This window comes from Lampetra planeri, chromosome 3 (assembly GCF_965212315.1).
Source record: "Lampetra planeri chromosome 3, kcLamPlan1.2.h2, whole genome shotgun sequence".
Lineage (NCBI taxonomy): Eukaryota > Metazoa > Chordata > Hyperoartia > Petromyzontiformes > Petromyzontidae > Lampetra > Lampetra planeri.
This window is the reverse complement of record NC_136109.1, coordinates 17,540,265-17,825,473: the sequence shown is the minus strand read 5'-3', so window position 1 is coordinate 17,825,473 and position 285,209 is coordinate 17,540,265. Positions and strand designations below refer to the sequence as shown.

The 285,209-nt window shown below is 43.8% G+C and overlaps 4 protein-coding genes across 5 annotated transcripts; 3 read left to right on the top strand and 1 right to left on the bottom strand.

Moving 5' to 3' along the window:
- The first annotated feature begins 253 nt into the window (after positions 1–253).
- LOC144739330 (unconventional myosin-Ie-like) lies at positions 254–109,640 on the top strand. Its single transcript, XM_078622295.1, has 28 exons — positions 254–896; positions 42,496–42,633; positions 48,991–49,080; positions 49,392–49,486; positions 61,500–61,587; positions 64,764–64,853; positions 66,025–66,156; positions 70,206–70,340; positions 70,745–70,877; positions 71,363–71,559; positions 72,326–72,406; positions 72,542–72,628; positions 73,608–73,694; positions 74,166–74,333; positions 75,144–75,229; positions 75,516–75,597; positions 76,722–76,828; positions 77,261–77,359; positions 84,675–84,819; positions 85,501–85,615; positions 87,810–87,979; positions 90,830–90,975; positions 93,456–93,602; positions 94,502–94,662; positions 95,831–95,950; positions 97,126–97,351; positions 99,696–99,871; positions 106,226–109,640. Exons 1-28 carry the CDS (start codon positions 894–896, stop codon positions 106,300–106,302), a joined length of 3,381 nt encoding a protein of 1,126 aa, XP_078478421.1. The 5' UTR covers positions 254–893; the 3' UTR covers positions 106,303–109,640.
- Positions 109,641–123,095: 13,455 nt separating this feature from the next.
- On the top strand, positions 123,096–128,638 carry CCNB2 (cyclin B2). Its single transcript, XM_078622284.1, has 9 exons — positions 123,096–123,331; positions 124,389–124,526; positions 124,820–124,996; positions 125,441–125,608; positions 125,717–125,875; positions 126,308–126,544; positions 126,633–126,773; positions 126,856–126,966; positions 127,356–128,638. The coding sequence occupies exons 1-9, from the start codon at positions 123,311–123,313 to the stop codon at positions 127,464–127,466; spliced, it is 1,263 nt and encodes a 420-aa protein (XP_078478410.1). The 5' UTR covers positions 123,096–123,310; the 3' UTR covers positions 127,467–128,638.
- A 3,011-nt stretch (positions 128,639–131,649) lies between these two features.
- RNF111 (ring finger protein 111) lies at positions 131,650–168,352 on the top strand. Of its 2 annotated transcripts, none has more exons than XM_078622277.1 (16): positions 131,650–132,168; positions 133,198–133,294; positions 143,849–144,848; positions 145,090–145,147; positions 145,276–145,386; positions 146,190–146,311; positions 148,418–148,615; positions 150,149–150,459; positions 154,588–155,353; positions 158,964–159,438; positions 162,820–162,945; positions 163,662–163,797; positions 164,160–164,240; positions 164,953–165,048; positions 165,575–165,681; positions 166,669–168,352. In XM_078622277.1, the coding sequence occupies exons 2-16, from the start codon at positions 133,208–133,210 to the stop codon at positions 166,784–166,786; spliced, it is 3,792 nt and encodes a 1,263-aa protein (XP_078478403.1). In that variant the 5' UTR covers positions 131,650–132,168; positions 133,198–133,207; the 3' UTR covers positions 166,787–168,352. The 2 variants fall into 2 exon arrangements, with proteins under 2 accessions (XP_078478403.1, XP_078478395.1); XM_078622269.1 differs by having other exon boundaries at positions 145,030–145,147.
- Positions 168,353–168,436: 84 nt separating this feature from the next.
- On the bottom strand, positions 168,437–282,429 carry LOXHD1 (lipoxygenase homology PLAT domains 1). Its single transcript, XM_078616987.1, has 42 exons — positions 282,405–282,429; positions 281,817–281,982; positions 278,347–278,427; positions 274,625–274,809; positions 273,823–273,921; positions 271,002–271,150; positions 268,945–269,068; positions 266,819–267,069; positions 262,776–262,911; positions 261,174–261,334; positions 259,542–259,628; positions 254,158–254,293; positions 251,405–251,559; positions 247,292–247,452; positions 243,449–243,525; positions 241,819–242,015; positions 237,812–238,004; positions 236,731–236,891; positions 233,996–234,299; positions 227,445–227,599; positions 226,670–226,803; positions 225,578–225,744; positions 223,977–224,081; positions 216,752–216,880; positions 215,896–216,060; positions 213,733–213,914; positions 213,301–213,417; positions 212,050–212,212; positions 211,154–211,308; positions 209,258–209,473; positions 206,516–206,660; positions 205,417–205,625; positions 198,806–198,991; positions 193,964–194,091; positions 189,835–189,952; positions 188,819–188,993; positions 186,383–186,568; positions 185,727–185,906; positions 184,079–184,217; positions 175,501–175,656; positions 174,277–174,592; positions 168,437–169,622 (listed from the first exon to the last, which is right to left on the bottom strand). Exons 1-42 carry the CDS (start codon positions 282,427–282,429, stop codon positions 169,455–169,457), a joined length of 6,642 nt encoding a protein of 2,213 aa, XP_078473113.1. The 3' UTR covers positions 168,437–169,454.
- Positions 282,430–285,209: the final 2,780 nt, after the last annotated feature.

Below are 285,209 nucleotides of genomic sequence, written 5' to 3'. Positions count from 1 at the left end.
TCATCACCACCACCCTCCCCTCCTCCTACACCACGATCATCACCACCACCCTCCCCTCCTCCACCAACACCACGATCATCACCATCACCCCCCTACTCCAACACCACGATCATCACCCTCCTCCTACACCACGATCATCACCATCACCACCACCCCCTCCTCCTACACCACGCTCATCACCCCCCCTCCTACACTACGATCATCACCACCACCCTCCCCTCCTCCACCAACACCACGATCATCACCATCACCCCCCCCCCTCCTACACCACGATCATCACCCTCCTCCTACACCACGATCATCACCACCACCACCACCCCCTCCTCCTACACCACGCTCATCACCCCCCCTCCTACACTACGATCATCACCACCACCACCACCACCCCCTCCTCCTACACCACGATCATCACCCTCCTCCTACACTACGATCATCACCACCACCACCACCCCCTCCTCCTACACCACGATCATCACCCCCCCCTCCTACACCACGATCGTCACCCCCCTCCAACACCACGATCATCACCACTCCCCTCCTCCTCCTACACCACGATCATCACCCTCCTCCTCCACCACGATCATCACCATCACCCCTCCTCCTCCTCCTACACCACGATCATCACCACCCCCCTCCTCACCTCGTCCCCGCCCTCCACTCCTCTCCATCACTACACGGGCCGGCTGGCTGTTCTCACGGCGGCCGTGCCGGCTCCACTTCTCGTTGTGTTCACCTCCATCCACACATCTCTCTCTTTCTTTCTCTACTCATCCCTTGCCGTGTCACCCACCACCTTCCACCTCCTCGTCGCCTCCCTCTCCCACTCGGAGAAGGAGCGCGAGTTCGCTGGAACTGTTCAGTGAAGAGGAGTTGACGCGAGGAGGAGCGCAATCATGGTAAGTGTCTTCAACTCCCCCTCTTCATCATCATCATCACCAGCTGGATCACCACTCATCATTAACATCATCTTCACCTATATCATCATCTTTACCTACATCATCATCATCACCACCAGCTGCATCACCACTCATCATTAACATCATCTTCACCTACATCATCATCACCACCAGCTGCATCACCACTCATCATTAACATCATCTTCACCTACATCATCATCACCACCAGCTGCATCACCACTCATCATTAATATCATCATTAACATCATCATCTTCACCTACATCATCATCATCACCTACATCATCATCATCACCAGCTGGATCACCACTCATCATTAACATCATCATCTTCACCTACATCATCATCTTCACCTACATCATCATCACCACCAGCTGCATCACCACTCATCAATAAGATCATCACTCACTCACATCATCATCTTCACCTACATCATCATCTTCACCTACATCATCATCTTCACCTACATCTTCATCATCACCACTAACTCACCATGTATATCCATGCGCAGCAAAGTCGTAGTACTGTTTCTATACTGTCGTGCAAAACTGCGCTTTGTGTTGTTGGTCTGATGCTGTGTTACTTGCGGTGTGCGTATGTAGTCTGTGCTGTGTGTAATAGTGTAACTCCGCTGGTGTCTATGGTATGTATCTGTAGATCATGTGCTGTGTGTATGGTGTGTGTGTGTCGAGGGTAGTGCAATCATTATTGTGTGTGTAGTATAGAGTGCGTGCTGTGTGGTATGTGTCTGTAGACATGACATTGTGTATTATATAGAGAGTTCGCGTGTTAAGGGTGCTGTGTAGCACGGAGAGCGTTGTACAATGTGGATGATGATGTTGATGATGATGTGTATGATTATGATGATGATGTGTGTTGTACAATGTGGATGATGATGATGATGTGAGCGTTGTACACACAGACAGAGTGCGCAGCGAGTGCCTGGTGTGTTGAGTGTTTCGTGTGTCGCAGTGGGAGGTTGTGTGTGTCTGTGTGTGTGTGCCTGTGTGTGTGCCTGTGTGTGTCTGTGTGAGTGTGTGCCTGTGTGTGTCTGTCTGTGTGTGCCTGTGTGTGTCTGTCTGTGTGTGCCTGTGTGTGTCTGTCTGTGTGTGCGAGTGTGTGCATGTGTGTGTGTGTCTGTGTGAGTGTGTGTGTCTGTGTGTCTGTGTGAGTGTGTGTGTCTGTGTGTCTGTGTGTGTGCCTGTGTGTGTGTGCCTGTGTATGTGTGCCTGTGTGTGCCTGTGTGTGTGTGCCTGTGTGTGTCTGTGTGAGTGTGTGCCTGTGTGTGTGTCTGTGTGTGTCTGTGTGAGTGTGTGTGCCTGTGTGTGTGTGTCTGTGTGTGTGTGTGTCTGTGTGTCTGTGTGCGTGTGTGTTTGTGTGTCTGTGGGTGTGTGTCTGTGTATCTGTGTGTGTGCGCCTGTGTGTGTGTCTGTCTGTGTGTGTGTCTCTGTCTGTGTGTCTGTGTGTGTGTGTCTGTATGTCTGTCTGTGTGTGTCTGTCTGTCTGTGGGTGTGTCTGTGTGTGTCTGTATGTGTCTGTGTGTGTCTGTATGTGTCTGTGTGTGTCTGTATGTGTCTGTGTGGGGGGGGGGGTTGCGCCTTTAAACCCAGCGGCAGTAGGCAACGTCGTAGGTGGATCGGCAGTGTGTCCGGGCTTCAATGAAGACAACAACAATAAAACATCTTCTTGGTTCTTTCGGTAAAGTCACGTGACTTTACCGAAAGAACCAAGAAGATGAATCCCTGCAGTCACGAAAGCTTTAAATCGAAACAATAAAACATCCACGACAAGTTGGAAGGGCAGCAGGCAGTGGTCCGCACGCCTTGCAGTGCTGCTGCTGCTGTAGTGCGGCGTGTCCCCCCCCCCCCCAGTGATTCTTGTTTTATTATTTGTTATACAAGGTTCGGGGGGGGGGGATTTAAATGAGTGGTGTTCTTCTTCATACGGTGGTCACCGACACACTCCCTTAGTGGCTGTTGAACGTGCCAGGGGGGTCGGGTGGTGGTTCGGCAGTGGTTAGTCGATGACCACCTATGAATACCAGATGTAACTTAAGTACTGACATCTATTTGTGTGTCCCCCCCCCACCCATTTTGTAAATCAGAGGTGTGGACTCGAGTCATGTGACTTGGACTCGAGTCAGACTCGAGTCATGAATTTGATGACTTGCGACTCGACTTGGACTTGCATAACAATGACTTTGTCCCACCTATGAGATGTGGACTCGAGTCATGTGACTTGGACTCGAGTCAGACTCGAGTCATGAATTTGATGACTTGCTACTCGACTTGGACTTGCATAACAATGACTTTGTCCCACCTCTGTTGTAAATTAAACAAAGCCCCAGCTGACTTGTGTGCATTGTATAGTACACTTACAAACTACTGTGCACGTGATCGCGTGGACAAAATAACACTGGGCACATTCTCCTTTGCATAAAAGATGCTGTAAAACAACACGCGTGTTATTATTTTTATTATATAAACCTCATATCGCAACAACACGAGTTGCCTAAATCAGTATCACATTTTCTCTCATAAAAACAGGGCTGTTGCCTTAAACGTCAGGTTAAATTAAAAGCTAAAACCCACACGGATAGAGTGGTAGTGTTACATCATTCACTCGACAACAATTATGAACGCCGCTTGCATTCGGAGTTAAATTGTTCCTATTTGAGTGAGGTTACAAAGAGAAAGTAAATGATGTTACAAGTAAAACAACATGCAAGTTGTTAGCCCTCATGACAAACAAGCCACTATTGTTTGTAAAGTATTGTTTTAGCTGTTACGCAAAAAGAAAATGTGCATTTTACCTGCTGTAATTGTAAACCTCGTAAGCGTCACCGAGTCTCGGGAAACCCTTTTCTGGAGGTTCCTGCATTGAGATGTTTGTCTAATATCAAATCATTAGAGGAGTTTTTACTTCGTGTTGGAGGAAACTGTGGGCAGATGGGTGCTGGCTAGCCTAGCCGACTTTTATAACTATCAATGAGAGTTGTGTGTTTTAAGTCACAGACGTAGAATTATACAGCTATTGTGGCTACAGGTAATCCAGGATTTTAAATCACTTTGCTAATGTCATAGTTCTGAACTGCTCTGTGCAGTATGTGTGTGTTTGTTCTGTACACTGTCATGGTTTAGCACTGACGTGTGTGTCACGTGTATTCTGTAATACAAGAATACTGTCACTGTGTTTGTAATAGACCCAGGTTGATACCCGACTGGGATTTGACCTTGAAAGTTTCAGATTGAGGGCCACGCAGCCAGATAAGTTCATGATTTCATTGACTAAATGATCTGTTAGGGTAATAAAGTAATAACCATGAAAACTCAATAAAAATCGCTGACAATTGACTTTTGACGTATAAATGAGAAGAAACGGATTTGTCAATTAAAATGGAATCTGACAGTACATGCACAGGATTGTCTGTGTAAGAGCTCATTATTTACCGTGAATGCAAATTTTCTGCAGATTCTATGCAAATGTTAGATTTAGGGTAGATGAGAAACCAAGACGTGCAAACGAGACCCAAAAAAACGTGAAGCAGTGCAACTGTGATGGTAAAACCCAGACCATATAATATGACTAGTCCTTGAATACAATTACGACCTCCGGCCACCTTCCGAATCGTCACAATTCAGTAAATTGCTAGAGGGGTTACGTTCCATTATTGGTCATAACCAAATGTATGTATCGTGCAGTGCATGCAGTTCTTTAGCCGCACATACAAAACTAAAATCGTTCAACAAAACCACTGGATGAAGTAGCCCAAAATCTTGTGACACCGTTGGTGTCAATGCCAAACCCTGTGACATAGCAGAAATTAATACGTAACTCAGCCCTGAACATTGCTGCAGCTGTGCCACCGCCTGTAATCTGCGTGTTCAGTCAGAAACTTTTTTTTCTTAGGACAGTGCAGAGACTGCCGGAAGCAGGAAGTTTTATTTTAGTTCAGTTTATTTTTGAACGTTTCATACGTAAACACATGTCACATTTTCGAGTAAAAGTGCACCAAGTGACCGTTGAACGCAGGCCCAATGATTTACTTCGGCGTTGTGAAAGTAAAAAAAAAGGACCAGCCATGCCATTCGTATGATTATTATTTTATCGTGAACAAAAAAAATTACATGACAGTGTTGGAAACGGAGACTAGGTGTCAATCCGCACTGTGGTGAAATATGCTCAAGCAACGCACATGACCAACACACAGTGGGAGAGGGCCTTCATTCATTGATGAACTGGAGAAGCCCACTACAACTGTGCACTTTTAAATCTCCGATTAGCGCGGGTGGCCGACCCACGTTACAATAAACTACTTTTAAAAAGTTATTTTTTAAAACAACGGTTTTATTAACAACTTCGTTAAACTCACGGACGAGAAGTACGTCAATGGTGCCTGAGACACGTGGCGCCTGCGGTTTGTGCGAGCCGATTTCACAGTTTAGGGACCACAGCGTTGTTGACCTCCACACAAAATATATAAATAATAAGGCGCCCATACAAAAATTGTAATTGCTTGAAAATAGGCAATTAATTGATGAATTGATGCCGATTTTCATACAGGCGTGCACTGTCACCGGATCTGAGTGCACGTGCTAAATTTGGAATTGATTGGACAACAGGAAGTCGACTAACTTTTGATTACAAGATTTGACCACGACAAACACAAGCGAAGTTCAATAAAACCGTTGAAAATAAAGAATCTTCACGCGAACATCGAAGTTGTCACGCAAACATGGGAGGCGGTAGGAGATTTTGTGATTAGGGGCCGTCCATAAATGACGTCACGCACCGGCACCTGGGGGGGGGGGGTCAGACATGACGATGTGTGACGATGGGGGGGGGGGGGGTGAGAAATGTGAAGTCACATCAAAATGCGCAACTTTAAATAAATATAGACAACACGTTCTACTTAATTAAATAGGCTTTTTAAAAAATGTTTTCTCCTACAACATCAGGTGCAGCGCCGCATTAAATACGCACTACAATGACAATAGTTTAATGCGATTTGAAGCATGTTTTTTTGGGGGGGAGGGGCAAAGCTTTGTGACGTCATATTTGAGGGGGGGGGTTCTGACTTTTTGTGACGAAGGGGGGAGGGGGTCAAAAATCGTCCAAAATCGCGTGACGTCATTTATGGACGGCCCCTTAGGGTTGGTTGGACGTGGGGGGGGGGCAGGCAAGGACCGTGTGGTGTGATGGGAACACACACACAGAGTGGGGGGCTCGCTCTTTATCAGCCTGGGGTGGAACAGAAGTGAGGGCAGCCACACTTTGTGCAAGGCAGAGAGAGAGGAGAGGGCTTCTTGGCAGAACCGGCCCTAGACCTTTGGGGGCTCTAAGCAAAATTTGATTGGAGGCCCCTTTGATGTATTATTTTTTTCACCCACTAGCTCGCAGTGACTCTAGGGGGGCCCTCTGCTGGCCACGGGGCCCTTTGCAATTGCAAGGGTCGCTTAGTGGCTGGGCCGGCTCTGCTTCTTGGCAACGTTTCGTTTGGGCTCGCTCTTGCCGGGCAGCAGAGTTGTGCACCGATTGGCAAGGCATTCGGATTGCGTGGCCGGTCGGGTCTCGGGAGATGCTATCGTGAGAAATTTCAGCTCGTGTGTTGGCGGCCACAAAAAATCCTGCTGCTGCCACCCTCCAAACACCCACCCCCACACCCCCCACTAAAAGACAAAAAAAATAATAACCACATGTGCCTGTTTGAGCGCCACACTGAGGAATGTGAAGCCGAACGATAACGTGTTTCCCTTGAATGAAAACTTTGGTGGGGAAAAACACGAGTTGCTTGCAGCCTCGTTTGAAGATTTTGTTTGTTTGTTTGTTCACCTACCGGCGGATTACATTTACATCTGTTCAATTAAACGATTATTATTATGCTGCCTTCAAATGCATTGCAGGCTGTCGGCAAGCGGCGACGCTCTACGATTGCACAGTGAGACGTCTGCGAACGTAATCGAGTGGCTTGCACTTTGCTGTGCCTCAAGCCCCAGAGAGGCAGAGGCAACGGGGCCTGAATTCGGCATCGGAGCCCGCAACGGTCTGTGAAGAGAGGAGACCGCGCGAGTCGCCGCCCTTGGGTGTTGCCTTTCAGCCAGGTCCAGTGACGTGCAAAGGTGATGGAAGTGGCATGGTGTGAGGCAGGGTGTGGCGCTGCTTGTACCCAAGGGGACTGCGTTGTCCCCTTCTGCCCATCCAATCTGAACAAGCAGTGCTGAAAAGAGCCGTAGTGTTCTTTGTTGTTGTTGTGGTGAGGCTATTCACAAGGCATGTAATGACTCTTTCCCCTCCACCTGCGATGCCATGAATTGTCAGAATTTATTATTTTAATAATCAAAAAATGTGTTTAATGTTACACTCTTTTCATAATTTATCAGAGTTCAGAATCAGAATAGTTAGACTGAAGGAATCCGATGAGCTATGAAGCTCTTTTATATTTACAGATGTCCAGTATGGACGGTCAGCATCACGAGCATAAAAAGTAACGTTTCCATATAATTTACGTATAAATTGTAAGAAAAAAAACTTTTAAATACATTTCATCGCGTGTAATTTCAGTGTAAGAATTAGAGTTTAATTGATGAAGAAACAACACATTGCTACAAGTCATTATTTCAGTGCCCTACCAGTGTATGCAATTTTTAAAACACAAGATACTGCTGGTTTCTGCTGGAGCCTTGGGTAACTAACCTTGCCTGTACAGTATTACAAACATGCGAGTCTCCATTGATAGTGTTATTTGTTGGCAGGCAAGAACATAATGGAGGTGGGAGGGATGGCATACCGGTTAGCGCGTTGCACTATGAACTCGACCCATAAGTTCGATTCCCACCCATGGCTGCTATCTAAGACGAGTGATATTGGAACCAGTCTTAGTTCCTTCACTTCACCATGTGGGGAGACCTTCATCCAGCAGTGAAAACAAAAACTATTTTATTTTTAGATGATTAACAATTTTAGTTGAGTAACAACGGGGCTTTACAGTATTCAAATAATAACATTGATCTAGAATATGCCCAATGCAAGTGCGAAAATATCTCTCTTGCTTGTGAACTAGTTTCTTCTAATTTGGTTGCCAATTCGTCTACATTTATATTTTAATAAGACATCTGGAGGCACATGTGCAATGCAGACGTCTACACCAAAGGTTCTCCGGAGACTCGTATTTTCATTTGACACTGCACGCTTGTAACTCTCAGTGTCATCACCGGTGACCGTGGGATGAATTGAGACCTCGTGTGCCCATGACCTCTGCAGGTTTCCAGAATTCCACCCGTGCCATCAAAGGTGAATACTTAATGATCCTGTTAGCTCTCTACTGCACGGGGCATAGCACATGGTCACACGTTTGCCTATTCTCAAGCACATGTAATGTGGACTAAGTCATTCAAGGCTGGCTAAGCCAATCTCAGTGTCTGGCGGAGGAGGGCTATTTGCATAGTGCTCAATCCACAGTGTTGATGTTTCCACAACAGTCATGTATTTGAGGCTTAGTCAACCTTGAGAGAGGCTTGGGACTAGTTTGTGATATCACACCACTGATGTTAGCTGTGGCTGGGAATCACTCATGTCGCCAGGTGTGGAGGCAGACATGGGACCATGGTACACTACAACTATGGGGTTTGCTCCCCACAACATAGCCCACCAGGAGCACATATCACACGTTGTTAACGCATGGTAATTGCCCATCCAAGCACTATGCAGGATCAACTCTGCTCAACTTCTGAGATCTGACGAGATCAGGTGCATGCCTCGTGATTTGTCCATAGGTGTGTGGATACGGGGAATAAGTGACATGCGTAAGTGCAGATAATAGGATACTGTTGTTAAAAGGATATTCACCCTTGCAGAGAACCATGAGCAAACTCCGTAATAATGGATTGAAGTTGAACTTGGAGCACACACAACTCCACACCAGAGACGACGACGCTGCCAGTCTGCCAACTCGGTAGCACCGTCCTTGCGATGCCAGCGGTGCTCGTGAAGGAAGCATGCGGTGCACTGTACAGTGCATCATATCGGATTAATTAAATAGGAAGCCAATGCAGGAAGTGCTACAGGCACTCTGACCGTCAGGGCAGGATGTGGGCCGAGTTTCGATGGAGTGGGGCCAGCCGCAGTGGACGGCAAGACACCACACGCGCATTCATTGCCGACCGCCACCAGGGTTTGTTGTCCCAGAACAAAACAAAGTGAGAGCGCGCCACGGGATGCCTCTTGCTGGTGACAGGATTTTTTGTTTTTTAAACGTCTCTTGAAACGCAGGTCATGGCAGGCGGTGGTGAGGGCACCGGGGCCGCTAAGCGTGAACCTGGAAGAGGTCAACACACTCGTCAACCAACACTCCCTTAAAAGAAAAATAATAAAACTAATAAATGTAATCGGCGACGTTTCGGGCAGTGGCCCTTCTTCATGGCCCTTCTTAGTGGCCCTTAAACAGGTGGCGTTGTTGACAAGTGCGAGTTTTATTTTTTATTAAGTGTGCTGGTGCACCACTGCCAACGCAGCAGGCATTACCAAATAAATATAATTTGTTTCATTTGGTAGAGGTCAACGGACGAGTCACTTCAGGGGCAGCAGTGTTTGCGTAGCTATAAATCTGTCATTCGAAAGGTATCGTCGTGGTGGCATGGCGTAATTGCTGGACATTTTATGCCATCTCTCCCACTATGGATTGTATACTCTGTATGTGCAGAGTGATGAGTCGTGTGTGAGTTTAATGGAATTGACGACATCCCAATTTAGGACCCTCCTGAAAAACTAGTCTTGAGACTCGGTGAGGCTTTTCTGGATATACAAATGACTTTATTAGTATTTTAGAGTGGGAATTAATGGCAGTGATTTTTCAAGAAAGCATACCCCGAGCCATGGTGTGTGTGTGTGTGTTTTGATTTAAACATATCTGTGCTTACACAATAGGCATTAAGAATTAATGTAGCTCATGGGAAGCTATAATTAAACAAGGCAGATGGTCCGTTTAATATAAACAGCCGGCATGTTCCTCCAGGTATGTTTGTAAGTTATATACAGTAAGTTGGTTTACATATTGGTGGGTGGAGTGATAGCGCAATGATTCACACGCTGTGGTAAGAACCCAACCACAAGGGGTTAATTCCAGGCTATGGCGTAAATATAATTGACGAGTGATATCTGAACCGCTCTTCCTTTGTCCTTTCACTGACCTGCACTGACCAGCATGGCGAGGTATTGCCAACCAAACTCCCGTCACTTACACAACAAGATGAATCCTTCATCCAGCAGTGAAGCAATGAGGACAAAAAATATAATTCAGGCGGTAGATTATAAAAATGCTATTCGTGAGATTGTGCTCACATTACAGCTAGAGTTGACAACCTATCACAATCCCCACGGTCAATAAAATGAGTACCACTTGGTGAGCCACACTGTGGGAAGTCGCATGGATAGGCTTGTCAAAACCATGGGAAAGTGTATTTTCCACCACTGGCTCAGGGCAGGAAATGAATATGAATGCTGTGTAAGTAATGGGGCCACTTAGATTTGAATTTTACATTCTCAACCGTTTGGCTGTATCTCATTAATTGTAGCATACAGTGTATTTGTAATATAAATTTGTCTTGGCCTTGCTTGTCAGTAGTCATTGGCATCTGGTAAGAGTATCATTAAGTACTCTGTTCAAATAAAAGATAGCGGTTTCCCACTTAATGGGGATGGTTGCTAGTCTTTATATTGGTTTTAGACACATAGAACATTTCATTGTGACTGACTGCCCCACTCAAGATTCTATTACCGTACCTGAAATTACAGTTGAACGTTGATAACATTTTTTTGTTTTTTGCTGAAAAGTGTAAAAAAGTATGGAGAGGTGCGTGTTTGGAATTACAGCGATGCAGAATGATAAATACTCTACATGGATCAGACAACATAAGCCAGTCGGAGACGTAAATGTAACTGGAAATAAAAGTACGGGGGCTTGGGCAAGACATGTTGCTGAAAGGTATGATGGCAGGTGGTTGAGATTAAATATGGAGTGGCAGGCAAAGGAGAGAACACACCAAAGTTATCCAACTGTGGGGATGCAGCAATGACATCGGCTCGTGTGCAATAGCTCGGAAGGATTGTTGCATCGTCAGACCATGAGATGATGACGGCCTGGGAAGGCCTGCCTGTATGCAGCAGCAGTGATAGTTACCCTGAAGTGAAAGAGAGTTGCTTTCAGCAGGTATTTCCCATGCCCGGTGTGTATGTCTGCATTTGCACAAAAACCACCGTGGCATTGATCAGACAGTCTTGGACTGGAACGAGCTACCGATCCTGGCAAGCCTCGTGTACGGTTCTCAACAGGAATGAATGTCGAAGCATACGGTGGCCTATGATGGGGGGAGGGAATTTTACTGGTGTATGTCCTGGGACACTCAAGGTTTTCTTTGGGCCATGGTGGATGTCTTGGCAGCCAACGTCCGTACATTCGTGGAAAGACAGTAAAGAAGAATGATGGTTTTGACTACTGGTTTAACGATTCTCACCCACACGCCTCCACCGTCCGCCCCACCGGCAAGTCAGTGGATTGTTACAATTTATGGAAGCGATTCAATTCTAGAATCAATATATTTTTTTACATTGTGGTGAATGTAGTGGCTTCTAGTGGAAACAAGTGTCAATTTAACCCATGTAATTAAACATATAGGTCTTATTAGTTCTTACACGTGCAAATTTATACACGTTTCGTAAGCTTGAGAATATTCTTTGATGCATTTAAACACCCATAATTTTTTACTTGTCCGAAAATATGTGAATTACAAAAGAAACAGTGGTGATGATCGCTAACAGAAATCATGCTTAAAATTGTATTCGTTTTTTATGTCCCTGAATGAGAGGTATTCACATTAACAGTCAAAGTGGAATTTCCTGTTTTCTTTCATCTCCAACCTAAAATAAGTAGAGGATTGCATCGCTGATTATATCGTTGCGTAACGACGCGCACTGATTGCAGCACGACGATGACGTTGTATTTTAAACAGTGCTTTCATATGGGGGGAAAAAATCAATCAATGCATAGCCTCTCGTTTCAATATACAGTACCGCAACTGGAAACACGCAAACGATGATGCTGTGCTGCACCACGTGTTGGTGTGAAAGAATCAATTGTCCAGTAAAGTTGAGTCGTTGGGTACTTAAAATTAGGCCAGGTAAGCGCCCATATATTGTTGGTAGAACTGCATGGCATTGTTGTCGTGTGCTGCAAGTCAAATGCCAAAGTTACTTTTAGTTTTTTGGCCCCACAACTGTGGCAGCTTAGAACACGTGTTCCTGGGAATTAGGAGCAAATTCAAGTGGTGGAATCAACGCACTTAACAATTTCACTAAAAATATACTCGATCTACAATGTGTGTGCGTGTGCTAATTAGGCAAGTAACAATCAAACTGAAACCTTTTACAAGGAATCATGTCCGCATTAACCACAATACTTGTGGTCAGAATGCAAACAAAAAACATATTCTGATAATATATGCATTGTCTTTGGGAACTTATTGGTCCACACCAGAGACAGTTTTCTTTTGAGCCTAGTCTCAAAACGGTGTTAGACCAGAGGACGCCCAAAGGCGTACAGTTCAAAGACAAAGCCACTGTCAGAGTAATGAGAGCTCGGGGCGAGCAGCTACATCATGGGACCTCCTTTGCCAGTACCAAAATATGAGAATAAGTTTTCCCCTTTTTTCTGGCAACAAAACAGGTGTTAAGATGCATTCTAACCACAAGTGTTGTGGTTAATGCAGACATGATTCCTTGTAAAAGGTTTCAATTTGGTGTTTTAACATCTTAACACCTGTTTTGTTGCCAGAAAAAAGGGGAAACCCTATTCTCATATTTTGGTACTGGCAAAGGAGGTCCCATGATGTAGTCACGTTTCATTTATGTGAGTTACAGCAAATGCTCAGGTTTATTTTTAGGCTAATTGGGCAAAACTGTACAAACACGACAGAGGAAATGAGAAACAACGAGACAACGTAATTGCTTCACGAATCGTAAAGTGACCTCCGGTGTGATAACGCAATCAGAGTGGTGTGCTGTACTGTACATCTATGTTTCCGTGTACTTGCTCACCACCTTCACCAACCCACACTGTGACGTAGGGTCAAAGAATCCTCATGACCCATGCAGGAATGGGCACGCCCTCATCCAGCAGTGGATTAACAAGGGTCGTACGTGTGAGGAGAGTTAGCTGGTAGTGGTCCAATGGCGTTCATGTTAACTGGGTAACTACCCAATACACCCTTAAAACAAAAAAACCCTCCGATTCTCAGAGTGAATAAATTCTCACTTTTCCCTAATTACTGTAAACATTGCCTCCATGTGGTAGAAGACAGCCACATTTTTCAAACTATGGAGTACTCCCATTTTCTTCTCACCCCATTGATGCCAATCTGTATCTCTTCATGTTCGAGGCTGTGCACTGTATGTTCTTTAGTCCTCTACTAAATGACAGGACTTCGGCTCAAAATGTTCGTCCATTCTATCTGATCTTCCTCATTTCACAACTATGGCTGTCTTTGTTCAAATCTCAATGGACATTCTCTTTTTTCTGCCCCATGGCCTCTTTCCCGGCATCCTTCCCTCTAGAACTTCCTCCTTCAAGCTTTCACCTCTGAGAATGTGCCCAATCGATACATCTTTAATTTTCTCTGAATTGTTCTCATCGACCTGCTCTTGAACTTCTCCATCCAACTGATTTTCTCCATTCAACGCCATTCACGGCTGAATACAATTACGACGATGGCGGCGATGATGATGATGTTTGTCAGAACCATGGACTGAGTGGATCGTACAGTTGTGGCCTGTTCCTTGCTATGTCCACAGGCGATGGGGGTCGGTGCTGTTGTACCGGGCAGACTGCCCCTCCCGTGAGTCTTCCCATCAGGCAGGGGCCACCTGAGGCCGCCAATTTTCGTGTCTTTGAAAACAAACTACGAACCCGCTGCGAAACAGAGCGGCCTTTCACGGGTGTCATGTGAAATTGCTCCACTCTAATTGCCCAGTCAATGTACACTGGGGCCCTGTTTTTTTATGATGATGATGATAATTCCACACGCGTCTTAACTTATGTACAAGCACAGCACTTTTTGTTAATCCAGTTGAGTCACCTCCCCCATGACGTGCAGATCATGGGGGTAATTTGACCATACTTCACGACGTTGGTCAGTACTGGTTGGCGAAGGTAGGGAGCATAGACGTTGGAGCACAGTACAGTAAGACCATGGATTTGCTCCATCGCCATCTGCTCAAAATGTAGCTCGACAGCAGCCTACAACACATGTTTAAGAGATAGTGGTCACCCATCCAAGTACTATCCCAGCTCAGCTCTATTTAGCTCTGAAATATGATAAAATCAGACGCATTCCAGATGATTATCACAGACGACTTTTGACGGGGTACATTATTTTATATATATATATTTTTATCCACATGACAGATATTTCCTTGTGGCAGTTTGGCCAAAGGGGACTGTTTGGCCAGAAAACAAGTGACTTTTGCTCCTCATATATGGTACCTTATTTTATTTATTGAGTTTAATGTATGTTTACGTCCAAATTAGGCATTAGTACACCATAATGCATCTTATCGGAGGTACCTCCTGAAAAATAATGTTGACAACTGTGAAGCTTTGTTATTAAAACTCATCTTTATTATTATTATTACTATATTTATATTTTTACTTAAACCTGCAGTACACGGTGGCATACTTCAGCACTTTTATAAAGTGGCAGGATTGATATTATATAATATTTAAATCAAGGGCCTTCTTGTGACGTGTGACCATGTTACTAATAAACTCTGCCACTCTTGCTCTCCGGTCAACACGACACAAGTTTCCCCTGAGACTTATCGTTTTGCATACTTTTATTTCTTCCAATGAGAATTTTTTTTTCAGCTTTTTATTTGTGTTGAGCTTTGTGGTGCACTAGACTTGTGATCTCGATGTCGCTGGTTTGTTTTCCCTGCGCCGCAGTTAATACAACGAGCAAGTTTTCTTAATACCCCCCTCACCTCTATCTACCCAGCAGAATAAATGGATACACCACATTGCCAGTCTGTGTGTGGTGATAAAGGATGGGAACTCCCACATGTTCCAACATGTCCGCTCAGCATGCAAGAGTCGACCAAAATACCATCTAGGGGCAATCTCGAGGGCTCCCACGAGTGGGGTCCCTTCTGCCAACAGGACATAAGCAAGATATTGCATGGCTGCCCCTTTACCTTGATGGTGCACGTCTATAATCTAGCCCTTTAGAGGCAAGGTTGGTGGATTACGTGGATGTAGATTCGTGCAATAATCTCCCGAACGTCTGTGCTGTGAGGTGGCCAATAGAGGTACAGTGTGGAGGTTCTTGACCTATCTGTGTTTAGTTGAGGGTTTCCTCTGGTGTGTGGTTTTGTCTACCAAACACGTTCCAGTGCAAGAAAACTCTTTCAAATGACCCTTGGGACTCGGAAAAGGTATTGGCTAAATTAATAAAAAGGACAGATTTGAAGTTTTTGTGACTGCAAGGATTCATATTCTTTGGTTTTTTCGGTAAAGTCACTCAGGTAAAAAATTAAATAAATTAAATCACGACGTTTCGGAGGCAACACAAGCCTCCATCTTCAGGTGGAACCGTCACAGCACCGTCACCTGAAGACAGAAGCTTGTGTTGCCTCCGAAACGTCGTGATTTATTTTATTTCGATTTTTTACCTACGTGACTTTACCGAAAAAACCAAAGAGTATAATTAAAGGACATGATACTGCACTTCATTTTATTTTGGGTGGGGAATGCCGTAGAATTGGGGTGTTTAACTTGAACGTCGCTGTTTATTGCCCCTCACCGTGACCTGGGTGTGTTAAATTAACGGTGAATTATTTTTATAGAGGAAAAAAAAAATCACCGCGATGAAAACGAACAAAGAAACTGTTCACGTAAACTAGCGTTACTCTTTAAAGGCCAAATCTGAATGTGGACATTGTGAGAGAAAAAAAGTACAGCATGGGCATTCACGCCCCGCTACGATTCCACAATAGAAGTCCCTGTGGCGTGCGCTGTGGTTACAGGTTTGCATGTCACAGCCACCTTATCAATTTTTCCCGCATGGAGAAGTGTAATGGGGGCCACACTTATGGAAGCAATGATGGCCTTGTAGGCATTCAGAACAAGTAAAATGTGATGGCACAGAAATGTTACGTTGGATTGAGCAAATTCCTGTAAGTATATTTTTTTGGTTTCCTTTGCACACCTGGGCCCTTTCATATATAATAAGGGACGGTTAAATTTCGATTTAAAGCTTTCGTGACTGCAGGGATTCATCTTCTTGGTTCTTTCGGTAAAGTCACATAGAAGGGAAATAATAAAGTAATAAAAATAAAACATAATAAAATAATTCTCACGACGTTTCGGCCACAACGCGAATGACGCTGTCTTTCTGACAGACCTGTTCTTCACCTGAGGACGGCTGCTTGCGTTGTGGCCGAAACGTCGTGAGAATTATTTTATAATGTTTTATTTTTATTATTTTATTATTTCCCTTCTTCTACGTGACTTTACCGAAAGAACCAAGAAGAAGGGACGGTTACACAAGAGTAAATAGAAATACCAGGTATTGCAGTGGTTCAAGCGCTTGACTCACAATCGGCAGGTCCAGTGAAACAGACGCCTCTTAGCAACTCGAATATTATCTGCACCGTGGAGTCAATCCAACAAATGTACCTTCTCATGCCACGCATAGATTCCTCCCATTGTCAGTGACTGAACGTGGAAATAATGGAGTTACACCCAATTGGCAGCAAATGTATTCGATTACCCGCATTCGTCTGCACGGATAAGAGGACTAGAAATGCACGGATGCTGGTCGCCCTCCCCTCTATCACCATGGCTGTAAATTACAACAAAGCAAGGAGCGGAGGTGAATTATAGGGGCGTGAGTAGTCTACATCGCTTTTGGTGAGGATTGCATTGGGTCAGTGTTTACAAAAAGATTGCCATGATGGGGCAAGACGGTATGACGATACATTCTACAATATCATATCCTCGATAATGGTATCATTTGTTTTACTCAATATATTTTTTAATGTCTTATTTCCTCACACAATATTTGCGAATAAACAAATGAAAGCTCTAAATACTGTAAATAGCTATGCCATGTGTGGACCCATTGAGGATACTTTTTTTTCCATTATCAAAACTTAAGGACTGATACATTTCCAGACATTCACTTAATATATATTTTGACGTGTAACTGTGCGCATGTTGTGTCATGAGCATCATACATTGCAAAATGACACAATCACGGGAAACTGATCTCGACAAAAGTGATCGTGAACATTGCCACCGTATCGTGACAAATTTAAAACTGCGGAAAGCAGCCTACTTCGTACAAGTGACTGATGTCCAATGATTCATCTGCTGCTTGTTGCGCCGTCTGATAGGCCCATGGTGGATGTGGGTAATGTGACTCAGAAGAGGGCAGCTGAACTTTTGTAATCGTCGCCTGGCAATTGGGGGAGGGGGGGGTCCCACAGCGTTGGAGTTCGTGCATCGGAAAACTCACAAGCACTCCCCCCCCCCCTCCTTTCTCTTCCCCCTCTGCATGTCTGAGATTGCATTGCATTATGTATGTCCTTTCCGTCCACCCTTCAAGGTTGGCATCGCTGATCTTGAGTTGTTCAACGTACGAGGCTTTGCGTTACCACGTTATGAATAATTAACGAGCATTATCCTGTTAACCCCATTTAACTGCTTCCACCAACACGAAACCATGTTACTCATTGGTTTTTCAAAACTGGATGCAGTCTAGACTGTTAGACGCCACAATGTGGATATTATCTATTTTTTAGAGAGATGGTACTTTATTTTTTTACAATTTTAGTAAAGAATATTTTTGCTTGTCAGTTTCAATTGGAAGCGTGTAAATACTTCCTCCTCCAGCAATTTAGTGAACTGTCAAAATTCAGGCTCACAACTCAATACCATACATAAATCAGTTATTTTTTCTGTCTTGCTTGTATAGATTAGTTTATTCGATTAGCATAAATATGGCATCGCATATGCTTTACGTGCATTGTAAATACTCACATGCACTTATTTCTGATCCAAAAAATCTATGTTTTTAAAGCGATTAATCTATGCACCCTTACATGCCTAGCTGTGAGAGCACTGGGCAAGCAAGCGGAAAGTTACGAGTTCACATCCTGGTTGGGGGTCGACAACCACTCGGTGGGAAAGCAATCGTGGTTGTTCTTTGGCGCACTGGCCCCCATCAGGGGAATGTGGAATTTCCTTCACTGGCCTCGGCTTGCAAACAGCGATGAATCCTGGCCAATGCTGCTTCTGGCAGAGAGCACTTTCACTGCCGACTTCCCACAAATGGTTACTCGTTTTAGTGACCCATGATGTGCTGATTTGACAACCAGAGGAGAATTTGAACTCGATGTGTGCCGGTTGTGAGTCGAGCTCGTTGACACAGTGTCACCTGCATGGATAACGAAGACATGCCCATAATAGGTACACGTTAAGGTTAGCTGCTCACAAATTGTCAAGATGTCACAGGTGACATTACCAGAGGCGATCGTGACTCCCACCCAGCCATGAGCCCCATGACCCAAGGAACATATTTTCTGTGGGGAAAAAACACGCATTGTCCCCTAGTGTCAGGTCACACCGGCTTTTTCAAAGTGCTCAAATGTTGACTATAACTTATCGGGCGCTTACTGTACCTCGTATTTAAATAGAGTCTGTTCTCACCTGCTTTGGTTGCCCTGAGCCAGTGGTGAACGTCCCACGTTCATTTGGAAGTAAAACTTGTGTTTAAGTATGAAGAAATTACAAATAAAAATAGTCATGGAAATGAAGTGCATATTGGATATGTTCGAGCATGGAGATTGCTGACCTAAGAGGATGGCTGAGGGTCGAGACTAACGAAGGAACATTTAAAACTATTTTTTATTTTACAAAGTAAGGCCCACTGAGCTATAGAGCTGTTTTTTAGAAGCGACCTGGCCACAAATGATAGCTCAAGGAAGTGGCTTATCATGTGGAAATTTATAGCAGCCAAATACTCTAAACACATGTTTCTAAATGTGGAGGGTGAAACCAGAGGACCCGGACATAAAGACACGCGACCACAGAGAACATGCAAACCCCAAATATACAGCAGGCATCACAGTCAGGTTCGAACCCACGACCTCCTGTATACCAGGTGAGGAAGTTAACATCTAGCCACCACACAGATGGAGCAATACTAATTTAACAATGTATTTTTATTTGGTGCCTTTCATCGAAGGTTCACAAAAGCACTGATCACAAAGCCATGAGATCACCTCGTGTGCATGGAAGGGCATTGATTGTTGCATTGGGAGACCGTGAGATGGCAGACAGTTTGGGGAGGCCTTCCTCCAGCAGTGGATAGATCATGGCTGATGTGAAAAAATACTCAAAAACACATCCCAAGCAAAACCTTGCCTGATCAAGCCTCATTGGGATTTTGCGCGTTTGTTTTTTGTATTCTAACCCCTCGTCGTAGTCAAGTTGACGGTCTCCACTTGTCGGAGGAAGAAACTTAATTCTTTACCTTATGTCAACGTAACTTTTTTTCACGTGGCAGTTGACACCATAACTCGCGTCGAAAAAACTTGAGTCAACAAATCCTATTGTATGAAAATACATCCATGGGTGTATATATACACGTACATTATCAACTCATTGTTACAATGTACTGTATACATAATAATGTACAGTTTTTTTGTCAATACACTGCTGTATGAAGGCCTTCCCGTGCCGTATTTAGTTATGAGGATATTTGAGCACGTGCTTCCCCACGCTGTTCAGTGTCGATTGGTAAAGGGTGGAGTCCGGGACTGGTTTAGATATCACTCGCCAATGATGTTTGCTGTGGCCAAGAATCGAACTCAGGTCCCTGGGTTCACTGCACGGTGAGCTTATGCGCCGTGGCTGAATCAAAAGGCATAAGTGTTTTAATTAAGTAATGTATGACCCTTTGCCAATCTACTGCTGAGTAGTGAAGACATAGAGCCTGAGTGAGTACTGTAATGGGAAACACTCGATATTGGCTGAAGGTCAGATCTCTGTCACCACCGATCTAGGCGAGCGGCAGGGAATTGAACTCGGCTCTGTCATGTCCACAGCACTGCGCCCTGCACCACAGCTGCACCCATTGTTTTTGTTACAGAATTTACGAAAGACAAAAAGGTAAACAGAATACGAGAGAGTCGGGCTCGATGTGAAGCATCATATAGAGCTGCCACATCAGTACGCCGCTCGTATTTGCATTGAACTGTTTCCTTGTCTCGGCGTGCTATTTAAAAGCAAAGCCTGCAGCAGTAGCAGCAGCAGCCCCTTTGTGCGACGATGATTTTGGGGGCGCTGCCTGGTTGGGGCTTCTGAAACCCACCCCGGGGTCCTCTTACCGGGCACATCCAGTTGAGCGGCACCGAGGCGGGCCGAACCCCGCGGTATAATCACGTGCATGCTCCGTGAGTGAGCACATAGATTTTACTGGCAGCTGGAGGCACAATATGGACGGCTGCCCTTGCTCTTTTGAAATTCTATACTGGGTATAGCAATCGGTTGTAAGCGTGATTCGTCTCAGTGACAGACCTTTGATAGCAACAAATGTCAGACGGACTACGGTACAGACTACGTATACATCCTTTTTGTCAATCCACTGCTGGATGAGGGCCTCCCCACGCCGCATACTCGACTGTTTCTGTACTGCTAGTTATTATTTGCCTTATCTGGCTGGGTAGCATTGCAGTTCACAGTCATATAAGCACTCAAGTTCAATCTTGATTGGGGGGTCCATTCAGTAAATCAGCCGTCCGGAGTCAATTAAACGACTACCAGTTTGTAAAACACAACTCAAATTTGGAAATACTGTGGAAAGACTGGGCTTTGTAATGGGAATGTGGAATTTCCACTGTTGGCTCAAGGTGGCCAAGGGAGATGATTTGCCAGCCCAATGCCGATTCCAGCAGGGTTCTACTTGAATTTTGAACGTAATAATAGTTGGACATGGCTGCAGAAATTTGGTCACGAGCAAAACATTTTTTTACATATATTCCTAAAAAGTTTTACAATGGAGAGATGCATTCTTGGAATTAATTTGAGAGACAAAAAAGGAACACATGGGATTAGAGAACGTACACAAGTTATAGAGACATTGTTGACTGTTAGGAGAAGTGGGCTTGTGCAGGACCCGTCACTAGAAGTGATGAGGATGGCCCGATGGTCAGGAATAATTACAGAGCAACAGCTGAGGAACAGAATGTGTCCAACAGAACGCCCACTGAGAGGAGACGGAGTGATGAAATTAGCTTTTGCGCACTCGCTGTACTTTTATTCACCGATTGTAGCTCACTACTCTACGGGACGTTTGGCAAAAAAGCCCATTACCAAGCTGCAGCGTGTACAAAACTCTTTGGCACGTATCGTGACGGGTACTGCAAGATCCGATCATGTCTGTCCAGTGCATTAGCTTCTGGTTGCCGAACGAATACATTATAAGGTCGCACTCATTATATACAAATTGCTTGCCACAAATGAACCATAATACCTTGTGATCTCGTCAAGAAGCATAAACCATCACGCAAACTCTGGTGATCTTCGCAGCGGCTTTTGGCTAGCTATTGAACAAAGGCAGTCGCTGCATCTCATGCTTTCAGATGCGCTTCTACGGCAGTCTGGAACGCTCTTCCTCCTTCTGATATAAGGAAGCCACAGGAGCCATGCACTTTTGAATCTAGATTGAAAACGAATTTCTTTAGAACTGCATTTTGCGTTTAGTTTATTGTCCTTCCCCTGCACTCCGATCAGCACGGTTGGTTACTTACAGTGGGAAACTTTTATATATATACAAACATTGATTGAGTGTACAGCTTAAAGCCAAACCGACATATACTTTAACGTGCATAGACTTGCCAATGACAGCATTTCTCATTCATTTATTTTAGATGACACAGAACAGTAAGAGTGATTTTACGCACAGTATGTGGAATAAACAACACTTGAACAAAGTTAAGATGGTTAATAAGTGTGGTTTGATGTTTAATGGCCCTGTATTTTTTTTTATTAAAGAGCCAATTTTCTCTATTGAGTTACAGATGTGGATTGCTCAATTATATTTGCAGACGACAGCTTTTGCCATGTCAAACCATCCGATATTGAGAAATGATTTCCACAGTCAGATGCAATCAAATACCCTACTACAATCCACATTGGATAAAAAAGCATATACTGTCCTGTAATCTATCAGGGATGTAACAATGCATTTCCCCCCTTCCCCTTTTCATGATTCAATGTATCTTTGTGACCAGGGTCTCAGTTGGAATCTAGAATTGATTGTTTTTAACATTGTGGTGAATGTAGTGGTCTCTTGTGTTTGCAGGGAGAAGTCATATGAACCCATTATGTGCAACACACATGGATAAAAAACAACCCCTTCAATTGTGACATGGTTAATTCCGTGAGCTTTTAGATACTATATGAATCGATATGTCGTCACATCCCCGTAGGTTGGAAACGTTTTTCATTGGTTAGAAAAATAAAACTCTGAAACCATATGGCCATTTGCTTCTTGCCAAGGGCACGTGATTGAATGTTTGAGGGTAACTGCAGTGTGCACGAGTTCCTTTGGTGCTGTTTAAATTAAGAGTGGGAGAGTTGGTGGTGGCGGAGGAGAGAAATGTAGGAGTTTTCGTTTCAATATTTAATAGGCAACTATGAAAAAAATGCGACATAATTAATGGTTAAACCCACGTGAACTGCAACAGCAGCTGTGTTAGCGTGCAGATTTAGTTACGAAACGTGTGTGTTTTTTATGAAGTTATTGTGTAACGGTATAAATAACTCTAGATTTGAAGCTTTCGAGACTGCAAGGATTCATACTCTTAGGTTTTTTTCGGTAAAGTCACGTAGGTAAGAATAAAATAACTACAGTTATTTTGCTATGCCTTTTTTACACCCGATGAAGGAAGCTTGTGTTGCCTCTGAAACGTCGTGATTTATTAATTTATTTCTATTATTATTTATTTTTATTTTTACCTACATGACTTTACCGAAAAAAATCCAAGGGTATAAATAACCCCACAATGCCCACCGCATTAACTTTCATACCGAAAAACATTTGGCCTGCCATTGCCTTTGCCTTAACCGACTCCCAAGCGCAAGAATATGAAGGAGAAAATCTACATGTTGGCGGATAGATTTGGCCGTTAATAGTAGTTTAGGGCTTTTGTGAGTTTGCATGTGTGTGTTTAAACATATTGAGAACTAGCGCTGCCACATGCATTTGCCCAGGATGTTACTTCACCGCGCCCTTGCCCTCTTGAACTTACGGCGTTGACTGTGCGATGACATCATAAAGTAATTCAGCCCTGTATGGGTGACGTCACCACGTGGAAGCCAAAGGGCATTGCTTAAGGGACCATGCAGAATGGATTTCAATATAAACTGTGAAACCGAACCTCCGCATGATGCTACCAATACAACGCGTGTCGCTCATCTGGATGATGTTGGCGTCTGTTGGTTTGCGTTGTACATTATATTTCGTAATTTGGGGGGTGGGTAAAGGCGACATTTATGGGTATGTCCTCGCCAAGAGAGACATTTTTACCTATTTTTCCGTACGACGTACCATTTGGGAGATACATAGTGAGACGACACACATACATGCACACTATATCCATATATACAGGTACGGTTTTGGGTACCAGTGTAACAACAATGGCCCTTTGTTTTGTTCAGCGGCAAGGACTGTGTTTACCGTGCATTTGGCAACACCAATGAGGCAGCCCGTGGTGCCAGAGCGGGCCCACCTTAGGCGTGGTCGATACCACTTACGCTGCAAATTCAATGGAAGCTGTGAATGATTACGGTGAACGCATTTTGGCGTGCCTTTTCTGTACCAGGGTTCTCCAATTTGAATACGTTCTTGCTTATACAGGGGGTGCGATCCATTTGCAGATATGCTGCTAAAATAATAGGGAGAAGTTGTAGAGAAAAGTGACGTTGTTTCAAAGGCGAGACACGTGTTTCTTCCCAATCTCGGTACACGTATTAGAGCACTGGATGCCTGTGGAAAAAGGCTTCGTAGTTCACCGGGTGCTGACAGCTTAAATCCACAATATCTATGTCTACCTTTAAACATTGATATATGGCTCAAGAGGATCAGAATGCAACTTTTTCAAGCAAGAGGCCAATGGTTTCTTTTGCATAGACGACACAATAGTCATGTGATTTTTTTGACGCGTATTTTGGGTCTAATTTAAGTGTACGATACAGAGTCATCGCTTTAACAACGTTCACTCACTTTTTGAAAAGAACGTGAGCGGGTCATTATAATTCAGTGGGATTTCTGTGAATGATTGCCCTGTATCGGTTCAGTACTATATTTTCGACGAGTCTGCAGAATTTCACGATTTAGTACTAGCCATTGCAATGACTTATTAATATGAATTCTATTCCATAGGGGCACCACAGATGATATGCCAGGTGTGGGCTGCGGTGTAGTTGTCAGAACTACAGAGTCTTGTTCCATTAGATATACATTACAGAGTTGGCAGAAAAAAACTATTGCATTGAATATACATTACAGGACATTTGTTGTGTGCAGTATTCTAGTGGTAAAAGATGCCCATTGTTTATTTATTTAGGTACAATACAACACCGATAGTTTTATGAGGATATTTTAACTACTCGGCAAAGAAAGAGATGATGCTCGCATTGTGGTATTCATAATAATTTACAGCCCTTTGTCAGTTCACTCATGGAGGAAAGCCTCTGCACACTGGGTGAGTCATGAGAGTTATTTTGACCATATTTAACGCTGGTCAGTACGGGTTGGTTAATGTAGGAGAGGTGGGGGCCCTTGCCTCTGATTCAGCCTTGGCCAGTGATAGAAGTGGGGTCGTATTGGGTCAAAGCAAAGACCTCTTTAAACTAAAAAAACATTACATTATTTTTGATCTTGCCAGGTAAGTGCCAATGAGCTATACCATATAGATCTTTTTCAGAAGTGACCTGGCCAAAAACGATAGCCCAACGAAGTGGCTTGTCACGTGGAAATATATCGCGGCCAAATACTATAAACGCATGTTTCTAAATGTGGAGGGGGAAAACCCGGAGGAATCCATGCGACCACGGGGAGAACATGCATACTTAACTCACAAACTTTTGTATACCAGGCGAAGTAGTTAACATCTTGTCACTGCAGCGCCCCATTTAGATTAACACTGTACGACAACTCTCCCCCATATTCTGTCCTGTAATTTGCAATTTGTGGAGGCTTTATTAAATTTGTGACACTATCTGCTGCTGCTGCTTTAATACATTTAATTGATCGGTTTCATTTCACTAATTAACCCACTTTGCATGGCCGTATCTGTCTGGAATGTTAATACCGTTAAGTTATTTTTGTACAAAATTGACATCAAGACATATTTGTGACATTACGTACCACAAATTACAATTTGTATGCGTCCATGTTGAACTTCTTTCGCGCCGTACGTGGCGAACCGCGCTAATCTTAGGTACGGGGGGGGGGAAGGACAAAAAAGTAGGTTTTGAAGAAGAAATGTAGGTTCTCTGTACGGTAATTTAAAGTCGAAGCAATGATGAGTGAATTCCCTGCTCAAGCAAACGTTGGCGTGGCGCTTGTGAACCATTGGCAGAAAAAAATAAACATTCCCTATTCCTATGGCGGGGCCCAGCGGATCCTTAGGATGACCACTGTTGACTTTGATCATACCTGATGGAAAGCCAGTTTGAAAGCCCTGGGTTGTGTGTACATGTGTAGTGACTAACTCAGAGACACTAAGAGTAGGAGGCACTCTGTTTATTAACAGCCTTAACAGTTCACACTTTAGTAACTACGGTTCCCAGTCAGGGCAGCTGGCAGATTGCCTGACTGACGACGCCGAGATGACGGAGACGCCTACGAAGACTCCAGCAGCACGACGGGGATTCCACTCCAAACGACAGCCTCGAGGTCCCCTCCCCGGGGCCCCTCTTCTACTGTCAGCGTGGCCTGGCTCCGCCCTGGCCACGCCCCCCTTCTGGAACCTACTAGCAGGTTCTCGATGTGCCCCTTCCGTAACCCTTCCCCTAGATCCCTCTCTCTGGTCTATCACGTGACCTGATGTCAGTCGGGGCTGCTGTGAGCTGCAGATCCCCTTTACTACCATCAACCAGAGCTATGCTGCTAAGTGACCGATTCTATGTCACTACACATGTGCCGTGCAGTGCACCTGTACAGACACGTCCAGTATTACGACACTGTGTTTGCGGAAGATTTCACTGTACTTTAATCTCTAGGCTGTTTTATTCAATGTCGTATCCAGTAACTGTTGTTTTTGTAGTTTACATTTACATGAATATCTGCTATATTGGCTCACATCGCTGCATGCAAACACAAAACGTATGTGCACACATTTTGATACCGTGCAGCAAATATCACAGAGTTTTACAGTGTTAAGAATCGTGTCGGCTTTAGTTTACTGGTGAATGCTTGTAATTCAAGGACTAACACTGAAACAAAATGACAGTTATAGGTTATTGTGTATCCATTGACATCAGGCCATGGTCCGTTCACTGCTGGATGAATCTCTGCCCACGTCGCTGTCATCTCTCACGATCCTGCGGTGCAGCTATCCACCGAGCACCTGCACACGAGCTGATTTCATTGCTCCATCTTCTTCAGGATACAACAATCTCAGATGCTTTCCATTGCTTGGCTGTCACTCCGTCGCCATTCTTGACCACCGGCCATCATCCCTTTGACCCGACATCCCCTGCCGCCAAGCCCATTTACTCTTCTTAACAGTTTGACATGTTTGCCAATGAACCTGTTCCTCATTCTGTCTCTCAGTGTAATTCCAAGCGTGCACTTCTGCATTGTCCGTGTGGGTACTTTTTCGTTTTTGTCCCACGGAACCATGTTTCTGAACCCAATATTCATCGTAGGGTGTATGCATTTTTTTCTTTTCTGATTTTGTATGGCTGATGTAGTAGATGCAGAGCAACAACGACAATTCCACATGTAGGTGGTGAAGCCAGATGTGCAATGATTGTATTATTTTACAATGATATACAATGATTGCTTGTTGTTGTAACTTTTTGACCCGTTCCTACTGGACATCTGTGAAAAAGAGCTTCATGGATCATTGGATTTCTCCAGGATAATTAAAGATTTTGATTCTGTCTCTTAAGAATTATGAAAAATATCTCAGGTTATGCAAATCAAACTGCTTTCCTATGTTTCCCAACCGAAAAGCTTCTCTTCACAGTCACTACTGGTGTTGGGTTGTGATTTTTCGAGTTATTTACTGTAGCTTTCTTGACTTGATCTGCAATTGGTGTTTTCAGTTCCCGGTTGGATGAAGGCCCACTCCATGCCATGTCCGTCATGGGGGTTGTTTGACCATACTTCACCCCGCTGGTCAGCACGGTTTTGGTTAAGGTGGCGGGGGGCGGTGTGCCCTGGACCGGTTCAGATATCTCTTGCCACTGATGTTCGCTGTGGCTGGGAAATGAACGCTGGTCGCCCAGTTTATCATGCTGAAAGAGTAGCAAAGTTCCTTAACCCCCCCCATAACCATCTTTGTACACATGGGGACGACACGAATGAATGGCATTAAGTGTGGGTACTTCTTCCAAGATGTCTGGCCACCATGGAAGAGGAGGCCAAATACCCCCGCGAGGGGCTTTCTACAGCTCCCTTCTCGTGGAGGCACTTCCGCCAGCAGTCATGCGCGAAAGTAATTCGAGGGGGCCCCTTGCACCTTACAGTGATGCAGAGTCGAGCAGGTTTGGAACGCTGCTGGTAAAACCCCACGGTGTGTACAGTCCGTCAAACGGAGCTGCTGAGCTATCGCGAGGTGTTAAGGAAGCTCTGGGCGAGTGGCTCAACTGGCTCCGCAGCATATCCTGGGCATTCCGGTGTGAGGTGGAGCAGCAGCGTCTCAGCCCACAATCCACCACCCGCCTGCCCGCCCGCCACCGATGTGATGTTGCGACCTGCACTGGCACGCTCAGAAAAAAATCACACGCACGCACGCACAAGCGCCAGCGTCGTCGTGTGGTTGAATCCGAATGCTAAGCGCCTGTGTCTCGTCGCCAGTGAGCTACCGTCAATGTGACGGTCTATGACCCTTTTGGTTTGTAAATGAAAAATGTTTTAGCCTTGGTCACAAAAAAAAGTACGACCCTAACCCCGGTGAATCACTGGTAGATCATTAACGAGAAGAACACCGCATTGTGGCATGTGTTTTGGGCAAATTCACTTTGTAGTTTCTGTGCTATTGAAATGGAGTGGTGGGTCATGTACTACGTTATGAACCCGGTGACCTCAGCTCGATTCCCGTCAACAGCTAACATCAGCGGCAAGTGAAGCGACCCTGGGCTGCCCCCTTCATCCACCTGCACCACCAGGCGTGCATTGCGGTCAAACAATCGCACAAATGACACGGGTGTGGGGAGGCCTTCATCGAGCAATAGATTGCCAAAGGACTGTCTCAATTAAAAATAGATCCAGCTATGTTATCTGCCTATCGATCTCTCCATTACTTTCTGTTGTTGCTTTCCTTTGCCTCTCAATCTACTGGTATATATTCGGGCAGTGCTCGTAGTGAGTCTCTTTGTGTTGTTTTAACCCTGCAGTGTAATCCGCATCTCTTTCACCTCGCCAAGCGAATTGTGGTTCATTGCCAACCTTCCGCACAAAGCATGTTGCTGCAGCCGCCTCTATAACCCATCTGACCCGAAAGCCGACAATACAGTTGAGGTCTGCCACCAGTCTGGTGTAAACACATCACACTCACCCCCCGAGGGCCTTGTCATCAAACCTGATCGTATACAAACCGGATCGCTTACTGATAACATACTACAGTAAGGGATTCGTACAACTCAATGGTCAAACTTTCATCATGACCTGCATGGCTTGTGGAGGAGTCCTTACCAAAGCAGTTCATTGACAAAGGGGTGTATATTTTTAATCATCAGTTATTATTCATAAAATGTATTCTTTTCCTGCATGGTCGGATGAGTAATGTGGCTCGAGGACTTGTTGACATGCAGGTGAATGTACAGTTGATGGCTTTAGACCTTTAATACCACACATCACATCGTCGTTCATTCTAGTGGCTCGAAAGCATTACACAACTTTAGTCTGAACACATGTCATTATTGTAATTTGTTGTTGAAGACACTGAGACGTTTCTTCACCAGATTCAGGTGTGTGCAATAATTCCACCCGTTAAAGAAATGTTTTGCAAAGCACTGTACCCAGAACACATTGTTAACGGGGGTTATCTTCTCTGGATTATCTGAATTCCTTATCTCACCTAGTAACAGGTAACTTGGCATGAGCCAGCATGTAAGGATACACATAATAATTATTCACAGCACTTTGTCCATCCACTGCTGTTTGAAGGTCCTGCCCACATGCCATTCATGGGAATTGTTTGACCATACTTCACCACATTGGTCATTGTGGGTTAGTGTGGGGGGGGGGGGCGGTGCCACCCAGGACCGGTTCAGTCATCACTCACCATTGATGTTAGCCATGGCTGAGAATCGAGCTCAGGTGGCCGGGATCATAGCACGGTGCCCTAGCCACCGTGCTGCCATGGGTCATTATCGTTACTGATCTAAAATAGTGTATTTATTTTAACCATTATTGAGAATCAATCATTAACACATGGTAGCACAGTCAAGCCAGCACAGGAGGGGGGGGATATGTTGTTTGAAAGGTGGATGCAAGAGAATACTTATTTTTGGGAATGTGTAAAATTCTTATTGTTAAATGCCCTTTATTTATCCAGACAAACCTCACTGAATCTCAAGACTGTTTCAAGAACATTCTGCGTTTTTAGTGTGTTTGACCAGGTCGACCGATGAGCATTAATAATAATAATGATGGTGGAAAAGATTTGTTTTTGAAATAGTGCCCTGTACACCGAGGTGTCTCCGAGTGCTTTACATGACATCTCAAGTACTGTTTTTGAAAGGGCACCTCCAGTGGCAGCTGCCCCTGTGGGCATAAGCTGACTCAGCACCTGGCCTGAAAACGGGCATTAGTCTGCGGCTACAAGGCAATGATAGCACGATTGGCTACATATGGTGGGGAAAAAGTTCTACATCCATACATTTGGCAGATTTGAGACCGATGCAAATACTGCACCAGATTGGACCCCACAAGCAATATAGATAACACGTGGCCACCATGTTGATGGCTGCACTTGTGCACCCGTTCACCTGGCTGCATTTCTCACAGGAGGTGCTTCCCTGTCAGGGGGTTGATGTGCAACGGTGTACACTTGCGATGCACCTTTGGTTTGGGTTGGAATTTGATAGCCCGAGTTTTGTAGCAAATTAGACAATGCTTTGTGAATGGTACCTACCGATAAGTTGACGTCCTCATTAGACGCTCTGATTATTTTTTCTTCGATCTTGAATAATGGATATGACTTCAGCAGTCAGGATTCAATAATACACCAATCAATTCCTTTTTCTCATATTTTGCAATGGGTGTGATATAGCTAAAAGATTCACAATATGATTTGTGAATTGATCATTGTTTCTGTTATTTAATGAATATACTATGTTCACTAACGCTTCTGTTATTTATTCTATTTATATCTCAAAGTATTGTGCGATTACCATGCAAAAATATACTATGTTCACTAACGCTTCTGTTATTTATTCTATTTATATCTCAAAGTATTGTGCGATTACCATGCAAAAATATAAATACAAATTCGTATTGTATTTGTATTGTACAATAATTAATGTTTAATCTGGACAAAAGGACTGATCACAATTGTAGCTGTATACATTTGGATCGGATCTATTCTGGATTGGTTCATTGATCTGTTCCGAGGCACGTGATCGAGTCCAATTAGAGCTGACCCGTGCATCCCAGCCACAGAAATTTACAAGTGACCGTCGCCATGGCTGGGAATTTCGTTGGTCGGACTCTGGCTTGGTCACTGGTTGCATATATGCCACTCCTGTCATTGGGTGGCCGATGTCTTTAGCCGAGGCCACAGGTTGAGGGATCGCTGGGTTCTGGTGAGTAAGTGGTGAACTGGGGAGTTGTCTTGAGACTCGCCCTTCTCTGCACTTGTCAAGCCAGGGTCACGAGGCACTGACATCACAGCAGCTGGATAAGTCCGGGCTAAAACACGTCTGGGCATCTGTGAGTGTGCACACACCCGCATCCAAGTGTGTGTGTGTACACAGAGAGAGAAAGATGAACACAGTGCAGAATGAGAGACGAGACCTTAAGAAATGTTGAGATAAGAGGTGGTGAGAGGCAGACAAGGAGATTGGAGAATGTGGGCTCAATAGATAACTCAACATGTCCACACACAATTTGTCTTGGGTTGCAGCTGTTAATGATATATTACTTATTTTAATGCAGAGAGCACACTTTCCCTCTAGCAGTATGCAACACACTGTACAATTAAGCTCCTGTTTTCTTTTACCCACACATCTAAAAGTGTACTGGTTCTATGAAGCTGCATGTTCCTTGTTTATAAAGGCTCCTTTTTTGTTGTGGGGAATTTTACTTGTATACTGGCGTTGGTTAATTTACTCATAAAACAGCACACAATGACCCACTCTTCTTGCAGAGAGCCCTGTGGGAGCTGTACCGCGCCAAAGGAAGCCGACTGTGTGCTTATTGATACACACAGCCACGTGTAACCGGCCACAGTGTAGACCGAAGGCATTTTTTTGGACGCTGAGGTGAAGGAACACATCCTCTTGGACAAGTGACCTCCCCAGAGAAAATTCACTCAAGTGCATTTTTAATTCACACGTTTCAGGAGAAGACACCTCGATAACTGGCACACTGTTGAACGCCGCTCTTTTTGAGTGCAGGTGGGACAGATCGTCTACTGTGGTCGGACTGAATTAGGTCTTTGCAGAAACACACGAGGTTGTTGTGTCTTTGTGAAGAGTGATGTCCTGAAAGCGGTCGGGAACTTTCCAGCTGTCCATTACCTCTGAAATCTTGTTATCAATTAGAGATTAACAAACACCTTTTATAATAAACCAGGCAAAAGCACGTCATGATCGAGTCTCATTTTGAAGGGAGGTCTGGGTCATAAGAACTTTACAGCATGCAAACCTACATAACCGTTATTGACTACAGAAACCCATTGACACCAATTGGTGATGTTAACTGAATGATTTTAGTTTGCCATGACCCGTTGAGACGTCGAACCTCTTTTGCAAGAGGGACCTTGGGTCAAAAAGTGACAGTGTTTGGATGTTGAACTTCTTGTGCACTGTGCATAACCAATTGTGCTCATTGGAGATGCGGGGGGAGGACAACAAAAAAACACTAAAAGCAGTTTTAAAGAAATTAGTTTTCAATCTACATTTAAAGAAAGCAGTGTGGTATGCAGTTTAGGCCTGAGCTTACAGAGCTGAGATGTACAAAAGTTCAGCTGCAAATCAGCAGTGGCTTGAGATTGTAAGAAAAATCCGATGGTACCTGATTTTCTCTGTACATTTTCCCCAATATATTACACCACGTGGTGTATTTGGCTGTGAGTAACAGAATCTGCTAATCTCATTTCACTGCCCATCTGATCACACAATTCAGTACGTTATACAGTTCAGGGCTCACGAACTAGCACTTTTACCTTACCTGCTTGGATAATAGTCTGCACATTCCAATGTCTGATCCTCATGACGACATCACTGTTGTTAGTTTTTGAAGCCCTTTCTCAATTCACTGCTGGATGAAGGCCCTCTCCATGCTTTGTCGGGGGTTGCTTGAACATGCTTCACGATGGTCAGTGCGGGTTTAACAAAGGGTTACCCGGGATTGTTTTTAGATCTCTCTCACCACTGATGTTTGCTGTGGCCAGGAATGAAACTCAGGTTGTTGGGTATGTAACAGCGTGGGAACTACTGCACCACTACTCTACCCCTATTATCATATTATTATTATGGGAAATTCTTGTTAATCTCTCTTCTTCGTAGTCCTACCTTTTGAGTTTGTACTTTTATGCACATTGCCCTCTGTGTTGTTGCACCTACGGATCTCCGTGCATCGCTCATAAAAAAAAACGTTATAGATTTAAGGTCCCTGCCAACTGCGCATTTGCTGTTGATGTTACAAGCGTGTGTGCCCTGCCGGATGGCCTTTATTGAAGAAAAACAAGAGCAATTAAAAATGTTCCTTCCTCTCATTCTTAGCCGAGTGGTACAATGTTGTGAAGAAAATGTTAAAATAATTGTCATACCTGCATTGGCCCTAGGTGTACAAGTACTAATAACAAAAGCTGAATGCACATTCGTCAGTGACGCTTCGCTAAAGAGGAAAGAAACGTATAACAGGCCAGGTATTTGGCAATAGACCTTCTTCACAGCAGAGAGATGAATGTGAGTTTGTGAAGAAGGATTCCTGCCCATGACCTTGCCTATTGATTTCTTCAGGGCAGTGTTGCTGTTGAAGAACGTGTTGAGTTTGTGTCAAAAAAAAAAAGTGTTCTCTGTTCGTATAAAATATTTGTCTTGTGACATAAATGCAACCGGTGAAGGTGAAAGGTCAGGCCAGTTAACAGTTCATCGATAGTCACAATGGACCTTGTACCTCAGTCAGTAAATAAACAGGAGGCCTTCCCATGCCTCTTTAAATAAAGCAATAGATGATATACAGCGCAGAGTGGCGAGTAACAGAGAGAGAGAGAGAGGGGGGTGGGGAAATTCAATATTGTGGGAGTCCGTAATAACACTTAGTAATGCATTACTTGGGCACGTCAATGCAAAAGCATCTTTTTCATGGGATAGTTTTTTTGCCAGCCAAACTCTATCGACAGTCAGCCTTCCCTTATATGGAGAAGGAATGCGAGATTTTTTTTTTGCTGTTCGGCTCCTGCTTGCCTCAGGCCACCCCCATCTGCAGGAGGCTGTGAGGAATGGCAACGTCTGCTCCGCTGTGGTGGCTTGCAGTCGGTCTCGTATTCAAGACTTTTCTGCTTGACTCTTATAAAAAAAATGTGCATTACACTGGTCAACACACTTTTTCTGGCATAAGGTATTCCAAAGGTTTGAAGGTAATTTTGGGGCGCTGATTCCAAATCTGGCATCAGTTTTTGTCTATCACATCAGGTTTTTTAGATATCAAATATTGCGTTTTCAATAAAAACTGCAGAAGAAAAATATTAAATAAATGTGGATATCTACATAAAATGATATTATAAACACACTATCCTAAATATACAGCTACCATATTTTAACACTAAAGCAGTCATTGACTCGCAACAATTTGCAATCATAAGTGACAGAGTTAATTTCGGGTAAAATCAATGAAAATGGGGTATGCCGATAGCATAAACATGAATGAGATGTGATAGAGCAAATCTGAGATCAGATTTGGAATCAGCACCCTGAAATTAGTCTAAAACAGCTGCAAAAGTCCAGGCCAGAAAAAAAAAGGTTTTTTTCTTGACCAGTGTTATCAAAGCTGGTGGGGGATAGGGGGTGCAATTGTCAAACCGAGTATGGGGGAGTGCACAGGTGGCCTTCTAAAGGTGTGTACCTTTGATCGCATCAATGTGCAAATACAATTGTCTATGGGACCTTTTTTACAGTATCATAATGATAAGAAAGAAGAGACTTTACTCTTTATGGCAATAACATAGAAAGGGTAAAAAAAGCCTATTATTCTTTTTGCAAATGAAATTGTTTGAGACCAAAGCCCCAATTCAAGTGTTGGTAGAGGCATTTTTCCAAATAAAATGAATTGTCACTATTTTAGATCATGATCGGGTCAAGATTCGAGTTGAGATTCGATTCGAATTTGTCTTCTCTTTTCACCGTCTCTGTGTAGTTTCTTCTGTATTTGGTCTTCTTCATGTACTGCATTGTTTACTCTGTTAGCATAAATGTATCAACTTGCATAATCCGTAAGTAATTGATCTCACGCGCATGATTCAATGCATGTATTGTGAGAGTAAGCACTTCTTCGAACACAAATTATTTCCACTGCCCTTAAGATGCAATATTTCATGTTTATGATTGCTTATTCTTGGACTCCATAATGCTCTATTTGAGTAGGCATTTGTGTCATTGTAATGGTTAATTGGGTATGGAAGCATGTGAATTGCGAATCAGATGGTTGCAAGTTAAAATCCCTGATAGGTACCAACTGAGCCTATCATCCCTGCAGGATCGACAAAATGAGTACCACTTGATAAGAACGCAACATTGCTTATCCTGCCAAAAGGTTGGCCCAGGCCATGGTAATATCTCTTTTCTTTTACGACCGACTCGGGGCCTTTAATGGAGGAGAGTGCGCTCTGCGCTTTTGGTCAGGGAGACACTTTGACTTGCTTTGATTAGCTACAGCATTTGAGATTAATGGGGGTAATCATCTCTAAAATGTGCTCATGATATTGGCTTTTTGACAAACAAATCTGTTTCAGAACAGTGCTGATTGAGGAGGCTGGCTTTCTTTAGCCAAAGGGAACGGAGAATGGGGTGGTGCTGGTGGCACATTGTTATGAACCCAGTCACCGAGTTCCATTCTAAGTCGTCGGCTGCCCCTCTTCACCAACCTATGCTGACGAGGTGTGGGGAGGGTGTTCCTTCATCTAGTCGTGGATTGATAAAGGGGTGGTAAATTATTACATATTTAGAATTAAAGGAGTAGAGTATCTTTATAAATTATGTCCACTCTCGGAGAATTGTGTCCTTCCGTTGCTGAGACGTGCACCCATTACCATCAGTACGCACAGATCCGCATTTTAACCCGAGCCTCAATTAACCTGAGCTCGTGATGTTAATGTCCCATCGCATTTTACAATCGCTCGTTTTAGGGAAAGCCCACTTAAATTGTCCACGTGCAATTTGCCGCATGATTTACCTCCAGAGCAAATACCGTTGTGTATGCGGGTAGTGGGAAATTCCAAGCAAAGCTGCAATCTTAAAATCGGCGAGTCCATTTTTTTGGTCGCGACAGTGGTTTGGCTTAATGCATAAAAAAAACCCAAATTAAAATCTAGTACTGTACAGCCTCCTCCTTATTCTGCCTGCGAGCTATTTCAGTTGATTGAATCACCGTTTACGCCCTCCCATACCTACAGTTATGGGGGTCCGCTTAAATGATCCACATTCCATAAATCACTGTATTGTGTCTATACAGTACTGTAATAGTTGCATTATAGCATTTTGAAACGCTTTCAAACTACGGTTGAAAGCATTTTCAGTGTGTAATAGCTCTGTGCAGCTATCTCCTGTCTGGCTATCTGTCCATCTCTGTGGCTTGGGTGGGGGGGGGATCATAATAATTTTAGTAAAGATGATCAAACTTTCCTACAGAGTTGTGTTGATTTTCGGGGCATACCCTGTTGCCTTGGAGTTTGTGTGACACCAGCCAAGGCACCCACGGTACCTCCCCTCCTCCCCCTCTCCTTGCCATGATGTCTGGACGTGTGTCATCATCTTGCCACAGGCTGTGATAATGTTATCAGCGCTAATTAAATATTCCTGGGGACGATTGCACGTCAGAAACATTTCAGAATCCACGCGTGTTTGCATGTTTTTCCCCATCTTATACATTTGTTGGCGATCAACATCCAATGACATTTCAAATACCGTTTTGTAGCAGCATCTACCTGCAGGAAATATTTCCAAGGAAAATGTCATAGAAAAATTACATTTTGTAAATAAACATTCTCTCATTACGTCTCGCCTTGACAACTGTAACGCCACTCTTCTACAGTGTCCCATACTCCCTTATTTTAAGGTCACAGATGATTCAGAATGCCGCTGCCTGGCTCCTCACGTGTACGTGAAGTCGTGATCATATCACTCGAGTATTGCTGCAGTATCTCCGCTGGCTTCCTGTCAAGTATCGGATTCACTAAAGGAGTGTAGTAATTGTGTCTAAAATTATTTATGGTCTTTGCCCAGTCTACTCATCTCACTTTACTCTCTGGCACGTTTTTTCCACTACACCAATAAAGTCACCCTTCATTGCATGGGGGGGTCACCCTTTCTCGGCTTATGCTCCTGATGTCCTGGAATTCACTCCCTCTTGAACTCTGTGCGGTTGAGACTGTTGCCCTTGTTCAAGTCAAGAGCTAAGAATCATTAGTGCTCGTCTGCATACAGATAAAAAGTAATGTATCCTGTGAAGCGTCTGGAGATACGGCTGCATTTTGAAGATATACTAATGTCAATGCAGTTATATTCTGCAAAGATCAGTATTTTCGACCAATAATAGAAACTAGGTTTAATTAGGCATTTGTTAATACAGTATCACACTGTACAACACATGACCATAATTTATGGTATAGTTTTCTTTGATTCAGTTGAAACAAAAGGTGTTTGTTTTATCGTATATTGCTGTGGGCTGTCACACCATAGCTCATTTGAAAATGTACCGGCTCTAGTTAACAATGAAATACTTGTTATTTTCTTTGAATCGGAACATGATCCCATAAGTAAATCTGCACACATGCGCACGACGAGCACAGCCTTACATATGAGACAAGAAAATATCCAGACACAAAAAGGAAAAGTGTTTTTGTGCACTGCTTTCTCTAGATGGGTACTGAAATAAACACTTTACCGGTTCTTACACTTAACAGAAGTCCCACTGATTTCCAATGTCCCTCTTAGCTTCTTCTCAACAGGTGAGTGAATATTGTACAAGCGATGACCCCATGTTCTTGCAGAGGAGAGCATCAAAAGGTTTAGTAAGCATATTGAGATTGGTGGTGCAAGATGTGCAGTCTCAGAAATAAAAAAATGTTGTTTTCTTTATAATTTCCTGCTATTATTTTAGTGGGGGGGGGGGGGTGGCGGCAGGCGGTATCTATAAATGAATTTGTATATTTAGCAGTGCAAGTCGTTAGTTGTCCATGACAGACCTCAGGAGTCTGGGAACCCAGCGGCTGAGCCGTAGTCTCCGTTGCTTCACGTGCGTGGTCACGCAATTTTATTCCCACTTTCTGGGGTTCGCGCTGGCGCCAAACCTTTTGTCCCGAGATGTACCTCGGCACAGTTGCTCCATGCTAGCGCTCACCATGCAACGTCTCCATCCTGCAGGCGGAGCGTACGCCGGGGTGCGCGGTTCCATAAGGCCCCTTGCTTGTCATCGGTAAACTCTGGGAAATGCAGCGGTGTGAAATTGTCCCAATAATTGCCGAGACTTTTGGGACTCTTGGCTGCCCCACCACGCCTTTGTGCCGCATCTTGGTTTGGACTGAATGTGCTCGAGTCAAGTGTGGGGAGGCTGAGCACTTGAAACATTGGCCTCATTCTCAGGAGCGCCACTCATGGGTTCTGTGATGTGTAGTACACTTTCCCGACTGCGGTGGGACACGTTATGTGTACACGTGTTTAGAGCTGTAACTGTTGACTATTGAAATAATGTATTCATCTGTTGGTTGTTGATTCGATTAAGCATTGAATAGAATAACACATTTCCATGTGATCGACATCTCTGTCCATTTGCTTGCGGCATCTATCCGTCACTTTCTTGGTCTTCCTCGGGTTCTCTGACCAGGTGTACATCTTTGTACACAATCCTTAAACCACACATGAGACTCATAATATTCTTTATATTAAGCATTTCACCACTGGTCATATACCTTGTTGGATTTTTTTCTTCTTCGTTGGAGAAACAGTTCTTTGGAAATCCATTCAGTTTGTCAGAATTCCAATTAAATGTTTCCTGTGCTGTATTTGTTTTGCTCCATAAAATAGCAAAGATTTTCTCCAATGAAAAAAACATTTCATTGGAAGTGTCTGACTAACTGTATAGATTTTCCAAGAATTGTTATTCCAAAAAAATATACAGGAGGCCATGGGTTTGATCCCGACCCTGATGCCTGTATATTTCGAGTTTGTATGTTATCCTCCTGGTAGCATGGATTTTTCTCCGGTTCCCTGGGTTTTCCCTCCACATTTAGAAGCAACATGCATTTTCAGTATTTGGCTGCTGTAAACATTTCCACATGATAACCCACTTCGTTCGTTGAGCCACCATTTGTGACCAGGTCGCTTCTAAAAAAGAGCTATATTGCTCAGTGGGCCTTACCTGGTAAAATTAAATAGTTTAGAAAAAATTTGGTTTAGTTTACAATACACTACGCCTCCTTGTGTTCACGCAAACGACACCCTGCAGCGTATGCGATGATGGCACAATCCTCGTGCCCAACTGGCGTGGTGCAACTTGGAAAGCAGTGTGAGAGCCACTGCTCGGCATGCCCAGCATTACGCAAGGCAGTTCAAGTTCAAGTTCATTTATTAGGTATAGCCCTGTGAGCCATTCAGCTCTTGAATCGGGTGCAACCGCAACAAACAAAAACATGAACAAAAAACATCTTAAAGTGAATATGTGACTAAGTGCAAACAGAAAATCCAAGAAAAGACAGCAAAATATTGCAGAAAAAACACCGTACACCAACGCTGTGTGCAAAAATCCCAGTGGGATGCAAGTCAAACAACAACAACAACAACCACAAGACAGCTTAGATTAAGGCCATCAGTCTAACTCTGTACTACAACAAACAAACATGGCTAAACCAATACACTTTTCGAAATCACCAAAATAAAGCCATGAAAGCAATGAAAAAGCAATCATAGGAACTGTGACAGAATTTTCACAGTGGCGTAGCCGTGCCCCCTGGGTTCTGTAAGTACAGTGTTCACATATAGCCTCTAGGTGTTCCAATGTACGTAACAGGTTTTTTTTCTCTTCTAATGATTGAAATGAAAATGTGACACTGTTGGGTGGAGCTTGCGGGTACAGTGATGAGCAAGCTGTGCTGTGAATCGGCTGACCTGAGTTCTATTCCATAACCATGGCTAACATATGCGAAGATTCTAGATTTGAAGCTTTCGTGACTGCAAGGAGTCATACTCTTAGGTTCTTTCGGTAAAGTCACGTAGGTAAAAAATAAAATAAAAAGTTAATAAAAGTAATAATGGAAATAAATTTTAGCTGTGACGGTCCCACCTGATGACGGAGACTTGTGTTGCCTCCGAAACGTCGTGATTTATTATTTTAATTTATTTCCATTATTACTTTTTTATTAACTTTTAATTTTATTTTTTACCTACGTGACTTTACCGAACGAACCTAAGAGTATATATGCGAAGATTGATGTGCACGTATGGAGTATGTATGTTGAACCTCTTTCGCACCGTACGTAGCCAACCGTGCTAATCGGAGGTGCGATATCTGAACCGGTCTTCGGTGTCCCTCTCCACTTAATAATAACAACGCATCACCCAAGCACCATCCACCATCATCAGGCAGCAAGCTCAAGGCTCGCTTGTTCAGGCGAGCATACGAGGGACGGTGAGCTCCGGCTTCAAACCTCCCGAGTTCTCGATGGAACAACACGTCTGATTCGTGAAGTGTTCCGTGCGTTTAGAAATTTTATTTTGTATTATTATTATAAACCCACACTAACCAAACGTGGTCAGTGTGAGAGCACAGTTATTAGAGAGCGCAAGAGCATTACCTAAAACGTCACTAGGAATGGATACAAATTAACTGCACCAAGCACAAAAACCCAACAATTAGCAAACAAACCAAGGTCCAAATGACAGCCATTTGTTCCAAACGACAGAAAGGAGAAGTTGTTGTGGTTAAAAGCAATAACGAATCTTCAAGTAGTCCCTCGTTTTGTAAAGTGGCTAAAGTGCAAGTGTCTTCAGTAGAGGCTTTCCCTGAACGTTACATTCGATGTAAAAATGTAGCATTGCAATCATATACGGAAAGTCTTTTTAATCTGGAAACACAGATGGAGTGAACCACGTGGAAGGTGTTAGGGCTTTGATTAACTCTCATGTAACAGTGGTTTTTCTACATGCACACTCACAATAACTTACAATCATTTTGGAAAGGGAAAATTCGGACACATTACTCTTGGCCTAAAATATACACAGAGGGTATTCATTAAAACACGTCTAGCACATAATGAATGGTTTCATGTCTTAACATATTCATAGGTGTGGACAATTCGGTGTTTAAATATTAATGATAACGTTTTATGAAGCTGTACACTTATCCGCAAGCCTACGTCTGGTTTGTTAGACCAGGTGTGACAAAGCCCTGTTTTCATTCCAATGTAGTGCAATGAAAACAATTCCATTTACGATATTTCTCATGAACGGCATGAATACTAAAAATATCTATATCTTCACAGCCAGGGTACACACAGACACATTCTAAAAACCCCAACATGGACATACTGTATTCTCCAGATTATGACCCACTTTTCCCCCTCTGTATTTTTAAGCAAACATATGTATGTTGAACTTCTTTCGTGCCATACATACCCAACCGTGCTAATCGGCGGGGCGGGGGAAGGACAACAAACTAAGCAGTAAAAGCAGTTCTAAATAAGTGAGTTTTCAATCTCGATTTGAATCTGCATAGTGGCTTCCTAATTTTGGAAGGAAGAGCGTTCCAGACGGCCACAGAAAAGCATCGGAAAGCGTGCGATGCAGTGACCGTCTTTGTTCGATGCCCGTCCAAAAGCCTCTGCAAGGGTGACCGGAGCTCGCGTGACGGTTTATGCTCCTTGACGAAATCAGCAAGGTACTGTGGCTCATTTGTGGCTCGCACTTTGTGTGCAATGGATGCGACTTTGTAATGTATTCATTCGGCAACTGGAAGACAATGCAGCTCAGCGAGCACTGGACGGACATGGTCGGATCTGAAATGTTGGCAAGTGCGTCTCATCAATCCTGTAGGTGTTCTCACGTGACCAGTTTGGCATAACTTTATTAGCAAGGGGCACAAGTTCGTGGACATCTCATTTTCCAAAGAATGTTGCAATCCAGAGAGTACAGTGCGTACAAAGCCACTGGCAAGATTGAATTGTGGGGGATTGTTTCTATATTTTTTTTAAAAATCTGCAATACTCGATTATCGATTGTAAACTACTATTTTATTCCATGAGAATGAAACATTTTGTGGCTTTCTATTGTCAAGGCTTGTGATCCGTCACTTCTTCACGACAGTGTGGTATACAGTTGACTTTGGACTGAGTGGATATGACCGGAAAAAAGATACGCTGAGCTGTAGATGATGATGAGGGTTGTATCGACGTGTGACGATGTGACATGTGACGCTTGTGCAATTTCTCATGACGTCCTTTCATTTTAGTGTGCTCCGAGGTGTCGTGTAACATCTGCAACCAGAGAAAATAAGGGCGTTGGAGAAAATTGTGTACCGCTTGTGTATTACAGGTGGGCGTGGTGACAGAGCACATGAGTAGGCCATGAATTAAAATGCCGGTCGGGCGTAGACCCCCAGCCCATCATCTCTTGGAGGTCAGGCAATTAAGTACTACCTTGTAGGAGGTCAACAGTGGTTGTCCTGGACGAAAACTGGCCTCCCTACATAGGAATGCAGATTTTCTGCTGCTGCTGCCTAATAGTCATCGCCCGATACACGACTGAATTGAGGATGGATTAAAATCCTGTAAGTGGATGGCAGGTTGAATGGCTCCCTAATGGTGTGTATATATGTTCGTGCGTGTGTGTGTATTTGTTTGCATTGCTATTCTCAGGGCAGCAAAGAGCGCTACCACTGGCAGAGCCACAATGTCAAGCACAGCGGCGTGGACGACATGGTCCTGCTGCCCAAGATCAGCGAGGACGCCATCGTGGACAACCTCAAGAAGAGATACATGGATGACTTCATCTTCGTATCCTTCAACGCGACGAGCTGGCGATGGCCAGTCAATGCTCATGCCACGTGCATGCCATCACACGGCATCTGCTCGATTTATATGAAATCTTGTTCAAACACTACGGGACAATTGATACGGATGGATCCAGCTGACTGGTGTTTAGAAACACACTTCATTACTTCAATTTAGTAATTGTTTTGATGGCGCTAACAGCATTCGTTTTCAAAAGCCCTGCTTTTGATGCCAACAGTTCTGTGTATGCACAATACCTAAAATATATTATGTATTAAGCAGAATCAAACTGCGGCCATCCATTGTTATTATGCTGATGTATGGACTGGAAACCAATGGTCTCGTTCTGTCTATGAGATAAAGCCCTTGGTGTTGATAAGCGTTTGGTTTTAAATCATTCTGCATTATGTTTATATATATTGGCAGTTTGCCTATGGTGTGTTCAGGCTACTTATTTATGGCTTCTAAGAGTCGTTTAATAGTTAAACATTGGCACTCTAATTGTATTGACAGGCAGTGCATTACGGCAATATAGAGTGCTTGATCAGGCTTTTAGTGTGAACGTGCATGTGAAAAGATAGTGGATTAATGGCTTTTAGGTTTGTATTTGTTCTCGCTGCACATGTTGTGGTTGCGCTTGAGCCGGCATCAGAGCAGCTTGCGCTCTGTGTGCCGCCCGACTTGTTTCTCACAAGCTGAGCACAAGCCACACTGCTTCATACACACAGCATGGCTGTTCGAACACACAGAGCTTCTAATTTTGAAAACAATAATATTTCACGCATAAAAAATAACTGGCCTGGTCACTTGGGTTAGGGCGGTCGGCTCGTAAGCTGTGAAGGGTCGACGCCGTCTGTCAGCGCTGCGGAGTTCATTAATTATCTGCTGCTTTGTGTGAAGTCAATACACCAGTCGACAAATTTCTCCTCCACCATGAAAATGTGGAATTTCCACCACTGACTCAGGGTCACTATTGGAGATGAGCACTACTCCATTGCTGATGTGAGTAGGGAAAGACTCTTTGAATTCACCTTGACCTAACCCAGTTACGCCTCAGCTGAATCTTTTAGCAGAGCTCTGCTCAGGTTGTTTGTCCAAAAACTATTTTGTAGTATTTTTGTATTGTTAAAGGACACGCACACATCCGAGAGGATAATGGTAAAAAACCAACAACGCTACAGCCTACTTGTTATACCTCCTCCTACAGACACTTTGCTGGCCCTGCAAGTGGGTGTCATGCAGTGGTCCACCAACCCAACCTTTACATCCCTGGAATTCAGGAACGCAGAGCAATTTCTTGCACCTTTTCATAGAAATGTTTTCCTTCAAGCTCGTGCCTTGTGCTTAGACAAAAATATACATAAAAACGATTTAAATATTTGCTTAACTTTCTCTCTGAAGGCATTTATTGTGGATTTTTTAACATTCACAAATCAGCTAACCCTGAGGTAGCAGCTAAAATTTTACGTTGCCATGGCAGCAGTCAATTTATCCACAGCACACCCGCATTTGACATCTTAAAAAGGAAGGTACCCATTTTAAATACCCTCGGAGGACGAATGACCAGCATTGAACTCCCAAACTTTCAATTGTGAGTCGCGGACTCTAACCACGGTGCCGCCTGGCCAGACCCCACGCGCATGCAACTACACCATTCCTGCCCTTGGCGTTGTTCGGCTCCGACTGCCGGCCGAGGTGCCGTGGGACTGCTGTGCGCTCGGCTGATCGTCACGTTGCCTGCACGGGTCCCTGCGGTGTTGTAGTAGCACGTGGTCGTGAGCTGGGCTCTACCGATCCCTCAGGGGCCCTGTCAGCACCCGCCTGCTGCTCCACTTGCCCAGTAGTGCAGTGAGCGCCAAGGCCAGTGGAGTCTCAAGGCAGGCGCCGGCTGATGTTTATTACAAGTTCCTAGTTCTTTGTTTTGCACCGTGCCAATGAAACGAATGGCAAAGTTAAGAAAGTCTCCTGATCTTTTCTATGTTTGAAGCTTTCGTGACTGCAAGGATTCATATTCTAAGGTTTTCGGTGAAGTCACGTAGGTAAAAAATTACCTGTTAATCCAGAATCAAAACGCTGCAAGGCAGTTTTTCTTTGGGATGGGTGTCCTAAAGAAGAGCATACTTGTGCCTGAGATTGTGTTTCTCTTGACGCCACTTACCCTCACCCCATCCCTCCAACATCTGTGTCAGAGTGGCTTGCTGTGTGGGTTTTTTATTTATTTCCTAAGAAGGGAAGATCAACTACTTTTGAATTCACTGGCCCTTATTGGAATGACAAAACCTTTGTCAAACTATCTGCAACAAAAACATACCCTGACTGTGCATATTGGGCAGACATTTATGAAATGTGATATGGTACCAAATGTTGCCTCTGGCTTTCCATGCTGCGTGCTGAGTCATGCTTCCATCTGGTGGTGTGCCCCCCTTCCTCAGAAACGGTGATTCAGCAGAAGGGAATGCTGCTTCAAACCCACAGACTCTCCCTAACGGCTGCGCAGATTTCATTAGAGCTTGTTTAGAAGAGGCTTTTTCATCGCTATTTTTTGTTTTTTGCATATTTCCATGCCTGCAGTAATATAAATGAACGTATGCAAACATCATGGAATAATGCCCTTCGGGACAAATTAAAATGGTGTATCATATACAAAAAGTCACGTGGTACCAGAAGTTACCATATTCTCCATATTATAAGGTACACCCAAAACATGTGCTTCAAAATACAGGAAATAACAAGTGAGTCTTATAATCCTGAGAATAAAAATGTTGTTGTTCAGTGCCCCCAAGACAAAAATGTGCCCCTTCTATCAAACCACATGAGTCCTCATAGTCACCCAGTGCCTAACAACTGCTCTTCAATTTCCCCCCATCTCAATAACCCACTGGCTTTAGTAACACAAATAATGGCATAGATTTAATTGTCATTCATGCTGTATATATTTACATTTTTAAATAACATAAAATGCCAAATGGTGCCATGGATTCTACCAGCTGTGTTTCCAGTGCGTGGGCACTTGTTGACGATTGTTGTGAAACCCACGTAACCTCATCTCAGCCAATCACAGCAGCAAGGATTGGATGACAGGACAGAGGGATGAATACACACCTCGGGATTTCCTGAGTAAAAACTCTTATCCCTGACTCATGTGGCTGGTGGATAAAATCATATTTGTTTCCCATGATGTGAAACCCAGTGACGGATTGTTAGCACGAACAACAGTTCTGCAACAATGTTTTTTGTTGTTATTTGCACCTAGCCTGAGTGATATGAGCATTAATGGGAGACACTGATGATAGTTTTGAGTCCATCCTCTGCAGTCCAGAATGTGTTGTATTTAGGTTATTAATTAAAATAATAACACGGAGCCTTTTGTTAACTCACTGGTGGATGACGGCCTCCACATGCTATAAATGCAGGTGATAGATGCTTATTGACCATACTTCACCAAGCTGGTCAGTGCGGGCTAATGAAGGAAGGGGCCAAGGACTGATTCAGATATCACTTGTCGAATATTATCCGCGGCTGTAAATCATACTCGGGTCGCCGGTTTGGTAACTTAATGCGCAAATCACTTGGCCATCACTCCTCCCACGTTATGATGGGCTTCACGTAGCGAAAACTACACGAGCATTTAGCACTGCAGCTGTGACAGATTCAAAAGAGAGAGAGAAAAAAGGGAATGAGAAAAGAAACTGTAGCGCCGGCTCACGTGAGCAATCCAGACTTTGTATGCGAATCCACATGGTAAGTTTGTCAGAGAGCCTTTCCTGTTTTCGTCTGATTTCGCCAGCGGCCTGGCAGCATCCAGAGTGTGGATCCAATGTCAGTCGGCGAGAATCCCACCGCAGCAGCTGTGTGTGGCTGCGGTCTCTCAGACACCACGGCCCAAGGACATTGTTTTTCAAACTAGAAAAAATAATAATGAACACAAGCTGAACTATGCACCATATATATCAATTGATGGAGGCCCAAACACCACCGGGCCAAATGGCACAGTTGGCTGAGCGATCAACGCGTATTGGGAAAGGTATGCTTTTCAAATGCGGATCAGGCTTTGACTCGGACACTCGGCCTTCCAGGTTCGATAAAATGGAGAACTACAACTTTGGGCGGAAGATATCAGTGGGGTTGTCCTATGGAAAAAAGTTGTCTGTTCCATAACAAATTACAATTTCCATCAGCATATAGAATGTATAGCTTTCCAAGACTTCCAGTGGAGATGAACACTGCACAATGCATGTGTGAGCATGGGAACACTGCCTTTTTTTCCAGAGAACAATAAATGGTAGTAATTTTAAAAATCTATTATTTTAAACTATGCCTCTTCAAAGTCTCCACCAAAGCTAATTTTATTTTTCTACCAAACTGAAGTCTGTCATATAAATTGTATATCTACTACCCTTTCTCAATCCACTGCTGGATGAAGGCCTCACCATGCTGTGTTGGTCTTGTGGTTTATTTTACCCACAATTCACCTCGCTGGTCAGTGCGGGTTCATGAAGGGGGTGCATGCTTTGGACTAGTGTTGGAAATAACTTGCCAATTTTCGTGAACCGTAGCCACGAACCAAATTCAGGTCACCAGGCTTCGAGTGCAGCCTGCAAATCTTCTGCCCCATAAAGAGTTTATTTCCGATTATTTGAAAACATTTCTAGTCAAACGCTGCCTGCTTTAAAAAATGGGCCTTCGTATATCGAAGAGGGATCTCTGTCTGCCTCCCTAATGTGCAGTAAACTCAGGAAGGCAACTTTAATGCAGTATTTCCTTTAAAAAAAAAACTCATTCTGAGGAGTATTTTTAGAAGCAGTCCTTTAGAGAACATGCCTGTGAAAAAAAAAACGTTTAAATTGTTTGCAATTTAGCATTCAGATTCATTTCCTTCCTGAGAGTTGATCCAAAAGGGTTAATTGCACATGGTTTGACAAAATCCTAAAGCCAGTGATGTTTTAACAGTAGTTCTGCTCTTCCGTATATGTTGTTTGATGTACAATAGTGGACTGCAGTGAAAGATACAATGATGCATCGACTCGTTAATTAATATTGATTCATCTAGCTTACAATACACGCGATCAAGCATGCATGCGTAATCATGTTTTTTCTATATTCGTCTGTTACATATAATGGGTTCACGTGACCCCTCCACCCACCAGAGGTCACTGAATTCGTCGCAATTTGAAAATAATAATTGATCCTATGTATTGAATCACAATTCTAAATTGTGGCAATTCAATTAATTGTTACTTTCCTAACTTACAAAATTATTCTCATCTTCATTTTAAAGTTGTGATGCTCACAGAGGTTTTAAAAAAAATGTGTTTCGAATTATTGATGCGGAGATTTATCCTACTTTTTCGATAGTTTGAAAACATGGACGGCTGTTTTACCCACCACGTGAGATCCTCCGACTGACTGCGGTGTGCAATGAATGCTGCTGGCTGCATAATAAGTAACACTGCGAAAGGAGTTACAATCCAGCCATGTGCTGGTGTTGTCAGAAGGATGTGTTGAATTTCATTCAGGGTCTAATCAGCTCATCTTCCCTCTTGGCTCAATTGCAGCACATCACTGGATCCCAACATTTAAATGCGGAATTTAAAACACAGGCTCAGGGCTGCCACTCAAGGCCCATTTGCACACACATACTTTTAACTATTTAGTAAGAGTATAGTGTTCCTTATGGAAGGTAGAACGGTGGCAGAATGTTTAGCACAATGCACTAGGAACCCAGCGACCTGTATTTAAATCCTTTCGGTGTCAACTAAAAACTAAATGATACAATTTTGTTTTACCAGGTAAGGCCGACTGAGCTATATTATAGCTCTTTTTCAGAAACGACCTAGCCACAAATGATAGCTCAAAGAAGTGGCTTATCACGTGGACATTTATAGCAGCCAAATTATATACACGCATGTTCTAAATGTGGAGGGAAAAACCGGAGGACCCGGAGAAAAAGAACATGTGACCGTGGGGATAACATGCAAACTACAAACACACAGGCATCAGGGTCCGATCGAACCCATTTCCTCCTGTATACCAGGCGAGGGAGTTAACATCTCGCCACCGTGGTGCCCCTAAATGGACATCTGAACTGATTATGGCCTTCACAAACCTGTACTGTGGACCAGCGTGGTGAAATATGCTCAAACTACCGCCATGACCAACATAGTGGAGATGCCTGCATTCATTGATTTACTTTCATTTATTTAAGACTACTTTTTGTGTACAGTCATTGTCCCTCCCATACACTGTTGATTAGCGCGGTTGGCTACTTACGGTGCAAAAGAAGTTCAACATGCAAAAACTTATTGCATAGTTTTGAAAATCAATGCTGATGCTGAACAAGCCTTGACTGCCCTCAACCAGACGTACATCGGCCCTGTGCTCATCTCCGTCAACCCCTTCAAGCAGATGCCGTACTTCACCGACAAGGAGATCGAGCTGTACCAGGGCGCGGTAAGGCCACTGGCGCTGCGCCGAACGTGGAGCCGCGAGTCCATTTTTCAGAATCAGAATCGTTATTTCTACCGGAGGAATCCGACAAGCTTTTAAGCTCTTTTTCACAGATGTCCAGTAGGAGCGGGTCAGAAACTTACCGCAGAAGCGTCTTGCTGGCAATACTACTTTTGTCATGTTTTCTCCGCCGCGTCTTTAAGCCCGCGGCTCGCCGGGTATATAAATGCACGTTCCTTCGTGTCGCGCGACTCTCACCCCACCATCCGTTGTCCCGTCTTCTTCTCCTCCTGCCCGGCCTGGCCCCGTATTAGGCTCAGTACGAGAACCCCCCGCACATCTACGCCCTGGCAGACAACATGTACCGCAACATGCTCATCGACCAAGAGAACCAGTGCGTCATCATCAGGTACTTACAGCCTTCGTGGAAATGTTTTCTTTACGCGGCATTTACCTCGTTATCACGAACCGTGCTTGTAACGGTACCCCGGTTTATAACGAATGTACCTGCAGGAACGCATTGTCCTGTGTTGATTTATACGATCGTACGTACTGCCACACTTCCACTGTATTATACACTCTCCTGTCCAGTGAATTCAGCACACATGTTGTACCTGCGTGTAATGTTTTAATTTTGCATCTGACCGTGAATGCAAATTTACATATAGGTGGCAACAGGTTAATGTTCTCGTGTGTCTTTTCAAAGAGTCCGTACAAATCGTCATGAAACCTGTTTCAGTAAGCACCCAGATAAAGTCGTGAACCCTCTTCTGGGTCTCCAAGTTGTTCATTTTAGGCATGTGCCTATACATGGTTTCGTGGACTAAGGGCGATTCTTAATGCCCACGATGCATGCAATGAAATCGTGCAGGTGAGAGTCGACGATTTGAGGATCGTATGTTTTGTGAATGATGGGATTGTGCGATCCCTGCAGCCACGAAAGCGGCGGTCAGCAACCTGCGGCTCCGTAGCCGCATGGCGGCTCCGTAGCCGCATGGCGGCTCCGTAGCCGCATGGCGGCTCCGTAGCCGCATGGCGGCTCCGTAGCCGCATGGCGGCTCCGTAGCCGCATGGCGGCTCCGTAGCCGCATGGCGGCTCCGTAGCCGCATGGCGGCTCTTTCAGGACTGCTTCGTGATGCTAGTTATTAAGGACCACCGTTTGGTATTCACATGCATTGCGGTTCTTGAAATAGAGCAGTTGTTTTGACCGAATTCGATAAAAAAATTACTCTTCTTGTTATTTTGTTTGCAGACCCCTGCAGCCACTAGAGGCACTATATTTCCCGCAATCATAAAAACGAATTCTGACATTTCGTAAAATCGCAAAAGGAATAATATAGTTACATGACTAATAAATACAAACCAGACATGCACCCGACAACTGATTCATCCAATCCTCTTCATTATTACGGAGAAGATACATTAAACGTGAGGGCTTATTGTTTACATTGCAATTCATGTGGAAATGGTCTCGTCAGTAGAACGAACCCTGCTTAGTTGGCAAATGTTAGAGGTAAAATTGCTCACTATAAACGAGGGGGCCCTGTTCAGCCGAAAGAGGAATCTTGTCTGAGGAGCATGAAGTGATAGTGTCGGTTTTTATGGATGACAACATAAATATAGCCTCGTTTGTCTCTTCAGTTATAAAATACGTATTTTTTTATTTGCCCATCGGCCAATCGGCCGACAGGACTTACGCTTTCCAGCAGAATTTGTACAAACACTGTCTTTCAGATTCTGGGTCTCTTGCTCAGTTATTGAGACAGGATTAGTCGTGAAGGGCAGGATTAGTTGCGATGGACAGAATTAGTTATGAGACAGTGATGCTGTGATTCTGGCGGGCAAATGAAGAAAAACACAATTTACAAACACGTATATGTGCACGCTCACAGACATTCCCTCTCTCACGGAGACATACACAGCGGCTCACTGAGCTACAGAGCTCTGTTTCAGAAGAGACGTGGCTGTCACAAGTGATAGCTCAACGAAGTGGCTGATCATCATGTGGAAATGTATAGCAGCCAAACACTCTGATCGCGTGATGTTGATTCTAAATGTGTAGGGTAAATCGGAGGACCCAGAGAAAAATTAACGTGGCCACCAGGACATACAAACTCCAAATATATAAGCGCCAGGGTCGGGAACGAACCCACGACCTCCTGTATACCAGGCGAGGTAGTTAACATGTTGCCGCCATGGTGATGATGAGAGAGAGACACGCAAACTCCAAATATACAGCAGGTGTCAGGGTCGGGATTGAATCCACGACCTCCTGCATACCAGGCGAGGTAGTTCACATCTCCTAGCCACCATGATGATGATGAGAGAGAGAGACACGCAAACTTCAAATATACAGCAGGCGTCAGGGTCGGGATGGAATCCACGACCTCCTGTATACCAGGCGAAGTAGTTAACATCTCCTAGCCACCATGATAATGATGAGAGAGAGACACGCAAACTCCAAATATACAGCAGGCGTCAGGGTCGGGATGGAACCCACGACCTCCTGTATACCAGGCGAAGTAGTTAACATGTAGCCGCCGTGGCGGTCCAACATTACAGCGGCTCACAGACACTCGCACACTCCCTTCCAGTTTCACAGACACACGCACAGCGTGCGCGTGTGCAAACATTTAAAAAGTCGCCACATGGTGGGAAATGTGGCTCATTTCAGCATCGTGCCTGTGGCTTGACTGTGTCGGGTCATGGGTTCAACCACAGTGAGGCTTTCTTTATAAATTCCCAGGCGGGGATGCATGGCACAAGTGTGTGTGTGTGTGTTTTTCCAACCAATGTTTTCTAATGCTGCATACTGAAATAAAGGAGTGGGGGAGTGTGTGAGTGAAACAAAGACGACACCAATTAGAGGATAATGAGCAGCTACGTTTTCCCAGACGTTAGTTATAAGCACATACATTTTATAAGTAAACTTTACCCATGTAATTCACGCACAATTCGAAGTTGTTACATCGTGATCAATGCAGCAGAGCTCATCTGCAAAGGCCGTCCTAAGCCAGTGGTAGAAATTCCATGTTCACGTGGAAGGGGCCAGCCACTATAATTCATGTGCCCAGCCAGAATAAACAAAGATTGTTTCAACATTGTTTTGCTCTAGCATATAGTATACAGTTTTGACCGGTCACTTCAATTGCGAAAACTTGTTTTCTAACATTTTTGTCTTTTGCACCGAATTTATCCCAATTGTGCGGTCGACATCGACAGCACAAACATTGCTTTCGAAGCTCTACATTCTTCCTATTTCCTGAGCCCATACGCATATCGGAAGAGTAACCCAGATACAGTAGAAGATTCATCCTTTTATCTGTTGCCTTTCACAGATCAGAAGAAATTGCCCAGAAATGGCAGATGTAGTCATTGATGGAGAATAGGCTCGGTTTTTAACACCCCAGACATCAAGGAGGTGAAGAGTATTTTGTCCATAGCTCTTCTCTTATTACTGTGTATGATGATGGCTTAGCATTATGGTATGCGCAGAGACACTGCAGAACTTGCCACAGAGTGATAATTTAACGTCAAAAGATATAAAATAAGGCGATAACAATTAGCGCAGCTGATGTTGGCATGGGCTTCATGGCGTGTAAGCAGTGTGTGACATTCACGCTTTTGAGGGCATCTACCCTCCCCTCACTTGTTCATTTTCCCGTCTGATTTCTCAGCCAGAGGAGACGCCACAATGCCTCCGACAGAACAAAATGAAGCCCTTCCCTGGTGCATGGTAAATGGCTAAATCCCAGTGGTGCATACGTAGGTAGATATTTTGTGCAGATGGGCTAAGGAAATAGGAGACCCTGGGATATGGATTTTAACAAGGCAGCTTAGACAAGCAGAACAAAACTGATCAAACGCCTTGGCTGACACTTTTTTTACTCTTCTTCCTAAAGGAAAGGGATATTTAGCGTTTCCTCAACGTGCCATCGCTGAATGCGATGTATTTTTCCCAGTGTTCGTTTTTGAAGTCCCCTCGTTTCCCCTCTTCCTGTCTGCGGAAAGAGTTTTCCAAAATTAGTCATGGCCTCAGCGCTCGTGTGTGAGTGTCTACCTATGACTCAGATCATTTGCAGTGGGTGCAATCTTGTCAGATCTCATAAACGAAGTGGGTTTGAAACCTGGATTTCACGCTCGGATGGGCAACCACCACGCACGGCCAGCTTGTTATAGGCAGCTGGCTGCCAGGACCACTAAGTCTTGGGCAGCAGAGGGAAATGCAACAACATCGATTGTTGTACTGTGCTTCTGTGCTCCAGTGCTTCCTTGCCTTCACCAACCCGCACTGAGCTTCATAGAAGGATGATCAAACAACCTCCACGACTGTGCATTGTTTCAAATTTCTTCTGTCTCGTGGGTACAGTTTTTTTTCTCCATTCTATTAACTATAAATATGAAATTTGCATGAATTATAAATAGGCGATTCTCTCATGCATGTGTATCGTTAAGTGTAAGAATCAATATTGTCGAATCGATGCATCGGAACATTCCTAATGACCAATGTTGACTTGTAATAAAGTGATGCTTATTTTATTTACCCCAGACGGATGATGCACCAAGTTGATCCTCCCAACCGCGATATTAAGTAGCACCCTCTCCACTGCGAGTCTGACCACAGCTTGGCCCACGTGGACATGGTTTGATAGCGATCAAACCCAACCTCGTTAAATAATGTGCAGACAAAACAAGCGGAATGACTGGCAGTTCTTTAATCTGACCACATAACGCTGAATGTGCCCGATCTTGCCAGTTCTCGGAAGGTGATCAAACCTTAGCCTGTTTACTACTTGGATGAGAGAAAAAAAAGTTCTTTAATTTATTTCTGCATAGCTTTGAGTGTTATCTTCTGCAATGTTTTTTTTCCTCTGGGTACTCTGGTTTATTCCCACTTGATGTCAAACGGTTATTAAAGGAATTGGCCAAACTAAATCTCGGCAGATTCCACTGGAAACATTTATTGAGACTAAGCGTGGCGTTTCGAGGTAAAAAGCATCATCATCATTATTATTTTATTGTTTTTTTTCCTCTTGTGGTCTTGGGTATGGCTATGGTACTGTGTGCACTGTATGCCCACCCCATTAACGCAAAAGGTCGGTCAGGCGTGCAATGTTTTCTTTTGTGCCATTAACTGTGTCAATGGTGCCGGCCTAATCCGCACGCATGCGCGTGTCTGTAAGCTTGCGATACGAACCTGGCAAGCCGAGGTTCGATTCCTGGTCACGGAGAACACCAGTGACGATTATCTGAACCCCAAGGTCGACTCAAATAGGGACCTGGTGAGGTGTGTAAACATCGCCATTGGGGACACAAAGACGGTCGGGCGTGTTGCTGAGACCACATCGCGTGCCATGCCAGCCTTCATAGTTACTCGCACTAACAGCATTTCCCCCAACAGCCTGTTAAGGCTATACAGGGGGGTCTTTGTAAGCTTGAATATCTCTGCACTTGTATGCAAAGTGCTTGTGGACCTTGTCATGCACGTTTTATCGGCAGCGTTTGCAGTGTGTGATAACCAGCTTGTCTGTGCATGCAGTGGTTGGAGCCGAAAGAGAAACCCTTTTTAATACAACAGAATAGCAGCATTGTGTCAACAGCTAATATATATTTGTCTTTGACCAACAATTCCTTAAATGTACACGATTTTGTTGGAACTCGGAAGTGAGCAGGATTTGAGCCTGGTTATTAGATGGGGTGGTTGACCAATCAGGGCTTGCCCAGGTGTTGCTGGCTCAGGGTGGCAAGGTGACCAGGGAATGGTAGAGCTGAGTTGTCCTTTGTCTTTGTGATGACTTTTCTCTCGGTTCTCTGGTTTCCTTCCACATGCATGCATGCTTGCATTCACTACCATTCGTGAATGGAATTGACCAAATATCCCGTTGCAGGATCCTCCTGAAAGAGCCTTGAGACCCAGTGTGGCTTTCCTGGATAAATAATTGTTTCGATGATGGTTTATTATTATTATTATATTTCTCTAGTTCATCATTGCAGAACCACATCTCCACAAAGGCAGACTTTTTTTTAGTGTACAATACAACGTTGCATATCTGGACGTTGCCATGTACGGTGATGTAATGGGTGAGTGGTACAGGTCATGCAACGACACGTCAGCCAGTGCCGCAAAATAAACAGACACAAATTAAAAGTGTTTAGTCATGTCTTACCGACTCCTTTAATTGCAGGAGTTGTTCAATCATTCGTCATGCTCAGTGGTCAGTGTGATGGCCATTACGAGGAATTATGATTTGGACTATTTTGCAACACACTGCTATCTAAAGCATTACCTATTTCACACAAAAAATACCGTTTCCTATTCCGCCTTGTAGACCGTATGGACACGTGCTCTGAGCAAGCACCTATTAAGGGCAAAGTGGCTCGCGAGGGATCAGTATGGCTATCAGCATGCCCAGCCACATTTGTCTCCCCAATGCCGATGTTCACACAAAACTGGGCTGATGTTAGGCTGAGTAGACCTAGAGAAGGCCCCAGACAGGTTAAGATATCAATTGTCATCACTGTTGATGTTTGTGACCAGGAATTCAACCTAGGTTGCTAGCTTTAAAGTTGAGTGTGTGAATTCATCCACCACTGCTTCTCACTATTACACATGGAGGTCCAACAAAACCAGAGCAACGACACGGGCAGACAAATCCATGCGGGTGGCATGACAAGCGTCTCAGATGGCTATGAGTTTAAATTCTTGTCGACGGTTGATGAATACATCTCTGTGGGAATGCGACGGAGGTCATCCAACGGATAGCCTCAGTCCCACCATGGGAATGTGGAATTTCCAAGGCTTGTTTAGGGTCACCTACATAGACAATTGCAGCTCAATCAATTGTTCGTTACAACGCTTTTGAGACGCTTTGACTTTTACCAGTGACCTACAGACACAATGTTTCGTAGTTTGCACACGCAAGCATGAACGCGTGCATTACAATACCTGCTCTGTCGTGATTGTGCTGCTGTTTGATGCTGAAATTAGAAACACCACACGGACCGTAGTGTGTCGACATTGCCGTGGAATTTATCGACGCTCCTGCGGGATACATTCCCCCCCACCCCCCCGTTCCTGCTTCCCATTCCAAAACTTTGCAACAACAAAAATAAGTAATATTTAAAATACTTTTTTTTTAAACACGCTTTCATGAAATGTACCGTACGAGTAATGGCAGAACTCCACGACTCCAGGAAGTGGCCCCGAAGCTTGCCATAACGTAAGGGAACCATGGTGATTTACAGGCAACGTCAGTTGAGCGTGGACAATTAAACCCAAGCCGAAACATAACATATACAAAATATTGTTTAAAAATATTTTTTTATTTTTTTTAGGATAGAATATGGTATTGCCATCAGTATGATATAAGTATACCAAGTTTGCAGTCGATACGACATTGGGAAGTGGGTAAAAATTGAGTTAGAAGATTTGAGGATACAACAACAACAAGACAGAGTGAGTTCATAGAAAGCGTGTAAAAATATTTAAAAATATATATTTTATTTTTTATGATAGAATATATCATTTTCATCAGTATGACATAAGTATACCAAGTTTGCAGTCGATACGACATTGGGAAGTGGGTAAAATTGAGTTACAATATTTGAGGATACAACAACAACAAGACAGTGAGTTCATAGAAAGCGTGTAAAAATAATATTTAAAAATATATATTTTATTCTTAATGATAGAATATGGTATTGCCATCAGTATGACATAAGTATACCAAGTTTGCAGTCGATACGACATTGGGAAGTTGGTAAAAATTGAGTTACAAGATTTGAGGATACAACAACAACGACAACAACAATAACAGACAGAGTGAGTTCATAGAAAGCGTGTAGTAGTAGTAGTAAACAAGCGAGGGGCACGCGTGTGGCCAGGTCGGTGGGAATTGCCGAGTCCGAGGGACTCTGGGTGGGTGCCACCGCCCACGTCCCTTGACCCTCGATTGGTTCCTGCCAGCTTCTTGCCCACACCTGCTCGTGCCGGCTGGGTGTGGTCCTGGCCACCCACCTCATCGTGTGCCGTGCCAGCCTTGACAGGTGCTCTCAAACAGTACTTGCCCCAAACGTTTGTTTAGGCTATTTCGGGGGGTCTTTGTATGCCACGTTATATAGCTAAATATTGCGATGGAGCGGTAGCCCAGTGTTCTAATCACTGCGTTATGAACCCATCAGCAGTGGGAATGATATCATCACTGATCTTGCTACACCACTCTGCACCTCCCTCGCACCCCTCTTAAATAACCCACACTGCTCTGCGCGGCGAAGTATGGTCCAATAACCCCTATGATCGACAGCCTGAGCAGACATTCATCAAGTAGTGTATTGACAAAAGGCTGCAAAATTACCATTTAATGAATATATCCCAAGAGGAAGAGATAACAAGAGATAGATGCAGAAGCACATCGTAGAGCACAGTTGGAGGGACAGTGAACATATGTTGGGAACGTGATACTGGAATGTAAAGAGGCACACTGGGCTAATGCTGGGCTTGATTTAAGAGTTTACATGCTAATTATTAGGGATGTATCGTTTTCAAATGATCAGCCACAACAGCAGATCATTTTCTCACCTGATGACGGACGCTTGTGTTGTGACCGAAACGCCGTGTTTCTTTTATTATTTTTTCTTCTTTGTACTTAACTTTACCAAAAGAACCAGATCGTATGGATTCCTGCAGTCACGAAAGCTTCAAATCAAGAATGTATCGTTTTGTCCACCCCAGGAATCAATCAATGTTCATGCGATTTGATTCAATAATCCATTGGACATCTGTGCAAAAGAGTTTATAGCTCATCGAATTCCTCCAGTATAAGAAAATCGGATTGTTTTTTTATTGTGCTGAATGGAGTGGCCGCTAGTGGCTCGAGGGGGTTCACTTGAACCCGTTACCAACTTTGAACGTTGCCATCTGCCCGCGTACTTTTAAACTTCTGCAGATTTCTGCCAGCCTACGACGACTTCTGCATGCAATCACATGGGTTGCAGTGAGTCAGCCCCGCTGGCTGGACGAGGAGACTTGGGGTCTCGCGTGGTTTGCACCTTGACCGGTGGTTTGCATGTTTGACCGTAACACTCACTGTGTTAAGAACCCGAGACATCCTGGCTGCTTCAGTGAGAATGACCCCCCCAAATTGCTTGCAACGTGAACAGTTGTTCCCACACTGTTGGGGAGAAATTCTCCAAAAAGCTCTTAAGAGTGAAACGTAACAGCATTCCTTCTTCGGCTAAATCAAGAGACGTGTGTGACACAGCATCTTTTTTAAAGTTGACTCTCCATCATTGTTTTGAACGTTTAGAATCAACGGCGCCATTTGTCACATATTCCAGGCGGAAGTGAGGAAGCTTAAGGGGGGCTTGGAGACATTTGCATAACCGTTGACATATTTAAATAGCATATTTTGAAAGCATTTTGCTTCAGCGATTCTGCATGTCGTTATGATATCTGCATTTCATTTTTAATACACGTTTGAATTGGTAAATAAAATGCTATACGGAATAGAACCGAACATTTTATTTTTGGTAGCCCAAATATGGTTATAAATGTTTTTTCTCCTTTAGATTTGCAGTTGCCAGAAGCCCAACGGCAATTGAATTAGGGCATTCTTCAGAGAGTTGCGAATTTCAGGTCAGGGGGTAAATTCACCCCCAATCATCCCTCTAGAGCTGGTAAAATGAGTACCACTTTGTTGGAAGGGAACAATGTTCATTTTGAAGAATTATCCCTACCATGGACTCACGTAATTTCTACTTCTGGCCATCAACAAGAGATGAGTGATGTACAATTTCTTATTTGAGATTGGAGATGTTTTTGTTACTTGGAACTGACAAAAAGCATAATCTAGAATAAGAGTTACTCTATCTGGTGCTTAATATGCATTAAATTTTACCTCATGTATCAGAATGTAACCTAAACCATGGCCTGGAGCAGTGCCAACGATATATATATATTTTTGTGTAGATTCCGAAAGTGTTAATTTAATCGAGGCGACTTAAATTATTTAAATGTCGTTACATAATACAGGAGCCACCATAACAAGCTCCACTCTTTCTGTTTGTCAAGATGTTTTAGGTCCTGGTAACAAAAGTCATATTGGAGACGATGTATGCAATATGATTTTCTTCAATGAAAGCGGTTTGTTAAAAATGAGACAACTTCAGAATGTGAGCGAGTGATCTTCTCACCATAGTCTTTGTTGTGAAGGAACATAAAAAAATATTGTCATTTTGTCTAATTTTGGATGGATATGTATGGAATCACCAGTGGTAGCTACAGAGATACCTGCTATATTTAATTTAGCCCATCATGTGTGTGAATATGTGTGCGCATACGTGATGTGGCTATGTGATATTCGCGTAGTGGTGGTACAGTAGTGCGCACACTGTTGTGAACGCAGTAACCCGAGTCATTTCCCAGCACATCAGTGGCGAGTGACAGCTAAATCAGTTCTGGGTCTCCCTTAGCTCAACACCTGAGCCTTTAATAAGTACCTGCTGCAGTGTGTAAACATCGGCACTGGGAAGACAAAGGTGGCCGGGTGCAGTGCTGGCCACATCACACCCCACCCACCCTTCTGTGGCAAGCAGCATTAATCAGCCGCTTACTAACAGCACATGCCCCAACAGTCTATAAGGCTATACAGCGTTCCTTGAGTCTGTCTTTTATGGTGCACCAGTATATAATGTCCTTTCAACTTAAACCTGTTTGCTATCAGGTATTGAATCGAGGGCACAGCTGGTTTCTGTTTAGGAAAGTCTCTTCAACCTGGTATGCTTCCAGTTAGAGAGCCTGCTCTCTGTGGGCTGTTGAGAGCCGCCTGTTTTTCACAAAACCCGTGTCCCTGGTCCGTCACGTGCGCTCACGTGGTTCGTTTATTGAGGTTTTCGCATGTGCAGCTAATTTGACCTATCCAAGAATTCTGCACACTTCATTTCAACGAACACTGCAGTCAAGTCTGGGTGGAGTGATTTTTTTTTCTTTGTCTGATGGATGTATTTTTAAGAATTCATGGTAGTCACACCCCTTAAACTATATAATTCACGGTAGTCACACCTCTTCAACAAATATTCCTGGTAGATTTGCGGCCTTTTTTTGCGGTCACAAACGCCACGCGTTTGTATGTTAATAAATCAGAAAACCGCGTGTTTATAGATAGTTCCTGCTTGGTAAACATTTTCTCCATACTCTTTTTGGATCACTCGCTTAAAAAATACTTGCACATGTTTGAGTTTTTTTCTGCTGGTTTTTTCGCAACCACTCTGAGAGTGCACCCGATGTTGTCTTGTTATCAAGGTGCTTGTCAATTCCACGGTGATGGTATTACACACACCACAAAGTAGGTCCTGAGCCAGTGGTGCAATATACTTCTTTAAATGTGGCAGGGGCCAAACTACACATTGGTTAACCATTGTTGATTTCCCACAATGCGGTTCCTTTATTATCTACCCGAGAAGGATTTGATTGGGCACGCATTTTGTCACACAACCACCACAACTACGGGATATATAAGCACTTTTCAACTTTATTATATCAACTGCAAATTATGCTGAAGTTTAGCATGCATTCATCACGTTTCAAGACTGTATATTTGGAGTTTGCATGTTCTCCTTGTGGTCTCGTGGATTTTTTCTCTGGGTTCTCTGGTTTTTCCCTCTACATTTAGAAACATGCATTGAGCTTATTTTGCTGCTATAAATGTACAAATGATAAGCCACTTGGTTGAGCTATGATTTGTGGCCAGGTCGTTTCTGAAAAAATAAGCTAATACCTCGGTGGGCTTTTCCTGGTAGGATGGAGATGGTTAAGTTTTATTTGTATGTGTTTGGGTAATTTGTTTGCCTTGTACTTTGCACTGCTATAATGTTTTAGTATTGTTTGTTGTAACGTTCTTACCCACCCCAACTGGACATCTGTGAAAAAGAGCTTTATAGCTCATCAGATTCCTCCAGTATAAAGAAATATTCTGATTCTATCCCTTTCTATGTTACTGGACTGGGCTGCAAATGCACTTGTGCTCCTGGCAAATGATGCTGCTAATGATGATATAAACATTAGCTATATAACCTTTAACCCCGCTTCAAGCAAGCTGTGGAATTGTTGCATTTTTATATTATAATTCAGTTATATTCTGTATCGTTTTTACCATCTAATTTGTCTCATTTGTAGCTTATAGTTTTGCTTGCTATTACTCATCCTAAAATCATTGGAATATAATGGTAGCTAATTTGCTTAAGTAATGAATAATCGATTCTCATGATTCCATGCATGTATCATGGACGTTAGGAATCGACATGAGTCGATGAACCTATTCATCATTCGTGCTGAATGAGGATGGACTTGCATTGCTCCGTGTATTGACCTCCCGCCCCTGTGTGCGTGCACTGCATGACCACCACCTTGCTCTGTGTTTTCCAGCGGAGAGAGCGGTGCTGGCAAGACCGTGGCGGCCAAGTACATTATGAGCTATGTCTCCAAAGTGTCCGGAGGAGGCTCAAAAGTGCAGGTGGGAGCAGACTGGGTCACTCTAATCTCATCGCTCTTCATCACCATCAATTAGAACGGAGGATGACGCCCCTCAACCCCCCTCCCCGTCAGCCCAAGCGAGTGCGTCCCGTCAACATTTAGAGTGCTGCTCAATGCGCCACTGGTGAAGTGCTTTTTTATTCTAACTTTAATACAGTGACCTTTACTAATGATAGTCACTCGGCACACTTGCGCCATTATTTTATTTTTAGTCGCATTATTTTTAGTTGATAAAATGAGTGTTGGGTGGTGAGCATCTTCCTTAGTGTCTGAGTCAGCAGTGGAAATTTCACATTTCTAGAGTAAGGGCCAGTCCATCCGTAGAACCTATCCTATGTTGCCATCTCACAGAGCGGTACCTATTTTAGCAACCATGGGGGAAAGCCGAGGCTGATTCAACCCGCAGTCAGCAATTGAACCTGCATCCATCCAATTGCAAGTTCAGCACGCTTGTAATATAACATAACACTTGGAAATTGTTACTGATACAACTGTTTACAATACGAATATCCGCTGAATTCCTTTACGAAGTGAATAAAAAAAGGTTATGTTTACAAGAGCGGATTATTTAATCTCTCTATGCAGAGCTTTGAAGTGGGCTGTATCCTCTCGTATATGTGGGTCATCTGCAGGCACTCTGGTTTCCTCCCCCATTCCAAACACTCATTTATGGAATTGGCCAAATGTCCCAATGCAAGACTCTTCCGAAAAAGAGAGTTATTATGATACTAAAATCAACAGGAACACCGACTTACATTGTGACCCAATTGTAATGTCAAATTAAAGCATGTAGTGTACAAAGGCATCTTTAAACAACACGCGCGTATAAACTGATTACTGGTTACTCTTTCTACCCACTATTCAAGCTGAGGCCTAGGCCTGAATGGTCACTGCTCATTCAAAGACAAACCTCACTGAATGGTAATGACCTATCAACATTCGGCCATATTGGAGAAAATGGCTTTATGGACATCCTTTTTCTAATTTAAACAATCCGTATTCCAATTATGCTCTTGTTTTATTTGACAAAAGATGAAGAACATTTCCATTGAGAACTCTCACAGTGAGCAGTGCATCACACTGTCAAGAGTTATTGTAAGATGATATCACAGAATAACTTCAGAAGCCACTGCAATGGGCTCTTTTATCCACACAAGGTGCCTCTGTATATGCCCTGCTAAAAGTGTCTGTGGCATGGCAATGAGTCTGGAATTTGCTATTTTCAGAGCTGCAATATGTTCACGTAATTAACCAATCAATTTTTAAGTGAATGTTTATTTAACACTTAGGCTTTCGCGACCAATATCATCCATAATATAGGTTTTTTGGGTGAGATCGCGTAAATATAAATGTGTCGTTAAACCCGAAACGTCGTACTCAGATTGTAAATGTTGTGGATTTGCTCTCAAACACACCGGTGTGCTGTACTAGTAACGAATTGGCATGTTCTGTGTTGGGTGGTGGCGGTTTTAACGACACGGTTATATTTACGCGATCTAACCCAAAAAAAATTATTATGGGTGAATGTTTACGTGTGCAGTCATTGCTGGCCTAGCTGAGACTATCAACTCATTAAATTTGACAACCGGGCATGAACATGGGGGGTTGCCAGCATTCAAACCCATGTGCTCATCGGTCTGTGCCGAGTGCCCGGACATGGAAAATGATTTCCCTGAGATCCGCGGCTCTCCCCTGGTTTGGAGTGTTCCTAAATCGAGGTCGACTCAAGATGACTCCATTGAGGGAAGGAGTTGTCATAGTTGATTGGCATTGGCGATGGGCATAATGGAGGGACGGCACTGTAAACACGCCACCAGCAGCTCCATTGGAGTGAGAAAAAAGGTCGGAGAATGTTGCCCTCTAGGATAGCATCCATCTCTTCAAGTTTCCTTTATATTATTGTTGTTATGGTTATGCTTGTTTACCCAGAAAAGCCTCACAGAGTCTCTTGACTCTTTTCCAGGAGGGTCCTGCCAAGGTTTTGCAGGAGGCCACTGATTGCTATGTACATTCCAACTGAGTAACTTGCGTCCCATGGTGTTATCTGCACACGTTTCTCAAAAAAAACTTTCATTGAGTGCGTCATACTCGTCTTAGGAATATAGAATTTACACCAGTGACTCTGGGCAGCCAGAGGAAATGAGTACCACCCTACACTCGGTTGAGCCTGGAGCCACTCTGTCTTGAACCTGTTCAAAGTGTTTGAGTTCCAATGTGATCCGTGACGTCACTCCGACAAAGTTCTGCTGTTATTAATCAATTACCACAGTTAAGTAGCATCGGCAGATGCTGCTGTGGTGATAGACTCCTACAAGGACAATACCAGTCAATGAATTGACGTAATTAAGGGTCATGATTCAAGCCAAGAATCAAGTTTTTTAAGTGCTCTAATGGCTGTGGGGAGGGGTCACATGAATCAATTACATGCAATATACACAAACAATTACAACTTATATTCTTGCACATGTAATTTGATACGTATGTCCGTAGCATAGGAATCAACATCAGTCTGCATCGTTACACCCTTGATTGGTTGACTTCAAAATAATACACCTGGGTGGTGCATTTGTAGAATGCCTAACCCGTTACTGTAAGATTGTATATTAGTTACCCGGGTGGGGTGTTGATTGAGATTATTATCTTTTATAGGGTCTGTAAAATGGATACCATTTTGTAGAAAGTCAACACGTGTTCCCTTTAAAGCAGATGGCCCCAAACACAAATGTCTGCCACTGACTCATGTAGGACAAAGGCGATGAGCACCTCCTAGAGTTTCCACCTGTTCTGCTTTCCACAGGATCATCATCCTCTTTTTGGGAATTCTATGTTTTCTCAGCACGCTAAAAGTCCTGGTTTTTGTCACTCATCCAATAATACACCCCTCGAAACAATGCATTTCCATGTCATTCTCCCCTCTTATGATAGTGTGAGATGTTATTTCCAAATTTTTTTCTTCATTTTGTAATTCAAAGGGGCAAAAACCCAAATCCGTACACTCTTTTGAACATGGAGAAGCTTTTGGTTATGAAACGACAACGCTGCTTCCATTGCCAGAGAAAGCGAGGCTCCTGACGTATCAACTTGCCCATATTTCCACGCGCTCTGCTTGCAATACTCTTTCGAAATGTCCCTCCGCCGGTCCCTCCTGCGTTGCAGCATGTCAAGGACATCATCCTGCTATCCAACCCCCTGCTGGAGGCCTTCGGTAACGCCAAGACCGTCCGCAACAACAACTCCAGCCGCTTCGTGAGTATCTCGGCAACCGTCGTTGCTATGGCGACGGCAGCGTGCAGCTGGGGTTTACCTTGCACAGGTGGGCCGCCGGGGGAGGTGGGGGTGATGGGGGGGGGTTTGGTTTAACACGTAGGCTTTCGCGACCAATATTATTCATAATCAACGTTTTTGGGTTTAGATCGCATTATTTATAAATGTGTCGTAACCCTCCACCACCCGACACGGGCCAATCAGTAAAAAAGTGTCACGTTGACAAAAGACAAATAGTTTACTACTTTAGCCCACCGGTGTGTTGAAGCGTGAAACCACAACATTTACAATTTTTGAGTACGACGTTTCGCTGGTAATTACATCCAGCATCATCGGAGGGTTACGACACATTTATAAATAACGCGATCTAAACCCAAAAACGTTGATTATGAATGGGGGGGGGATTGTTAGGCGACGGTGAGATGACAGCAGGGAACATTGAAAGGAGCTTGGATGTCAATGAATGGATGTTCGTGATGGTCATTTATAGAAGCATGTTTTGCTGTTTCATTGATACTCAACGGGTCAGTTAAGGGACATGGCCGGGTGGCATTGGGATTACAGAATTGAACTTGCATCTTTAAAAAAAAAAATTTGTAACTAAAATTGCAATAGCTATCATGAGAATAAGCATGTGTCTCTCCGGGAACCCTTTCAGAGCAGTGCATTACCCTATGTCATCGCATGTTGATCACATGGCAGCTACGATTTCAAATTCCTATGTGGGGGCAATTAAATGAGCACCAATCTGTAGGAAATCAAGAGTGCCTCATCCTTTCCAGTCTGGATTCTGCCCTGGTAATGTGCATATACTCGATATACATACAGTAATAAAATGAGTGTGCTAGGGGTAACATTTCACAGGCCAACAGCCCCCAATTACGCAAACACGTCATTACCATAACATTGTCGTTTTCAATCCATTTACTGTCCTTAAAATACTAGATTGTGAGAAGTGAACTGCCATTTTGCCCTGTACAATAACAAAGGTGTGATTGTTACATTGAAAAGACATCGCGAGCAGCCTTTAACATTCAACCCAGAGATCTCATCTGTTTGCAAATTCACCTCAACCCGAGTTCATTTTTTCCAAACTATTTTTTTTCCAACAATGTTTGTTGTTATTGTTGTTGTTGTCATGTGTGTCCTGCAGGGAAAGTATTTTGAGATCCAATTCAGCCGGGGTGGAGAGCCAGATGGAGGGAAGATCTCAAACTTCCTATTGGAGAAGTCTCGGGTCGTGAGCCAGAACCCCCAGGAGAGGAACTTCCACATCTACTACCAGGCATGACCGCTCTGTTCCCCCCGAACCTTGACCCATGACCCTCGCACACCAACTCTTCTTCGCACAGATTGGGGGTTATCTCTTTGTGGTGCTGCGGTTACAGCATCTGACTCACAACTGGAAGGTTCTGAGATGAGATATTTCTAACTCAGCCCATCAATATCATGTCAGTTATTTGCCTCTTAAATGCTTCCCTGAGTCTCAGGACTCTGTTTTAGGAAGGTCTTGCATTGAGATGGTTGGACCAATACCTACGTGTTAAATTGGACCAATACCATTGAGTGTTTGTAACATGGGAGGAGGAAACAGGACTACCTAGAAAAACACTCATGCAATATAAAGGGTTTACACTCAAAGCTCTGCACAGATAGATTCCAGTTGGACTACCCATCCCTTGGCCAACTCAGTGTTCCTTCCTCTTTGTGGGGGTCAACAGTGGTTGTCCTATGCAGAGACTACCCCAGCCCCCGCCATGATAATGTGGTATGTTTTCCCGCATGTATTTTGAGCAATCAAGTATTTTTTTACTTGTGAATTATAAAGGACTGTTAACCATGGTGGGGATTTGAACTCAGAATGTTATTTACTAGGAGCCTGCTGTTTTCACAACTCAGTCACGCTTGTAATAAACAAGCAAAATATCAGATTTTTATTGCTGTGTTCCAAAGGTTAGAATGTGAGGTGTTTTTTTTTTCGTGATAACTAAACAGGTTTGTCACATGGTTGTGCGAAATAAATGATAAGCAAAGTGAACTCTAGTTTTCACTGCTTTATGAACCCGACGACCAGAGGTTTGATTCTTGGCCAAGGCTGACTTCAGTAGCGCATTCAATCTGAACCAGTCCAGGGCTCCCCTCTTCACCAACTCCCGATTGACGAACTTGGTGACATGTGAACAAATAACCCCTGCGACTTGGCTCGGGGAGGAGACCTTCATTTAGTAGTTGATAGGTCAAGGGCCTTCAAACATAATTTTATTCGGAGTAACTCGGGCTTTTGGAAATCAGTCGTCAGTGAGCACATTGGTGTTTCTTAGTTCAAATGCTGACAGTGGTTGTTGTATATTAAGACTGTCTTCCTCCAGATGAATTTGTAATTTTCACTTTTGGATGTCAGGCCACCAATGGGAATAGGTGCAAGCAGATTATTGTTTTGGGGATGAAGACGCTTTGAGTTTTTTTTGTATGTTTTAATGGTAGCAAAAACTTCGACATTTTTGCATCTTCAACTAGTTCCCTATTCTTGAAGCACGTACCGATACTCGTTTAACGACAGATTTATATTTTACGCGATCTAACCCACAAAAAACCCGTATATGTTGAATGATATTGGTCGCGAAAGCCTACGTGTTAAACTGACCGATATTCGTTGTTTGTAACGCGACCGATGTAACCATGTTCATAACTAAGATCTGTACCGCTTAACGCCTGCGCCGTTGCAGGATGCCCAGGAAATAAAGCCTAATAGCTCGTTGGGCCCTTTCTGCCGAAAAAAAAATCTGTCTATACACAAATTTAAATAACACAATTAATAAAGTACCACATCATGGAAAATTCGCTTTTATGTAGGCTCGTGAAGAGCACTGAATAAACACCCTTGTAGAATCTAATAACGTGGATAATTTTTTAATAATGTATTTTTAATTCTAATTTATATGCACATTGACCCAATTTACATAATCATGTTTTAATTGCCGTTTTCAGGGGGAGGAGAGGGAGGGTTGTAAGCAAGCAATATGTCCACGTTTTCAGTACTTAATTATACATTTCATAATTAAAATTAAGCAAATAAAACCCCAAAAATGTGTTATGCAGCTTTTCTCCTGGACAACATAGCAGTCATAATTAAAAAGAGACCCACTACTCCACTGCTTTCAACGAAGCTCATTAAAGCCCATGTCTTTGCCTTACTGATTAGTATTTTTTTTACAAACATGATCTCAGAAGAAATATGTTTGCATTATAGTAACATTATCACGACTGCATTGACAATGCTATTGTAGTACACGGGCAATGCTATAGAAGTCAACCACGGATAAGCTGCAATTAGAGCGGTAGTAGACAGTTTTAAAGTGAATGAAACTTGCCATAATTATAAAGGTATTCCCCTGCTATGTATACACATTCATCCTATCACCGTTGTCAAGCCTTAATTCCCGAAACAAAAATTCCTGCGAATATGTAGACAGCCATTTCAGGATATCTGCTTTCACATCCTTTCATCGACAGATGCCCTTTTTAAAATTACTTTCTACCCACTCACACACATCTGCATGCGAGCGAAGTATCTGCTAATTTACTGACATTTTCATCTCGCTGGACATTTTCTTTCATTAGTAACTTAATACAACACTGTCCGACAAACATGATAGATTGTTCACCTACATCTTAGCATTGCCCATCCTGCACTGCTATGATGTTACCACTTCCATTCTGCAAACTCTCAGTGATCTGTCTTTTATGTTTACCCAGAGTAAAAAGTGCATGGTAACCGTAAATGGCACTTGTGTTTGGTTAAAATACTTAATTACCATCCTCATTAACAAACAGACCCTTACGAGTGAAAAATAGTGTTAAGTTAATTTTATTGGCACTGATCCGTCTATTCTGAGCAGGGAGTACAGTACGGCAAAAGGTTGTGGCTTATAATGGAAGTAAACAAATGCGTCACAGTGCCATGCCTTGACAAGACTGAAATGTCACCATTCATAAACGTCTGTTTGATGCCAAACATCTTCGAATGGAAAACTGTGTCTGTATCAACTCAGACCACACGTGCCTCATCAGTTCCCTTCCTGGCACTGCCTCATAACAAACACATAGTGGGGCAACATTTTTGAGAAATGGCCTTTTTGCATTGATTTCAGAAAAGTGTTTAGTGCCCACCCGAATGTTAGTCTGCTGTATATTTTTCTGTAGTAAGACAGAGTTAATGACAGGGTTGATGAGGCTATTATAGGCTCATGCTTCCACTCTGCAACCATTGCAGTTTCTACGATTTACTTGCATTTTTTTAACCAATTGCTGTTTTTTTCAAATTGGCACAATTATAAGTGGCGAGTGGTTCTATCCACCCAACCACCCACCTCACCATCGAGCACTGACCAGCATGGTGACGTTTGGTCAAACAACCTCCCATGCACGAGATATAATGGTAAGGCCTTGATCCACAAATGGATTGAAATTGAGATGTAAATGATCATTTAAACATTCAACAAGGCATGTCCCCTGAAAAAAACGTTCTATAGAGATTTCACTGTATTTTCCTGGCACCTCTTTTTTTGTAAAACGTTTTGTTGAACTATAAGGCACAGTCGTCTGCCGCCGCATTAATTGGTAGCTTATTACTGTGCTTGTTTCACTAATAGGGCCGTGCTTGTAATCATGACAGTGAAGGACAACTTTGTGGCATGCTCAAGTGAGCCTAGGGATGGTGTTTATCACTGTTGATTTCTCTGACCCAGCAGTGAAAATTCCCCATTCTTACGGCTGGGTCCTGTTTCTGCACAGACCAACCACTGTTGACTTGCCACAAACTGCTACTTATTTTAATTATTCCAGAGAGATAATAGGTTGAACTGAGCTTACGGTTGCTTTTGGCCATATAACTTGCATTCCCACCTCCTGAGGTATAACAAAACACTGGGACATATCATGGGAAGAAGAATGTTTCACGAGGGAACAATTACATATAAAAGCATGTTTTTGAGTGGTGTATTTTCACTTCAATAGCAAAAACAGGGACTTTCAGTGTATGTAAAGACTTGCAGCTTTTCCAGAACCACTACCTCTCCAAGGACAATCTCAGGAAATTGAGGATAGGTGGCAACCTTGCCTCTAACCACAGTTCCACCTGATCATATTATGACAAATGTGGTAAAAAATGTAAACATTTTACATTGCTTGTGTTGCAATCGAAAGGTCGTGATAATTTTATTGTTTTATTTTCATTATTTTATTATTTTCCCTTCTACGTGACTTTACCGAAAGAACCAAGAATATGTTTTACACTGTCTTCAAGTATCTGCTTGCTTCCCGTATTTCCTGCAGCTCACAGAAGCAGCAGTGGGTGACCAGAAAGAGTCACTGGGCATCACGACACCGGACTACTATTACTACCTCAACCAGTCTGGGGCCTACAAGGTCGATGACATTGATGACCGCAAGGACTTCCAGGAAACCATGGTAACCATCGCTTAGCAACCAGGCTGCAGAGGTACTGGCCTCTTTCTACCAGTGGATCAATTTTGCTCCCATCAAACAAACAAATAAGTACATAAACACATAGGAAAGGCATAATATAATTGCCGCAGTTAAATTGGATTTACGTCCATCTACCAATTGTTCTTCCTGATCATTCTTTTCCAGAAGCAATCTTGGTTAAACACCATTGGGTACGTTCATGGTGATTTGGTCATTACCATGTATTTATTTGATTCAAAACCAGGTCTTAATTGACCCCTCTGGTTTATGTCCATATCCACCTTCTCTTCCATTATTATTCCTCCTCTCCACCAAACGCACGCCTCTTCATCGTTCCTTCACCGTGTCCCCACTCTCCTACCGCCCCCCCCCCCTCCTCACTTCAGAAAGCGATGCGAGTGATCGGCATCCCTGCCGAGCATCAGCAGATGGTGCTGCAGATCGTGGCGGGGATCCTGCACCTGGGAAACCTGTCGTTCCGCGAAGCCGGCAACTACGCGGCCGTCGAAAACGACGACTGTGAGCTGCGCGACCTCCGCGGGTCAAACACAAACACAAGCGCCGCCGTCGAGCTCCTGCACTGGCGATTTACAATTAAATGGAATGCAACGTGGATTTTTACACGGCTCGTAGATACGGTCGCATCTGAAGACGCTCTAAGTAAAACAAGTGGGCGTATTTATTTTGTAAATTCAGTCAGGCGCAGGCAGAAAGGGAAAGACGAGATTAAAAAAAGCAAGGTCTTGATCCTGAAGGGGGGACGGGGAGCCGACAACATGGACGGACGGCTGGGGGAGTTCTAGACAAAGGGGGGCGTGGAGCAGAGGAGAATGAGCAACTTTCCACTCACCATAGATTTTGGAGCATAGTCCAGGACAACAATGCATTTTGCTGAACTGCCCTCTGCGGCTCCTAAATTATCCCTCTGCCACACTGTAAAGTTTAACATGAACGTCCCCCCCCACCCCCCTTTTTGTTTTGTTTCCCCCACCGTGCTCCGACAGTCCTGGCGTTCCCGGCGTTCCTGCTGGGGATTGAGCAGGCGCGGCTCAAGGAGAAGCTGACGAGCCGGCAGATGGACAGCAAGTGGGGCGGCAAGTCGGAGACCATCGAGGTGACGCTCAACGTGGAGCAGGCCAACTACACGCGCGACGCGCTCGCCAAGGCGCTGTACGCGCGCGTCTTCGACTACCTGGTCGAGGTGAGGTCCGGTCGCAGCAGAGGCCGAGCCGGCTGCCTTGTGTGTATGATATGTTAAACTTCTTTCTCACCGTACGTAGCCGACCGTGCTCATCGGAGGTGCGGGTGGAGGACAACAGTGCTTGCCACAAATGAACCACAATATCTTGCTGATCTCATCAAGGAGCATTAACCATCATGCCAACTCAAGTCATTCTCACAGGGGCTTTTGGCTAGCCATAAAACAAAGACGGTTACCGCATCGTGTGCTTTCAGATGTTCTCAAATGTTATTTAGGTTTTTATAAAATAAAAGGATTAAATAGTCTTATTTATCTAGGAAAGTCTCAAATGGGTCTTTAGAACCTTTTTACAGGAAGGTTCTGCTTGGGATGTATGGCCATTTCTTCACCAAAGTCAAATGTATAGGTCAGTGTAAGTCACTGCATTGTGTGCGTGTCTACACGTGTGTGTGGGGGGAGCGGTGGCTGAGTGGTTAGCACTCTTCGAGGTGAACCCGACTTAGCCTCAAATAAGTACCTGGTGCGGTGTGTAAATATCGCCGCTTGGGAGACAAAGGGGGTCGGGCGTGGTAATGGCCACCCCCACCTCCTTTTGTGTAGTGTCGGCCTTAATTGGTGCTCGCGAATGGCGCTTACTCCCTACAGTCTAGTAAGGTAATAGGACGGGATCTTTGTCTTGTCGCTGTTCTCTATGTGGTGTATTAAGTGCTGTGTGTGCTTTGAGACCTTTATCAAGGGGGGGTGTGGGTGTTGTGTTTGATCACAGGCCATCAACAGAGCCATACAGAAGGACCACGAAGAGTACAATGTTGGTGTCCTTGACATTTACGGGTTTGAAATCTTTCAGGTGCGTTGTGCGTTTCGTGTGTTCTTGCCATTTTCACAAACGCGACTTGGCATTTTGTGTTATACCGTTTTTTTTATTGTGTCATTCGGGACTTTAATTCTGAACTCTTTGTCGTTGCTTCACTTTGCGTTACAGAAAAACGGATTTGAGCAGTTTTGCATCAACTTCGTCAACGAGAAACTGCAACAAATTTTCATCGAACTGACGCTAAAGGCAGAGCAGGTAAAACATACCCCGAGGGTTTATGTTTCATGACTAACATTCAGGAAGCAAAATAAATGTGTTTTATAGCAAAATGGGATAATATGTTCAAAGATCAGGATGTCATGGTGGCCAAAGTCGTTGATGCCACCACACCACGCGACTAACGCCCTCTCTACCCTGGCACTGAGGATCCCACTACCACCTGGAACCACGTTCCCCCACCCGCCAATGCCCAAATATCTGTGGATCGAGACTCGGACTCCTCAGCCACCACCAAACCTGATTGACGTCATCCTCGAACCCCGAGGGACTGCCAACGACCCTCCGCCATATCCCGCAGCAGCAACTGCTGCTGCACAGTAGTTCGTTTATTATTGAGCCAACTGGCCAGGATTGGGCAAAACCTGGCCCAATTTTTTACACAGGAAGCCAGAGAGCACAGATTTAAGTGTTTCTTACCTAACATTAAAACGAACAGCATATTTAAGAGTGACAGTTAAGAGACGAGCAACAATATACTATTGAAAAGAAGAATTTAAATAACAGTAAACACGCAAATTACAAGAGCCGCCCAAACGGTATCTCACCATCTGGTCTTCTTAGGCCTTCCCCGTGATCATTGGATAATGTTTTATAATATATTATTAACCACGTACGATAAACTAAAAGGTTGTCTTCATCTCGGCGGAACTCGGGTATTATTAACGCAGAAAAACAGGGAATCCTGAAAGTGCCTTCTACGGGTCTCTAAAAGTGATCGTAAATTTTGCAGCAGCTCCATTCCTGCAAGTTCCCTAAGTCGCGTGCTATCGTCCCTGCATCAAGGCTCCATTCCTAAGTAACGTGACACCGTTGCATCGGTTGGTGCGGTAGTGTTGTTGTTATTGTCGTTATTGTTGCGTGGACACGGCTGCTGACCGGAGAAAGCGTGACCTCATGTCGAGTCTTCCCTAGTAGTAGGTCTTGGTCGTAGCTAAAGCGCGTGTGATCTCTGCAGGAGGAATACGTGCAGGAAGGCATCAAGTGGACGCCCATTGACTACTTCAACAACAAGATCGTGTGCGACCTCATTGAAAACAAAGTGGTAGGAATCGTCTTGCCTTGCTCGTCATCAAGAGGGGCCTCGGGCTAGGCCAGTAGGTGCAACTGAACGTCGTGATACGCAATCCGTCGTAGTCTCTCCATTGGCCTTACCCACTGTAAAGCGAGGCGAAAGCCTAGTCTTGGTCATCTAATGCTCACTTGTAAGAGAGTGATTGGTAATATATTTAAACGGATTGTAATGTTGTTAAAGTGCTGGACTGGTCTGGTGTCAATTCGGGCTATTGTGCTTTAATTGGTCAAGGGAAGCCAACAGTCGTCGTTCTATTTCAGGCACCCCTGCTATAGGAATGTGGTATTTCTACTGCTCGAGTGCTCGAGGGCTACGATATGGGACGACGGTATAAGAAGGATGCTGTGATAAGAGTAGTAGGACACGAACGAATGTTGTAAGAGGACGAACAACGCGACGGGAGCCGTGTGTGTGGTCTGTGCGCCGGCTCATGATGGGTAGAACCCGCCGGGCATCATGAGCGTGCTGGACGACGTTTGCGCCACGATGCACGCCAAGGGCGAGGGCGCCGACGCCACGCTGCTGCAGAAGCTGCGCGCGCAGATCGGCAGTCACGAGCACTTCAACAGCTGGAACCAGGGCTTCATCGTTCACCACTACGCGGGCAAGGTGCGGCTCCGCCAGCCAGACACGCGCACACGAAGAGCACCTTTCCCTTTTATGTATGTATGTATGTTGAACTTCTTTCGCACAGTACGTGGCCAATCATGCTTAATCAGAGGTGCCGACTCTTACCACGTTCAGCGCTAGCGCACGATCATGCTTATAACTTGAGTACCTTCATGAGTACAAGGGTGACGAGTACACCAACTCGAATGCAAACAGTCACTTTCCAAAATATAGGTTTTTGGAGAGGGCATGACCCCTGACCTGGAGAGCATGAAAATTTTTACTGGATAGAACGGCTCGGCAACCACCGTCTTACCGCCATCTGCAATCGCAAAGCAAGAGACATTTAGCAAATGCCATACAGTGTGCAACAGTGCGTGTTTGGACAGGGTAACGATGGATAAAGAGAGAGTGGAAATTGCACACCATTTATCATGCCTCATTGCGTCGAATGAATGGCAGCTACAGACAGTGGCGGTAGTGTGTTAGGTTTCACGAAAGCTTGTTTTTTTTTATTCAATTAATTATGTTCCTTTATTTATCTAGGTCACAACAACAAAAACTACAACGTTTTTTTAAATTTTGATTTAAAACTTTCGTGACTGCAGGAATTCATATTTTTTGGTTCTTTCGGTAAAGTCACGTAGATAGTAATGATATGATATTGCATCTAGCCTGGCGCTTACTGTAGGAATCAGTGCGAGTCGATCACGACTTTGTGGGTAGCCAAATATCGTTGTCCTGTGAAGAGACTGCCCCTTGTCATAGGAATGTGGAATTCATGCCTGTTTATTTGTTTTCCTCTGCCAGGTGTCATACGATGTGGAGGGATTTTGCGAGCGGAATCGCGACGTCCTTTTCACGGACCTGATCGAACTGATGCAGAGCAGCGAGCAGTATGTTGGTCAAAAAACTCAAAGTACAAAAAAACTTCCCGCTTGACTAACAGGCGTGACGTCGTGTAAAGGCAAAATGCTTACGAGTTTCACAAATCATGTGACTCAATTGTCATGCGTAAAATCACATTACAGTTTATCACATTACAGTTTATATATGTACCTAATTTTTTTTTATTATGCAAGTGTTTTTTTGTCCTTTGCATACAATGTTAAAGTTGAGTGATTTTGTTCACGTTTATAAACACGTGGGGGGAACTTTTGTCGTCTTCTTTTTGTGCCATAGTTCCTTCATCCAGGCGCTGTTCCCAGAAAACATTCAGAGTGAGAAGAAAGGGCGACCAACAACTGTAGCCAGCAAAATAAAGGTGCCTCATGGCCCGTACCCACGAATATCTCACAATTCTAGAAGAGTGGAGCACTATACTTGAATGCATCGTCCTGAGTGGTGTATTATTACGCAACTGATGAACAAAAAACCGGGACTTTCAGTGTCCTGGAAGGCTCACAGATTTCCCAGGATGGCTGTCTCAAAAAGAGAACATCCTAGGAAAGTGGCAATCCTAGATGGCAACTCGTTGCCTGACCACCAACCCAGGAGCCTCTCTCGTGTGACACTGCTGGGCTGGGTAGTGGAGGCCAACTCCGGACACCATCATGACATCATGGGTCACCATGGTGCTGAGTACTTGGGCCGTGATACCACATTCGTGCCCTTATCACAAAAGCTAATTTGTATAAAAGTCAAAGAGTCTCCCTGGATTAGCAGGTGGTGAGATGTTAACTACCTTGCCTGGTATACAGAAGGTTGTGGGTTTGCTCCCGACCCTGATGCCTATCTATTTGGAGTTTGCGTGTTCTACCCATGGTCATGTGGATTTTTGTCCTGGTCCTCCGGTTTTTCCCTACACATTAAGAAAACAAGCGTTTATAGTACTTGGATGCGATACCTTTCCACATGATAAGCCACTTTGTTGAGCTATCGTTCTGAAAAGGAGCTGTATAGCTCAGTGGGCCTTACTTGGGAAATAAAAATAGTTGGTTAATAATTGTTTTCCTTCCATCGGCATTTGTATTTTACCATTTGTTGCATGAGAGTCAAACCAATGTTTTCAATCCTGAAAGGTGGAATTTGTCCAAATTATATGCAGAACCAAGTTTAATGTAGATTGTTGTGTGCACTCATTGGTAACCGGACTGAGACCAGCAACTGCATCCTGCAAGGTGGTCAACGGATAGCATTGTTGAGCATTGCCTCCATGTGCGTGGACTTTCTCTGGGTAATCCACTTTTTTCCCACATTACAATCAGTCATTATTTATATTGGACAAACATCCCGAATGCAGGACCCTCCTGAAATGTTTTTGTTGAGGCTCATTGTGTGCTTTCCGGATAAATAATTAACATTGTAATTTACACTGTGTGCATGCCGTGCCAATTTGTCAATGCATGAGGGAGCTCATTGCGTGACGTCCGGCCATGTGGTTCCCAGAAACAAGCCAACGACCTGGTGAACACGCTCATGAAGTGCACGCCGCACTACATCCGCTGCATCAAGCCCAACGAGACCAAGCGTCCACGCGACTGGGAGGAGAGCAGGTGCGGGCCCGGCCACGCCAAACCAACGCCTCCTTTTTCCACCGTACAGCTGAGCCATGCCGGGTCTGTGCCGAGCCAACCGTGCGCGGGCTCAGGAGAGGGCGCTTGGTTGTTTTGTCACCGCAGAAGCTGAGCTGTGCTGCTGATGCCGTTCCCAAAGAACGCGTCGTCAGCCCTGACTATGGCTGGCGCTTGGCCTCGGGCCACATTCAACGTGTCGTAGTTTGATTCCAGCTCGGCGCAGCAATTGGCCGTTGGAAAAGTAGTCGTAGCTTGAAGGTGCCGCGCTGGCTCGGCTCGACTCGGCTCGGATGTGCCAGTGGAAAATGGGGTACAAGAGCTGTTATCTCTCGGGGATTTGTCTTTGTAATCTCGTGGTTTTCTTGGGAGGTGCTGTACAATGCGGTCTATGACGTGCACGTGCGTGCGTAGGGTGAAGCACCAGGCGGAGTACCTGGGCCTGCGCGAGAACATCCGCGTGCGCCGCGCGGGCTACGCGTACCGTCGCATCTTCAAAAAGTTCCTGCAGCGGTGAGTACTGGGGGGGGGGACACAGGCATTGTCAGTGTCACCAAGTGGCAGTTGCCTGTGTCTGATCGTAAAAAAGTTTTAAAGTGTCTCTGCATCCTTGCGCAAATAAGCAAAGTAGCAGCACTCGTATACTCTGATCCAGTGGTGGAAAATCCAAATTCCCCCGTGGTTTTCTCCAAGCACAATCACTGGTGGCTTCCAACAAAGTTTAACGGTGCTCTCATTTTTTTTTTGGCTCGTTGGAATGTGGGCTGAATTGTCCCACGACTGGATTTTGTACCCCGCGACCTTTAGATTGTGAGACGCACGCTCTAACCGCGGTGCCACCCGGCCGGATGAATTGATGTCCGGGTAAATCCCCAAAAAATACCTCCGGAATCGCAGTGGCATGTTACGTTTAATGGTGATCAGCCCCAAACACTTTGTGAGAAACCCCTCATTGTTGCGTGCCTCACGCTGGAAGTATTCGGACAAGAGTGTGAAATTGAGACACAGTTTGCACCGCTTTAAGGCGCTTAACCCCGCTGGCATTCGGCGGTTAGTCACGACCTCCCCCTACCAACGCTGGCCCGCCCGCGGGCCTAAACAAAGCAGCTCGGTGTGCATCACATTCATGGGCGTCTTGCATAATGGCACACGGCAAACTTATGCCGCGGTTCTCAGCAGCTGGAGGAAAAAGGGCCCGTGTGAACAGGGCGTGAGCATTTGGTTACCTGCTGATTTTGGCTGCCCCCTGACAGGAGGGCAGAGGGTGGAACCTGCCTTTCGTGGAGCGTGGAGTTGGGAGGGAGATGTCTCTGGGGTGGGTGGTGGTGGTGGTGGTGGCAGTCGCGGTGCTGTGAGATGGAGAGAGTATGAGGGAGGAAGGTTGGGGAATGTGTGGGAGCTTGGATAGTAGTTGATGGTAATTTATATGATTGAGTTGGTGGTCCACGTTTGCAAAATTGTCAGAGTAAGTGGTGTCTTGAGTTAAATTGGGTAGAACTATGCTGCTCATATTTGGCTGATATAAATTTCCACGTGATAAGTCCCTTCATTGAGCTATCATTTGTGGCCAGGTTGTTTCTAAAAAGTATCTATATAGCACAGTGGGCTTTACCTGGTAATATAAAAATCGTATATAGTAAAAAATAGAAATCAACCAAACATGTAACATTTTTTCGCACGTAAAATAATCATACAAAGTAAACTTCATATCTTAAATGACCGATACAAAAATCACACTTTGTTTGCTGCACCTGCAATCTAGCTTCTGAACATGTCCATACATATCCAAACAGAAGCAATAATGGAGTCTGACATCAGTCATGCATGATAGCAGTTGTGGATTGCAGTGCTATTAGAAGCCACTGAAATGCCAGGAGATGTTACATAATTGTGCAGGGTGGGGGTGGTACAAATGGGAATTTGTGGTAGGTTAAGGGTTCATAGAATTTTACAGGAAAGTGAAAATCATGTCTAAGTGTCTCTTCACTCATCTACAGTGGCTGTTCCTGGACCAGTGGTGACAATTCCACATTCCCATGACAGAGGCCAATTTCTCAATGGAATAACCACTTTTTGGCTTCCCGCAAAGTTATACTTCTATCATTAACCTGGGCTGAGTTGACTCTCAACTGGGATTTGAACTCACAATTGTCTAATTGTGAGCCATGCTAAGGATAGGAAACTGTAACAAACACCACCCACTATTTAAACTTGAGCCCAACATTCGATGTTTGGCTCCGGATAGGAATCAACTTTGTGCTAATGCGAGGAGCTGTTGTGAAACTGTGACGCACACACATTGAAGCTGAAGTGACGTCAGCTATGCCCCGTGATGTGATAGCCGTCTTCAGCCTGTGAGAGAGATGGTCAGTGCTGATTTTTGGAAAGTGCTGTCACTCCATTGACATTTAAAAAATAATAATGCTCTGTACTTACCAAGCAGAGCAAGACTATTTTTTCAGGAGGCTTAGTCACATTTACTGTTTAGTGAGTTCCATTAAATGCATGTGCGATGAAACTGGAGTACCTAGAGAAAACGAACACATTCAAGGGGATATCACTCATAGTTCCACACGGATTACCTCAGTCCATTGTTGTACTTCCATTTCGTGGCCTAAACAAGGAAAAATATTTTTAAACAGGCGTTTATAAATTATTAAAGGAATAGTTTGCCGATATTTAAACATTGGGAATGGAGTGATGACACAGTGGTGTGTGCACTACTCTGTGAGCCCAAAACAACCTCCGTTTGGCTCCTAATTGTGGCTGACATGAGAAGCCAACCGACAACTTGAGTTTGATTCCCAGCTGTGGCTGGTGTTACAAGCAAATGATACCTGAACAAATCCCATCATCAACCTGAACTGACCAGCATGTTGAAGCATAGTCAAACAAGCTTCATAGCCGGCGTGGAATATGGTAGTCTTCATCTAACAGTCGATTGACAAAGGGCTCAATGGTTTAAAGCAGAAATCCACAGGTGTAACATTTCTGTCAGCAGCAGGTTCGGTGCCATGTGTCCTTTACCATGACCTCAAATGTGTAGCTTTAAAATAAATAAATCAACACATTGAAAGTACGCCATCCAGTAACAGAGCTTGTATGAGAGAATAGTCGTTCATGTGAAACGTTGATTTTTTTTGTGGGTTTTATTTATTTGATCAAACATTTACAAGGACACACAGCTGAGGTGTACAATGTCGGATACAGTGCGATCCTTTCTAACCGGCAGAGGCCTCGTTCCATAACTGGCACGATGGAGAATGCCATAAAAAGAGGCATAACATAAACACAGCAGAGTGAAAACCATGTGCTTGGATCATTGACATTTCACATGTGCATTTCAGTGCCACAGAGAGAGTCACGTATGTGGGCCATTCAAGGTTAACATTCATCCTTAGTTTCGAAAATGTAAAGAAAAGTAAATGAAACTTTACTTATTTTTCAATGATCCTCCAGCTACATGTATACGTTTTTTTCCGATTGGTGTTGTAACACCTAAATTAGAGACATTGCATTCTTTAGGACATGTATCTAACCAAATGAGGGCATCCACTACCACATTCTCCTTTTCATTCAATGATCACCTCATCTCCTCATCAGGTACGATCGAATGATGGCATCTACACTTCCAACACTGCTAGTTTTGCGGCAGTCTCATACACATTCATGTTGCAATTACTCCGAATCAACTGCTCAACACGCAGTCTCTGCGAGTCACAACGCTGCATCATGCACAAACACGTTCGTCATCCATTGCCCACTCGCATCCATTTTGCAACAATTTGTACCACTTCATAATCCTTCTATGTTCTTGACAAAACATCAATAATTCTCTTCAGCAAACCTGCAATATATTTCAGCCGGTTTGGCATTTTACCTTTACCAGAATCTTAATTGCGCAACATTGCTCCGCAGTCCACGATACAGAGTTGACCACACCTTCAACATACGCAGACTACTTTGGGCATCTGTTGCTACGAGCACTCCCACAAACTTTTGGTCTCGTGTAATTTTTTGTGATTATCCAGAATGAAAAAGTCCAGATTGATCTCGAATGGTCCTTGTAGAATAACATTTACTATACTGTCATGGGGTTACGTTTAAGCCTTGTATTGTGTAATTTCTTAAATTAGTAGTGCTTGAATGGATTTTGTAGAAGTAATGATGGCACAAGATGTTTGAGCGAATATCCACGTGGTTAAAGTTTTCCACAGACAGCTGGCAGATTGGATGTCTCATTTCCTCTCCTGGCTGGTATAAGTGGGCTCCAGTCTGATCTTAAAAAATAAAAGTGTCCTGATGCTCAAATGCACACAGGCCTCTTCAGTGCTTGCCAGAGTTGGTGGTTAAAATCCAGTCCATTCCCTCAATAGGTTAACCACTCTTAACTCAACGTACTAAATGGTACTCCTGACATCAATCACGGAGGGATTGAAGGATTGAGTTGACCCCACAACCAGGATTTGCATTTTCTCCCCCACAAATATTGTTACAATTGTGCTTTTGGCATCATGTCATGAGGCACAGCATCAGTTCTGAACTATCACTGAGCAGTTTTTATACAAGGCCTATTACACAGATAAACTTTTGCTGGCAACAAACTACTATTATAAATTTTCAGCTCTGGAATTCAAATATTTTTTTTTAAATATAATTTAATTATGCAGAAGGGTCTCCACGAGAGGGAGCTCTAGAGAGTTCCTCAAGAGGGAATTATGACCGACTATTCCAGTGCTGGCCAGATATCTTGGAAGAGATGCGAGTACGCACACCATGCGCGACCTACTCATCGACTTTGTTGGCCTCATATACTGCTGGACGGACAGGCGGTGGGGGAGCCTGTCCCGTTGTTTCAACTGTGGCGCTGATAGATCAAGCCGGCGACCTCTAGGTCGCAAGTCCAGTACGCTAACCTTTACACCAAGGCAGCATCTCTAGTCAAGAGCAGCACAAAAAAACGTATCTCAGTGGCTCTTAAATCAACGTTTAGCATCTCGGTGCCACGGCAAAGCCGGCCGAATGCATTGTTTTTGAGTTTCTCTTGGAACGTGTACAGCTGGCAGGGATTTGACGAGCAGAGGTGACCCGCGTTACGTAGTCGGAAGGCTGGAGCTGCTGAATTGCTGTCTGTTTCCTGCTCCCGTGTGGTGGTGAAGCGTGCAATGTCAAAAAGGCCTTGTATGGTCTTCCTCCCCCCCCCCACCATTTGCCCTTGATACGATTGTGCGCGACTGACTGAGTTGTCGTATTTGGGGAGGCAGAGATTTATAGACGGTCACGTGCGCTATGTAAACAATGCACTTGCATGTGGCGGATGAGGCAACAAAATATTGCGAAACAGATTTTTTTTTCGCATTTCAGAACCGGTAAATGTACAATAATTATAGTCACATTGTTTTGACTTTTTTTTTCACAATTGCAATTGGTTGTAAAATGCTTGTGGAGGCATGAAGTGGGGCCCTTCAATAACGAGGTAAAACTTCATTTTGGGAATAGATCTGAAATTTTATCCTAATCCTTGACATCCATTTAAGAGTTAATTTGGCCACAATCTCTAGACTAAGCTCCTTATTTGTGCCGTTGATAGTAAGGTTCACTCAATTTATGTCTGCTTAATAAGTTGTCAGAGAAATATAAACGCTAGCAAATATATACACAGTGCCGTGTTTGGTAAGACCGTCGGAGACCAATCTGCGTGATTGGCTGTCTACGCCAATGCTGGACAACACGTGGATTGCGATCCACAGGTGGATGGGAAAAGATTGTTTTCGCGGATCTCGGAACAAACCAGAACACTAAAATAAGCGTACAACATAATGGTAGGTTTTTACCCTTTTAACTGGTACAAAACTGACACCTTTATTCAAGGCATCATGCTTGCAATGACCACAACACAAGTAGTCAATAAAGCAAACAAAAAGAAGCAACTCTGATAAGGATAATAATATGCACTGTCCTTGAAGTTGATTGGTCCACACCCGAGACGGCTTTCTTTAGAGCCTAGTCCCCATTGGTGTAGGGCCAGATGACACACTACGCCTTCTGGTGTCATCTGGCCCTACACCAATGGGGACTAGGCTCTAAAGAAAGCCGTCTCGGGTGTGGACCAATCAACTTCAAGGACAGTGCATATTATTATCCTTATCAGAGTTGCTTCTTTTTGTTTGCTTTATTGACTACTTGTGTTGTGGTCATTGCAAGCATGATGCCTTGAATAAAGGTGTCAGTTTTGTACCAGTTAAAAGGGTAAAAACCTACCATTATATTTTGCCACTGGTAAAAGAGATCTCATAGTGTAAGCGTACAACAGTTTTTGTTACGGCCGACGGCAAATAAAAAAACCAGGATTGAGAATTCGGGCATTAAATAAATATAACGTCTACCAATAGATGGTGCTAGGACTTTGGCTTTAGTATATTTCACAGGGTAAACTCTGGGTAATTGTTGGTCGTACATCATAGCTTTGTGATGGATCGCGGAGTCTGTTCGAGATCCACTAAAATGAATCGCAGTGATTGGTGTATTGGTTACCGTTGCTCTACACTTGGGCCTTTTATTTAACAAACAATACAACCCAATTGTGCTACATAAGTGAAGATGTAAGGAGGCGAAATCTCCTTATTTAACACCTGCAGACTGAAGTGAGCTGTCAGGGTAGGCACCATGATCCCGTAAATCGAATATCACTGTTAACAAACCAGGGTTTGCTCGCACTATCAGTTTAACAAAATGACGACCGAGTTCAGAAATGTCAGCCATGTTTCTCCTCTGGAAAGAATGGCCTCCACCATGGGAATGTGGAGTGTCCACGAGTGGCTCCTGGCCACAGATAGAGGTGTAAGTATGTCTCAATGTTCACTACAGCAAGAGGTGGGGAGACACTCTGACTGATCAAACCACTACAACTACTACACTCCACAATACTGTTTAATCTTGGGCATCTGCCTGGGATTAGAATGCAGAAATCCATTGGTGTTGGCTGTGTATATTAACATGGGTATTCCAGCTCCCAGAAACACCAAGCCACAACCTAAATAAACAAATTGTGTAGCTATACTAATCCCCATACAGTAGTTCTCTATTTAATAGGAAAGCCTAACTGACTTTTAGGACTCTTGTTTTACTTACAAGGTTCCTGCTTGGGATATTTGACCAATTTCTCTGCGCGTTTATTTACACGTGGGAGAAAATCCCAGGGCGCAGAGAAAACTCACACTTACCAAGACTTACATAGGGATAATAAATGGAATACATGCAAAGCAACAACGCTCAATCTTAGTACAAATGGGTAACGATCGGTATGTGCTGTACCGCCCCCTATCGACTACCTCCCTCTTGCTCCCTAGGTGGGTGGGTGTCTGATGTACTTTTGTACTTGAACAGCCCATGTTTTATTCATCCACTGTTGGGTGAGTGCCTCCCCACACCATTTAGGTCATGGACGGTGTATTTGACCATATTTTACTCTGCTGATCAATGTTAGTTGGGGAAGGTGGGGGGAGCATAGATGTGGGAGCAAATGCATACAGTACAACAATGCATCTTGCTGCATTGCCCTATGTAGGTCACAACAACGTTGCCCTCTGCAGCCTACAACACCTGTTATGCTTGGTGGCCAACCACCCAAGCAAAATCCAGGCTCGACCCCGCTCACAGGTGCTGGATTCCGTGAATCTTGTTTTAATGAAGTAAAAATCTGTCCGTGAGCCACCAGCCCCACTTGCAAGCAGCGCGGTCTGTCGACAAAACTCGCCGGCTTGTGACTTCGAGCGTGACGAATCGTTGGATGCTCGACATAGTTGACGCCTCGTTGCGGGGTGGGCAGGTACGCGATTCTGACGCGCGAGACGTGGCCGGAGTGGCACGGCGAGGAGCGGAAAGGGGTTGAGTTCCTCCTGCGCACCGTCAACATGGACCCCGACCAGTACCAGATGGGGCGCTCCAAGGTGTTCGTCAAGGCACCCGAGTCGGTGAGGTGGACCCCCTCCATCCGATGTCGCCCATTTCCTCTGCTGCCACTTGATTCCTCTCCTACCTCCGATTCCTTCGATGTTTCTTCACGCTCTGATTTCTCTGCATCTTTCCAATGCCTCCCAATTCCTCCACTCCCTCTGCTATTCCTGCTTGCTCGGCTCCCTCTCGCCACTGTGCTTCTGAACCTCGCACCTTGACAGCACATAGTAATCGTATAATGTTTATAGGCATGCCTTTCATTTGACCAACTTCATTGAATCTCAAGACTTATTTCCGTGAGGGTCCTGCATTGGGATGTTTGGCTGTGCGTATGTGCAGGTGTTTAGGTGGGTGGAGTGTTGCGGGGAGTGGTAGCAGAGCAGTTAGCTACACTTCGATACCTGCCATGGCTAACATTCGTGGCAGCTGACATCTGAATTGACATCAGTGACGAATTTCTGAACTGGTTTTGGGCCTGTCCTAGGTTGGCTTAGACTTGAATGAGTTACTGGTGCGATGCTTAAACATCAGAATTTGGGGGGTGGGGACAAAGTCGGAGAGACGTGGCGCTGGTCATACCATCCTCATTTGTCCTTGCTAACAGCACTTGTCACAACAGAAACTAGAGGGGGTATCTTTATCTTTGTTTTATGTTTTTTTTATTTGCTTGGTGGGGATTGGATAATTGCTCCCCTTAGCTCTTCCTGCTCGAGGAGATGCGGGAGCGGAAATACGACGGCTACGCACGTGCCATCCAGAAGGCGTGGAGGAAACACGTGGCACACAAGCGGTACATGAAGATGAGGGAGGAAGGTGAGTTGCAGCGCTGCTCGGAACGCAAAAAAAAGCATCGGCATTCCCGTGAGGGCAGAGCTAACGTGTGGCAGCTCCACAGCACTGCAACCTGAAGCTTGGTCTTGCATTTGCAGTTATTCATTGTCAGCAGGAGCGTGGGATAAGCGGTGGACATAGCGCTTAGCACACAGCACTGTGATGCCGGAAACATGAGTTCATTTCCTAGCCTTGGCTAACATCGATGGTGCACGTGCATCCACTTGACATCACGTCACTATTAAATACCATGTGGGGCTGTGTTCGTCACCTACGGTGGCACTGAATCATTGGTGGAAATTGCATATTGCTATGGCGGGAGCCAGGATATCCATAGGACTACCTAGCTAAGGTGCTCAAATGAAACCCTGGCTGATGCATTTAAAAAAACTATGCACTGCCATTTTGAGTAAATAGATTATCCAAGACGGCATTGTTCCTTCTATACAGCCACACAAGGGTATGTTATATTTATATGACGAATGCCTACATTAGCAATACGGCTTTACTATTTTTCGTACCTACATGTTAGATTTACAAGACTGCTTACAATGTTACTATTGATGACCACACAAACATGCATGATTAAGAAATAAAAATACATGATGGATCGTGCCACCTGGTCTAATGGTGTTAAGAAAAGAGCTCTGATGGCGATAATATGTTTACATTTATTGCGTAGCATTTGCGGTGTGAAATACATCACGACTTTTGAGAATTGAGCAAAATCATTTTTATGAATGTATGTATGCATTTTGAACTTCATTCAAACCGTACGTAGCCAACCGTGTTAATTCGAGGTGCGCGGGAAGGACAACATACTAAACACAAAAAGTAGTTCGAAAGATATGCGTTTTCAATCTATATTTAATAGTGCATAGCTCCAGTGGATTCCTAACATCAGAAGGAAGAGCGTTCCAGACGGCTGCAGAAGCACATCTGAAAGCCCGCAATGCAGTGGCCGTTTTTGTTCGATGGTTATCCAAAAGCCACTGTGACGATGACCGGAGGTTGCGTGATGGTTTATGCTCTTTGACGAGGTAAATTCGCAGCTCCCTCCGTGCCCGCCCACCCCACCCTGTGGTTCCCGTGCACTCGCAGGCAATGTGCATTCATTGTAATTTGCTCATTACAGCCGAATTGTTTTTGAAACAATACAAGCAAAGTATGAAATTACCATCGCTAAATCATGGAGTGGTAAGTCACTATCCTCGCAGCAGGCGTCTACTTAATATGCGAGTGTGAGGGGATCATTATGAAGCATATTGTTTGTTATTAATTCGTGATGTGCTTGTGTGTGTGTGTAAAAGATGAGATGCCGTATAAAAAGAGTTAGGTACGGAGTAATGAAGAAGCAAATGAGATAGTGTTGAAAAGAGATTCTGTCAATATGCAATTAGGAAGCAGAATTCTTTACATGGCTGTGTGGCTCAGAGGGCTTATAATGTCCCGTGTCAGACTGTGGGTTTTCCATCAGCGAAGAGACCTGATTCTTAAGTCTAGAGAGAGAGTTGCTCATCTCAGCCCAGCCATCGATCACTGCACGGGAAAAGCCATCCGTTATGTTTGAGTTTTCTGGCAGCTGGACCTAGCTTAAGGACCTGGTAAATTTAGTTTTACTTTGGCTCTTGGGGCTAACATATATATACTATATTGTTTGATTGACATATGGACAACGGCTCCTTAAAGAGCATGAGTGAGTGGTCTGGGCCCATTGAAGTCACTGTAAAAGTAGCTACATGCCATCATGTCACAGGAATATTAGCTGACGTGGTGATGACGATGCTCGGCCGAGTGAGGAAGTTCCAGAAGGACGTTTCTTAGCTTCGGGACATGATGCCGATGGCATAAACAAGTCCTTAAATGGGCATTGAGGTTGTTGCTCATCTCTGTCGGTGACCTCGAGCCAGTGGTGTAAATTCGACTCTTGACCTTCCGCAAAGTGGAAGCCATTTGATAGAGTATGGATTATGGTGGTTTGAGTCGACCTCTATTTGAGATTTGGCATGGCAACATTGCAGTTGTGAGTTATACACCCTCTAACCATGTAATTGGTGTTATTGGTCCAATTTTTTTTTAAACTAAATTCTGCACCTTTATATTTTTTGTACCCTGTCCCTCTCTGCCATTGTATGTCATATCCCCCTACCCCCTCTCCCCATTTAACCCCACGCAGCGTCAGACATCCTGCTGAACAAGAAGGAGCGACGGAGGAACAGTCTGAATCGCAACTTTGTGGGCGACTACCTGGGGCTGGACGACAGGCCCGAGCTGCGGCAGTTCCTGGGCAAACGCGACCGCGTGGACTTTGCCGACAGCGTAAATAAGTACGACCGCCGCTTCAAGGTACGGGCCTCATGCTACCCTCTCGCCGCACTAACACCAGCTGCGGGGGTGGGCCCTTCTCTCCTCGACCATCGCCCATTCCGAATCCACTGCTGGATGATGTGACCGGCCTCGTCAAGACAGTGGTCTCCTTGTTCGAACGAGCAGTCACGAGCGTCCCCCGAAGCGGTGGTGGAAATTCCTGATTCACGTGATGGGGGACGGTGTGTCTGCGGGATGGCTGCCATTTGCTATCTACAAATTAGTACATATTGTATTAACCCCCGAAGGATGATGGGCTGAGTTGACTTAAGACCGGGATTTGTGCTCGCAGACTCCTGACTGCGAGTCTCGCTATTACATTCTGTAAGAACTTACCAAAGTGTCCATTTGTGGTCAAATGAATGTTAAAGACCCGTAATAAAAATGCAATTCTAATACATGCTTTTATTAAAAAAAGCCTCAACTGCTATAATGATTTTTGAAGGGGTTTCTGGCTTACAGTTTTAGAAAGTGTGTCTCAAATAATTTGTTGAATATTTATTTTGCATTGAGGTGTAACCGAAATCCCTTAAAAACTCACGAATGTGAGAGGATCACTCCAGCTTATCAACCTACTTGCTGCACTGGTCCGTGGTCAGGTGGTTATGGACCTGCGGGTTGGTCGTCTCACACGTGGTGATGTTTCCGTGATCCACCAACCTCGCTTCGAAGGTGGTGAATCACAGACGGGCGGTCCCCTCCACCGTGCCAGCAACAGCAGCAGGGGATGGCTGTCCAGTCTCGTAGCGTGATTTATGGTCGCTCATAACCCAAACTTAGACACCACCTACAAATAATTTCAGAAGAAAAAATATGTAATTGTCCTCCTTTAACTACGTTAATCAAGATAGACTGATACAGCTCAATCGGGCCACTGGATTAAATATAGGACATTGTCCTGAATTTTATGCCACGTGACATTTTACGTGCTTAACATTTATTCCTTCCACACTTGGCCCTGATTTATTCATCTCATCTCCCTTTTATCAGGCCATCTCTCGATTACCATTCCTTCTGCCGGTCTTGAACACTGCAGTAAAACGGAATGTAATTCCTGCATTGCATTATGTTGTGCAAGTATATTATTCAAGCACTGAAAAGAAGAGTCACTGGGAGGAATAATCGACATGAATTTAACAGTACACAAGTTTGACGCAAGTGAATTAAACAAGATTTCAGTGAACTGAAAATGGTAGCATCATGTCAAGCAGATGGTAATAAGCCTTTTGGAGAAGCAGCAAGCTTTTGTGTTTATCTTTTGACCTGGTGGAATGTCACTGTTAAAATATTATAAAAGAGTGTAGAAAGTTTTCTGTTGTAAGGGTACTAAAACAACTTGAAAAAACGCTCGGGTTTGGTCGTACAGTCAGAAGATGGGTCATCTCACTCTGCCTTGTTACTGAACAATATTTAAAGTTGTTATAAAACGTAATATGACTTGTTGTGGATCAATGTGGGTAATGAAAAAAAAAATAGACCTCTATCCCTTCATAATAAAAGTTAATATTTCTGAAGTCCATCTGGCAAACCAGTGGTGTTTGTTTAACACGACTGACTGCTGACAGGACCCTGAAAGTCAAAACAGGTTTGGAGTTTGCTTGTTTAAACACATCCCGCAGGATAATATTGATCTGAAAAGACTAAATGCTCATGGACAAAAAACAGCTTTATTTTTATGTGGAGAGATGAACATGAGTTCTAATTGTTTATTTATTTATCAAATATCTTGTTGCCTCAAATTTTGCCCCATAAATTTTGTTAAGAACAGACAGACGTATCAGAATGTGCCTCAATGTTGTAAAAAACATGGAAATTGGTGATAGAAAGATATTTAAGTCTGCTTTTATGCGTGTTAAGCGCTTGGCCCAGAATTAAAGTAGAAGTTGTGAGTTAAAATTGTGGTTGGGGTCTACTCATCCCATCATTCCTCTGGAGTCAATAATAACGAGGACGAGGCGTGTATACTAATAATAAGAATAACATTGATAATGCACACGATATTTCACGGACGTGAATGACCGTGACTCTAAAGTGCGGTGCCAAGCCCGGTGTCTGTTCGAAAGCCGGGCGAGGGAGCTGGGGCCTTTAAATTTCCATTAAAAGTCGGTGTAGATTGAATGCTGTCAATGTGCGGCGAGATGGTGTTCCAGATGGCAGGGGGCTGGCATGGAGAAACGACGCCTGGCAGTGATGGTCTTAGTCCTTGATGTAGAGAGGAGGAGGTTGTAAGTCGTGCTGCTGCGGAGAGTTCCACCGTGAGCTGTCATGCAGGGCGACAGGAGTGAATAAAGATACGGTCGATGACCGAGAGTAAAGATGCAGAGGCACGCGATCTTGTAGCTGACCCCGCTGACGATTCATCGATTAAAATTGATTCTTATGCTCTGAAAAATGCATTGAATTGTACATTTGAGAATCTATTAACAATGGATGCAAATGATATGCTCATGCTACGTTTACATATCGGCTGATTGAGTGAACAAAACAGGACTCGACGTGTGGGACATGATATAAGCGAGTTGGTAGAAATGAGACAAAAATATCGATTCTTGAATCCAATCATGATTCTGAATCGAGCTGAATTGTTACGTGCCTCGTGAATACCACTTTGAAGGAAGGCAACCATCTTATGGATTTACTGGTCCCTGTCATAGGAATGTGGAATTCCCAAATTCCTATCACTAGCTTAGTACCACTCGTGGGAAAACGTACTGTACCATTGATTTGACTTGTACACTTTCTGTGAACGCCTTCCTTGAAATGTCGTTTTTTTCCCATCGTGTTTTATTGTTAATTAATGTAAGGACTCTCGCCCGTCTTTCTCCGCAGAGCGTGAAGCGAGACCTCATTCTGACGCCCAAGGGCCTCTATATGATTGGCCGTGAGAAGGTGACGAAAGGCCCTGACAAAGGCCAGGTGCGCGAAGTCCTCAAGCGCCACATTGAGCTCAACAAGATTGAAGGTGTCTCGCTCAGGTGAGCTGTGGGCACACACATTACAAAGATCTCACGTATGGCCAACATAGTCCGTTGGTACAAGTGCTGTTCGCGAGCACCTATGAAGTCCAGCTCAGTGCACAATAGAGTGGTCTGGACAGCACCATACCTGGTCTCCCCAATGCTGATGTTTATATAGCACATCAAGTACTCATTTATGAGTGAGCCGATCAATGGAAGGCCCCGGACTGGTCCTCATATCACTTGCCACTGATGTTATCTCTGGCGGGAACTCATACTCGCCAGGTTCATAGCACAGTGTGCTAATCACTGCACCACCATGCACGTGCATGGGCCTATGCGTGTGAACGTAAAGACACACACAGATGCGTGCACATGAACGCATGCACGTGCACATGTACATGCATGGACACATACACATTGACACAATCACACACATACACAGAAAGACAAAGAACCCCAATATTATAGCCTAAATAGACTTTTGGGGCAAATGCTGTTAGCGAGCAGCTATGAAGGTCAGCATGGGAAAAGAGGTGGTGGGTGGCCTGTGCCATGCCCAGCCACCTTTGTCTCCCAAGTGCTAATGTTTACACACCGCACCAGGTGCTCAATTGGGGCGACACATGCACACACACACACACACGTACACATGTATGGGCCTGTGCATGTGGACATATATACGATTAGCACAGTTGGCTATGTACGTTGCGCTGGAAGTTCAACATACATGGTTGCCAATGCGCACAAGCATGCACACATATCTGCATATACGTGTGCAGATGAACGCACGTGTGCAAGCACAAACTTACAAGCAAACTTCAACAGCACACGGTGACGCACTCGTGTTCCTGCATCGACATTTGAACACTGCCAACGTACTTTTAGTTACAGGCTCGAGATTCTCATTATTCTCCCAATGCGTGGGTGCAACCCGCCAGCCATGCTTGCGTTTATTGGTGATATAAAGTTCACGGCATTGGACCAAAGGTGTTGTTCCTCAGGTGTTCAAAGGTCCTCCGTTAAAACAGTCACCGGTCATTTTACGTGACCATAAATTTTCAGCATGTGTGAGATTGTACATGGACAGCCCTTTTGTTAGTCCACTGCTAGTCATGGGTGCTGTCTGACCGTACTTCACAACACTGGTGAATGCGGGAAGTACAGTACAACATTGGATTTTTCCACACTGAACTCTGCTGCCAAGCAGGTCGCACTCATCACACACAAAGTGCTCGCCACAAATTAACCACAATGCCTTGCTGATGATCCCATCAAGCAGCATAAACCCATCACGCGAACTCCGGTCATTCTCGAAGCGGTTTTTGGCTAGCCATCGAACAAAGACGGTCACCGCATCACGCGCTTTCAGATGCACTTCTGCGGCTGTCTGGAACGCTCTTCCGATATTAGGAAGCCACTTGAGCTATGCACTTTTAGATCTAGATTGAAAACTAATTTCTTTAGAACTGCTTTTTATGTTTAGTTTGTTGTCCTTCCCCCACATCTCCGATTAGCACGGTTGGCTACGTACGGTGCGAAAGAAGTTCAACATACATACATTTCCACAGTCCTATGACAACTTGTTTGTGCACTGTGGTCACCCACCTAAGCACTATTCAGGCTCAAACCTGCTTGGCATCTGAGGTCTGATGAGATCGGGTGTATATGCTGGGTGATTTAGTCATAGGAATGTAGGAGATTGTGACAACCAAAATTCATGGTGCTTTTTACTTGCAACATCCAATTAGGTGGCAGAGTGCTTGACTCAGAATTGGAAGGTTGCAAACTGAAATCCAAGTTGGGTGTCAACGCACAGAGACAATCGTCAAAATGATGTTGAGTTAAATGCGAAGTCATACTTGGTGCCAAGTCAGCAGTGGTTGTCCTTGGGGTCAGCTGCCTCTACCATATGAAACGTGGAATTTCCCCCACTGGATCAGGGCCATCGGGAGAGATGGGCGCTGCACCACACGCATTGGAGCGGGAGAACATTGAAACATACAACAGTGGTCACCTTTGCCGCTTCAAAATCTATTCCTGTTGCCATTCGCCACAATAATTGGGCCCCATTTGGAAAAACAGTTCTCTATGTGCCGTGTTACGTTTCACTAGTACTGGGTATTGTCGTGTTCACAATTAGCCTGAGTGCTTACTGTAAACACCATAACAGTTCCCAAAGCACATGGTATCAGGAAATGAACAACTCTATTGCTAAAGCGGTAAATGGCTGTGCATTTATTTGTTAATGATTTGGTTTCCCCCGCTGCTCTGTAGCTTATTGCTCCCCATCTCGGTTGGCTTTTGTGCCAGGTTCCATTCACCTCCCTAAATAATTTAGATCCCCGACCCGGGGGACCCCCTATGGACAGAAGAATCCTAAAGAGCCATCCCTGGCATCAAAGGGGGCTCGCGGAAAGCAAAGAATTCTATGTAGGAGGCATTATGAGGTCCAAATTACTCTTGCGTGCACGTCACTCCGCTGTTCTGTAACGCAGCACCCTACAAGACGACTTCTTCATCGTCCACGAGGCGGAGTACGACAGCCTGCTGGAGTCCATGTTCAAGACCGAGTTCCTGAGCCTGCTCGTCAAGCGGTACGAGGAGCGGACTCAGCGCAAGCTGCACATGAAGTTCGCAAACAGGCAAGTGCATTTTCAGCTTTCACGTGCATTACCGATTAACCCCACCACACACAAACGCACTGCATCTCAAGAACGGTAGCTTCCTTTCCTCCCACTCCTTTTCCCACTTGGTCGAGCAATGACCAGGTGCACTTCGAGACTCTTGTGGGGTGGTGAATGTTTACCTTCAGGAGGTCACGACCAAGTTGGGTGTCATGGGTCACTAGACTCTGGTGAATGGCAAATGCAACACTGCTCAAACGTTTTTCTACCTGCCGAAGACTATGCAAGTTGTTGTGAACATTGCTCCTCCACATTCCTTCATTCGTGGACAGATCATATTGCCAACTTTCCAGTATCCTTATTCACTGACTGATCTGGACACCACTGGTACCAGCTCATGGCAAGTCTGCTTTGCTCCAATTCCTGAGCCCATCTCATTTCTATGCCATGCGGACAACACAACCCATTCACCTTGACCTCGCTTGCTAATGGACCCCACGGATGACACTTTGTCAGGATGATTTTAGTATATGTGAGCTCATCACAACCTGACCTGGAGAAAGCCTTGATGGATCATAGGCAGGTCTTTCTGAATATTTCAAGTCGGCACGGGTATTCATGCAAGGGGTCCATATGTCACTCCACACCTGCACACGCACCTACCACCGTTGATCTTTAGTTAAAATTAACATTTTTCAGGAGTGAAAAGTTTCACTACCATCCCCCCCACCCCCTAGTGATTTAATGAATTGTTGCAATTCAGGGTCATGATCAGGTTCAAGTCAAAGGCACCCTCTCTCTCTAGTGGCTGCAAACACATACACACATGACGAAAAACACATCATTTACACGTGATTCGATGCATCGTCGCACCTGTTAAAGTTTTTACCTTGCGGCATATTTTGTGTTTGCCGCAGCCTGGAGTTCAAGGTGAAGAAGGAGGGCTGGGGGGGGTGGCCAGGTGGTGGGGGCCCCCGTCAGGTCTCCTTCGTTCAGGGCCAGGGCGACGTGGCCGTGCTCAAGCCGAGCGGAAAGCAGTTCACCATCGCCATCGGACAGGGCCTGCCCAGCAACTCCCGTGAGTTCCCACAAAATTTGGGAGCAGTTTTCTTGGTTCTTTCGGTAAAGTGACGTAGAATGGAAATAATAAAATAATAAAAATAAACATAATAAAACAATTCTCACGACGTTTCGGCCACAACGCAAGCAGCCGTCCTCAGGTGAAGAACAGGTCTGTCCAGAAGACACAGTTTGAATGACAACCCCAGGCTTGGAGCGTCTTTTTAAATCCTTTATATTAAGTTCACTTGCTTGCTTGCTTGCGCGCTTACGACCGTGCAAATCTTTCGGTCGTTTTTTAACCCACTTCCCGTGATCCAATCGAGCTGACATTTTGCACACAGACTCGTTGTGCGTGACAATTTATTTTCGTGAAAATTTTTTTCCATAACTTTACACTTTTTAGGAAAAAAATATTATATTTAATTACCAATTGCTTAATGGTGGCAGGCAATCATCTGACCCATAGGTGGCAGCCATCTCAAGCCAGAGGACGAGAGGACTCTAGCCGCCACGCATATAAAGGATTTATAGTGAAAAACTTTGTTTTTACGGGGTAATTTTTTTAAGCTGGGTTGGAGGGGGGAAGAGAGCGCCTTGACAAAATAATTTGCATATCAAGAGGAATTTTGCATATTTATGGGAAATGCAGATATGCGATTGGTACTACTTACGAAACGTCGTGAGAATTATTTGATTATGTTTTATTTTTATTATTTTATTATTTCGATTCTACGTGACTTTACCGAAAGAACCAAGAAGATGAATCCCTGCAGTAACGAAAGCTTTACATCGAAATTTAGGAGCAGTTATTTGGGTTTTAGACTGAATAAGCCAATCAATGCAGTGTGTACTCCTTTTATTGAGTTGTCTGTCATTGATGGTTAACTTCATCCACATGAGTAGCACTGTAGCAGTGCAATGCTTTCATACTTGGAAGGTCATGAGGTCAAATTCCTGTTGGGGGCTCATTCGGCTTTTCATCTATACCACCCTTGACAGCTAGAGGAATATGGTATTTCCATCACTGGCTAAGAAATTAGCTGCCCAACACTTATTTGGGCGTGGAGCCGATGTACGTTAACGTGAATTAAACAAAAGTGCAATGGAGCGATGTGCAGCTACATCACGCGTGGGCCTGTATTTTCCTGCTTGTGTTGACCATCGCACTTGTCGGGTCTCTGCAGGACCCACCAGACGCGACGCACCATCCGGGAGGTCGCGACCCCAAAACAGGGCAACGGCCAGTCACGGAGGTGGTGCAGGCAGGGGGCGTGGCCAGGGCACCTCAAGAGGGCCCAATTCTGGTGAGTTCCTCCTTCACGATATGGAGCAAAGGAAGCTCCAGCATAAAAAACGGGTTTTGTTTGGGTTAGATTACGTAAATATAAATGTCGTCAAACCCGTTACCACCCGACACAGCCAATTGGTAAGGTTTGTCACGTAAACAAAAGGCGCCAATTAGTTACTACTTCAGCACACTGGTGTGTTGGAGAGTAAACCCGCAACATTTAGATTCGAGTACCATTTTTTATATTTATATTCAAGCGATATAAACCAAAAATACTTTATTATGGATATTGGTAGTGAAAGCCTACGTGTTCAACTGACTCGGCTCCAACAGTCGTCTATGACATTTGACCATTAAGTAAGTATAAGTGTGTAAATACCCCACTCGATTTTTAATGACCTACGTTCTTTTCAACAGGTGATTCAATATTGTGAAAGCGATGGATCTGTGTCATACAGAGCAGAGTGTTTAAATAGTTAATTCGTGTATTGAGATGTGTAGGAGATATCTTTATTGAAATTGAGATAATGTTATCTCAAAATTGTACATAATTCCAGTAAGGTATCTCAATTCATATTAAGGCTGCACAGCATTTCTTTCAGCTGGGAGACGCTTTTTTATATCACATCTCCAATATTCTGCATCGTAGCAAAGTGGTACCTTTACTGTTGGTCTGGATGTCCCACAGCATATTCGGTTGATAAGCTACCCACCCACTTGTGAATATGTACTCTATGCAACAGGGGAAAATGCCACAGTTAGAGAACGCACTGTGTTCGGAAATTAGAACATCTTTTTTTTTCAGTACATTCACAAAACAGATAAAGTTTTGCTTCTAAAATATGATACACTTTAATTACATCTGACTTTATGTCAGTTCATAACATAACTTTAGCGTTGCTAGACTTAGATTACCAACTTCAGCTGACATCCACGGTGAGTGACATATAAACCAGTTCTCACCAACCTGCAGTAAGGTATTGTCAACAAACCCCCATGACCCACAGAATTTGGGTATGCCTTCATTTAGTAGAGGCTTGACAAATGCCTGTAAAATTATGATTGTTCTTATGTTCTTATGTGAATAATCACAATCCTTTGAATACTCATTGCCGCAATGGAGATGATTATAATGACTTCACATTAACCCACGAATCACGCACCAACCTCTTTTCCGTCATGCACCCACAGGACCACAATTCCGTCCTCCACAGCATCAGCATCAGCAGCAAGCGCCCATGACTCAGCAGAGGCAGAGCGTGGGGCCCCAGCGTGGAAACCCCAACCACCGGCAGTCCAGTGGCGACGCGCCATCCCTGCCCCGCCAGGGCGCCAGCACGCGCGCCCGTGTCGAGCCCTCGCGACAGGAACCCCAGGACCTGCCCTTCATGCGTGTCCCAGACAAAGGGGCTGCCGGGTGAGTCCATTCGGGACGATTTTTTTTCGTTTTTTCCTGAGTACCTTTGGTATTTGTGCCATTATTGTAGCGCAGTATTACGACAAAGGCGCTGTGTTTCACACATACGGGTTTTGTCTTGCAGGAGGTGCCAATGTGCATCGTGCCCTTTTATAAAAAAATTTATGCAGCAGATTAATTCCAAAAAAAGTGCACACAAAGCGAAACCGCTCGAGATAACCGTCTGCCGAGTAGCGCATACAGTACACACAGCAATGTTGTCCCACGTCCAACGGCATAGCCGCATGGAGTGAATTCAAATCGCATATAGCAGGTTTTGTGTAGAAATAGATTAGCCTATATACGTAAAATCACATAAACCGAACCCAGATAAAGCGAGGGGAACATGGAATGACACGATATCTTTAACGTCCACTGTGAAGCAGACAGCATTTAGTATTGGTAAGTCAGTAGCTTACTGAAAAAATAGTGTGGCAATCTTAATTTTGGAGCTTTCGTGACTGCAGGAATTATTCTTTGGTTCTTTCGGTTAAGTCACGTCTAAAGATAAAAGAATAAATTAAATAATAGCATATTACGACGTTTCGATTGCCTGATGATGATTGCTTGTGTTGCAATCGAAACGTCGTAATATGCTATTAGTTAATTTATTATTTTATCTTTAGACGTGACTTAACCGAAAGAACCAAATAATAGTGTGGCACCTGTGTTTTTTTATTCACGGCAGCTGAATGTATGCCCAACATGCCAAGTTTCCAGCAACAAACAGCAATATTTAACATTTAATAGTTAAGAGTTAATACGTTTCTTGAATTGAGCAAGGCTATAAGAACTTGGCAAAAGAAACAATGGAAGGGCATTCCAAAGTCGAGCAATGCCAGGAAATAAGCAGAAAGGAAAGTGTTTTGACCATCTTGAACCCTTGGTGGAAATTCCACATTAACATGGCATGGTCAGGTTTTTCCACAAAAAAGTACTTGTTTTATCCACCACAGTGTGACGATGAGTTCAGTCGATCACCGACTGGGATTCAAAATTACGACCTGTTTATAAGTGAAGCGGTCTTCATAGTTAGTAACAACACAATGGTAAATGTAAACGCACACAATTGCCTGCAATTGAAGAGACCCATAAATAATGCCGGACATAATGGTTCATCTACAGGGCATAGCAATCATGCCTAGCTCACAGCATCTGTACGACGTAAAAAAAAGTGTTTTCCTTAACTAATGAATGTGTGCTTTCACTCGAAGAATAATCCATTGTATTATGTTATCTTAGGCATGGTGGTTGGTGTGGGATAGAGGTTAATTTAGCCATGGATAATATCCCACAGGAATCAGCACTGATAATGGAACACATCCTCGGTTTTTAAATGTTTTAAGCGTTCGTGTGTTTCAATAAAATCCAATTAAATTGCCATTTTTTTTTACATGCAATTGTTTTTTCCCGAAAAGTTTGGCAAAAAAGCAATTTACAGGTATGGGCCACAGTTGCCATTGTATTGGAAATCTATACACCTTAAATTGAGCAGATGTTACAAGTACAGTCTGTGAGTTTTGGCTTTCAGTGAATACAGATGTTGTAATTACTGGACAAGTTACGGCTCTGAAATCAGGATATGAACCAATCTTCCCTCTTGGGCTGCCTTAGCTTCATGTAAAACATCATTCTGCAGCACATTTATACAGTTGCGGTCTAAACTTGTAACCGGCCGTAATTTGCCTCTAAATAGCTCCACTATTATAGTGTGGCTTGCCAGTACCTGCCTTTTATTAATATGGTAATGCATGCATGCAACACATAATTTCACAACTGTACCATCTTCATCATCACCATCTTTATATACATTTACGTACACTTCCTCTGAGGCTTCCGCACTATTATAGAGTCATTTCATCATGGAAGTGCCGGTAAAATATTCTTACGTTGGTCCATATTTATTTATTTATTTCTCTTCCATTATCCCTAAGTAACGAGTCTCAATGAATGGAGTGGATTTCCCAAGTCAGATGAGAGTAAAATTAGCATTGGGGTGATGCTCATCTCCATTAACGGTAGTGTGCCAGTCGAGGAAATTCCTTGTTCTTATGGCTATGGATAATATTTTCATATTACAATGACTTATTGGCTTCCCACACAGTGGTGCTCATTTTTATCAACAAAAGACTCATGATGGGTGCAATACATTTATCTGGTATTTTAACTCACGTGCTGTCCTAATTGTCATTGTCAACTAGCCAGAGGTGAACACCTGCCCTGACTCTACACAACATTGCATTAATGAGATCACGTCCCTTGATATGGCTGAAAATTGAGTGCTGCCCTCCCTCATGCACGGCAGACTGCAGAGACGGCTGTCTCAGGAGCGCAAGCCACCCCCGGGCGCCGGCCGCCCCAAGCCTGCGCCCAAGCCCAAGCCGCGAGTGCCCCAATGCCGTGCCCTCTACCCTTATGATGCACAAGACACGGACGAGCTGAGCTTCAATGCCAATGAGGTCATCGACGTCCTGCGGGAGGGTAGGTGACACATGCACCGCCGAGACAGAGTGACTATCGTGCCGTTCTTCCATCAGCCCAGGTGTCTGAGCAGTGCCGATGCATGCCGTACTTGCCTTCGGTTCCCTAACTTGTGCTGTAATGCTCTCCTACTTTTACATTAGCGTTCCTTGCAAGCTGGTGGTGATGTGGATCGTCGGTTGACATGCAGTTATTTTTGTGTGTTTAGATTGTTTTCCTTCCTCCGCTCCTTTGATTAGCACGGTTGGCTACGTACGGTGCGAAAGAAGCTCAACATACATACATTTGTACCCTCTCTACCTGCTAGTCTCGTACGCTGGCTGACGATGTGTTTTTTTCTCTCTCTCTCTGCCTTGCCAAAATCTGTGGTGCTGATTCAGTAGTTGAGAGGCCTGATTAATATTTTTGGGCCTTTTGGAAGCAGGCCTAGTCTATTCAGTGGGACCTACATTGGCTATTGTAGACTAAAGGAATGTAGCACTCAATGTAATCTCCATGATCAGTTGTACTTACCAGAGCCTTGAAAAAGAACTGAATTCCATAGTCTGCAGTGACAGCTTGGCCTCGATTTGTAAACAGAGGCTTCTCCCCATGGTTTTGTATTAATCATGTGATGGTTACCAACGTGTGCCTGGTCCTCACATTGCACTATATCCCTTCAGTTAGAGCCAGTGAAGGTGTTAGAGTGCGTAAGTGGTGTTGCTGTCTCTTACTGGCATTTATGCCATGTTCATTTCCTACTAGTCCAGAATGCCAACTATGTATTACGAGTAATTAAAAAATGGCATTTGGGATCATTAAACAAAATTCAGTTGACAGTTTGAGAAATTGCAAAAACAACGCAACAATTTCTTTAAATACTTTCCGAAACATAAACTGCTGCTTCTACATTTATATCCACAATGAAGTGCCATCTCACCGAGATTCATAACAGGCCTCGGTGGGTAAGGAAATGCAGGGGTGTGTCTAGAGACATCACACACAGGTCTTAGCCCAAGCAGGCCCAACAGTGCACATGCTTTTCTTTCCAAGGTGACTTGAAACATGCTACCATGGGGAGCTTTTTCACTCCACGCCATTACGGGAAGCATAAACGCTGCCTGGCGTGGACAAGGCATGAGTGATGTATGACAATAGCGGATATGTTTCCCGCCTGACATGTTTGCTTCGTCATAGGGAAAAGGGCAGGAGTGCAAAAGGGCCCTGTTAAGTTTGCACCGTGCACATTTAGGCCCACTACATTCTGGTACCATTCAAAAAGCTGTAGCAGGGGAAACACCTATTGATAAATGTCTGAATAGTGGCCATGGTCTGGAGTATTTTAGAATGTTGTTCACATGTAGTGATGCCCACTCTCCTATTTGAGCTGGCATTGTGAAATTTTGGCGGTGAAAATGTCTCGTGGGTAATTATAACAACTGTCTGCACAATGTCACTAAAATAAAATAATAATTCTCAATGCTAATTGGTAAATTACGCAAAAGTCATTATCAATGAAGTTCCCGGGAGGATTTCGATTCTACTTTCCACCATGAAACTACATTTTCCAAAAGAAGCATGGCTCATGCCCGCTGTGCTGCAATGCTTTAATGCCGCTGTGTATAATTAAACTACAGTGACAAAAAAATTAAGATGAGTTTTCTTTTTATAGGTAAATATGTTCACGTGATGGCGAAGAAGGGCAATTGATTCAAACATGTCACTGTGTTGAATATATCTACTGTAGTCGGCAAGTAATGATTATTGACCCCCAGTGATTCGATGAATTGTCACGATTAAGGGAATCAATGTTTGTTGTCTCGATTGCTCTGTGCCTCGTTTTGTTTTCTAATTGTATGCATGGATGCATGCATGCATCATGATTGGATTTCATGTATCATGAGGCTTAGAATAGATTATAATCAATACATTGATGCATTGTCACATGCCCATTATAGTATACGTCTGTGTCTACACTAATGAAGACACCGTACTTGATAATTTATGGACAATATTATTTATGAGAATAGGTTTTCCCCTTTTTGTCTAGCAACAAAACAGGTGTTAAGATGTTAAAACCCCAAATTGAAACTTTTACAAGGAATCATGTCTGCATTAATCACAATACTTGTGGTCAGAATGCAAACAAAAAACATACTCTGATAATATATGAATTGTCTTTGAAACTGATTGGTTCACACCAGAGACAGCTTTCTTTTGAGCCTCGTTTCAAAGCGGTGTTAGACCAGAGGACACCAAAAGGCGTGTTATTATATATGTATTATTCGTAATTGTACGTGAAAGTTATATGATATTAATTGCAGTGTATTCTTAGAACTTGCGAGATTGTTATCAGTATTGGTCAGCGTTATAACCTAAACGTATTGAATCCTAGGCAAACAAGGGTTCTCTACTTGATGGATTACTGTGCAAGCAAAGTGGATGGTAGTGTACAGACGCCATTTTAAACTGCATTTTAAGTACAGACATTTGAGTTTATATTTTCAGTCAAGTACATCAAATTGACATTGTTAAAGCTTAAATGTACGTTCAGTGTGTTTACACAAAGGTATGTACACTACACTCACAACCTGCCCTGTAGTAGAACTCCTCTTATCCGTGAAAATATGGGTGGGGTGAACATTTGTGAATCCTGTTATCTGCTGTGTTATCCGAACATTTACTCCACTTATCTGTAAAAAAAACTGCAGATAATCTGTGAATTTGCTTAGCAACGTCACTTTTTTGAGAAAATAAGACGGCGTTCTGCAATTGGAGAAAACATCGATAATAAAAAGAATAGGGCATGGATAATAATACATTTTTAGACCCTATAGCTCCCATGGCTAATAGGATTCGCAGGTAAATAGGGTTGCTGATACGATTTCTGTTACCATTACATTTGTACAATTCTATAATTGTTACTGCCGTTAACATCTACAGATGTTTCTGTAAATCTGTACTTACTCTTGCATTAATTCCTCCGTGTGATCATCAGACACAATACCGGCTTATGAAAAAGTGATGGAAATTAACTGAATGATGGTCAATAATTATTTATCACACAAGAAAGGAAGTGTGACCTATGGACCATCAAAACATGGGTTGAATTTTTTAGTGTGGCTACCTGATTAAATGATAAAAAAAAAATTACTTATTAACGTTCTATAAGAATAGTACAGTACATTGTCTCCTTAATCCTGTTACTTGAAATAGCATCAGTATTCAGGCTGCATTGTAGGATAGAGGGTATAGAGGAGAACCCCGTTGTGAGATCACTCTCATTATAGACTTGCTCGTTTCAGTATAATCTCTCTGCATCTGACTTATGTGCGAATCCCTTTAAATCAACTCTTCTTTTGATTTGTAGATTGCTGAAGGATAGGGTACTCTTTCAATCGAATCCATCTACCGTTCAATTCGCAACTTTAATCTATTGTTCCATAATTGAAGATGCGGAATTGAAACTGAATAAGCAAGACTGTCAACTGTGACTGGAAGGTCTACAGGCATAGCTGTGGCAGGAAACATGTCCTGCCAAGTGTTAATGCAACAAAAATGATCACTTGTGTGTGGATTGGGATACGTTTCCAGTTTTTTGGTTAATCCCCACAAAAAAATGATGAATGGAGCTCGCTATGAAATTTCGCACGAGCCAAAAAAAAACTTTCGGATTGATACGAAAATTACATCGTAGATAGTGACATCACTTCCACAGTGTCACCTCCATGCTTATGCCACCGAAAGTACTGCCAATTGATGATATGTAAAGTCACTTTAGCTTAAATTATTGAAATATGTATTTACATCTAATTATTGTTTTACTGGTGGAACTTACAAATTTAAATCACATTTTTTAAAAATAAATTTTAAATGATTAAATTAGTGCATGAACAAAGATGATTCAAATGTAAGTAATAATAACAAAACTGGAATTGGGCTTAAATATACATAAATCTGATATCAGACAAACTTAGTCCACAACAGTTGGCCGACAATTTTTGGGTTTCCAGCTAACTTGATTTTCAAGAAGTGTACTTTCTTCGATGGAAAATTGGTTATGAAAAAAAATGTATCCTGCTCATGAACAGGATACAATATATACCTCATATTTTGTTGAATACATTTATTTAGGATGGCAGTGAATCATTTTCAAAGCCTTATAAGCTACACGTGACAGATTACATCCAATTCCAGAGGGTTGTAATCAGAACACGACAGTACTGTAAAAACAATGTGCTGTGCTAATCACAGCAGTGACTATTTGACAAACAATTCAAAAATTTTAAATGGATACTTACTCAACCTATTCAAATACATACAATGTGCTCATCACAGCAGTGGCTATTTGACAAACAATTCAAATTTAGAAAATGGTAATTTACTCAACATATTCAAATACATTTTATATCGAATATAAGCCCAGTTATTTATCTTATTTCTTAATGGAAACCAGTGTGTCAGCTAGTGCTGGATGATACATAGAATCCTATTAATGGATTAAGAAGCAAATAACTTAGAAATGTGATACCTATCAGTGTCCTTGGTATTGTACTGATAATGGCATTGCTTAAGAAGCAATGGCATTGCTTAAGCAGCAACACCTTGGTAATGCCAAATTCCAAATTATCCAATCTCTGGCTATGGACAATGATTTAGTATTGGGCAATGCCTTGCCATATGGCAATACCTTTGTAATAAGCAGGACCTTAGTTTTAGACATCATTTGGCATGAGAAAAAACCTTGGAACAAGGACTGGGCAATAGATAGATGACCATTCTAACCAAGTGCTCACTGAGACGAGAAGCCTCGCTTAAGTGAGTCCTCGGTTTAAAGTCCAGCAAAACAGTAAACAATGTCCTATACAGTACTGTTTTGAGGTACAGTATTGTGTAATACCTTAAAATTCCCTATACGGTATGGCATAGTATATTGTCATGTAGGCGTTAGTAAAGTATTGTGATCCTGGTCTAGTCAAGCTAATGGACCGGCAATTTTATATACACCGTGGAGTATCATTTCCAATATAGTGATGCAGGCTTCACACAGTGCCTGCACGTGTCACAACGTCTGCTTTAGTAATACCGGATGAAATATGATCACCTTAATGTCTCAGACTGTGTGAAACATGACATTTAAACTAGTGTCAATGTGGTGTGTGTGTGTGTAAGAGAAAATTTCAACATTACAGTGCAAATGATCGACATGTTTTAAATATTGTAGTCAAATCCAAACAGAATGTGAAGAAATAATAAACTTCGCAGGGATTCAATTAATGCTAGCAGTTTTGGCATTCATCTGTTCTTCCTCTGGTTAAAAAAAAAGTTCCTTTAATAATTAATTCTCTGTTTTTAATCATTGATATATAAATAATTGTATGTATATTATTTATAGTTGGTTTCATTTACACATTGATTCCCGAAAAACATATGCAGGCCTGAAGCCGCCATCAAATGGCACAGCAGAATAAAGATGTGAAAAAATAATATGCGTTGGACATGCTCCTTATTAAAATAAATTAGACACTCCATACACCCTGGTCCAATATCTTGACGTGCACACAATATTACAAAAAAAGGGTGCAACACATCTGCAAAATAACATTTGTTTACTATGAATTAGCATTTATATTAAAATACTTATGCTAGAAGCCATGTTACTGATTGTCGTGACCTTGATATCTTTTTTTTCCAGCTGATAGATCAGCACTAATTGGCTGAGATGTCACTGGCTTTTAAGTGTAACCGTATTGTGCTTCTACATTTGTTCAGTCCCTCCCTTGTGGGAGAGAGAGAAGACTTCTTACTTCATCTGTAAAAGCTGGCATTCTATTAATAACTGTGAGCAGAAACATGTACGCTTGTGGTCTCGAACATTAATTGAATCATGAGTGTCCTGATTTGTTTTTTGTATTTTAGGCCTGGTCCAGAAAGACAATGTATGCAGATCTTTGGCAACGTAAAAAAAAGCGGCAAAATCTCAACTAAAGCAATTAGTTTTCTTCTTGGTTCTTTCGGTAAAGTCACGTAGAAGGGAAATAATAAAATAATAAAAATAAAACATAATAAAATTATTCTCACGACGTTTCGGCCACAACGCAAGCAGCCGTCCTCAGGTGAAGAACAGGTCTGTCGGAAAGACAGCGTCTGAAAGAACCAAGAAGATGAATCCCTGCAGTCACGAAAGCTTTCAATCGAAATTTAAAGCAATTAGATTTGTTTTTCTACCAAACTGCCTTTCTGCCAACTTATACATCTGATGCTTTGCATCGGACTACAGTATATTGCATATGGATTTGCAGTACTTCATCACTGTATATAGGACACTTCATCACTGTATATAGGACATTTGTTTTCTGTTTCCTCTGGTCACAGATCCTTCCGGCTGGTGGACTGGCCGATTACGAAACAAGCAAGGCCTCTTCCCTGGAAACTACGTCGAGAAACTCTGAGCTTTCTCATGGCTCGCATGTGCTCTCATGCTAGTTTGTGTGTGTACGTGCGTATGAATGTATGCACCGTTGTGTGTGTGTGTGTGAACGTTAAGCCCTTTTTGCATTTGGAAACATGTTTTTCTGCTGCACATCACTGTTCCTACTTTTTTACATTGGATTGTCAATCTATAATTTTTTATACTCATGTGGTTGGGATTTTAGAATCATTGGCAGCCGACTCCAAATTGGCTGTTTGCGTTCACGTGATCATATTCTTCTCTGCCAGTTTTGTCGAGTGGCATAAGTGGAATACAGTTTTCTTGCTTGGTTTAAGTTGGATACTATCGACTGGTATCCTGCATCTAATGACTTATGCATTGCAGCTGTGCATTATGAAAACACGCTTCCATATGCAAATGCAACCTAATGTTCTGAAACCTTTGCATCGCAGCAAAAATCTACGACCAATGGTGACCTCGCTGGCTGTGTGGGATTCCGGACTGATTAAACTATTTAGGCAATTTTTGCCTGTATAGTACAAGTAAGCAGCACAAGCATTTTCAATGTGGTTTGTAACCAAATGTGCCTGCATGCTTTTGCATGGATGGTCTGCTGCCATCCTGCCTAGGATTTGTTATCAATTCTACCGGTACATTCCTTCTTAGCTAAAAATCACCTCTGCTCTGAAGGTTTTGTAGTGATTGTCCAGCGAATAGCCCACAATTGGACATTGACAGGCTACACTTTTCAAAGCCCCTTTGTTACAGAAACATAATAATTGCATGAAATTACTATGTATAAACTCCAATGGTTTTGTTTTACTAATCACATTACCTTACGCATAAGAAATGCCTTTTTATAATACAGTACTGTATATTGGTCTTTTACAGAAACAAAAATGGAAATACCATATTAAATATACACACACAACAATCTTTTGTGGGCTATTAACCAGTTATGTTGTTGCAACGGAGCAAAACATTTCTCCAAAATATATTGTCCTCATTTTACACCTAATTATTAGCAATTTAGTTGTAAAAGCAATACACCCACACGCCTCAATGTGGTACTAATTAAAACCAGAATTATTTAAGTGACTCATTTTACGTTTAATTATTCTCATGTAAAGTATCTTCTGAAAGTGGAATTCATAACCAAAGTTGGATGGCTGTAATACAAAACGTAATATTACCATCCAGTTGACTAACATTTCCACTATCAGCAACTGGAAAAAAAGGTCATCAGGGTCAGAATTGAACCAGGTGCACACGTTTACTTGCACTGAGAGCACATGTGTGAATGCTGGAGCCCTATTTAAAAGCGCAGGATAATTAGATTGGAGGTGTCAGACAATACAACGTTACCATCAGATCCCAGGCCCTTTGGGTGAATCCAAGAGCAGATCTCACAAAATCACACGTCTCCATTACTGCTGCTGCTTGACCGAGGCGTGAAGTCTGTTTCTCGCACAGTACTGTAAATGCATACGAGTGATATTGTTGGATGTTAGGTCTAATGCTGAAAGTTGTCTCTTTGCGTAGCACAATCATACCTTAACGGTTGCCTGATGGACTTGCTTATTGGTTGCAGGGATCATTTGAACGAGTGGTAATTTTTAAGCGATACGTACGTTTTTTTATATTGAAAATGTCATGGAAGCTGGAGCACGACTGTGTTTAATGAATCGGCATGATCATTAAGAGAGAAACGCCAGTGAGATAGATGCAAAGGGGGAGCAGTCGTTAGTTCATGTAAATGTAATGAGAACTGTAAAATTGCATTACAAAAAAATGATGCATGAAATCTGCATGCAAAACATTGCTGTGTATGTCCAGAGGACAAATCAAAATTTAAAACGCTTAAATTGTGAAGCATTAGCCTTTTTATGGAAGCTGGAGTACGTGGTGTAAATTGATTGCACGTTTGCTTTCCTGCAAACACAGAACACATCGTGGAGTGCCTTTTTACTTCGTTTCACAGCGTGAAATTATGGACCTTGTAAATTACTCACACAGGGAATGGGTTGACTGTAGATTGAGCTTAACATTCATACTTTACTACAGTGAGTGAGGAGTGACAGGGATTAGCTCACAATGCTGCTATATCATTGATCAGAGTTTGATTCCATGCCTGGGCAAGGGCCTTATTTCGTGCAACTTCAATTGGTTTCTGTAGCCCTTGAGACTTGTTCTCAGGTCAGCTTGACCTGAAAAGAATGACTAGGAAAGGAAATGAGCAATCAATGTGCATCTGGCCACACATTCTATGCAACTGAGTATCTACTTGCAACATGTCAACACATTTTTCCTTATTGCTTGTCATTTTGGAATATGCATTTTGTGTGTAACAACAATATGCGCTACACGTATTGTATAATTATTGTAGACTAATAAATACATTTTCAAAAGATGTGCCTTAAGGAAAACAAAAATCTCAAATCAATTCCAGTATCTCCTTGCACAAACAAAGAATGAGGGCTGCTGCTCACCTCCATAAGTGGCTTAGGCCACTGGTGGAAATCCCATATTCTCCATGCATAGATAGGCTAATTTCTATAGGACAGCTGTTGACTTCCCACAAGTACTTCCTGGTTTAGCCACCCTGGTGGGATGATAGGCTGTGTCGGCCCCATAGCCATGATTTTAACGAGCTACGTTCTGCTCGTGAGACAAACACTCCAATGACTGTGCCACCCACTCTGGATTCCAAGATGAGATCATTGGCTCCTGAACAGCACTTGGAGGTTCGCGAGTCCGTGACTATAGGAGCAATCTCTGTGCATCGAAGCAAATGCCTTTTTCGTGTACCCTATAGAAACGACAATTATATTGCTGCACCCACACAGGGCCTGACTTGAGTAGGTTTGCGATTGAATTAGTTGTTGCGGTCGTTCGAACGCGGTACTGTACCTGCACACTGTACAGAATGTATGTGTGTGCTACTGAAGTGCTTTACGTTGATACATTTTCTTTGGATAGGTTGGTCCATTGTGCGTGCCTTAGAAACGCTGTGGTCCGAATGCACAGTTTAAATTATATGTACGAAACGGTAAATGGAATCACTGGCGGTAAGCATTAATTTAAACATGGGGAGTGTCCTTTTTTTTTAAACTAGCTTGAACGTTTTACCAAAAGTGCTCATTTAGGTATGTTATGCCTCGCGTTATCTTTTTACGAAATTTTTTAAATTGGTACGGTTTCCATATATTTTATGCTGTTTTGATGGTCGCTTTAACATATACTGTAACTTTGCAAATCAACCCGTTGTATTAATACTGTAGTACAAAGCAAACATTGAATTGTTTGATCCTCAAATGGGCAGGTTTGGGTTTCTATAATAAAAGGAATGTGACTTTACTGTATTTGCGTTATTTGTCATGTGCTTTTCATTGCATAACATTTTTGAGAGCACACCACAGTCAACACACTATAATGCAATTCATGTGTGAAATATCAATCATGGAATATCTCTTAATTGTTCTATTCCAAACTATACACACCAACGTGCTGTGATAATTATGGGTAAAAGCAGGGGCGGTTTCTTCATTAGGGCGATTGGGCGACGCACCACCAATGTCATTCAACCACAGAGTCACGCTAGCCGTCACTGTGCCTCTGGATATAGTCCAATCAGCGTCATGCTACGTTCTGTGGAGTACCGCCTCTTTTTGGGCGATTTCCCTCCAGCTGAGAATCGCCCCGAGTGGTCCCATAGACTTACATTCAAAGATGTTTTTTTTCGAACGGGGGCGCTGCAATGCATTCTTTATGGCTTCTGGGAGGTCTCGCCCTAACGTGCTTACGTCATCATACGTGCTTACGTCATCATACGTAAGCACGTTTCATCCAACAATATAATTTGTCGCCAACTAGTGGAATCTTTAATAAAAGACACTTGAGTGGTTTGTTTTAATAGTGAGTATAGAAAACAAACAAGATGTATTGTAAGAGTCACTTTATTTTTCATTAATATTAAAGAAGTGAAGTTGCCTTTACATGCTTAAGCTGTTAATTTATCCATTGCATGGGTGGACCTTATCCTTATCAATCATCCAGACATTTGCCCCCCCTGAGAGATTTTGCAGGAGCCGCCACTGGGTAAAAGCATATACAAGCAGAAGGTCCATTCAGTCACATCTGGCACCAAAGCAGCGTTTGTTTAACAATCCTCAATGCCGGGTCTCCTGTCCAGAGTATGCTTGCTTAAAGTAATGCTGCTGGATAATATTGGTTTGGAAAGCCAATAGGCCAATGGACAAAGACATTTTATATGTATAGAAGAGAGTTCTGCTCATATTTGCTTACCTTCAAAAGTGAGACAACCGATTTGAAGAATTATAGATCATTAGATTCTTATCACATTGTTCACGGAGGTTATAGGGAACTACAGATAACATTTTGGAGGCCAACTAGCCACATGCGCAAGTAAGATTGAGAAAATGTATTTCTAACATTTACCAAATGCATACTATTCATAAAATCCTGGAATAGGCAAGTACATATAAAATAACATTACGGCTGGCATTTACGGACGGAAAAAGACATTGATGCAGTAGAAACTGAAGCCGGTATCCAAGCTGTTACAAAACAAGGTCCTAATAAAAATATTATAATTTGTCAATGATCATTTATAACGATGGAGATGAGCTCTTACCAAGGCGATTCAAATGATCATTAGAGATTAATTGTTGAATATTGGATTGGATAAATAGTCATGAACATAAATGGAGATAATATTAATCTGGTAATAGCTATTATGAAAACCAATTAAAATGAGTGACAGGAAATTATTGCAAAGTTGAACTTGAGATCAATATGAGCAAAACCAAAGTGACGTCCACGATTTTTTTTTCTAAACTAAAGAAAATGTTTGGAGGTGACAACTGTAAGACATGTTAGGATGTGTATGTCTAGGACAATTATAATTAATTTTCAGTTTAATTTATTAGGTACTAGCTTTACTACCCAGGACTTGGATTCACCACGCCTGGCCGCCTTTGTCTCCCCAGTGGCGATGTTCACACACACCACACCAATTACTCGTTTGAGGCTGAGTCGACCTAGGGGAGGCCTAGGATTGGTTCGAATTGTCACCGGTGGTGGCCGTGAGCAGGAATTGAACTCGGGTCGCCAGGTTAAAAGCACAGCGCGCTAACCACTACACTATCGCTCCCCCCACACACACGTGCGCGCGTCCATAGGTACACATACACGCGCTTGCTGCAGACACACGCAACTTTCAGGGTGCGTACGGCAGTAAACGACTCAAAGAATAAAGCAATGCTTCGCGAAGAACACCTTAGACCTGCAACACATTTGCGGAGAGTTGGGGGGGATGCGTGACATGAGCAGGCACACTGCGTGACGCTTCCGCACACGGGTTACATGACAGATGTGACGTCACAGCTCACTTGCCGTGCAAAATATATGCATTATTGCGCCCCCCCCCCCCCCCAAAAAGTGTCTTTTTATAATTTTTGCAAGGTGTACATTCTGGAAAGTACCCACATGGCAAATTTCAAGTTTGTTGCATGTCGGGAAGTACGCTAAACATTATGAACAGACACACATAATCACAACTTTGCCTTTTATATATACTGTATGGAGATAGCTCTGCGAGCCATGCGGCTCTTGACTCGGGTGCAAGCGCAACAAACAGAAACATGAACAAAGAACATCTTAAAGTGACGACACGCAACAGAAACATCCAGGAAAAACCAGCAAAAATCTTCTGAAAAAAGCACCGTATATAAAGGTTCAAAATTTTTTAATTAAAGGCTTGAACAACAGAATCTAAAACTTTCCTTTATAACTGCTATTGTATATGGATAATAAACAGAAAATGTATTAGAACCTTGAAGTGCACTAAGGAGCATGGCATGATGCATGATTGGAATTACATTGAGAGACCACTTGCAACAGGGAATTTAAATTAGAGGTATTACATTGACTTATAAGAATAAGCAAGCTTGGGCAGGACACATTGCAAAAAAGGGATGGTGGCTGATGGACAAGATCAGACAAAATTTCAATCAAAGGAGAAAATACGCCTGAAAGGATGACCACCGTGGAGACGGAGAGGTGCCATCATTCCCATATTAGGAAGTCACCGGAGCTATGCACCTTGAAATCTAGATTGAAAACTAATTTCTTTAGAACTGCTTTTTGTGTCGAGTTTGTTGTCCCCCCCCCGCACCTCCGATTAGCAGTTGACTACGTAAGTTCAACATCTACCTTAGAGGGATGGTGACGTTAGTAGATAGAAATAAGTCAATGATGATGCTGATGTCAAATACTGTAATTTTCATGTAATGTTCCCTCTTCCCCCCTTATGAAGACTTCGATGTCCCTCACGTGGAATTCACACAACGGCTGCAAAGCTGCTTCGATATGCATCTGGTGTTGGTCACCGAATATAATGCGTCACCTGTGGGTAGGCCGCAAAATTTAACTTGACAGTGATGCAAAGCAGATGCCACAAGGCACTTCAAAACAAACTGTAAATACCAAATGGGTATATTTGGAATGTTAAATTTTACTTATAAGACAATAAAACACATTTTGTAAAACAATATGACATCTCATACGTAGGTGAGGACCAATAGCATTGCAAGGCCAAAATGGGGAAATAGCATTACATATGATTTGACAAGTAAGGTATGTTATTATAAGATGGGAGTAGGCAAACGTGAAATGGCGAAACAGCCTGAAAAAACGTATTTGATTCACCCAATATTAACTTGATGCACCTGGCCATTAAACTGTGCCTTGGACAGACAGGTGGGATGCATTTACGATGGGTGAGTCCAAAAGGCCAGGGGGGTGTTTTGACATCTGCCAAAAAATGCAGTTGCAGTATTTAACCCTTGGCTGCACACGTCATGGCTGATGTACAGAGACGTGTTTGAATTCAACTAGATTTTTCCTTGAATTGTAAGGCGCTACAGAAATGAATATGCACTCCCGCTAACTTGTGCCTGGTGTCAACGTAGTCTTACAATTCTGGTCATACACGACTTGTGTTATGATCTGTCGAATTTGGTAATAACCCCATGCTAAATGGTTACTTTGCTGTGCAAAAAGACGGTTGTTCGGGATTTTATGGCAGGATAAGGTAAGCGGCGTTGGAAGTTAATTTCTGGAATATGGCATTAAAGGGGCAGTAGATGTAATCAGGAAAAGTATGTTATGATGAGTGAGGCACAAAGTGGAAGGCAAGGTTATTTAATACAGAAGTATAAGTGGTTATGCAGAGGTCGGTAACCTAAGAAATCTAAGGATTGTGGAATACAGTAAGAGCAGACATTGGGGGTCGGATGGCGACTTTGCAACCGCAGTGGAATCTAGCAGAAGGAAGAAGGAAATTTCGAGGTGTGGTAACATCAATAACCGTGGACATGACCTCTAGATTCCACGTTATATACCTGACTAACTATTGCACGATTGAAGACGTTCAAATACCTAGTAAAGAGCATTACATTATCGTTTGTAGACTATCATTTTTTAAAAACATTGTGCCTGAATGAGAATGTCTTACAAATGGTGATGACAACAGTGATTTCCCCTATCAAGAGGCAAACTCTCACAACATACCAGTGGCATTGCAGGCGTTACAGTCACACTCCATTTATCCGGGGTAAATGGAGGGGTGGGTACCTCGGTTCCTGATATCTGGGGTCCAAAACGGGGATTCACTCGTTTATCCGTGGGGGAATGACCACGAATAACCCCAGATAATTATAGTTTGTCGGACTCTTCAGCGACTGAAATGTTCCTCCAAAACAGGTGACATCAGCTGTTAGAGTATTTGTCTAAGTTCTCGAGGTTTGGGCCTTATGCAGCAAGGTGGGCTACGTCATCTGCATATATTAACTTACAAGATGATGTACATGGCAAGTCACTTATATACGTGTTTTAAATAGTGAAGGTGCTTGCACGGAGCCTTGGAAGGAGGCCATTGCTCATAATGATCTCGTGGCTGTGTCTGCTGTCGAATAGGTCTATCGCAAAGAACAGCATCTGATGATGTTGGCCAAGGGGCCGTCCATAAATGATGTCACGCGATTTTGGACGATTTTTGACCCCCCCCTCGTCACACGGCGTCACAAACAGTCAGACCCCCCCCTCAAATATGACGTCACAAAGCTCTGCCCCCCCCCCTCCAAAACCATATTTCCATTTTGAAAATAAAACATGCTTCAAATCGCTTTATACTATTGTCATTGTAGCGCTGCACTCTGATGTTATAGGAGTGTTTTTATAACAATTAGTGTTGTTATAACAATTCTATATTTATTTAAAGTTGCGCATTTTGATGTGACGTCACACTTCTCAAACCCCCTCGTCACACATTGTCACAAATGTCTGACCCCCCCCCACCCCCAGGTTCGTGAATTCATTTATGGACGGCCCCATGATGCCGCACAGTGTCGTGGGCATCAGAGAGGTGTAAACACATGCCCACCGTGTCTCGCTTTTGGGGCTGTGATCCTCGCCACAGAACAACACAGGGGTGGTTATCATTCAATCAAATTGTCAAAGTTGGGCATTGCGCATGCGTTGTCTTCTCACTCCTGTCACTGGAGGGCCTCAGGACACCCCAGGTTTTACTCAGCGCGCCCCACTATCTCTCGCTCGTCACGTCAACTGCACACAATATTCCATAAGCCCTCTCCCTCCCCTGCATGGGGGGAGGGGTGGGGATTCGACTTATAGAAATCATCCAGCGGCATTGCAGAGTAAGTCAACTCTGCAATGCTGCTCCAAAAGATGTCCGAAATGAATGTTGTGTTTCCCGTTGGTCAGACTGAGCGAGGGATTGGCACTACGTTTGACCTTCACAGTGTCCCTAGCCGTGTCCACGAGTCTCGACTGGAATCTCCTTGGACTGCGGATCTGCATACCTGTCAACCCATGCTGTTTACCCCGTATTCTTGTAAAGGGAAATTTAGTTTTCAGGTCCACACGGCGTACAGCCGTTTCAATACGGGCAAAATGTGTTTTGTCTGTTTCTTTGTGTTTCTCCCTTGTGATGGGACGTTTTAGGATGAACGTTGATAATTATAAGGGAACGGGGTGATCAATAAGGTCTGAATTGGTCTGCAATAAGGTAGGGCACTGATTAGGGGTTGACAGGTATGCATCTGGTGGTCGTCCCCCACTTTCTAAGGAATGTCTCCATCAACTCCCACTCAGACATGGCCGTCGGTCATCGACGCAAACCGCAAAAAAAAAACCCCGACGAATGCAGACTGCGCGACGACTGAAAAACAACAACAAAAAAGGTTGAATAGATAGAGGAGGAAAAAAGAAAGAAAGAAAATCCTTTAAATCGGAAAGGGAATACATCAAGTGAGGGATCAGTAGGGGAAACATGGCCGTGCTTGTGTGTCTTGGTTCTAAGAGCAGGGTGGAATCAAATTCTGGCAAGCAAAAGCTACCTTTCACGATCCGTCCATCAGGTACTTGTATTCAAGCAATGTGCAAAACACTCCGGCGACACAGCAGCATGCAGGACTGGTGCCTGGGAGTGAATGCAGCACTGTGTGCAATGCGATGCGAGTGCTGCTGAAATTGGGCAATTGCTTCCGAGGGTTGGGTATGTGAAGGGAGCTTGCTCGCCATCATCACGTTAGGAGAGCCCCCGACGGGCGAACACCTTCAATAATGAAGTGCAAAAAACGCCACATTGGCATTTGCGCCCATACTTTATTTGGCGGCAGGGGGCGATCCACGGGTCTTTTCACTCACTTTACCGTTGACAACCCCGGATACTTGAAATTATTTGCCGAATAATTACATTTATCCGTGGTCCTGATCCCGGATAATTAGAAATATTTGCCGAATAACTCCGTTTAACTGTGGTCTTGGCCCCCGGATATATGGATGGCCATGCACCCCCCCCCACCCGGATATTTGGAAGAGAATTCCGGATTTTGCCAACCCCGGAAAAAACGAATTCACGAATAATCTGGTCACTGAATAACGGAGTGTGGCTGTCTAGAAAGGTGTCTGTCAACTAGAGTGTAAACGTTGATGTTTAAAGCATCGGAAAATGTCCACCCTTCGAACAGAATGGCCTCTTGGTAGTTTAAACATTAGCTCCAAGTGGTGTCAGGTATTGAGTAATAATAATATAGTCTTGCAATGCGTATAGTATTTGCTCGCTCTCGAAGACAGAGAACGACTCAATGGCACGAGTGGGAAAGGGCAGCCAGGTAGTGAGGCAGGGCCAAACTACCCCTCAAGTGTTTGGTCCACGATATATTAAGGTGTAATTCAATTAATACGTGCTTACATGTGGGAAGAAAGCAGAGCCCTGGGAGAAGCCATACATGTGAAGTATTGGAAAATGACGGCAGGAAACTCCTTGACGGGAACACACTTCTTTTATTAAATCTTGACTTGTAACGATACAACGCGTGGCCTCTCTTCTTCACAATGCGGTCACCATACAACGGTACAACTCGTGACCTCTTCTCTCCGCCCTACGCTTCTCTTGACTCTCTTAGATTCTGTGCTGCTGGCTCTCTGTGCCTCGTGTAGACTCCGCGCCTCGGCTACACTCTTCTCTCGTCTCGTGTAGACTCTGCGCCTCTGCTACACTCTCCACTCGCCTCGTGTAGACTTTGCATCTCTCTCTGGCTACACCGTATGCATACTCGGCTCGTGTAGACCTTTCTCTCTCTCTGGCTACACCGTATGCATACTCGCCTCGTGTAGACCTTTCTCTCTCTCTGGCTACACACTATACATTACTCAGCTCGTGTAGACCGTTCTCTCTCTCTGGCTACACACTATACATTACTCAGCTCGTGTAGACCGTTCTCTCTCTCTGGCTACACACTATACATTACTCAGCTCGTGTAGACCGTTCTCTCTCTCTGGCTACACACTTATACCTTACTCTCCTCTACTCTCCATTACTCTCCTCTCCTCTCCATTACTCTCCTCTCCATTACTCTCCTCTCCGGGCTCTATCTCTGCACCTTCGTCTTCATTCTTAGATGGTTCCACTTCTGCCCCCCTACTCCTCTGTGCATCACCTTATATATCTCTTCTTCCCGGGAGACGGAGCGGATGCGGACCTCAACGTCGGCACCGCTCCTCAGTTACCCAATCACCACGCGCTATCTCTACGATCCGTTTCCGCCCCAGCGCGTGTTTCCACTCCCCGACCAATCACACCGCGCTGCCACCCGATCACTCCCTCTCAGCGCGTCACCGGCACACAGCCCATCAGCAGCACTACCCCCACCCGCGCACTGACGCCTGCTCCTCCCCGTCAGCGCGCGTCACCACACACACACCCGTACATACGCGCTGGCACACGACGTATACACCCAGCGCGTATCACCACTACACATGCAAGGGGAAAACACTCTTCTTCCATACGGATGGAACAGGTGAAGTCCGCCTTTGCTGTCCCTCCTTCTCCTGGCAAGCCAGGGTATGGCACTTTAATGCCAACATTTGTTTCATAACAATTGTGTGAGCCATCTACCCTCGTCTCCACAGTGCTGGATTACAGACGTGCACCACCACCTGCAAAAATGTTACCTTTTATGGATGGGAAGTGTAATCCTGAAAGGAATGTAATTATTCCTGTAAAGATTGTACTTGTCTGCGGCAGTACAAGCCATTTACCAGTGTTTAATGTGACTTTATATTTCAAATATAATTCCATGCATATACAAGGTGATACAATAAATATACAAACATTTACAGACTGCTTTGCCAGAAGGGCCATAACCTGAAAAGTTTTCTTATAACAGTATTGTCTTGTAGTATCCTGTCATAAGACAGCAGTCAATTTGTGGGACGATGCTTCGATTGAAATCTAGTTCACAAATGCCTTCGCAAGGCATATTTAAGTATACAAGTTTATACATTTGTGTATTGTTTGTAACAGTTTAACGTTACTTCAACAGCCAACAGAGGTACCACCATTTCCCGCAATGAAAAACAAATATTTAATCTTGCATTGAATCATAAATCTGAACGATAATTCATTAATGATTTTTTTCCCAATTCTCGTGTTATCGATGAAGGTGGTGGATTTAGAATTGTCATTCCACATTTACATTTTTCTAATTTGCATGTGTTACGTTGCCAAGCAAAAGCCTCGCAAAAATAACGACCTTTGTTAAAGCATTTAGAAAATAAAAAAAGTGGCACAAGAAGCAGACAAATTGGATGCTGCGGGAGACAACTGTGAATCAATAGGTGCAGACAAGAGATGATGGAACACGCTTGAGGGGACGACCAAAGGGATGAGATGGAACGATGAAATCAGTGAACAGGTCCTGGCAAAAATGCACATTACAAGCTGCAGAGACCCCAGGGGCAATTTCAGCGACGTCGGAACACCTCGGCCACCAGTGGAAGGCGGCTAGTGGTGACACGCATTGTGCATATTGCAGCCACTGCAGTGCATATGAAAAGCAGGTGGGGGAAATGGGATTTCCTGAAGGTCAATGAGCGTGATGATGTAGAGATGAAATTAGGATGTGTGTGGGCGTCAAGGGCAGTGGAGGTACAAAGGTGATGCATGGCATTAATGTGGTAAAAGCTTTCATCCCAGTAGTGCATCGAGCACAGACAGCAAGAATGCCCATCTGTTCCACTCGCTTTTAATATGTTTTAAACTCCTTCTTCGTGTAATCTCAATGTGGCTGTTCTGAGTTTGTACATAATTTTGTATTAATTCTAAATGTGTTCTATTTCGGTCGCAGTTTGTGAGAGCTTGGATGACTGCGTCAACTTTTGCTGAAAACATTAAATTTTTCACAGTCTACAAAGACTTGACACTGTTAATTGGAATTTGTCTCTTATTAAAGCCCTGCACGTTTGCTGCCGCGGTCACTTGGCCTGTTTTCGTCATTTGTTCACAATAATCACTGGAACCATACATGCATATGTAACATATTGTCAAGTGCAATAGCATGATGAGTATAATATTTCAGTCTATGGGCTGCCTAAACATTAAACGAGTAACCCCAAAAAACAAATACTTATAAGAGACATTTAATGTCAAACAGGAGCTTGAAGCTTTGCTCATGAAAAAAGTAAACACTTTAAACTAACCGTCTCGTGCGTCCTGATTGCTACCAGTGACATCGTGAATGTTCAATGTGGCGACGTCACTCAGAGAGCTATGATGGAACGTCTTGGGATACATTTAAAAGCTTCCAACTATGTTTTGTTCTAAAACGCATGTCAAGTTACAACCCCAATGTTATCCCGATTGCACGATGGGCATCATGTCATTAGACAAAGAATCTATCCGGTAATCGCACGCAGAGCAGTGACACCCCAACCCTTTGTGTTACAGAACAGCCCGCGGAAGAAGATATCACAGAGGCCTTCAAGTGCCACGTGGTTCACACACAGTAGGGGGCAGTACCTTGATCTTGCATACCGAGAGTGATTTTAGTCACATGACAGTGAAATGGATATCTTAATTCTCAGACCTGGAATGTTTGTGCAATTAAGTGCAGCAACAAATATTCTGATATTGCGACCGTTTATTTTTTTTATTTACCAGTAAAATATCTTAATCGGAATGTGTTTATACTGGAGGAATCCGATGAGCTATAAAGCTCTGTTTCCCAGATGTCCAGTAGGGGCGGGTCAGAACGTTACAACAACAAATACAAAAACACGATGGGAGTACAAAGTATAGGAAATGTAAACAAATCACTTCCAACATTTTTACAAGTAAAACTAAGCTATGTTTATCTTTTGATTTAAAGCTTTCGTGACTGCAGGGATTCATATTCTTGGTTCTTTCGGTAAACAAATTCTTGCTGTGGGTTTCACACCCGATGATGATTGCTTGTGTTGCAATCGAAACGTGAGAATTGTATTGTATAGATATTTCATTATTTTATTGTTTCTCTTCTACGTGACTTTACCGAAAGAACCAAGAATATGTTTATCTTACCAGGTAAAGCACGCTGAGCTATTAACTTATTTTTCAGAAGCGACCTGGCCACAAATGATAGCTCAACAAAGTGGCTTATCACGTGGACATTTATAGCAGCAAAACTATCTAAATGCATATGCCAACGTTGGCATGTGGTTGGATCAACGTCGGCACAACGTTCCAGGTTCACCGGTGACCAGCTGAAGCTTCTCACTCTTGGCAGTCAGGGGTCACCGCATTGCAGCTGGCGCGTGGGTTTGCTCTCCAACACACCGGTGTGCTGAACTAGTAACAAATTTAAGTTTTCATGACCGCAAGGATCCATACTCTTTGGTTCTTTCGGTAAAGTCACGTAGGTATAAAATAAAATAAACATTTTAAATAAAATTAATTACATTTTTTTACCTACGTGACTTTACCGAAAGAACCAAAGATTATAGTAACTAATTGGCACGTTTTGCTCACGTGACAAACGTTACAGATTGGCTGTGTCGGGTGGTGGTGGTGGGTTGACGACACATTTATATTTACGCGATCTAACTCACACACACACACTGAGCTATTAACTCATTTTTCAGAAGCGACCTGGCCACAAATGACAGCTCAGGAGAAGGGGCACAAAAGTCCTGCCTGGGTGTCAACAAGTAAAAGTGCATGACGTCATCAAGCATGCTTGACATCCACACGAACATGACGCCATCGCCACGATACTTGTTGCGTGACGCAATCGTGAAGGAGCGCGTGACGTCATTGTCGCTGGTGACGAACGGGGGGGGGCGTAGCCGTGCGATGACGTCACACTTTAAATGGCAAAATTTTCCTTTGGAAAAAAAACCCCAACGCAACTTTTTATGGGTGGGGGATTTAAAAAGAAATTACTCACAACTATATTTTGTTATTATGTTCGTTGATGTCACTAATTGCCCTTGTGAGTTGTGTTTTACAACTTGCACATTTCCCACGTTTTCAAACCTTTAAACTGTTAAGGGGTGGGCGGGCAGGCTTTGTTACTGTTTTATCGATCAATAAGTAGCGATAAAAGCGGGTGTAGGGACATCCCAACCCACCCATATTTACACAGTAAAACACTGCTAATTAAACTTGTCTCGCTAAGCTCTTACACCATTCGAGCAGTGCGTGGTGTAAGACGGGCGGCACGTGGAGCACTTTAAATGCGTGAACGCACTTTGTCACACTTTGTATCCTCTTAGAAGTGTCTCGCTATAGCACGTAGGGTATATGTTTTATGTAGGGTCCTGCTTTGGGAAGTTGGCCCAATTCATTGGGCTCTTTGGGATAGGAAACCGGAATTACCGAAAATAACCAACTTCTCGCAGGGCTTATAATGCATAACACATACTTCCTGTACTCACCACGTACTTACAGCATTCAAATCAACAAGTACTGTACACAGGACACGTGTTGGTGGTGCCAACGCGTGTAGTAAGATACATACTCTTAGGTTATTTTTTCTGTAGGTAAATAATAAAAATAGGAAAAAGTAAGATTTCTATTATTGTATTATTATTAACATAATATAAAAAAATGTATGATTTGTTATTATTAAAATAAGAGAAATAATACTAATTCTTATTTCTTAGGTTTTTTCGGTAAAGTCACGTAGGTAAAAATAAATAATAAAAATAATAGAAATAATAATAAATCATGTATTATTTAATTTCTATTATTATTCAACATAAAAATAAAACATCATTTATTATTTTGTTTCTATTATTATTTCTATTAATAATATATTTATATTAATAATAAAAGCATTTATTATTTTATTATTATTATTATTTGTATTACTTATTTTTACCTACGTAACTTTACCGAAAAAACCTAAGAGTATGAATCCTTGCAGTCACGAAAGCTTCAAATCTAGTAGTAAGATAAATGTTTGGTGAGACTGTCACGAAATGAATGGGTTCAGAGTCGAGAGGCGTTTGCTTGACACACGGTATAATTTACCATTGGCAAGTTAAACCATTGTGCTAGTGTGTACTAGATCCACAGCGTTTGACGAATTCGTCTTAATACATAAGTACAACCATGTTTCATGTTGTAATATACCGTCCTGTACGATACTAAATTAGAACGTGATACAACTTAATTCCTCCCACGTGCTGATTCGGTTTCAACGTTCTCGGTTTAGGTTCAATCAACCACCACTCCCCTCCCCTTGAAACATTGCGAAAACTATCTTATATTCTAGATTTGAACTATCTTATATTCTAGATTTGAACTATCTTAAACACAGCCGCACGTGTAGAACCACGACACGTGAAGTGAGAGTAACGAGCTTGGTGGCGTTGTGCGGCCACATCGCCACGTGTTGCACGCTTCACTGAAGTGGCAGCCGGTCGATTAAAAGAATTAAAGGCAACCGAACAAGTTGCCTTGCATCGGACAAATTGCGACATTAACCATTAAAGGAGCGCAGCGTGCGTTATTTGAAACGGGGTGCACGTTTACACAATCAACTGTTAATTTACAATCGGCACAATTATATTCTTGGTTCTTTCGGTAAAGTCACGTAGAAGGGAAATAATAAAATAATATCAATATTAAACAATAAAAAATATAAATAAATGAGAATTTGTATTGTTTTATCGAAAGAACCAAGAACATGCATCCCTGCAGTCACGAAAGCTTTAAATCAAAATTTAATCGTCACAATTGTTTATTTTATTTAAAAACGCGATTTTAAATTAGCTCCGAACCCCTCCCCCCCCAATTTTTTTGTATCGTCCACCCTCGAGCCGCCGTAACGAGCGGAAATTGGCGTCGCCATGGAAACGTATCCGACCGTTGACTCGCCAGCCAATCGAAATCAAACCTGGCCGGCCACGGCGACCAATCAGGGCGCGGCGTCGCATATTTGAATCTGAGCCCGAGCGGCAACGAGGAACGAGGAGATCAGTCGCGGCTTGTCCTTGCTTGATGGTGGTGGCAGTAGCAACACGTCCTCGGCTTCTGTTTCGTTGACAAAGTAGACTGTTTGAAAGATCATATTAGTACTCTATTCGTTTTTTTACACCACAGCAGCAGTAGCAGCTTCGTTATATTTCTTTTGAGGGACACAAGCGAGCCTCCAAACATGGCTCTTCGTCGTGCTGCCGTGAGTACTTTGGTTCGATTGTGGTGGTGGGGTAATAGCGACGATGTTTAATAATGCTAGTACAGTACTTGGTGGTGTGGGCATTAGTTGTGCTCTGAAAAGGGCCCATTTAACGACGCCACCAATGTATTGTCTAAGATTAACGGATGAGGTTTTTGTTCTACTGTTCTGTTAGTGGCTTTACTGTGTTGATGGTAGTGGAGCGATGCGTGGTCCTGGACTGCTTTTATAAGTGACCTGATATGGGTTTTTATTTTATTGGCTCCGTCGATTTTTTTTTTTTTATAAAAGCGTTGTCTTCGTGTCTGCCCTTTATGTAATGGGATTGCTTATGTAGGGTGGGATATGGAACCTTTAAATTGTCCACATTTAACCCATCGACACGGCGAATTTAACCTAGCTTAAGTCCTATGGTGTTTGGAACTAGTTGAAATGTGGTTTTTAAATGTATAATAATATAATGTCTCGGACGTTGCTTTTCAGAACTGGCGAAAGCATGGCGTGTTCATAAAGCTTGCGTTTGTCTTTAGTTTCTACATGAAAATAGGTTTCCTATTGGACGTGCAGCCTTAATGATGGCTTTAAAATTCAAATGATGCCACTTGGGTTTTAAACAATAGGTCCGCGAGGCCCTCTCACTGGGGTGTGGCGGTGTACTCTGCACGAGGTCGCGCTGCTTGCTGTACCTAAAGTTCTAGATAGTTGCGGACTTTTATGATGCTAAACCTGGAGGTGCATATTTCACGTCTTTTATTGGTTTTGTAGTATACTGGTAGCGATGTGCACGTGAACAGAAGCGTTTGTGCGATGTCGTTCTAATGAACGCACGTATCCCGGTAGCCGAGCTGATGTGCGCTTTATGCGTAACAATCGTTTTAGTCTGCGGTACTACGTTGTGGCTAGTGCCGCAATATCTAAACCATTTAACATTCATTGGCGACCCCGAATCGACAATAGAGCTCACACATTCCCGCAAACGCATGCAGTGTAGTCCAGTGTTTTCAGTTTCTATGGGTTTGTATTGAAAGCCGCGTCCCCCTTTTCTCCTAAATTGCAGGCTGTTGAAACCTCTGAGAATGCGTTGGCCGGCAGGCTGACGAGGAAGGGCAGCCTACAGCTGAAGCCGACCGCGCGGGCGACACTCGGTGATATCAGCAGCAATACCAACAAGGCGATCGACAAAAAGACGATGCAGGTCTACAACGCCCACATCCGCACGTGCACACTCACCCTTCAGCCCATCCATGTGTTCGCGTGGGTGAAATTGAACTGACATTAAAAGTAAGAGTGGTGTATGAAATGCTATTGGCGTGTTCTTAAAAACAGACTGGTGTAATTTGGCTTATTTGAAGCATCTGCATCTTTTAAAGAACGCTTTTATGAACACCCCCTCGGTGGATATTCGATTTAGATGTATTTGAATGCAGTCGTATACACGTACAAGTTATTTGAAACATTTCGGGTGCTTATTGTATTCATTTTGCACAGATTAAGGAGCCAGTAGCCAAGCGGGTGCCAAGAGTGGTCCGATCAAAGTCGACCGTGGTGAGGGTGCCGCTCGTTCCTGCTGCTGCTGCGCCTATCGTGCCTGCTGCTCCTGTTGTGCCCGTGGTTACACTTGCCCCTGTGGCAGCTTGCAAGCCTGCAAGAATCCTGCTCGAAAAGGTAGGGTGTCCACTTGATAAGGCACAAGTGTAATGATGCTCTGTTTTTTAAACAAATTTACCGAAATGATCTTTGGGCTGTTTTGGTATCCTTAATGTTTACCATGTTTGCTTAGTACTGGTGTGGGATGACCAAATCATTTGGCCTATTTCAATAGCACCGACTCACACTTTGAAATGGGAATAATGTGTGTGCAAGTGGCAATGTAATGACGATGAGCAGTTGCTTTTTCTAATTAAAACGTTAATTTGCACCGTTTGTCCATATTTACGCTTTTGTTGAGACGCACGATGCATTTTATGCCTGACATTGCATGTTGCCAAATAGTTCAACCCATAGGAAGTGTAATAGTCTACACCAAGTTTACTTTAACTGCTCTACTGCTATTTTTTATTTATCCTTAACTTTGGCCATCCTTTGAAATGAAATCCCTTTTATTTGCAGATGCCCTCGCCCGTTGCTATGGACATCTCTCAGAAGGAGGAAGACCTCTGCCAAGCCTTCTCTGATGCACTGATAAATATCCAGGACATTGATGCGGAAGATGCGACGAACCCCCAGCTGTGCAGTGAATATGTGAAGGACATCTATGTTTACATGAAGACCCTGGAGGTGATGATTTGAGCTGAAGCAATATATTACAAACAAATTTAAAAAATGACTTTCAGGACAAGCAGGTGTAATTTTATACTAATGCATCACATTTGTTTCCTTTTTTAGAAAGAACAATTTGTTCAAGCCAACTACCTGGAGGGAAAGAAGATAAATGGCCGCATGCGTTCCATCCTCGTTGACTGGCTTGTACAGGTCCAAATGAAGTTTCGGCTGCTGCAGGAGACTCTGTACCTCACCGTTTCCATCATTGACCGCTACCTGCAGGTTGTGCCTGTTTTTTCAGCCTTGTAAAGTACCGTAATTGCAAACTGCACATTATATTGTTTTGTGTCTACATCCTGAAGTTGACTTTTGTGTACAGCATGGGCTTCAAATGTGGTTATTAAATTAGTGTACGTTGTTCTTTTTAATGCTGGAAGGTGGTATGCATACTGAAACGTTAGTACAGTACATATCTGATATTGGAGTGGTGCAGTTGTTTCTAATTTTAATGCTACAAGAAGTTGACACACACATGGTGAGATTCTTAATCGTCCCAAGTCTCTTAAATTGCAACTTGTAGGTAGTTCAAGTGAATACCATAATGCTAGATTTTCATCCCTAGTCATCAGATGAAGTTTACAACTGGCCCATGACTTAACTTTTGAATTGCAGAGTTCCTTGGTCTAATTTGGCTGTTAAATCCATGTCTTGCAGAACCACGAGGTGCTGAGTGGAAGCCTGCAGCTGGTGGGTGTGACTGCAATGTTCATTGCAGCCAAGTACGAGGAGATGTACTCCCCAGAGGTGGAGGACTTTGTTTACATCACGGACCATGCATACACAAAGGCTCAAATCCGTGCCATGGAGCAGGCTATACTTTTGGGGCTGAAGTTCAACCTTGGACGCCCCCTCCCACTACACTTCCTTCGTCGGGCATCCAAGGCTGGCAGCGTGAGTTTTTGCACTTTACCCCTTTTTTCATATCCTTTTAACAGGCTGTAATATTTTGCATAATGTTTGGAATTCCTTTTGCCTTTAGGTTGATGCAGATAAACACACCTTGGCCAAGTACTTGATGGAGCTCAGCCTGGTTGACTACCACATGGTGCACTTCCATCCATCTCAGATTGCTGCTGCTGCCCTCTACCTCTCCCAGAAGCTCATGGACGATTCCAAATGGGTATGACTGTGACGTTGTCAATGCAAAATGTTACGACCCTTGTTCAACAATGATTGACTATTTTGTACTTGTGCCTTTTCAGAATCTGGATTTGCAATACTACACGACCTACACTGAAGAAGACCTAATGCCTATTATCCAGCATCTTGCTAAGAATGTAGTGAAGGTCAATGAGGGAGTGACGAAGCAAATGGTACGTGATTGTTAATTGGCACAGCGTGTGCTTGTGTTAATTAAACCTGTTACTTGGCAATGGGTTTATTCATAGTTGCAGCTTTTTGAGAAAAATTGGATGGGTAATTTAATAAACCCCAATTACAGCAGGGGGGGGGGGGGTCCTTACTGACTGACGCAAATTCTAAATTGTCTTAATGAAAAATGGACAACCCTTTCCCAAATGTAGCTGCGCAAGTGTTTTGGCATTATTAATTTCAATTCTAGCAGTAGAAGGTCCATTGCATAACTAATGCCTTACCAGCAGCCAATCCTAATGTTTGGGTTGAGCAATGGTACCTTAACAGATTAACGGTAAAGTGTTTTTAATGCCTTTGTCTCTTGGTAAAACCCTGACATTTTTACCAGGCCACGAGAAACAAGTACGCCAGCACCAAGATGATGAGCATCAGCAAAATTTCTCAACTCAAGTGCCAGCTGGTGAAGGACCTGGCAAAGCCACATCTTGAGAAGAAGTAAAACAGCTTTATTCCAACGCCAATGTGCAGCAAAGACTTGGAGTGGCTGCAAGGTTTCCGCCATTGTGCTGGAAGTTAATAAGCCAGTTGACTTGATGCCCTTGATTAATGTTGAAAAGTTTTTGTAATGAGACTTCGCAGGATGGCTGCCGAGCCACTAGGTGTACTGTTGAGCACCATGTGCTGGTGTGTGTATATAGCCTGCCATCTTTAGAATGCATTTTTATTTCCACTTTTATTTCATCTATTTTACATTCTGTACTTTTACTGATTTTTATTGATTTCGCTTTAATAAAATGACGTTTCTTTGCGCAATTCTCCTGCATTTCAGAAACTGACTTTTAATGGTCAAGCGTATTCTTAATAGCTTGACTGGCCACGTCAGGCGTTTGGTTCGACTAATTCGTGCCAAGTTGCAGTTGAATGAGCACATTTGACCTTGGAGCCTAATGGGCAGCCTGACACTTCAACCTTGGAAACTTTTGCCCAACACAGTAGCTTCAATGCTTTGACCGTTCAGTATTGAACTTTTAATATAAGTCTGGTGCCAGTAACGTTAGCCTGGTCCTAGAAAATGTGATAATGGTGTGAAAATGTTTAGGATTTGTAAGGGTATGTATGCAAACTGGTTTTAATGCTCGATTACTGCTTGGTTAGCATGCGATTTGCGACATCTTTTATTCTTTTTGGTGATGTGTACATTAAGATAATTTAAAATTGACTCGCCTTCTTAATAAACTTACGACATGCTGTAAACCGAATTCCCACATTTGTTTCTGATGAGCCATCTTTGCCAACACCTTTGCTGTACATTTGCTATTGGTGGTTAATGATGTCTACAGGCATGCAGGAAAATGGAATTTTTAGCTAACTGAATTGATGCCTTAACCCACGTTAGCTTGCAGCATTAAGTCGTGAGGGCATGCAAGTGATGGCTTGACGTTGTTTTATTTGACAGCAGATAACGCGGTTTGTCCAAAGGACCTTTTCATTTTAACTTGAACTGAAAATACTTTCATAAAAAAAATAGCACAGATGTATCCTGAATTCATGCCTAATTTAGGTGTATTGGATTTCTCTCCAGTTTCAAGATGGTGCAGGTTTTCTATTAACGTCGCCCTAACCTTGTTCTTAATGGTTCCAATTTACAATAAAACTATTTAAATTGGCTAACTTCGACTCGCTTGAATGAGAACCATGGTGCCTTAATTCTGTCTGAACTTTTTTGACTCTTGCCGTTTAACTTTAACCAAATACTTGCACCATTTTTAGGCTACCGGTTGGCTGACCTTTAGAATTAATCTAATGGCGGTATATACCTACATTAATTTAATACGGAAACGTTTTACTATTAACTGGGCTGTTCCACATCAAATTAGTACAGGTAAGTTTAACGTTGCAAATATTTGCCTCTATTTGAAAGACCGTTGGCCCAGCTATCAATTGAGGTGGATAACATTCTGTACCTCTTAAACAATTTTGGAACACCATGTCACTTGCTGACATGAACGTTAAGATAATGCAATGCCATATTTTCGGTGCTATTCCTGTGACCACTAACAGGAAAAATGTACAGAATTGACAGACTATTCAAAACCGGCGTCTGGTATGGTGATGTCATAGACTCGCTTAACCAAATTTGGTGTGGCAGTGTTGTCGATTTAAAATTGTTCATGAATGCACGATGGGCAAGTCATTGCATTGTGTACACGGACATGCTTCGACGGCATCAAACGAAATGCAATTTTTAGGTTTTTCCTACATGGCACTGTTAATATTAACCGTGAGGTTTAGTTCCCCCAAATGTCCACAGAACATTTTTACGTAAGCGTACGTAAATGACAATTATACGTAAAAATTACAACTGCTGTATTCTGAGCATGGTTTATTGCAAATATATGCAACAGGTTATTGGATTTAATTTCGGTTCCCTTCAAATTAAGTGAGTTCGTTGAAATAGGTGGTACAGTGTGTGCATGCAACATTCGCATGAGAATACTATGCATGGACACGACTATGGGCACAAATGAGCAAGAACTGATACCAAAAAAGTACACTTTTACCAGGTAAAGCCCACTGAGCTATATAGCTTTTTTAGAAGCGACCTGGCCACAAATTATCAATCTAAGTGGCTTGTGGACATAGCAGCCCAAATAGTCTTAAACGCATGTTGATTCTAAATGTGAAAGGAAAAACCGGAGGGACCCAGAGAAAATCAAAGCCATCACGGGGAGAGGGAAACTCAAACACATGCCATGCTACCAGGCGAGGCATTTAACGGCTTTTCAGTGATGCCCCAAACATGGATTAAAAAAATATATATAATCTTAAACTACATGTTAAAGATATTACACCTATAGTAAAGTACAATTGGCATAAAATGTAATCCAAAAGTGAATATTAAGTTTATTTGTAAACCTATGGGAAATTGCTTCACTCGCAAATGTGTTTGCGGGTTCTGTATGTTCCCCATCATGTTCGACGTTTCACTCCACGTGTTGGGAGCAACATTTGTTTACTTTCAAAAATTCCCAACCAACGCTTCACTTGGCATACTGATTAACACAAAATAAAAACCCAACCCGTGTCTATTAATGACATACTGTTAGGAGAATACAATCACAGTTCAGGAGACCTGCCTGAGATTAAGGATGTGGACCTGGTTGGTGGAGGGAAGGATTTGAAAGTAATGGTCGGTGGGATATATGTTTCGTGGGAAGTGGTAGTGTCATGGTAAGCGAACACCACTACAAACCGGGCAAATACCAAGTTCGATTCGCGCACACGGCCAACATCGTTGACGAATATCTGAACCACGTCTGGGCCTCCCCTAGGTTGACTCGTCCTTAAATAAGAACACCGTGCGGTGTGTAATCAGCCATAGAGACAGAGGTGGTGTGGTGCTGGCTACCCACCCCTTCGTGTGTCGTGATTGCCTAAAGGTTGCTCGCAAATAGCACTTGCCCCAACAATGTTATGGCTATAAGGGGAATCTTTGTATTTTGTGTTTCGTGTATACATACCTGTCAACCCCTTATCACTACCTACCTCATCAAAGACCAATTTAGACCTTATTGGTCACCCGTGCCCTTATACATCTGTGTTCATCCTACAGTCCTATCATAAGGGAGAAACACAAAACAATAGAACAATTTTACTCCATTTCCCTGTACAAGAATACGAGTAAACCGTATGGGTTGACAGGTATGTTGAATCGCTGTAGAGCATGTGCAGTGGGGGCCATGAGTGGAAGGGGGGAGGCAACAGGATGGGTAACAAGGGAGCGAATTGTGGTGGGTGGGAAATCGTGGAGGTGGGTTTGTTGGACCCGTGGTTGACAGAACGGGGGCTGGGTGATTGGGTTGATTTGTGGGTGGGTGGGACACGGAGATGATGGAATAGGACTCTGTGGTTAGTGGGAGAGACTCCAGAATGGATGCTTGGAGGGTGATGAACCAGCATGTTTTGGGTGGGTCCTGGGATGGGTGACAGCTGGGGGCGGTGCGTGGGAACACGAGGCTTTGGAGGTGGAGTGGGATAATCAGAGGTATGGTTTGAGGATTCATATACAGAACATGGTGGGTGGGACCAGGGGTGGGGCCTAGTGTGGGTTTGTAGCTCGAGGGTTCATCTGGTGCGTTGGTGGGTTGGTGAGATCCGGAGGGAACTGGTCCATGGCTTAGTGGGTGGGCGGTGAATGGGTGGGACTTGGTCATGGGTGGGAGGGTACCCCGGTTTCCTTAATGGCAGAGGCTCTTCGTGCTGAAGTGGAAAGGGACCCCGGTTTGCTAGACTAGTGTGATCACATAGTAGGGGGAAGGGGGTTGTGGTGCGACCTGGGTTGGGCCTGTGGGATTCGGAATGGGTGAGTGGGACCTTTGTTGTAGGTTGGAGGGACCCAGTGGTGGCTTTGGTTAAAGTGGGCGGGGTAGGTGAGGGAGGGGCACCGGGGTAGGTGGGAGGAGCCCTGCGAACGGTAGGCGGGGCCCCCCTCGTCATTTAACGGAGGGGGGAGGAGTCTATCGGGGTCGGTGGGTGGGAGGGGCCACACTCAGCGTCGTTGGGGCAGCGGGGATTGGTGGGATGGATCATGTGACCGGTGGTGGGTGGGGTAAAGGGGCGGGGCCTCGTGGTAAATGGGAGGAGTCTACCGGGGTAGGTGGGCGGTCGTTCCCCTCCCCCTCAGTCCCGGCGGGCGAACAAGGAGACGCCTCGACCCCTCCACACACAACCACCGCGCACGCACCGCGCACGGAACAGCGCCTCTCGTTCGCACGGGAAGAGAGCGGCGTCGTCAATTCTCGCTAGCACGGCCATTGATCGTGGCTAGAGTGTGTGTGAGAGAGAGAGAGAGAGTTTTCTTCCGACGGTGTTGGTTAAAAACAACAAGGGCCGCGATGATGAGTAGGCTCGTGGTAGTCGTCGTGTCGAAATCGGGAGTTTGATGGATCGTCGTCACAGGCGGCAGTGGCGAGAGGGAGGAGAGACGCTCGCTTCGTGTTGAGTAAAGGAGACGGGAAACGCGAATTCTCTACCCCACCCTCGACAACGACGGCAGCGGCGGCGGCGACCAACCCGAGTCGGCGGCTTCGTTCACGGCTGTCGTAACGCGGTCCTTTATCATCTAAACAAACCACAAGAACGACGAGTGCTGAGGCGAGACTTCTCAGAGCTCCATTTGCAAGGAGGGGAGCACCGCGGCGGTGGGTTCCTGCCTCTCTGGGGCTTCTCACCCCCCCCCACCACCGCCACCACCGCCGGGTTTCTCGGCCTTGTTGTTTGCGGTGTTGCGATCGTGGAATGGCCGCGAGCTTGTGGGGTTTTTTTCAAGCCGTGTGGTGTGTGTGTGTATATGTGTGTATGTGTATATGTGGTGTTTGGGCGAGCCGGGGCGAAGGTTTTTGTTGTGTGGCCGAGGCCCTTTTGTGACTTCGTGACGCCCCAAAGGCCTTCCTCCATTCCGGCCTCCCTCTTCGCCTCGCTACTCAATAGCAGCAGCAGCAGTCCACGTCACAGCGCTTATCGGGTTCGCTCTCTCTCTTGTTATTCATCGTAACTTGCTTTTCGTTCGCACGTTTAGGTAATACACACACACACAAATACCCAACAACAACGTTAACGTATGGGGGGGGGATGTGTTAAGTCTCCGAACGAGACATACGTCGCTGTGTGTGTGTGTTGAATCTCAGATGTGTGAGTGTAATAATGTTCGTGGTCGGCCTGTGAAGGGATTGTCACGAGACACGAAGAAGGGGGATTTTTGTTGGTGTTATAGTCTCGGCTCGTTTACGTTTTGGGTTTTATTTTCGAAGTGAAACTGTTTTGTTTTATGGGGGTGGTGATATTTGATGGAGAGGGCTTTCGAAGGCTACTCTGCTTTGCCTGTATTATTGCTTGTGGTGTCGCTTTGTATGGTCTCACTGTACACTGTCGTCGTTATAAAGTGGTGTTGTAGTAATAATAACACGGATGGCTAAGCCCCTTGGGGGTGTTTTAGGGCTTTACGAGTCAGAAATGGTCTCATTTGCCACGGTGATAGTGTGCGCGCTTACAGAGAGTGATATTTTTTGTGTACGTGATGGTTATCCGTGAGATTAAAATGTATATTTTGTGGTGGGATTGGGCAAGTGACTTGTGTGCCCCCCACCCCGTTCCTTTTTGGCGTTCAGTTGTCAGATAAAACTAAAGGGAAGGGGAGGCGTCTGACAATTAAATGTTGAACCATTCCCCAGGCCTGGAGCCATGCCGCAGATGGAAAGGGCCCTCAGATCTACCAGGAGAAAACGGCAAGCGGCTGGAGGCGGTCAGGATGAGGCCACCGACCAAAAGGTTTGCTGCCCCCCTCCCCTCTTATGAGAATGTATCGCTTTTGATCATCATCATCAATGTCATTACTATTATTAAGGTTTATCCTTGTGTGAAAAAAGCCAGCTTGTGTGCGCAGTGCGACACTGCGGTGTTGGTGATGGGTTCGTATGGACCAGTCATTTTTCAGCCAACACCTTTGGCAGCACAAATATATAACGTATGTGAAGGGATAAAAGCCCATTGAGATAGGAGTACCGTGGATCAAAATCTGGCCAGCGTTAACTTGGACACCGCCGCACTAATAGGCATTTTTGAAGGCAGTGCAGTACAGTATTTGATGGGTTTTGGGGTACAAATATAACTCTTAATGCGCATGAGTCCCATCTATTTAACAGTTAAGAGCCAAAGTGAAACGCATGATAATGATATATTTTTTATGTGTAGCTGCAGTATCGGACGAATACCGTTTAGATTCTCAACCATTATATGCAAGTGATAAATATTGTGTTTTATAATAACAAAGCTGTGAATGATTACCGATTAAATGGTTTTAACTTTTTGTGTACCATGTGCAGCCAGTTTACATACTAGGAATGCATGTGATCACCGACGGCTTGGTTATGTTTATGTATTGATTTCCTGCTAATTTATTTTATTATGGAAAGACAATGTACAAATAAGTGTTTTTGGGTAAAAATATGCTTGGACCACAATGTTATCAGCGCTATGTTTAGAAGGTTTTTCCCGCTGAATTTGGGAGTATGATTTGCACTATTTATGCATTTTGTATTGACATGGGACATGTGCTGTCATCAAGGATCACACTGTAAATGATAGGATGGATCTCAGCTGTTTCCTGGTTACTCGTGTTACGATTATTAACGAATGCATTTGTAAGTACCGTCTTCTTGTGCTACGTTAATGAAAAGGTATTGCTTATGTGTATATTTCATATTCCCCTTGAATGTTTTAAGTGAGTAATTTGTGTAGGAATGTCTGCAGAGGAGCATGCTTATTATTAGGTTTTACATGCCTTGGAGTGAACTGTTTATTTCCTGTGCTAATGTGTTTCCTCCCTCTGTGTTTTTAAATGCACAGTAATTTGTATTAATTAGTCTTGGTAATAATTTGCTTCACTAGGCAGTGGATTTCCAATCTCCTACAAATAACCATGCATATAATGTATGGTATATTCTATGTTGTTTAAATTAGCAGATATTTAAATATTATTGGTCATTTTTTAAATGCTCATGTGCATAATATTGATTTTAAAATGCATTTTATTTTGGGGGCACACTAGTTAATTGCAAATTTCATTTAATTTTTTCAAAATGGAAACCAAGGAGTGCCCGTTCAGCCGTACAATATTGCTGGTTCTAGGACTACCTCATGTCACGTAACATTTTTACCTTTAATTACCATGAGAGCAATGCAATTTCTATTTGGGATATTTGCACATGTAATATTTACCGCTTTGTGATTTGCATAAAGGTCCACAGCATAATCATAGCAATCTCTTTAGCCACCTTAAACATTGATACGTGGAATTTTCATTAATGAACTGCAATCCCGGTGATGCACGTTCATTTCTGCTGGACTGATTAAAATAGCCTTATTTGCGTAGGTGTGTACCTTTTTGCGTGAACTTCACACGTGTTTAATTGTGCAGTGAATTATGGATATCATTTCAGTAGGTTAATGGAGTTTTGTTATAATATATTCCCGCGTCATCATTCCTGTGAGAAAATGAGGTCAGCTTACCATGTCCAAAAATGCAGGTCTACTGTAGATTTATGCTTGTGATCTGTCAATGCCATATGCTAATGTAACACCAACGCTGGCATCCAAAGCCGGTTGTAAATAGTACACGCTTATGGGCTCCACTGCATTCAAATGTTGCTCACTAAACCAGCCTACGATTATGAATAGCATTTTCGCATGCAGCCTTTTTGAAATGCTACTTACACATGGAACTTGGAGGGTACATTGACAAAAATCGCTATGATTGACAGTCAACACTAAAAGTACTAAGTAGGAAGGTTAAATGGGATCACATTGTATAATTAAATGGTTTGTAACTTTTAAAATTAGTTATTGACCCTGAATATTTAATCACCGTTTTTTCTGGCTGTAGTGTAATCAATAGCATGGGAATGTAAAGAACTTTAAATTGAACATTAAATACACTTCAAAATATGCGCTTTTACATTTTGTGCAATATGACTGTCAAATGGAGACTGAATTGCTTGGCATAAGCGGACTTACATGGCTCTGCAAAACATGCAATAATCCATCAACTGAAACCCTTTTTTGTTCTTCCTCATTCCACTTCCAATGTAGGTATGCATTTCTGTGTAATTATAATGTATGGTACGTTACAATAGTAATTTTCTGGGATTGTACCGATTACAGTATAACCCAGTTTTTGGGGGTGGGCTTCTCAGACATTTTCTTTGGAGAGAAAAAAAATGCAGTCTAAAAAATTAGACTTTATCGTTGCGGTACCTTCCTTGGAATCTAACACTCTGGAATGCGCAGCGCATTATATTCAGTGTTTACACTCGGTCTGAACCTGTGCAATCTGAAGCTCTGGTGTTGGGTTCAATGAGAAAGTAGATAGTGACTTGGTGTAGGTAAACATCCCATTTGTTTCAGCATTTATTAGCATGGACAATGGTGCAAAGGACACATTTGAATTTGGCAGTGTAATCACACGCACGCGTATACGTGTTTACAATGAGGAACAATGGGTGGCTCGGTAATGCCTATTTGAATTTGTAGTCACAAGTGCATATGCACGTACGCGTAATGAGGAAGGGTGGCTCAGTGGGTAGCCCATTGCTGGCCGATCTCAGCCTCCTACGTACAATTCCTGGCCATGCACAATGGTGACAATGATATAAGCTTGGTCTGCAGTTTCACTAGACTGAAGAAGCCCTAAAAACTTGGTCTGGTACAGTACATTGTGTAAACGTGAGATACAAAGGCATCCTGAAAGTGGTACAAATAACAAGAGCAATGTGTGAGTCCAGGCATCCCTTACCAAGTGCGAGCACAAAGCACCGTGTTTAATATCTCGCTACAAAATTAAACGATATATTTGTTTAATACATGCGTGTGTATGTACTTATATGTATATGTACGGAGCAATGTTTTTGAGAGTTTGTTCCACAATGTCATCTATGGTTACATCTACCAAAATGGTAACATCTTGACAAATGGGTTGCTGCACACAGTAAGACACAGGAGAGTGAATAAAGTGATGCATTTCACTGAACCGTGTTGCAGCTGAAGTGAGGAACTTTGCATCAGCGGCCTAGCCAAACATGCCTTTGCATGCAGCATACGAGGCTGCGCAGCAGTCTATTCAGATTGCGTGCTCTCGTTTAGAACATGTGAGCTGTTTGCACATGGCTTGTAACAGGATAGTTGGGAGAAACTGAATCTAGATGCTAATGGAACCTAACTTCTTTGGATTCTGTAATGCACTGCTACTGAAACGTATTTTTCGCTCTATTTTATCTCTCATATACAGTTATGCATCCCTTTCTTATTGTCCATGTTTCAATGTATAACGTTAAGTTATGCATATTGTGTCTTTTTATGTGAAATCGTTTTTTGTGTGTTATAAATGTAGGCCTGTCTTTGTATTTGTTGCCACTTGCCTTCTGGTGCTTGAAATGTGCTATTTTGTGCACTAATTTATATTAGTATTATATTTTGTGCACTAATTGATATTAGTGCACGAAATATTGGAGTGTTCAGTTTCCCTGGCAACGTACAGTAGTACATAGTACTTGGTTTAGCTAATTGAACGCTTAACTATATTTGTGTTATTTTTAAGAAGAGTGGTATGGACTAAATTGTAGTTTCTTTCAGGTAATTGGACCAGGCACCTTTTAAGCCTAATCTCTATTAATTGGTGCATTATAAATTCATAATGACACTCAGTGCTAGCGTTAGGTTATAAGGTACATCAATGGACATGCTTCCTGTACAGTAAAAGCTGGTTTAATTCACTCAATTGTGCCTCAGTTAATGTCAACAAAAAATAATTATTTACCCTTCTGAGTTGTGCGTGCACTGCAAGAAGCCTGCAGTGCCCTGCCCTGCCCTCGCAGAAACCCAATCCCCCAGCAGCAGCAGCAGCACCCCAAGGAAGCATTGTGATCCGTTTCCTGGGAAGTAAATGCGGGTCTTGTTGTAGTCGGTTAACGTGTCACAAAATAAATCTGGTAATACTGCACTATTTAAACACTTTTCTAATATAAACTCATTTTATTGCCACGCTTAATTTAGGTCACAATGTCATGATGTAAACCAGATCCCTGGGCACAATTTGTAAAGTTTTTTTCCCCCTTTGCGCAAGTGCCTGGGTGTGTACATACAGAGAACATTATACATTGCCGTAGATTCTTATGCATGGCTTTGACATATGAATCGATCAAGATGAGTCAGAGCTGTGCTTATAGTTTACTTGATGCATCCGGTAAGATATATCTTTATTTTGTATTATCATTCTGTGCACTTTGAGGAATGTTCTAGGCAGATAATGTATTTGCTAGTATTAACCAGTGGTGTCAGGGCATGGACTGTACAAAGGAAATGAGTCACTGGGTTATAAAGCAAGACATTTCAACAGGCCTTGGGCCTATGTTGTATTCACATTTGGCCGACTTGTTTAAGGTTATCAAACTTGACCTGTGATTAACGTTGATAAAGCGCTTGGATACTGAAATCGTTTGTCCCTCCGTGTGCCACAATTTCCCACACATGCACCTTTCATATATCACACAAGTTTTGTGTACACAGCATTTTAAGTTGTCATGCAAAGTACATGCGTTGTATCAACATGTTGACAATGCATTGTTTGCTGCAGTATCGATTTATACTGAACATAAACTGGTGTGTAATGCTGTAATGCACAGTACAGTAAATTTAGACTGTTCAGTAATATAACTTATTGACCCAGAAGTTACTGGCCTTATACATAATTATACAGAATGATTTTATTTATATTGCTATTTCTGAATATATTTTATGAATATTAGCTTTGTATTTTTTACTATTTCGATCCCCTTGGCATATATGGAAGTATTTTGTACTTTATTAATGTTAACCGTCTGGTTAATCTATTTTCGTAATGATTTAAAAGCTGCTATATAATACCCAGATAAACATTCTCTTAATTTATTTCAAAAATCTTCCATGTTAGTAACATTCTCGTAATCTGATCTGCCATGAATAGATTTTAATGTATGGAATATCTTCCGATTTTTATTTTAGAATTCCAGTGCTATAATAGACCTTATTGTAACCTAAGTAGTTGAAAGATCCCAAGACATGTTGGACATTTTGTATGTTCAGCTGTAGCCCTAGACTTGCATGTTACAGGACTACACTCTGCCGCGTGTAAAGCATGCATCTCCCTGCATTTTTGGTTCAACTTGCTGGACGGAACTGCGCCATCTATGATTACATTTTATCCCTTTGCTTGCCTCAAATACAGATTTTGATAAATATGTAACTATATTATCACAACAATTGCCTTGTGGCCGTGTAACTGGGTAGGCTAGCATTAATCATAATGTAAAAATGATTACCGCTCGCATTTTTTAAAACTTTAACTTGCATCTCCTAGATCCTACAAGCTATGTGCTCTGTAAGTTGTGACCTTCAACCTTTCAACCCGGCTGCCAAGTGCATGACAACAGTCCACATGTTTTCGCTCAAGTGCATAACGTTCCCACTTTCGAAAAGTGGCCCAAGCCTATGTGTGCAAGTGCCCACAAAGCGCCACGTAAAGATCTCTAGTAAGCTTGTAATTAAAAGAAGCAATATTGTTGGAGATGCGCAGCGGTTAACTTTGATATAGTATACTCTTAATTTTGGGAGAATATCAATATTTAATGACGTTTTTTCATTGAGTAGTGTTACAGGGCTTGCCCGTTTAACGCTGTTTTTTTGTGTTTTTGTGTCGTGCAGCGATCCTTACTTTCACATACATACACACAAGCCCCTTGCTATGGATTTGTTTAGTCTAGTATAGTGGTCTAACACCTGCCTTAAGATGCCTTTTCTTGTTAGAGAACTTTTGTTAATTTTATTTTCATAGATTTGCTGTGTTGTACTTTTGTGAAGTGTAGCAATCCATTATTTCACGTATATATACCCCCATGGTTAGTATGGCTCAGTGTAGAAAATCCAGGTTATTTATTATAATACAGTATATAATTATATTGCCTCTTTCCACCTTGGAGGTTATTCTGCTCGAGAAAGCTAAATTATGATGGTTACAGATCTGCAGTTGACAAATAACTGTGTAGCCTACTGTTGACTAACAGCATTTCCATGAAGGTACTTTGCAAACTCACTGGCTATCAACAAAGATTCGTTCATGAAGCCATCCATATATATAGACATAGACACAATTTCAACCAAGAAGATGGGTTCAAACTGAGCAATCATTGGAAGGACGTTATTAAACAATTTAAGTCATAACTGGTTGTGGTGTTCCCAGCCTACCACCTTCCGATGTTAGTTGTTATTTTTGGCTTTGATTTTTTACATTAACAGATTAAATTTCTCACTAACACAGCTACCTCGCGCGCCATCCTCAAGGCTGCTGCTTCACGATCTTGTACTAACATGCTAATCTCTTACATTAACGTAGCCACCTTGGCACGCTCGCCGTGGAGGATGCTCGGCGATCTTCCATGAACATGCTAATCTCTTACATTAACAAAGTCACCTTGGCTCACTTGCCGTGGAGGATCCTCGGTGGTTTTGCATTGACATGCTAATTTTTGCCTGGCAGCCCTTTGATTGGTGGAAAGCCCACCACTGCCACAGTCGCTGCTCACCACTTGCATTGCCATTGGCTGCTGACATTTTGGCTATGCCCATTTCAAACCTTTATAAGCAGTTTTCTTTAGAAGCTAACCCCCCTTTTCCTGATGACGACCGCTTGTGTGTTGCGATCGAAATGTCGTAGTTTTCTGTTATTTTCTTTGAACCTATTACTGAAAGACCCAAAGAATATGAATATAGCATTTCCACCCTGAACCACCACCACACGAACCAGAGGAAAAATGATAAAAGGCAATATTTGTGTGTCTTTACTTCACAGTGCATATTGTGTTTTGAAGGATTGTGAGACTGTTTGAATAATCAATTATTTGTTAATGCTGCTTTGGCAGCATTGCAAAAGGACTATAAGCAAACATTCTCAACACGTTGGTAAATTACATTTCCTTAAGTAAGTATATAATAACCGACGTTTCGGTTAATGACCTTTACAGCACATTTGCCAGAGAGATTTAAGTCTAACCAGGCCTCATGATGTTAAGTGCAGTCTCCAAACCTTATTAATTCTCTCTGGTCTCTCAATTTATGTGCCATGAAGAATGGCCATTGCTAAAAATGTTTCCTATTATATAAAAAATCATTTTCTTTTAAAGCAGTGTTATTCATGAAATGCAAATTTTTCATAAGAGTAATATATATGTTATGGCATTTAAAAAATACAAGTTTTTTTAGTTCATTACTTTAAGATGCCCTGCTGCACAACAGCATTGCGATTTTGGAACATTTCTCAAAAGCGAAATTCTTAAATGAGCATGCCGGAGGGCTCATCTGTTCGCAACCCTACGAAGCCACCGGTGTGAAGTCCACACTTGTATGATGGGGCTAGTCTCTTCATAAGAATAACAATGTTGATATTTCACAAAATGGTACTCCTTTTATTGACCTTGGAGGTATGACATGAGTCAACCCATAAATGAGCTTTGAACTGATTGAAAATGTTTAGTGTCTGAAATTATTATTGTTACAGCCTGCCAGATAGCAGTGTAGTTGTGAAAACCCATATTATTTTCATAGGTGGGCTGACTGCATAGTATATGCACAATGAAACGTATATGCCAAACATTGTTCGAGACAAAAAGTAATGCCAGCCAAAGCACTACTACTGTGGAGCAGATTCGTGTTGCCAGTGTTGGTTCAAGAGACATAGCTAGAGGGAGTTAAGGAAGCGTGTGATTGCTAACCCTCCTTCCCCCTCTAAAGAAGAACTCTAAACAATTGGCTGGAGTGCTGTTATGAAACTAGGTACTGTATTTACTCATAAGAAAGGCTTATTATATATGTAATTATTTGGTAGTGTATTGCAAGGAAATTGTGTCGTAAACACTCAAGTTTTGAGCCAGCCTGCGGAACACACGCACACACACGGCGGTGGCTGGGCCTTAAGCAGTATGTAGCCTTCTGATAAGGTTCAGGATATTTTGTGGCGTTTTGACACCGCTGTGAGGCCTGTGACTCAAAAAGGATGTGACGCAATCGATTGGAAGGAAAGCGCATTCACCAACGTAAAGCTGTTGCCACTGTTAGTGTTTTGGCTGGTAATCTGGAGAGGGTCACTGTTTGAGGTGTGCAAGTGTAAAAGGGAATCCAGCATTCCTCAAGCCTGAAAGAGAAAGATACGTCTTGCGTGTTTGCTGAGATGGTTAGAAATCATACCTCTGAAACCTACACTGGACAGCTCATAAATTCTGTAACTACAGGGGACTGCGGCACATTAATTATAGAAAAAATAAGTAAATAAATACCATGGCATACAATGAACACAGTTTATTTTTTACGAGAAATTTTCATAATTGGTTATGATTGCGCAGTCCTGTGTATACCTTTTTTGCTGCACGGTACAGGATCTGGGTACAGTGCATTATGTGGGTACTTTGGTGCAGGACTAAATAACTTGCTAAACAAATGAGTATATTGCAATGGATTGTAGTAATTTGGTACAATTGAACCGTTTTTATAAGTTGAACAATGTGCATTTTTAAACGTTTTTGGAATATGTTATTCATAACAAGACTAAATGATTAACTATTTTACTGCTGTCACAGCAGCATATTGAACATATGAGCTTTTTGATTTTAAATGTAAGTGCGTGTTTTTTTGAATGTATACATCCAATTTTAAAAGGTAAAATGCTGAAGTGGCTTTGACAATAAATAAATAAATCTATTTAATGTGTAATTGTTTTTCGTTCAAGAAAATTATCGTGTTAATTATATCATGAAAGCATCTGGCACAGTTGATATTTATTTTTAATGTACTGTATCTTCACGTACAAATATTTTCACGAGTACTCTCCGTGATATTAGTCCTGTGGGTTTCATCTAAGCTTGGTACATGCAAACACATAGTAGCTATGATGTTACTCTGCATACAGCTTCACGCTTTGGTGTTGGATTCGGGCCGTTAAGTGGCTAAAGCCACTTATGGAATAAAGGAATGTACACAGCACCGGACAGAATATTCATTTAGCTCACGGTTGGCATTGTGGGCACATTTGGATTAAAGGTTGAATTTAAAACAAAATCAAATGACAATGAACAAATTGCACTGATAATGTAGTGTTTTTTATGGTTGCAAGATATTAATATACCATGTATTTACATATTGATATACCATACTGAATTACGTATACCATACAAAATGTATGGTATACGTAATTCAGTATTTACTTAATGCAGTAATACAAGGGTTATAATCCCACCAGGGTTTATTAGAGATGAAATGGCTCTGTTTTTCACTGGTCCGGACCAAACTGCTGTAAAGAAAAAATGTGTACTGTTACTGATGTATGCTCTAAGCTCGCCATTATTGAAAGTTGGAGAGCCAAGAACGGGACAATCCACTAATATATTATACATTAGTTTAAATAATGATTTACTGGAATAGGCAAGAAAACTAGGCTTCAGTTTACCCTGGGGCCTTTGTGTCTGGATATCTGTTGATTGTAAACCATTCTGCATTACTGCATCTACATCCCTAGGTTTTTGTAATGCATGTTGTTTCCCATTGGCTATTTCACATTTTCTTGAACATTTTAAGCTAATGTTTACAATACTGAGCAGTGTCTAGATTATAAATATTTAAGGCTATTGGACAAATAATGTGAGGGTTGTATAATATGGTAAGTTAAGTAGGAGTATGAAATATTTTGTATTGTTAAAACAAAATTAAACGTGTCTTCATATCGTATGGGATGATGTTTTCCAAGTTAATTCATTTTAAGTAGATATTACTGCACCAGATGTTAGAAAACATGTCAATGAAGAATTGTTGGCTTCAAAAACTAATTTGTCTGAATATATTTGTTTTTTGGATCCTAAGCTGGTTCAAAAAAATCTTAAGTCAATTTAAGAATACATTATAATGAATATAATCTCCCTCAGCACCTTGTGCCAAGTGATAATTGCTAAATTTGGTTAATTCAGAAGGTTACCTATCTTCTGACACTTAATAGGGAAAAATATTTTATTTATTTTCACATGGAATGTAGTGTGGTACTTAATTACTGGGCTGCTGTTTTCAACTTGCATATAATTTAATAGCAATGTAACATTAACAAGATTGCATTATGAATGTAAATGTGAATATGCTTTGTGTTAATCTTTGCCATTATAATCATGTAAAGATGTACTAGTTGCTTTTGGATTACATGTACATTTTGTCTTGTTAAGACTATCTAAAATTCCATTTTATGTTTTCTTCCTTTTCCAGGTGTTGTGTGTGTCTGGTGGCATTGCGAAGGGGCGTGCCGCACACTTTCCTTCCCCTACCATAAAGGAGTGTGCATTCCCTGTGCAGACCTGTCAGCCCACCAAGATGCTTATGAACATGGGAACAGTGGTGAAAAGGAGCCGGAGCAAAATAATGAAATCTGAACCAAAAGCCGAGGCACCGTTCAATGTAGAGATGGTGCACAAAGCAAGCACAAAGGAGTGCTCTCCCAACTTTGATGAGCGAAGTGATGATGCAATAGGAGCCACGGGCGGCACTGACCTCATGCAGGAGACTGAAGATAAGCCTGTGTATGACTTCTCGACCAAAGCAAGATCTTCCGTATCTAACCTCGATGAAGACTTTGTGCCTCGTGCCGAGACTGAGGATGATGCCCGGCAATTGGCCGATTGGATTTACCACAGCGACTCGCCTTCCAGCCACAGCCAGCCATCGCCATCCTCCAGCCACCATTTTGGCGATTCAGAGTCTGATGCCGGCAACGACAGCCGGCTTGCACAGAGATCAGGCCAACGGCGTGTCAAGACCTCGAGGAGGAGGCAGCAGCAGCAACAACAGCAACAGCAGCAGCAACAGCAGCAACAGCAGCAGCAACAGCAGCAACAACAGCAACAACAGCAGCAAGATGTACACCATGGTAGTAATTTTGCAGGTGTCTCGGCTAAGCGCTTGCAGTCCAGTAGCCAGTTGTTGCGTCTGCATCAGCCTCAGGATACACGCGTGGTTGGCGATTCGAGTGCCCGCCACAGCGGCGATGTGGGCCGCAGCACCAGGCGGAAAGAGTGGATGAGGCTGAGGAAGCAGAAGCGGGAGGCTGCCGCGCACAGGAGGTACGCTGTCCTGCAGCATTCGAGTAGTTCGAGTGACAACGACCTCTCGGATAATTCATCCAGCACCACCACCTCGTCATCCACCTCTTCCTCCTCTGACATCGATGAGGGCATTCAGCCCAGCACGAGTACGACAGAAATTGGCATTGGTAAGCTTTGTTACACTTTAATTTTTTATTATGTGAACGCGCAGTATTCATCGCTACAGCAACATCGACTGTTTTGAAGGATTATCATGCAGAGCACTCTGTGACCGCGAGGTTTTAGCATTAAGTGAATATTTAAGTCAGCGGTATTAAACAGAAATGTGAACTTGAATTGTTTTAACAGAGCGAGTAGACGAAGACGTGATGGTGATTGATCCTCCCACTGTCAACGTTTCGGCTGCAGTGAACGTTGTCTCAACTGATAGTGAAGTTGAGATTATCGACGTTGAAGACTCCACAAGGTTTGCAAACTTATTTATTTTCTCTCCACAAACATAGCCACCACTAAAGTTAAGTTGGCAGATGCTTCAAAGCCAATTATGTTTTCACATCTAAGTGTACATGTGGTGCTGTTGCTTTCATGTTGCAGCCGGCTGGGCCGTGTGTCCCGCTTACGGGAATCATGGGGTGTGGGCGAGAGCCCTCGGACATTCAGCCGGCGGTCTCTTTCCAGTGGTTCGGCCTGCCAGCAGGCCAACCGGTGAGTTCTCGACAGCACACACATCTCTACATAAGCGCACATCGTTTTTTTGTCTCCCTGGTGGACCTTCATTATTCTTCAACATAGTTCTGCCAAAACAAATAATAGGTCCCAACTTTCCAGGGGTTCCACAGCAGCATTGCTTCAGCACTTGCCCATGGCTAATTTTGACAGCAAGATCAAGTCTGGGCAGAGCATGATCATGCATAAGAGAGCACTGTTGAACCGGCAGTCTGAGCAGGCTGTTGCCCATGGGCGCTATAGGGTTTTGCATTGAGTATGTGATGTTAGACCCAAAGGCATGCGAGTGTGGCCAACATATGGTTCTGGATTTTAGTCCAGGATGAACTTAATAATTTCCCATTAATTTTCACCTGGCAAAAGTTAGTGTGCCTTTTTTACAACCTGTGTATGCTTTTAACTTAGGGAAATTTATGTAATCGTTGCTTTTTATCATAAAGCTATTTTTCATATAAAGCAGATCTTTTGACTTGAAAAAAGTTGACTGCCTGTTACTGTGGCAAACCAGTCGATTCCATTGTAAGATTGTGAATTAAAATCCCACTCATTTTGGCACATTATCCTTTTGGACTTGATATAATTAATACCACCTCGTGGAAGTCAACAGAGGTTCCTATTTGAAAATACTGGGCCATGTCATAGAAATGTAAAATTTCTACCCTTGCTTAGATGACCAGTTTTTGATCAAGAAACCTTTGGTGAAAATTATTAAAACACTTTTATTGTGCAATCGAGTTTAAATTGATACATAAATGTGTGCGACCACATGTCTTGGTTGGCAGGTCTATGAATGCTTCATGCCAGCAGTCTGGTGTGAGTCGCCCATCCCCCACTGATGTCGTGGACTTGAGCCAGGTGGAAGAGGCTCCAGGAGACATTGTGGATCTTACTGTGGAGGAGGAAGGTACGATTCCTTACACCCAGCTTTCCTTTTGCCGAGTTTGCATTTTCCTCACCCTGTGTCCCTGAATGTCCTTGGCTCATTAACTGCTTGCGTTCTTGGGCTTGCATCTCACTGAATATTACTCCCAAGTTCGTTTACCATGCATACCCACACTATCCCACACGCTTCCTCACACTTTTCTCCCAGGGCTCCTTAACCCCTTCGTCCCCTCAGTCCTCGCTGTCCGATCCCTCATATGCTTGCAGTTTCCGATCTCATTCCTCGATAATTATGCAGCCCCCTAGCCCTTTATTTCATCAGTGCCCTCTCTTCCCCCTCCTGCTGCCCAGCACCCTTCACCTAAACTGCTTTGCTAATGGCAGTGCTATTTATAAAGTTGGGGACACAGAAAAGTATTGTACACTCAGCTGTTTTACACAGATGGTGGAAAACGAATTATGTGTTGACAGTTAGTTTTATACGAGTATTTTTTTACGTAACAATTTAACCATGTACATTTTCATAGATTGTGATGGTGCTTAAACACATTAAGTAAAATTCGTTATTTTGATTTGCACTAGAAACGAATGTGCCTATACTTTTAAAACTATAATAATGTTCTTGTGATATTGTTCTTTACCTTACATAGTTAACCAGCAGTTACTTTTTATCGCTTACATTTATTTGCTTAACATGGTTTAATTGTAGAGGTTACCTGTAAGAATTCCAGGACAGCTTAGGATACATCAGGGAGCCTGCTAGTCAAACTGCATGAGGAGATAACACATTTTGCACACAAAATAATCTTGTAAATTTCACATTTGAGATAAGACGGGGCAGAGGCTAACCTCTACCCATACGCAGTCCTAACCAACACGTCTGCACACACATGTGCAAGAGCATGCAAATGTGGCATTTAGTTAGAACCAGTGGGAATGGGGAGCTGTTGTGCAGACCACAAGATGTGGTGGACTTCTCTGGGTATTGGTGTGGAGGAGGGTTGAGTCATTGCAGAGCATGTGCCAGAGCCGGCCTGCTTGCGGGAATGGGTGACGTCATGATGGTTTTTGTGTTTGGGGTTGATTGCTGTGAACGTGGCGAGGAATGACGGCTGTTGGATTACTGCATTTTTAATACCAAAAAAGGAATTGAACGAGACCACATTAATTGCTCTATCATTCACAAAGTATCGTAACTTTGCTGTAAAAAACCACCAATTTCCCCTCATTTTGTTTTATTGCAAATTAGTCATTGCAACCTATGTTTGTATTTGTAATAATTTGTACGTTTTTGGTGTTTACACAAGATTTCGGTAATTAAGATTAGAGTACTTTGAGGTGCTGTGTTTAGTTTTAACTGTTATTTTTTGCTTGGAGTATGTCCACAATAATTTTTTCATTACCGATAATAAACATTTAAATCTTGCCATTATGAAATGTTAAGTTATGCGATTTCAAATTCTTGCCATGTAAAGTATTTAATTATGTCGGTTGTTTGGTATAACAAAATGCAAATAATTTGTTGTAACAAAAACAGCCCAATGCTGATGAGAACCATATCAGCCTGAGGCTGTTTTAAAATGGTGGGTATTTCCGCCTTTGTATTGGGTTAACTATCTTTTTGGCATTAGCCAGTGCTTGCAGTTATGTGAAACGGTAGCCTATCTTGGTTTTAAGGTTTCACTGTTTTTGTTATCCCATGTTTCTAACAGCTGCAACATTTAACACATTCACCAAAATATATTTGGTCTTTTTCTAACAACACAATGTAGCTGCAGTTTACAATATATATAAGCATTGAATGGTAATACAAAATTTAAAATGTTCAAGCATAAATCAAGTTAAGTTGCTTCTAGCCTATATGGTCGCTCATTTCCATCATTTAAATTATCCACTTTTCTTCATTCACGTAGCTTTGCACACACTGCTGACATTTTACATTTGGTACATTGATGCATGAGCGTTCTTTGTTTTTTGTTCCTACTATATTGTGTTGATTTATCACGTGCCCAGCTCTGCTTTACAAAAGCTGTATGTTTCTTCGGCAAGCTGTCACTTGATTTTAATTAAATGAGCCAACGGATCGACTGATTGACAACCAGCGTACACCTTGTCCTGCTTATTTCAGGGGCACCGGTGGCATTTTATGACGTAGCTGAGCCACAACCGCAGGGTGAAGGAGGTGCCACGACTCCCCCAACTTCCAGTCTGCCTTCCTCAAGCCAGTCTTCCTCCCCTGCCAGCCGCGCCGTGCCCTGCTCGCTGCCGACTTCCGTCATTGTCTCTTCTTCCAGCCAGCCTGCCACCACACTTCCACATTCTTCAGGTGCAGTTGTCTTTGTAAAGTAGCAACGAACCTACCTTGGTTCTCTGAACCTAATTGATTGTACTAAATTACTTTGCCAGTAGAGGAGGAGATAGGCTTACATGTATCTGCATTTTCCAGTAAAACTAGTAATACAAAAATAGTAATGTATATGCATTTTCCAGTAAAACTAGTAATACAAAAATAGTAATATTTAAAAGCATTTTCATAATGAGAGAAGTTGAGCCAGTGACGCCACAAAGCTTAACATATTGAATGTGCTGTTGGGCAGTGTATTTAATGTGAGAATACATTAAAATAGTGACGTGCTTGATATCTACAATCGTTGGAAATGGGAGCAGGGTGAATATATTGGTGGTGTCCTTTTTTAAAGACAAAAACCTCACCCCCACTATAAATCTAAGCAACATTGTTCATATTCTTGGTTCTTTCGGTAAAGTCACGTAGAAGGGAAACAATAAAATAATAAAAATATAAAACAATTAAATTATCACGACGTTTCGACTGCAACACAAGCAATCATCATCAGGTGTGAAATCCACAGCTATAAAATTTGAAAAAAGTTGCGTTTTTTCTATTATTTTATTGTTTCCCTTCTACGTGACTTTACCGAAATAACCAAGAATATGAATCCCTGCAGTCACGAAAGCTTTAAATCTAAACATTGTTCATGCCAGATTTGATAACGATGGTCAGGAGGCCTCCAAGGGAGGAGTAAACAAGCCACAACACTCACGCTGCACACAGGCACGCAAACTGGGGATGTTGATTACTTAAACCTCTGGCTCTGTTTTGGTCATGGCCCTTGCTCATGAAAACTCAGTTGTGACCCTTATATTTGTCAAATATTTACTGCTTAAATCCTTAAAAATCACTTGTAGAAAAATCTCTTTCTCGGTCCTTAAAAATGAGAGATTTGCACACCAGGTGGGAAATCAATAGTTTATTGTCAGTACCTACAGATTTTTAAATTGCCTGCACCACGGGCATTCATAAGGAAAGTATACAGTATTATAAAAAATGGAAGACCTGAATAAAAATAACCTCCGTTTGCTTGATGTAAAAGTGCAATTCGTGGGTATTTTATTTTTGAACATGAAACATGGGTACGTTTTTAAAGGTGACAATACCTACAATAAAAAAAGGCAGAAAGTTAGTGCTTCCCAAATTTGGTGATGAAAAATTACTTTCCCATGGTGCAGGCCAGTGTGTACATGTGGTGACTAGTATTGATTTAAAAAAAAATTGCAACTCCTATTTTGAACCCTTGAGAAATTATAAATTGAGTCGGCCTTCAACTCAGATTTAACCAGCAGCTTACTGGTTGTTCGTCGAGCGTTCTACCAACAGCACCATCTGGCCGGCATATTCTGCTTGACACCTGCAGGGTTCCTGTGGCTGCATTTGCCTCCTTAGCGAGGCATATCCCTAGCAGCTTTAACTTCTTTGATAATATCCCCTGGGGATGGCTAGTGCCAAACCATAATATTTCACACTTGCAACTGGTGTTGCTGGTTGATGTCATGTCCACAGAGGAACTGGGCAGCAGCGAGAGTGTCAGCCCTGTGCAGAACTCGCCACAACCCATGCCCAGGCTGCCCGACTGCTGCGTGGAGCATTACGAACCGTGTGAGCGTCCGGCCTTCGGCGCTGCGTCCTTCGCCCACCAGGGCCACGTTGGGCACGGGGGGGCAGCCTTGCCTCAGTTGCCGAGTGCCGGGTTGTCAGGCGGTTCCGGAGGTGCCACTGCCTTGCGGCCTTCCCAGCATCCTCAACAACAGGCCGAGCACCCTCCTCACCATGGGTCGAGTGCACGCTCCCCGAACGGCCAGCCGCGTGACCAGGTTTGTCCCACAGATGCATTGTAAGTCAAGGGTTTGTCTTTGTGGGCATGTAATGATGCATCGATTAAAATATATTCATACATTCACGGTACGTGAAAAAATGTAGTATTTGATGTAAAATAATGTTTACATTATGATGAGTTTTAAATCTAATCTTAACCCCTAACAGTGACATTTCGTTGATTTGTGAGTGAGAAATCCATCATTACATGTCTACTCTTGTATATTTTTAAATGTTTGTTCATGAATACTACAAGAAGAAAATCTTATTAGAAATAAAAGTTAAATGCACTGCATTTCCACCCCCCAAAAATGTATTCTAGTTGGTTAGCAGGTGTGTTTTCCATTGTGCAATCAAATTAACTTCCTGCAGTGTCTGTTGCATGCCTTCTGTACATAGCACAGTGGCAAGGCCCATGACAATGCTCTCTTTACAGTGAGTAACTTGGCCTAGCTGGCAAAGAGTATAATTTGTCAAGAGCCTTCTTAGATGACTTTAAGGACCAAGTACTATGGGATAAGTGTAATTATAAAGGTTTAAAATATAATGCCATTTATTTTTCCAGGAAAATCTTATTTAGTCGGTCCTTTTTCAGGAGTGTATTGGATTGTTTTTTTTGCTAGTTCCATTAATTCGTTTGGCATGTGCACAAAAAACCAGATACCCAGAGAAAATGCATACGAGGGGATAATACTAACATCTCCACACAGATGTATTCTTCTCCACACCTGCTGTACTGCCAACTTCTGGCCACCTTGTAACCCAGCAGATGTCAGTTTCACATGTTTGTATGATCTACAACCCTTGCCTTCAAAGTAATAGTTGTCAGGCTTCAGTATCATGCCCAGTCCACAGTGATTATCTTCCCGATAAACTGGTAGTTACCATAGTAATGTGGAATTTACAACAGGCTCATGGCCATCAATGAATATTCACGCAGGCCCACACTCATTTCAGCAGGGATACGCTTAGACATGGACACATTTAAAACTGGGTCTTTCTTTTACATTATCTCTGAATTATCAGTTTAGCTGTGACCCAAGAAAACATTGGGCGGACCTTGAATGATTGTGTTAGCAAGTAACATACATGGTTGTTCCGCCAAACTCTCTTGCGCACAAACTGTGACCGTGAAGTGCAGCCCTCTGGATTTTGCCAACACGTGGATATGTTTCAAATGCAGTGTTCATCCTCATTGTCTGGTGTGTTTTTATGGCAGCTCCTGCTAAAGTTGCATACTGCACTGGAATGAACACTGCACCAAGTATCTACCTTGTTAAATGTGACATTTAAGTAATAAATAGCTGTTATTTTTGCTTTAGAAAATAAAAAATACTTGCACCCCGTTCTATAGCAGTGCAATATATGAACATTTAAATAGAACACAATGTTATTTTATGTACCTGGATCAGTGTATACTCTGAAGGTACGATATAGTTTTCGCATGCCAGTTTTAAACTACCTAAATGGTGAGTCAACAGAAATTAACATGCTTTTATGAATTCTCGAAAATATAATAGCCAAGTCATTGTGCCTCGCCCACTACTCGTATAAGCATGGAGCAATGCACGGCTCCCCTTGCCAGCCCAGAGGCTGCGGTGGAAAATCCACACGGTGAGAAATAATCCCTCTGGTGGGAAAACTGTTTCTGCTCTAAACAGACATTGTTGACTTGCCACACAGGATGTAATCATTTTATCGACCCTTAAAGGATTACAGGATTAATTTACCGCTGACTGGGATTAGAATTTGCTAACTTCTGTTTTTTGGTTTGAGTTCTTTAAATACAATGCTTCATGGCCAGATATTTTATAAAGAAGTACTCAAATATTCACAAACATTTCAGGTGTTCCCTCATTAAATGTTACTCTCACATGTTTGCAAATGGTAATCTTATTTCAATTTCAGATTTTTTTTTACTGTCTAATTGTTGTATTCATCCAATAAAAAAATCCAATTGTAATTTATTTAAATGGTTGCTTAAAAACCATGCTTAATGTGCAAGAATTTCAAACTTACTTATTTTCAGTTTATTGTAATAGATAACAAATTATGTATAGATGGAAAAATTAAGATTACAAAATGATAAAATCATGCCTCATAATAACGCAAGTAATTTCTAAAGCAGAAAGTCTGCTTTTTTAAATTGACTTTAATCTTAAGAATTATATTTTTAAATAGATGTTTGGTAACCATTTGAAACAAAGGCACTAAATGTAAATGTAGGGGGTTATTTTAAATGCACATGTTACCCCTATTTAGTTTAAGGTATTAATTAGATTTGTTACAGCGCATAATGTTCAATTACAAGCATCCTACAAACACAAATTGGCACTCATTATCTGCTATTCTGTGATAATTGGCTAATTAAGAAGACTTGCCGAGTTGTCCTTGCCTTAGGTTGTGTGATTAAGCATCGCATAAACAGAACTTTAGAAATGTTGTAAACCAAATGGAAGGAATTATTTTTTGTGCGATCCTTGGAATCGCAGCACAAACATTTTAATGGTAAGACGATTAATTACGATATTTACAATAGTTATGATTTATTTTAAGACACCACTATTTCTACGAGGTGGAATAAGTAGGAGACATAAGTAAGATCTTAAACAAGCGATAAGATGGTGACTGCTATTGACACTGGACATTTCATCCACTTGAGCTCTCAAAACATTTCTCCCGCTGAGTTATTTTTATGGTACCAACTCAAATACCTTTTAACAATTGTGGTAATTTGTTTTATATTTATTTATGCTACAACACACTGATTCAGCAAGTATTAAATTCAGGCAATATCCTTTATTGAACAGATTGGGTTACGTTATCTGTGTTGCGATGGTGATGTGATAGACTTGGTCACGTGAGAAGATTTTCCTTGAAATTATTTTAGTTTCAGGAATTGTTCCCAATATGTATTTATTTTCATGTACTTTCAAAAGAATCAGCAGACTACCTGCTGGATCTCCTCACTGTTTCGAAGAACAAATGTGACCTACGGTTTACGCTCATTTACCAGCTTCACATTCCTTATTGCCATACAAATACTGGAGGGAAGGGCCTTTTCTATTGATGCCCCCAGGGTCTGGAATGCTATCGCCAATAAACTGCAAATTGGATCACTACCTGTGAGATCTTCACTCAAAACTCCTCTAGAGGAGTTGTACACCCCTAGCTGCCACTGCTATTCAGAATGGCCTGAAATCAAATGTATCGTTCCGGATGACCGCTGCAAAGTATGATCTTGAGTTTTGATTATAGTGTGCTGATTGTTAAAGGTGTATTGAAAATTTTTGATACTGCTACTGATGCTCCTGCTGCTATGGAGTGACTCATGTAGCCAGCTATGGCTGCAAAGTTTGGTCGTACATGTTATGTATATCGTTTATTGTTAAATTTGAATCACAGTTCCTATGATCACTGTTACATTGTTTTTATAGCTTTTTTTTGGTGATTTTGAAAACGTTTTGGTTTTTCCATGTTTGTTTGTTGTCGTCCAGAGTTGGCCTGATAACTTTAATCTAAATTGTCTTATGGTTGTTATTGTTTGACTTGCATCACACTGGGATTATTGCACACAGCGTTGAAATACGGTGTTTTTTCTGGAAGTCTTTGCTGTTTTTTCCCGGATTTTTCTGTTGCGTGTAGTCACTTTAAGATGTTTCTTGTTTTTGTTTGTTGCGGTTGCACCCGAGTCGAGAACCGCATGGCTCACAGGGTTATACCTAATAAATGAAACTTAGTTTTTATTTCAACCATTAAGTTGGGCCGCGAACATAACAGTTTACTCTTGTTAGATATTGCTTATTATTAATGCGCTTACGCTTTGATTATTAACTGCTGACACAACTGGCCGGCTGCAGGAATATAATCAGCACAAACCCATCCATTAAAACTCCATCCAGGCTGCCTACAATAGTTCTTGGGACATGTAGAAGACAAAATTAAATACTATTTTTTATTTTACCAGGTAAGGCCCACTGAGCCATATAGCAATCTTTCGGAAGCGACCTGGGTACATGATAGCTCAATGAAGTGGCTTATCACGTGGACATTTATAGCAGTCAATAATTATTATGTATAACACGTACAACTTGCCCAGTAATATTTGTGTATTCTCCACTCTGCAGCAATTGGGTCCCGTGGACCTGAGCAGCTCGTCATCCTCCGTGGGCAGCCAGGGCTCAGCTGCCGGCTTGAGTGGCCGCTCCCTAGATGGAGGGAGTCCCCCCGAGCGCGAGAGGCTCCCTTGTCAGGAGCCGTCATCCTCGTCTTTGTCGGCCCATGGGTTCTCAAACCGCAGCACTACCGACTGGCGGCCGTGCCAGACGGACACCGGGGTGCGCGAGTGGCATGGTGCCGAGCGTGGCGATGCGGTCGCGGCGGCCCGTGACTGGCACGCGTCCGGCGCACAGCCCGAGGCCTCTTGCCGCACTTCAACAAGTCACCGAGAGAGTTATACCAGGCGCAGCGATGCCGACTCTGCGGCAAATGGTGTCGCTAGCAGTGGCAGCATCCTGCTGGGGTCAGTGCGGTGGCGTGAGCGCTACTCCGTGCTGGAGGCCTCGCTGGGCCATGGCATGGCCCTACGCTCGCCGGCTCGCAGAGACTGGTACCCCGGCCCGCTGGAGCACGCAGACGGGCAGGCGCCTTCCGAAGCGGTCGGCCGCCGAGAGGACGGATACGGCTTTCGCTCGGACAGCTTGGCCTACGAGCTGCCGGGCAGCCTCAGGGACTGGTACAGTGGGCTCACGGACCCTGGTGGGTTCGGCACGGCGTCCACCGAAGCCAGGAGGGAGCAGTACACAGAACAAATGGCCGGCCCGACTGTTGGTTACAGCCAGGTGGGCCAACCACAGGCCCCCTCCTGCCACCACCACCTCCTTCCGCCCACGTGTGAGTATGCTCTTTGCAGTCTTTGTGCACACATTCAAAGGTCCGTTGTGGCAGTGAGCCAGCTGGTTTGTAGAATATGGTATGAGCATTTCCTGGGCTTTGTGTATATTTGTGCTTTATTTTGATAGGGGCTTGGTTGCTTTGTGCGAGTTCTGTATTTGAATCCACAGGCTGTTTTATGGTCGGCATTTACATTTTTTTGAAATCATGAAAAAGAAGACAAGACACAAATTAGAGCTTAGATATTTTATAACAAGCCGCATTTCATTTCTTAACTCTATTATGTTCTTGCATTATTGTGGTTTATAATTAATCTTATCAGCTAATTAGTGTTACAGCTGAAAGGAATTAAAATCATCCATATCTACCTTAATATGACTTGGTGATGGAAAATGAAAGCCACTTGCGGTGTATTCTACAATAAAAAAAATAGATTCTAAAGCATCATTCCAGTAATAATTTTTTTACTTAATAAGCCGGACTAGAGCTCCAATGTTATCAGTGTTGAAATAATTTGGTATTGTGATCAATTGGTTGGGTAGACGTGCACTGTCCCCTGAACGATGATGAACAGCTCGCCGCCCCGGCAGCGTTGTGATTGCTGGTTGGTTACAGCCAGCCCGTGCCTTTCACAGAAAGCTCTAACAATGGGCACACAAAGAGGGCCCAGCAGGGGCTCCCCACTGCAGAGTCGGTGGGATTTGCTCTCTCGTGAAGTGGATTACGCCCTATGACAGATGGCACGAGGCCATTTCCATTCGCCCAGTGGCTCCTCTGCCTTTGCCTGCTGGCGGCGACCACAGCCCCAACACAGAGCTGTAGCTGCTTCAGGGGACGGACGTTCGGCTGCCTTGTAGACATTTTTTGTGAAAATGGAGCTGTGTTTCATTGAGCACGTCTGCCTGCCTTTGCATCAGTGTCTGGGCGAGAGAGGTACTTCAGCATGGTGGGGTTAACCATAATCGCGCTCTTTTTAATCCACTGTGATCTCGCGCTGTGGATTATACTGTGCTTGCTGTTGTGTGAGATGTTACTGCTGTTGTGTGCTGTAAGCCAGTATCTCTGCACTGCAACAAAGACATTCTTTTGTTGCCGGTTATGCACACAAACCACACTGTGCTGTCACAAAGAGATCTACTTTGCTAACCGGAATTTTTCACCAACAAATTCGTAACTCCACAAATCTATTGTACAACTAATACATCCGTTGTTTTTAATTGTGAAGATACATTTTGATTGTAAACTTACATTCTCGTTGAATGTGACTCGGCAGTAACGTGTTACGTAAAATGTTCTAAAATGAAATGTGAATAGTGGAAGAGAATGCTTTTTTTAAGCGACATGTTTAAACAAAGACCTCGCAGCTGCTGCGCCCATGATCTCTTGACTCAAAGATATAATTGTACGATTCCATAATCTGTGTGATCAGTATTTATTCCTGGAATTGGTCTGCCAGCTATCAATAAGACATACATTAATAATACGATTGAAGTTATGTTCCATATTGAACAGCATTTTCCTCATTGCTCTAAAAGTAAGGCACACAATTCCTGTGTCAATATGTTTGTGTCATTTCATTAATGTGTCCTTGCATAACCCATTGAATACGTTAGTGGCAGGCCTAAGCACTTCCATAAATATATCCTGCATGTACCAACACTGCCTTGTACAGATCCCTTAGGACTGCTCGTGGGTTATTGTGTGCATGTGTAATGAGCTAGTTAACTGCTTGCTTATTCGTATTACCTCGCTTTGTGAGTGTGCATCTTTTAAAGCGAGTGCCATACCACTCTGCCCAGCGTGTGTGTGCCTTTGTGTTCAGCGCTTTGCGCATGAATAAGCTGTACACAGCGCTTTGCCTGGCGCGCCCTTAACTGGGCCATGCAGGGGATGTCACATGACGTCCATTAGGTACCAGTGGATGTCCTGGCGGGCATGTGTTTAATGCAAGCGTTTCCACGCGTAGCCGTGCGCACGCACACAAAACATCGGCACACGCGGGAGCGTGCACGCAGGCCCGCACAAACGCTGTGGCCTAGGCGGGCGCGTAAGTGCCGCGTGCAAATGCAAACCCGAATACCAGGTTTAGCAAGAATACTCAGAATCTGTCATGTTGTCTCTCGGGTCAAGCGTTTGGGGTTTAAGAATTCTTCAAGAAACGTAAAAATATTTTATAGCTACTTTCATGTGAGTGCACCCTGTTTCTGCTGCCTTTTGCGGCACCGAACAATTAAGTTAAACTGTTATTTGCCAAAATGTTAGTAGGCACACTGTTCAAATTGACAAGGCCCTTTTGACACGATGTAAAAACAAAGAGGCTGCCTCGACAGTTGCTTTAAATATTTTATTTTAATGTAGCTTGGTGTGGCTAGGATTGATTGAAAATCCCTCCCAATCATCAACAGTGTAATACTGTGAAGTCTCTCTGACATGGCCACAGTGGCTCTCACCTGCTGGTATGTACAGGTGTGACCGGAGGATATTTGCTGTGGAGCATTCCATTTTGAGCAAGTCCTACGGGGTTTAAAATCCCCTCCCCCCTGGTCACAGTCCTGACTTGGTATGCACCCGTTGCCTACCGATGGCACTGTATTGTGGAAGAATTGCAGCAGTCCATCATCAAGCGTGTCCCAATGACGCAAATGCGGGCCATTTCAAGCTGTTACTTGACTATATGTTTATTGGTTGATGAAATACTCTATTATGTGCATTGCGTTGCACGGCACATATTTTATTTTTAGGCATTTCCCAAAGGCAGTGCATATTCAGGCACAGTTTAGCTTGTCATTACACTATAAAACAGCTGTTTTGAATTACACGATTGAGCTATTTTGTGTCATTTAATATAATAACCTTAAATCATGGAATCTATCCTTCATGAAGCCGGCCGCAAATGCATGGAAGCGATTATTGTACATGGTATACTGTGTGCTTAAAATGGGTTCACATGATACAGTTTTGTTGTCACGCTTGTTAAATGTGTCGGATTTTTGTAATCGGGAAAAAGTATGTGGGACTTATCTAGCAATGTAGTTCTCGCTCAACGGCATTAATATTATGACAGCATACATGGTTTGGTGTTATGTTTTGGCAGGTTTTTGTTATCATGTTCATATGTCAAATTGATATGGAAAATTGCAGTTGCTAAGTGGAGGACACAGGCTCCTTCGCACATGAACTTGCATATGAATGTAGTTGCACGGTCTGTTAGTTATGTTGAGTAATTTGAACTCTGTTCTGTGGATTCACAAAAGTGCTCCATTTTAAGCGACCAGGGCTGGAATAAATCCATTTGTGTGGTGATTTAACAGAACATTTGGATTTTGTGGGTTCAAATCCTGGTTGTGGGTCAACTCAGCCCATCATCTCTCTAGGACTATAAGAGTTTCCACTGGAAAATTAACGTTAGTAAACCGATAGACTGGTAAATGTCATGAAATCTGAAATAATAATACTTAACTGAACACAGCTAGTAGAGATGAGCACTGCCAAATGCACATTTGAACAAGGAGACAAGCCTATGAACTTGACTGTTATACCATTCAACGATGGTCGGGTGTGCCTCTCTCCTCGTTGTCAATAACATGGGTCTTTATTTGCTCTGCTTTAGGTGCCCTCCGGAGGCCCAGTCATCACCAGCACCACCCTGCCCTCCCTCAGTACCACCACCATCACCACCATCACCACCATCCCCCGTGCTCAATCGCACGGCCTCCCCAGGCCGCCCCTCCGCCGGCACCGCCAGCTGCACCGCCGCCCCCTCCGCCGCCCCCCGAGTACGCCATCCCGCACGTTGTGCACCACTCGCACGCGCACGGCCACTTCCAGGCTGCAGCTGCCGCAGCGGCCGCGGCCGGCATGGTGGGACCTCACGGCTCGCAGCTGCCTCCTCCGCCACCGCTGACTGTGCCGCACGCGCAGCCCGGCCAGGCCACGGGTCCCCCACCGCCACCACAGCAGCCGCCTCCCCCGCAGCAGCAGCAGCCACCGCCTGCCCCTCCTCCCCCACACCGGCTGCACCAGCACTTCCTCATCCAACAGGGACTGCAGGAAATCCAGCGGCGCCGCATGATGCACCACCCCAGGTTCGACGAGTCTCGCTTTTGTGCACGTTTCCAATGAGGCGTCACGTCATCTGATCTCGCGTCTAGCACTGGAACTTGTGGGAGTCAAAATGGAGAGGGATCGAGGTAGTTGAGTGGGCCAGGGAGCTAATATCTTGAGAGCATTGAAACTGGGTTTTACTGAAACTGAAGTTGATTCCTGGCAGTCGCCCACAATTAAACTGGTTTTTCCAGTGTAGCAAGTTGATGGGTCGGTTCAGCCAGGAATGGCCAAACAGTCCTAAGATTCACCAATACTTTCTGTGATAAAGAATTGGAGTTATTGAGTGGCCTCGGGGGGTTGATACCTTAGTGCACCGAGCTAGTTCTGCTGAGAAGTCTGGGTTTGATTCCAGGCACGATTAAACCAGTTTTTCAAGTGTGGTGTGTTGATTTTTTTTTATAATGGTTGCTCATGACTGCACAAAAAACATCATATTATTTGGTTTGTTACTTTGGAATATTCCCGCTCCCGATTACAAATTTTTGGTTAATTGCCATGCATGAAACAAACACTATTTGCAGGACATGAAAGGTGCATAAATGCCGTGTGGTTAAGAGGCCTTTTAGAATGACCTCATAAGTAGTTTAGTGACAATTTTCCTGGGACTATAAACTTGACTGAGGTGATGGATTTCTTGTGAAGAGTTTAAAGTTTTTTTTCCATTTTATGACTGAATGCCGATAACATATTATATAATGAATGTATATATTATATAATCTTGCAGCCAAATACCCTAAATGAGCCTCATCTGATTATATCTCAAAAGCTAAGTGGGATTTGAGCCTGGCTAGTTCTTTAATGGAAGACTGCTATGGGCTTCGGCTGCCGGCGAACAGGAGATGACACGACACCATTGCTTCTGAATCCATCTGTGCGGAGCTCTGAGTGTTAGCCCCTCCTGCGTGGATTTTCTGTTGGCGCTCCATTTTATGCCAAACAACCATAAATTAATGGAATTGGCCAAGCATACAATTTAACACCATCCTGAAGTCAGTCTTTGTGATTCGCAGACTTTCCTCGATAAAGAATATACATTATTGTTCTTAAACATACATGTGTATAATCATGAAAAAGAACGGGAAATCTGTAAACTGGCACATCAAACCGTTCCCTGATGGACAGTTTGCATCAACAAGCCGTTGGTCCAAACACCACCCTGGTCCTTCCCATACAGGGAGTGTGCATCTTGTCACAGGACATGCATTGCACTGCTTGTCTGTTTTAATAATTGTGTTATTTGTGTTGTTGCACCCCGGTTATAAACAATACCAGCACTGTAGGAGTGGGTCCAAGGCCTGTGCCAAATCCTGTATGTTTCAGATAACTGACAGAGAGGCTCATTCGCTATAATGGGCTGGGTACAACTGGCCCCGCTGCTGGTCGCTTGCATCACAACTTAGGAGATTTCTGCAATGACATGCTCAGTGCAGAATGATTAACATTTTGACTTCGTAGTTTTTTTTTACATTGCCAGTCTTTAGTGTAAAAACTGGAAATTGTAAGACAATAAAGGCAGGTATCAAGTTTAACATTCATAAAATAAAATGACTTTGCCATGCATCATCGATTAGAAACCAGTACAAATTGATTTAGCATTTTATGATTTTGGTGCTTAAGAAAGTGCTCTGCTTTGCTCTGAGCTAAATGAAAACAAAGATTTGTTTTTTATTCAGGAAAGTCTTGTAGAGTCTCGAATCTTCAGGAGGGGTCCTGCATTGGCATGTTCAGAAGATTCCTAAAATTATTTTGGGAATAAACTGGAGTACCCAGATACAATCTATGCATGAGGCGATAACAGTCAAATCTGTATAGACATTTATTTTATACTAGCAGAAAGTACCCGGCGTTGCCGGGTACTTTCTGCGTACTGACTGGTGGTATCTGCTGTGATGACAGTAGTGCATACTGTGTTGGTACTTGCTATGATTACAGCAGTGCATACCGACTGGTGGTACCTGCTATCACTACAGTAGTAATAGAGTTTTTTACCCTTTCAACTGGTACAAAAACTGACACCTTTAGACAAGGCATCATGTTTGCAATAACCATAACACAAGCAGTCAAAATGCAAACAAAGCATTTTGACTGCTTGTGTTGTGGTTATTGCAAACATGATGCCTTGTATTAAGGTGTCAGTTTTTGTAGCAGTTGAAAGGGTAAAAACCTATTACTATATTTTGCCACTGGTAAAGGAGGTCTCATAGTGTAAATCACTACAGTAGTTCATGCTGACCCTATAGTAGTATTTATCGACTCTATAGCACAAAGTACTCACCTGACAGAGTGGCGTGGTGAGGTCTAGTCCCGTGCAGAGCCTTCTGCCGAGGTGGCACCTTGGCAGTCTGGGGCTGGGCTGCTACCCCTGCCCCCCCTCCCCCCCCCGGCATGATGTCCCCGGCTGCTCTGTAGTAATATCTACGGCCTATAGTGGTAGCATCTACCGACTGTATAGTAGTAATAACTGCACGCATCGTGGTGGGGGGGACATGAGACAGTGAAGAATTTACCTGAGCGTTTAGTGTATTTTTTGGGATTTTTAACGCGACCCTCACTTCCACCGAAGGCGTGCGACTTGGCATGGGCGGCCCCCCCCACCAAAGGCGCATGAGTTGGTATGGTCGTGCACGCGTCATAAATAAATAAAAGCAAAGCGCACAAAAATCGCTGTAAATCTCTAATTAAACTAATTTAAAGTTGACGGATGTGAAAAAGGAATAGCGGGGCTTACGGCGTGGTGCCTGGCTATTTTTTTTACATAAACCCCATCGTTGGAGAGCCAAGCGCACGACCACACACAAACCCACAATTTTTTACTTTTATATTTTTAGAAGAAGATTACTGCCATCTGTCCACCTCACCTCACAGTTCAGTAGGTTAGGAGTAACTTGGAAAATTCCAAAATGTTTGTTATTAACCAACCAAAATTCGAGATTACAGGCGTGCAAAGTATTTCTGAACATAAGCTCATGTCCCTATATTTGTAATGCATTGCTCTCCTAGCTGAGCCACCATGCATGTGTGTTTATATGCGATCATTACACTGCACTGCCGTAAGAGTGACCTGAGTTTGATTTTCAGGAATGCATGTCAGCGGTACATGCTATTTTAGCCTGGACTATGAATACCCTGCATTTATTGGTCTGCAATTAGTACTTGGAGCAGTGTAACAATTATGAAGGCCACATATGTTAGCTGGGCATCGTGCTGGCTAACCAAGGTTTCCACGGGCAATGCCAGGCATTGTAGGTGCAAGCTTAAACAACACTCCTCTTGTGGTCTAAACAAGAGATTTTTTTGTTTTTTAATGCATGTGTGATGTTTATTTCATATGTACACTTTGTTCTCTTTATCTTTTGCAGTCGTGTGCATGAGCGGCCTCCGCCGCACCCTCACCGCATGCACCCCAACTATGGCCATGGCCAGCATATCCACGTGCCCCAAACCATGGCCAGCCAGGCACGGCCGCCCCCTGACCTTCTCACCTGGTAAGTGACTCTCTTAACTTCTCATCGCCACACATTCATGGCCATAAGCCGAACAGTAAAGGACGTCGGTCCCTTTTGCTGCGTGCTGTTGGTGCATGCTTGTCACATTGGTCGCATGTTCCTTAAACGCACAACACTCGTGCAAATATTATATGCTCTAGCTTTTAGTGCAAATTGATGTTTAAATGCATAGTGTCCCATGGCTCGTGTTGTGTGCAAAACCTACGTTTGGCTCGCAGGCGTCTGGGTTGTGCGTTTAAAATTAATTTAGCTTTGTAACATTTTTTTCTAACCATGGACTGAAAATCTAATTATGACAATTACTGTTAACATATGGTCTACATATTGGATATGTGTTACTAGCCAGTTCCCATGAGTCAAATGTGTTTTATTGAAATGTAAATCTGGCTGGATAGAATTGGTAGAGCCCTTGACTCAATCAGATGGTTACAAATTCTAATCCCTGTCAGGGTTGACTTAGCTCAACATCCCTGAGGGAGTTATCAACCCGTCGGGGGTTAATACAGCTTTCTGGGAAGCCAGCAATGGTTGGTCCTCCACATCGTGACCCGTATCATGGAAATGTGGATTTTCCTTCACTGGCTCAGGACCACCAAATTAAAAGAATGCTGAATTGTTGTTTGTATCCTGCATGGATCAACTGACTTTTGATGTGATGTGGATAGTTTCCTGGAACACTTTTTCTCTCGCTGCAGGGATGTTGCGGTGGAGCAGGGCAGTGCAGGGCAGGCTCCCTTCCCTCAGGGCCATCCGATGAACCCCTACCTGCAGCATCATCGCCATGGAGCACTGAGACTCCACCATTTCCCCGGCCGCCTCACCCTGCCCGTGGTATGCACTCGCATACCATGCAGGGACACGTGTGTGTGTGTGTGTGTGCGCCTGCTTATGTGCACATGAGGCATACATGTGTTTGCAAATGAAAATAAATGCACTCAGTGGTAGAAGTTTAAATGTACACATTTATGATCAGAGTGAACCTGTGTGGCATGCGAATGATGTGTGCGATCGGAGCGGAGGCGATTAGAGTGGTAAAACATTGTTGCGTCGCTGCATGTGATGCACCAAAACTTTTAAGTGATGGGTTGTTGCCAAAATCTGTTTTAAAAAAGAAGTGTGTTTTGACACTTAGCAAGGGCTCTTCGGTGCAGGTGTCAGAATTAAAAGTGTTCAATCCGTTTCTCTTTGCGCAGGCAATGCCCGACATGTCGGGCTATGCTTCTCACGTCCCGCTCATCCCCCGCAACATACAGGGATTGTTCTTCAGAGCAGAGGTATGCACCTTTCTACACGCGCCACAGTTATCCTCACGGGCCAGACATATGGTGGGATAAACTTAATTTGGAGCTTTCGTGACTGCAGGAATTATTATTTGGTTCTTTCGGTAAAGTCACGTATAAAGATGAAATAATAAATTAAATTAAATATTAGCATACGACGTTTCGATTGCAACACAAGCAATCATCATCAGGTATAAATTAAATAGAAACACAAATCTAGTATACTTAGAAATGTAATGTAATATAACAGAGTCGGATAACATAACAGTCAACACCTTATCTGGTTGATTACGTTCTTCCTCAGAATGCCTATGTTTGCTCTCTCTATGTATCTCTGTGATATCTGTCTGCTTATATGTCTGTCTATATGTCTCTGGTTCTGTGTTTTATCTCTCTCTCAAATTTAGCATTCTCAGGAAGAACGTAATCAACCAGATAGGGTGTTGACTGTTATGTTATCCTCCTCTCTGTTGTATTACATTACATTTCTAAGTACACTAGATTTGTGTTTCTATTTAATTTATACCTGATGATGATTGCTTGTGTTGCAATCGAAACGTCGTATGCTAGTATTTAATTTAATTTATTATTTTATCTTTATACGTGACTTTACCGAAAGAACCAAAGAATATGGTGGGATGCAAGCGCTCTTGGCCCTGCCATGTTACTGGTGCTCACTGTGCTTGAATTGTGTGCCCAAATACAGGACCTGCTGCAGCTGGAGGAGAGGCTGGGAAACGTGAATCGCGGCGCTTCCCAGAGCACCATCGAGAGGCACACCTATCCTCACAAATACAAAAAGGTGACCGTGAACAACACTACGTCCGTGAAAGGTTTAAACGATGGTCTCGACGAAATGTTCTTGCTGTGGTCCTCTGTTGCTAGGTTACATGGATGCCCAACAACTAGTTGGCCAATATAAAAAGTTGACCAAGTGAAACCTGTCAACAAATGTTTGTTTGAGAGGAGTGTGCACAGTATAGCGTATTATGCCATTTTGGATATTAGAACGTGTCTAATATAGCAGTCTACTAAATAGAAAAAAACATGACCGTTAGCCCTTTAACACCCAACAAAGCTTCCATACCACTCATGTTTCTTTTACATGTAACTTAATTATTTTAAACTTAACAACTTGGTCTATGCACTGCATCCTGATTCGCATTCGAGTAACTGCGTAGATTTACACTGTCTAAACTGGAAGGCTAAACTCCCAGGGGTAATTTTATTTTGCGGCCTTAAAAAAAGCACAGTCGTAGTTGTATTAGAAAGGCATGAAATGGAGCTGGTTCAGTTTTAACTTTGTTGTGCCTGTGGCTCTGCTGCAGAGGAAGAGTTTGGAGAAAGAGGGTGATGATGAGGGTGGAGCTGATGATGAGAATGAGGAGAAGTGCACCATCTGCTTGTCTGTTTTGGAAGAAGAGGAAGATGTCAGGTAAGGAGATGCCTTTCACTCTGATATTCCTAACGAGGGAGGAAACCCGGTGATAACATTTGCTTATTTTATAATCTACAAAAGGAAGCATTGATAATATCGCTGTGTTTTTTAGATAAAATTTTTGGCGATACTGCGTTGGCAGTGGTGCACAAGCACACGTAAAAAAAGCTTAACAGTTCGTCAATAACACTCTGCCTTACAATGAAAAATAGATAATAGCCAACGTTTTAGCTATTGGCCCTTCATATCATATAAAAAAAAATTATTGGTTGTTTTGACAGTCATTCTCATTTCTATGTTTGCTTTGCTCAATTGTATTTGCCATCAAAAGTCTAATGGGTACAATAATTAATGTGTTTTGCCATATACAGATTGTCACAGCCACTCACAACAGTTTTCCTCTGGTTCTGTCTTTGGACAAATTGTTGGTTGGATAGTATTTATGTATGTTGAACTGCTTTCGCACCGTACATAGCCAACCGTGCTAATCGGAAGTGCAGGGGAAGGCGACCAACTAAACACAAAAAACAGTTGTAAAGAAATTTGTTTTCAATCTGGACTATTTGAAAGTGCAGAGCTCCAGTGGCTTCCTAATATGGAAAGGAAGAGTGTTCCAGACAGCCGAAGAAGTGAATTTGAAAGCGCGCAATGCAGTAACCTTTGTTCAAAAATTTTCTTGCTGTGGTTTTCACACCTGATGATGAATTCTTGTGTTGCAATCGAAACGTCGTGAGAATTTTATTGTTTTATTTTTATTATTTTATTATATCCCTTCTACGTGACTTTACGGAAAGAACCAAGAATATAAATGCAGTGACCGTCTTTGTTCGATGACTAGCCGTTGTTTTTGTATTTATCCAGCTGATAGCTGTTAAAGCAGACTTTCGATAGAAACGTGTGTACCTGTGGTAAGGAGAGAGGAGGCATTTTTACAGGTTTTTTTACTTGCAATTTAACGCTGTTTTCCTGTGCTCTTTCTGGCAGACGTCTCCCTTGCATGCACCTGTTTCATCAGGTGTGCGTGGACCAGTGGCTCACCACTAACAAGAAGTGTCCCATCTGCCGCGTGGACATTGAAGCTCAGCTTGCCACCGACAGCTAAAAATGGGCGCACAACTACTTGCTGCCAGTGTGTGGCTTGTAGATCCCAGAACCTTAACACTGTCAACAATTCTTCCTCATTAAACACGTGTTCGTCTCCGAAGCTCAATGCAATAATATGTTTTTATGAAGCTAGTTTGCGTCCCTCTGTTGGACCGACCGACTTTCCACAACCCGTAGCGCTGCCTCCAGTGTTTGAACGCGTCACCAGAGTGGTTGTGCTCTCCAGCAGGCCGGCGAGTCACGCCGCAGCACACGCTTTGCTCCCCCGTCCCGTGTCTGTGTGAAATTGGCAGCGTCACGAATTTCCATGGTGTGTGACGTGGAAAGGCAGTGCTTGTACCCCAAAATGTTGCTGCTACGGCCAGCAGGCGGTTAATGTTTTTAAAAGCATTAGCAGGAGCACAAAATTGCCTTTTTTGCTGCTGTTTCGAGCAAGCTTGATGTATTTAGCAAAGATTACGACCATGTGATCCTCAGGGCCCCATAGTTGGCCTGCAACTCCTCTGCATTGCCTGTCATATCGGCATCCTGTCTTTTCAGTGGTCTGCCGAAGCTCTGGCCTCATCCCTATCTCCAGCCAAGCGCGGCCAAAGATGCTGAGAACCAAACACCCATGAAGTGACTAACTGGTGATTGTAATCCATGAGCGGTGTGGCATTTATTATTGTGGCCAGTTAATGCGCACGCCTCCCGAAGAGAGAGGCACACACCGCTCCAACAACCACGAGTGGCCTAGTGCTGTGGGTGTCCATGTTCATGACTCGCGTCTGCTTCTGCAAAGGCCGGTCATGCTTCTTAATCGCTCAACGCTTTTACAAAACGCACATTTTGCTCTTTTTTTCTGTCAAGCCAATGGGTGATGTTTAAAGGGGGGGCACTTCTCTGTGCAGAGTTGCGCCAACAGCAGCCAACGCTAAACTGTTCAAAGCTGTAGTTTATGTCCGTGTTTGCAGTTTTGCACAGATGCTATTTTGGTACTGTAACTGTGCTCATTTTACATAAAAGGGTTTTCAGCAACCATGCTGTTGGACTATTTGGGAATTGTTAGCCAGCTTTGTGGCAAGTGGGATTGCATGTTGGAAGAAAGTGGGGAATAAAAGGCAAGAGGAAGCAACCGTTTTTTATTTAGTTCCCCCCCCCCCCACTTTTTATATATAAATGAAATGTTGCATTAAAGCTACTAACTCGCACGCTCACCCTTGGTGGTTTATTTATATAGATTCAACCTACACTAATGTCACTAAACGTTTCTTTTTGTGCAAGAGTAAACTGCATTAACTGCAAAGACCGTACGCAAGCCTTATCGATTGCATTGTATAACTGGGGTATCTGCTAATGTACGGGGCGAGTGCTGACTCGTGGAGGCAGGTGTGTATCATTTAGAGCTGTAGGTATATAGTGAGCAGATTTGTTACCTGGTTTAAGAAAAAGGCTATAACACTAAGCTGTGATTTCTAAATATTGCTTATAGTTGGAATTGAGAGTCTTATGTAAAGAGCTATATCTAATGTGTTTTGGGTTGGAAATTCACTTGGATGATCGATAATAAAGAATGTAACTGCTACGTTGTGCTTTTTCTCCTGTGTGTAATGTGGATTTTTATCAACAATTCACCAGTTCAAAAATGAAACTTCCGAGCGAGTTGAATGCAGTTCATGTTTCCAGTACTTTATATACATACGAGTACATTCATCATTTTTGTTCACAATCGTTTTTGCACGATTGTTCCGCATACATACATACTACAGGAGTTCGAGGTATACATTCGTGGCACGTTGTTTAGCCTAAAATGTCAAACATTTCAGCTGACATTCACAAGACTGCGTTTTATAAAAGTGTACTGTTGGAATCCAAATATGTACAAACTACTGGATATAAAAATGTTCTGATGGATTTTCTTACATATGTTTCTTTCATAAGGCACAATACTTGGTGACATTTGGACGCCCGTAGATCCGTATAAGCAAACCTTTGTCATAAGTTAATTTCCTTCAATTACAAACTCTTGAACGTGTTATTAAGCATATTTTGTTTATACAGTTGAAAATGCATCAAACGTTAACCGAATCGTTTCTGCCCAGTCTCGCCTTGGAGTTGTAGCGCTCGACTGCGAATCAATGTGAGTTTGAAATCTATTTGGGAGTTGAATGGGCCAATCGGCCTTTAAGGATGAATTAGAAGTCAACAGGGGTCATATGGAGAAAAATTGGTTTGCAAAACTACAATTTCCATTTTAGCTTGTGCTCAAAATTAGGCATCTAATGACTCACAACGTCCATGCCACCCACAGCCATTTGAATTGCCATGATTTGGGATCACAATTTGAAAACTACAGATCTATAGATCTTGTTTTTTTATCGGTATTGTTTTTTTTGTCCAGTTTAATTCACATCATTAGCTTACATGTTACATTGGCATATCTTCTTGTGTTGTAGTTTTCATGCAATGCAAAAAATACTTTCTCGCACGCATTCGTTGCATTATCTGTGTATGAATACATTTCTATCTGCCTGTGTATTGTTTACATGCCTTCTCAAAGGCCGGTGCCATCACAACCCAGGATACAAAGGCAGACTACCATTTAATAACCGTTAACCCACATTGTGTTGAATATAGGGCCTATGTAATGTGTAGTTGAGCCATATCACAAGGACCATCTTGCTTGATCAGTAGATGGGGAAGAGCTCCCGGCATGTCTGACGGTCTCCTCTCTTACGGTCGAGCCATTTGTTGCAGAAGAAAATGGTGCGGATGAGTGTGGATGTGTTTATGATCTCGACTCGGTCTAGCAGCCACCCTGCGCTCAATCCGCTGTTGTCGTGCTCGATTCGTACCTAGGGCGGCAAGGGTCATGGAAAACAAGAGTGACTCAAGCTCCTTGGTACATTCGAACGGTGCTGTCTGGCCCGACCCCATCAAACGCAATACTTTGTTTACAAGTTAAACAGGCGTGTGCTATTTTTACATTGCATACAATATCATAGGCATATCGTGATTAGGCTGTCAGGATGCGATGATTTGGGGTTGCCATTCTATTTTTTTTACATTGTGACGCGTGTAGGGCTAGTGACTGCAGGGTTGCATAAACCATTACATACAATGTGAATACAAATAATTGATTCCTACATGCACAATGGTGTGACTAATCGATTTTAATTGAAACTGCATCAAAAATGTACATGTAACACTTCTGAACGAGGCCCCCCACACCCATATTACTTATAGGACATGGGGGTTATTTGGCGAAATTTCACACAGGTCGGTGTGGGTTTGTGAAGGCTGCGAGCACACGTGGAAGCATAGAAAGTACCGTACAATGGATTTTCTGGACTCGTCTGCAGCCCACCACGTAAAACCACAGCGGTATACAACAGCCTGACGTGCATGATCGCGGTTGCCCATCTAAGCACTTTCCAAGCTCATCCCCTGCAAAGCTGCTGAGATGGGATGCATTCCGGATGATTTGCTAATAGGCCCATCGTCGTATGCCTTGCAACATATACTGCCTACTTCAAGTGCTTATTGATGGCTTGTCTAAATATGATGTCGGCATGGGATTGAACAGGTGGAAGTTAAAACGTGTCCGTATGAAATATGAGCTTTGGGTTACTGTACCAGTGTTTTCACATACAAAGTGCACGCCGGCACTGGTTGTCATTACTACCATCGGGAATAGTGTGCTCTATAAAAAGCAAACCTGAGCAAGTGCATGGCAAATGGTCATTGGACAAGAGTAATGTGCTTTGTGTGCAAGTAGGATTGGGTAAGCATTGGTATGTATGAATGCATTCTCGTTAAGACACTGCTCACAGGATCTATTGGTGTGGCACTTATTCTCCATACACACAACGACCAATTGAAAATGTAAAATAACTCGCATGCATAACATGATTCCATTCTATTTTGTGTCAAACACATTTTAAAATTCAATCCACTTTGCCCAATGTGTCGTTTAATCCCGAAATCAACGGTAAGCCAAATGAAGGACAAGGTTATGGCACGATTTCTGCCTGGTATTATACAAGAAAAAGCAATTAACGCCGCTAATGTTTAAGTGATGATATATTGGAAATTATTCAGGCGTCTGCTGTGACTTAGCGGTGGGATTTCAAATCTAATAGCAGCTTATGTGTGCTAGAAAAATGTTACCATCTTCTCTGAGCTGTTGTGAAAGCAGGAAAATGCCATGTGGTCATTTCCTGACTTATCTTGATCATGATGCACGACCAAATATTCGGTCAAGTGCGAGCTTTCCACCATTGATATAGTATGCAGGGACGAGTGTTTAACGTGAGCTTACCACGAGTAATATGCCTCCAGAGTGCAGTATTGTGCATATTGCCGCCCCGCAGCAATTAGGAAAATTCACACTTATAGGTTTTTACCACATACTCCGCTGCAGCACAGCAAATAGGAAATGTGTCTCATGATACATTTATAGTGCGTTGTGTATAGTGTGTTTTGAAAATCCCAACGGGCCTTTTTTTGGGTCTCTGAAAGTGCATGAACAAGCAATGGAATTACTCTTTGGTTCTTTCGGTAAGCAATGGAATTGCACTCATCTCAGTGGCAGCCCTGAGCCAGTCGATAAAAAAACACAAACCCATATAAGGGGCACCAGTATTTCCAGTGAGATGTGTTGACATACTGCCACGTTGTTTTTTGCGGTTGTGCCGTGTAGCTTGACAATGGGTTTTTAGAGTTGGACTGTGTGTTGTTTGGGATGATGCTTGACGTTTAATTCCAGTTCTGATGAAGCTTCCATCACTTGGAGAGAAACGGACATCATGCCAAACAACACGACTTGATAAATCATGTAGCTGTACTTAATTTATTGACCCAAAATAAATGATGGGCTGCATTTATGCTCAACTGGGATTTAAACTTGCAATCTTATGAATGTAAGCCATTCAAAGCAATATGCCTTCTAGCCAGATATTACTACACAGCATATATGTGTGATAAGCAGCTAATCTATATGTCTGGAAAACTCGACTCCAATTTTAGTGAATGAGATGTCATACGAAAGTGTATGCAGTTTAAAAGAATGAGGCTTAAATTCCTCCCAAAAATTGGCATTCGTCCACATTATTTTGTTTAATAGCCCTGGTGCTGCTTATCTGCTGTAACAGTCTGTGTACCATAGTCTCGTTTTAAAATCATACAACGGGGCTGAGCTGATGATGATCAATAGGTTTCCAACGTCTGCAATATCAGGGTCTAACCTACATACACGTGTGTCCGGATAACTCCTAGACCGTTCATACAATTGCAATGAACGAGGAGTAACTTGAAAGCGTATGATTAGTAGTTTATCCAAACTAGGTCAACATTACAAAAATATTTCACCTTTGAACAGATAAATATGCCCATCGGCTCCAGTGTTGATTTACCACTTTACCATATACAATAGCCCCAGTGTGCAATGCGAGCCGCAGTTTCAAAATGCTATGTTGGATAGGCATACCTTTGTCCATATCTTTGCAACTATTACATTTGTCTCACTCATCTACTTTTTAACATGCTAAATATTGAGTTATTGTGATATAACAATTGTTATAGCGTAATGGTGCAATTTTAGTTGATCAAATTCATAAAAATTGCCGTGGGGTGAATGGACGCTCTAAAAGTAATTTATTTTCATCTCAATGGGGTGCCCCCTAGTCAAATATTTTTCTTTCAAATCTACTGTCAATTTAGCATAAATAAAAACATTGTCTCAGTGTCTGCGTTCGTGAAACGAACAGATTTCATTATCAGTACGAATGCAATTTAGAGTATGCGCCTAAGTTATATATTTATTATTCACAATGTCCAGCGGCATGGCGCTGTGACGCAATCATTACGGCTCCAAGTAAGGAGGACGCAAGTTAAAATCCTGTTTGGGGGGCTACTCGGCCCATCGTCTCTGAAGTCAATAGAATGAGTACCACTTTGTAGGAATTATTCTTCGTTGTAGGAAGTTAACTTGATTGTCCCCTGGAGAATGTGGAATTTCCAACACTGGCCGAGGGCTGCCAATGGGTGGGGGGGGGGGGGCACTGCCCCCACACATTTTAATCACTTTAACTAAAACTTGAAAATCACATGTGAAAATAAAAAGAATGCAAGCCTGAAATGGCCATTTTATTTGACTACACTGTAGTTTTCTCATTCTAACAAAAGATGTAATTGGTGCCGAGGCAGATCTGTAACCTAACAACCCTAACCATAACGGGGTTCATCACCCTATTACAATAAGAATCTGATGGATTAATAAGTCACCTTTTGCTTCGTCGAGCAATCCTTCATGCGCGTCCTCTTTATGGAATGGCTTCGGTGGGATTTTGTATTCTTGGAATTTGAGGATTATGTCGGCTCTAGTATACATTACTCTGGTTGGGTGGCACTGCAGTTAGCCGAATTCAAATCCCCGTCGGGGGACGACGTAGAGCCCATCATCCTTGCAATGACTATGAAACACTAAAATATGTACCACATTATGAAAGTCAACAGCGGTCAAACTATGGAGTTGTTTTAATTTATTTAATTTTTTACCTACGTGACTTTACCGGAAAAAAACCAAAAAAGTATGAATCCTTGCAGTCACGAAAGCTTCAAATCTAGAATTATGGAGAGACTGTTCCTCAAATCCCAACCATCATGCAATTCTGAAAATGCCACCATTAACTTGGTACCAACAATATGAGTTGATCACCGCCCCATTGCTTGTTTGAGCAGGGAGACAACAATGAGTTCAATTATCGTGCTTGTGAGCATTTCGTTTTGTTTGCACTTCGTAATGTGCATGTGGTGCAATGGTGAGCACACTGAATTGCCAATCCAGAGATCGCCTGTTCAATCTCCCGGCACAGCACTTGAAACTGGCAAGTATCTAAAATCCATCCCGCCTGTCCTTCCAGCAGTATAAATGGGTACACCACCGTCGATTGTCAGATCGCATGTGGTGTGGTAAATCGTGGTTACTCCCACTTCTTCTTCCAATAAGTCTGGTCAGTGTGGGACAGTATGTCAAATGTCCTATACAGGGGCCCTCTAGAGCTCTCTCTACTGGAGGCATTTCCACCAGCAATTGCGTGTGCAAACAATGGCAGGACTGCACATTGACCTGATGATATGTCTTCTTGGTTCTTTCGGTAAAGTCACGTAGAAGGGAAGTAATAAAATAATAAAAATAAAACATAATAAAATAATTCTCACGACGTTTCGGCCACAACGCAAGCAGCCGTCCTCGGGTGAAGAATCCCTGCAATCACCTGAGGACAGCTGCTTGCGTTGTGGCCGAAACGTCGTGAGAATTATTTTATTATTTTTTTATTATTTTATTACTTCCCTTCTACGTGACTTTACCGAAAGAACCAAGAAGATTAATCCCTGCAGTCACGAAAGCTTTAAATCGAAACTGATGATATGTCTCAGATGTCGGGGGCGGGGGCTGCGGTCGGTGTTCGGGCTCTGGGTGTGCGTCGGCGTCCCGGGCGTGCCTACCTTGTTGAGCTCCCCCAGGTCGAGCGCTTCCAGCATGAAGCGCGACGTCTTGCCTCGCTCAAACAGGTTGCGGTATTTGTGCTTGAGCGCGCGGCGTCCCGAGTCGCCGCGCGTGCCAAACACGACGATGAAGACGTTGGCGTCGGTGCCGCATCCCTTTTCGCCGCCCGTCACCACCAGCACCTCGTACTTGACGGGAGCCAGGCCTCCGGTGCGGCTCGCGAAGCTCTCGATCTTGCGTCGGCACTCGAAGCTGCGGCCGCTCTCTTCACGATTCGACGACAGCTCGATCTGCGCGTCGCACGGGAAGATGTACCTGCAGCGGCGCGGGGGAGATGAGTGGCGGCTAGTTTGCCGCTTGCATGCAGAGGTTCACGGTGGACGTGAAAAGATTCCGTGACGTTCAAATAAGATGAAGACACGTGTGCACTTTGTGTCGCGGTCCCAAAGCGTGACCCGTGTTGGAAAATTACTTGCAAATTACTCGATTGGGGAAAACCACAAAGCAACGTCACCCCTCTCTATTCGCAGACCAAACCCATGTGTGAAACAGCATTTGCGTAATAGCCTTGTGCGCGAATACAGCATCTTATTTTAGCGTGAAGTTGGGATTGTAGAAGCAGAGCATTCGACCTGTGTTAGTCTACATTTAGGTAGGTAGGTAGTTTGCGGATTCCTGGAACAAATTACCAGATGAGTCCCCCTCTGAGGCCCTCTCAGGGAGGGGGGGGGGGAACTGCCCCACCTGCTCCCACCCACACATATCTACGGCCCTGATTAAGACTAACTTGCTTTCATTGGTGACCTGGGAGAAAATACCAAATGTAAAGAATCTCCATGCTCAAACAAGCATTGGGTGGTGCTGATCTCCATTGGCGACCCCTCAATCAGTTCTATAATTTCCACTATCCAATGACAGGGACCAGCCTATATCTTTAGGCAAAAGCACTGTTCATTTCCCATCGAGTGATGATCTTTAAATTTTCGAGTCGACCCCCAACTTGGAAATTGAACTCGCAACCTTTTGATTGCGTATTCGTATACCCATACATGACAGGACGTGACATTTACACTTGAAACAAATATACTTTAGCCAGCGTTGTGATGAGCACGGGGGGGGGGCTACTAGTAGCATAGAATGTCAAGAGAGTCTTTGACAAAAAAAAGAAAATAAACGGTGGAGGAAAAGTCAGATCTCGGTGCAGGGCCGCCACCACGTCTCACTTGTTTCCTGTCTCGAGGATGAGCAGCACGATCTGCTGCACGTGCCACGTGGCCTCGCTGCGGCTGGACGATTTCTTGCGGGGGCAGTGCCCCAGCACGAGGGACATGATGTCCCCCACGTCCGCCGACTCGAACTCAAACTTGTCCGTGGCTCCCCTGCTCGCGCACAGCACCGCGTACATTTCGTTCATGAACTTAGTGACGAAAATGTGCGTATGCATGTTGAAATAGTTTCGCGCCGTACGCGGCCAACCGTGCTAATACGATATTCGTCGGTAACGTTTTATTTGTTTATAATTTTAATCAACGACTGTAAGTGGACATAAGTCATTTAGCTTCAAGCAAGAGTGATGACTCGACTACCCACCAAACGTTCAAGCATGACCGACTATAACAAGATAAAAAGAATGAGTCTGAATGAAGATGCAGACGAAGATAACTTAGACTGCAGTGCACTCAGGCAGAACACATTTTGTAAATTGTCCATATATGGTTAAAAAAAAGAGCCTTTCAATATTTGTGGGAATAATTTGCATGCCCCTCGCACAACCAACATTTATGAACTCAGAGTGGACTCAAGTTTTGACCACTTTAGTCGACGAGCTAAACCACGGGCCAAGTCTCGACTAAAATTACATCGGTAGTCGTCGACCTCGACTCAGACTAAAACGCAAATGCCCCACTAAATTAACTGTGTCCGTGTCACAGCCACAGCCGGTGAACGCTTTGCTTCGTCGTGTCCTCGAGGAGGATGGGGGTCACACCTTCAGGAAATCCCGCCGGTGCTTTCGCTGCTACAAGGGGCATCTTTGTTCCCCCGCCCCCACCATCTCCCACTTTCTCCTATTTCCCCATCTATCTCCTCTGCTTTGTTGTGTGACCTCCTCCACGAGCACTACAAGCGGCTGTCTTCTCAAAAGCAATAACTGCATTCTGGCGTGGCGAGCGACGCAATGCCTGCGCGAAATGAATATTATCACGGCCGCCCTGGGAGAAGATCAAAAGAGTCGGCATCTCGTGCGACATCTCGTGCATTGTCCTCATCGTCACCCAATGCGCATCTCCATCAAGGATAAGGTTTCCATTTAATAAACCCCTTAAATACTGTTAGAGAGAGTGCTGCAATGGTGTAATGTCTTGCACAGCGGACTTGCAATCTGGAGGTCACTGGTTCGGATCGATCCGCCAGCGTGCCAGTTGAAACAATGGGCAAGCCTCTGTCGATGTATATTTATGTTACCAGGTAAGGCCCCACTGAGCGATATAGCTCATTTTCATAAGCGACCTGACCACAAATGATAGCTCAACGAAGTGGCTCATCACGTGGAAATGTATAGCAGACAAATACTCTAAACGCGTGTTTATAAATGTGGACGGTAAAGCCGGAGGACACGGAGAAAAATCCACGTGACCTTGGGGCCAGGGTCGGGATGGAACCCACGACCTGCATACTAGGCGACGGAGTTAACATCTTGCCACCCTGACACCTCAGTGGTATTTCACTATCCAGTGGTGTAAGTGGAGTACTCCACAGTTAGTGGATTGGCAAGTTTCATGTGGTGGGGTAAAGTGTGGGGAGCTCCCAGGGTAACATGTTTTCACACAACCCCCAGCGTCACACTTTTGTATCCAACTCGCTTGCACATAACATTTTGGAACGAGGAGGGAAACATGTCTACAGTTATCTCTCTGTCTAGCTGGTATATGTCAGTGGGTTCCATTTGCTCAACATTTTATTCGATGGTGACCTAAGGCAAGAGGGTCACGGTGTTGTTCTTCAGGAACTGTTGATGGATTTCGCGTAATGCACAAAGGCCGAGTGCTTTTTGTGCACGTTTCAGTGGGTGTTGTTTGCAACTTATGGAGCGTGTTCATTTCCAGATCCTTCTGTTCAGCTCGGCTCTAAGTACGTTCCAGTGTTTGTGCCATGGACCTTGCCGCCTGTCCCACTGCATATACAGCTTTCTCCGAGATCTAGAACATTTAAAAAGCTTCACTTCGAAGGTGTCCATCTCTGAATTATGTTCATCTATTTAAATGTGTTTTGTTTATATTCTTTACATTATTAGAAATCACTATGTGTTATTCCTACCCGTTAATCTACTTTCAAGGTTATTCAGAATTCCACAGTATTTTCTTTTGACGTATCTATAGATCCACGCTGATAACGGTTCTGCTGCTATATCCCGCACCTACAATTAGCACGGATGGCGACGTACGGTGCGAAAGAAGTTCAACATACATAGTAATGGCATGGCAATCACGTCGCTGGCTCTGATTGGTTGATATGTTCGTCGTGCAATATATTTGGTTTACTTTGATCACATTCAAATAGAAAGTAGGTATTCAGGTGTCATTTGTGTTTTTTTTATGCCATTTGCTCTCACATTCACCAGGCCACGGAAGAACAACAGTGAATGCCGCACGTTATTTTCTAGAACTGAAAGTAAATGGGGGGGGGGGGAGGGGGGGCAATTGCCGGTCGCTCCCTCAATAAATAGCCCCTGTGCTGAGCTTTTCTCTCCGGGCCTCCCTTTTAGGATAGTTGCGATTTGCTCTGCGTGGGGGCAGGGTGGGTTTTATTGCAGTTCCTCGCAGGTTTGGTGGAGGGGGGGCAGTTACAAGTCCTCCAGGGTGCAAGCGTTGATCAGTGAGACTTTAGAGGACAAGGCTAGTGTGCGTTGTGTGATTCCTTAATCTTCTGCCCAGTGGCAGGTCTCTAGCTCACACTCCCTCCAGCCCTGTCCGATCTTTAGCTTTTGTCTTCATTTCACTGTAGCTCTCTCCCCTTCCTTCAAGGCGACGAGCGGCATCTTTCTTTGTTTTGCCTCTTGGCCTCGCTACTGACATCGTTCCAGAACTTACATCATCGAGCTCTCCCCTCTGTGAGAATGTGCCCAATCCGTATCAATACATAAAAGAGAAGGTTCGTGTTTATTAAAATTGGGATATTTTGGGGATTTGACTAAAGTTGTTATTATTACCGGAGACCACGTCTTTCTTACGCAACTCATGTTACTCCTGCACGTGGGTTTACTCTCTTGCGTAATTGCCCAACGCATAACTCTTTGCGACGTTCACTAGATGTGCGCACCTGTAACACTTGACTTGGATTTGCTGCTCGTGCTACGTTACTTTAATCCAACTTAACTCACCCTAGTACGGTGGATCATGGTAGTTTCTTCGTTGTATTTGTCGTTATGTTGTTAATCCATAAGCCTCTTTCTCTTGTGTATTACTAATTCATAGCTTGTTACGAATTTAATCCGTTGTGCATATCAAGATACTGAGTGATTTGGATGTTGTCATCTGCTGTTATTTTACATGTCTTGCTTTTAATCCGATTTATTTTATACAAGAACACTGTAGTGGCAGTCTTTGTCCGGTGTATTATCTCCACATCGTATTGCGACAAACGTTATTCAACTGTAGGGCATATGTGGAGTCGTTTATTGGTGTTATAATCCCATGCATAGCTTGTTGCGATGTACATTGTTTTAATTCAATATATTGACCAAGGTATCCTGTGTTTATAATTGTCACACCTGCTCTGATCTCACGTGCAAGTCAATCCGTCGTAACTCACGCATGATGTGTTTGTAGTATCTATTTTACATTGCACCTTCCTGTTTGGTGTGTTTGGTAGTAACACATGCTATTTGGATCTGCGGCATTATATTAATTTACAAAATAGGTTTTGTCACTTGCACCGATAACTACTCTTAATTATATCACCAGAAAACCTTAACAGAGTTAACATGATAATTATTTCATCAAACCGTGACATTGAATTGTAACTTTTCTTTAAACCACGAGGAGTGTAAATCATTCCATTCCTATTTTTCAAGCAGTTTGAAGGATCCATACTCTTTGGTTCTTTCGGTAAAGTCACTTAGGTGAAAATAATAATAAAATAAAATAAGGATGTAGTGTTTAATAGATATGTGTTCGAGGCAGAAATACTGTAATCTGTAATTCAGACTTCATGTCTTATTATTTGGTGTCATGGGTTGGAGTACTGCACAAAAACAAAGCAACCAGACATACATTTTGTGGTCTTTTTCAGTGGAAGTGCATGCATAGGCTGCTAGGGAGTTTCATCGTAATATAGAGTAAGCAACTTGGAAATTAGAAAAATACTATATCAGAAGAGCATGTAGATATTCATGAATGGGGTTGAAATACGTAGGGAACATGTGCAGAATGGAGGATGGCGGGTAACTGAGCTGTGCAATGGAGAGCACATCCACATCTAGAGGAAGAACTGAATCCAGATGCTGAATGAGGCCAAATGTGTGGATATTTCATGGAAGGTATCGACTGTGACAATGTGAGGCCTCACACGACTCTAAAACTGCAAGAGGCGAACTGGGATTAAGCTGAAAGGGGAAATGGTGAGGTGTAGTGATATCTACATCACTATCCATCGTGAACCCTGTATATTTATTTGTTTCCCTGGACACCAAACCATCTACATTCCACTTGTGCTCTCATAATCCTGTCGTGAGGCGAAGACATTTCCGCGTAGAATTATGCAGCAAGTAGTGCACCCCACTGCGTGAGAGAACAGCTTGGAATATGACGTTAAACAATTACTTGAGGTTACTTCAATAGCCTTCTTACTCGAGGGGTGAGAGTCCAAATTTAACAAGTTCAAAATTCCCCGCACATTTGCCCAATTTGGATTATACATTGCAATCATCGCCACCCCCCCCTCCCCGCCCCACTGACAGACTAAGACCCCAGATCACTCTTGTAAATTTTACTGTCCTGGTCTCAGGAGTTCTCACCTAGTCAAACAAAATAAACTTGAGACTATCCACACGAGGGGCACATATTCCGCAAAGAATGTTTGTCGCATGTCGATTGACCTGAAATGAGGTCTTCGTGAAAATTCTCTTTTAATTGGATGTTTTTTTTGGTGCATTTGTCGTGAGTCCAACTGAGTTACAGACGTTATTCTTTAGAGGCAACACTATACGGAGGAGTTACAGCTACGAAGGGTCGGACACTCACTCGGGTCCCGGCCACGTGTTGATGCCTTCTAGGATGTAGAGCTTTCAGCTTGTAGACGTCGAGCTTCCAGCTCGTAGAACAAAGCGACCCCAGTCCCTCTCAGGGACCCACCTGATATCCTCCCTCCTTCTCGAGCGTTCTAGCTCCATCTCGATCCCTCGCGAGAGACACGTGGTCATCCCCTAGCCCCCCCACCTGGGGCCCTCTCTGTGGACACTCCGGATCACGTGTCTACGGGGTCAACCAGAGTGCCATGGCCCGGGGCAACCCTGCCCCTGGGTTGACACTCTCCCGCTCCCCCTCGTGAGGGCCCGCACTGCACGCTATGCGTGGTGCCCGCGCTATCCCAACGCTCACCAAGCCCCGCTAGGGCTGGTACTACACCCACCTACGGGGGTGTACGCGTTGACAGTGCATCGCACACCGTGCTATAGTAAAGCCGGAATCACACAGCAACCCACCCAGTGCTGTCCGCGACGTAGGAACATCGCACGCCACGACCCTCCCGGGCCGGCACCACACGGTGACATCCCCGATGTCACTACACATTCACTTGTGACAGAACAGAGACTATCAATTCGCTACAAGTCCCATGGATACAAACCTGGGATCTAGGCAGTGCTGGGTCAGTGCCCTGAGCAATCAGTCACCTGATAACTTCTATGACCTGATTCTTAACTTGTGTTATATTTTAAACACATTTACTATGTAATCTTTATGCCCAAAAAACACTATTCCATCATTGCAATTAACAATGATTTACAAAGTTTAATGCACGATGTTTTAGGAAATTAGCATTATGTTAAGATAAAATGACATTACCTGAAATATTAGCCGATTGCTCATATACAGTACATATTTTTGTACGGCAATGCTAATGATGAAGGGAGTGAGATGTTGTTAGGTCTGAGAAATCATCATTAGACCTCCTTTGCCAGTACCAAAATATAATAATAGGGTTTTACCCCTTTCCCCCCCCCCCCCTTTTTTTTCAAGGACAATGCATATATTATCAGAGTGTGTTTTTTGTTTGCATTTTGACCACAAGTATTGTGGTTAATGCACACATGATTCCTTGTAAAAAGGTTTCAGTTTTGTTGCCAGTAAAAAGGGGAAAACCCCTATTATTAAATCCATTCAAGTTTAGGTCCTGGGCCTTATGCCACTGCCAACACAACACCCATCTTATTTATAAATGCTTAGTAAGGAAAACAATCTACAGTACACATGACGAAACGTATGGTTGCTGTTTAAAGCTAAAATTACCCACTGTACTGTTTATATAAATGAAGATTTAGCTTGAGCTCTGCCCTGTGGCATTGCCACAATCAGTCGAATGCACCGCGCGCTATGTCTAATTTAACTTTGCTTTGAATCAGGCCAGCAGGGGACATAAAACACAGGCCTGGGATGGCCAGCCATAATGGTGATCCCTCTCCCGCCAGCACAAGCCGGCCCCACCCCCACTGTGGTGAATTTGCACAACAGGGAAACCAAACAACCCAGAAGCCCTTTACCCATCCCCCAACCCTGCCCCCTCATCGCCCTTCCCATCCCCCAACCATCCAGCAGCCCAGTTGTGCTAAAATTACAAAGTGTCTATGAGCAAAAGGGGAAACCGTAAACTAAGCTTGAGACATCGCTTCCGTGTCCCGAGGGTGCCGAGAGTAAGTTCGGCTGGAACCCAAATAAAACAAAATGTGCCATTGTTTCTTGTGCAATATAGATAGGCCAGTAAACAAAACAATGCTGAATACGAATTGTAATACCGTGTTCAAACACAAATCAATGCGAATGCGTCTTTCTGCTGAAATGAGCGTGGAAATAAATGTCTGTGGCTGCTTATCATTAGGGGGCCGTCTCCACTGGTAAAAATGAAAAAAAAATCCCTTAATACCTAAAACCCTTTAATACTTACCTGCTCCTCATACAGATTATAAAATGCACACACAATCCCCTCCCTTCCCCCATCCCTGCGGGCTTCTGTGCCCCAACAATATTATTTACGCAACTGCCTGTGCTGCTCACTGGGGCTTGGGCTATGTAAGGGGTACGTGGTGGTGGTGGTGGTGATGATGCATCGAAGCGTGAGTGAAGTGAGAAGTGATTATTTTTGATTGATGCACATTACATGAAAATTAGTCTATGCTTACAATTAGGTTAAGGCGACAAACCAACACGCACACGTGAGACTGGAAATACTAGTGACAATTACAAACACGAAATGAAATACAAGGGCAGAGGAATACATTTTTGCCGTTGAATCGTGATCCTGAATCGTCGTAAATTCACTTGGGGGGGTGTATATTACAGCCAAGAAAATCTAATATTTGGTATGTAATGCTATTTACTTATTATTGTGCTTATCCAAAATAAACCTTAATAAAACAAACGCTTGCCGTTTTCAAATGCAGGTCCGCGTTAAAGTGTCTTCACGTTGAAATGAGAGTCGGGTGGTGCAACATCCCTGCCGATGGCTCTGAGCCATTGTTAGAAACTCCACGTTGTTGTGGTGGGTGACCACAGTTCACCCCCATAGCACGACCCACTGTCTTTACTCTCAACAAAGTGGCACTCGTGGTATTAACCCGCGGAGGACGATGGGCTGAATTGATCTCCGGACTCATGACCTTTCCGATTGTGAGTCGAGCAACTGTGCCGCGGGGCCACTAGACCAGTGTTGGAATGGGGAATGCTGCCACCAGATAAATAGTATCTCAATTGTGGGATCGGTCTCACAATGTGAAAAAATGCCCTTCCAGAATTCTGTCGGCCAGCAGTCACCATCCCCTCCAACCCTCTCCCCCACGACTCGGACTGGTGACCTTCCGATCCAAGAGCACTGCCAGATCGTCACGCAGTCAGCAATTTATTAATACTGTTTAAATATAAACCGTAACTATAATTAAGCGGTATTTACTCATTATGGAAAGCCTTTCTCAAGCCTTAAGACCTTTCCCACAGGGATGTATGGTCAATTCTCTTTTAAAGGAGTATTTCGCAGGTGGGTGAAAACTACAGTGCCAAGAGAAAACCCACTCGTACATGAATGGGGGCCTAGTACTGAAACTTGATGTCATGCTTCACTGCCCTTGCCTCTATCTCTGCTCCGAAGTCACCGTGCAACGCACACGCACGTGTGTGCCACCATGCCTGGTGATACATCCCCTCTGCACGTCCTGGTGCGTTCCCAGCAGAGGTTCTCAAAAGAGTAATAGCGGCAGGAATAGAAACGAGTGGCTGCGTCAAAATATCCCAAATTACAAAAAGGAAAAACCGGTCAAGCAGGTTAGGTAATTCAATAATATACACCTTTCAAGGAATAAGCCACTCTTGACCTATTTCTCGCCTAAACTGCTCAGAAGTGTATCGCGCTGGTGACAGGAGATGCCGCTTGTGTAATGTTTGCGACCTTGCCGCAAGGACAGATGGGGCCCAGCTTTTTTGTTATTCGATCACAGCTAGGCTTGAAGTCACGTCCCCGCAGTTCAAAGGCACGAAATTACCAGTGCGTGCATATGAAGCGGGGTACAGGCCTCTCCCGCCTGCACATTTGGGTTACCTTTGAAATCGGCGTGCCTTTGATGAGTTTTCCAGGAGGAACTCTTCTGATCTCTTCTTCTTCCCTTCCAGGACGAGCCACACATTTTCCTTTGTGTCGGCGCCTTCGCTATCACCGGTCACAACTGTGATTTCGAACGCTGGAACCAAAACGAGCTTCCCATCAGCAAGGGCAAACAATAATATTTTATATAATGGTGCGAAATAACCTTTACATATTCTTTAAGTAAATATATATGATTGGGATTTAGAAAATTGTCCAAATATTAACATGTGCATTATTCCCATTCAGTTGTGTTTTTTTTCAAAAATGACAACTCTCGTCTTCTCAGAAGGTGTTAACGATTTATTGACGTAGTCAAGATAATGCGCTAAGTTGCTCCCCAACTAAGTGTCTACCAATTGTTAAAAATGCATTCTGCCACCCAACCAGTATTTTGACTTGGATGTTATCAGTAATTGTATACCGAATATGTCACGAGAGTCACATCGTGAAGCGAAGAAATGTTCTTCTGAAAATGTTCACAAGCCAGCAGAGAATGTTCCCAGAATATGACACCAAACAAACCCCTCCTGGTGTCACTTCAGTAGGCCTCTGACCTAACACTAGATGACAGGCCTTCATGTCCTGTAAAGATTGGTTTATACATGTGAACCTTCTGAAAATAGCTAGGCTGAATTTAAAAAAAAAAAACAACACTGACAAAATTAATATTGATGAGTGTTTTTTTGGTGCAATTGTTGGAGTGCAGCCTCAGATAAGTAACTGACCCCACGTAAAGATTACGTTGTGAGCATGGTTGGCTGCTCAGCTTTGAACCCACGATCTCATCGGTAAGGGTTCAGTGCTCTGATACAGGGATTACTGCCCTGAGCTACCCGGGCACTTCCCAGCTTGTAACGTTTGAATTTCCTTTGTCTCTGTTCGCCATTCTTCACCCGTTAAAGAGTGCAACGGAAATATACACAATGCATCTCTAAAAACGGCCATGTAACCTTATCCAAGGCAATGTCTTTGATTGATAATTTAATTGCTGCCTCCCTCTTCAGGATCCCTTTTGAACAATACCGTGATCAGCCTCAGGGCCTCATCCTTGTCTCATGCATAACGTGGGTTCCTATGCTCGGCTCGCTTCTGAGTACGGTTTGCTGGTCGCCACCATAAAATTGCGCCTCTGTAAGCCAGATGAGCCTTTGGCCATGGGGCTTCGCGTTGATTTGTGTAATTTATTTATAAACAGCACTGAGCAGGCACAAAAAACCAGGGTGTTCAATTGCAAGCATCGCATTATCAAAGGCTCTTTCGACTAGCCACAGTGAGCTGCGATATAAAAGAGGCATTTTAATGGAAATCTATACTTCACAGCTTCGTTTCATTTATTTTATAAAACATAAAAAAAAAAATCACTTTATCATTTAATTGGCACAACTATAATTTTTTGGACAATCGGGTTACGGTTCGCCATTTCTTTTTTACACTCACGCTGGGACGACCGCGATTGAGTTTTCCCCAGGTTCTGTAAGGAACGTAGAAACAATTTAATCTTTTCGACTGCACCCAATTTAAGCCCTATTTAATTAAGCCGGAAAAGAAAATAATTTAAAAGCATTTCTTTCAATTGATGCCACAGCCTGCCCCCGCCTCATACTCAGGACGTCCTTGGCAGAGGCTGTGGCCTTGCGGTTGGCGTTGACGCAGCTGAGCTCGCGTAGCGTCTGGTGGTCGTCCTCGTTGGCAGCGAGCCAGCGGTCGCAGTGGAACTTGAACGTGGTGCCCAGGGCCTCGTCCCGCACCTCCACATACTCCAGGTGCCAGCCCGCGCAGATTCCTACGGGCAGCCGTGGCCATGCTCATCGTCAAAATTCCGCAATCGTGTGATGATGTATCTTTTCCTCGGAGAACAGTTCCTTGACAACTCCACCGATTTAAATAAATGAGGTACCATTTGAAAGCTTATATCGTTTAGGAAATGACAATAACATTTGACCTTTGACTCGGTAATTTGGCATATCGGCCTAGCCATTGCTCACCTACTCTATAGTTTACAATAACCCCACGGTCCTCCGATTCAAATCATGAAACAGAGGGGTGTGTTGTGGGGGCGGGCGGTCACTGCTCAATCTCAATGTATAATCCTTGGATTGAATCGTCCTGAATTGTAACAATTTCTCAATTTGCGAGTATAGGGATGCATCACTGGTCGAGGGAATCTCTGATAGGGGGGGGGGAGAAGAATCGATGAACCAATGAAGTAATCCATGCGTCCTCTGAGCTAGAGGATGAATGGGGGTCCCTCGCCCTGACCTGTGTTGTCGTGCCAGATGCGCAGCTTGACCAGCTCGCCCAGGCTCAGCATGTCGGCGAAGGAGAAGACGTCGGTGCGTCCCCGCTCAAACTTGTTGCCATTGTTGGATTCCTTCAGGTAGATCGTGCCCGAGTCTCCGTGCTCTCCGAACAGGATGATGTACACGTTCGCGTCCGTGCCGGCGCCTGTGTTTGTTTGATTGCAAACATCGTTTGTGTCCGTAGAAGAGGGAGCAGATGAGCAGAAGAATACAATTATTAGAATAACAATTTCTTGCCGGCTGGTACTGCGGTTATAGCACTCAACTCGCAGCCGGTAGGTTGCAAGTTCAAACCTTGGCCAAGGGTCGATTGAGACATTTATTCCTCCAGGGTTGATACAATATGTATATGTGAGAAGGCATAGAGGTGGCTACGTGGCTCAGGAGACTCATCACGGCCTTGTTGTAGCACTGAGATGGGGCAACTGAGATTCTGGGTTAAAATCTGGGCAGTCACCCTTGATTAAAATTATATTTTAAGCGTAACTAGTTGATAGTTTCAGGCTGGTCATCACTGATCGCACATAATAATCCATCAAGTTAAGTTTGGTCTTGCACTTGATTGATAAAAATTCCAACTCTGAGGGAAAATAAAATAGGTTTCATGTGACAAACATCTCTACCATAGCAGGGCATGTGGGAAAGTGCAGTGGATAAGAGCAGACTTGATATGATTTCAGAAGTAACTCCACAATATCTAACAGGAAGTGATGCACTGCACCGAGAGATCTGAATAAAGATTGTCTTCATCTCATGAGGTGACAATTGGTATTTGTTTTTAAACATAAAAATAATGACCATGTTCGACTGGGCTCTACTATAGTAATGTGGAATTTACATCATTGGCTTAAAGTATCAATAGAGGTGACCACCATCCAACGTTAGTTTGCACATGAAGCCATTAAAAAGGTAAAGTAATTTAAGTGGATTTGTCTCAAGAACTGTAAGTAAATACCATTCAATCCATCAGCTTATTTAAATTATGCAAGCAGCATGATTTTCGTACTGTTTGTAGTTCACACAGACCTCATCAGCATCATGAAAATGTCTCGCTGTCTGATCAAGTCAAAATGTCTGCCTGCTGAACGACGTGCTGGCATGCCAATACGTGCTGGGTGGAAATTCTAGTGGTGGAAATTCTACTTTTCTATGGCCAATTATCCTTAAGGCTAACCACTATTGATCTCCCACAAAGTGGTACAGCACTAAGTTCATTGGACCCAGAGGGATGATGGGTTCAGTCAACCACTGAGCAGGAACCCTATGAACCTTCTGTGCTTGAGGTGGGCACTCTGCCACAGAACTACCGAGCTGTGCAGGTAAAATATCTATGAGCACGGCGAGTGATTGAAGCACTTGCGGAAATGTAGACTGGTTGATCAATGTTTCTGTGCGCACTGACTCACTCTCATCTATCCCTCATTGTCGTTCGGTCACTTCCTTATCACGCTATTACGCGCACAGTCATTGGTCCCAATAACTTCACACGTTGATACCTCTGCCAGTGTAAGGGACTTTATCTACCAGATTCTCTGTTTCCTTGCATTTGGGTTAAGCCACGCAACAAAATCGTCCCGCACTGTGAAACGACATGAAACTATAATCGTCTGTGAAACATAGTGCCTTCATGGTAGCCTTTGCTCTATAATAGTAGTGTGAATAACAAACGTACTAAATATCATTGGTAATATTATCATCTGTGGTCTAAATGTATTGTTTTAGATTTTATTTACAGTATTACTATTTTTAATCAGATTGGAAGCTTTCGTGACTGCAGGAATTACTCTTTGGTTCTTACGGTAAAGTCACGTGACTTTCCCGAAAGAACCAAAGTGTAATATTTTTAATGTTTGGTAAATTCCAACAATAAAGTTGCCATCCGGCGTTACAGGTCGTGAACATTTTTATTTACAGAATTTATTGTTGGGATTTTATAGTGTTGGCTGAACTTCATTCAAAATGAACACATGGGGAGTGGACAAATTGAGGTTGGGGGGGGGGGTAAGAATGGTTCACAAACATATGGGAGGGCTAGGAGCTGCAAATATTTGCTGGCGGTGGGGCGGGGGAGGGAAAAATCTCATACAGTTAACCCTTTCCTCTTCCGATGACGTAGTTTTTCTTCCGATTCCGAAAGGAATAGGAATTAAAAGACCACGCGGGAGGGCGTGTGGCACAGTTTGGCAGCAGCTATCATAGAGTGGTGTCATGTCGTTACAGTTCTCTGCGGTGAGTACAGTACAATGACTTTAAAAACAGCAGCGCTATGCCTCTGAATAAAATGAATACTGAGCCACTCGCGGATTGCGAGCTTCAGCGGTGAACGGAACCCGCCCTGCAACTTGCAGACGTCTCGGAAACGGGAAAGGGGTGAACTGGGACTGTGCTTGGTGACCTGCGGCATCGCTGGTGCGCACGGTGACAGTGTATGTGGAGAGGCCGATCGTGGGCTCGTCGTCCACCACGGCAGCCATTTCGCGGATCAGCTTCTTGTCCCCGTGCGTGCGCGAGAGCCAGTCGCCCAGCAGGAAGGAGGTCACCTCCTCCGTGGCCAGGTTCCTCATCTCGATCTGCGCTCGAGCGCAAACAGCATGCAACACGTGCGCCACTGTTACCAGGTCTCGGGGAAAAGCATTTCGAGACTGATACATGATAACCTCGCGTATTTCCACGACACGGCATAAAAGGGAATGGTGTGTCGAGGACCATGCCTTCCCAGTGCTGGTGTTTACATGCTGCACCTTTTAAGGCTGAGTTGACCCAAGTGAGGGCTGGAACAGGTTCAAACAACACTTCTCATTGATGTTTGGCAATTGAAAGGAATTTAAGTGAGATTGCTCGGATCATAGAACAATATGTAACCATTGTGCCACAATTATACGTAAAAATTGGCATGTATACGTGTAAGTGCACATTCACACATTTGTCTTGTCTCCGTTAATAGCAATGATCCTTACCAACAACAGCCGCCACTAAGAAGTGTCAAAAGCTCGCTGACAGGTCACGGGACAGACCCAGGTTGACTGAGATGACTGGCAGATCCACCAGCTGTGCCCCCTGTGCCAACTTTCTGCATTTTAGTGAGGGTCGCTCCTCTGCCCTCTATTGTTGTCGGAGAGCGACTGCCTCCAACTACCCAGTCGCATCCTTCACGAGCCTCCTTCCAGTCTTCGGCAAGTCTACTCAGTTTCACATCCTCTTGTACTGCATCAGTCCATCTCTTTTGCACCCTGTGTTGTGCCCGTTTAGCCCCCTCTATCCGGCCAAACAGAAGTTGCTTGAGCATGCGGTGGCTGGGAATGCGAGCTACATGACCCAGCCCCATGCACACACAAACACACACGTACAGCTGCAGAACGCCAGGATGCACCAAGCAATGCACACGCTCACGCACACCCATGCCCCGGACACCTTCTGCAGATTCCAGTCCGGCCGGCAGCCTTTTCCTGAGCTCCTCACGCGGATCTTCCTCAGCGGGGAGATGTCATCAATTTCCATCATGAGGATGTCTGTCTGGCCCCTCTCGAACCTGGACCGTGGCATTTCACGGGTACAAATCCCCACAAAACCCGGTCAGTTTGTCCTGTTATTGGTTCGATATATGGCCAATGCTACAGTAATGTATTTACAGGCACATTGCAGACATATTTGGACATGTGGTATATTTGGCGTATGGTATGGATGCTGTGTTTGAGCCAGAGAGATGGACTCTTAACAAGGAAACGTGTAGCGTGATGCTCGGGACTCAGGGGTCAGAGCACCGAGCTGACAATAGCGAGAGGCTCGGTTTGGATCCGGTCAGACAACCATGATTAAAACAGGTTCTCAAGTGTAGCGAATTGAAGTCTCCAACCTGGTTGCAGTGACTGGAACCTCTCCCCATTATATAAAATAAAATAACAAATCCACTTAGTTTAGCTAATTCAATCTCTGAGAGTTAGAATTTTCCATCTGACTGACATGTGGCAAACATGTTATGCGGGGAATTGAAACGTGTGCCCCTCAGTTGTATAAAGAGGTCGATTGAAGTGACCTCAGGGGTAGCTGTGTGACATCATCCATCTTTGACACGGGATGATACACTGTTAGCCTGGAGATTTCTGAATGAAAATACGTTCATGTTATGCCATGATGCCTATTGTACATTTGGAATATAATTTGTATGTCTGTCTGTCTGTTAAACTTCTTTCGCATTGTACTTAGCCAACCGTGCTAATCAGACATTTTGGGGATAAGCAAATACAATCTTAACTCGTAATTTCATTGTAAAATAAAGGAAAGCAACTTGGAGGTTCGGAGTAGAATGATGTTAAGGTACATTGGCGATTAAATACATTTGGGAATAGGAGGTTGTGATGGGTGTGCCACATGTCCGGTTTGGAGGAGGGCAGGATTCTGAGAAAGGCAATAGAAGGGGGGGGGGTACCCAGAGGCCAGTAACCTAGGAGGAGACCAAACCCCACGGGGTGTGATATCATTGCAAGAGCAGACTTTGGAGGTCAAGCGTCGACTGTGCAAAAGTTGTGTTTTCTCATAAAAGTCTGGAAGTGGTGAGGTGTGGCGGCATCAATAGAATTGGCCATAACCACACATCTTCACTTTATTAATCTCTCAGGCGGGCGCTAAAGTGCTGTGCAAGTATATTTACATTCTAATAAATATAAAACAACACTGATGCTGCAGTTTGTGTTTGTTATGTTCTGTGATATGTGCTTTGGATTTTTTTTTGCAGTGAAATTGACTACTTGTGTTTGACAGCACACCATGGATTATAAGTAATGAGTCATTTTGATTTTTTGAGATCTATTTCTTACTTTTCTCAAGAGATTCTCATTCCAAAAAGAGAGATATTTTTTTTCATCTTCAAACACGGTTCATGAGTATCACACGTCATTGGATAGCTTACAGATGTGCGTAAAATAAGATAAAATGTAATTTGTTACATTTTCAAAAGAGACAATTTCACTGGGCTCTCACCCATATAAATAAAGGCCTCACACAATGCAGTCCTACATAGGATTTCCTTAAATATCCACCCAAAAGAATATTAGTAAATTAGCTCAATGTATGATGCAACTGGTGAATAGAGTTTGATTTCTGTCCATGGTCCATCTGAACTAGTCCTTGGGTTTCCCTCGTCACCAACCCGCACTGATCATCGTGGTGAAGTATGGTGAAACAGCCTCCACGGCCAACATGGCGTGGGGTGGCAATCATTCAGCTATTAATAACCATCATTTAGATAATACATTGGTCAAATATTCTTTCATTAGTTTATCAACAAGAACTTACGAGAAGTATACAATTTTACTTTTCTCCAAAAATGTCCTACCTTTCTATCTCTGCTCCACGGAAGGGCCATTAGTGCGCTGTCTACTTACCGCCTATTTTCAGCCTGCAGGTAGACGCTATTAGCGCAGAAAGAGGGATTGAGGATTATATTATATGAATGCCAGTCTCCTTGGCGTATGGGGTATTGTTTTCAGAGCCATGGTCAAGCTCTGGCCCACATTAGCATCGAAGCTGTCTTGGCACCATCAATGCGTACATGGGCCCAGGATATCAGACATGAGCCAGCATTGTGTCAGCAGTTCGATATGAACGCCAGTTTAAGGAGACGTGAACATCAGCACAATATAATTCTGTATATTTATTGTGTTGAAGGATTGGGTGTTTTAATATACTTTTCATGCAATATTTGAAACACTACTTTTAAAATGTATTTTTACTTATTCCTGCCAGATGAGCCACCTCACCTTGACTACATTCCCACCTAGTAATGTAGCATCATAACACACGATAGCACATGTGACAGAATATGAAACTTAGTGGGAGAATTTTATGCGGATCTCCACAGAAAAGAAATCAAATAGCACAAGGATCAGGCCAATTATCAAATGAATAGGAGGACGTTCCAGATGTCACACTTGAGGAAGTCAACTTCTGTTCTTTGCAGTATAAAAATAAAAAACTCCTGGATCAGATGGAATAACCGTGGGCATCACCGATAGGACGAGCTGTTCACACCTATTCATTCAATGGTTTAACAGGAATTAAATACTTCAATGCCCCGAACAGTCTTTTGGAGACAAAGCTGACTGAAAGAGTTACAAACCGATTAGATTCCTATCACGTGTACATACATTCGTCACGAAGATCAATGGGAATAGAATAATGGACAATTTAGAGGCCAACCAAGCACATGACCAAGCTGGATTTAGGCAAGGGGGCTTCTTGACAAAAGAAGAAGCATGCACACTGTGAATACGATTCTGGAAAAGAGTAATGTAAGCATTATGCGTTTATTTTAAAGATTATAAACATGCATTCGACTCAGTGGAAATGTATGTATTGATCCAAATCCTCACAAAATAAGGCCAGATTATAAAAAAAACACTCCATTAAGAAAATAACAAAATACAAATCACCAGGGTAGTCAGTCATGGAGATACACTCTCTTCAAAGTTATTGACAGTGACATTTGAAGATGTTTTTTTAAATGTATTGGGTACCATGGTCGTGAGATGTTAACTACTTCGCCTGGTATACAGGAGGTCATGGGTTCAATCCCGACATTTGACGCCTGCTGTATATTTGGAGTTTGCATGTTTTTCTCCCCATGCTCGCATGTCCTTTTCTCCGGGTCCTCAGGTTTTTCCCTCCACACTTAGAAACATGCATTTGGAGTATGTGGCGGTTATACATTTCCACATGATAAGCCACTGACTGTGTTGAGCTATCATTTGTGGCCAGGTAGCTTCTGAAAAAGAACTACGCAGCTCAGTGGGGCTGCCTGGTGATTATAAAGACTAGTTTAATCGTTTTTAACTGTCACATTTTATGATGGCTTCGTGATTATAACAAGCAACGGAAAATGAGCGATTATTGAAGGACATAATGAAGACGTGTGCGAAGAGAGGCAGAACGGAGCGTGCAGGGGGTGCATACTTGGAAGTACACTGAGATACAAAAGGAGAAAGATGTCGACAAGAGCGCAAAAAGAAATGAGAGATATCACGTTGAATGTGAATAAATAATAATGATGAAATAGACGACGGCCGTTGGGCAAGATAGGCTTTAGTAGCAGCCAGAGGAAAGGACACATCTCTGAGGAGATCCATCGTGGAGATGGAGCAATGAGATCTGCCCACGTGCAAGAGCGTGACAGATCGTGCGAGATCATGAGGGATGGCGACGACTTGAGGAGGCCTTCATCCAGGAGTGGATAGATTACGGCAGGAGATGATGATGATGATCGTGAATGTTCACATTACATGGGTCACATATCATACCCCCACACACACAACTTATCGTGACCAAATTGTGAGCCATAACTAAAATCGATCAATCGATTTCGATTAACTTATTTCGCACCATACGTAGCCAACTTCGCTAATCAGAGGTGTGGGGGAAGGACAACAAACTAAACACAAAAATCAGTTGCTCATACAGGTGTAGTTGCTGGATTGAGATGGCTGAATCGCAAAGGCCTTGCTGTTGCTGCAAATGTGGTTTGGTGGTGAGATGTCGGAGCCAGTACCGGTCTCCATTCTTGTCCAGGGACATTTCTTCGGTAGAGCCCAGCACTCCGAACACGGTGAGGAAGAGCTGCGCGTCCGTGCCGGCACCGCTCTCGTCTGCCGTCTCCACGGCAACCTCGTAGAGCACCTATCGTCGCGAGGGACACGAGGATGATGAGGAGGATGAGGAGCGGCAGGAAAGCAGTCCAACCGCGACCGTGTCAAACCAGAATGTGCACGATCTCGTCACATCCCGCATGCTAGAAGATGTATGTACGTATGTTGAACTTGTTTCGCACCCGTACGTAGCCAACCATGCTAATTGCAGGTGGGGTGATAGGACAACAAACTAAACACAAGATAAGGATGGTTGAGCCCTGTATGAATGGGTGACCGCGGTTGGCTTGGGCTGTGAGGTGACAGGAGATGGCAGTGAACCATTGGATTCTTGAGTCCATATTTGTAGAGCGTTGAGTGGCATCTCCTCCTTTGTTGATTTTCTCCAGGCAATATATTTAATTCCAAACAAAACTGAAATTGGCCAATTATCCAAATGCAGACCATCCTGAGAAGTATCTTCAGATTCAGCGAGGCATTTCCTGGATGGGAGACCACCTTGAAAATAACAGGTATTATAGGCTGCTGCTGTGCTGTGTCAGCAGAGGGCAGTACATAAAAAATGAATCGTGAGACTATAGTAGTATGCTCCAATGTCTGTTCACCAATCCACACTGACCAACCCACACTGACCAAAGTGGTGAAGTATGGTCAATATAGCCTCCACGACTCGCACAGTATTGGGAGGCCCTCATCCATGAGTGGATTGACAATTTGAGTTGTACATGTTGGAACCAACAACGCTTGTGCCAAACAGCCACATTTCAAAACATGCGTCTATATTGTGTAGATTATTTTGCTGCTATAAATTTCCACGTGAAGCCATTTCGTTAAGCTATCATTTGTAGCCATGTTGCTTTGAAGAAGCTAATAGCTCAGTGGGCCTTACCTGGTAAGATAAAAAAGTAATTGAGTTTTATTTGTATACATTTTTGAAGTGATTTGTTTACCTTTCCTATGCCATGTTGTGTTTTTGTATTTTGTTGTTTTCGTGACGTTCTGAGCCGCCCCTACTGGACATCTGTGAACAATAGTTTTATAGCTCTTCGGATTCCTCCTGCATAAATAAAGATTCTGATTCTGAGCCCATGGAGAGACTGGCCATCACCATAGTAATGGAGAAGTCCCTCCAAAGGATCAAAAGTGCCTACAATTCACCCTGTGCTCCCCCTCTCATGCCCACCCCTTCCCCGCCCCCTCATTATTTTATGAATTGTCAATGTTGGGGTCTTGTTTGATTCAACAATCGATTATTTTCTTTGACAGTGCAGGGATTACTGCACCTTCTAGTGGCTGCGGGGTTTACGTGACCCAATGACATGCAACATATACCGATTAAAAACAACTAATTCTCAAGGGGCATTATTTCATGCATGCATCATGAGCGTAGGTATCTATCATAACCAAGGCTACGATGTTGTCACTGGAGGTCACGGCGGTCACGTAAATCGTGAATTTGAATCAAATCTGTACATTATTGGAGATGGCTGTTAAAACGTACGAGACCATGGCACTTCCAGGGCTGGACTCAAGGGGAAAAGCGGCACTAGCAACCACAAGCAATCGGCCTCAGGAGATACCCAGACAGACATGGAGACACACACACACAGTGAAACAACAACAGCCACCATTTGCCACTAAGTGGCGGTGATGTCACCACGGTGATTGTGCCAGGCCAGGTGCACTGTCAAGCCATGTGAAATGTCAAAACGTTGCTGACGGGAGGTTGCGGAACAGACCCAGGTGCCATGGGTTGACTGAGATGACTGGCAGATGCACCAGCTGTGCCCCCTACTGTGCCAACTTTTTGTGTTTTAGCCATTGGTATGATCGTTGCTCCTCTGCCCTCCATTGTTTTTGGAGGGCGACTGCCTCCAAGAGCCCAGTCGAGTCCTTCATGAGATGTACACAAATAGACATGGAGACACACAGAAATGCACAGAACCACAGAGATACAAAAGACTAAAGATCCCCACTATAGACTTCACATATTGTTGGGGCAAGAGCTGTTAGCGAGGCCGGAATGGCACACGAGGGTGTGGGTGACTAGCACCACGCCCGACCGCCTTTGTCTCCCTGGTGGCGATGTTTCCACACCACACCAAGTACTCACTTGAGGCAGAGTCGACCTAGGGGAGGCCCAGAACCGGTTCGAATAATCGTCACCGGTGTTGGCCTTGAGCGGGAATCGAACTCAGGTCGCACAGCGCTAACCACTACACTACCGCTCCCCACAGAGATATATACACACACACAGAGACACTGAGATATACACAAAAATCCACAAAGACAAAAGACACGAAGATACACACACAGCCACGGAGATGCACACAGAGACACGTAAACACACACAGAAAGGCAGAGAGACAGTAACACACACACGGAGATGCACGAACACATGGAGATGCACACACGCATAGGGAACACGGAGATACATGCACAGACATGGAGACACGGACAAACACGCACAAAGGAAGCACCACGCTTTATTTATTTAAATAAAGGGAGGGGGTGGGTGCGATGGCACCCCCCACCTTATTCCGTGACCTTCCAGTGGATTTTTTTTCACCCCCACACACACACACCAAGTCTGTGAATTTCACTTCAACTTATCGTGACCAAATTGTGAACCATAAGGAAAATCGATTAATCGATTTCAGAGTCTGAATATGTATTTATCCTGGAGAAATCCGATGAGCTATGAAGCTTTTATCAAAGAGGCTGCATGCATATTATCCACGCCGACGAGCAATCCTTCCCTCTCCCCTGCCAAGGGCTCATATGAGCAGTGGGGGGGGGGGACGAGATTCTTTGACTTTGAATTTCCTCTGCTGGAAGAGACAATGCAGAGGAGTGAACATTCGCGAGCAGGCGATCAGCGGGAATGCGGAATGATGACGAAGGAGGACTCGTGTCAGGCGAAGATGAATCGCAGTTTTGTACCGGGGTCGGTGGAAATGATGCGTCCACAGGATGGGTCGTGAAACAAAGTTAAAATCTTGAGAGCAGAACAGGAGAAAAGATCCCGCTCATATTCACCACGGCATTCATACTTAGACCGCATAGTGTTATGGGGAAAACTGTACACAGTATAAACCATCCGAGCACGCAACGGGAATCGTGGCTAATTTGTGGTGTCATTGACAGAATTTTCTCAATGCTTTATTCTAAATGTGTGTTTTTTACCACAGAATGTATTAAATGACAGGTATTTGATGATGCTGATGATAATTCTAATGATGATGATGATTATGACAATGATATGATGATGATCATGATACTGCCGGTCTTAGTGTTAATGATGCTGCTGATTACTTTGCTCCTGTTGTTGATGATCAAGATGATCATGCCGCTGATGTTGTTGATGATGCTAATGATACTGCTGTTGATGTTGCTGGTGATGATAATCATGCTGCTGATGATAATGACGTTGCTGTTGCTGATGACAATGATGCTGCTGCTGCTGCTGATGATGATAATGATAATGCTGCTGCTGATGATGATAATAATATCTATTAGGCTACAGAAAAGCGTATTCTGTAACTGTGAGTCAAAGTATGAATGTAGACCTCAAAGAGCAAGCCTTCAACCTGCCCAAAAAAAATGGAACTTCCTTTGCACCAAGGCCTGTGACAATCATCCAGCACAGGCCACCCTCCCCCACAGGCAGCAAACACTTCCTGAGGCAAAGCATTGGCGAGTTCCCTTTATCCAGCTCTGCACAAATGACGAGGATGGTCGTGACAGAGGCAGGAGAACGAGTATTCTGCCGATTACGGGTGTGAGTGTGGGGAGCGGTGGCGCACCGGTTAACTCACTGCAGTATCAATTCAATTCCCGGCCACAGCATAAAACGGTGGCGAGTTGGTACGAGCGCCAATCGCGAGCCTCCCCTAGGTTGACTCAGCCTTAGATGGTGACATGGTGTGTGCGTAAACATCAGCGATGGGGAGACAAAGACAAGGTGTTGACCACACCACGATCTTGTGCATCATGCAAGCCTTAATAGGTGCTCACAAACTTGCTACTAAGATAAATGAGGCCACAATTCCATTCCCAATTTCACTTTTTGTAGTCTTGTTTTCACCATTTAATTTGCATTGCTTTTCACTGTATAGTTTCGTCCATTTGTGTAATTTTGTCAGCTTAACTTCCCGAAAGGTGATGGAATATTTGCATATCATTTGTATAGACCATCAATAATTTATTCTCATGTCCAAAATTGTATCCTGTATCTTGAACGTGGGAATATATTTTAATCGATTACGGTAATCAATACATAATTGAATGCCTAAAAAGCAAAGGGTCATGGTCTCGGTGGCTCACGGCCAACACCAGTGACAATTATCTGAACCGTTCCTGGGCCTCACCGAGGTCGACTCAGCCTCAAATGACGACGTTATTGCGACGTGAAAAAACATTGCCACTAGGGAGACAAAGGCGACTGGGCGTGGTGCTGGCCACCCACCCCTTCGCGTGCCGTTCTGACCTTCATAGGTACTGCTGCTCGCTAACAGCACTTGCCCCAACAGTCTGCCAAGGCTACACGGGGAACATTGTCCTGTCTTGCAGGGGTTAGCGTGCTGCACTACGAACCCGGGCCCTTGGCTGGTCGACCACGTGTGCGCTACTTGTGGCAACCTTGCACTCTCTTGTTTTTCGGACAATTTTTTTTCTTCTTATTTCACAGCGCACCCCACTCGCCACATGCCCCCCCCCCTCGCTAGCTAGGGGCGAGGCAGCACCTTGGGCGTGAGCGAGATGCACTCGGCGTCCAGCACGCTGAAGACGCGCGCCGTGAGGCCGTCACCGCGGTCCTTGGCCAGCCAGCAGCGGCACTGGAAGACGTAGCGCAGGCCCCGCGTGGGCACGAGCAGCGAGAACTCCTCCACGAACCAGCAGCTCTCCGGGGTGACGCCGTCATGGCCCAGCTGTTCACCGAGGTGCCGCCGTCAACGACGCGGCAGGGAGACCCGGGAGGAGCGGGCGTGGACGAGAGCAGTCAAACAACAGCGACACCCAAATTAGAGCGCTCTGTCTGGCCAAGGAGGCAATTCAACAGCCAGGAATACAAAAAAACCGTGCACGCAGTTTGTTAGAGCGAATGAAAACGTACAGTCAACTCTCAATTATTCGGTTCGTTTGGAGGAAGGGTGGCCCAGATAAAAAGAAAAACCACGCGTAATGGTATACAAACAATCCATTATTTTCTTACATAGAATGAGGATAAAGACATCTAATGTTGTCAGTTTGTATTGCTCATTAAATAAATCGGTTTGCTTGCTGACTTGTTTGTGGCCACGTGGCGGTGGCCAACGAGTCACTGATCCTCTGCGAGTGAGAGGAGCAGCGAATAATGATGAGACCAAAATAATATTTTATTTTTAATTTTTTTGCTCAAGCTCAGATAATCGAAGGCCGAGGTATGAGACTCGGGTGATGGGGGTTCGGAATGCAGTGTGATCGCAGCCGTGCCACCCCTGCATGCACATCGTGGACAAATATAAATGCATTGTCAGTGGTTAAGCCTATTTTCCAGGAAGATCTTGTAATACTTGAAACAAAGGGTCATTATCATTATTATGGGAGCTTAAAAGATTCAGGCTGGGACAAATGTAATGCTATTCCTGCCAAACCCTCGGCAAGTCCTTCGTTAGCGAATATCAGATGAAGTTTCATGATCGTTCGGGTGAGACAATGCATTCTTGCAAAGACACTTGACAGTGATGAAACTGGAGATGCAAAGGGCAAAAGGTTCCTGATAATGATGTGGCTATGGGCACACTGGGAACATCTGTTTTCATGCATTAAGAGTTTTATTAACAAAAACACAGCATTTTACAAGTATCAATGGGACTATTTTGCTTCGGATGGGAATATTTCTTGGGTCATAAAACCAGCGGTACATGCAGTGCAGAGACAAATGCTGCAGCAGCATGTGCGAAGCATGTACTGCAAGCCATACTTGCATCGTCCCTATCTCTGCAGAGCACGCCTCGGTTTCACAAACAGAGGCAAGAGTACCTCTAGGTGCTGTGCAGTCATAGCAAGGAAATGAACGATGATGCTGGGTGAAAATATTACCAGATGTCCTACTCCCTTTATATACCAAACCACACTGACCGGTGTGGTGAAGTATGGTCAAGCAACCCCATGACGCACATGGCCTAGGGATGCCTTGATCGAGCAGTGGATAAGCAATGATCTGATTATTATTAATAGAATTGTATGTATTTACATAGATGGACATTAACAACCAAAATGGACAAAGGTGTCTGCAAGCATGGAGAGAGGAATACCTGGAATGACACTGAGAGACATGCAGACAATATACGCCAGGTTAAAGACAACATATTGACTGTTAAGAAAAGTGTGCTTGGGGCAGGGTGTGTCGCAAGATCTTCAGCGGTTGAGGCTAACATCAGACTGGTCGCCAAAGGAGGGCACAAGTGTGCGGGGGGACATCGATAACACGGACATGGAGTGATGAGATCAGATCACGTGTAGGAGGTAGATGAATTGTTACATCGCAGGATGTGAGTGAGACCAGGGCTCATGATGATATAACAATCCGGCAAGTCAGTCCGTGACGAAAGCCTACATTTAGTTAAGGGGTTTGACTTTACAAAGAACTGTGCGCGTGGAAACATGCACACACACAAAAGACAAAAATCCCCGGTAAAGGCTCGAACAGACTGCTTTGGACAAGTGCTGTTAGCAAGCACCTATGAAGGCTGGAAAAGCATAAAGGGGATCGGTGGCCAACGCTATACCTGGCCGTCTTTGTCTCCTTGTTACTGATGTTGACACACCCCACCAGGGACTCATTTAAGGCTGAGCCGATCTAGGGGAGGCCCAGAACTGATTGAAATATTTGCCACTGTTTTCATTGGCCACGAGCAGGAATTGAACTCAGGTTGCCACCACTCCCTTAAGTATGTACACACATATGGTCGCACACTGGGTGGATCATGTGTTCTTACACCAACACACAAGCGTTCTAATGCATGCGGAATAGCCCTGGTAAGTAGCATGCCGTTAATCTTTATACGTGTATAAATATATAACCGTGTACTCAGGAAGGAAGTGTAGTAAGTTGTTTCGCATTTGGTTTAGGGGTTTTTTTTTCTTCTGAAAACATGTGAAGTGTCCTTGGACAGACAGATGGATGGATGGACAAAAGATTTACAGGGCACAGCCATGAGTAGCTTATCAGCTCCCTTAGAGTCAGTGTCTGCCTGCTCAAATGAGTAATGGCGCAGCTCTTATCTCTGGTGGCTGCCCTGAGCCAGAAAAAAAATCCAAATTCCTGCGACAGGGCCCAAGCACTCTCCTGTTGGCAAAGTTGCAGCGCTGTGAGAGTATCCCTCCACCAGAGTGAGCACCTCGAGAAAGGTAGTTCTCCATTCCCAGGTATCTTTGAAGAGATGGGCGGACACACACTTTACCCTCACAACACGTGACGTGTAGAACGATGAACTATGGCGTGTTTATTTATGCTGCCGGGTCGACGGAGGTGGGAGGATTTAAAACGCTTTCCCATTGTTTCAACTACCACGCTGGGAGATCGAACCGGTAACCACTAGATTGCAAGTCCAGTGTGCTAGCCATTACACCACGGCAACTCTCCTGTTGACGTTCCAGAATTTTTGTTTATTTTATTGGCTCGAGAGGAATGAAAAGCTGAGTTAGTCCCCACCCCCAACAAACACTCTGACCACAGCGCATACACCAAAATATGCACGCATTATTTAGTAAGGTTTAATGTCAGTGCAGAGGCTGTCCTAGCAACCTTTTATCTAAAAATCTTCAGCAATAACATTCTGACGGCTAAGAAGAGCAAATCAAGATAGCATTGGCTGCTGATTAATGTTTCTGAAAACACTGCAGACTGCAAAATCTCAGGTAAACAAAAGCAGCCGGCGTTTGTCACCGTTTCGCACCTCCGGTTTGCACGGTTTGCTACGTATGGTGAGAAAAAAGTTCTACATACATACGCTCCTAAGAGTGAGGATAAATGAGCACATTGAGCAGTATATTCCACGCATCTAAAGTCACGTTGCACAAACTCCTAGAGGACTGAACCAGCCAGTATTGGTGTTGGTGGAAAGAGATTGTTTATTTTATTTCCTAAGCATAGGCCGAACAGGTCATATACCACAATGCAGCCAGAAATTATAAATAACTTTCACCATGAACACCTGCCCAAGGATTCCACAGTAAGACCCTTGTAGGACAGACAACTCAACAGTGTGAATGAGATCAGGCTCACTGCTGATGTGATGCTGCTAGATCATGAGCAAGTGGTCATCATGGCCAGTCTCAGTGATGCCAGCACACCAAGCCATCACTTTATTTCCTTCGGCCAAATCTCGTAACTTTAGCACACCCTAGCACATCGACCTGCAAAGTATTCTAATGTCTGCTCTTACAGTTCCCACCACCTCACTTTGAAGAAGACTCTTATAGTGTTCATGTGGAGAGACAGAAATATGAAGGAAACATTGCCTATCTATTTTGTTATTTAAATACAAATCACTTTACTTCTTCCCCTCGGTTACAAACCACTGGGTGCCCACTTCTCTGCAGCTCTTGGCAATCCGCCCTTCTCCATCCTACACATCCATCCTTATTTCCACAACCTCCTCTTCCTAATTATACACGTATGAGGCTTGATAAAAAAAAAACTGTCATTTTTATTTGACGTTCTCCTTAAACACTCTGATGGCAGCCATCTTATTCACAGCCAACTTCTTCTACATTGAGACACTTTTCTGAGCGCTCCTACCACTTCTGCAAATGCCTCTGGCCACCCTCTGTTGCGAATCTCTAAAGTATCGCTTTCGTGTTTGAAATAAACGTTGGATTGTCATCAAACCTCCTTCCTTTTCAGGGCAGTTTTTATTTTATTTTTGTGAGCAGGGCAAGATTTAAAACTGTGCCAGTTGAGGAGAGTTTGAGGGGTGGCCAAGGACTTTGATGGCCCTGCTTGGCCAAAAACTGCCACTCACAAAGGACAGTGTGTGCTGATGCACAGTCATCGTTATGATGTCCTGGAGCAGAGTTGGATCATTCTCAGCATTTGCATTGAGATCCTGGCACACACTGGCACGATGCAGTTATTCCTCGGACGTAGGAAGTCATTGTAATGGTTGTACTGTGCAGGCTTGTCGTGCACCACTAAAATGACACGGTGTAGTTTGGATACTGGTAGTGCACGATCACACCATTCTTTGCAATCTAAAGCAACAGTTCAACTTCATTTCTGAAGACATCAACATTATATATATATAAAACAGTCTTGGAACTTTTGATCAAACCTCAGATAATGCTTCTTGCCATGAAATATGCTGCATGTCCAAGTTGCTTCCCCTTTTTGCCATGGATTGCTGCCTTTGTTTGAGTGCAACTCTATTTGAAATTTCAGATGCCTTTTTTTCCTATTATCCTTCTGAAAAGTTTGGCTTTCTGACACAACTTTTGATATGAAAAGAGACGTTGCCGTTGCCTCACCCAGCTCTTCACACTGAAGTGGATTTTATCGTCCATATGAAACCATCTCTGGTTACACGATGCTTCTAATGACATCCTCACAACCCCCTGCATTATGCTTATTACTATCCAAATACTGTACACCCAATTCTTTGAACTAAACTTGATTTTATTTTACCAGGTAAAGCCCACTGAGCTATGTAGCTCTTTTTCAGAACGGACCTGGCCACAAATGATAGCCCAATGAAGTGGCTTATCATGTGGAGATTTATAGCAGCCAAATACTATAATAAATGCATGATTCTAAACGTCGAGGACCAAAAGAAAAATCCACGCGACCACAGGGAGAACATGCAAATTCCAAATATACAGCCGTCATCAGGGTCGGGATCGATCCCACGACCTCCTGTACACCAGGTGAGGTAGTTAACATCTCGCCACCGCAGCGCCGCTATCTCTGTACCCTCACCGTCTACCGACACCTCTGATATAGCTGTGCAAGGTTCTTTCCCTAACTAATGCCATCAGTGTTATTCTTGGAACGCTCAACTAAGGACAATGTGTCCAGTCTCAGTCCTTAAACATTGCCAAACGCTGCAAGGCCCTGCCCAAGCGCCTGCATTCTCCGCATAATCCAAAGCTCTACAGGGCAAATGACCCACTGCGATTCTTGTGTTTTCACTGTCCCTACATTACCCATGGCTTTAGTAATGATAAGGAAATGTTAGTGATTGCAATGGTGAAGTGTTTTCAGCCTGTATATACACCATGGCAACACAGTGCCTTATGTTTCGCTACGTATTATTGGAGAAGTGATGTTTGTTTAAATAATCTAGTCTGTTATTAAATAGTTGGAGGGAGTCCAAAATACAGACAGCATGATCCGTCCATGGGAGGATCAGAAATGTTGATGTGCATTGTTTTTATTTTTTATTTTATCACAGTTGCTGAGCAAAGGGTCCAAAAGCCAAAAACCTCAAGTGACCAGCAACAAACAGCACAATTCAAAGTGTAACGGAGAGGAGTTAGTACGTTCTATGGAACATGTCCATGTGCACATTATGTTAAAAAGAGTGGAGTTAGTTTTCCTTTGCTTTTTAGGAAACTATGGGTGGAATATTTAAATGTTGAACTTCTTTTACACCGTACGGAGGTACGGAGGACAACAAACTAAACACAAAAACCAGTTCTATAGAAATTCGTTTTCAATCCAGTGGCTTCTATAATATCGGAAGAGCATTCCAGGCGACCGCAGACGCACACCTGAGTGGTGGTGGTGCGGCTGCTGGAAGGAGCGTGTTTTGCGGTTGCTCTTGTCGTTAATAAAAGCTTCGTTGTCGTTACCAGACCATGTTGCTGTACAGTCAGTAAGGTAACCAGTGTGGGAATAGACCGACGGTTTATTTAAGTGAGCAAAGTTATGCGAACTTTACAAAACGAGACGTTGGGGAGGAAATTCTAAGTCGAGCAGTTCAAGGAAAGGCGCAATGAGACACGTGATTTGACCTGTCGTGTGGCTCCGAAACATGTTGGAAGAATCAATGTGTGAAGTTCATGCGAACAGTAACCATGGTGGTGGCGATAGAAGCTTAGAGTATTTGGCTGCTATAAATGTCCACGTGATAAGCCACTTCGTTGAGCCTTCATGTGTGGCCAGGTCACTTCTGAAAAAGAGCTTTATAGCTCAGTGGGCCTTATCTAGTAAAATATTAAATATTTTACAGTTTATACTTTTAGAAGAGCGATAACAAGGCGATTGACCGCCAGCAAGCATCTGCCTGGAGTGAATCAGTGAAAGTGCTCGACCGTCGTTGCGTCTGATCGGCGCGTGCCACGTTGCGCCCGGCACCAACGGCGTCCGCACCTCCACGCTGCGCAGCATGCCCACGTCGCGCCCCACCAGGCGGTAGCTCTGCGCGCGGTCGGGCGCGAAGCCCAGCCTCCCGTCGGTGGAGTCGAGCCAGAGGCGACGCGTGCGTTGCTTCCGTGCACCCCGCATGATCACGTAGCCGCGGCTCGACGTGCCGTTGTCGCGGTTGGGGCCCGTGGTGACCGCCACGTGGTACGGGATCACTGCAAAATGCACGGCACGGTTGGGGACAGGGCGGGGCGCGGCGGGTAGAGCCACGGTGGCTAGATGTGAACTACTTCGCCCGGTATACAGGAGGTCGTGGGTTCGATCCCGATCCTGACACCTGGATATTTGGAGTTTGCATGTTCTCCCCGTGGTCACCTGGATTTTTCTCCAGGTCCTCCGGTTTTTTACTCTGCATTTAGAATTAACATCATGCGTTTAGAGTATTTGGCTGCGATATATCTCCACATGATACGCCACTTTATTGAACTATAATTTGTGGCCAGGTCACTTCTGAAAAAAGAGCTATATAGCTCAGTGGGCCTTTCCTGGTAAAGTAGTAAATAAAACATCACCTGATGACGATTGCTTGTGTTGCGATCGAAACGTCGTGATCTATTATTTTTCAACCTACGTGACTTTACCGAAAGAACCTAAGAGTATGGATTCCTGCAGTCACGAAAGCTTCAAATCAAGATTAAAACATTAAAGGTTTGTATCAGGGCCTGGAGGAGGTGACCGGCTAGGGTTGATAAAACAAGTACCAATTTTAGGGACAGTGATTGCCTTGTGGGGACACTGGTCACCACCATAAGAATATGTAACTCTTATGTAGCCTCGTGGCTCCAGGTCAGAGGATCGAGCCCGTATCATTAACATCCTGGGTTCAAACCCAAGGTTTCCTCTTAATGGTCGCAGCCTGGTCAACAATGGCTGTATAAAAACATGTCGTTTGTCATTGAAAAAGACGGCGAGATTAATTATATTTTTGCCAATTCAACTTGTCTATGGAACCCGCTGCCAGTGATCCTTGAGCGAGGGGGGCGTGAGTCACCCCCTTTGACAATGCTTTCCCCCCCAAGCTCCCTCCCGTTTCTCTGCGACTCACTGCTGGGATCCCACGTCTTCCCGGCCGAGCTTCGAGCGTGACGTTTGCACGACGTTTCCTCTTCCTCCTCGCTCCTGTCGCTTTCGTGAGACTCTGAGTCATCATCCCCCAAACCATCAGCGTCATTGCGAGAGCCCGCATAGCCCTACCATGGGAGAAGAGCGGGGAGGGGAGCCATGGGGGTCGAGCAGAGAGGGGAGCCATGGGGGTGGAAATGGAGAATGTAGCATTGGAGGAGGGCCCACAGACACGCAGATTCTGATTAAAACATTGTCACTTCCTGAACAGAAAAACAGGAAGGGGGATATTTGGTGGAAGGGAATTATTTTATGATTTCAGACTTGTCACAGTTAGAGCTGGAGTCAAAGTAAATCCATGCTCAACTATTAATTGGCCTTAGCTCATTTCCATTGGTGGTCAGTGGTAGCAACTCTACATTACTGTGGCAGGAAATAACCATTATTGGAATTGTGCAAAGCGATATACATTGTATTGACCCAGAGAGCATGATGGGCTCATTGAAGCATGCCTAACTCAAGGCATTGTTATACGCGCTGCCAAGCCTTGTTACAGGGTCAAAACAACATGGTGTCACAATTCCTGCATATTCAAGATTAAGAGCAAACGCCTTAAGCAATGTCCAGTGTTGGTGCAACAACCACAATGCCGATATGTAATGCATTTCTCTGCCATGACATGTTTAGCAATCTGGCATCCGGGGGATGGGGAAAGGCTGCTGTTAAGGATATTGACTCACAACTTAAAGGGTCACAAATTCATATTCTGGTCAGGGGTTGCAGCAGACGATATTCTCCGGCATATGTTGACTTCCCACTTTGAAGGCAACCAACAGTGGTTATCTAACGGATATACTCAGCCTTGCCATAGGAATGTGGCTTTTCCACAACTGGCCCAGGGATGCCAAATGAGATGTCCACCACCCCATTGCTTGTTTGAGCCGAGAGATACATTTGGTTTATATTATAATACAATGACATTTATATACAGCATAATAAAATTACTTTCCAGAAGGCAATCCATCACCTCGCCGTCAGATAATTGCCTTCGGAAGATAACATCACAAAACGACTTTTGAAGTCACTTCAATAAGCCACTTATTCACACTTAACTGGCACATTTCCAGCAACAAATGATCCTGTAAAGAGTGCTTTGTCGCTAGACGATTAAACCATTTTGTTCAGTTCCTACAGCCAGAATGTGAAATATTAAGTAGAAAAAAACCCAAACGAGTCTTATTTTTGTGCTGAAACGATCAACTTGAAAACCCAGCTCAATCGAGCGAGCCATCCGGAATACACCCAAATGTCTATCCGATTTCAGGAGCTAATCAAGATTAAACCCTCGTTAGCACTGGGATGAAGTGACCTGCCATAAAATACCAGGTGGCACAGACTTCAGGTGCATGCTGGCCAGGAGATGAAATTATAGCAATGGATTCTGGAATCCACCTACGTGGAACTTTGAGTGTTAGCCCCTCATATGCACGGGGTTTCTCCAAGCAGTTGAGCGAGCGTCCTGCAGGACACACCACTTATGAAAAAAACCGACCAAACGTCCTAATAATGCAGGATCCTCCTGGACCAAAATTACTCTCGAGACTCAGGGAGGCTGTCCTGGGTTAAAGTGACAATTATTATGTTAATCGTTTATCAACCACGGATTGGCTGCCTGCATTTGAAAGGAGGCAGCTGTGTCGGTACATCGACATGGTATGAGCCACCTGACAAAACTCCGAGCAGGAAAAGATTTTTGATGTCGACACTTTAACTCAAGTCTATGACGGACTGCCCCCAATGTTACACAACACTCTACAGTAGCTGTTCAACTCCGCATTTCAAGGATGTCTGTGTGTGTGTGTATTCCGTCAGTGTCACGGCATTCTCAATCCCAAGCCGTGTCTGGTCACTCAAGTGTTTCGCGGCTGTCGCGAGGAGGCACAGCGCGTCACAAACAGCGTGTTTAAAATCATCAATGGAGCCATCTGGATGTTTGCTGAGTTCAACTTCTCTGATCAAACCCCCCCCTCCCACCCCGGGAGAGTTATCGCTGTAAGGTCTGGGCAATGCAGAGGCCATCTGAGTTCTGATTCGAAGCACAATCCAACGTCCAAACCTAACCTTAAGCCTAACCCCATCTGGAAAAACAAAGAGTGAAATGTAAAGTAGACAGGTACAATGGACAAGACTCCTCCCTCTGCGCCCCCTCTGCTTCCCAACTCCCCCCCCCTCCCCCTTACTCACTACTGGGCATCTCTAGACACTGTGGGTCGTCGTGGGAGTCTGGACATGCCCAACATGTTTATATTGTGGCCAAGCGGCACCTACAATATTTAGAAATACAATCCTGGTATTTCTGAGTCTGCGTGTGGCTCCCTTTAACAAGGTGACATAAATGCTGATTATGCTGTTGGACTTCTTTCGCACGGTATGTAGTCAACCGTGCTGATCGGAGGTGCGGGCTAATCGGAGGGTGCTGCTGACAGATTCTTTAAATAGACAGTCGCGCACGAACAGTCAGCTCAGCAGCTAGTAGATGCTTCGGCTTAATTTAATTATAGTGAAGGAGAACTCCTCTTGTCTGCAACGAGGTTGGGGGGGGGGGGAGTGTTGCGGGGGGTTGGCGAATTTCAGGGATCTTTTTTGTACTCAAACCAATAACCCCCCGGGGATGCATTCGCGAGTCGGCCGCCCCAAAGCGTGGCCACGCTGCCCAATCCGGCACCTTCGCGAAGAGCACGCGCTCGATAAGGCCGTCCTCGCGCTCGCGCGACAGCCAGCGCTCGCAGTGGAACACGATGGAGTCCTCTGCACCATCCTCCGCGTCGTACACCTCCACGCGGTCCAGCAGCCAGCCCGCGTGCAGCATGCTGTTGTCGTGCCGCACGCGGATCTTGCAGATGGTGCCCAGGTCCACGGCTTCCAGCGTGAACCTGTCCACCTGCGGCAGGGCGGTGTGGTCCGGGAGGAGAAGCCGGCACGACCGGCCAGTGGTCCGATTACTATGTCCGTAGCGGCACCAATTTTATCAATCGCGCTTGCTTGACCGCTGCCGAAGACCGACCGGATCTGTGTCCTCATTGTTGTTTCATACGCACGGGCTGAGTTAAACCAAGAGTTCGACCAAGAGGCAAATACATTCCTGTTTAAAGATTACCTGATAGACGAGGATTTCTAAAACTCTATTATGCGTGACACAACCGCAGTCTACCCTTCCGTGATTTTTAGTCCTCTCCGATCAAATAAGATCAAGGTCTTCACAGGCCGCGCGCACCTGATAATTTCTAAAGACGTGACATAGAGAGCGTCTATCAATAGGTTTTCTCCTTTTTCTTGCAACAAAACAGTTGTGTTAAGATGTTAAAACACCAAACGGAAACCTTTTGCAAGGAATTATGTCTGCATTAACCACAATACTTGTGGTGAGAATGCAAACAAAAAACATACTCTGATAATCTCTGCATTGTTCTTGAAACTGATTGGTCCACACCAGAGAGAGTATCTGTGGTTAATGCAGACTGGATTCCTTGCAAAAGTTTCAGTTTGCTGTTTTAACATCTTAACACAACTGTTTTGTTGCCATAAAAAAGGGGAAAACCTCTTCTGAAATTTTGACAATGGCAAAGGAGGTCCCATGATAGAGAAGTTGTCTATTTAAATTAAGAGCACTCTTTACGTTACGTCAGGTACACGTATGTACACGCACGTGCACACACAAAGTCTCTATCATCATGATTTTCTCGTGAATATGGTGATGAATTGTTCATCTTTCGCTTATATACCAATGGCAATGTAGCCCCTTGCTGCCACGATTTAGACTAGGCAATTGTCACCGTTTTCTGTTGTAAAAAAATATTATTTTTTAAACATGAACACATCTGACCACTGCTTCTCCTTGCCAGCAACTGGGATGCAAGTTCCAATTATATCACAGAGTGAGGTCACATGACTATATTAGGTTGTGTGCCCTGTAGACCAATCAATGTTCATCAAATACAGATGCATTAAACACAAACGATTATTATTTTTTTATTGGCCAGACAGAACGCCATCACTCTAAACTATTTCTGTATCAGAAAACCAAAGTGGCTCACAATACATTCTATATATACATAGACGCAGCCTTCTGTGCTCCACTCCCATGTGGAACATGAGAGTTATTTCACAATACTTCACTGTGCTGGTCAGTGTGGGTCGTTGAAGGCGGGGAGCCACAAATATGGGAGCATAGAAGTACGGTGACAATGATGATGAGTTACCTATTCTAGATTTGAAGCTTTCGTGACTGCAAGGATCCATACTCTTAGTATCAAGTGCAGCAAATCTGGCTGTGACGGTCCCACCTGATGACGGAGACTTGTGTTGCCTCCGAAACGTCGTGATTTTATTATTATTATTATTATTATTATTATTTTATTTTTATTAATTTGAATTTCATGTTTTACCTACGTGACTTTACCGAAAAAACTAAGGAGTTACCTATTATTGATGTAAGGCGCATTTTAGCACCTTATACATGCTAATCCTTAACCTGCAAACCAGTGACAATTGCCCTAACACTGCCCTGAGTGTTATCATTGCCTCTCGGTGCTATTGTTCTCAGTCGTGTGCCGGCCGTCACCTGTCCTCGCTCAAACTTGTTAGTGTTGGTCTCGGACTTGCTGAGCCGGCGCTCGCCCGTGTCCCCCAGGTCCCCGTAGATGGTGAGGAAGACGTTGGCATCTGTCCCGGCTCCACGCACGTCGCTCGTGTGCACGCTCACCTTGTATGTCCGCACTGCAGCGGCGATGCAGGTGCGGGGTGGGGCGGACGCAAACACAACAACAACAACAACCACCATTCGCCACTAAGTGGCGGTGATGTCACCACGACGCTTGTGACGTCACCGACGCAAACACACACACGGACACTGCTGGACGATGCATGGATGCTGGGGGAGGGGCAATACTGCACCCCTGCCAAGGTGGCCGAGTGGCTCACGCGAGATGAGGCTCGTCTCAGAGGACTAGCTAAGCCAGGGTGGGGAACGTCCAGCACCCACGGGCCGTATAAGACGCGCGAAATCATTTGGTCTGGCCCTGCCAAGGCAAACGCACGACTCGAAATTCAATCAATCTAGGCGCTTTATTTCATAGCAACATAAATTTAATTTTGCATGGCCCGCGACTGATGTTATAAATGTCCAAATGGCCCTTTGCAGAAAAAAGATTCCCCACCCCTGCCGGAGTAAGCCAACCTCGACGGCGTTGCCCAATTACAACATGGAGACGTGTATCATGTTCAATGGGGATTCTATTTGGGGACATGGTACAAATACGAATGGAGTTTGATTTTGCGCAAATGAAGATCAAGAACGTATTGAATAAAAACACAAATACCAATATTACGGTACGTGTAACGTGTGGCGTGTGCGGTACGTGTGGCGTGTGCGGAGCATTCCGTGTGTACGTAACGCGCTGCGCGTGCACCGTGCACGTGCCGCATGAGTGCAGATTCCCCCCCCCCGCGCGCTCTCACAATCGAGCGGGTCCTCGAAGGTGTACTCGTCGCGCGAGAGCGTGCCGTCCTCCAGGAGCTGTTCCAGCTGCACGTCGCACGGCACGAGCTCGCGCAGCGTCTCGCCGTCCTCCTCCGAGCGCGCCAGCCATCGGTCGCACGGGAATGTCACCGTCTCCGAGCCCTGCACACGCGCGCACATAATGCACGTGTTTCGATTGAAAGCTTCTTTCGTGACTGCAGGGATTAATCTTCTTGGTTCTTTCGGTAAAGGCACGTAGAAGGGAGATAATAAAATAATAAAAATAAAACATAATAAAATATTATTTAAATTTCGATTGAAAGCTTTCGTGACTGCAGGGATTCATCTTCTTGGTTCTTTCGGTAAAGGCACGTAGAAGGGAGATAATAAAATAATTAAAATAAAACATAATAAAATCATTCTCACAATTTTCGGTAAAGTCACGTAGAAGGGAAATAATAAAATAATAAAAATAAAACATAATAAAATTATTCTCACTATTATTTGTATTTTTATTATATTATTATTCCCTTCTACGTGACTTTACCGAAAGAACCAAGAAGATAATGCACATGTGTGAGAAAAGAGACAAAGACATAGATTCCCCCGTTTGGCCTCTAACAGACTGTTGGGGCAAGTGCTGTTAGCCCAGCCTTTAGCTCCTCAGGGCTGATGTTTACACACTGTGCCAGGTACTCATTTGAGGCTGAGTCAACCATGGGGAGGCCCAGGACCCATTCAGATATCCGTCACCGATGTTCACTGTGAGCAGGAATTGAACTTGGGTGTCGCAGCAGGCTAACCACCGCACCGCCACTCCTCACAATATTCATACACATACACACGCGCGTAACAGTACACGTCGGCACACACGGGGGCACGCACTAGCACACGTGTGCATGTGAATTCGCTGCCATGCGCGCGCAAATGTACCTACGGAAATGAAGGCACACAGAAATGTGAGCGTGGACACACACATAGAGGCACACGAGTCTGGTTGCACTTGGAACCAGACGGAGGTTTGGAATTGCACACCGTTTAAAAAGCACAACCGGATTAAAATGAAATGAGGAAAGATGCTCATGATGATTAAAAACACAGTACTTCACTAGCTTTCCAACCCCATCGTTACATAGAGGACGGTAAAATATTGATAATGGTCTAACTATATAAAAAAAAAAGATAAAACTTATTACTAAAACTTATTATCTCTCGTGGAAATCATCAGTAAATAACCTCCAAGAGTTCACCTTGCCATCGGGCAGCAGACGTCGCACCTCCACACGGTCCAGGTGCCAGCCCGAGTTGATCCCCACGTTGTTGTGGCCGACTCGGAGCTTCTCAATCGTCTCCCCGACGTCCTCCAGCTGCAGAGGGACCACGGACCAGGGCTGGAAGTCAAACCTGGCACAGACTGACAGACTCAGGGCCAGAAGCCTCGTGCAACGAAATCCCCCCCCCCCAAAAAACAAAAAAATCGCTCTTGTATGTACGTTGAACTTCTTTCGCACCATACGTAGCCAACTGCACTAGGTGCCCTTATCTCTCAAGACGCACACCTAGGCCACGTGTCCCTCAGAATTTGAAGGTTCATTCGTGAGAAAAAAAGACTTTGAAATGACGATCAAGTGCTCCGCCGTAGCAGTCTACAATGAGAAACTGTTGGGCCAAGATGGACGAACCTCCAACACGAAGACGTCATTGGCGCCGCGCTCAAAGTACATGTGGCGCTCTCGCTTGCTGCGGCACAGGCTCTGGGAGCGCGTGCTCACGCCGTTGGGGCCGTACAGCACCAAGCTCACGTCCGCGTTGGTGCCGGCGTTGCGGATGTCACTCGTGAACACCGTGATCTCATACGGCACGACTGTGGGGAGGAGACGAGAAGGGTGCGGAGACGGGAGAGAGGTATCGTTCTGTCGTCACATGGCAGATGTCTTGCCACGATGGCGAGATTTGAACTACCTCGCCCGGTATACAGGAGGTCATGGGTTCGATCCTGACCCTGACGCCTGCTGGAAATTTGGAGTTTGCATGTCCCTTTATCCAGGTCCTCTGGTTTTTCCCTCCACATTTAGAATCAACATGCGTTTAGAGTATATGGCTGCTATACATTTACACATGATAAGCCACTTCGTTGAGCTATCATTTGTGGCCAGATTACTTCTGGAAAAAAAACTATATAACTCAGTGGGCCTTAACGGGTAATTTATTTTATTTTATTAGTTTAGTCTTTGTCGATTCTATCACTACTGTTTGCATGTCTAAGGCAGCCATTTCGTGGTCCTGGCAACACAACCCGCCTTGTGCGCCATGCTGTTCTTGATGGGTGCTCACCAACAGCATTTTCCCCAACAGCGTGTAAAGGCTGTTGGGAGATACTTTGTCTCGGTACAATTTAATGGGTGGAGCCGTGTTGTAGTGGTTAGTGCACTGCGGTATGCACCCAGCAACCTCAGATTCCTGGCCATGGCTAACAGCAGCAGTGGCAAATATCTAAACCAGTCCTGGGCTTCCCGTAGGTCGACTCACCCTTAAATGAGTTCCTGGTGTAATGTGTAAACATCAGCAATGGGCAAACCAAGGTGGCCAGGCGTGGTACTGGTCACAGCACTCCCTTGCTCACTTTGCCGAAATTAATTGGTGGTTACGAACAGCACTTGCCCCAAAAGACGGTGGGAGGCTATATGGGGAAAGTTTGTCTGTTAATTAGTCTAATATTTACAAGATCCTCTCCAATGCATGTCCTACCTAATAACAAGTTAAGTGTTATCCAGTATGATGTTGTGCTTTGTCAGGCATACTTCTCTCAATTTTTCAAGTCATCAAGCAGCCCCCTAATTGTTATGCCCCGATGTCTCTTTCCCAGCACACTGCCCGATAGAACGTCCTTCAGAAATCCCTCACCTGTGACAATATTCCCTATCCAGCTATGCCGCTTTATTTGAATTGGTCGTGATCAGTTATATTCCCTCCTGAACCTGTTGAAGCACTGCCTCATTAGTTTTTCTTTCTGTCCAGCTGATTTTTCCCTCCATTTGATGCCAATCCCCACATGTTCACAAATGCACAAGATCCTTGAGTAGCAAAAAATATTTATATAAATGTTAGACTATATAGTGGGGAGCAATTGAGCAGTAGACTTCGCAGTGAAAAAACATACAAAATTAATGAATAAAATTGGCTAAACATCCCAATTTTGAGCCCTCCAAAAAAAAAACTCAGTGAGGCCTTCCTGAATAAATAAAGGTTGTATCATTATTATAATGACAAAAGAGCCCTGAGAAATGGTCATCTTTTTTCCCAATATGAAAGTAAATCCTTTCCTTCTTGAAATTCCACGTGTCTTATTTTTGTCAAATTCATTGTATCATATTAGAAACAAAGGTGAAAGTGTCCCACTACTCAAATGAAGTGCTGGGCTGCGCTCAGCTCCATCGGTGCCACTGGATGAGTGGTGGAAATTCCACATTCCTATGATGGGGCCAGTCTATCTTCAACAATATCAGTGCTGACTTGGTACAAAGTGGTAATTATTTAAACATCCTAGGACAGAATGATGGACTGAGATGACCCCCAACCGGGATTTGAATTTTCGACTTGCCAATTATCAGTCGATTGTCTTTGCCAATGCGACCCATCAAAACATGTAGTTTAATGTCCTCTGCGATACGGTAGTCTATAAATAGTGCTTCCTTTTGTTTATTTCAATGCCATTGTTTGCCAGCGCACGGCTATCCAATCGCCGTGAATGAAGCCGTCTTTGTCACTGCCAACGGCAGTTCGTGCGGCACCAGGGACACGGCGCCATCGTCACGGTGGCAGTGGGGCGGCGGTGCGGCACGTACAGGGCGTGTAGTGCAGCGTCTGCAGGCAGTTGGGGTACAGGACGCGCTCTATGGCCCCGTCGTCCTCGCCGCGGTCCAGCCAGCGGCCGCACGGGAACTGCATCTTCTGACCGAGCGACGGAGCGTCGATCTCCACCCAGTCCAGGAACCATCCCGAACCTGCGACTGCACGTTGGGCATGCGGCGACGCATCGGTCCAGCAATTGCATTGATTTGCACGTTCGTGATAAACATGCATCGTTGAATTTACTATTCATAATTTATGTAAATTATATGCTAATGAGAATATGCAAACCCAGGTTGACGGTGCACTCAGCTTCATACTACGACTGCACCAATATCATACACACACGTGTACCTATAAACATGCCTTCAGATATTTTTCGTATTCCCATAATTTATTCCAACTGTGCCGATTATCATCATATCGGAAGAATCGTCTATTAGGAAATCTCGTTGAGCAATGCACCCCCATGTATCAGGGAGAAGCCCCGCAGAAGACAATTTTACACAGGGCTTGTGAAAAATTATTCAGTTTGAGTTTTTAATCCTTGACACAGTAAAACCTCTCCAAAGCCAGGCTCGGCAAGAGATGCCAGGTCACCCCTAGCAGAGCACATTGGAGACCGATGCAATCGGCGAACATGTGTGCTTGGGTATGTCAGCTGACCACATGCTGCTCTGTGGTCAGCTGACATACCCGTTTTAGGACATTACTCTCATGCAATGAGAGAGAAAATAAACATCTTAAAATATTTCATTTTTAGGCCACAATTTTTTGTTAAATCTCAGCTCCCCTCCAAAAAACATTTCCACCCTCCGCCTCCGGGTGCATCCCAGGCGGCCGGCTGCTCACCTCCCGCGTCGTGTCCGACGCAGATCTTCCGCAGCTCGCCGAGCCCCACCGCCTCCAGGGTGAACTCGTCGACGTTCCTGCGCTCAAACTTGTTGCGGTGGCACTTGGAGGTCTTGAGGCTCACCACGCCTGTCGGGGAAAATCATCAGCAAAGCACGGGGCCACGTGTCTTGCTATCGTCATCGAGTCAAAGCCACGAGATGAAGAATCCGTTTGAATCCCTCGCAGCCGAAACTTAGCCAAAGAATGTAATTCCGGAAGCAATTTTTTTCGTGATGGGCTTTTATTGGTGCAGTCATTGGTGACCTGCCTCTGACACCATCTACATAGGAATTGCCGCCCTCTACTCCGTAAACTTGGCAGGACCCTCCTGAATAAGAGTCGTGAGACGCAGTGAAGCTTTCCCCGAGTTTTTGTATTATTATTATCTATGTAAAAAAAGCAGCTCACTATATTTAAGAACCCCATTTAATCACCGGTCTCTGTCCAGATTAAAACTCAGGACCTCAGCAGTGCCGGCTCAGTGTTGTGACCTTTGAGGCGCCTGCGGGCCACTCGCTTCTTAGGGCGACACTGCCGAGCTTGGCCACGTTCAGCAGCATTGGAGACACATTCGCGGAATGAGATTTTGCTCATTTATATCTGGAACTCCACTTTCCTTATTAAGTTATTCATTTTCTGCAGTTCATATCTACTGGTTGTTATGACTATGAAAATACATCATCATATTGACTGTTGAAAAATAAGTTAAATGTCTTTGTAAGAGAGCTTAGATTCACATTTGCAAGGTTCTTAGTTCAAATTTTGGTCAGGGTTGACTCATTCTACTTCCTCACCGGGGTATATAAAATTAGTATCAACAGCATTCTTTGGGTCTTTCGGTAAAGTCACGTAGATAGGTTCAAAGAAAATAACAAAAAATAACAAAACCTATCTACGTGACTTTACCGAAAGACCCAAAGAATATGAATTCCTGGAGTCACGAAAGCTTTAAGTCGAGTATCAACAGTGGTGGTCCAAAAGGGAAACAGGCTGCTCTGTCCATAAAAAATGTGGAACTTCCACTCCTGGCCCAAGGGCCTCAACAGAGATTAGTGCAAGCCCACGCTTGAACACAGACACACGTTGAATTGACTTGTTAAGTGTAAGACATCTTGGAATTATTTTAGCGTGCAATCAGACTACTGTTACAAGTGTGCACTGTTTGATTCCTGTTATGAGTGCTTTAATGAAAAAAAACGATTAATTCAGATTAATCGTTTCAGAAGCGTAATGCTGTCAATGCAAGGGCATTAGCAGGCAATGTGTTCCGATCATCCAACAATGCCCAAATCTAGAAAAAAGTGATGTAATTTCCAAACTTAAATCAACATACGTACTAAGTATATGTTAATTTGAAGAATGCTATCAAAACGTAATTCTAGTATTGTGGTTTATCTTATTACCAAATATGGCATTTGGACACTTCACATAATCAGTAGCCTCATGGGACCTCCTTTGCCAGTACCAAAACATGATAATAGGGGTTTCCCCTTTTTTCTGGCAACAAAACAGGTGTTAAAATATGCTGTACGCCTTTTAGCGTCCTCTGATCTAACACCGTTTGAGACGAGGCTCAATAGAAAGTTGACTCTGGTGTGGACCAATCAGTTTCAAGGACAATGCATATATTATCAGAGTATGTTTTTTGTTTGCATTCTGACCACAAGCCTTGTGGTTAATGCAGACATGATTCCTTGTAAAAGGTTTCAGTTTGGTGTTGTAACATCTTAACACCTGTTTTGTTGCCAGAAAAAAGGAGAAAACCCTATTATCAATCAGTAGCCTGATTATTCCTTTCATTTAAAGCCCTTTCAATTCTGTACTGGTGTTTAAATAACCATTGTCTATATTTTCCCAAATGCCTCCTTGAGTATGAAGCCTCCCGACTACACACGTGGTGTTAAATGGCATCAAATAATGATCGTATGTACGTGCAATAACACACACATAACACGAACATGTTCATCAAGCTTGTAAATAGAATATCTATAATTGTATAAAAAATGTCGAAACGAGTAGCCAGTTAAGAAGACTCATCTTCTTTGTTCTTTCGGTAAAGTCACGTAGAATGGAAATAATAAAATAATAAAAATAAAACATAATACAATTATTCTCACGACGTTTCGGCCACAACGCAAGCAGCCGTCCTCAGGTGAAGAACAGGTCTGTCGAGAAGACAGAGTCTGAATGACACAACCCAGGCTTGGAGCGTCTATTTAAGCTGGGTTGGAGGGGGCCTTGACAAAATAATTTGCATATCAAGAGGAATTTAGCATATTTATGGGAAATGCAGATATGCGATTAGACCCAAAGAATATGTGACTTTACCGAAAGAGTCAAGAAGATGAATCCCTGCAGTCATGAAAGCTTTAAATCGAAAGTTATGAAGACGTGACATCATTTCGACAGCATGTGTACTGTGCAGTGCATGTGTCCGAGCACGAGGACATGAATATAATATATCGTTTTAATAACTCTAATGCATATTTACATTATTATATGAAGTAATACTTTCTGAATGTGTGTGTGTGTGTTCAAGGGCCGTGTCACTACCAGCTGCCTAAGCCAAAGATTTCAGATTCTTCTCTCTCTCTCTTTCTCCATTCCATTCCGTCAGCTGTCAAAGGGTGGCTGGCGATGAGGCTGTGGACGCATTTCTTCCACTCCTTCCTTTCTCTGGTCGTGACAATCACTTCCTGTAGACCGATGATGTTTTTCTCTCGCGAGGTCTGCCTTCGTGTCATCAATCCACCTCCCGCACAGTCGGCCTCGACTTCTCGCCCCAATCCACATGGCAGTTGCACGGCTATTGTTGTTGACTTGTTGGGCATGATTCGTAGAATTCGGTAAAAACGCTCAAGACTCAAAAAAGCAAAACGAGGGCAAAACCTCGACAGAAAAAAAGTGTACCGAGCCAGGATGCTTCGGCACGTGTTACAGCACAGTGACTGGAGAATGAGCCGTCTCACGAGAAAAGGTGCAACAGTGGCATTTAGGGAATTTGTTTATCTTGAAAATGCTTGCTTGCGATTTCCTACATTGATCACTGAATTCCTGTGTCGTTAACACCCGTGCATTTCTTTGTTGGATACGAAGAGATATTCTCTTCTGAAGTTTTAAAGTGGGTCTCTTGTTGATCCACTGTATGGTTGAGAATGCGAGTTCAATTCCTGCTCACGGCCAACACCAATGACGATTATCTGAACCTGCCCTGGGCCTCCCCTAGGTCAACTCAGCCTCAAATGAGTACCTCGTGCGGTGTGTAAGTGTCGCCACTAACCAGGCAAAAGCGTGTTGCTGGCCACCCATCCCCGAATGTGCCGTACCGGCCTTCACAGCTGATTGCCAACAGCACTAGACCCAAACGTCTGTTAAGGCTATACGGGGGATCTTTGTGCAGCAGCGTCTGTGGATTTGTGCTACAAATTGAGCTTTGTTGGCAGCCTGACAGGTCAATGATTACACCTTGATGTAACACATTTTCCCACGTTAAGCAATATTGACCCATGGATGCTTTGATTACTTCTTGGGAACATGTTGTTATTTCGTATTACATTCTCCTCTGGATAATGTACCTTCATCGGCCCCTGAGGGGCAACATCTCGAGGGAATGTAACATTGGCTGAAATGTACGTATGCTTTCATCGCCGGCACGCTCAGACAAATCGCACAGCTCCCAGCTGGGTTCCAGGTGCTGCAAATTAGTGCAGCGATGGTATTTTTCACTTCAACAAGGTACTACGAGGATTAGTTCATCGATAAAGCCAGCAGTGTGAGCTCCGGCTATTGAGGTCGACGGTCAACGCATGCCGGAACTTGCTCGTGTCACGAGCTCTCGTGATGTTCCCCATGCTGAGCTGGGTGCACTTCTTGATTGCATCCCACCATCACCACCACCACCACGCTCATCTTTCTCTTCCTCTTGCCCTTCTGCCTTCAATGTTGCCTTGGAGGAGGTACGGCAGTAGAGCTCCTTATCAGCCGAGCACTGCATCTCCACAGTATGCCATCTTCCTCTACGTTCAAGGTGGCTCAGAGGTTCGTGCATCGAGATCTTGGGCTTGAATCCGGGCAGACACCCATGACATATATATTGTTTCCTTCAATGAAGAAAAACATCGAAAGAACATAACCAGGATAAAAAGGGGCCACCATGTCCGATGTAGATGAATGGATCCAGAGAAGAACCTCGTTGTGATCTAAGGCAGAGAAGAGAGAGAGAAAAAGGAGAGGAAGGAAAGAAGATAGAGAGTGATGGGCGGGGAGGACATGAAGGGACGCGAGCCCTGCGGGGGAGCCCCGAAGGTGTTTGAGTACGGACACCTCATGCATCAGACTCGGTCAATGTTTGACAATGGGTAGATCACGAGATATCCAGTGTGTCAAATTGTAAGAGCTTAAAGGCAACTAAAGGCACTTCTCAACAAGGTGCCGTGGGACACTGAAATCGCTGGTGGACGTGTGAACGGGGGGCGAAACGGAAGTCCCGAATATGTAATGGAGATAACGGGTGATTTCTTGATATGGGGTTTGAACCTCCAGGCAGGACCTGGCATTAGACCCATTCGACATAGTGATTTAATTAACTTAATTTGGCTGAATTAGAGCTCTGAGACATGCGCATCTGGCATGAGACAGACTCTCTTGACTGGGCAAATCAAAGGTGTGGACCCCAGTGTGGTTGAAGAGGCCTATTGAAGTGAGCACAAGTAGCTCTGTGACCTCATTTTACGGGGTCATTCTCTAACACAAGGTGATGCGATGCAAGCTGCAGAATCCCGGATGTCTCATGACATGACACTGATAGAGTCACTGGAATGTCAACAGGGATTAAAACACAGCAGAAATGTCTCTTTTCATTCATTACTGTTTTGTTCATCCTATTCTCAGCATCATGCTTAAACACTAAATCTCAGTACAGTATAACTGTTAATGACCACCCATGTTAACGATTAATCCCTTAACGACAGGCCTCCATAGAGCCCAATGTGTTCGCTTACCGATTATTCCCCTGTTAACGACGGGCTTACGACGAGCACGTGACCGCCAATTGCGGCCAATCAGCGAGCTCCAAAGTGGTCTGACCAGGCCTCGGCCAATCAGCGACGTCCATCGCACGAGCGTTGGGGCATTGTTTACATTCGGTGTCTGCTGCGCTTCGAAGTGGAAACATCTACTCACTTAACGACCAAATCGCTTAACGAACGGTTTCGTAGAACCAATCATCGTCGTTAAGAGGGGTTCTTTACAGTTCCATGAAGTAGAAACAAGTCAGTCGGACTCATCACCGCAGGTGAGCTGCGTCACGGTGAGGGTAGGGGCAAGACTCACAGGCGAGATCATGGGTCGGCTGCTTCCTTCATGTATCAAGGTGTTGCTTTCTTGAAAAAATTGTTGATAGAAGTTGTCATATGGAATGATTGGCTCCTGTTACTGGAATGTTGGAAATTCTCCCATTGCCTCAGGGGCCATGAAGAGTGAGGTGCACTGCTCCTTTGTCCGTTTGAGCAGGGGCACTGATTTTCTACACGAGGCATCACAACTTTTCTATACGCAGCATATTTCACTATCTAACGTAACAAAACTCCAATTAGCATCTCCGATTAGCACGGTTGACTACGTACGGTGCGAAAGTAGTTCAACATACATACGTACGTATAATTGAGTGTTCATTGAGATGTATTCTCTGTTTTCAAGGGAGGCATGGTTAACATTAGCTGCAGTTACACAGGCACAGATGTCATTATTTTGTGGTTTGTGGGATTTAATTGTGGGTTTTGTATAAATTTGAACCGTTGTATATGATACAGGCACGCAGTGGTCTACTTTTGGAGATTAAGTCACGCGATGACTCATGTTTGCTTTAAGCGGACCGTGCATTTGGTGGCACCATACACACATTACTGGGGCGGCTACGGAAATTTAATGGCAATTCAGTGCAAAACAGTGAAGTGGCGAGTTCACTGACAAGTGGTAGTGGGGCCTATACTTAAGCAAAGGCAGGTGCTACCCTAAAATGTTTCAGTCTGGGCACTGCCCAGCCTGAAGCAGTAAATAATTCCATAATCAAAGTGCAATGCGCACAGTTATTCTCTCTCTCTATATCTTGATGCATCTCTTTCCCATTTTAATCCATGTCTTTGTCTGGTTATCTCTATGTGTCTCTCCATATTTCCCTCCGTGTCTCGTGCTGGTTTTTGTGTCTGTCTGTGTTCGGCCATTTGTCTCTCTCCATGTCCCTCTAAGTCTCTTTGTGACTGTCTCTCTCTTTGTCTTTTTGCTCCTTCTGTCTCCCTCTCTCGATCTGAAGATGGCGGTGTACAGAACGAGAAAAAAGATGCTGGAGGGTGATACTGACGGCTGCTCGGTGCTTCCAGTGTTCAGAGGCCTGCTTAAGGTGCGGCTCCGGCTGGAGCACGCGTACCACACACATGCCAGTGATGTGCACATCTTCTTCGAACGCTGGGGAGCCGGAAAGGCCCTCTGCCCCAGCGTGGACGGCACCCTCGTGTTCACCTTCTGAAGCGCTCGCTCGTCACCGTGGCGTGCACGATGACACCACCACCACCACCACCACCACATGACTTTTCTTTTGTATTGTGCGCGGTGCTTTCAGCGCCACAGCGCGTCGATTTCTAGCGTTTGTTTGCATTTGTGTTGCTGGTGACTTTGTGTATTTCATATTGAAATCGCCTCCAGTGCTTTTGCTGCTGGCGGCAATAAAAGTTGTTTAAAAAGTCAAAAGTCTATCTTACTCTCTCTCTCTCTCTATGACTCCATCTGTGTTTGTCTTGTTGCCTCTCTTAAATGTCTCGATCTGACAGTCTCTCCATCTCTACATGTATCTTTCTTCCAACGTGGCTCTCTGTGTGTTGTGTCTCTCCATATCTCTCTATATTTTTCTCCATCTCTCTCTCTCTGTCCGTCGAGGAGATGGTGTCTTCCTCCTTGTCTGTGTCTCTCTGGGTGGAGGACGGGGGGGGCGGTGAGAGGTGGTTGACCCCTCCCCCCTTCCTGCTCCTTTCTTCCACCCCTTTCTCCACCCACCAGGGTTGCCCGCGCCAAAACCATTCCATTCGGCTGCCCTAGGCACTAAACCACTGAGACGCAGGACACAGTTGCCCATATCACTCTGTCTGTCAGCGGGCCGTATAAATGATTGGAGGAGGGCCTGCTCGCTCACCTGTGTCGTCACGCTCCCCGTACAGGATGGCGAACACGTTGGCATCGGAGCCAGCGTTCCTTTTGTCACCCGTCTTAATCCTGATGTTGTACGTGGTCGACTTGGCTTTAATTACCGAGAGAGAGGAGGAGGAGGAAAAAAGATTACCCGAGCGAATAAATTCCGACCGATGTTAACTATAGCCTGCTGCATTCATCATTGTAAAGATTTATCGTAGATCATTATATACAGATCATTAGGTTAATCATCATTCAATGATCATCTAATTATCAACTATCAAGGGATAAATGTATAATAGATAAGCGTGTATTATTTATGATCAGATCGTTTATATAGACATATCACGTGTATTCATTAGTTTTCCGTATATAAAACATTATACATTGACTACACCGGTTGTCTTAAACTACAATCTATGCGCTAAATTTGAACATCAGGCAAAGCTTTTATTCAATATAAAAAAAAAGCCTGCACAATTCCAATGGTATCATGAGTTACCGCAAGGATAACGGTTGAGAAATGTCGAAAAAAAGTGTGCAAAATTACACGACAGGACTTATTTATGATGTCCATGAAATTAGAAAACGGTGCATGGATGTTGGCCAAAGGAAGTCCATTCCATTATCCAGCCAAGTGATACTGGCAAGACGCTCGGCACACAATCAGAGGCCTGTAAGTTCAAATCCTGGTCAGGGGGTGGGGGGGGGTTGACTCAGCTTGTCATCTTTCCATTGTTGATAAAAAAAATAAGTACCACTTTGTGGGAAGTCAACGTTGCTTGTCCCTCGGAAAGATTAGCTCACGCCACACTGGAGTTTCCACCATTGGCTCAGCGCCACTAATGGAGATGAGTCCTGCTAAGAGCTCAATGGAGCATGGGGACATTTTAACCTTTTGACTTTGAGCCTTATAAGTGAAATAGATCTCACATTTACTGCGAATAAGTGTCATTTATTTGATTTAACAAAAAAATTGTTAAATTGATATAGGAAGAATAAAAATCTACGTGTAGTTCCTGAAAAAAAAGAACACACTCATTAACAGGATAAGAATGCATATATTTGATATATTTTGCCGAATGAATGCATTTAGAAAGTAGTGAATGTTTTTTTTTCAATTCTAAATAAGTTATGCATCATAAATTCCATCATATTCCATTCCTAATCAGGAACATACTGCAACACATTATACCAGTAATAGCTGTTAAAGGGAAACATTTCAGTTTTGCAAAATAGTTAGTCAACGTCATTATCATCAGTCAATTAAAAAAAATGTATACATACTTACAGCTATCCACTGCTGCATAAAGGCCTTCCGAAGACGTTGCCATCTCACAGGGTTGGAATGCAGCATCTAACTTCTGACCACAAACCGATTTTCTTCATCTTTCCATTAAACGTCCTGTACATTTCAATTCGACTGACCCAGGTAATTTATCCTCCTTCTTCATGGAAATCCAGTAAATGGCGGTCCTCCAATGACCACAAATATTATTACAAGTCACAACTTTATCCTAACAATGAGTGCACACTGGCGATTCTACAGAGAATCGCTCGGGCAGGCGGGAGAGACGGAGGGCAAATACACATCGCGTCCGTCACCTTTCTGCTCGAGGCCAAGCGTCGTTGCCGAGCCACTGGCCCCTTTGGCCGAGCCGCCACCCGTCGTGTCCCTGTTAAGGAACACCTCGTCCACGGGCACCAGCTCGCGTGCCAGCTGCCCGTCATCCTCGTCGATGGCCAACCAGCGCTGGCACGGGAAGAAGTACCTGAAAGTGCAGAGTACAGGCGCGGGGGCTCAAGTTCTGATGCACACTACGGGGAGGATTGACACGATGGCTTTGTGAACTGTGCAATGAATTCATTATTCATACCGCAACAGCTGGTGCTGTAATAAACTGCCACTGAGATGGGGATGGTGGATTCTGCCAATTTCATTTTGTGCTGTGTGCCTCTCGATCCCACCTGGCTGTGACATGGCCAAGAGATGGTAGCCCATGACACATCTCTGTGGACTTTTGAGGGTTCTCTTGCAAGCCATGAGGCTTTTTTTTCTAGAACTCTCGTTTCTTTCCACATCCCCCATGATTTCAGGATGCAAAATGTAACTTCGAAACTAAAATGTGAGGCATGCAGCTCGGTAACACCCTTCTGCATTGCAGATGCAGCCGGTTTTGTTGTGTTACAAGCCACCCACAGTTTGGGTAGCAAGAAACTTATACAAAAACAAGACCCCTGGTCAAACGTCACACATTGGGAGGTTGCTTTTTCTCCTCTGCTGCGCCAAAGGTCTGTAACTCCTTCATTCTGGCCATCTGTGCTGTGGACTCCCTGCCTCTGTGCCAGACCAGACTTTAAGACCTACCGCGTCTTCTCTGCCTATGAATGCCACGTCTATAAAATTAAGCGAATAAAAAAAAATGCATAAGCCTCCTTTCTCCCCCATGATACACTTGTCCCAACATTTGCACATCATCCTGAGATGCCGGTTGCACTTTGGGCGCTATATTAGTGCAAACTGAATCGCATTGTATTGAACAACCTCGGGCAAAAAGTAGCCGTTCCACTCGGGGCACGGCAAGTGCAAGAGCCGTGGACATACGAAGCGTGAGAGAGCGCAAGCGAAGGCAATGACGCGGCAGCACCAGGCATCTCGACGCAGCGCCGGGGACAACAAGAGGCCCTCTCTCTCACTTGCTCTTGCTGTTCTCGTCGGTGATTTCAACGCGATCGAGGAACCAGGCGGCGCTGCCGCCGCAGTTATCATGCCGGATCCGGAGCTTGGTCAGCTCGCCCAGGTCAATGGCCTTCAGCTTGAAGATGTCTCTCTGCGTTTGGGACAGGGGTGGAGAACCGTGCATTGTTTTAGATGGGAAGGCGTGGGAGCAATGGCGAGGAGTGGATGGCCGTAAGGTGGGAATGAATGGTGTGGGAGGTGTTCGGTGTTGATGGTGAAAGCCTGATGAACTCCTTTCTGTGAGCAAAAGCCATTATTCTTCAGTTAAAGTGTTATTCGAGCGGGAGGAAAACGCAGCGATGAATAGGTTTGGCAATGGTTAACGTTCAGGCATTTACTGTACACTTCTCATCTCACTTCTTGCAAAACGACACTGTAATAAAGCATGCCATAATATATTACTTTGACCCACAATTTACATCAAGGATTCTTTGTACTAAACAAACCAAAGTGAGAAAAAAAGCAAAGGCTAAATAATAATAAAACACTTCAGTGGCCGCCCTTCAAGCCTTACTGATCTACTTGTCAAAAGGCTCCCGACTGGATACAAACCACTTTTGGGATTTAAAAAAAAAAAGAAACCCCCACTTAGTATTTTGCGCATCACAGGTTGAAAGGCGGGCGGGCGGTCGGGCACGTTCACAGGAGGAAGGGTGCGCTCCTTGTGTGCACAGCGTTAATACTTCACTGCTTGAATCGATAGCATCGATCGGCTCACCCACCAACCCCTACCTGTCCCCGCTCAAACTTGTTGAGGCTCCGCTCGGCCTTGCGCAGTCGGCGCTCGCCCGTGTCGCCCAAGTGCCCGTACACGTTGACGAAGACGTTCGCGTCGGTGCCGGCTCCCATCACGTCCCCCGTGCACACGCACACCGTGTACACTTTCTCTGCGGCCACGGTGGGGTGGAGGATGGTGGGGGGGGGAGAATAACTTGAACAGACTGTCCTGTTAGCGAGCACCTATGAAGGCCGGCACAGCACACGAGGGGGTGGGTGGCCAGCACCACGCCTGGCCGCCTTTGTCTCCCGAGTGGCGATGTTTACTACACACTGTACCAAGTACTCGTTTGAGGCTGAGTCGATAAAGGGGAGGCCCAGGACCGGTTTAGATAATCGTCACTGGTGTTGGTGGCCGTGAGCGGGAATTGAACACGAGTGGCCAGGTTAATAGCGCAGCGCGCTAACCGCTAAACTACCGCTCCCCACATTCACATTCACTCACACACATTCATCAAATCTTAAGTGGGCCAGTACCTCAGGTGTCAGGTAATAAACAACTCAGCTTAGAGATGCTTAAGCTGCACAGCATTGTGAGAAAAAGCCTGCAATACTTGATAGAACACAAGCACAGATATAGTGTAGATGATTGTGACTGAGTGACTAACATACATTATAATGATCTGTAAGTTCTAAAAATCCAGCATTTGGCATATTGTCAAGTCTATAATTATCATGGGAACAACTTGAGTCTTTCGGTAAAGTTACGTAAATAGGTTCTTTTTTTTTACCTATCTACGTGACTTTACCGAAAGACCCAAAGAATAATAATGTTGAACTTTTTTCACTATCCACGTAGGCGTATATCCATGGGTTATTGATGGGTGCTGAAACCAAATATAAAATCATATTTTAAAATCCAAACATTAATTTTCAAGTTTGATCCCTTCCGACAAAATGTGGGGAAAGATTTGGTTTACCTGAACCAACAAACGCTGATAACTGAAGGTTTCGAAAGGTGTTAAATATAAAATTGCATTTTTAATATAGTTTAAAAGACTGTTGTTCTGAAGCTGATATGAGTGTGTGCAAATTCTGCTTCTGGTTATTATTTGTTCATTAAATTCACAACCCTTTGTCAATCCACTGCTGGATGAAAGCCTCCCCAACGTCGAATTGATAATGGGGGTTGTGTGACCATAATTCACCACGCTGGTCAGTGCGAGTTAGTGAATGGGGGCCCGGGATCGGTTCAGATTACACTCCCCACTGATGTTAGCCGTGGCCAGGGATAATACTCAAATCGCTGGGTTCAAAGTTTAGTGCACTAGCCACTGCACCACGACTCTCATATATACATATATATTTACATAATATACGTACAGCAGGCTGATGTTGTAGATAGCTGAAATCAAGTTTAAAGCAAATATTCCAGTTGGGAGTTTGACAAAGCCCGTCATCCATCCAGGGTCTACAAAATGAGTACGACTCTGTGGGAAGTCAACAGTAGATGTTGAATAGAGAGAGATAGTGCCATGGTGCATCTCCTGGCTCAGGGCTGCCAATGCGGACGAGTGCCGTGTCACACTCGTTCGGAACACGGAAATACTCCAACTTTAACAATTGTCTTCTTGGTGCTGCCCCTGCCCCCTCCCTTTGATGCTGCTAATCCTGCATAATGCATGGGCATAATATGACTGAAACCCCCCCGCCCACCTCCCACGCATTTCACAATTAGCACTAGTCGCATTCCTGCATTTCCCATAAATATGCTAAATTCCTCTTCAAATGCAAATTCTTTTGTCAAGGCTCTCTTCCTCCTCCCTCACAGCTTAAATAGACACCCCAAGCCTAAGACGTGTCATTTAGACTCTGTCTCCTCGACAGACATGTTCTTCACCTGAGGACGGCTGCTTGCGTTGTGGCCGAAACGTCGTGAGAATTATTTTATTATGTTTTATTTTTATTATTTTATTACTTCCCTTCTACGTGACTTTACCGAAAGAACCAAGAAGATGAATCCCTGCAGTCACGAAAGCTTTAAATCGAACTTTAACAATTGTGCCGAGGGCTATTTTACAGTGAGATCCTCGCTGCCAACTGTGGAACCTCCATTAAAAACAGGAAATGGGAGAGACTCGAGGCACGTTAAACAAGCTAAACATTATCTGCAAACTATTCACATCAACTGGAATACACGCTTGAAGGGCGAATGGAGAAACAGATCTTAAATAAGACACGCGAGATCAGGCGGTTAGGCATTATCAATATTGCCATCATCGTCAGCGCCATTTGCACGCAAGTTTCAAAAAGATTTACGAAAAATAAATAACTATTATACTTTAGAACCCCTTGAAAATCCACTGCTGGATAAAGGCCTCAACTTGTCATGCCAGTCATGAGGATTGTTTGACCATACTTCACCATGCTGGTCTATGCGGGTTGATGAAGGGAGGACTCAGGACTTATTGAGATATCACTGGCCACAGAATCTGTATTTATCCTGGAGAAATTCGATGAGCTATGATGCTCTTTTTCACAGATTCACAGTGCAGTGCATGACACCCGGCACCAACTGCTCCAATAAATACTGAAAATAATTTATTAGACGAGTACAATTATAAACATGTAATTCACTTTCATAAAAAAAAATGCATGCCTTAGTGTCTCTATGCTCAATAGTGCGTTGGGCAATCCATCATATGAGCTGGGGTCCTAAGGCAGTGACAACAAAAAGCAGTTTCCTCACTACTGACTTCACACAAATTGGTACTTGTTGTAGTAACAATGGACAAATGATGGACTGAGTTGATCCTTGAGCAGGATTGGAACTCACAGCCTTCGAACTGACAGTTGAGTTTTGTACCAACAGTTCGCAGCATGGCCAGAGAAGTGTTACTATCGTGAATAGCTAATCATATTCACGTTTCTCACTGGAGCCTTCCAATGTTTCAGTTGATTAAACGCCTGTTTCAAACTGCCAAAATATGACACCCAAGAACATCTGATGAGCTTATCGCAATGGGCAACCAGGTTAATATGACACACATGTGAATGAAAGTATCATACTGCGCCTGTGCAGGTTTTCGAGGTGTGTGCTGTACAACTCTCCGATGTGTTTTCAGCGTGACGTCCGACCTTTTTTGGCTCTCCATGCCGGGAGCTTTTTCGCACTTCTCGCAGAAGTTCCTCACAAAGCGAAACGTCGGACGTCATTCCAAACGGCATAGGGCACATCCCGAAAACACCTCGAAGAGCAAAGTGGCATGCTCTGCCAAATATAAATGTATGTCACGGAGCTTGCGATGCATGACAGGGCCCTTCCCGTAATGTCATGCACCTGTGAGCAGATTGACAGTTGCACTAGGCCCAAACACATGTTTTTCCTGCAGACGGGTATTCATATGATTAGATAAGATGTTTGCTTGGTTTCTTGATGTTCAATATTCTCTCCACCTACTCTGTAGGTGTGGTAGAGGCCAGAGGTGTGGACTCGAGTCATGTGACTTGGACTCGAGTCAGACTCGAGTCATGAATTTGATGACTTGCGACTCGACTTGGACTTGCATAACAATGACTTTGTCCCACCTCTGAGATGTGGACTCGAGTCATGTGACTTGGACTCGAGTCAGACTCGAGTCATGAATTTGATGACTTGCGACTCGACTTGGACTTGCATAACAATGACTTTGTCCCACCTATGAGGTGTGGACTCGAGTCATGTGACTTGGACTCGAGTCAGACTCGAGTCATGAATTTGATGACTTGCGACTCGACTTGGACTTGCATAACAATGACTTTGTCCCACCTATGAGATGTGGACTCGAGTCATGTGACTTGGACTCGAGTCAGACTCGAGTCATGAATTTGATGACTTGCGACTCGACTTGGACTTGCATAACAATGACTTTGTCCCACCTATGAGATGTGGACTCGAGTCATGTGACTTGGACTCGAGTCAGACTCGAGTCATGAATTTGATGACTTGCGACTCGACTTGGACTTGCATAACAATGACTTTGTCCCACCTATGAGGTGTGGACTCGAGTCATGTGACTTGGACTCGAGTCAGACTCGAGTCATGAATTTGATGACTTGCGACTCGACTTGGACTTGCATAACAATGACTTTGTCCCACCTATGAGATGTGGACTCGAGTCATGTGACTTGGACTCGAGTCAGACTCGAGTCATGAATTTGATGACTTGCGACTCGACTTGGACTTGCATAACAATGACTTTGTCCCACCTCTGAGATGTGGACTCGAGTCATGTGACTTGGACTCGAGTCAGACTCGAGTCATGAATTTGATGACTTGCGACTCGACTTGGACTTGCATAACAATGACTTTGTCCCACCTCTGAGATGTGGACTCGAGTCATGTGACTTGGACTCGAGTCAGACTCGAGTCATGAATTTGATGACTTGCGACTCGACTTGGACTTGCATAACAATGACTTTGTCCCACCTCTGAGATGTGGACTCGAGTCATGTGACTTGGACTCGAGTCAGACTCGAGTCATGAATTTGATGACTTGCGACTCGACTTGGACTTGCATAACAATGACTTTGTCCCACCTCTGAGATGTGGACTCGAGTCATGTGACTTGGACTCGAGTCAGACTCGAGTCATGAATTTGATGACTTGCGACTCGACTTGGACTTGCATAACAATGACTTTGTCCCACCTATGAGATGTGGACTCGAGTCATGTGACTTGGACTCGAGTCAGACTCGAGTCATGAATTTGATGACTTGCGACTCGACTTGGACTTGCATAACAATGACTTTGTCCCACCTATGAGATGTGGACTCGAGTCATGTGACTTGGACTCGAGTCAGACTCGAGTCATGAATTTGATGACTTGCGACTCGACTTGGACTTGCATAACAATGACTTTGTCCCACCTCTGGTAGAGGCCACCAAGATCTAAATTTGATGTATTTTGTACTATTGATTGCACCCCGTACCGGTTGAGGTAATTGGTTTGAATCAATAAGACACTTCAGGCTGAATGCACAATTTCAGTTTGTACAAAATGGCATGGTGAATGATTTTTTTTTTATCATGCACTGTTATAATATTTTATATTTTGTGTTTTACACCCTGTTCCTCCTGCTAAGAAAAACTGGATGCTATTGAACTCTGAAAACACATCTGGTGAATTCTTATTGAAGCTATCCAGATGATGGTATGGTTACATTATGCGGCTCACAATAAAAAATTACATGAGTTCAGATCCCAGTTGGTGGTCGATGCAGCCCCAAAATGAGTACCACTTAGTGAGGGTTCATCATGGAAATGGAAATAATAATAATAATTTCCACTTGTAACGCGAACAGTATTTGCTCACCCTCGAAGAAAGAGCGAGAATGACTCAGGGCGCTTGGAGTCACATACAAGCGGGAAATTCGATACCAGCAGTGAGCTGGCATCGAATTATCCCCCAAGGTGTTATCGGTGTGTTTACACGCGGCAAAAACACCAGAGCACCCGGAGAAAACCCACATGTGCGATGGGGCAACACTCTACCCCATATAGATGGAAAAGGTAGAGTCCACATATTCTGTACCACCTTCTCCTGGTAAGCCAGTGTATGGCACCTCAAAAGCGCACGGGAAGGGAGTTTCATTATTTTTGCATCACACGTGGATTGCAGGTGTGTGCCGCAACCGCCCAGTGGTATACCATAAGGAATGTATACTATAACATCAAAACTCATTTGAGTTGGGAGACACTGTGATTTATTTTGTGTGCTTAAGAGTCCCAACGTGAATTTGTGTGAACAGACAAAACAAAGGGGGCAGAAACCCACATTGACCCAACTGTCAAAAAATACGGATCTCTCATCCTTAAAGAAATCACGTGACATGAGCAAATTTACTCGCACCGCTAACCACCTCGGCTTTGTTCGGGTTCACTTAAGGCCAAGGGTTCACTCGGGGTCAAAAAGTCGCTCAGACTCCACGCGAGCATGACCTCGCCAGTGTTCATTTTTTTGCTACCGAGAGACATAATGAAAATATGTCCACGAAGTGTCTATTTTTATTTCATTTTAGTCAACGATGAATATCAGTGGACAAGCATCATCGAGCATAACAGTGATGACGAAAAACCCAATAAAGACCTAAGAATGACTGATGAGGCAGAATGAACTCGTCTGAATGAAGACGCAGACCAAGATAAATTAGTAGCGCTATTAAACAGCGGGCGCACTGAGGAAGGAAGACAAAAATGATAATTGGCCATAATTGGCAATATATGTACATAATGAGATGTATTGATTTCACTGATTGGCTGACTTGATAATATTTGGGTGGGGGGTGGTGGGGGTGGGGGGAACTTGTGCATCCCTCACACCCACAGAATCGGAAAGAAAGAAAACTTAAGAGTGAGGACCAGATTTTTTCAACCATCTAATTCGCCGACTACACTTTGAGAATGACAAAATAAAATCCACAGAATTATACGACGAAACCGCACAGCCTGTCATTGGCGAGACTGAGTCCGCGACTAAATTTTTATTTTAAAAACCCCTTCTGAATGAACTGACACGTGACCTCACCCTCCATCTCGGCGCCATCCTGCGGCAGAAGCTCGCGCACGATCTCCCCGTCGTCCTCGTCGCGCGCGAGCCAGCGCTTGCACGGGAAGGTGTACGTCTGCACTTCCTCGCTGTCCTCGTCCTCCGCCTCCTTGTCGTCCTCCTCGTCCTCGTCCTCCTCCGCGTCGACGGGTTGGGGGCGGTGGGGCGGGGACTGCCTCAGCCGGCGGATGACGACCGAGTCGAGGAACCAGCCGCTGCCCATGCCCGAGTTGTCGTGGCCCACGCGCAGCTTCACCACTTTGCCCACATCCATCGCCTCCACCTGCAGCCGGACGAGTCATGCGCACCGCGAGACAGTTACCCAACGAGCAGGGGGTGCAACGACGTGTCGATGAATGTCGATCCTTGGGTTACACCGGCACGCGCTACGAGTAATTTTGAATCACGCGCTAGAATCCACGAATCACGTGCGTGCGTTTCGGTGAGTGTATGTTGCAAAGCAATGGGGTTTCAGGTGACTCCCGCAGCCACTAGAGGCTGCTAGATTAATCACATGGTAACAAAAATAGTTTTGTTACAACATTTTCCAATGGGCGTTAATTGTGGTAAACATCTAAATGGCTCACCCAGCTGTACATACAAGTCGCTTTGTTGAGTACTCTATTCATTTACTTGTAAAGGAATAACATTTCTCACTTTTTTTAAATCAACATATTACTGATATTTGTATTTGATGTATATTATTGTGTTCATATGTTTTGGAAGAAAAAAAAAGATTTCAAACAACAATCAAAAGCACAACATGTTCATTTATAGCTGTGAGCCGAGTGACCACCGCAAGAGCCAGACACATTTGCACAATTCAAATAAAATTGATAATTGGCGTGCATTTCATAACAGCCCCGGTGAAAAAAGTACATTATTTATTTTTCATTTTTAAAACTATAGTACTTACAGTGGTTCGGAAACAATTTTCAAGGGCAAAACTTGCGAGAAAAACTTTTGGATCGGGGAAATATGACGAGAAAATGCCCGTTGAACAGTTTACAATCTAGATTAGTTTACAAGTGATCTCTTTAAAACAAAATGAGACAATGCTTCCTTAACCTTTTGACAAATGCAGCCTCACTTGAACTGCTCTGATGCTACAGCAAAGCAGTGTTTAATCAACAGTGTAAAATATTAAAAAGTGTTGTTGTTGTACAGTCATCAACGAGGATGTTACTTCACACATCGACAACTGCCAGACGAGCAGGGGTAGCATGGGAGCCGTTGTGTTGACCACCTGACCCCCCGCCCCTCTATAGCTGACCCCTCACCCCAATATAAACTCGTTAGCCCTTCGCAGACCCCCAATGTAGACCTCGCGGCCATTCGCGACCCCAGTAATGATGGTCGTGGCCTCTTAGCAACCCCATTGAGAACCCTTAAAATAAGGAAGATGCATTTTATTTGCACGCATAATGAGACTTGTATGCAAAGATTAACACATTCTCGGAACAAGCTATTAAATGCAATTCGCTGTGGTTATGATTTGCAATTATAATATGATCTTAATATGCAATTGTTTGTTAGTATCAGGCATGGATATGCATTTATGACAGTGGAGACGACAACAATTAAATAATGACAGTCTCTTAGAGACCCGCGATGGAGCAAAATAAAAGACCGCAAATGAACGACGCCATCACTCTGGAACAGAATCGTCTTCCCTGTACAAGGAGTTCTTTGTAAGAACTGGCAAATTTCCTTCTGCTTGTTTTCAAGCCTTTGATATAAAACATCTTCGCATTTATTTTGATGTTGGAGTACACTGTTCGTATTTATAATTTTTACACATGAGAGGTAATTTCGTCCACCACCCACCTGGGTTTTCGAATAGAATACGAGAAATAAATTTATTTCACGCAAATATCATGAAGAAAATAATATAGCGTGCCCCAAATGCATAATCTTTTGTAAACTGAGGAGATGTAAATTTGGTGCATTTTGACACTCGATTGTCCTCAGTTGTGCAGTTGAGGGAATTGGTTTATAACCATGGCCTTGATTGCCACCTTATTTAAGACGGTCATTTTTGTTTGCCTGCTGAATATTACCGACATTTATCTTTCAACAAGCAGCACTCGCACCACACGGAGACCAAAACTTGCCTCCAATCTACTGCTGGATGGCAGCATCCACGTGCTGTGCAGATATTTCACCATATTTCACCTTGCTTCGCCATGCTTCACCATGCTTCGCCATGCTTCGCCATGCTTCGCCATGCTTCACCATGCTTCACCATGCTTCGCCACGCTAGTCAGTCCGAGTTGGTGAAGGCCAGGAACATTAAAGCAATTGACTTTGCTCCACTGCCCTCTGCTGCCTACCATGTAGCCCCCGCAGCCTATACCATCTGTTATGCACAGTGGTTGCCCATCCATCCGAGCACTATTCAGGTTCAACACGGCTTCGCTTCCCAGATCTGACGAGATCCGGTGCATTGTTCTGGGTGATTTAGTCAGCATGGTTGGCTACGTACAGTGCGAAAGAAGTTCATATATACGTACACCAATTACCAAAGCACATACTGTAAATTGAATTTGAAAACATAAAAATGCAATCAATGCCTTCCATTCAACCCACCAACGAATGGAGGCCTCTCCGCACCGAGATGGACATGTTTCTTTTTGAACCATACAGGTACTTCACTACACTGGTCATCACAGGCTGGAACTTAACATAAAAATTCAAAAAGAGGCAGGTGGCACCTTGAAGATGTCGTTGGAGGCCCTCTCGAAGTTGTCGGAGCGGTTCCTCAGATTGTGCACCTCCGTCTTGCCCATGTCGCCGTACAGCTGGATGAACACGTTGGCATTGGTACCCGCGCTCCGCACGTTTCCCGTGTGCACGCTCACCTGGTAGTTGATGCCTGCGCACACCCAGCCAGGAGACAGAGACAGAGAGAGAGAGCCCAGGACCGGCAGCAAACTCCTCGTTGACACCGGTGCCTCCGTTTGGTAGAGCAACGCGATTTCGTGCGGTGTGAAGGTCGACTGGGTCATGGTGCATCCCTGCAATTCCTACGCCGCCGCCGCCGCTGCTGGCGGGAGGGCCCTCCACTGGAGGGAGCTCTAAAGAGCCCCTGTAGGAGGGGTTGTTTTGACCTACTCTTTCAATATGGCCAAACATCATGGAAGAGTTTAACACGTAAGCTTTCGCGACCAATATCATTCATAATACAGGTGTTTTGGGTTAGATCGTGTAAATATAAATGTGTCGTTAAACCCTCCACCACCCGACACAGATTGTAAATGTTGTGGATTTGCTCTCCAACACACCGGGTGTGCTGTACTAGTAACGAATTGGCCACGTTCTGTTTACGCGACAAACCTTACTAATTGGCTGTGTCAGGTGGTGGCGGGTTTAACGACACATTTATATCTACGCGATCTAACCCCATAAAACCTCTGTTATCATGGAAGAGGTGGGTAGACCCCACACTTTACCCCACTACACACGAGCTGCCAATCGACTCGACTGTATTGCTGAACCCATTTATCCCGCTGGGTGGACAGAGGCGGGGGAGTCGGGGGGGGGGGGAGGTTCAATTGGCAAGCACGAGAGATCGAATCCGTACTGCAAGCCGAGTGTGCGAGCCCATTGCACTACGGCAACACCCAATCCCCCATGCATCGGTACATACATATACAACCGTCCTCATCGGAGGTCACAAACTAAACACAAAAAACATTTCTGTGCACGAGTTCGTCTCCCTTAGTTCCGTCATCTGTCCGTGTGTTGCACTTGGGAGGTTTGGGGGGGTGGCGGGTGGCGGGTGTCGGCACGCACACTTCTCGATGTGCTCCACCTCGGTGGGATAGATCTCCGCCTCGGTCTTCCCGTCCGCCTCCTTCTTTGAGAGCCAGCGGTGCGCGGCGAAGCGGTAGCGGAGGCCCGACACCGGCACGTCCAGCACCACGCTGTCGAGGAACCAGCCGGAGCGCAGCCCCGAGTTGTCATGTCCGATGAGGATGCGGTTGATCTGCGCGTGGGCAAGAGGAGCAAAGCAAATGCAATGTTATGAGACATCTCCTTTACCAGTGGCGAAATATAGTAGCAGGTTTTTACCCTTTCAACTGGTACAAAAACTGACACCTTCATACAACACCATGGGAACCTCATTTGCCAGTAAAAATATGATAATTGGTTTTTTTACCCTTCTATCTGGCAACCTTGAAGTTGATTGGTCCACACCAGAGACAGCTTTTCTTAGAGCCTAGTCTCCATTGGTGTTGGACCAGATGACGCCAACACCAAAAGCTGTCTCGGGTGTGGACCAATCAACTTCAAGGACAGTGCATATCATTATCATCATCAGAGTTGTTTCTTTTTGTTTGCATTTTGACTACTTGTGTTGTGGTTATTGCAAACATTGTGGTTATTGCCTTGTATAAAGGTGTCAGTTTTTGTACCAGTTGAAAGGGTAAAATGCAATATTTTATATACGTCGTGGACAGGTAACGTGCATATAGGTGGCCGCGGGTGAAGACGCTGCACGTGAAGGACACCATACCGCACGACCAGTTGCTAGCAATGAAGAGAGATTTTGTGTATTGGGCGAAGGAGCAAGTTAGGGAGAGGTTGGTGTAGTAAAAGAGGGCCTTCTCTACTTGTTATCAAAAAGACATCTGGATCGATGAAAGAGTCAGATACAGGCAGAGGAGAAGAGGAACTTCCAAAGCTTAGACTTCAACTGGTGGATGAAGTCACAGTTCTGAAGCTATGGGGACGCATGCCTGTATTCCAGTACATTAGCGATAGTTGTTGGTGGGCCACGCTGATTTCAGTGTGCTGACCTTTGAAGGTGACAAGGCGATTGCAGTACAGAATAGCTCTATACATATTTTGAGTGTTAGTCTCTCATACGTGTGGGATTTCTCTGGGCACTCCGGTTTCCTCTCACATGCACGACGACACTTGTTAATAAAGAATTGGCCAAGAAATCCTCATGCAGATAAATGTACAGCCATGCATATGCTTTCTCACACCGTTGATAGCAGAAGAGCCTCCACTAGAGGGAGCGCTCGAAAGCCTTTAGATATATATTCTTTACACATTCTTTCACGCAGGTGGGAGCACCTACAATTTACCTCACCAACACACGACCTGCCCAATCAGCTTACTTTGGTATACCCATTTATACTGCTCAATGGACAGAGGCAGAATAATTCAAATAAATGCGTCCATTGTTTTAACTGCCGCGCTGGGAGGCAGAATTGGATGGGAAATCTTTGGTGTCGAACCGGCAAACTCTGAATTACAGACTGTAAGCAAACATCTAAAAAAAAAGAATGCGTTCCATGAGCCATTGCATTTTTGTTGTTCTATTCGTTAACACTTGCAGTTGGGTGGTGCAATAGGAATAGGGCCTTACAATCGTGAGTGTTGAGAGTTAAAATCCCAGTACGGGGGTCCATTGAACCCATCACACTTATGTGATTAATAAAATAAGCACCACTTTGCGTAGGAATGTGCAATGTACACAAAACTTGAGGGTTGCCAACAAATACAATTACTACTCAATGCTCGTTTGATCATGGAGGCAATACGTATGATAATTGTTGTGGGAGAAATGTCTCAAGCCGGCTTAGTACATCTGCCGTGTGTTTTTTGGGGGGGTACATGGTATCAGATTTATTTCTGCTTTATTGTGTCATCATCACATGCCGCTATTGTGTGAGCGCGTGCCTCTAAGCCTCCCTCCCGAGAGAGAGAGAGCGGCGATTGCGTTGAGTGATTTTCATTGAGAGGAGCAGCTGCAGAGCAGACATCGTTTTTATAAATGAAGAAAAAGCCACAAACGGTAAACAGTATAATCAGTCACCATACCCCGGAAAAAAAAAGATTTAGAAAGAATGAAAAGATAGACTTCAGCGTAAGTCAATGTAGGGTTTGCTAACGCGAAATATTCATTTGAAAAAAAAAATGGGTCTGCATCGTGAGGTATTCGGGTAATCGGATGACAATGCAATGCATCGGCCACAGCGCTCTTCTTCGTTCACTCTCGAGTGATGTTTCCCCTCCCCCCCGGGCCCAACCCCCACAGCCCCATCGCACTGTGGCAGCAGGCATCTCGGCAAGTGAAACGGAAAGAAAATCAAAACAGCAGGGCGTCAGGATAATGAGCAGGGTGAAACTGTAATTATGAGGCCTAATATTGGTGAAAATAGGATCCAGTTTGCCATATTCGTACAATGCTCCAGAAGCACACAATGCCTTTCGCTTTTAAGTTTTCGGAAATGTAGTTATTACCCACAATGCCATTTGGCCTAAATATCCTTACATTTAACGTGCATCGTTTGACATTGTGTCTTGGCCTGCATGTGATTTTGTTTCAGCTGTGCTGATGATTGACTCGAGAGGGAGTTTCCTCAATTGTATCCAGACCGTGCTATTGGTGTCATGACATGAGACAATTAATCAACAAAGGAACCCTTGCAGGGCAAGTGTATCACCGTGTGTTAGAGAATGGCCAACGTTCGGTCATATCACAGAACTGCTTCTGAAATATCTCAAAAAAGTATCCTCTTAGCCACATTCACATTTTTTCTACCGACCCTGCTACAGAGAGAAATGTTAACCACATGACAACTAAATCAATAATTTGTATTCTCATCATGTAAGTTCTGCTAAATTATGCATCACATCATTATTGTGCAGTAATTGGTGACTAAGATGAGAACCCCATTTAAGCTCAGGCAGCTGCTTGAATGTAAACCCAGGATCTCAGTGGTGCGAGCTCAGCTCTATGATCTCCGAGCCACCCAGCCACCTGACTCTAGAGGCTTATTTTACAACCGTAGACGGGCACAAAATCGCATTAGTCAGCACATTGTGGCACTGATAGAACACTCAATTCATTCTTGAAAGCTTATGAGTTCCATGCCCAATTAGCAGGTACCGTACGTAGCCAACCGTGCTAAACGGAGACGGTTGACAAATTAAGTACCAGTTTGTGGAAATTCGACTATATTGGTCCAATGAAGAGTGGCTCTTGCCATAAGAATGTGGAATTACCACCACTGGCTTAGTTTGAACAGAGATGAGCACTGTTCAATGCCATTTCAAGCACAAAGAGACAATGACTTTTGATCAGAATTATACAAAGCATGCCGCTAATTAATCGGATAATTTTCCTTTTATGATGAAAATGTAATAAAATGTTTAATTGCATCTAAAATATCACTATTCAATCCTAATGATGTGCAATCAGTGTGAGTGTGCATCCACATGTGTATATGCATATCAGTTTGGGATGGGTGGGGCAGACGTTAGTGGACCGCTGCGTTTTGTTGAATGGATTCAAGTCCTGGTCACGTACAACGCCAATCACAAGATAAATCTGGACTTGATGCGTTTGTTAACAATATTGGAGTTTTGGAAACAATTCCACCACCATTGCAAGTATGATTCTGGCCTTAACAGGCACTTGCTTACGATATTTTTCCCGATAGTCTCAGCGGGTGAGCAGCAGCAATATGGTGACCATCTCAAGCCACTGCAGCAGATCAGTATGTTCAGTATGTAGCATTTCGTGTGTTAACTTAAACTGTTAAGTGGAGGATTACGCCATTATAGTCCCACATTCATATGTCAGTATTCAGACTTATAACCTTGGCAGAGAAATGTGCACACTGTTCAAATCTGGGCACTTACCAAATTCGCTGGCCCATGCTCACCAATACTAATAACACACCAATTGCTTGATTCAACAAGCAATGGCAGAATGAATCAGAATTCTGATTAGGCAGTGCCTATTTTTGGTCTCAACCGCATCCTGTGGCTGAACATGGCACCTTGCCAACGTCCGCTGTCTGCACGGTGAAGACGTCGACGCGGTTCCGTGAGAACTTGTCCCCGAGGCCGTTGTCGGAGACCTTGAGGGGCAGGCGGCCCGTGTCACCTCGCGAGCCGTGCAGCTTGAGGAAGACGTGCGAGTCCGTGTTGGCGCCACGCATGTCGCCCGTCTTGATGTGGATGTGATAGCTCACATCTGTGTCCCCCCAACCCACCGGCAGAGAACAAACGCACGCGTTCCTTCTTTGGTTTGGGCCAATCCGTTGCTCAAAATGGCCACACTAGAACACACTCAAAATGGCTGCCATGGAAACTACTAATTTTTTAATAATTTTCAAAACAAAAAACATGATTAATTTGGTATCTATTTTGCCTTCTCTGGAGTTTGTAGACCAAGAATGTCACTGAAGTACCATTATATGACACTGAATATAAATTTCTCATTGCGCTGATTAGAGATATATAATTACAACAGTGCTTGCAGTTCCTACATTCATAATTGCTCCCTATAAATGAAAACACATGATTAAAAGATTATTTAAAACATTTTCTCTACTAATAAATGTCCAGCTATTTTGGTAAAGTGCACGACACAAAAAGGTAGTGAGTTCCAATAACGACCAGGGACTGACACAACCCACACGGTTATGTTGAATATTTTAGTTTTTTATAGCTTTGTCGTTCATGCAAATTGCATCTCACAATTTGGAGGACTCACAGAAAATCTGGCAGTCAGCTAGGCGGTGAGCTGGTGCCAACAATTGCCCAAGCACTACAGTACTCTATATATTCAGATGTTTTCATCCCATCAATAGATGTTTATACTTATGGGAGGACACCGGAGCACGAGGAGGAAACCCACGCATGTGAGGTGGCAACACTCTATCCTATACAGAAGGGACAGATTATATTTGTCCACATTTTGCTGTACCACCTTCTGGAAAGCCATGGAATGGTACCTCCCTGATGCCCATGGAAAGGGAGTTTTTGAACGTTTGTGCGATCCACAAACCCTTGCCTCAACAGTGCTGGATTACAAACGTGCTCCATCACTGCCCAAATTTGTTTTCTTCCAGAATTGATCAAATGAGTACCGATAGATTGTAATTGAATCGTAGTGCTCTTACAGACAAACTGGCCCCCAAAATGTATATTTCTTTACCAAGTGGATCAGTGTCCACCAATGGATATTAACACTGGACAAAGTAATTTGAGCACGACAGCACTTTGATATTTTATGGCACTAATAAACGCTAAACATGCAACATCTTTAATAATCAAAACTTTTACTAAATAGACTAATTTCTAGTAGGAGTTCACATATTTTCAAACATTGCATTGTGAGAGAACTTGTTCTTGCGAGCACAAGGCACGACCATCAACTTAGCAAGTGCACTCCCGGACCCCAATTACCATTTCAATAACAGCAATGTAACCGCTCTGCTTTCTTGAGGTGCACACGTACAACGGGCGGCATAAGTGGCCATACGACGCAACAACCGACGTCCCTCTGTGGTCGTTTTATAAATATGATGCGGACGGACGCCGATATCGACGCCGCACTGTTGCTCATGTCGCCCCGGCAACAGCAGACACCTCCGTCGCATCCGACGCGGACGCCCGACTCACTCTTCAGCATCTGCGCGTCTCCCAACGGCACGAGCTCCCGCACAATCTGCCCATCGTCCTCGTCGTCATCCAGCCACCTGCGGGACGGAGAATCGTCGTCGTCGTCAGGCGGTGAGGTGGCGGAGCAATGCAATGCCAGCGATCAGATCACCGCAATCCGGTCGTCAAAGGCTGGTACCCATAATCATGCTTTGTTGCTCCATTTTCATTGTCGTCGTAATGAAATCAGAATGTAGCTTTTGACCCAATTTAAAATGTATCTCACTGAAATGTCAAGTTATATTTATTTATGTTAATGCTTAATTGTAATTCATGTCGAATGTTCTTTGCATAATGTTGATATTGACATTTTATTGCATGTTTACTGCATTTCTTTGCTTGACCCAGGCATTGCTTGGAAAAGAGACGAAGAGTCCCAATGGGCCCTCATGCACGTGCACAGCCCTTTTGTCAATCCACTGCTCGATGATGGCCTCCCCATGCCGTGCAGCTCATGGGAGGCATTTGACCATACTTCACCGCCCTGATCAGTGCTCGTTGATGAAGGTGGAGAGCATAGTTGTGGGAGTAGAAAGTCCAATATAGCCCATGTAAGCCCCATTGGGATCGTATTTGGCTTCAAATAAAACACGTAAATTAAAGAAAAATTGGTTAGGAAACTTTGAAAACACCAAATATGGGATTACAATAAGTAACTTCTAACCAGAGTGATTTTTCTGTTTAGTGAAATAAACCTCGGGACTAAGCCAATATTTGTTTATCAAATGTGCCAGTCATCTCTCACCAAGGCTGCTAGAGTATACAGTAAATGGGGGGCATTACTATGCATTGCCAAGACTATTAGGTCGCTCTGCCTATTTCATGGTTAGCTAGCGACTGGGCCAGTTTGTACTGTGGACTGCTTTGGAATTAGGACGTGCATGTGGGTCAAGTCAAGCCAAAGTGATTTCCTGCTCAAATGAGAATTGCAGGCAGTGTTCAGCTGCTGCTTAGAGCCCTGGTCAGTGGTGTAAATTCCTCTTTCTTATAACAGGGGCGAATCTATCGTTGGATAACCACTGTTAACTTCCCTACAACAAAGTGGTACCCATTTTATGGACCTTGGAGGGATGATGGGCTGAGTTAACCTCCCAACCGGCATTTTCAACTCGCGACTTTCCCATTTCGATCCACGCTCCCTCCCACTGAGCAGCCTGGTTGGTTATAGATGTGGCTAATCATGACTACAACTATAAAGTGCTGTTTATTAAAGCACTTGATATCAACCAAATTAGGACTGATAAGAGAGAAATGCCTATGATGTGCGACAGCGTTGGACGTATTCAGACTAACCGACTTTTTTCATCTGAACTGGAATCACGATGGTGTATTCAGTTTAGCGTATGCATCAGACCATTGACCTATGTCATACATAAGCAATGTTTAATGAAACTAAAGATAATTAATTACCTTTAAACTGGCACCCCATGTGCATTATTAGGCTGATTTAGAATGTGAGGTTGCTGAATTTGTTGAACTGCCACTCCCCCCCCCCCCACACCGTCCCCATGTCAAGATACTCACAGCAATCTGGTACATTTCTACAGGGCAATTACCAACGTATGCTACGGACATTTAAACGAACGCATCATTGATTTCAAGAGTGAGCCATCGTGCTCATGCGAGACCAAAGTCTCAACAACAACAAAATGACAACTGTTATGACGCTATAACTTTTTCCATCACTGTCTCGTTTGAAAGAGATTTTACGGAAGTCATCTGGTTCTCACATGGTCGTATGCAAGACACTGACTCGAGCTTGTAGATACACACCCATTTTACGTGACACGGGCTGTCCAGCATGAGTTTGAAGTTTCATTAAGAATAACAACAAAAAACACATCACTCGATTCATCATCAACACATTAAAGCTGTGATACCAATATAAAGATCCTGACCATAACTTTAAATGCTTGTTTTCGAACTAACAAAGTCTCAAACCTGTGCAAGACATTCCAAGACACACAGCCAATAGGGGCGTAAGGATCCGTCAATTCTGCTATCAAAATGTATTGTTACTCTCACGGTGCATGTGTAAAGAGCGACTTCCGAGACACGACGTGCAGAGGGCTCCTTATTAATGTCTCACACTTTACAGGCACAATCACTGAGCGACATATACACTGGGCTACGTATAGCTGACCCACTCATACATACAGCTCCATCGCCGGCGTCTAACTATATAGCTGGCTGACAGCGGCGACGATGATGGGAGCCGTACAGTGGATCGGCCATATGACAGCGAAGACCCCCAGGACAGCCCCGAACCTCCGGTCACGTCCCCCTTATATACTCCTGGGTGTGGCCAGGCCTCGCCTCCGGCCACGCCCCCTTCCAGAACCTTCGAGCAGGTTCCCGGAGCTTCCCGACTGATCCCCATCTCTGACCTTTAGCCCAATTACTCCCCCCTTATTGTTGGCTATTACGTAACGCACCCATACCCGTAATTATTCCTCCTGGTCAACAGATGGCACCCTGTCACTACACATGCATAATGTTCACATGGTGCATGCATACCATTCACTGCATGAGAATCAATTATTTCCCATTCGTATACGTTGTATCACTGCGAGGGACGTCCCCTTTGGTGTGTTCCTTCCTTTGGCCGCTACTCCATTGTTAACCCTGACGACCGTCCCTATGAGCGACATGTCCTGCATAGCTTCAGGTTGTGTGCAGGAGCCGGATGGATTGTTACATTGCATGATTGATTATCATGGTTTTGGCTGATGAGCATGATCATTTGAATATTATTGCATCACATGATCTCATTATTATCTATTCTTGCATATGATGGAAATATGTTCAGGAGCTAAATTCCAATGTCGATGTCTGCTAGCTACAAGAAGGGCTTCAGGAGAGGGTTTGTGTAGTTTTGCTTCTCCACCTTTGAAGGAGCGCAGACTACAGTAGTTTACTATATCGTCCATCTCATAAAAGTGCTGCATTCGAATTATGACAATTTAGTCGCAAGAGAATGACCTCCTAAAAGTCTAACAGCCAAGGTGCTTTTCTTCAACATATTAGCTATTTAGGGTTGCCTTTTCCTTCAATTTCATAAACTTGATAGGTAATAATAAAAAAAACACTCAGAAGACAACACTGTTTCCCGAAACACAAACAGTACCGATGGAACACGTGGGTAAGTATGCCGGAGTGAGGACACAAGGAGTCTGCTCTGGCTCCATCGGTAACTCAAGGAAACCCTATTTTTTTTTCATAATTTTTTCCTCGACAACATGTATTATTTTTTTCGTTCACAGTTTCCATTCATCGTCTTGAGATGTGATCAGATTAAGACGACGTGCACGAACATGAATCGTTTTTGTTGTTGTGCTCGGGCACTGGAAGTACAACGGTCAAGGTGTGACTAATGGTTAGCAGGCGCGCGTCACCTGTCGCAGGGGAACTCTACCTTGAGATGTGATCACGTTTAGATGATGTAAACATTTGAATTGTTTTCATTGTTGTGCTCAGCACTGGAAGTACAACCGGTCAAGGCTCGACCAGCGGTTTCCCGGGAACACGTCACCTGCTGCAGGAGAACTCAACCTTGAGATGTGATCACGTTTAGATGATGTAAACATTTGAATTGTTTTCATTGTTGCGCTCAGCACTGGAAGTACAACTGGTCAAGGCGCGACCAGCGGTTTCCCGGCACACGTCACCTGTCGTAGGAGAACTCATCCTTGAGATGTGATCACGTTAAGATGACGTAAACATTTGAGTTGTTTTCATTGTTGTGCTCAGCACTGGAAATACAACCGGTCAAGGCGCGACCAGCGGTTTGCCGGCACACGTCACCTGTTGCAGGGGAACTCCACCTCCTCGGCGTTGACGGCGTCCATCTCTTTCACCATGATCTTGTCGAGGAACCAGCCCGAGCTGCCGCCCCGGCCATCGTGCCCAATGCGCACGCGTGTCACGCGCTTCAGCGTCACGCACTCAATCACAAACTCATCCACCTGTGGGACAGCCACACAAATCAGACTTTTGGGGCAAGTGATGTTAGCGAGTAGCAGCTATGACGGTTGCCACGGCACACGGAGGGTGTGGGTAGCTAGCACCATGCCTTGCCGCCTTTGTCTCCCGAGTAGCGGTTTTCACACATCACACCAGGTACTCGAGGCTGAGTCGATCGAGGAGAAACCCAGGACCGGTTCAGATAATCATCACTGTTGTTGGTTGATGCCTCCCCCCCCCACACACACTTTTAGACTGTGCCAGATTGAAGAGATCTTACAAAACAGCCACGTTTGTGGTCTGAGTAAAGACTCAATAAAACGGTACTTGACCCAAAGTTAAACCAAAATCATAAGAAAAATTTACAGCACTTCTGTTATTAACGCTGGACAGATGGGTTGGTGGGACTGCCAGGGGATAATAGTTTTGCTGAACATGGTGCCTGAGAAGATTGGTGATGCGTTCAGGAACACATCTTGTCATAAACATTACCATTAAGACGACAAAATGTACACATGATCTTAATATTGCGTACTGAGTTTATATTATTTAGTTCAACTCAAACACCTTCTTGCTATAAACAGATCAATCAAAGCCCCATTCTCAGATATCTTGAACAGTGTTTTGCCATGTTTAACAGGCAGGAATAAAAGTGCGTACATTGAAATGATTTACAATCGATGTCACTGTATTAAAATGGTTTGCTATGGCACTGGAAGAGCATAAAATGTAATTCTGTTTTTTTTTTTATTTCAGGCCTTTAAAAGAGAACTATGTCCAACTGCTGGACATGATACTGAAACACACATCCAAAAATAAAGTCAGTAAAAATTAAACGTAATCAGTAGCTAATTGACCTACAAAGCCTTATCAAGTGTAAATGTCCACACAGTATTATATTCAAACCAGAGAGAAAACTACTTCATAATGAAGTTCGATAATAATTCGAGTCATATCATAACCGAGGATTACATTTCAATGTTAAAAACTCATTCGTAATTAAAATACTAATACATAATAAGAATATCAATGAAGGCAGTCGGGTTGCCCGCGGATCGTTCTCTAACCACCGAATCATCTTCCAAGGTTACATTCTCGCAAACGTCCAACAATGGCCCAAGCTTGCCGTCTGCCTTAGGGTGGACATCAAAGGTGTGGGAAGAAGCACCACACCGTCTTGTGTGGGTGTCAGAGACCAAATCCCAGGATGTCTGTTTTTTGTTTCGCCGCACCGCTGTCGAATGTTACGTACTTTAATCCGTTACACACTTTATCAGATTTACACCTTGCACGTACAGATGCGGTGTTTGTGCGATCCTGTTTCTAATCCCATATAAATCACATTGGTACTGCACAGCATGGCAGGGTTGCTCCCTTTTTTTCAGAGCAATATGACTGTAATATGTTAGATAATGACCAAGCACTCTTTGGTTCTTTCGGTAAAGTCACGTAGAAATAAATTAAATCAAATCACGACGCTTCGGGCGCAACACAAGTGCCTGTCATCAGGTGGAAACAACTACAGTAATAATCAAATTGCTGAAATGGGCAAAAGGAGGCCGCTTGTGACAAAAACACTCTTTGGTTATTTCGGTAAAGTCGAAAGAAATAAAATAATAATAGAATACGCCGTTTCGATTGCAACACAAGTAACCATCATCAGGTACAAATGAATGAGAAAACAAACATAGTAAACTTGGAAATAGAATGCAATTCAACACAGAGAGTCGGCCAACGCAACAGTCAATACCCCACCTGGTTGATCACGTTCTTCCAAAGATTGCTAAATTTGAGAGAGAGACAAACATAGACACGCGGAGACACAAAGACACACACTCACACAGAGACAAATAGAGAGAGACACACAGTGTGTGAGAGACACACAGTGAGAGACACAGTGTGTGTGTGTCTCTCTCTGTTTGTCTCTGTGTAAGTCTCTCTGCTTGTGGGTCCGTCTGTGTGTCTCCGTGTCTATGTTTTGTCTCTCTCTCAAATTTAGCAATCTTTGGAAGAACTTAAACAACCAGGAGGGGTGTTGACTGTTGTGTTGGCCGACTCTCTGTGTTGTATTGCATTATATTTCATAGTTTACTATGTTTGTTTTCTCATGCATTTGTACCTGATGATGGTTGTGTTGCAATCGAAATGTCGTATTCTATTATTATTGAATTTAATTTCTTTCTACGCGACTTTACCGAAAGAACCAAAGAGTAATTCCTGCAGTCACGAAAGCTTCGAATATAGTTTAATGACCAAGCAATTCTGCGTCTTACATTATTATTCGCCCTGATTTCACCTGCTTGCTAATCCGATAAGACTTGCACGGTTGTGACATGTTTATTTCTGTATGTGTTGGCTGCACCGTGTTGTTCTATGTTTTATTCTTAGGTTTTTTCGGTAAAGTCACGTAGGTAAAATATCAAAATTAATGAAAATAAAATAAAACAAAAATCACGACTTTTCGGAGGCAACACATCAGGTGGGACCGTCACAGCCGAATTAGCTAATTCGGCTGTGACGGTCCCACCTGATGACGGAGACTTGTGTTGCCTCCGAAACGTCGTGATTTTTGTTTTATTTTATTTTATTTTCATTAATTTTGATATTTTACCTACGTGACTTTACCGAAAAAAACCTAAGAATATGATTCCTTGCAGTCACGAAAGCTTCAAATCTAGTCCTATGTTTTGTTTTTACCTATATTGTGTAAAAAAAACCCTACATAATTTTTTTGTTCAAGTACCCATAAATTAACTGGAGAAATTTTCAATAAACATCCTCATGATACAACCAAATACCAAATCGTGGATAAGGGAACGCATTAAAAAAACGGGAAGCTGAGCGACAGGAAAGTCGACATCCTCGTGTAAGTGACTACATCTTTGTTACACGTATCGGATGTGGGAGGAGCAGTGTTGCAGTGGTAAGCGAACTGCGCCATGAACCCGATGACCTGCCTTCAATTCCAGACCACGGCTAACATCAGTGGCGAGCGATATCTGAATGGGTTTCGGTCCCCAGCTTTACCAACCCACATTGACCGGTACGATTAAGTATTATGGTTAACCAAGTTATATGATTGAAGAGGTGTGTGAGAGGCTTCCATACAGCAGTGGATTGACCAAGGGCTGTTGATTGTCGGATGTGCTGCAGCAGAATGAATGTTTAGGGCGGCTACTTAACGCAGGGATTGTGGATGTGTTCGACGCCATGCTGCAGAGGTTGATGGTTCAAATCGGGAAGGTTGCCCTGGTTAATACTGTCGGTATATGAAGCATTTTTCGGCGGCATTTGCTTTTCAGTGGACACTAAAGATCCCGTTATTTTATTCGAAACGAGTATGCCATTGTGTGCCCGCATCATGGTACAATTTTACTAAATTTGAAAATGATTCGCAAAATTACTCAATTGGGATTACACATAACAGCAATCATCGCCCCCTACTGGCAGACTAATGTCTACTTGCAGGCCACCGCTGAATCACCTTGTGCCACACAGGAAGAGCTACCCTGGTGGATGCTTTTCGAATGTTTGAGATGAAACTAGACAATGAAACTAATGTTTATTTTTTATTTGACCAGGTAGGGCCCACTGAGCTGTATAGCGCTTTTTCACAAGCAATCTGGCCACAATTGATAGCTCAACAAAATGGCTTATCATGTGGAAATGTATAGCAGCCAAATGCTCTAAACGCATGTTTCTAAATGTGGAGGAAAAAACTGGAGGACCTGAAGAAAAATCCACGCTCCCACGGGGTGAGAAAAATGCAAACTCCAAACATACAACAGGCGTCAGGGTCAGGATCGAACCCGGTATACCAAGGGAGGTAGTAAACATCTCGCCACCGTGGCGCCCATGATATGTGACGTAAGGGGCTTTTAGTTGCTGAGGCACTTAAGCCCCATCCAAGCAAAAGGTTATCACAGATGATTATAAGCGGAGTTGCATGCTCACGTTTCCTCTCTCAAACTTGTTGACGTTGTTGCGGCTGGTGTAGAGCATACGGTCGCCCGTGTCGCCCTGCTCCCCATAGAGACACACGAACACGTTGGCATCCGTGCCGCCGCCCCCGTGTTTCCCCGTGTGGATCGTCACCAGGTACTTGACCACTGCACGCAGCAGATCCAGAGTGGCACAGTTGTCAATCTGTGCTCCACGCACGGTGAGCTGGGTGATGCCAAGTCCAAGGTTCTGATGCATCTCAGGGCGCCGATTATGAAAATTATGATGATGAGGAGGATGATAATGAGAGTATGATGGAAATAGCTAAGACAGTGGCGATCATGATGATGGTGATCAAGATCAAGGCATTACTACCATTAAACAGCCAAATCACACCGAATTCAAATGATATCATCTGATATCAGAAGATAAGCAGGTGTGAACCTGGCTAGTACTTGAATGGGAGACTGCCAGGTGATGTATACTCAGGCTGCAAGATGACCAAGAGATGGTAAGAAAAAAAAGTATTATTTAATATATATGTGCATAGGATTGAGTGTTACCTACTCATATGCATGGGTTGTATTCTGGTACTGCAGTTTCCTCTCACTTGCTAAAACACTGATCAATGGAACTGGCCAAGCATCCGAATGCAGGTCACCTTTAAAATAAATGTGACATCTCAGTGAAGCTTTCCTGAGTAAATAAAGGGCATCATTATTATGAGTAGTAGTAATGCGACTGATGCCATCACATCTTACAATTACTTCCTTTCATCTTCTGCCAGATTTTATTCTGCCACATCACACACCTGACCTTAAAGATATGCTCTTAAAGCGTCACCCCGCTCTGAGGCTCAGATCTCTCTCGCCATCACCGACCTCTGCGTGCCACTGCAGTGCTCATCTCTGTGACCTGCCCGAAACACCCTGTGCATGTACCCCTCCCTCTGGGTGCACACCAACTACGCACTCCACCTTTTGTGTTGTAGTAAAGCGTTCTGATCTACGCAGGATGTAGTTGTCACTTCTACAGAGGTGTTTCATGTAAGCAAAGGGACTTTGAAGAATGTTGCAACCATTGGTGCTTGTTACTGAAAAGCCCCAAGAGAAAAAAATAATTCAGTGAACCTAGGATTTTGGTGAAAATGTCATCAGGAATGAGGCATCGCCCTGGTACGTGTTAGACCATGGGTTGGCAACCTGCGGTCCCACAGCCGAATGCGACTCTTTAAGCACTACTTCATGACGTAATTTATTGAGGACCACCGCCTTGTAATCACACGCCTTGTGGCTCTTGAAATATTGAGTTTTTGTTTCCGAATTCGAAAAAATGGCTCTTTTTGTTATTCCGGTTGCCGACTCCTGTATTAGGACGTATCATGTGATCAAGAAGGGAAGAGAGTTAGTGCAGTCCTGGCTGGAGGGCCAAAACCAAGAACATCTCGTATTTGAGGAAGCCTCTGCGTCACCGATACTCCTTTTCCACTGGCACATCCGAGGCCGAGCCAGCGTGGGTGGTTTTCTATTGGCTAATTGCCGAGTCAGAACCAAAGAATATAACACGTTGGCCTTATGAGACATCTCAATTTGGCTCAGGACCAAAGCTGTGCCAATTGGGCAAGGGTATTTAAAATCATTTTTATTTGGTCATTGCGAGTGACTTTTCAGTCAGTACGATGTGAGGAAGCGTCACAACTGCGTCATGTGCATGCGACTCGGCTCAGCTACCGCAGCAGAAGAAAGCAACCTGGCCCCCAGCTCGGCTCGGAAGTGCGGCGTAAGAGAAGTAAAGGAAAACTGTTCTGCCCCACGGCAGATATGGGGGTGTGGTTACACAGGACCTTCCTGATATGGTGTTGAGTTTGGTCATGTGACCAGGAAGTTACGATTTAAGGTTCTTTAAGCCACAAGGCAAGGGTGTCAGCCATTACACAGAGTACACAATGGAGACACAATTAGCATCTCAGTGAAGACGGGTGCATCTGTTCATTGTGGGATTTTAAAAATCATTGTCTGTAAGTTCGTTTATGTTCTTATAATACTGGGAATGCTGTTATAATGTTAGGATCGCCGTTATAATGCTGTAAATGCCTTTATGATGCTGTTAAATTGTTATGATAAATGAGGCCTAGTTAACAACAAAGCCTGGCACTTGTGAATGTTATTTGTAGTTGGATAAGTCGAGCCAGACTTGTGTCCATGTAACTTTAATGCGATCTTGAGAGCAAGGATGAATAAGTATCTCATCCACAGTTCAGTGTTATATGCAGCACTCTACATTTCAGCTGCAGTATGGTGATTACACAAAGTGACCTTATTTAACACAGTAGTTTATTCTCTTGTTGTATAGCTATTCAGTGCTAATGTAGGTGCCTGGTCCATCCAGGACCTATTGTTGAGATTCATGTTATCTAAGACAATGTTATGATGCTCCAGTGTTCATTCATTGTATTGATATTGCATGCATTAACATATGCTGTATTTTGTGCTGTGTTTTCCCATTAGTTTTACCTCGTTTCAGTCATTAAATACGTTGGAGTCGGATGTTCACCCTGGCGCTGAAGGTTTATTGATTGTGAGGTTAACTACTCGGATAGTGGTGCAAAGCAGGGCACAGCGAGGCCGAGACAAAAACTGAAATGTGGTTAACTTTGCGAGAGAAATCCACTGTCGTGTTAATGCTAACACACATTTATTGAACAACAAAAAAACTACCTTCTGTCTCTTTACTTTTTGGAACACCGTCGAATTAAGAACCCTTACCGGGCTGTGGCTCTTCAACCATCTCCCCCTCTGAAGAGAGCTCGCGCACGGTGAAGCCATCTTCCTCGTTGGCGTCGAGCCAGCGGCCGCACATGAAGGAGTACTTCTCCTTGGTGAAGTACTTGAGCAGGGTCACCTGGAGCAGGGGGAATGCGTGGGCACACACAATAAAGAACCCCCGTGTAGCCTTGACAGACTGTTGGGCCAAGTGCTGTTAGCGAAGGTCAGTAAAGCACGCGAGGTGGTGGGTGGCCAGCACCACGCCCAGCCGCCTTTGTCTGCCTAGTACTTATTTTATGCTGAGTCAACCTACACAAGCACACATGCACACACACGAGCTCCGTTAAAGTAAAATATAAATGAAGCAACAATACGTTTTTACTCTGTAGGCAGCTGAGGAATATAGTGCATCTGGGAGTAAGTCCAACCGAGGAGAGGCAGCGATGATTTTAGCTCATGTGCAGCAGGTGCTAAGTCGATCGTTGCATCACACAACTTTGAGAGATGGTGACGAATTGGGGAGGCCTTCTTCCAGCAATGGATTGATCATGGCTGATGCTGAAGATACCTAGGAAGTTCACTATGCATCCCTAGAAAAATCGCGTGTGGAAATTAGCTTTTTGCAAGAGTGTTGGCCTGAGTGAGCAGTATCATCTCATCATCAGCAGCATCAATGCTCTATCCACTGCTGGATGACGCACTCCCCACGTCGTTGTTATCCCTCATGGTTCTGCGATTCCACCATCCATATCTCTCCTGTGCGAGGGCTGATCTCATTGTCCCATCTCCATGGTGAGGTATCGATCATGAAATGTCATGCTGAAGAGGAAGGAGAAAAAGCTCATTGTTGTAAACTTCTGGGAAACTTTCAACAAGATGGCGAAAAGTGTCCGCATATTTTGTTGAAACTATTCACCATCATTGGCTCCACTCTAACAACGCCATTTTAGGCCATTGCATATGTTCAGCATAATCAGTGGTAGAGAGGTTGCTTTTTTGTGTGGAACCAGCCACAAATGACTGCGATTATTCTGGCAGAAAGTGGCCAAATGATGGATCGATATAGCTACACGAATTGGGCCCAAAGAGCCTTTCTGTACATCCGAGCATTGTGGCTCAGATGCACATTTCCACTGCCACCCTTGAGCCAGTATATAATCGAAATTCCAATTTTTTTTTGGTGGAAGCCAGTCCCTCAGTAGGCCAACATGGTGGGATGATAGACTGAATGAATCCCCAAATCATTTACATGCATCTGGAATATTTGCTTTGTGAATCCAGCACTATAACCACAAGCACCACCAAGGCGACAATGTTTGACCAAAATGCGATGAATGTTACATGTGCATTCACGTTATATATGAACAATGGATCTCTGTCACTGGACCAGCAATTAGCCCAAGAGAATGGAGAAAAAAACACACAGGCCAGGTGATCATGATAAGGGTCAAGGGGTCAATAAGGCTAATGCCAACAATGCCGCCACTCCTCACTGCTTGCTTTCTTCTTTATGCCAGTTCCATTACCTATTGTATAGTCGACAACTGAGCTTAAAGATCCACCCTTATATAGACGAGAGATGATAAGAAAATACAATTCGATGGTGTCACATGGTCAGAGAGCTATCACAAGTGTCCCCTGTTCAGTTTCAGTCTGCACTGAGCGGGCATCACCGAGATACTGGGTCAAATATGGACAGCCACCCATGGTTCAACCAAGTTTTCAGGTGTGAATTATTGAGAGTCTCAGCCTGGTTTGAAAACGCACAATGTTAAATTGGGATTTTCAATTAATTCAGCATAATCCAGGAGTGAGGGAATATGAAATAAGTTTGTTTTGGTGTGCAGGGAATATTTAAAAAGTGCACCACCCAACGTGAATAAGATGTCTTTTTAAATAACCCCTAGAAGTATTGCAGCTCCATGACTTAACTTTTTGTTCATCAGGCAATGTTATACTAACTGCGGTGAGAGTTCCAAATGGGCATTTCTTTGTCGCATAACATGAGGCTGTTATCAGGAATGGGATACGTTTGGGGAAGAAACATAAATCAAAATGCTGTATTCATATCAGCAGCTCTGCATTAGATTGTTCAGACTGTAGATTTAGAGAAGAGACATCTTGAAATTGTCCAAGTTCCTGCTCCATTTACTGATGAAACAATTATCTCTTGTGCACCATTTCATGGTTCATAAAGAGACTGAACAGAACGATAATGAAAACAAAGTAAACATGTCTGCCAGTTGAAGTGAACATGGGGCCACGCCTGACAGCTCTAAGTCAGTGGTGGGTATTTCACATTCCTACGGCGTTTTCAGTTTCTCCACAGGACAAGCGCCGTTTTTCTCTGCTCGCAAAGTGTTGCTTATTGTATCAGCTCGAGAGAGATGATGAGCTGAATCAAAACCTGACGGGAACTTGAAATCATGACCTTTTAAAAGGGCCAATTGCTCCGCCAGCGTTACAGCACCCCTCGAAGTACTGCAGACTATAAAGTAAGAGTGAACATGACAAGATGGGATATGCAAAAATAAAAAAGCATGAGGTGTGAGTAAGCCTGACTTAGCTGCCCCAAAACGTTAGCATTACCCCAAGTCTGATGGCAAAAAAAAACCTGGTTTGGGTTCACTAGACTTTCCGCAAATGAGCATTCAATTTTAAAAATGGACAATTTGTGTTGTTCTTAAGTAAAAGCCCCGTGGCGTCTCCATTGGGGAGAAGTGCTTAAGCAATGCCTGTGTGACTCTGTTAATTCCTCTGCTGGGGTTTTACAGCAGTTGACTATCCTGACACATCCCTATAGATCAGTGCCCGCCAAGTTAAATGAGGCGTGCTTAGCCAAATTGTCTGTTGCAGTGCACCAAGGCATGCCGGTATCACTCTTACTGTGTGTATGCATGTGTGCTTTGTGTGTGCTTTGTGTCTGTGTGCGCGTGTGCGAGTTAATGCGCATGTTAGTAGGGTTGTATTTAATCAAATGCCATTGCTTTAATGTGAATGCATTTAAATTCGAACAATTCCGAATGCACCTGCGCATATCAGCTGGAGTCATTGTAATGTAACCATAATAATGATAATTACACTGAACATGTATTGTGCCTTTTGTTGCAATGCAATTCTAGGCAATTTAAGCGATAAAAACACAGCACTTTATGTACATGAGCTCACACACACACACACAGTCAGTGCATGCGAGTCATAAAAACAACGAACTTGACTTAAATGTACACAGTAATTACCGTCCGAATGCCGTACATTACACGTGCGCGCACACGGCACACGCAGTAGCCACACGTGCCTGCAGCACGAGGGGCTATGAGAACATCGCACTGCACAACGCCTCCCGTTGCAGTGAGACCACATTGACAGCGACGAGGAATGCGCTCACGTGTAGCTGTCAGGCTTGCATGAGTGGAAAACTAATCAGCAGGGGAAGCAGTGTGGTAATAATGCATCACGTGAAATATGGAGAAAGAGAGACATTTTTAAAATAGTAATTGGTTACTGCAGCCTCCCGCAAATTGCATTGAGGCTTGATTGCGTGGCCAGGCAAAGGCGTTCTGAAAGTGTTGCGGGCCAAAATATGACACTGATGCATCCCATTAAAACAATTATTTAGAAGAGCTTATTTACATTTCGAAATCGCTAATGCAGCGGTCAACTAAAACATAGCAGCTTGTTGAATAATGTTCGTGCCCTGGCATTTCAGAGTGCCTCACGAGTGCCGAGACCAACATACATATTCCTTGCCATCATTGATCATAATCTATATGCAGTGTCTATCTAAAATATAGAGGACTGTGCTGGCAGCGAGCGATGTAGAAACAGAGAGTGTAAATACCGTACTCTTAGTTCTTTCGGTAAAGTCACGTAGGTAAAAAATGAAATAAAAATTAATAAAAAATAAAATAATAAAATCACGACGTTTCGGAGGCAACACAAGTCTCCATCATCAGGTCGGACCGTCACAGCCAGATTTGCTGCAAATATTACATCTTGATGCAGCAAATCTGGCTGTGACTCCCACCTGATGACGGAGACTTGTGTTGCCTCCGAAACGTCGTGATTTTATTATTTTATTTTTTATTAATTTTTATTTCATTTTTTACCTACGTGACTTTACCGAAAGAACTAAGAGTATGAATCCTTGCAGTCACGAATGCTTCAAATATAGAATGTAAATACCGTGTCACCATCGTCATTTACAATGGTGCAGCTCGCCGGCACTTCGATGATCCACCTTGAGTCCGGAGTCACATTTTTTCATCTCATTTCACCATCTAAATTGTATTGTTTCTCATCCTGTTTGCACAGTTTGATTCACTCCGTTAACCTAAATATAACGGCGGCATGTAATTTGCATGCAAAGGTAGAGACATTATTAATTATAGATTTTTATTTACATGCACAATTTGATGCGCGTATTGTGAGCATCTCATCTAGAGGATGGGGATGGCTTGGGGAGGCCATTGTACGGCAGTGGATTGATCATGGCTGATTCAAATTATGATCGTGAGCATAAAAAAAAACTATACTGAATCGATTAATATATCCATCGTCACATGCTCACTGACAGACGTGACGTGCTGTCTGAAACACATTTAAATACAAAAGATAATACCGCTCTGGGAAAGTGACTTCTTTAGAAAAAAAGGCTGATAGGCCTTGCACTAAAAAGGGCCATTTCCCCCAAAGCATTATTTTAGTATGTGTTTTTATATTTTCAGTCATAATGCAGTGGTTGACTGATGTTCGCCAAATATTTTCAGCCTTTTCTTCAGTGTTACTCTGTTGTGCACATCGACATGGCTGGGTGATTCGGTTCGAGCATGCGTCTGACAATTAGGAGGCTATGAGTTCAACTACCATCAGAAGGTCGCCCATAATCTCTATTCGGCCAATAAATGAGCATCACAGTGTAAGCAATTATCAGTTGTTTGTACTGAGCAAGTAGGCACATTTATACATCCGCTCATTAATTCAAGAGGCTTTACTCGGCAATTTACTTTTCAGGTAATTATTCACACTTTTCAGGAAATGTCATATTTAGTTAAATATTACATTTAAAAAAATCTAAGTCACAGTATTCCCATGCTCATCTCTGGAGCATCTCTGTTGGCAGTCCCGAGCCAGTGATGACATTTCCACATTCCTATGGCAAGGTCAGCATTGGAAACAGGTTGGCCACTGTTGATGTTCCGCTGAACGGTAGGCATTTGTCTTGATCCACAGATGGACGATGAGCTGAATTTGCTCCTGACAGGAATTTAAACTAAACAACCTCCTAACTGTGCAGTGAGAGTTCTACGAATGTGGTGGCTTCTTTGTTGGGTGCACATGGCAGCCTGGGCTAGGCATTAATGTCAGTCGTGCCGATGCCTCACCTTTTGCAGATGCCAGCCCCCAAAAGGTGCACGGCTGTCGTGCCAGATACGTATTTTGAACAGGAAGCCAATGTCTGGCAATTCAATCTGGAAATAAATGTTAAAACACGCACACACATATGTAAAGTACAACGTCACATGTCCGACTATCACATTTTTGTGCTGACCAATAAACCGCTTATACCCAGTGCAGTATTTGTGGGGAGTAACTGTCATTTATATACACGCTCAAATATCTGACATTTTACAAACGTCAGAACTATGTGATGTTGTACTGTGCACCTGTTAATAAAGGACTCCTATTGAAAAAACAAGAGGTTTTACTAATTTAAACCGCTCATTACTATTTATTACACCTTGGTATTCTTTACACTAACGTATATAGTGAGTAACTGAGCAGACTATTTTAGCTGTTTATAAGAGATGCAAGCATCTGTTCACAGCAGAGGGGCTACTTTTCTCAAGGCATGCTCAGGCAAGTTTGATTTGAGAAAAACGATGTGATATCAGCGGCACGACGTTTTTTTTACCTACGTGCTGTTGACACACAGCAACTAAAGTTTTAGGCTGTAACCTTTTTATAGCTTTGCTGATGGGATGATTATAATGCTGATGGCAAATGAGGCTTAAAGACCTTTACAGCAAAGTCAAAAAATCCAGCTGAGTGGCACTGCAGTGGGAGTACTCGACTCACAATCAGAGGCTTACGAATACTAAATCAGCCCATGATCATACTGAGTGAGAGAAAATAGGTACCACTTTGTGGGCATCAAGAAGGGAATGCGGAACTTCAACTCATGTACCTAAGTTGTACGTGTGTTGAACTTCTTTCACATTATACCTGGCCAACCGTGCTTATCAGTGGTGTGGGGAAAGGACAACAAACTAAACACAAAAAGCAGTTCAAAATAAATTAGTTTTCAATTTAGATTTTAAAGTGCATAGCTCCAGTGGCTTCCTAACATCGGAAGGAAGAGCATTCCAGACAGCCACGGAATGGCATCTGAAAGTGCGTGCGCGATAGTCTTATGTGGTAATGGTTATTTTTAATTTTCAGCAAAATGCAGCAGAAATGACTATTATCTTCTTGGTTCTTTGGGTAAAGTCACGTAGAAGGGAAATAATAAAATAATAAAAATAAAACAATAAAATACAATTATTATTATTTCCCTTCTACGTGACTTTACCGAAAGAACCAAGAAGATGAATCCCTGCAGTCACGAAAGCTTTAAATCGAAATTTAAAATGGCTATTAGTCAGAGGTAGCCCTTGGCCCAATTTGGGAAGGCCGTAAACTCTGCCTCAGGGTTTCCAATTCTCAAATGACACACACACAAGGTGCAATTCATTGATCCCAAAAATATACAGGCAGAGTGTGATGACGATAATGACGATGATGGATCGGTGCTGGCCTCCCACCAGAGAGTACTTCTCCTGGGAAGCTGCACAAATTAAATGTGCTCTCCTCGTGGTGAAAGCACTGACAAAGTCACCGCCATCGTGTTCCAGTAACCCGACTAATCCACCCGTGCGTGACACCTGAGGCCATAAAACCCGAGGCGAATTTTTTTATCCCCCTCAAAACTGGAGGCGTGAGCCGCCACTGCGCTTATCCGCGGCGTTGCGCCTGACCATGAACTTGTCGGTGAGGCCGCTCTCGAAGTTGTCGGAGTTATTGTCGAGCTGGATCTCGTCCGACTTGCCGTGCTCGCCGTACACCTGGAGGCACACGCGCGCGTCCGTGCCGGCGCCCTTCACGTCACTCGTCCAGATCCACAGGGACCAGGGCAGCTCTGTGCAGAGCACGCGGGACACGCGCAGGGCACGCCGTTCACCACCGTCTACTGGTACGCACACTGTGCAGCAGCGGTGGCAGCAGCGGTAGCAGCATTCGCAGTGTCCAGGGCCAATACGTGAACATGTGGCTGTATTCCTTGTAAGAGGTTCACATCTTCTTGGTTCTTTCGGTAAAGTCACGTAGAATGGAAATAATAAAAGAATAAAAATAAAACATAATAAAATAAATCTCACGACGTTTCGGCCACAACGCAAGCAGCCGTCCTCAGGTGAAGAACAGGTCTGTCGGGAAGACAGCGTCTGACAGACCTGTTCTTCACCTGAGGACGGCTGCTTGCGTTGTGGCCGAAACGTCGAGAGAATAATTTTATTATGTTTCATTTTTATTCTTTTATTATTTCCATTCTACGTGACTTTACCGAGAGAACCAAGAAGATGAATGCCTGCAGTCACGAAAGCCTTAAATCGAGAGGTTTACATGTCAAAAATTAAGCATTCGTTTGTTGTTTATTAAAATCCAGGTGTGGTCATGCGTGACTGTCATCCAGCAACTTGGGCATGGGGTTGGTGGTTCACACAGAGATCATCTGTGAGTGAATATGCACTTGCATAGTGCGTGCATATACCCATCTAAAGAGAATCGATGCAGGAGGTGATATGACAAAGTATGTATCTGACATTTCTGTATGGAGTGTGCTATTCTCTTCTGCTGCATGGGTTTTAAGGCCATCCTCTGCATTCTACAGATTTTATCCCAATAAAAAATTATCCGCGATGGAGGTAACAGGCAAAAATCCAAAAGTATGAGCCTCATGAACATTTTCTTTGAAACTCAGAGATGCTCTTCCAAGTAACCAATAACGTTATTATTATAATTATTATGAGCATCTCTTGGTGCATGCTTCATTCCCAGGTAGTTTACTGATATGGGTATTCGAGTAGATATCCAGAGCTCAGCGATGAAGGGGAAGATCTCAGAGGTCTAGTGTCGGTTGTGCAACAGCTGTGGAATCTCGTAGAAGGAAAGAGCTGGAAAGGTGTGGCGGTATCAATGGGATTGATTATGATGGCCTTTGGATTTTAATATTTGTTGCCTGGCAATCCCTGTAAATCGACATGAAGCACAGTTCAGGTTATTCGATCTGAACACCTTCACCCTGAGTGCGGCAGGGTGAGCGCGTGATCAATTTATTGGAAAACCCGAGGCGGAGTTTATGGCGCTCCCCAAAATAGAGCCAAGAGCTGTCACTAATGAGGGCATTTCTGCTACATTTTGTTGACAAATTAAAGTTATTCTCAACCCAGAGGACAAATAGTCTCCCTGCCATATTAATTTGGATGCGTTTATGTGAAGGAAAAAAACCCTTTGGTAGAAAAGTTGAATTTGCTGACAGCACCCTAGGGTGTTCGTGCTTAACGGGCGGGGAGAATGCTCACTCTTCTGCTTGATCTGGCGGAGGGAGATCATCTCATGCAGCTCTCGTTCGATAAGACCATCGCCCTCGTCCTCGTCCAGCCACATGCGGCAAGGGAACGACTGCTCAATGCCCGTGAATGGACAGTACACCACGACCTGCATGGCATTGTCACATGAACCATCATCATCATCATCGCTGGAGTAGACAGTCACATGCATACATCTTAATGTCATTAAAGGACGCCACAACCTGCAAGCAGCCCAATTGTCATCTTCATAATCACCACCAACATCATCTTCATCATAAGCCTAACTTTCCCAGCAGAGCACTCTCAAAACCAGTCTCATCATCACCATTATTACCACAAATAAATTCATCATCATCATCTTCATCGTTGTCAATGTCACGTCACTACTATTGCCGTCATCATTATTGTCATCATTACTGCCATGAGCATCACCATTACGATCATACAGTACACATAATTATCACCATCAGCTTTTTTCCAGTCATCACTATTTGTCACAAGGATCGCAAATATCAAAAAAGCAGCTCTAGTTTGCTCATATATACAATAAACTTCTCCTATTTTTTTTATTTGCCGAGTAAATTAATGCTCAAATGCAACATTTAACATCACAGAGTTGAACAAGTGCTTTGGAATAGTTCACCAAAATCTGCCCAAGTGTTACAGTTAATTTCATATTTGATACCTTTTGTTATTCTCATTGATCGCTTAAATTATAGAAATGTTCTTAAAACCAAACAAAGAAAAAACATCCAACAACTGGCCCTATCAGTCACTGTCGCAATTCTTGCAAATATTTCATGGAAATAAATTATGCAAATCGTGTGCCATTATCAATGCAGTACACTGCACACGTGAGCTATTTCACTCTGTAATGAGCTATTCTTGCAGATAGTTCACAGTGTCTCCCTTTCTTGCCTCTCTCTAGCATCCCTCCTCCTCTTCAGCTTAACACTTTCCTCAGCCCATGAGCGATCATGACTCCTTCCTTCCTGAGCACAATGATTATGCACAGAGCATCCACGAATGTCACCATGACTGCGAGAAACCCTGGTGTTGTGATGGACTTCAGAGAGACGACTCATTTAAAAGAGACAATGAGCAGAACTTCCACACATTCTGTAATAAACTACATCAGATAAATAATTACGATAAATATTCGTTGCCACGTAAAAATATTAACATTTATAGCACAGGGAAGTTGTCATCTCTGTTGTAGCCCCCCCTGAGCCAGTGGTGGAAACTCCACATTCATGTGGAATGGTGTAGATCGTACAAAGAACCAAATGATGAATTCCCATGAAGTAGCACCCATTGTATTGACCCCAGAGGGATGATGAGCTGCGTCGACCATCAACTGACACGAATTCTCGGCTTTCCAAATTTAAGTCCAGCGTTCTTCCACAAAGCGTCACAGCAAAACAAAAACGAAATATTGAAGGAGGTTACTTTGCTCAACGGGGACATGGCACCTGCTTACTGAGCACTGAGCGTCACTGCCAGCTGAGATTAAACGAGGTGTTCAGTCTTGATGGTCTGAGCCTGGTCGTTCATGATGACACAAGACAATCACTGTATGTGCTAAAACACACGATTATTTCTTATAACCTACAGTATTTTATTTAGAGCCCCATATACGCCGGGGAGACTCAGGGCTCTTTACATCGCATCTCATCTCAAGCAATGGAAAGGGAACCCCCAGTGGCAGCTGTCCCTGTGGGCACGAGGTGACTCGGTGCCTGCATTAGTCTGCAAGTAGGGGTCGATGTTTCCGATGCATAATCCCAATTGAGTCATTCGTTCATAGGCAATGGCAACTGAGGTGAACTCCTCTTGTTACCAGTCCCTAAAATCTTCAGCACATAGTAAAGGCAAAGGTGCAGCCCTGAAATTGCTTGAAAACGCCACCGCCGGCTTAACGGCCTACACGATAGGTGTTTTTATACGGAGGATAATTGGTCAGCATCCCAATGCTGACGAGATGTCTTGGAAGCATTACCCACACTGTACCCCACCACGCGTGACCCACCGATCGACTCGCTGTGGTATACCCATTGACGCTTCTGGATGGTCAGAGGCGGTGGATTTAAGAAACTTGCCCAATTGTTTCAACCGCTGCGCAGCGAGATCGAACCAGTGGCCTCTAGGTTGTACATCCAGTGCGGTAGCCATTGCACCACGGCAGAAATCCCAGGGACGAGTAGATAATACGCGAAACCGTGTGTGTCTACTTGAAAGAAACCGAGTGCAAAACATACGTTGTTGTATGCACTCAATTATCTACACCTGCAGTCGGTAATCATCTAAATAAAGCACACGGCACATAGGACCCACACGTAGGGCAAGATTGGGGTAATCAGCATCCCTGCATTTGACGGTCATGGGGCCACAGGCAGTGGATCAGTGCTCGGGATGGGAGAGGCGCCATGCTAATTTTGAGCTTTAATCCAGGACCATATATTTTCAGCCCCCCTTTGGGTTAGCTATCTCTCATCCCTATTCCCATGGGAAATGGGCAGCTCTGGTTGGTGGGTAATTGGCCTCTAATAAGCGGGACTCATTTAGGGTGTGGGTCCAGCCCTAGGCCAATCATTATGGGCTGTTCAGCCGTGGGGTTCCCATAAACATGGGCATGTGTCTATTGCGTTGAAAACTGTAACTGCCTTTTTTATAACTTCTCAAAATCTTCCATTTTTAAATTTCAGAATTCACAGATTGATGCTACTAGACGTATCTGGTATCTGCACCCACAATGTACATTTTCCAATTTATTTCATTCTTCAATTGGTCCTACATTAATTGACAGATGAACTATAATAATCCCCTCATTTTTTCAAGATGCTCTCTATTATTTAACCCCTTCCCATCCCATCTCACGCTGTTGTCATCCCTGTGTCTTCTGACCCAGAAACCAAAATGTATGACCTGTGCCTCAATTAAACCTCTGCTTGATTGGAGACATAATCTATATTGTACAGTATTGCAATAGGAACAACCCTACATTGACTCATCTACACTGCAATAGAAGCAAGAGATATGAAGCATTATCAATGATTTGTGATGTAGAAAATAACAGTGAAGATTATTAATTCTCCCTCGTTGATTACTCAGGAAGGTGTATCTACATCAGCTGTTTGAACTAGTGAGACTCCTCAAATACTCCAAAAATAAAAGATTACAAATAATTAAGTTGACTACTCGATAGCCTTCTAGTTGAGTCATATATTGAATTGTTAGGTGAATTAAGTAGCTACAAACCTAATTATTCACCCACCAATATATCAGTTTGGCTGCTTGACAAAGTGTTTAAAGTGTTTCTCACAGTGATAAAATGTGTTTTCGAATTCTAGCAAAGCAACCCTTTCAAGATCCCACTTTGAATAATTACCACTTTGAAGGAAGTGGAAAGACTGGCCCTGCCATGTGAATGTAGACGATCCACCACTAGCTTAGGGAAGCAAACAAAAATGAGGACTGTTCCCTTACTCATTTGAATAGAGAGACACAGACCCATGTTTGACTTGACCATAGTCGAGCCTATGGGCCTCTGGTAAAAGCTACCTTCAGGGAGGTGGCCGAGTGGTTCAGACGTCAGAGCACTGAGCCTGCTCTGCTGAGATTGTGAGTTCAAATATAGATAGCTGCCTGTGATTAATCTGGGTTCTCAAGTGTTGTGAGTTGAAGGCCGCAGCCCAGTTACCAAGACGACACAAAGTAATTGGTGACCAGGGTCGCTTGAATGAATCTCAGAAGTAGTTCTGTGTTATCCAATTCTGTGGGTCAATTTATAACACAACGGATTGCACTGCTCTGCAACAGATACAAAGAGATTAATTCTTCATCTCATGATAGGACACCGAGATAAAATTTGGTAAAATGACCGCAATTTTTATTTATTTATAGGATGCTGCCACAATGTAATGGTTAGCACATTGGACAATCCAGCAGGTTGCCAGTTGAAATATCCCTTATACCCTGATGATACGAAACGCTTTTATTTCTTTCAGATGCCCTCAAGCCCACGGCAGCCTCACCTTGTCGCAGAACCAGCCCGAGCTGACTCCTGAGTTGTCGTGGCCTATGGTGACGCGGCTGAGCGGGCTGAGCAGGGCGGCCACCTCGCTGCTGAAGCAGTCAGTGCGGCTGCGCTCGAACTGCCCGCCCGGCAGGAAGAGGCGCCCGCTGTTCTTGAGCCCCTGCGCTCCGTGCAGAATGATGTACACCTTAGAGTTCGTGCCGGCCCCGCGCACGTCCCCCGTCGTGATGGAGATGTTGTAGATGATGCCTGCAAGGTGTTGGTGAGAAGAAAGAACAAAAAATAACCAACGAAAAGGTTCATTCTCCTGGAGCCCTTTCAGGGGGCTGCAAGGGACAGGACAATGTCCAAAGTTGATGCCCTCTTATTTTCCTGGAAATGTATTTAGCGATGCCTCCCCAAAAGCCACATTTTGATTTTGGTTCTGAACTTTTTGCAAAGAGTTTGGCAGGACCTCTGCCGAAAGGTTGGCTTGTCACCCAGTCAAGATTTATCACAAGCAATGCTGTGCTCAAAGAAAGGCTGTCGTGAATGCTAAACTCCTCCTTTCTCATAGCAACCTTAACGACACACCATACAGCCCACGTGGCAGCACGCTCTGCAAATACCGATTGACAAGGCCCTTCCCGTGGCACTGCCCTTCCTATCCCCTCACCATGGTTTATTAATACAGAGGTCTCTTTAATATCTGAACATTTGCATATCTGAAAGGGGTATGGCAGAAGCAGCCTTCTGTGATCTCATTCACCAGAATTCAATACCTCATTTGCAATGAAACCACGATATAATAATTTAGTCACATGACATGTTATGCATCTGCTTATTTTGAACATATCCGACCAAAACGAGCCTTTGCTATCTCATAATATATCATTTTAAATGTTCAGTCGATTGCTATTATTTTGTGCTACATCCACCGTGGGGAGCAGCGCCGCCTTTCACCCCAACGACCCCGCTGTGAGATTTGACCCAGTGACATTACTTCCTGGAGTATGACGATGCATTATGCAACAGTGATCAGTTCCTCGTTGAATATCGAAGGCATTAGAGCTGAAATAGATCACTAACTTTAATGAAGGCACATACAGAAACATCTCCATAAGCATTCTACGTGCATGAAATATTCACAAGGGTTGAACACTGGCTGCCGAGCATTTCAGCGTTAAGTATTTATCTGACATATTCTTTGTGTCTTTCGGTAAAGTCACGTAGATAGGTTCCAAGAAAATAACAAAAAATAAGCGTTCGTCATCCTGATGACAAACGCTTGTGTTGCGATCGAGACGTCGTAGTTTTTTGTTATTTTCTTTGAACCTATCTACGTGACTTTACCGAAAGCCCCAAAGAATATGAATTTCTGCAGTCACGAAAGCTTTAAGTCAATATTTATCTGACATTCAGCACCGGTCTTAATATCTGAAATGCTCATTATAATTGTTAAACTGGAAACATAGCAGTCAACCTATATCCATGGTTTCGTGTTTCAAATGTATCATGTCATCTTTCATTACCAAAAAGTTGAGCATTTACTGAACTATGTAACTACTTTTATTTTAACCAAGTAAGGCCCACTGAGCGATATTGCTGGCCACAAAGTATGCCGAATTGCACATGGGTCAGATGGATAACGACGAAGCTTCAGTCATATCTTGGGTCACAACGTTGTCTACATCCAGTGTTAATACACAGAGTGTGTCTGCGATTCAATTGTATTCGAATTGTGCCATCAGCATCGTCTTGTGAGACAAAGAATCCTTTTGAATTCTCACAGAGCAGTTGCAATCCTGTGTGTTAGGAAACAGTCCCAATACGAAACTTATTCATCCTGCAGCCTATGTTAATTACTGGTTTCCCTCTGCGAAAACATTATAGTATTCTACATGTTGGGTGCTCTGAAAGGTGTCGGTATGCTATACCGTCATATCCTGCCACATATTGACCACTGCATATACATCTTAAAATGTATATTGAAGCATAATCAATGCGACCTGCTTCATGAATTCTGCATTATGAACGATGATATCTGTATTGAAGGAAGCTACCGTGTGTTGAGATGGCGTCTGTTGCATGCAGTAACTTTGTAAATGGGGACTGTAGCGCAAGCCGTTTTAAAAGTGTCCTCACCTGTAGCCTCTGTGCCACCCACTATGATGTCTCGCTGGATCTTGCCATCGTCCTCGTCAACAGCGAACCAGCGGTTCACCGGGAAGTCGTACGTCTCGTCGTTATCGATATCCTCCACCGTCACCTGAACATAGTCGTCATTATCCACGGCACTGCTAACATCAACACCACCACTACCGTTATGACAGCACCATAATTGTACAGCTACAGCGACACGCGGCTGTAACCCAAGTGTGGTCTTTCACGTTAGGCGGTGTGTTGTGCATATTTTCCATCAAGCTTTTGCCGTGCATTACCGCGAGCATCTCACTCCCCAACTCCTGTGGTCTTCCGGCATTATCTAAAAGACCACAGGAGTAGAAGTGGAAAATTCACTTTTACTACAAGTGGCTGCGAAAACCTCCGTGCTCAATTGACACACTACTGCAATCCAAATAACGTGCAGGCAGGGTTGCTGGTTCATGCTAGGATCACGTGTGTTTGTGTTTGTGTGTGTGTGAAATATCTTAATTCAGTTCAATGAGGTGCTTGTGAGAGAAAGTACATGAGGTAGGTCCTGACCTATCAATGGAAGTTTTGAATTATTTATCCCTTCGTAATGTTTGTTGTCTATGGATACTCTGGTTTGCTCATACATGCACCAATGCAAACATTTGAACTTGTAAATATTTTTCCTGGAATGAATATATGCTGACGAAGTTTTACTGGGTAGTCAAATAAGTTACTTATATTTGTTCAGAGTATTTTTGGTGGAGCGGAGGCGGAGTGGGTTGCACATTGGACGATGAACCCGATGACCCGAGTTTCTTTCCCAGCCATGGAATAAATGAACGGCCAGTGATATCTGAAGCGGTCTTCGAGACCCCTTCGCCAACTCACACTGACCAGCATGCTGAAGTATGGTCAAACAACCTCCATTACTGAAAGGCAAGGTCAGGCCTTCATCTGGCAGTGGGCTGACAAAAGGCCGTAATTATAATTGTGTTTTTTATTATTAGAATTGATTTAATATGAACATCATTCTGATAATGTTTTTTAATCACCATTATATATATGAAGCATATGAATAATAACAAAAAGAGTGCCATCTACCCAAGAAAGTCTCACCGAGTTTTAAGGAGGGATCCTGGTTTGGACGATTTGGCAACATTCCATGAATGAGTCTTTTGCATTTTGGAGGAAACTGTAGAGCATCGACAAAACCGCCCCACATATTCGAGGGGAGTACACTTAATGTTCTGCACAGGTAGATTTAAGAATGCATTGCTGTTCTGGCATCTTGTGGCCACCTTTGCCCAACCTTCATTGCCTGATATTCCCAGGGAGTCTACCATATAATGAATCAGACCACTAAATAGGTAAACCTTAATTAGTTTTAGATATATGACAAGATTGGCTGCATTCAGGGTGATTTAGTCATAGGCATGATCATCCTAATGGTGATTGTATTTAGTTCGTTTTCCTTCGCTGCACCTCCAAATAACATGCTTGGCTAAGTACGGTGCAAAATAAGTTCAACATGCATACATGAGCTAGGTTATGATATCATTGTCACCATCAGCAGTACATTTACTAAATGTGCCATTGAGATGCTTGCTGGATACCGTGGAATAATAGCAAGTTTACTAAATAAGACAGACTTTGCATAAACAATTGAATCCATTGAACTCAACACCATCAATAGTCTTAGTAACTCGATGCTCAATGGCTGATAGGTAGCTGTGATCCAATGAAGAAGTTGATTTCACATTCCATATACTGTGACTTAATGGACCAATTTCTTTGCTATGATCACTTTTGTTGTTGTTGTTCGTGCTTTTTGTTTTGTTGGCGTTTCTAAATTTGTTTATTCATTTTCATTATTTCATTTAGCTTGGTAGTATGGTTTTCATTTTCCTAGTAGTGGCTGTATGTAGGATTTGGTCCTCAAATATAAAATTAATGTTCACTGTTATACAATGCTATTAGCACGAATGACGCTATATCAAATGAAACTATTATTATTACTGTTCTACAGAAGGGGCTGTAGGAGTGAGACGTTGCTGTCGGTGTCACACCTTCTCGAGAAACCAGCCCGAGGAGGAGCCCTTGTTGTTGTGGCCGATGGAAAGTTTCTTGACGATCCCCAGTGCCGGGGACTCGATGGTGAACTTGTCCTCAACGCCGCGCTCAAAGTTGTCCTTCTCATTGTCCAGCCGCCGCTCCCCTGCACAGTTGTCCCACACACCTCCGATTAGCACGGTGGGCTACGTAGGTTGCGAAAGAAGTTGAACGTAATTGCATATATATATACACACATGTGGCATGTGTTCCATGAACCACAAAACACGTAGCCAATAACGAAGATAGGAGAACAAAAGGTCATGAGTGCAAAAAGAAGCTTGGAGAAATGCAAGCTCGGAATTATATTGAGGGAAATGGAGAGGGACACGTAGCTTTGATAACAGAGAACATTTCACCACGAAAACGGTTAAGAAAAGTGCGCTTCGGAAGGTCATGTTGCCAGCAGGGATGATGGCCGATGGTCAAGGTGGTGAGGAGTGGCAGCCGAGGAATGGGACACATCTGAGGGGATATCCACGGAGGAGATGAAGCGATGAAATCAATTCGCGGGCAGGTGCTAGATGGATTATTACATCACAAGATTGCAAGAGATGGGAGACCTTCATCCAGCAGTGGATTGATCATGCCTGATGTTGACAAATCTAGATATCTCTCTGTGTGCCATATCCTTTTTTCAAAGACGTTGGCGATAATGGCCTTCCATTTAGCTCTCTCCGTGATATTACTCAAGTTATTTGCATTGGATACTCCCAGCTCCTTCTAAAATGTAAAAATTGCTTATGTATTAATTCTAGATTTGAAGCTTTCGTGACTGCAAGTATTCATATTCTTAGGTTTTTTCGGTAAAGTCAAGTAGGTAAAAAATCAGCAAGCGTGCTGTGACGGTTCCACCTGAAGACGGAAGCTTGTGTTGCCTCCGAAACGTCGTGATTTTTATTTTATTTAACTTTAATTAATTTTGATTTTTTTACCTACGTGACTTTACCGAAAAAACCTAAGAATATTGCTTATGTACTGCATTCACAGTCTTCCCCGGCTTCTTGTGATACCTAGAATTTTTGCCAGTCAAAACATGACATAAAATCTCTTATTCTTTCATTACACGTCCAATAAATCTAACTTGCTTTTCTCTCATTATTATACATTTTCTTTTTGTACCCGCTGCTTTCCGTAATACTGTACATGTATTTTACGCTTCTTGTCTGTCTTCGAAACATTTAACATCCTTCTTTAAAAAAACACACATTTCTGTTAGTTCTAGTTTGCTTTGTAGGATCTTTGTAATTGTTCAGCTTTCACATCCGTGTCGGAGAACAGACCATAGGTAACACTTGGATGCCTTGAATATATTTGTTTCAATATTGATGCTATTTTCTGAAATACTGTGATATTCTTATGCTTATCTCTGTGATGCACCTACCATGACGAATGCCACACGGCAATACAAGTCATCAGTTACCTCTCCATGCAGGTATGTACACAGTCCCTTTTCTCAGGCCACTGCTGGATGAAGGCCTCCCCACATCGCGAAGGTCGTGGGGGTTATTTGACCGTGGTTTATCACGCTGGTCGGCATGGGTCGGTGAAGGTGGGGGAAGATAAGACATTGGAGCATCTTATCTTACAGTACAGCATTCTCTCGTTATTCACGAACTTGCCATCCACGATTTTAGCTATCCACAAATTGCATCTGGAACTCGACACGACTGCATCGAGAGAAAGAAAGTGATGAGAGATAAAGTGATGAGAGAGAATGTGATGTGAGAAAATGGTGAGGTAAAGTGATGATGTTAGTGTGCAGCATCATCATCATTTATGGGATTTTCATTTTTAAACTATTATTTTATACTTCAATATGTATTTTTATTTAATGTTTTGTATAACCATTTTTTAAGTTTTATGATAATAGTTTTGTACATAATAGTACATTTATATACTTATTTAAGGTAATTCGTAGGCCAAAATCAATCCAGTATCTGCAAATTTTGCCATTCACAAGCATCTCTGGAATGAGCGTATCCCTTGCGAATAGCGAGGGAGCACTGCATAGTACAACAGCGGAGTTTCTTACACTTCCCTCCATTGACAACGTAGCCTGGCAGCATCCTACAGCTCTTCACATTCAATGTACCACACTGCCAATGCTGGAGAACATCAAAAGCAATTACAGTTAATCCGTATGAATAGTCCATTTCAGTGTGCAATCCTAATACTTTTGCTTAACACGTACCGGTTAATTACATTTCATGAATTCATCATCAACCGACCCCTTATACGTTGAAAAGAAAATTTTTATTTGATTGGCACACGTTATTGTAACACTTGTGTGAAAGCGATGACGAATGGAAAACAATGTCGTAAAATTATCAACAAAAGTGCCTCCCTATGCTGTCAAAGTCTGATGAAAATGAGTTGCTGTGACTCAAGACCAATTTTGCAGGTTTTGTAAAACATCCCATCATGTCCCGATTCTCCCACTTGTAAGCTATATTTGCATATCCCTGCTATAGTAATGTACGAGAGCTGTTACTTCCTCGGGTTAACCAACAAGATACATGCTAATTTGAAGCAATTGCCAATTGTATTAGCCAAATAGTCTTTAAAAATAGTCCAAACATTCATCAGCAGGGGACAACCCTAGCACTATCCCGACCACCTTGGGCACTGCGACCCAATGCTACAGCCCTCACACTCAACCAAAAACCGAACATTAGAGCGCCTGACCCAGCCTCCTGCAGTTTTTTCCACACCACTATTTCACCTTCGATTGGTGTTTCACTGATGGAATCCATAACACGAACATAAAAGCTTCACCTGTATCGCCGAGGTCCCCAAAAATGTTGATGAACACGTCGGCGTCCGTGCCACCACCCTTGACATCGCCGGTCTTCACTCGCACCACGTACTTGTTCGCTAAATGGGGACAGCAAATGCGCGCGATTGCTCACATTGAACAGATCTTGAGGGACAGCACACACTTTTCTTGCAACTGAATTTGCTTCATAATAATCATAATTATTCGTATAACATTGCAGCCATACAGATCATCAAGGACTCTACACAAACGACATCTCAAGTTGGCGGTGCCACAGAACTCGTCACGGTGGGGTGATTGTGCGTTTGCATGTCATGCATCGAGAAAGTCTTAAAATTTTAAGTCTCCTGTTCCAAGTTAATTTTATTTTTTCAGGTGAGCATTCAAGAAACTACAATAGCTTGCAAGAGTAACCTCGGGCACTAGTCTGTCATTAAGGGAGCAATTAATCTTACGTATCATCACGGTCGAGTAAATTGCGTGGAATTTTCAAATTTGGACCCTGATGCCGGCACACAATGGCCTACTCTTGTGAATTGTGTCAGGGGATCTTGAACATCCACCGCGAAGCAGATGGCGTTATGGTTATTACGCCTGCAGTTATAACCAGGGTGGCCGCTGGTTTCGAACCGTGAACCTCTGCAACAAGTGGCCAACCTGCTACCGCTAGGCCACGTCACTGCCCTTAAAAGCTATAAGGACGGTGCGATTACCAAACGTACTACGTTATGACGATCACTATGATTATGTTGAGCGCTGGCCGTAGCAGTGTGGCTCGCGGGTGCACGGGGCAGCACTCACGGCGGGGAACGTCAGTGGGGTCCAGGCTGCCCATGAGGTCGCGCACGATGAGGCCATCACCCTCCACCCGGCTAAGCCACTGGCCGCAGGGGAAGTAGTAGCGCAGGTGCGGTCGGTTCACGTCCGTCACGGTGACGCGTTCCAGGTACCAGCTGGCGCTCGCTCCCGTGTTGTCGTGCTCAATCCTGACCAGCAAATGCAGGCCAAGTGTGAGCAAGGGGAGATTTTGACCTTCTTCGCCGTGCTGGTGAGCGCAGGTGGGAGGAGAGGCGTTGAGGCACAGTGCAACACAACAATGGAATTTGATGCACTTCCCTCTGCCGTACAAACAGGTATTTTACACAGGGTGGTCCAGATGTCTTGTGACCCGCAATTAATTGACCCCTAACATGTGTTTGCCCTTTCCATCTTCATTTCTGTTTGAAATAAACCGCACTTAAAAAATAGAAAGTTTCCGAGAATTGAATGGAGGTCACAAGACATCTGGACCACCAAATGTATGCATGGTGGTGACCCATAAAAGCACTGTCCAGGCTCAACAATGCTTCGCTTGCAAGATACGATGAGATTGGGTACATTCCAAGCGCGTTGGTCATAAACACATAATAGTGTAATTGTCAAAATTTCACTTTAATTACCCGCTCAGCTGAATGCACGTGGCACTCTTCTCTTGTTGACAGCCCAAAGCACACACCCATGGCAGAGGCAAGTCTTTCCGTGGGGCAACCAATGCAAAGTTACCAACAAAGTGGTACCTATTTTATACACCCTGGAGAAATGAAGGACTGAGTGGACCTCCCGTCTGGCATTTGAACCCATAGCCATTCGATTGCAAGACACGTACCCAGCCGCTTATTGCGGACAACACAAATCAAAATTATGAAATGTTCCATATATGCATACACAGTATGCTGTATAATATATTACAAAATCCTTTGTATATAACAGTGAACATTATGGCGGGACCCCGGGGTTCCATAAGCCCCCGGCTCTCGTATACACATATTATAATGTAAACAAAAACTTTGCTATGAGTAAATGTGACTGGTTGTTGTGAGTTTGTTCTTGTTTCTTTGGTAATAACATTGATTTGGGCTATGCAATGTCTATTTGTGATGCAGTTTCCTGTCATACTGCATAATAGTGGTACATCCTTGATGGTTTTAGTCACCATGTATCGATGTCTCTGCAATTAGTATATTGTAACTCTCATAGGTGTTGAGCCTCGTGTTAAATCACTTTATTCTACTCGATAAAGGTTACTGTCACTGTGAATATGGGGTGGTTACGTCGAATGACAACAGCCTATAGCCCTCGTGTCATTGTGAGGTTATTCGAAGGCGGTTTAATTGCGGGAGGATAGCACTGAAGGTGTAAAATACACGGCCCGCCACTGCTTTGTACCAATATTACTCTACAGTGTCGTGGTTCGCCGCTCCTCTTATCCGCATTGATACGAGCAGTATGTGTGGACTATGGCTTAACCGCAAAAAAAAACCTATCTGCACAGATGCATACGGACAAAAGGAGGAATTCACGGTGCAACGCATCTCATCTGTTAAATATCTGCAGGTAATAAGATTGTCATCGATTGATCCAGGCTGCAGACATTGGTAGGTCACAAATAATAATGAAGGTAGAGCAGTTTCACTGTATTATGCATACCGTGATGACAAATAAAGGACTTAAGTCGTGTAGACAGTTTCAGCAACTTTGCATAATACGTATGATCCTGCCCATACCCGAGCATGGAGTGCATTCACTTGTTCAGCTCTTCTGCGCATTCGTCATCGCTGCTGTGCTTGGACGAAATGACAACAGAATGGTGGGTCGCGGCATTTATGTGCGCGGTGGGACGGAGTCGCCAAAAATAAATAAATTAATTACGATTTCGAGTTCTGTTTATTCGGGACCCCGGGGTCCCGCCATGAGGTTCATATATTGAACATATTTCGCACCATACGTAGCCAACCGTGCCTACCAGAGGTGGTTGACAAATCAAGTATCGGTTTGTGGGAATTCGACTATATTGGTCAAATGAAGATTGGTCCTTGCCATAAGAATGTGGAATTACCCCCACTGACCTAGTTTAAACAGAGACGAGCACTGTTCAATGCCATTTCAAGCACAAAGAGACATTGACTTTTGATCAGAATTATACAAAGCATGCCGCTAATTAAACGGATCATTTTACTTTAATGATGAAAATGTTATGAAGGTCAACAAATTAAACATTTGTCACTCAACTTCTTAATGCAGGCAGTGGATTGACATTCCATGTTTGACTACACTTCACCGTGTGTCAATGTGGATTGGTGAGGAGGGCGAGGGGGCGGGGGAACTGGGACCTGTTTAGATACCTCTCGGCACTGATGTTAGCCATGGCCGACAATCGAACTCGGGTCCGTGGGCTCATAGCAGCCGCTCCACTCGCTACTTATCACGTATGAACAATTTAAGTAATGAGATGCATGGAAATTTCCCTCCCCCTCCCCTCGCACTTTTCACAGATTTCAATTAGTCACACCTGGCTGGCTGCAAAAGCCACAAACTGCCCCGGCAGACAGATGTTAAACCTAGAATTTATTTGGAGATCCATCCATGTGTACTTGCACTTGAGCGATATGAAACATTTAAGGCACTAAGCGATGTGATTCTTTTATCTTGAGCTTTTGTCATCAAGAGTTGCAAAAAAACAATCATACAGTTGTATCAAATTATCTCTCAGCATTTGCATATTTCTGGGCCAGAAATCCAGGATTGCTATTGAGTCATCTCTTCATGCTGTGTTATTCTCCGTACATACTCTGGCACAATGTACAGAGCTGTTTCATCGGGCTTTTGACTCGTTATATAACGAAGCATTCTATCGACAATTAGGGTTTTGCCAATCGCTGCCAAGTTGCAATAATCGGTTTCTTAAATGTGGGTGGAATAAAACGTTATATTCATGAAGCATTTAAATAAAATTATATCTAAAGAGGTTGTACAGGGTGGTCCAGATGTCATGTGACCCCCATTTTATTTTCTAAAACTTAAAGTTCATTCAAAACATACATATAATATGCAACGAAAACATGTTTGGGGCCAATTAACTGGAGGGCCACAAGACATCTGGACCAGCCTGTACAACAGGGAAGAGAAACATCAGGCGAAGGAGGGTGGTCGTGGGAGGAGCAATGACAAGCCGGGTCATTCAGGTGAAGATGCTGAGCAGGAGGAATTGTGTGTAAAGGTGGGGCGTAGAGAATTATGAAATTGCTGTGGCATAGTTATTGAGCGTGGAAGCGGCACAACTGTGGCAGGGTACACGGATTGGAGGGGCCAAGCACTGGGCTATGAAGAGGAGAAAACAAAATGGATAGATGGCTCAATTTTATTCCAGACACCAGGGGCCCATGCAAACCAAGATTCAACACTGGCAGAATGTTACGGGGAGGGGGGGCAGAGGAGAAAACAACAACAAAAAACTACAGCAGAATAGGATCTGGCTTACGGTAGAGATAGAACATAATGAGGTCAGTGCAGGCAACCAGTGTGTACTGGCGAGGTGATTGGTGAACAATGAGTGGGTGGAAATCACTGGCACACAGCTATCCAATACATAACTACTTAAGCATGGGCTGTGAGCTCAATAGACAACACATTGCACAGTCAGGTGCACTTGCAACAGAATGCAGTGTGTTAATTTCCCAATGTGCAGTGCAGGATTGGCAGTGTACCGGATCTTTTTCAGTGGTCCGATGTTGTTTGTTTTCAATCGGAAAATGTCCGTTTTGCAGCGTTCGAAAGCATCCTTTGACCTGTTGGAGACATCGGTGTCAGGCAGTGGTGTCATTTGGAAAATATTGACATTTTTAAAATATGGGAATTAAGAAGAGGTCAGGATTATTCCGATAAATAACATGTGAACTTCAATCAAATAATTGTTTTACGCATCTCACAGAGCCGCAGAGAACATGCCCAAGACATCAATTTCTTAACCGTATGCTTACAGAGACAGAAAAAAAAACCCAAATTTGGCCTTGTGTTAGATTCTGCTCCCACAAGTGCTTACTACTGTATACATTGTCAAACCCATTACTGTGGCGTATTTTTTCTACGCTTAATGAATTCATAAGATAATTATATTCAGTAATTAACAATTAGATAATGATAGTCTGTGGCACATATTAGCAGGCATGTTACAATCTGAGTGCACATCACCGCGATGCAGCACTTAATTGCAAAATGCATAATTGAAACTGCCACAAGGACATAGTTTGATACTTGGAGCAAACATTAAACGTGAATCTCTTGAAAGCGATCATGTTCGTAACCACCGAGTTCCCAAACACTTTCTAAAATCACCTCAACATTCACAGAATACATTCGGAATAATTGGTGGAATTAACAGGTAAACACGCTAGATTTTAACAAACGCTTGTTTTGTTATTGTTTTTTTGCAGTCTGCTTGTATTGTACACGTTAAATATCTTTGAATTTAGTTTACAGTACCCCAAAAAGATTATTGGTTAAAAAAAATATCACGTGACGCATTTAGATTTCTAACATTGTCCACACATTTCAGAACATAACACTTTACAAAGTACATATTTTATAATCGTTAAAATACTACTCTATTATTATGATGACCGTTATCTAAAACAATGGTAATATAACACTCTGGAGATGTTTCAAATGTCAAGGCCATAGCCAATGGAGCAGATTCATCTGCCCAGGATGGTATGACTTGGCATTTTACAGCGAGGCCTAAACACGTGGCCCCTTTACAGCTTCTTTCTCACAAGGGAGAAAGAAGCTGTAAGTCACGCTGTGGCGACATAACCTGTCAGCCCGGCGTCCTGGTAAGGGGCTGTGGGGTAAAAAAAACATGAGGCTCTATCAGTCACGCACAGACATGACAGATGCAGCAGGCTGAGTGTTTGTGTTCGTCATGCGCATGGGATAATCTACAGGTGCAAACTTGCCAACCCTACTGGCTTAAGCGTTAGGCTACCAATTATATATATTAAAAACAGCTTTATCGCATCCCTGCTTTCAAAGCTAATATCTCTTTTATTTGTTGTTTACATTTATTTATTGAAGCGGTATGACTAAAGTAGAAGTTTGTACAGATTTTAAAGACGCTTATAGCATATAAGTTTGTGTTAAGCAGGTTATTATATAACGTCATATTGAAGTAATTGGGCTGAGGCTGAAAGACAGAAAATAAATAAATAAGTATATATAAATTTCTGTCAGTTGTTTTGTATTTAATAACTTTTCTTTCACTTGTTGTTTTGCATTCGATCTTTTACTTTGCTCTATTTTATCCCTAAATCCTTTTGTGTATTTATCATTAAAATTATTCCAGAAAAGATCTGTGTATTTTGTTTTCCATTATTGCCTGTGCAGGTGCCAGCCTACATCTTTTTGATTTTGATAAGTCGGCAAGTGTGCGGGCAGGTGGGTGTTTGTGTAATCATGAGATGCATGCCTTCAGCATTCGTGCAGGTTAGTGTTTGCACTGGCTATGATATGGTGAAGGTTAGGATATGCTCGAGGCTGTGAGTGTGATGTTGGCAAGCCCAGCCTTATGGACGGGCGATGACAACGGCAGCTCAGAGCACAAAGCTGTGAGCGCCCATCAAAAATTCATAAGTGCTGGAAAAATCCTTCGTTCTTGCTGTATGTTATGGACGCACCAAAAAGTATGCACATAATGGGTAACATATGAGTCATGTTATGGATAACAAATTGGAACAAATGACAAGGTTATTACCAAAGGATTGTTTTAAAGGGGAGCTAAATTATTTGTTTGCCAGAGGAACCATTTACCTCGAAGCGAGTCCTGGTTGTTGATGGATAAACACAGGCTCAGTCTTGGCTACAGGTTGTGTTTGGATTCGTTAAGGCATGGCTTAAGCTTCATTCAAATGTGTGTACGTGTTGCTATTGCAAACAGGCCCAGAAACATTCGTTCAGGTAGTGTTTGCTCTAGCTATTGATATAACACAGGCTGCAAGTGGGTGTGTTGATAGTTGCATACAGGCACACAGTATTGGCTACACGTTGTGTTCACATTATTGTAGAAAGGGGCATATGCTTCAGGCGGGTCGGTGTGTTGTTATGCCCATAGCACCCGAACATACAAGTCGTGTTTGCATTGGCACAGGCTGCACAAGTGGGTCTGTTGATGGACGGATACATGCACACAGCATTGGCTGCAGGAGTTGTGTACAAATGGCATAGGATGCAGGTTCATGTGTGTTGTTAACACACGAGGCACAGGTAGTGTTAGATTAAGGACGTGTTTGTATAGACATAAGGACGTTCATGATTTGAAGCTTTCGTGACTGCAGGGATTCATATTCTTAGGTTTTTTCTGTAAAGTCACGTAGGTAAAAAACATTAGAAAATAAAATAAAATAAAAAATAAAAAATCACGACGTTTCGGAGGCAACACAAGCTTCCGTCTTCAGGTGGTACCGTTACAGCCACGACAGCTGTATCAAGTAAATGAGAGATTGCACCACGATCTTCTCCAACCATTATATAAACGGAGTGGTAGCTACTGCAATCTCTCATTTACTTGATACAGCTGTCGTGGCTGTGACGGTACCACCTGAAGACGGAAGCTTGTGTTGCCTCCGAAACGTCGTGATTTTTTATTTTTTATTTTATTTTTTAATGTTTTTTACCTACGTGACTTTACCGAAAAAAACTTAAGAATACATAAGGACGTGTTTGTATAGACATGTTCATACTAGACATGTCGTGGGCTACAAACTGCTGTTTATCAATGGTTATACTGTAGGCTTATACATATGGATGGCAGCCCCAAGCACATGCTTATCGCAGAGGCTAGTTTAGATACATTTCCATAACCAGCAAAACAAACGTATGGCAATTTAAAGCTTTCGTGACTGCAGGGATTCATCTTCTTGGTTCTTTCGGTAAAGTCACGTAGAAGGGAAATAATAAAATAATAAAACATAATAAAAAATTATTACGTTTAATTTTATTTGATTATTTCCCTTCTACGTGACTTTACCGAAAGAACCAAGAAGAAAAAAAACGTATGGCAGTTTTGCTGGTTAATATCGATTCTGCAGATAACAGCTTGTAGAAAATGCATAACCTGGGATACAGTATAGAACGAAAACAAACATGATCGTCTCTGTAATGAGCAGGGAAGCAAATCCCCTACTTGCTGGAGAGGTGCAGCTTGGGAGAGATTCCGCTCTCTCCGAAGAGCGTCACAAACACGTTCGCGTCCGTTCCAGCCCCACGGACATCCCCCGTGGCCGTCACCACCTCGTAGACTGCAGAGCACGGAGGGGAATCAAACAACCATGTAAGCCTTCTTCTTGGTTCTTTCGGTAAAGTCACGTAGAATGGAAATAATAAAATAATAAAAATAAAACATAATAAAATACATAATAAAATAATATAATCATATACTATAATAATATAATAAAATAATAAAATAAAATATTATAAAATAAGCCTTGCTCGCAAGCACAGTCATTGTGCCCAATAGTGGTACAAGACGAGACAAGAATGGGAAAGGCGCTTTCTCCATCTCCCCATCATCACCGAACCATGATCAATCCACCGCTCGATGAAGGCCTCCCCCACCCCCACTCAAGTTGCCGCCATCCTTCCTGATCCCACGATACAACAATCCACCCGGTAACTTCACGCGAGCCGATCTCATCGCTCCATCTCCATGGTGGAAGTCCTCTTGGGTGCTTTGCCTCCTTTGGCTGCCACTGGGCAGTTATTTCCAACCCACCGGTCATCACCTGCTCAAGCGTCATGTCCTGCCCAAGCCTATTTACTTTATTTCACAGTAAAAAAAAAGTGTTTCTTTCTGTCTCTCAGTGAAATCTCAAGCATGCATCTCTCCATGCTTCTTTGCACACTTGTGAGCTGTTGTTCAATCCCCTTTGTCAGTGTGCGTGTGTCTGATCCGCGCGCCATAGCAAGTAATGCGCATTGATTGAAAATGTTGTTATCACACCTTCGTATGCTGCCTTTCATTATCAAGTTCAGCTTTCCAAATCGTGTTCCAACCAGCTCTCGCTTGCCTTTTTAGTTCATCATTTTGATCTTGGACCTCCGTCAACAACTGCACCAAGTGCATACGCTGTAATGTATCTGCTGACAGATATCTCCGATTAGTTAGTGAATACTTCCTATAATACATTTGTAGTTTGCAGAGTTGAAATAAATGCTACCTGGAAACTTTGGTCCAGAAGGCCACGAGTTAATTTTTATTTAAATGTTTTTAGCAATCAAACAGTTCCCCTATGAATGACTTATTTATCCATTGATATATTACTTATGGGGGTGGTTGCAGTAGTGCATTTGTTTGTGCACTGTGCTCTGGAGAACGCCAACCTGAGTTAAATTCCTGGCCACAGCTCACATCAGCGGCAAATACATTTTTAAATGTTTGTTTTATTGAGGTACGCACACAATGCTGTTACACTGCGCCAGGGGTGTCAGGGGAGGGGTGGGGGACACACAACTTGCGAGGGGCATGGGGAGCTTTCCATGCACTTGCACAGATCTAGGGATGGGGAAAAACAAGTATAACCCGTAAAAACAAAGTTTTTCACTTTAAATCCTTTATATGCGTGGCGGCTAGAGTCCTCTCGTCCTCGGGCTTGAGATGGCTGCCACCTATGGGTCAGATGATTGCATGGCACCATTAAGCAATTGGTAATTAAATATAATATTTTTGTCCTAAAAAGTGTAAAATTTTGGAAAAACATTTTCACGAACATTAATTGTCACGCACAACGAGTCTGTGTGCAAAATGTCAGCTCGATTGGATCACGGGAAGTGGGTTAAAAAACGACCGAAAGATTTGCACGGTCGTAAGCGTGCAAGCAAGCAAGTGAACTTAATATAAAGGATTCAAAAAGAGACTCGGTGCTCACCCAAAGGGGGTCCCTTCCTACGGTAGAGACAATAACCAACATTCTAGGGCAGTGGTTCTTAATCTTGACTGCAGCCTTGCACCCCTCTGGTTCTCAATCGTTGAAAAATGTATAATGTTAATCAATACAAAGGGTTTGATGAAACAAAGTAGTTTGTACTTACATGGCCGTGCTTAATTTGTGATTTACCTTGTAACAAATCTGGCATGTCTCGCACCCCCAGAAATGGCACCTCGCAACCCCCAAGGGGTGCGTGGACCCCATGTTATAAACAACTGTTCTGGGGTTAGATCAGCTGTGGGGGAGGGGGTGACACACTACAAATCATATACTGAACATCAATGCGGCTTTATGAGATGGGGTGACAATCTTTCCTCCAAGTGGCGAGTCATATTTAAACCCATCGTGGGCACATTCACGAACCCTCACCCACACACGCGCGCTCGTGTGCTGGAGTGTGAGCGAACAACATCTCCCATGGCCAACCTGACATGGGGAGGCCGTCATCCAGCAGTGGAATGACAAAGAGCTGCACATATTTGTCATTGATGATACGTTTCAAAAAGTAAAACTACTTGTAACAGTGGCCAGAAGCTCGAGTTGGTTTATGGTACCAGCGCTCTGACCCGTGCAACGGCGCAGCTGTTACTTCCACGAGCAGGTTTCAATAAGTAAACTGACTGTTAATAATTGAGTAATGTATGTCAAAGTGATTTCAGTAAATACTGTGTAGGGAAATGGGGCATGGCCTTCGTTCATAATCGCGTTATATATTTTTTACATTTTTCCGATAACAGTCGGCAGAAGTTTCACGCGATCAAACATGGCAGCGTCCTCACACAACTGCACATTTGGAGAGTAAGGGAGGTTGTTAGTGGCGAGTTTCTTGTTTTCTGAGGGTGTGTAGAGATGTGAAATGTATCTAAATTGATGCGGCATCTTGGGGAAAACTGGATGAACCGTGGAAACCTTTACAGCTTGGTAGTTTACTGAAATATGAAAAGTCTCATTATTGAAACACCATCATGTATACTCCATTGTTGCCCACAAGGCACTCAGACATCACTTTACGTGATCTTTTGCTCAGGCCAAAATGGATGGGTAAGTCACGGCCGATGTCAGGAAATGGCATCCTAGTGCAGAAATATCCGAGGCATTTCTCATTTCATGCTTTGTTATTTGAGTCTCCAGTGACTGCACAAATCTCTCGTTGTTAGTACGTGGTAATAGCGCATAATTTGTCTGTGTATCTTTGAGAGTACAGTAATTGGCAACAGATACAGAGTGAATCATGTAATCATGTGCAAAGTTAAGTGCTTTCTAATGAAAAGGGAAAATAAGGCAAGTAAGGGAGGCTTGCCTATTTGCTTTCAATAAGTTCTACTGTCATGCACATACGATGAAATATCTCACAGTGGAAATAAAAACGACGCAAACCTTTGCTCAGAAAATGAAAGCATGGCAGGGTGTTTCGCATGACAGCTTGCTTATTAACGTCTTCATTCATTCAACCATTATAAAACTACACATTATATTATGGTATGCATAAATAAAACATTCACAATATCGAGCTGGTGAAAAAAAACAAATTAAATGTATTCATGAAGAACATTTTCAAACGAAAAATACCCCCCCAAATGAACGTAGCTTCT

Bases quoted from the DNA above. Each gene is read 5' to 3' on its own strand.
- LOC144739330 (XM_078622295.1), top strand. The intron at 72,407-72,541 runs GTGCGTTGTGCG...TTTGCGTTACAG, and splicing joins ACGGGTTTGAAATCTTTCAG to AAAAACGGATTTGAGCAGTT. The intron at 76,829-77,260 runs GTGCGGGCCCGG...GTGCGTGCGTAG, and splicing joins CGCGACTGGGAGGAGAGCAG to GGTGAAGCACCAGGCGGAGT.
- CCNB2 (XM_078622284.1), top strand. From the start codon at position 123,311: ATGGCTCTTCGTCGTGCTGCC. The intron at 123,332-124,388 runs GTGAGTACTTTG...CCTAAATTGCAG, and splicing joins TGGCTCTTCGTCGTGCTGCC to GCTGTTGAAACCTCTGAGAA. The intron at 126,545-126,632 runs GTGAGTTTTTGC...TTTTGCCTTTAG, and splicing joins GGGCATCCAAGGCTGGCAGC to GTTGATGCAGATAAACACAC.
- RNF111 (XM_078622269.1), top strand. From the start codon at position 133,208: ATGCCGCAGATGGAAAGGGCCCTCAGATCTACCAGGAGAAAACGGCAA. The intron at 159,439-162,819 runs GTTCGACGAGTC...TATCTTTTGCAG, and splicing joins CGCATGATGCACCACCCCAG to TCGTGTGCATGAGCGGCCTC. The intron at 165,049-165,574 runs GTGACCGTGAAC...GCTCTGCTGCAG, and splicing joins ATCCTCACAAATACAAAAAG to AGGAAGAGTTTGGAGAAAGA.
- LOXHD1 (XM_078616987.1), bottom strand. From the start codon at position 282,429: ATGACGCTTGAGCAGGTGATGACCG. The intron at 212,213-213,300 runs GTGAACTCTTGG...GCGCGTGTGCAG, and splicing joins GTCTGCTGCCCGATGGCAAG to GGCTCGGAGACGGTGACATT. The intron at 184,218-185,726 runs GTATGAGGCGGG...TTTTGGTTCCAG, and splicing joins CTCTGCCAAGGACGTCCTGA to CGTTCGAAATCACAGTTGTG.